The 288358-nt window shown below is 45.6% G+C and overlaps 1 protein-coding gene across 4 annotated transcripts; it reads right to left on the bottom strand.

Annotated features, from left to right (window-relative positions):
- Positions 1-51626: 51626 nt before the first annotated feature.
- Positions 51627-277120, bottom strand: RBBP5 (RB binding protein 5, histone lysine methyltransferase complex subunit). 4 transcript variants are annotated; one of them, XM_086923451.1, is made up of 14 exons: positions 276954-277120; positions 273162-273187; positions 241680-241852; positions 227463-227603; positions 216905-217067; positions 204906-205015; positions 202871-202990; positions 170775-170928; positions 170624-170695; positions 154182-154299; positions 99911-99980; positions 96695-96924; positions 86600-86791; positions 51627-52495 (listed from the first exon to the last, which is right to left on the bottom strand). In XM_086923451.1, the coding sequence occupies exons 1-14, from the start codon at positions 276970-276972 to the stop codon at positions 52449-52451; spliced, it is 1635 nt and encodes a 544-aa protein (XP_086779577.1). In that variant the 5' UTR covers positions 276973-277120; the 3' UTR covers positions 51627-52448. The 4 variants fall into 4 exon arrangements, with proteins under 4 accessions (XP_086779577.1, XP_086779579.1, XP_086779576.1 ...); XM_086923453.1 differs by having other exon boundaries at positions 86714-86791; XM_086923450.1 differs by having other exon boundaries at positions 96695-96928; positions 99912-99980; positions 276954-277063.
- Positions 277121-288358: the final 11238 nt, after the last annotated feature.

Genomic DNA, 288358 nt, shown 5'->3' with positions numbered 1-288358 from the left:
AGTGCGGTCTCAAATCTGGGCAACCTTGTGTGAATACAATCGCGGCGGTTCCAGGCCGCGTGAGACGATGCACCATCCTGAACCAAAGGACCCAGGGGGTGAATAAGTCCACCTCTGTGCGGGCGCAGTTGGTCTTTGAAATACAGGCATCCAGAATTTCATCCTGAAGCCCACTGGAGGGCTATAAACTTTGTTCCATATCGAGTGCAGCAACCACACCCACTGGAGGGTTGAGAAATGGACTAAATGCAACTACATCTCCCAGAGTGCTTTGAAAATAAAGGACGGTTTTTTCCTAGTTTGGAGGCACACCTGAAGCCAACTAATTTGCATACAACTCGAGCGGGAGAATGCAGTTGAAAAGAAAAGGTTGCTGACACCGGCCTCTGATGAGAATCACAAGAGATTCGAAACGCGTAAGGCCAGGGACGTCTTTAATGGGGATGTCAAGCTGAATGCCTTTTTGAAATAAAGTATGTTACTTACCAGCCACGGAGTGCGGTCTCAAATCTGGGCAACCTTGTGTGAATATATATATATATATATATATATATATATATATATATATATATATATATATATATATATATTCACACAAGGTTGCCTTAGGTATATATATATATATATATATATATATATATATATATATATATATATATATATATATATATATATATATATATATCTATCTCTACTTACCAGTATGCATCTGTGCTTGGCATGTAGAGCTGCAGATTTACACACTATGCATAGGTCGCCATCTGCTGTTGGACCCGGATGTTTGCAGTTTGTTACTGTCTTGGAACAAGTCTTTGGAAGTCACGAGAAAGGCGACTCCTCCTTTGGACAATAGTGCGCATGGGCATGGACTCCATCTTCAGATTACTTTTTGCCAAGAAGGGAAATGATGGAGTTTTGTGAGAAAAAGTAAGAGATGTCCATGTATGTTGTACCTAATTAAGATAATACTGGAACAGATAAAGGTAGCCGGGGAGGTGGGTGGGCGTGTATGAATCTGTAGCTCTACATTCCAAGAACAGATGCATACTGGTAAGTAACATTTTCCGTTCGAGGCATATGAGCTGCAGATCACACAGTATGCATAGATTGCATAGCAGTACTGTCCCTTAAGCGACGACCACCAGTATATGTCGCAGTAGTCTGAAATAGTGTTTTGAGTACAGCCTGGCCCACACAGCTTGCTGTTTTGCTTGCACATCTACACAATAGTGTTTTGTGAATGTGTGCGGTGTAGACCATGTAGCTGCCTTGCAGATATCCTCTAAGGGAATGTTTCCTAAAAATGCCATGAAAGTCCCTATTTTCGAGTAGAATTTGCTTTAGGTGGAATAGAAAGTGTACGTTTTGCTTTGTGATAACAAATTTGTATACATTTGACAATCCACCTTGCAATTCCAGACTTTGATATGGGATTGCCTTCATGTGGTGGTGAAAAGGAAACAAAAAGCTGTTATGGTTTGTGAAAAGGTTTTGTTCTGTCACTATAGTAAAGAAGTGATCTTTTTACGTCTAGTGTATGAAGAGCTCTTTCTGCTACTGTTTGTGGTTGCGAGGAGAAGACTGGCAACTCTACAGATTGGTTGAGATGGAAGGGAGTAATAACTTTTGGAAGGAATTTGGGATGTGTTCTGAGAACCACTTTGTTGTGATGGAGTTGTAAAAACGGTTCTTGAATAGTTCGTGCCTGTAGCTCACTGGCTCTTCTGAGAGATGTGATAGCCACAAGGAAAGCTACTTTCCATGTAAGAAATTGTAACTCACACTCATGCAAAGGTTCAAATGGAGGATCCATTAACCTTGTGAGGACGATGATTAGATTACACATTGGAGAGGGTGGTTCCCTGGGAGGAATTATTCTTTTGAGGCCTTCCATAAATGCTTTAATGGCAAGTACCCTGAACAATGACAAATGTCTATTTTGCAGGTAGGCTGCTATGGCACCGAGATGTAATCTGAGTGATGTGTATGCTAGATTAGATCTTTGAAGATACAGCAGGTAACATATGATGTGTTGAATGTACGCATCTAGAGGATTGAATGTGTTATAGGAACAGTATATCACAAATCTTTTCCACTTGGCTACATAGCAGCCTCTAGTGGTGGGACATCTAGCTTCTTTGATGACGTTCATACAATCAGGTGGGAGATTGAGGTAACCAAATTCTAGGACTACAGGAGCGAGATAGCTAGATGGAGCTGTGCTGGATCTGGGTGTCTGATCTCTCCATGGTTCTGTGTTAAGAGTTGTGGGGAGAGATGTAGTCATTGGTGCAGGACTACTGATAGTTCCAGCAATGTTGTGTACCATGGCTGTCTGTCCAATGTTGGAGCAACTAGGATTAGTGTTAGTGACTTGCGTACCACTAATGGAATGAGTAGGAGAGGCGGAAAAGCGCAGGCAAATCTTTCTGACCAATTCATCCATATCGCATTGCCTTTGAACAATGGGTGTGGATATCTGGCGGGGAAGCTTGGGCATTTTGTGTTTGAATGTGTGGCGAAGAGGTCTATCTCTGGATGCCCCCACATTTGGAAAAACGGTTGAAGGACTTGTGGATGAAGTTCCCACTCGTGAATCTGTTGTGTCTGCCGACTTAACAGATCTGCCATGTGATTCTGTATTCCTGGAAGATGTTGGGCTAAAAGGAATATGTTTTGAGGAATTGCCCATCACCATATGCCCAGTACTAGTTGGGAGAGCTGCAGAGAGCGCGTCCCCCCATGTTTTTGTAGATAATACATCGTTGTTATGTTGTCCGTGCGGACTAAAACAGCTTTGCCTGATATGTGTTTCTGGAATGCTTTTAATGCCCGAAAGATGGCTAGTAGCTCCAAATGGTTGATGTGGAGTAGCTTTTGCTGAGGTGTCTATTTGCCCTGTATGGTGTAATGTAGTAGATGAGCTCCCCAGCCGGTGAGCGATGAGTCAGCTGTTAACACGATTTGTGGAACCGGCTCTAGGAACGGTCGCCCTTTGGAAAGGTTTTGGGTGTTCCACCACTGCAGAGAGTGATGTGTGCGGCTGTCCACCAACACCAGATCTGTTAGCTGACCATGAGCTTTGTTCCACTGACGTGCTAAGCATTCCTGTAAGGGGCGCATCTGGAGTCTTGCATGAGGTACTATGAATATGCAAGAAGCCATCATTCCCATTAGTTGCAGAAAAACTCGAGCTGGAAGTAAGTGCTGCAGTTGGAATGTTGTTATAAGGGCCTGCGTAGTTGCTATCCTGGCTGGATTGGGATATCCAAGGCCTTTTGAGGTGTCTATTGTGGCACCTAGATATTGTTGGATGCGGGACGGTTGGAGGTGAGACTTTGAGAGATTTATTGTAAACCCTAAGTCGTGAAGTAGTTCGATTGTGGTGTGTGTGTGATTTACACACTGGGTATGCGACTTGGCTTTTATGAGCCAGTCATCCAAGTATGGGAAGATGTGAATTTGTTGTCTTCTTAAGTGGGCTGCTACTACTGCTAGACATTTTGTGAATACTCTGGGTGCTGTGGTGACTCCGAATGGGATAACCTTGAATTGATAATGCGGAGCGTCCACTATAAATCGAAGATATTTCCTGTAGGAAGGGTGAATGGGAATGTGGAAGTAGGTGTCCTTGAGATCTAAAGTTGCAAGAAAATCGCCTTGTTTGAGTAGAGGAAGGAACTGTTGAAGAGTGACCATGTGAAAATGGTCTGATTGTATGTATAGGTTTAATGGTCTCAGGTCCAGTATGGGTCTCAGGGTTCCTCCTTTCTTTGGAATTAGAAAATATAGGGAGTAAACCCCTGTGTTTTGATGGTGCAGGGGAAATGGTTCTACTGCATGTTTCGGCAGGAGGGAAAGCACTTCTTGTTTTAGAAGCGTTACATGCTCTGTTGACAATGGACGCTGTTTGGGTGGTATGTTTGAGGGAGTTGAAGTGAGCTCCAGGCAATAACCGGATTAGATGATTTGTCTCACCCTCCTGTCTATGGTAATGATGTTTTATACAGGTAGCAACTGTGTCAATCTTCCCCCAACCGGAGTATAATGGTCCGGGAGAGTGGCGGGAAGTCATTGTTTGGAGGTGGAGGCAGTGCTAGTATTTGTAGTTTGCCTCTACCTTTGTTGTTGTTGCCCCTGTAGCCTCCTCTGTAATAACCTCTGGTAGAGGCCGTCTGTGTGGGACTCTTATAAGAAGCGGAGGAGTTATCAGTGTTAAAGCCTCTAGAGGTGCCCCTACAAGAGGAGCGACAAAAGGAAATTCTGGGAGCTTGCGAATGCAAAGCTTCCATTGATTTTGCGGTATCTGTATCTTTTTTCATCTTTTCTCAAGATGAATCCATTGTAGGTCTGAATAAGTGTTCTTGGTCAAAGAGTTGGTTTAGTATGGTAGTCTGAACCTCTGGTTTGAACCCTGAAATCCTTAGCCAGTCATGTCTGCATAAAAGAATACTGGCATTTATAGTTCTGGAGGCTGTGTCTGCCGCATCTAGAGCACCGAATGGAGGTATTGGGTATTAGTTAACCTTTGTGTATGAGATTATTGTCCCTTGTTTTATATTGATCTGGAAGGTGTTGTAGTAGGGTCTCTAGTTCATCATAGTGCGCCCTATCATACTTAGCTAGTAAGGCCTGTGTGTCGGCAATTCTCCATATATTGGCTGCTTGTGACGCTTTTTTTGCATCCAAGAGTTATGACTCTTTGTCAGGCGGTGGAGAATCGCCTGAGTTTTGTGAGTTAGCCCTTTTCCTGGCATTGGAGACCACCAAGGAAACAGAAGATTGCCTTTAATGTATGCAGGGTCAGTTGGGGTAGCCTTGTACTGGTCGAAAAAGCTCCTCCTCTGGAGTTTGATGTTTCAGTGCCGATTTCTTCGGGTCCGAGTGGCACCGTTTTTGGAGCTGTCTTATGTTGTTTAGGTTTGGAATCAGGAGTTTTCTTGGGTTCCGAATGTTTGCTTGGGGTCTTTGGAACCGGTTGTTTTTTTGGTTCCAATGATTTTTTCAGATCCGAAGGTTGATTGCTAGTGGTTTTCGGAACCGGTTGTTTCCTTGGTTCCAAAGATTTTTTCGGTGCCGAGTGCGCCTATGTGGAACCAGGCTTCGGTGCAGACGTAGACAATGGTTTCTCTTTTGGTTTGTCTTTTGTTGTCGGTGCAGAGGATGGTGTTTTGGCACCGATGGTAGGCTGGCTCGATCCAGAGTGACATGAAGGCTTATTATGTTGATTTCTTTGCAGGGCCTGAAGGCGGGGTGTGGGAAGTTTTATCCCGTTGTGAACCTAGGGGTGAAGGTGTTACCGATGGCTTTGAATGGATGGGTAGGGGGGGGGGGGTTGATGTCGGTACTTACGAGCCGTTGCCCTGGAGTGATTTCTTCGACGTCAGATTCTTCAGCTTCGGAGGCGTTAAAGGTGCCTTCTTCCATCTGCTCCTGATCCGGTACATTGATGCCTTCTTGGAAGATATCGTCCGGTATCGATGTTGATGGTCGAGCGATGCTTTTTCGAGCTCGACGATCTCGTATGGTTTTCTTGGAGCGGAAAGAGGCACAAACTGGACAGTCTTTGGCCTCGTGCTCAGGGATCCTCCCTCAGCCCAACACTGTTCAATATCTTCAGATGCTTCGTCCATCACCACCCCCTTTTGTACCGCTTTTCGCCGCCATAAGTGTGGCAGGGTATGCTCAGACGTGAGTCCCTTGCTCACTTTGCCACTGGATTCAAGCTAGCCGGGCTGAAGACGGCTGGAATGCCAGAAACCGGTCCTCGGAAGCTTGTTTCCGGTCCAGGGAAGACATGGCTTGGCAGTTCGGGCTGGACTGTTCCCATGAGGTACAGGGTCAGACTGATTTGCATATAGCCATGCCTGAACTGGGGTGGCAGAGTGGGCTAAAGAACGGTGATGGATTAAACCCAGATCTTTTGACTGGGTGTGAGTGTTTGATTGATTCAGATGCTTCGTCCATCACCACCCCCTTTTGTACCGCTTTTGGCCACCATAAGTGTGGCAGGTTATGCTCAGACGTGAGTCCCTTGCTCACTTTGCCACTGGATTCAAGCAAGCCGGGCTGAAGACGGCTGGAATGCCAGAAACCGGTCCTCGGAAGCTTGTTTCCGGTCCAGGGAAGACCTGGCTTGGCAGTTCGGGCTGGACTGTTCCCTTGAGGCACAGGGTCAGACTGATTTGCATATAGCCATGTCTGAACTGGGGTGGCAGAGTGGGCTAAAGAACAGTGATGGATTAAACCCAGATCTTTTGACTGGGTGTGAGTGTTTGATTGATTCAGATGCTTCGTCCATCACCACCCCCTTTTGTACCGCTTTTGGCCGCCATAAGTGTGGCAGGGTATGCTCAGACGTGAGTCCCTTGCTCACTTTGCCACTGGATTCAAGCAAGCCGGGCTGAAGACGGCTGGAATGCCAGAAACCGGTCCTCGGAAGCTTGTTTCCGGTCCAGGGAAGACATGGCTTGGCAGTTCGGGCTGGACTGTTCCCATGAGGCACAGGGTCAGACTGATTTGCATATAGCCATGTCTGAACTGGGGTGGCAGAGTGGGCTAAAGAACGGTGATGGATTAAACCAAGATCTTTTGACTGGGTGTGAGTATTTGATTGATTCAGATGCTTCGTCCATCACCACCCCCTTTTGTACCGATCAATATCTACATGGCACCTCTCACCCACGTCGCACGACAACATAACCTCAACATCATCTCCTACGCCGACGACACCCAGCTGATCATATCCCTCACCGAAGACCCCCACACCGCCAAAGCCAACCTCCACCGAGGAATGAAGGCCGTAGCCGACTGGATGAAGGACAGCAGACTGAAGCTGAACTCAGACAAGTGGAGGTCCTCATTCTCGGACCCACCCCATAAGCCTGGGACGACTCTTGGTGGCCCACTTCGCTAGGCACAGCCCCGGAACCCACAGACCACGCACGCAACCTGGGGGTCATCCTCGACTCCACCCTCTCCATGACCAGGCAAGTCAACGCCATCTCCGCGTCCTGCTTCAACACCCTCCGAATGCTCAGCAGGATCTTCAAATGGATCTCTCTCGACATGAGAAAAATCGTCACCCAGGCCCTCATCACCAGCAGTCTCGACTACGGGAACGCACTCTACTCAGGAACAACAAACAAGCTCCTGAGACGACTACAACGAATCCAGAACGCCTCGGCTCGACTGATCCTCGACGTCCCCCGCAGCAGCCACATCACACCCCACCTGAGAGGCCTGCACTGGCTCCTCGTCAACAAGAGGATCACCTTCAAACTCCTCATCCACGCACACAAAGCACTACCTAACAACGGACCTACTTACTTCAACAACTGACTTAGCTTCCACACCCCCATCCGAAGCCTCCGCTCAGCCAACCTCGCCCTCGCCACAGCCCCTCGTATCCGGAAAACCACCGCCGGTGGCAGATCCTTCTCCTACCTCGCCGCCAAGACCTGGAACACTCTCCCTACCAGCCTACGACAGACTCAGGACCTGCTGGCCTTCAGAAGACTCCTCAAGACCTGGCTCTTCGATCAGTAGCGCCCCCCCCTCCAGTGCCTTGAGACCCTCACGGGTATGTAGAGCGCTTTAGAAATGCAGTGATTGATTGATTGATTGATTGATTGATTGATTGAAAGGCAGGGGTTACACCCCTCATGAAGATCGGCTAGTGGAAACTTGGATCCACATTGAGGACACTTTTTAAAAGGAGTCCTTTCCCTGAGCCAAAGGGCCTGATGGCGCAGATAGACGGAAGGCCTGTGTCAACGACCGGAACCGAAGAGTTGAAGTTTATAGAGATGCGTTTCGAATGGGAAATGTGATCGAAGACAATGCCAAAGAGAGGATAAAGGATTGCGCGTCGAAAGGTAGATCGGTAACAACATCGAGCTGGAACGCGTCAAAGACATCGTAGCCCGATGGCGGGAAAAAAAAATCTGAAGATGGAGTCGTTGCACATGCGCACTATTTTCCAAAGGAGGAGTCACCTATCTTGTGACTTCCAAAGACTTGTTCTAAGACAATAACAAACTGCAAACATCCGGGTCCAACACCAGATGGCGATCTATGCATAGTGTGTGATCTGCAGCTCATATGCCTCCAATAAATATATATATATTTATATATATATATTCCATCAAAGGCCCGAAAGCATTGGAAGGGCACTTGACCACGCTCCTCTGATTCTCATATGGAAAAGCAGCCCCCTTTTGAGACCCCCGAAGCTGCTTGGCTTGTCACCTTTAATTCACCAAAGATTCTATGAAAATAACGAGGCAGGCGCTGGCACTGGAAGGCAAGAAACAGGTTTATTTCTCCGGAGGAGAACACATCACATCAGACACGAGAATATCGTCAGGAGGTGTTCTAACTTCAACTTTTCAACAGGCTACTTTTATACAGTGTTTTGACAATACAATCTTTATGAGCAGTGTCATGTAAACTTGGTACCCCCCCGCCCCGGACAAGATGCCATACATTCCGGACAAGTTGGTTTGTACCCTCCTAATCATAAACAGTTGGACATATGATGCTTATCGGGCAGCTGGCCTTTGCCTCAGGGTCGAGAACATGTGAGGCTGGTCAGGGTTTAACGTCTTTTACTGTTGATAGGAAAACAAGTTCCATTGTCCATCAGGAGGTGCATTCTTCGGGTGCAATAAACCAGGTTAGCGGGGGACCTTTTGGTATCTACAATCTTTGGTTACCTGCACAGGAATGGGTAGGAACAAGGAGGGCAGAGGTTTGCGGCGGCAATAGAAGGTCCTTTTGAAGCTAACATCAAACGTGGGCATGTCCGCTAGATTATGGCCCTTAGCACATATACCAAGTCGGTCAGAGGGTTATACAGATACTTGTGGAAGTGCAGGTGAAGCAGAGGTGAACAACAGAACGCAAAATGGTTGCGGTCGATCAAAAATGACTGTGGCCTATATGCGCGTAGAAAGGACCATCGGGCAAGATGGCGCAGGTAATGTTCACGATTATCAGCCCAGGTTTCACAGTCCGCCTTTTGAACATGACTAGCCAGCTTGTCAGTTTATTTCAATCCCCATAATGTCCTGTATCTCTTGTTCATATAGTACTCTCATTTTTGTCAGCTGAGTGTCCACAGTCTTAGGGTGCAAGGTACTTATAAAAAGGGAACACAGAGGCGGTATACAGTGCACACATAAACAACAACCAAATATTACCAATACTGGGATCAAGAGGTTCATCGATCACTTCCAACCCCACTCGTTTAAGATACCCCAAAACCCATTTCCAAGTGTCCAAGTCTCTGTTCCTTGATGGATTTCCGAAGACAGTCTGTGGAGATGCTCAATAGCTTCATAAACAGAAGATGAAGTGTCAGAGACCTATGTGCAACAGCTGGCACCGATGATGAGACCTGCTCCTCCACGGTTAGCTAGTACCACGTCTAGGACCATACGATTTTGTAGGGCCACCAGACGGACTGCCTGAAGCTCGGCAGTGTTGTTAGCGAGGATGCCAGCTGTGATGTTCAGGGCAGTTTCAACTGCCTGAGTCAGGTCCGTGATGGCTCGTCTTTTTGCCATTGGTCCCATAACGGAATGAGCCCTTTCGCTGCGTCGAGGAACTGTGATGCGGCAGAGTCTGCTTGGTCCATGTCTTTGGAACGCCTTTCTTGATGATGCTCTGCAGGGGCCGTGTAGGTTGGCGACGTAGCACGTGCCTCCCCAGCATCGTGGGAGCCAGGTGTAGGCCTTGGTTCCGCAGACAAAGTACATGTTGGGTGATGCCACAAATGCTGGAGGGTCGGCAGTGTTCAGAGTCCTTGTGATATTGCACGTGTTGTGTCCCACATTTTTAGTCCCACGGCTTTTGATGCACACAAGGCCAGAGACATTAATCACAGATAGGGCCATAGTCAGTGTTGCAGCGGTTCTTTTCTTGAGGTAGGAAAAGGTGGTTCTGACAGCATTGTTGAAAACTTGGATTTCCACTTGCTCTTTGGAAGGGACATTTATTGGGAATATCGTACTGGTGGAGTGAGGACAGAAAGGAGCTGCTGTTCTTCCTGTTTTGTTCAGCCAGAACTCAGTGTAGAAATGAGCAATTGTATCCCCGGAAGTGGCATTGTCTCTGTAACTTTCTTGGAGGAGCATCATCCAGGCAAGATCCATGAACGGAAAAGGGTGAAGGGATAAATGGGATAGATCGCTCAGTGGCATGTGGTAGCAGTCCACAGACCCAGCAGTTGGTGGTATTTGTGGCAAGGCTGTGCTGGTGCAACAGTTGTACAAACGAGTTGTTCCAAAATTCTTTGCGCCGTTCTCGGAGGTGCGGCGACAGTGATATCCAGAACTCAGTGTAGAAATGAGCAATTGTTTCCCCGGAAGTGGCATTGTCTCTGTAACTTTCTTGGAGGAGCATCATCCAGGCAAGATCCATGAACGAAACAGGGTGAAGGGTTAAATGGGATAGATCGTTCAGTGGCATGTGGTAGCAGTCCACAGGCCAAGCAGTTGGTGGCATTTGTGGCAAGGCTGTACTGGTGCAACAGTTGCACAAACAAGTTGTTCCAAAATTCTTTGCACCGTTCTCGGAGGTGCGTCGACAGTGATATCAGATAATGTTCTTTCTGGGTGGTAGGTTGCAAGGTCGGAAACATTGTTCTTGATGCAGGAGCATTCTCTTCAATGATCCAGACTGTGATTATTAGGAGGAGACAGGTGAGAAATACTGCCGCAAGTGCAATTGTCTTTGAGCTGTGAAAGTTGGCGGTCTTGGAGGCTTTGCAATTGTTCTTCCGGTGTTCGATATCTTCCATCATCTTCAAGGGACTCAGTGAATGGCAGGACCACAGAATTTGTCTAGCGTTTTACCCTGGTAGTGTTGGCTGTGCTACAGATCTGAGGTTTTCGACTCAGTAAGTGGCCTGGTTGTCAGAGCACCCTCCTTTTGTTGATCTCAGGTTGTACCCCTTCTTGTACGGCACTGTGGGGTCAGGATCTTCTGTGAGTTGCAGTGTGTCTTCTTGTGGATAGCAACTCAGAGCTGGCGGTCTTTCATTAGAACTTCCTCGAGCACCTCCACCTCTTCGCAGGTTGCCAGCGTCAGAGGGATTTTCTTGCAGTGGTGGGCATGCAGCCAATTTCGCTTCCCTTCCATCCGAAGGGCAGTTCGGGTGGTGATCAAGACTTGCTAGGGGCCCGTCCACCTCGGCTCCAGACTCTTGGTCCTCTGGAAGTTCTTAACAAGGACATGGCTTTATCTCGTGTCCTGGGCCCCTGGATACATCTGGCAAGGCTTGCTGCACCTGTTGGTGGATAAGTATTAGCTCGTTTGTCAGTTTATACAAATAGTCGGACATTAGCATATTCGGGACGTCGTTAATGGAGGTTGGTTTTGGAGCTGCCCAAATGCTCATAGGCCTGCCGAAGACAACCTCATAAGGAGTTATTCTGTGCTTGGTTGGGGTGGAGCGCATTGATAGTAATGCCAATGGGAGGGCGTCGGGCCATTTTAACCCGGTTGTGGCAACTATTTTGGCCAGTTTTAGCTTCAGGGTTGCATTGTGTCTTTCTACCAGGCCCACTGATTGGGGGTGGAAGACGGCATGAAACTTCTGTTTTACTCCCAACCCTCTCAGGATGTTCTGTATCACCTCGGCAACGAAGTGGGGGCCGTTCGCACTCCATAAAATTCTACAAAGGCCATAGCGAGCGAAGAATTCTTTGAGCAATACCTTTGCAGTGGCTAAGGCGGTATTGTCGCGGGTGGGGTATGCCTCCACCCATTTGCTAAAAGCGCACCCAACCACTAGGGCATATTTCAGACCATGGCACCTTTCTAGTTGGATGTAATCCATTTGTAGGACTTCAAAGCAGTGGTCAGGGACTCCAAACCCTCCCCGTGTTACTACCGTCCCCTTCCCTGGGTTGTTTTGTAGGCAGGCTATACATTGTTGCACTAGGCGTTTGGCAGATTCGGCTATCTTGGCATTATGCCACACTCTGGTGATCAGTTCAATCATGGGGGAGGAGCCTATGTGTGCAGGTAAATGTGCCATGGTCATTATAGGGATTAAGTAGGCATTGGGCAACAGCCATTTATTCCCCTCTTTAGTTCTCCAGCAATTTTCCTCGTCCTTCAGTCCCACCCTTTCCCACTCAGTCAGTTCGTCCTGCGTGCCTGTTGTTTGTATGTCTCTTACAGTGGTTCTAGCATCTGTCCACTGTTGGGCTTGTGACCTGGTCACATACATTCGTGTCGTAGTCCTGTCTTCTGCCGTGGCTCCGGCAGTAACGCCAGCAAGTGCGTTTCCCTGTCCAATAAGATCAGTCACTTTCTTATGTGCTTGGCATTTTATCACTGCTAGGTTCTTGGGGAGGAGGACTGCTTCCGTCAATGCGGAGACTAAATCTCCATGTAGGATGGGTGTACCATGTGATGTCAGGAACCCTCTTTCCTTCCATAGGATCCAGAAATGGTGAACTACCCGAAAGGCATACTGACTGTCGGTGTATATGTTGACTATCGTATCTGCTGCTAAAATACAAGCTTGTGTGAGGGCGATGAGTTCCGCTGCCTGGGCAGAGCGTTGAGCAATACGGGCTGTCTCTAGAATGGTTCGGGCTGTGATGACAGCTTATGCGGCTGAGGTGGTGTCATCAGGGAGTTTGATGCAGGAACCCTCCACCCACAGTTCTCAGTCTGGTTCTAAAAAGGCAGTGTCTCCAAGGTCGTCTCTACTCTTTGTCTGTTCGTCTGTCAGTGTCACACAGTCGTGTAGTGGAGTCACACCAGGATCGTTTTCGGGTGGTGGCAACAAAGTGGCTGGATTAAGGGTGGTGCACCTTTTCAGGGTAATGTGTGGCGCTAGCACGGTCAGCTCATACCTTGTCAGTCGGGCGCTAGTCAAATGTTGGGTCTTGGTCTGGTTCAGGAGTGTGTCCACCGCATGGGATTGGATTGGAGAGCACTATTCCTTCGCTTTGTCGTATCGATACTGATGCGGTTGCTACAGCACGCAAACACGCTGGCAGAACTCTGGCTACTGGGTCGAGGGTGGCAGAGAAATATGTGCAAGGGCGCTTCTTGTTACCAATTGATTGCGTTAGGACAGACAATGCACATCCCTCCTTCTCGTGTGTGTAGAGGGAGAATGGTTTGGAGTAATCTAGGGTTCCTAGGACAGGGGCAGAACAGAGTGCATCACGTAGCTCTTTAAAGGCAGTTTGACATTCAGGGGTCCAAAGGAGAGATGAGGGGATGTCTTTAGCTAGGAGGGAGAGAAGGGGTTTGACGATGAGGCTGAAGTTCGGCAACCACTGTCGGCAAAAGGAGGTGAGACCTATCAAGGAACGGACCGGCTTCTGACTTCTCGGGACAGGAGTGTCTAGGATTGTCTGTATTCTGTCGGGTGTGAGTTTCCTCCCTTCTTTGGATAAGAGGTGGCCTAGATAGGTTACTTGTGATTTACAAAATTGCAGTTTCTTTCGGGAGACCTTGTGACCATTCTTGGCAATAAAATGGAGCAGTTTGATGGTGGCTGTGACAGCTAATGGTGTGGTGTCTGCTGCCAGAAGGATGTCATCTACATATTGTATTAGAGTCACGCCGTCTGGTAATTGTATAGCGTCCAACTGTCTTTTAAGCGCTTGGCTATAGATGCTCGGGCTCTCTGTGTACCCCTGGGGCGCTCTACAAAATCTATATGAGCGAGAATTTAGGGTAAATCCGAATAGATAGTGGCTGTCTTGGTGAATAGGTATGGAGAAGAAGGCATTTTTGAGGTCGATTACAGTAAAGGTGGTAGCGGTTTAGGGAATTAAGGTCAGAAAGGTAGTGATGTTCAGAAACTACTGGGTACTGTTGTACTACAATTTTGTTTACTTCCCACAGGTCAATGATGAAGCTGTAGGCTTTCCCATCTCCCTCTCCCTGTCTCTTTATTATCGGTAGTATGGGGCTGTTACAAACGTTGCTCACTACTTCCTCTACCACCCCTGCCTCCATCAAAGAGTGTATGTCCGTCAGTGCCTTCTCACCCTCTGGTGAGATTTTGTACTGTGGTACCTTTGGTAGGATTGCTTCTTGTCGTATCGTCACGTGTACTGGGTCAATCATTATTCGTCCTACGTCTGAATCAGCTCTAGCCCATAAGTTTGATGGCAAAGTGTCCAGTAGGGATGTGTCAGTCTCAGAGATGGGATACATGTGCTGGGAAGGGCTATCTCTATAGAGCTGGTGGTTGTCATATAAGATGACACGTACTCCGTCTGGCGAGCACCTGATTCTCGCATGGAAGTGCTTCAAAAGGTCAAGACCCATAATGGCGTCTGGGGTTTTAGAAGAGAGGAGAAATGCTGTTTCAACGATATTGCTGTCAAGGTTGAAAGGGATCGGTCTGGACAAAGGGTTGGTGGAGGGCGTACCATCAAATCCTATTGAGGTCACATGTGAGCCAGACAAGGGTGCCCTTGGAATCAGTCGTTTAGATAGTGCACTACATGTTGCTCCCGTGTCTACCAAAAATGGTGACTTTGTGCCCAGGACATTTGAGGTAACATAAGGGCTTTGCTGATCAACATAGATTTATCTAGGCACACTAACATCTCTCCAACACGCTGATTTTCCTTTTCTCTGCCTCGCCCAGCCGTCTTGTGTGATTTGCTGTTGGCGGCGGTGGGCGCCATTTTAGGTAGGGCTGGGGGTGCGCTCTAGTCGCACCGCCCTCCCGCCCTCCTCACACCCTATATAATGTGTATCCCGGCCAGACGGCGCAGCGGGCTGGCGCAGCGGGCGCGCCGGATGCGCACCGAAGCCGCGCCTAAGCCAAGCCCGTCTGCGCCCGTCCGTGACCGGACACGGCCCAGGGCCCCAACCCCTGGCCCGGTTTGTAGATTCACCTGGAGCAGGAGTGAATTAGTAAGTTTTTCCTCTAATGTGTGCACTCCTGGTCACCACAGCGTAAGGGTAGGGGAGAATGAAGGGTGTAGTCACTGCCAATTCCGCTTCAGCACAGCGCTAGCAGACACCAGGGCTAGCAATTCCTCGCTGTCCTGCGGCCTCATTAATGTGAGGTCGCTTAGCTGTCATAAACACGATGTATATGACCTTCTCATTGATAAACATCCTGATCTGCTGTTTATTACAGAAACTTGGCTTGATGCCAACTCTGATCCCGATATCATTCAGGCCTTACCAGATGACTATCAGATGGTACGCCTGGACAGACCGGTAGGCAGAGGAGGCGGGATTGCGATCGCCTTTAAACAGCAATGGGCCTGCAAACTTGAACTAGTTAATCTGGCTGGATGTGAGGCGGGTGTTTTCACCATAACAATCGACGGGAGCATGACTGTAAAGGGTCTGCTAGTTTATCGCTCACCGGGACCTATGTCCAGATTTAAAGGCAATCTTTTAGAGTGGGTCACAGAAACAGCGATAAGGAGGGACAAGTTTTTGTTGTTGGGAGACTTAAATATACACCTGCAAGACTCACTAGACAAAGGAGCGGTGGAGTTCCGGGAAGAACTTCACACCCTACAGCTAGAGCTAAAGGGGCAGCTTCCAACACATAATCGTGGGCATCTGCTAGACCCTATATTTGCCAATTGGGAGGATGTCTTAGTTGCTCCCCCAGTGCCCCTGCCCTGGACAGATCACTTCTTTGTTCCATTCATTATTCACTTGCCCAAGCATAAAGCTAGCGCTCCCACCCCTCTCAACTACCCTCGACGTAGGTGGGCAAGATTCTCCCTGCTAGAGTTTAATAAGGCTCTTACAGCGGAAGGGCCCCCAGGAGGCAATGACGTGGCAATGGCAAATAAATTGCTCAATGACCGCATCACAGCTGCTCTGGACTGCACAGCCCCATTGGGCCGGTCAACCAAAGGTGTCCACAGACAAAGAACTGCTCCCTGGTTCAGCGAGGTGCTGCGCTGCGCCAAAAGGGACTGTAAACGAGCAGAAAGACAATGGAGAGTGGCATATGATGACCGGATGAAAGAGGCCTATCTCATTAAGAGACGTACCTACCATAACAAAATCCGGATAGAGAAAGCCACATACTATGCAGACAGAATCCACGGGGCAGAAAATTCCGCCAGGGAACTGTTCAGCATATATAAGTCCCTATCCACCCCAAAAACCTTTACTCAAGATGAAGACCACTCAGTAGCAGCATGCAATCGCATTGCTAACTACTTCGGAGACAAAGTGTCTAAGATTTATTCTGCTTTTCCCGATATACCAACTGCAGCGGAAGAGCCTGCAGACTCAGCAGGAGATGAAGCCGATCAAAATCTGCTACTCCATTTTACTATCCCCTTACCGGAGGATTTAGTTAAAATTTGCAGATCTGTCAAATCTGGCTCCCCTCGAGATCCCGCATCCCAAAAAGGTTGAGTGACAGTCTGGAGACACTTGAACCCTACATCAGGCACCTGCTAGATGTCTCCTTCCGATCCAGTTCTATACCTGAGGATTGGAAACAGGCTGTGGTGCTTCCCCTCCGCAAGAAGCCCAACATTAGCTTTGAGAAGCTGGACAATTTACGCCCCATTTCTCTGCTGCCTTATTTCTCTAAGGTAGCGGAGAAGGTGGTAAACAAACAGCTAATGAAATATGTGGAGGAAAGCAACCTTCTTCACCCTACCCAATTTGGGTTTCGGCCCAGTCATTCCACGGAGTCTGCCCTTCTCAGGGCTACCGAAACCCTCAGGCAGGGTGCTGACAAGGGACAAACCATGGCTTTAATCCTCTTAGACCTCAGCGCGGCGTTCGACACTGTAGCACATTCCATCTTGCTACAGTGTCTGAACAAAGGTGGGGTGAGAGGGGCAGCGCTGAAATGGATTTATTCATTTCTTGCAGGCCGAGGCTTCCAAGTGAGGCAAGGTGACCATTATTCTGAGCGAATCGCTTTGGACCAGGGGGTGCCGCAGGGCTCGTCCCTGAGTCCAACACTTTTTAATCTTTATGTTGCCCCGATTGCCACCTTAGTAGAGAGTCACGGCCTCCGAATGGTGTCTTATGCCGACGACACGCAGTTGGTCATCTCCCTGTCGCGCGCACCCGGTCTTTCGGCGGACATCTTCAGAGCTTGCATGCAAGATCTAGCTGCCTGAATGTCCGCCAATTGTCTCAAGCTTAACGGAGGCAAGACCGAGGTGCTGGTCGTGGGGGGAGGCCAATCGGCATGGACGTCGGCATGGTGGCCACCATGTCTAGGTCCAACACCCATCCCGTGCCAGAAAGCAAAGAACTTGGGCATCTGGTTCGATACTGACCTGACTTTTGGCCCCCAGATCAATCGGGTGGTCGGATCATGCTTCGGGACCCTCAAAAGTCTCAGGAAGGCATTGAAGTTTTTACCTGTAAGAGCCCGTCAAACCCTGGTGCATGCACTAGTCACATCAAAGATGGACTATGGCAATCTTCTCTATTTAGGGACCTTGGAAAAGAATTTGAGCCGCCTACAGGTCTTACAGAATGCCGCTGCCCGACTAGTGCTTAGACTACCGAGAAGAGCCGCATCCTCAGCGGCACTCCGGTCTTTGCATTGGCTCCCGATCAGCAGCAGGGTAGAATTCAAAGCACTATGCACGTGCCATCGGATCATCAATGGGAGGTCTCCTCTCCCTTTGAAAGGACTGCTGACGTCTTATGAGCCGTCCCGCTCCCTGAGATCTTCCGGCTCAGGACTCCTGGCTATCCCCAAGGTGTCTAGAGCACGGATGGGCGGAAGATCCTTTAGGTACCTTGCAGCTTCTAGATGGAACAAACTACCCATAGCATTGCGACTAGAACCATCAGAACTAATCTTTAGAGCCAAGCTTAAAACTGCACTATTCGAACAGTAAGGTATTCCACTTCTGTAGGTTCCAGTAAGTATCTGCTCCTCAGCGCGGGGACACGCCGCTGGGCGTCACCAAGCGCTTTACAAAACCCCCTAAATAGAAATAGAAATAGAGCTTGAATGGATCCCTCCCTTGCCCCTGGCTGTCCTATGCAAAGTCATACATGTTGTCGTAATCTGTCTGTTGATACTGGTTCTGTCTAGGACGGTCAAATGCGTTCACTCTTCCTGGCCTTTCTTGGCTTGCTTCACTTGCGTACCCTCTCCCACGTCCTCTTCATCTCTGTTCATTTGCTATTTCCCTTGTCCCTCTGCCCCTACCAGCTCCTGATAAGGCCGGACATTGGGATTTCCAGTGTCCATATTCCTTGCAAAATGCGCATTGATCCTGTCCTAAGTTCTGGCGTCGTACATATGGTGTCAACAAGTCATTTCGGGGTGGCTGTACTCTAGGGACATTCTGTTGGAATCCTCCCTTATATTGTTCCCTCCCTGTATTCACCCCTTTGAGTTGGGCTATCATTACTCTTTCCTTCAAGTCCTTCTTTTTCTTTTCTGTAGCCCTGTCATTCTCGATTTTCTGATGTTCATAGTACTGGGCCATTTGGAGAATGGCCACCGGTTTAAATGCTGCCCAACTACTTTCGCTAGTTTGTCGTTTCTGGGATACTTCCGGCAGCAGTCCTTTGACGTAATTTTGCATGAATAAGTGGTGTTCGGTTGCAGTGGACCTGTCCTGTCCTCTGTAATCGGAGAACACTGTTTCGAACCTCGAGAAATACTCGGAGACATCCTCTTGTGGTTTCTGGCGGCACGCAGTTACTATGGACCAGTCTAACTTTTTCTCCGGTATCAGTGTTTTTACCTTCTGCACTATTTTGTCAGGGAGGTCCAATATAGCTTTAACCGTTTTTTGGCCAGGATTCCGCTGTTTGTCTAATGTGCTTAGTTGTTCCCAGGTATGACCAAGCAATTCTGTGTGGTCTATCTTCCTAATCTGCTTCCACACATCAGCTGGCAAACATAACCCGAAGAACAAGTCGATGTCGGCGAGTGTCATTATTGCGGACCCCAGAGCGGTACCTAGCTCGGTGTAAAAGGCGGTGGGATTCTTCCGTAAATCCGGTAGAGATTTGCGGAACGTCAGGAGGTCCTGTCTGTCCCATGGCTGATACACCCAATTGTAGACCACCCTCCCTTTAGCGTCCTGATGGTTTATGTCGTCATTAGTCCCTTATCCCCTAGGGGGAACCCAATACGGGGCAGCTTCCTTTATCGGCATCATGCTATCTAGCTTCTCTATTGGGTGTTTTACTAGCTTTGATGCTCTGTCTGTATCTATCCGCCCTTGTTCTATGAGGTGGTGGAATACTTCTAACGTGGACGAAAAGAGTTCTGCCACATCGTTGTCATTTTCGTCTCCAATGTCAACCTTTCTATAAAGAGCCATTAGTCTCCCGGGCCCTACATCCTGATATTTCTCTTTATAGGTAGTAAGTGCGTAGTAATAGAAGCGCACGATGAAGAATCGTTTGTGGCTCTCGACATAGGAATTGCATATGTCAGTCACATACACTTCCGTTTCTCTTCTCTCCACGAGGGTTTTGACTATCTTGTCAATATTTGCCCGCTCGTGCGTACTTAATCGAGGGACCCTGGGCAACCCTTTTTATATTGATCCTATTTCTACTAATGCGTTTGTTGATGAGGCACTTGGTGCAGTGGCTCGACTGGAGCAGAAACAGTTGTGGCGTCTCCGTTGGTACCTTGCTGTTCTTGGCGTTGTACTACAGGATGAGTAGGGGAATAAGGAGGTGGCCTGTAGATGATGAGGGGACCTAACAAGAGGTCATCATTTATTCTCTGTTTAGCCGGTAACTCGGGGTAAAGAGTTGAAGGCGTCCTAACAGGGTACTGGCCTGATATTTTTGATTCTTGTTCATTTATATTGTTTTCCCTTTCTTTTATTTCACCTTCTAACCTTTTACAGGTCTGGTAAGCAGACTTTCGTATTTCTTTATCCTGCCTGGCTTCGTCTCTTTTATTTCGTTGGGTTGCTTCTTTTCGCCAGAGGCCAAAGTTGTCAAGCATGGCTGGCGTAGCTTTCTTTTTGTGGAGCGCTATTTCTAATATTTCTATTTTAGCAAGATCAAAAGATACCGTCAGTGGCCACTGATTTACCCGGTCCTTCCTAGTGTATTTGTGCCACAGTTTGCTATAAGCAACAATGGCTACTCCATATTTAACATACATGTCCTTGTTAGGGATGCCCTCCGGCGGTGCTGGATGACTGACCTCTAACAAACGGTCCGGTCCAAAACAATCAAACAATTTTGAGAAGACAGGCATGACGTACAAGCGGTCAATATAAATATCTCAATAGGTCGTGGACAAAGGTCCGCACTACCTGCCCTTCACTGCCTGCAAAGAGGGAATATTCCTATTCTACGTTGTTCGCAAGCAGGGAATGCCTCAATTACTACCAATAACTTCAAGAACGGAATACTAGTATTCGACCAATCAATTTCAATACAATCAGACAATCAATTTTGTCGTATTGCACGGCCTTACCCGGACCGTATGGACAGTTCTTCGTCTTCCCCTTCCAGCGCCTGGTTGTCCTCTCACTCCGATATCGATACGGCAATCCTTTAGGGTCCCAGTCAGGACCCCAGATCACTTGAGAGAGAGGTCCGCTCGGAACTGGTGAAGTTCAGGTTGATCGGCAGCCAGACGAGGGTCCTCTCAAGGCAGGTTAACCCCAATCGGTTAGTTGTTCACGCCGTCGTTGGGACCTCTCTTACTTGGACCGGCGAGTCGCTGATGGGACCCACGTTTGGGACGCCAATTATGGAAAAGAGGCCCCCTTTTGAGACCCCCAAAGCTGCTTGGCTTGTCACCTTTAATTCACCTACGATTCTATGAAAATAACGAGGCAGGCGCTGGGACTGGAAGGCAAGAAACAGGTTTATTTCTCTGAAGGAGAACACATCACATCAGACACCGGAATATCATCAGGAGGTGTTCTTACTTCAACAGGCTACTTTTATACAGGGTTTTGACAATACAATCTTTATGAGCAGTGTCATGTAAGCTTGGTACCCCCCGCCCAGGACAAGATGCCATACATTCCGGACAAGTCGGTTTGTACCCTCCCAATCATAAACAGTCGGACATATGATGCTTATCGGGCAGCTGGCAGCTTTGGCTCAGGGCCGTGAACATGTGAGGCTGGTCAGGGTTTAACGTCTTTTACTGTTGATAGGAAAACAAGTTCCATTGTCCATCGGGAGGTGCATTCTTCAGGGTGCAATAAACCAGGTTAGCGCAGGACCTTTTGGTATCTACAATCTTTGATTACCTGCAAAGGGATGGCGAGGGCAGAGGTTTGTGGCGGCAATAGAATGTCCTTTTGAAGCTAACATCAAACGTGGGCTTGTCCGCTAGATTATGGCCCTTAGCACACATACCAAGTCGGTCAGAGGGTTATACAGATACTTGTGGAAGTGCAGGTGAAACAGAGGTGAACAACAGAACACAAAATGGCTGCGGACGATCAAAAATGGCTGTGGCCTATGTGTGCATAGAAAGGACCATAGGGCAAGATGGCGCCTTGCCTCAGCTCGGACCACAGTCCCCATTAATTTCCTTCCATGTCGACGCGTTTCAAGGCTACTCCGCCTCTTTTTCATGAGTTTGCTGAAACAGACATTGACGGCTCACCTTTGCTTGTTTGATTAATTTATTAAAGCAATCACCCCCAGTGGGCGTTAACTAATTTCAATGTCTCTTATTGCATGAAGGGATCTGTAGTACCTAAAGGTGAGTAAATTAAAATCACTTTAGTAAGTTCAATGTGTAGCTCGCACCACAGTCCCCACTAATTTCCTTCCATGCTGACGCGATTCAAGGCTACTCCGCCTCAGCACGACGTTCCAAACCCAAAATGAGCCTGCATTCACCGTGTGAATGGTTGTATGGGTGAGTTAGCGGATGTTTGAGTGCTTCTATGAATGTGTAAATGGGTAAGTGGTTCTGTGGGTGTGTGTGAGTGTGTGAATGCTTGTAAGGGTGAGTGAGTGGCAGTGTTGAGAGGCTGTAGTATGGATAGGTGGGTGTGTGACTGACTGTGCAGGTAAATAAGTAGGTGAGTGAGTGTGTGGCTATGTGAGTGGCTGTACAGGTGACTGATTGTATGAGTGGTTGAATGGGTGAGTGAATGGTTGCGTGGGTGGCTTTACGAGTGAGTGCCCCTATGGAGGAGTGAGTGTGTGTGTGTTTGTGTGGGTCTGTGAAAGGGTATGTGAGTGGTTGTGTGGGAGTAGGCATACAAGAGGTTGTATTGGGTTGTGAGTAGGTGTGTAGTGGTTCTGTGGATGGCATTTGAATTGTCAGTAATGCCACTCACCATGTCATGAGTGACGTAATATGTGAGGTCATAAGCAGTGGACTGCGGGGTTGTAAGTTATAGTTAATTCGGGTAACTAACTGCTGAATTTCACTGGTTTTGTACAAATGAAATCTGAGCTTAAATATAAAGTCCCTGTTTTTTTTGAGGAATTTCTAGGGTTTTTCAAATTCTAGTTCCTAACTAGAACGCCCCTGTAACCTTTGTTTTTAAGTGAATTTCTATGTTTTTTAAACTAGTAGTGACGTTTGCGGAGTGGCGGAGGAAGAGGACGGTGCCTCCAACAGCTCTTAGAAATCCTGCTGTATCGGACTTACAGGAGGTACCAGGAGGACATTGTCGTCCCCAAGGTCCTGCAGCGTCCATGAGGACTTCATCCCCCAACCAGCAGTGCGCCAGGTGGTGCGTTTTGCAGAGTGGTGGAGAAAGTGGGCGAGGCTCCTGACAACCTCCCAGAAATCCCACTGTGTGGGACTTACTGGAGGTAAAAGGAGGGGTAGTTGGCCACCAAGGACCCTCAAGAGCCAAGGGGACTTCATCAGTCAACTAGTAGTGCACCAGGAGGCCTGTTTGCAGAGTGGTGGTAAAAGGTGACAGGACCTCTGGCGACTTCAGTCCCTTTTTCAATGTTTTTTATTTTTAGAGGAGGGGGCCATGTGGGCCCCCTTCACTAAGCAATTTCGCCCGGGAGACCCCATCCCCCAGCTTTTTTTTTTAATTAAAGGGAGGGGGCAGAGGGGCCAGAGCTGAATTTGGCCCTGGGGACACCATGCCCCCATGGAGAGGTATCTATTTTAGGTGCCCTGGTCCCACCCAGGGCACCCACTCAGTTGGGAACCACAGAGGAGCCTTAAGGACACTGCGGTCCCTGCTGGCTCCTTGCCTCCTGAAGGAGCCAGCATTGATTTAACAGAGTGGGAGCTGCGAACATGCAGCTCCCAATACGTAAAGGCAATTGTGCTCCGCTTTCGGAGAGTGCATTTTTAATGCGTTTGTTTCCTGAAAACTTAGCAGAGTTTGCTATTGCTTGGCTATAGAGGTAAAACTCCTGCCAAGCCATAGCAAACAGCTATGTCCCGGGGGTAAACAAACTGGTACATAGCAGGAGCTGGCCCTGAGAGCTGGTCCAAAAGGCCCCCATGATTTATGTTTTGCACGTGGCCCTGGGAAGGTGGTGGCCCCCGGTGCCAGAGAGGCCACCTCCCTCGTTTATTAAGAAATAAACCCTGGGGAGGTGGTGGTCTTCAGGGCATTATGCAGTCAGAAAAGGGGGGCCCCGTGCCCCATTTCCTTTATTACCAGAATGCCCCGGGGACTCGGCCCACCAGGGGGCCAATAACTAACAAAGAGCGGGAGGTCCGGCATTGTTTTTTTAATAACATTTCATTAAAATTTTTAAAAAGTGACCGCACTCTACCCCCAAAATGCATAGGGGGTTTCTTCTCTGCCCCTTTTTCTTTTTTTTTTTCAGTGACTCGTTTCAAACAGAGTCACAAGATGGTTGGCAACACTACTTGGTTTGAAGTGTTGGCACTTAATCAGATCTCAGCATGAGTTCAGGAGGGTTTGTGGATCCTCAGTGTCTCCCAGATATACAAATGTAATTTTTTTTTAATAATCCCGTTGCCGGGGTACTGAACCGATTTACACAAATTAACAAAAAGGTTGATTTCTCGACCAACAGCTACCTTTCTGCCAAATTTGGTGTAACCCCATTCAGCAGTTCGGGCTGCAGCCGTGTCTAAAGTTACTATGGAAATTAACTTGGGGAAACCGCGTTTTGGGACCCCCTTTTTTCTCAGCCCCCGGGTGACAGATCGCCCCAGAATTTTCAACACAGCAGCTGAAATGAGTGGCAAATGAATTTTCAAAATTTTGTAAGGTTCATCAAACTACACTAAAGTTATTTGCAAATGAAAAAACGCTCTTCCTATGGAAACTAAGTCCTAACTATAACTACCTACTGGCGATCGCCAGTAGGTTCTATCTCTCTATCTATCTACATATATACACACACACACACACACATATATATTCACTGAAAAAAGCAAAGGTTACAGGGAAGTTATATTTGGGACATGTGTGGAAGTTGAAGAAATTGATGTACATAAACAGCATTCATTTCCCTTCTTCTCCCACTCCTCTCCCTGTGAGCACCATGAATACCGTAAACTATTGACCGTATCGCTCTGCCAGTAAGAGCCCATACCCCTATGCATATGTACAGCCATTCTAGGCACCATGGCCCTTTACCCATTGGAATCCCCGGCTTCCCTCCTGCGCGTATCCTAAACCCCCTCTCTCATGCATAGGCCATGAAACCCTCTCCCCCTGTGCGACCTTGCTGCGAAAGGCAACTCTCCTGCTTGACCCGCACAAACCCCCCCCCCATTCCCTCTTGAAGAGGCATCCTTCGCCTTAGCTGACGTAGCCCTCCCCAGCTGCACCTGACTGCCCCCGCTCTCTCTTGTACTGGTCGTAAGATCTCTCTCTCTCTCTATGTGACTCTGTCCCCGTGTCCACCCTGGCTCTCCCTCCCTTCTCCTCACATGGGCAAGCCGTAAACCTTCTTCTGCAAGATCCTGTCCTTGAGAGTCATGGCCGCGCCTGACCAACACCTCCTTTCTTTCCATGAATGCCCCTCTGTTGACAAGCCTTCCCTCCGCGCTCGATTGTCCACGCGGCATGACTACCACTCCTTTGATGACCCCTTCCCCCGAGTCCGGCTGACCACACATGTCCGAGGCCATCGCCTAAGCCAGGAGATACCATTTACTGCCCTTATTGTATAAAGTCACTCCTCTTCAAAGGACCCACTATTGATCCTAGCCACCCCACCCCCTGGGCTATGATCAGGCGCACACATCCTAAACAGTTGACGGAACACTCAGCTGCGTGATTGCCCTCCCCTCTTATCAGCAGGTCAAGGGTTCCTATTGTGAACATATGTGGGGTAGGATTGACACGAGGATTATAGGGATGTCTTTCTTTTGCGTCACACTGTCCTGATTGTACTATCAAGTGTTTTGTAAGGTATAAAAGAAAGAGTCTCAGCTCACTTGTTAGAGCACCTCCCGAAAGACACTGTGTTTCGTGTCCGAAATGACTGGCTCTCCTCATGAGAATTAAAACTCTGATCTTGATTCCTGCTTCCAGCGCCCGTCTCTTTATTTGGTAATTATTCAACATGGGAACTAAGAGGCGGTTTGCGCCAGCGGCCTGGGCATCGATAGAATTATGGGCTCATGTTCCACAATTGGCGTCCCAACGCGGGGTCCATCAGTGACATAAGGTTCGGTAAGAGAGATCCAGACGAAGAAGTGAACATCTAAATGATCGGGGTATGCCTGCCTTGAGAGGGCCCTCGCCCGGCTGCCGATCGAAAGAACTTCACCAATTCTGAACGGACCTCTCTTGAGTGACCTATTGTCCTGACTGGAATCCCACAGGAATGCTACATGGAGTAAGAGAACGATCGGGCGCTGGAGGAGGGAGATGAAGAACTGTCCGTATGGTCCGGTCCGGGTAAGATTAAGTAGGGTGTTTTTACGCCTGATTGGTAGGGTGGTTCTATCCACCTGATTGATTGATTGTTTGTATTGAAATCGGTATTTGTATACTGATATTGTTGGTATTGGTTCATTTAGCTTTGAATGCTACTTGACATATTGGTTCTGTTTTGAGAACGAGACATTCTCTGTTTGCAAACAGCGGCGAATAGGAACGTCGTCCCTCTTTGCAGATAGAGAAGGGTAGGTAATGCAGACTTTTGTCCCCGTTGTAATCCGTCATGCCTACTTTTCTCCCCACTGGATTGTTTGAAATCGATTAATAATCGATTGTTGCTCTTTGAGATCTTCCCTGTCTACAAACTGAGACGAGTAGAAATATTCTGTCTTCCTTTCTGGATAGCGAAGGGCAGGTAATGCAGACGTTTGTCCCCGTTGTAATCCGTCATGCCTGTTTTTCTCCCCACTGATTGGTTGGTTGCCTGGACATTGTTGTTCCAGGAATTGTTTCGTTTGAGGTATTTTCTGCCTGCAAACAACGTGGAGTAGAAATATTCTATCTAGTCTTTGCAAGTAGTAAAGGGTAGGTTATGCCCCTTTGTGAATTCGTCAGTCCTACCCACTCCCCACTGTTTGGTTATTTGGGGGGTAGCTCGCATGGTCCGCCCAGGAGACTACCCTTATGGAGGACATATGCTCCCCGCTCATGGGCCATTTAGTGGAAGTAGACCATCTGGTCCGTCCAGGAGGCTACCCTAGTAAATGGAAGTACATCGCTCGGTCTGTCCAGGATGATACCCTAATGAAGGAATATATGTTCCCCTTTTGATCGATAATCTCGTTCCACCCCGGACCATTTATTGGAGGGAACTCGTCTGGTCCGTCCAGAGGTACCCCCTAGTGAAAAGGACACATAAAAATATGAAGTGATCACCGTTCCCTACTAACAGAAAACTTTAGCTCGAAACACGCTAAGGAAGAGAAAGAAAATTAAAAAGAAATCAGGCTAAGTCAGTAACCCCCTGATGAGCTTTTGACTTCACTAAAAATAAGAAACATTAGAAATAGTTCGTAATAAGAAATATAAAATGGCGAAAAGTTTGGCAGCAAAGATAGCCACGAGGTAGCTAGGCTCTACTGCCTATTCCTGCTCCCAACATGTCTGCCTCATTGCCCGCCACGCCCAAATAACGGTCACATGAAATAGAAACAACTCAATAGGTACCTACCCCCATTCCGGAAGCTCCCGAAGTGCAACAGGTCCGCGGTTACGCCCATCCGGAAGGTGAGGCCTCGAGGCACGAGGGGCTCGCCTGGCCGCGGTCAGTAGGAGATGATGTTGGGCAGGCGGTCCAAAGAATGACAAGGACCTCTCCATCTCTTCTCTTCTGCCGCCCTGCAGGCCGCGGGGAGAGAGGGGGCTGTCTTGCCTCGGCCACCGACCACCCCTCTCTCTCACCCGATCCGGCTTTCGTTGAAGGACGAAGCCAAAGCGAGGATGGCGGCATTCCTTTGTGCTATAATGGCCGCAACTACACCCAACGCCTGACAGTTGCAGGTAGTCCCGCCACATGCCATCGCCTGCATAGTTACAGGTAGTCCCGCCACATGTCGACGCCTGGACGATTGTAGGTAGTCCCGCCACATGTCAGGAGAAAAGGGGGGGGGCTGTCTTGCCTCAGCCGCCGACCACCCCCCCCCCATCTTCAATAGCCAGCACGGCCAATGTCGAAGCGACGGAGCCGAGGAACGGCGCGGGGTCGCTGGAAGGGGGAGGCGGCGCGAAAGAGCCTCCCCCACCTCCCTCCAGGTGGAGGCTTCCAGCAACACCCCAATGCTCTTACTTAAAGAGGGTCAACATCAAAAAGCGGTCTTCTGCCCAGGACGGGCACACGCCCCATGCCTTCTCTCCTCAACCTTGAAGATTCTATAAGAGCCGGGGGGCACCCCGATCCCTCCGCATGGGCGCCCCCGCCCCCTTCACTGGGAACCACGACGTCGGTGCAACTCCTGCCGGCGCCAGCCTCGGATTGGAAATGGCTAAAATGCAGCCACGGCATAGACTTGTTCAGTTCCGGTGGAACACCAGAATGACCCGGTAGGAAAATTGTTGCCGCCCTCCCCACTCTTTGACTAATGGTCCATATTGTTAGAACTGTTAACCACATGATTCAAAACTTTTTGAACTTCCAACGGAAGGCTCCGGTCCAACCACGAATCATTGGAGACATTCTGACTGTGCTGGAACTCGCCTGACCCCACCCAAAATGGCGCCGACACAAAATGAGACGTTTTTGAATAAACTTTGTTGCACCCTGATTGCGCAGCTTTTTGTCCCGAGATATATATACAGTTTTTGGATAATGAAAGTAGATATGAAGGATATTGAGTATGTGCTTGGACAATGAACTGACTTAGGGTGGGTACTGATTATGATTTGGAAAATGAATTGGTGTAATTTAGGTAACGAATGAACTTGGATAATGAATTTATGAATTTATTAAAGATGAATTACTGACATGCATCATGCTTGCTCTGTAGGGAAGTTTAATACGATTTTACTGCACTGCTGCACTTTATGCAATGAACTGCCACCAATTTCGTTCTTCTTATGTACAGTTTCAATCTGCTTTGTAGCCGGCCCACTGAGTTGTAGGCCTGTATTTGTACCTCAACACTTTTTATTAAAAGTATTTTGAAAAAGAAAGCATGGTTGTAGCAGTTGCATTAATGAGTTTTGGATGTCTTACTACTATGAGCAAAGAATAAGTATGATGGAAGATGTAGATCAAAAAGGGATCAGATATTTAGCAGCTACATTGTGTGTCACAGGCAGCCAGAAAAGTGTTTTAGACACCCTTAAAACGACACCACCGAAATGCCACCTGACCGTCACCCTTGCACCTGACGAAGAGGGTTGCGACCAAGTAACTCATGTAGATACGCAGATCGTCAATGATTATCTATCTGACATTACTGGTCCCCCTGGGCTTAAACGCCGAGATGGTAAAGAAAGGCGGTACGTGGAGATAGGTCGAGTAAGTGGTAGGTAAAAACATTTTCGGACTACTGCATGCTGATGTACTTTGAATACTGCCCCCCACCCCTTCTTTTTCCTCCCTTCTGCAGGTCACGTCAGAACGTCGGCTGAAGTGTGGGAGAGCGATGGTCGAACCACCGACGAAAAGGGAAAGAGGGAATAAGTGTGTAGTCCTCATAACGATAAGTTTTAAAAGACGTAGACTTAAACATGACTGTTCCTCCTTAGAACATAGCGACTGAGAGGATGGACTGACATAGGAACTGGACAGGTGCTGAATGACGAAGAATTGACTAGAAATGACGCGTTAAATAATGTAACTGGACGTTTGACTAGGTAGGGAAAGGACAAAGAAAAATATACGGGTAAGGGTTGCCACGGCACCACCCGTCTGGGAAGTTAGAAATGTTGCTGATGTTCAAAATGCACTGCCCCCCTTTCTCACACTCTTATAGATATAGCCAAGCTGCCCGACTGTTCTCCCGATCAATACTTGCCGTTGCCTCAGCCTGGAGAACTTCCCACCAAAGGAAGGAACTGAAAATGGTTTAAGATCCAACCATGGGTAAATAGCGCGACCAGGTTAATTTCTGATCGACCAACCGAGGTGTGAGTATTGGCAATTGGGAACGCTCGCAGACATGACAAGCGAGAAGAAAAAGGAGGGAAGGGTAGAAAGAGCTAAGCACGTAGATAAATAGGATAGTAAAGATACGTAGTATATATAAAACAGATCTTGTTGGCTAACAATTGTTTCCTGTCTTGTCGTGAATGTCTTATATATGTGTAATACATGTGCCGTCTTCCCTGTCTGAGTTTGTGTGTGTGTAATGTACGGATTTATGTCTTCCCTCTGTCTGTATTTGCGTGTTACCTGACCTTTGCTGTTCTGTGTTGTGAGCGCACTAAATGACCTATTTCCGTACACGTCTCTCTCTCTCTCTCTCTCTCTCTCTCTCTCTCACCACCTCCTTATCTCTCTCTCTCTCTCTCTCTACATGTCATACGTGTACCGAATGGCTCGTTTAGATTGCGGACGACTCTCGCTCTCTATGAGAGTCTCCCTATTTTCTCTCCCTCTTTTTGGTAAAATTGTGCCCCACCGGCACCAGTCTGATTTGATACATATTGAACGCGAAGGTGTTCAGCGAAATTGACCAAAACTAAAATGATTGTATCTCGCCATATTACTGCCTCTCCTTTCTGCAAAATGAATGAACTTGAATTGGCTGAGAAGGAAAGGACAGGTAAGACGACTAAAGTCCCCCAAATCTGGCCATTTATAGGGGAACTGTATGTCCATGGCACCTTATGTCTGTTCTTCAGAGACGAACGCCAACGTCTAGATTGACCCCCAATGCCCAGATTGCCCCACCCCCTTTTGCACCCAAGCGCGAGCGCCCGAAGCATCCCCGCCCCATTTTGATAGACCCCAGTCGCTGTCCTGGATATAAACATGATGACCATGAGTAACTGTTGACCATCGAGAAAACATTATTTTGCCTGACTCTCGATGATGGCACCCCCGCCCTGTTTGAAAAGGTTAGCCAGTCCTGAAGTGAAATGCTCCGTAATGTTGAATATGATGAAATGCACAGTTGATGGGAATATCATTTATCCTCACTTGAGTTATAAATAGGACGATGAACAAACCTGCCATGAACTCAGTAGGAATGCTGACACATGCACTGCTTGGTAATGGACCTCTGACTGTGACCAATGAGCGTATCTCCCAAATGCGTAGAATTGAGGGAGGAATTCACATGCGTAGATATCTTCTTCTGCCATTTCTCTAAAACCTTGTCTTGTACCTATTCAAAGATTCACGATCACCGAAGGAGATGGGTCAGATGTGATGTACAGCCTGACTGCGGATCTTGGGACACGTATGACCTCGACCAAAGGTGGAGCCGCAGAGCAACAGGATACGGGACGAGACCGCAATTTCAACGTGGAAAATGAAAAATGATGGGCCGCCTTGAAACCCTCCGTCTGCTAACCCACGTGTGCCTGGAGTCTCCGTCCCCCTTCTTTGGGCTCGATTGATGGGCCTGCCTGCTTGTTATCCTTTGCTCCCTTGGTCCCTTTTGTGTGTCCCAGGAACTCTGACCCAACTCCGCTCTTTCTCTCTCCTACCGACTATTTGAACCACACTCACCCTCTTTTCCACGTGACTTTTTGCCAAAGGAGAGAACCGCATTCCAGTGGGAATAGGGTGTTGCCACGGAAATGTAGGTGCCGAGCATAAGGCGCCGCCAAACGGATTGTTTAGGGAACAGGACTGTGGTCTAACAGCAGAGGACTGACCGCACCCTGCAACGCGTAAGGATAGAACCGAGCTGGACCTATAGCTCCACCGCCGGTGCTCAACAGCGCCAACGAAAGTACTCGGACTAGAGCCTACCAGTGATGGCTCAATGATAAAAAGACACTGTGACGAAGAAATCTTGTGTATTGAACTGAATTCCGCCCTCAACTACCTGGTCAAAACTGTTCATTGGTCACATTTTTAAGTTAGAAAGATTTATGCTATGTAGTGCGTTTAATTGTCTGGAACACAACGAAAATGCAATTTCCTATGTGCTGCATTCTGCCCATCACCTCGACTGTCTATGATTATATGCCAAATGTTAGTATCGACAAAATGCTAATTCATCAACGATGCCTGACTACCTGTAAACCCATCAATTACAAAAATGACTGCTGTAATGTAAAAAGGGGCGACTGTGGAAGTTGAAGAAATTGATGTACATAAACAGCATTCATTTCCCTTCTTCTCCCACTCCTCTCCCTGTGAGCACCATGAATACCGTAAACTATTGACCGTATCGCTCTGCCAGTAAGAGCCCATACCCCTATGCATATGTACAGCCATTCTAGGCACCATGGCCCTTTACCCATTGGAATCCCCGGCTTCCCTCCTGCGCGTATCCTAAACCCCCTCTCTCATGCATAGGCCATGAAACCCTCTCCCCCTGTGCGACCCTGCTGCGAAAGGCAACTCTCCTGCTTGACCCGCACAAACCCCCCCCCATTCCCTCTTGAAGAGGCATCCTTCGCCTTAGCTGACGTAGCCCTCCCCAGCTGCACCTGACTGCCCCCGCTCTCTCTTGTACTGGTCGTAAGATCTCTCTCTCTCTCTATGTGACTCTGTCCCCGTGTCCACCCTGGCTCTCCCTCCCTTCTCCTCACATGGGCAAGCCGTAAACCTTCTTCTGCAAGATCCTGTCCTTGAGAGTCATGGCCGCGCCTGACCAACACCTCCTTTCTTTCCATGAATGCCCCTCTGTTGACAAGCCTTCCCTCCGCGCTCGATTGTCCACGCGGCATGACTACCACTCCTTTGATGACCCCTTCCCCCGAGTCCGGCTGACCACACATGTCCGAGGCCATCGCCTAAGCCAGGAGATACCATTTACTGCCCTTATTGTATAAAGTCACTCCTCTTCAAAGGACCCACTATTGATCCCACCCCCTGGGCTATGATCAGGCGCACACATCCTAAACAGTTGACGGAACACTCAGCTGCGTGATTGCCCTCCCCTCTTATCAGCAGGTCAAGGGTTCCTATTGTGAACATATGTGGGGTAGGATTGACACGAGGATTATAGGGATGTCTTTCTTTTGCGTCACACTGTCCTGATTGTACTATCAAGTGTTTTGTAAGGTATAAAAGAAAGAGTCTCAGCTCACTTGTTAGAGCACCTCCCGAAAGACACTGTGTTTCGTGTCCGAAATGACTGGCTCTCCTCATGAGAATTAAAACTCTGATCTTGATTCCTGCTTCCAGCGCCCGTCTCTTTATTTGGTAATTATTCAACATGGGAACTAAGAGGCGGTTTGCGCCAGCGGCCTGGGCATCAATAGAATTATGGGCTCATGTTCCACACATGGAATTTTAAAAAAACCTTAGAAATTCAATGGACGTTATAGTTAGGCTCAGGTTTGACTCATACAAAACAAGTGAAATTCAGCAGCTATAGTTAGCTAACTATACCTCGTGCCCCCACAATGCATTGCTTATGACCTCACATATTACATCACTCATGACATGGTCAGTAAAATCACTGATGACATCATCCACAAAATCAATAACACACCCACTCACACCCCATAGGACCTTTCATATACCCACTCCCACACAACCATTCACAAACCCATTCAGACTCATACCAGTACTTACACACTCACTCACTGATTCATAGGTCTACACACATACACACACACCCACCCTGCAGCATTTGTTTTTTTTCAGTGAATTTCTAAGGCTTTTTTATTTCATTTCCTAACTATAACGTCCCAGTAACCTTTGGTTTTTTTAAGTGAATGTCGGTTGTTTTTTCAAGTAGTAATTGCATTTGCAGAGTGGTGGAGTAAGAGGGCAGGACCTCTGACCAGCTTTTAGGAATACCGCTGTGTAGGACTTACAGGAGGTACCAGGAGGACTTCGTGGTCCCAAGGTCCCGCAGCATCCATGAGGACTTCATCCCATAACCAGTAGTGCACAAAGAGGCGCGTCTAAAAAGTTGTGGAGAAAGGGGGCAGGCCACGAAGACCTCTCAGCAATCCAGCAGTGTGGGACTTACTGAAGTAACAAGAGGAAAAGTTGGTCCCCAAGGACGTCCTTGTGGGCCAACAACTCTTGTGCGCTCCCCTCCTATATTTGCATTATGCCCCCGGTGGCTGATCATGAACAAAGCGCAGGAGACTTAAAAAAAAATAGCCAGATCCAACTGAATTTGCTTTAAAAAAAATGCTATTTTTTAGACCTGTGGCGTCCTTGTGGGACCCCCTTGCCCCTAGAGGCCTAGGGGGTCAGGGTGTTTCTAACCATTCCCCTTTTTCTTTTTTTTTTTTTTAAAAACATTTTCTGTGGGACTTGGCTTCAAGCAGAGTCCAAGATGTCTGCCAACACTTCCTGGTTGAAGAATTGGCAGCCAATCAAATTTCAGTAGGGTTTCAGTAGGATTTTGAGCTCCCAGATATCTATATTTTTAAAACTTAAATAACTCTGAAACTACTGAACAGATTTATACCAAATCACAAAAGGCACGCTTTCTGGACCAACATCTAATTTTCTGCCAAATTTGGTCTGATTCCGTTTAGCGGCGAGGGTTGTAGTGGTGTTCAACAAATGACATGGAGAAAACAAGTTGTGGTATCATCCTTTTTTTCTCGGGCCCTGCTTGATGGAATACCCTGAAACTTTCCATACAGCAGCATATTTAACAATGGCCTTAAGAATAGTGTTGAATAGCTCATCCAAATTATTTGCGGGTGGTATGCAGAGGGAAGCATAGATTTTATATGTAGGATTTGGATGCCCTTCATCACTCAGGATATAAAGGGGGTATCGGATCTGTTATGATCTCCTATGAAGGCCTGGCTTTTGGAGAAAAAAAATTATGTTCGACTGCATCTGAAGGACTTAGTATTTGAGCTATCAGGATGTCTTCGAAATATGGGAGATTTGACTAGATTATAACAAGCTATGGTAAAGACAGTATAGGTGTGTCCATTTTTGCTAAATGTAGGAGAGAACCAAGTTCCTAAAGTCACTGTTGCTCTCCTTGCTTTCTTGGATTTGGTGGGATGGAAGGAGACTGCATAGGGCTGGGTCTTCTTCTTTATTAGTCCTTGCCCCACTTGGAGATGTCTAAATTTCAGTTCTAGCAAACATACCCTTTTTGAGTGGTTGAAGAGTTTTGACCACTTGTTATTGTTTATAGGGTCTCATCAGAACAGGGGCAGACAGGTGATGCCGGCATGAAAAATGATGCCTGCATTTGAAAAACAAATATTATAAAAACTGATTAGATGAAGAAATATGCGAGTGTGTGATAGTCAAACATGTTCATGTTTGTGAGGGAATACCTTAGTGATTCAGTGGGAGTGGATATTGCTCTTAATTTGCTTCATTCTTGAAAACCAGGAAATTAAAAAAACATTTGTCACCACAACCGCCCGCCCGAGATTGTGCAAGAGGTGACCAGGATCGATTCAGCTGTGAGCGTGGGCTTCCTGCCCTTGGGGGCTGCAATTGGAAGCGGCCGACATCTTGACTGCAGCGGTCCCGGGCCGCCTGGTGTTGTGGGCGTCTGTTGTGACCGGCGGACTGCAAGCTATCAAGAACGCGGACGGCCCTGTGGAGGAACTGCTGCACAGAGGTCAAAGCTGAACTGTGGCGCAGCGGGACCTCCCGGGCTGATGACAGTCTTCCTAGGCCTCTACCTCCCCCTGGAGCTGCCGTGAGGCAGGGGGTGGCGAGCAGGGAACCCTGAGGCGGCGGCCCGTCCTGCATTGGCTGGCTGAGCGCGGGGCAAAGTGGGGGCACACACAGTGACAGCGGACGCTGGGAGGACACAGCGGCGCCCTGGGGGGCAATGTGGCCCGGAGGCAGCAGCTCCCTGATCTGGTGGGCCTGTGGCCCGGTCTGAGCCCGTGCTTCCACTCGCTCGGTCCCCCGGCTCTGGTAATGGGCACTGGCAGCACTGCAGCACAATTCTGGTGAGGTGTATGGGGTGGGGGCGTCTCCTGCTGAGCTACTTCTTCATGTCCTACCCCAGATCCCCTGCACCTCACTGACCATGCGCAACCCTGCTGCCCTGTGCCTGCCTGAGGCCTACATTGGCGAACTGCCCTACCGGCAACAGATGGATAGGTCAGCCCAACAACAAGTAACCCCTGGTAACTGGCTTACCTGCCACTGGTGGCTCCCCTGCGACTACTGATGCTGCTGAACTACCTGCATGACCTGCTCACTTCCTTAAAAAGACACTTGAGGACAAGCAAATCCAAGTCACCACACCCTACGCACAGCGCCACTCCCCAAAGGTGGGTGCAAGGCCCGCGATCACTGGGGCTCCCTCTGGCTCAACCCCTGTTGCATGACTCTCCTTCTTGGGCGCTGGGATCTCTACGCAACCTGCCCTGACGACATTTCGGCGGCGCAGCATACACTTGCCAACACAGGCGGATCTAAGGGCTGGCGGAGGTGGCTGGTCTTTGGTGAGGTTGGGTCCCAGCTTCTGGGTGGCAATCTTCTGGCAGGCGTGTGACTGGGTGTGACATTACGCTTCTCTCGGCCCCAGGTATCCTGCTCCCTGCTGGCTTCTTGGACAACAATGCACCTCTTGAACAGGTGGGGAGTGGAGGTGAGAGCATTGATGTATGCAGAGATCCTACCTACCCCACCTGGTACCCGTTGCACTCTCAACTGTTGAGCCAGGAGGGACGCATTCTGACCACTAACTGAGACGATGCAGGGACACTTGGCAACCTAACCTACTTTCTAACAACCCTTCAACCACACACTAGCTCCTACACCTGGTGCAGTTGAGAGACAGTCGCACCCAAAAGATGACAGGTGCCAAAGTTGGGAAGGACCAAGCGGCACTCCCAAAAGACAATCCTGTTGCTGCAATGTGGGGTAAGGCGGGCACCTCAACGCCTGGAAAAGTGGCCTCACAGACTGGAGGGGACGCGCCCCGTCACACAGGCTTTTATGGCTACTTTCAGGAGCTGGCGTGAGGCAGGGGGTGGCGATCGGGGACCCCTGAGGCGGCGGCTCGTCCTGCTTTGGTTGGCTGAGCGGCGGGGCAAAGTGGGGGCACACATAGTGACAGTGGACGCTGGGAGGACACAGCGGTGCCCTGGGGCGATCTGGCCCGGAGGCGACTGCTACCTGATCTGGTGGGCCTGGTGTGAGACCGTACTTCCACGCGCTCGAACTCCCGGCTCCGGTAATGGGCACTAGCAGCACGAGTGAGGTGTATGGGGTGGGGCTGTCTCCTGCTGAGCTACTTCTTCATGTCCTACCCCCGAGCCCCTGCACTTCACTGACCCTGGCAACCCTGCTGCCCTGCGCCTGCCTGAGGCCTACATTGGCGTACTGCCCTACCAGCAACAGACGGCTAAGTCGGCCCGACAACAAGGAACCCCTGGTAACTGGCTTCCCTGCCACTGGTGGCTCCCCTGCGACTGCTGATGGAACTACCTGCATGACCCGCTCACTTCCTTAAAAAGATGCTCAAGGATAAGCATATACAGGTCACCACACCCTACGCACAGCACCATTCCCCGAAGGTGGGCACAAGGCCCGCTATCACTGGGGCTCCCTCTGGCTCAACCCCCGTTGCCTGAATCTCCTACTTGGGCACTGGGATCTCTACGTAACCTGCCCTGAAGACATTTCGGAGGCGCAGCATACACTTGCCAACACTGGCGGATCTAGGGTGCTGGCGGAGGTGGCTGGTCTTTGGTGAGGCTGGGTCCCAGCCTCTGGGTGGCAATCTTCTGGCCTAGCAGGCGTGTGGCTGGGTGCAACCCTACGCTTCTCTCGGGCCCAGGTATTCTGCTCCCTGCTGGCTTCTTGGAGAACAACGTGCCGCTTGAACAGGTGGGAAGTGGAGGCGAGAGCATTCATGTATGCAGAGACCCTACCTACCTCCCCTGGAACCCGTCGCACTATCAAATGTTGAGCCAGGTGGGACGCATTCTGACCTCCACGAGACTACGCAGGTACACTTGGCAACCTAACCTACTCTCTAACGGCCCTTCCACCACACACTAGCTCCTACGCCTGGCACCGTGAGACAGCCGCACCCAAAAGATGACACTTACCAAAGTCGGGAAGGACCCAGCGACACCCCCAAAAGACAATCCTGTTGCTGTAATGTGGGGTAAGGCAGGCACGTCAACACCTGGAGAAGTGGCCTCACAGACTGGAGGGGACTCGCCTCCTGTGTCACAGGCTTTTATGGCTACTTTTAGGACAGAGCTTAAAACGGAGATAGGTTCCCTCCGTACCAAGGTCCACTCATGTATCCGGGAGTTGAAAAAGGAGGTCAGAGATCTCGGGGAAAGAGTGGATTACCTGGAGAAGACGCCCGAACCGAAGACCAGTAAACAACTTTGATAACACCTGGCCACCCTGGAGGAGCAACACATAGAGCTGCAACTGAAGCAAGAAGATTTAGAGAATCAAAGTTTCCTGAACAACCTCCGGATCCGGGGGGTCCCCCTCGGGTGGAGGGGAACAATATTATCACTTACGTGGCGCAGCTACTGCATGAGGTCTAGGGAGATGAGGATGATGTCTCTCCACCGGCCCTGGTTGGGCCCATTGAGTTACCGTCCCCGCTGGCAGAGTGGGTGTTCTCCCGGACAGCCTGACCCGGGTCCACTCCTTTACAGAAAAAGAGGCTATTCTTAAAGCGGCACGCGCCAAACCAGACCTCACCTTACCTACAACGGGGTCAAGATTCAGATCTATCAAGACCTTGCACTTAACACCTCCGGGGACGTCGAGATTTTAGACCTGTAACGGACAAACTGCGAAGTCTGAATGTTCCATACCAATGGGGCCACCCATTTGCTCTCATTTTTCAGTGCGAGTCCAAGCGGCGGATGGTAAGGTCTTTTAAAGAAGCAGCACAGCTTATCCACCTCTCCTCAACGCCACCTTCTAGCCCTACACGTCTGCCACCCCTCACGCGGGCACCCGCCAAGCAGGGGCGGTGGGTGACATTTGAAAGTGGTGGGGCGCAAAGTGATTTGCATCCAGCACCGTAGCGAGCGAGCGTAGCGAGCGAGCCCGAACCCCAAAAGGGGGGTTTGGGTGGATAACCCCCCCCAAGAAAAATTTGAAAAAAAAGAAGAAAAATCGTGCATTTTCAAGCAAATTTGAGAAAGCAGGAAGGTTAATAAAGCAATTGTTAAAGTGCAGTTATTACATTAATAGATGGCATAACATAGGTAGCTGCTTATTCAGTATAATCACAGAGCTTCATACATTTCGTCCTATTACGCTCAGGTGCTGAATTCAGACTATAAGACTTTCATGAAAATCTCAGCTCTAAGAGTAGAAGAAGTTGCACGCAGTTGGGAAACAGCCTTCACAAAGCTTTGGGAAAATGAGAGGCAATTACTTTAAAGCAAACTGAAATCAATGCATCAAGTAGGAACTTAAAGCAATGCATCCAGCAAAACAGTGCATGCAGTCAACCATACAAAAGTAAACTAAAGCAAGTGTGAACCTGTGAACCTTCACTTTGAAAGCAGGGTGCTAGTCAACAGGCCAGTCACATACATTTAAACTGAAGAAGAGTACACCTCAGCATGCAGGCACCAACATAAAAGCACCAAGCAAGTCAAACAGTTTAATGAAAGAAAAATGAAAGCAATACATCCAGCAAACTAGACAGTGACTCAAAAGTAAACTGAAGCAAGTGCACACTGAAAGGAATGCACAGTCATAAGTCAGACATTCACATAAAAGCAACTTACCAAGACACCCAATCAATTACATGGGAAAAAACTTGAGCCAATGCACCCCGAAAACCAGACCAGCACACCAAAGCATCCCACCCCTGATAGGATGGCAGCTGTGCTCTTAGGGTCACCCCCAGTTTTATGCCCTGTGAACCCCCCAGTTTTATGCCCTGTGCGCCTGAAGGGGAGACAGGCAAAAGGGGTCATAATGGGACATCTGGCACAGCCACTTTGTAATCGAGGTCACCGACCCAGCTCAAGACTGAGTTACAGGCTGATCTTAAATCTTTAAACAACCACAAGGGTCACCAGCTAGTTGGTTCTTGAGCCAAAAGAGTCCTCAGCTCACTCTTTACATCGCACCTGAGATGACATGACAATGTCCATTAATCCGGAGCAACTGTGGGGACTGGTCTGGGTCTGACTTAGTACGAGCAGGATACAAAAAGTAACGGGTAGGTGGTAACCCACTTCAAGTGAAGGAGCTGTAAGGAACCTAAGTGCACTGGTGTTGATACCACTAACAGGGCAGTTCTGGCTTTCGGTGGGTATCAGCTGTGTGATGAAACCAGCATGTGAAGCAGTTACCTCAAACAAACTAAAACCAATGCACTCATCAAGACAAGGAGTTACATGAAATCAAATAGAAAACCACCATCAAGCCAGGTAGTCACCTAAAGGCAAATTGAAGTGACTGCACACTATGGGAAGTGTACTTCACCAGCCAGCCTATTACACTAAAGGAAAATAAAAGCAATGCTCCCAGTCTGCTAATTAGCTTCCGCAACCCATGGATGGTGGGGTTGGGAATGGGCGTAAAGTGCCTTTTACTTCAACTATATCACTTCTGTAAATACAACACAATTTCCAGTGAAACCAATAGCATTAACATCACAACAATATGGAGAGGAAAACAGATGATCAGTAACAGTAAACACATTGACTGATCAGGCAATGTGCCTTTACGGGCAGGGAATGAACCCTTGGTAATGTAATGTGTACTCTGTTTTCATGCTGGTTTCATACCCTTTCTGCTAGATACAGGAATCAGAGACTGGCTGATTGTATAGCAGTCGTGAACATGTAAATGACTCTACCATAACTCCACTGGATGGAAAACATGCTGATTTCTTAAATTGCTAGTCCCTCACTGTTGATTGCTAGACTAGTGTGTTACATCTTCTAATTTGTGTGTATGCATAGCCATGGACCAGAAAGGGATGACAGTTTGGAGCAATATGCACTTCAGTAAGAAGTTGAATATGAACAATATGAAAGTTATGTCAAGTAGATCCTAAAAAACCATTGCAGAATGGATCTGCGAAGGTGTCTCTAAATTCCCCTTTATGTATCCCTTGTCTTTTGACAATTAGATATGCCTTGTCAATCGCTGCATCATTCATGCATCCAAAAGCATGGGGAGATCTAAATGCAAAGGTGAATTGCCAAAATTAAATAATAGGACACTTGCTGTCATAGCCATCATCTTTTGCCCAATCTCCATTGCTCCATCCTCAGCAAGACCAATACGTCACTAATCAATTATGTAGGAATCACAACCTGTAGTAAATACAACATCTAACATGACAAAATTGATATAAATGATAAACCTGGCCGGTCTGCATGCCACAGTGAAAGGTATGCTGTCATCAACTCACTTCATAAATCAAAGGCAGATACTGCCCTTAATATGCATCCCTGGGTATTCAAGAAACCTGCAATACAGCAGTGCCTGTAGTGAGGGAAATGTTTGTGTTTCATCACTATTCTGAGCATACACAGATCTAGACCCACCTCACACCACAAATTGGGCCCTCCTACCTCTTACCTCAGGTCACACACGCCCAACACCACGGCAGAGCATGCATCATGATCATAAAAGTATCATATATGGGCCTAGAGTTGCAGCACATTGAACTCGACACCACAATCATAGCACCATTTTCTGATTGAGTATTTCATATTGCTGGCATGGAAGAGTTAAAAACAAAATCTATTACGAGTCTGCTATGGAATTAGAAAGCCATGTTCCCTTGTTGTGTGTAAATGCGTCTGATTCCTCGCCCTCTTTATTTCCAAGAAGGCTCCTAATGTAGTCACACCCACAAGGGCCATTAAGCTACAGACTTTGTTTATTTACCATATGCTGCTAAGCGTAAATCTAAGGCCTCCTAAGCTTAATTAAGTTGTAATGTCTCAGACCTGGCGTTTCAATTCTTTGTGGGAAAATGCCTAAGAGTTGGCCAGCAGAATAAACCGATAGGATATGATAAGAAGCATTCCAGGGTAAACAGTGTGTTTATGTTTCAAAAATATCATGCATTAACCACAGTTAAATCTAGAGGTAGAAAGCGCTACATATTTCAAGGAGCGAGCCTGTGCAAAGGGGGTCTGTCTGCCTGATATCCCGTGGATCTTTGGCGGTGCAACCTAAACGCCGCACAGAAAAAAAAGAAGGGTGAAACACTGATACTTTGCGCGATCGTGCTCTACCCAGGAGACAAATGGATGAAATATAATATATATGTAAGAATGGCGTTTTAAAACATGTAACTTTTGAGTCGAAGCACTTTACAATGTTGAAAGATAGCAGCCCCTAAGGAATAATGACGACACACACACTAGAATAGTCATGCAGTTAGCCCTTTACAGTTTAGGCTTGGGCATTTGGGGAGCCTGAAGAGTCCAGTGACATAGGTTTACGTACGCAAATGTGTTTCTGTTGTGCAGACCTAGCTGGAAAGCATGGGAGTGTTGTAAAACATTCACCTTGGAATCAGATCTGCTCGGGCATATACTTTCTAGAAAAGAGGTGTGGTCACTGACACTGAATCCTGCTGGACTAGTGAGACATATGAGAGGGTAGGGGAAGAGGTCTCAGTACATTAACAGGGCTCTTGTGCTCTTGAGCAGATCAATATATGCTCAGAAAGAAGAGCTTCTGGTAAGCAAGCCATTCCAGAGCGTACTGCCCTCATTAAAGATTCTACGGCTTCCTATCGAGGGCAGCTGTAAAGCATCAGGCCAGGGAAGACTTATTTGCTGGGGTAGTAATCTTATGCTATGAGGGAAGATACACTTGTGGGCAGCGTAGGAGAGGGCTCCATGTTTTTCACTGTGGAGTAGAGTTAAGCAGATTCTGATTTTTAATATAGGCTTCTACCTACAAGAAACCTTATCGTGTGTTTTATGCTGTGCTTTCAATGCCAAGAGCTATCAAGAACCATGGCGCCATCACTACCTTCTTGATGTCTTTCACGTGCCTATGGCCTTAGTAGAGCTTAAGGGCGGTCCGAGCTTGAGGGAGGAAGGGATGGAAGATGCAGGTGTGTGCGGAGTGGTTTTCTGTTCTGGTAAGCCTCATGGTCTGGTAGACTCCGAGGAAGCCCTAAGAGGGAGAAATGAGGGCCCACCTCATTCTGGGATAAGATTTGTGATAGTGCTGCAGATGTGATTGGAGTGTATCTCTTATAATCCCAGTGTGACCCTCTCAGAAAGAGCGGAGAAGACAGGCTGCCATTAAAAGGAACTCACTGATTGCTGGGAAACATCAAAAGTAAACAGCTACTTATTATACTAAGCTGTTAAAGGGGTAAATGTATATTATGGGTGAGAAAAGAGCCTCAGACCCCAACGAGAATAAACTAAAGTCCTAATCATATTATGCAGCACAAAGGATGTAAAGTATTCACAAATACTGTCACTGATACCGTAAATGATACCCAGATTTTATCTGACAACTCAAAATGGCCTACTCACTCTTAGGTTAAGTGAGCATAAAATTCTCAACATTAAGAAAGGCAAGTAACCGATTTGATGCAACATTAGATTAACAACATGGTGCCTGGCTTTTAAAAAGCGTTTTCCCCGACACTGATATTACCCATGCCGTGACCGAAAGAAGGGCAGAATGTATTGTGCCTGGATTGGAAGCTACAATTGGTAGAGAAGAGAGACAGCTGAAAAGTACAACGTGGGACAAATTAAAAGACCTGAACCAAAGTAAAAAGGTGGGAAGGAAGCCTCTCAGTATTACCTCCAAAACACAGTAGAAGCTAGCCCGCAGCAGATGAAAGGGAACGGACTTCTGTGGGAAAAATGAATTAAGACTACAGTGGTACTAACTTTTTGACCGAGTCAGGGATGGGAGAGGTCGAGGAACATATTAAAAGTATTATAGCAACAGAAAATGTATCCCTAAAAGGTAGTGAAAATGCAAATTCACACGCCAGTGTTAAACCAGAGCAAAAAATAAAGCAAGCTCGGCAGTGCATAAGATGGCTTAACATTAACAACCAAGAAAGGTGCAGTACTGCTGAGGTATGGAGCAGACCACTGCTGGCTCGGGGAGGACTGACTTTAAGGACTCTCTTCACCACAGGAGGAGTTTATTCACTGTGGTTTTCCGCAGATCCGCGGTGAACCACCGAAGGAACTCTTAAGTGGTTGCACATGTTTGCAGTGTTTAGTACAGAGTTGGCATCTACGGAAGGCTGCCCTCCAATCATGGCCTGCCATCATGGCAGCGTCCCTCCGCCTAAAATCTGGAATTTAAAAACAATATTCGATTCCTCAAAACTTCAATTCATTCAATGGCAAAATAAAATAACTTTAGGTTGCTGCATGAACATAACACCTAATCCTGCACGTGAAAAAACGTGAGTTTTTACAATCTTTGGGCGAGAGGTACAGAATAAATTAAACTTTTAATAAGCACCTTGTAGAGCGCGACTGATGGTTCCTGACAAAACAAGGAGTGAGGCCTTGCCTCAGCCGGATTAGCGCTTAAATTCTGCATGACACAAAGTGAGATCTGTGTCTGACTGTCAGGTGTGCTTGTACCGTTCTGGCACTTTCCTGGGATTCTGCGGCGCTGTTCTTTGCAAACGTCATCATTAGGAAGTTAACTGCCAAAGACATGAATGACAAAGGAAGCTCCAAACTAGAGAAATGACGCTCGTTAGGGGGCGAAGCATTGAAGGCGCTCCATGGGAAGGACACGACCTCTCCCGTGAAAATGTTCATAATGATCAACATAATGGAGAAAGACTCAATGCATATTGCCTGCACCAGAAACACGTAATGGACGGTGGAATGGGGCGGGGGTGGGGCAGGTAAATACAAAACCAGCGTCCATCCACTGCTGAATCCGACCCAAGGCTTGATTCTGAAGCGGTCATCGAAAACATTCCAGGAATGTAAAAGAAAAGCTGACGCTGTTCATATGTGAACGATGATAATGACACTTACCGGAGGCGAGCGCAGAGCCAGTCCCAGACCCCGAACGTTGAGTGGAGACATTGCTCCCGGGCCCTTGAGCTGCAGGCGCACTGGCATCCGTACCCCACCCACCCAGGCACCTACACGAATGCCGAGCCATCCCCACGCGCGGCATCCAATGGCAGCGGGATGCTGCGCCGGTGGACCAGCCAATCGGCACATTTGCTGCTCGCCCTGTCGGCTGTTGAAAACCCGGGCTGTGGCAACAAACAAGCACCCCTGGGTCCCGCTGGGGAACTTACAGTGCGCATGCTTGAGAAAGTTTTCAACTTTCTCAAGCATGCGCACTGTAAGTTCCCCAGCGGGACGGTCTGCTGCAGCCTGAGTGTGGACTGTCACTCAAGCTGCAGCAGGCCACCCCCCCTGCGCAATTCCCGCCGGCGGCTGATTGTTGCTTGCAATAATGCGATATTTAATTTAGAAAATACCAGGATAGGATTGCGGCCGGCAGCCGCGATGCGGGTCCATGGTGGCTGGCGGGGCTACGCCCCTACGCCCCAATGGACGCACCGCTGCTGCCGCCAAGCCCTCATGATCTACTGTACGCCGTCACCGGCGCTCAACGCAACCGGACGAACAATCATCCTCACAAGCCAGGAATGACATTATCCAACATATCCGGACCTTGGAGGGGGAAAGATCTACAACAAACTCCCGACCTTTGTCTCCTTGATTGACTGAAAACATGCATCCGCAAATGCACCAACATGCTGACCTCGGACATTGTCTCAGACCCCATTGGGGGTGGCGCTCACCCTCTGAAACTGGACATACCCCTGCTCCCTATCTGCAGTGTTTTAGGTCCTGGACTACTCATCCGGACGATCGCGCAGGTAGTTGACGACCCACCCCCTACCTGTTCTTGAGAAAGTGACATCTGTGGGATCACCCTAACCTTAATGTCTGGGCTGACCCGCAACTGGAACAGGACACTGTGGCCCAGTTGGCCAATGTTGGTTCTACACTTTTTGCCTATACTTATCTGTACTTTCTTTTCTTTTTCTTCCCTCCTCTTCTATATCTTTTATTATGGCTGGCGGTGAACCCCCCCAGACTATGCCCTCCCTGTGACAAGAGTGACGAATCCCTGCACCTTCCTCCCATCATCCCACATTGCTCTCTACAGTGGCTTGACGGACTACCCCTGATCTTGACACAACTATGGCTGCACCCTGCCCCCTGAAGATTTTATCCCTTAATGTTAAGGGACCTAACTCCCCCAACAAACAACATCAAACATGGCCCTATCTTCTACAACATAACCCAGACATTATCCTTCTACAAGAAACTCACCTTTTAAAAGCAGATATCCCTCGCATTGCCCATCCGCGATATCCCCTCCAATCCTGGGCTTCGACACCCTCTAAAACGGCCGGGGTGGCAATCCTTTGCAGGGCTGGCATCAGGCAGAGTCAATCTAGGGTCTACTGCAGCTCGGATGGCCACTTCATCAGGGCTGGGGTCCAGATTGGACATCGCCACTTTACACTGTGCAATGCGTATGCACCCAACCAGATGCAGGACTCCTATTTCCAGACGACCTTGCGGGAGCATGTCCCACAAGACGACCCCTCACTAATCATAGGGGGGTCACTTCAATATGGCATGGGATTCTAAAATGGACCGCAGTGAGACATTCTCACACAGGACGGGGGCTATGTCTACGACCCTCCGGAGACAAATAGCGGACCTTGGTTTACTGGGCTCCTGGCGATACCACTCCCCTGAGACGCGAGACTTTTCGTATTACTCACATGTACATCGCTTGTACTCGCGCATAGATTATATTTTTATCTAGCACACCCTGGTCGGCGACATGCTCTCGGCCTCCATGTCTGCCATCTTGCTCTCCGATCATGCACATGTTGAACTCCTCCTGCAAGACCTGGCCTCTTGTCCCTCCCGTACCCCACAATGGCGATTACCACTGCACTGCGGGACCCAGTAGATGTGGAAAGCATACGGACTGCTATTGACTCGTACTTCGCGATCAATGATATTCCCGAAACTCCCTTTCCTGTAATATGGGATGCATTTAAGGCCACGATCCGCGGTCACATCACATCTCTGGCAATTGCATGGGAGCGTGAGACCCAAGACATTAAGGATTTAAAGAGACAAGACAAGGAACACCTTACACTCGCCCGTAAACGCCGCCTCGCTAATCTTCGGGGGCAACTCCGTTCTCTCTGCACTAACAAGGCTGTGAGAGCCCTACTGGCGTTGAAACAACAACACTTTGAGGGGTGGGAGGGGACAAGGTGGGTAAGGTATTGGTGAGACGCCTGCGAGCGGGCACTGCCAAAGCACACATAGCTAAAATCCAGCTCGCTAATGGCTAGAGGGCCACCACAGAACGGGCTAAAGGCGAGGCCTTCCAGGCATATTATTCAGCCCTGTATACAGCGGACGAGCCGTCACCAGATCGGGTCAAAGATATCCTAGATCACTGCCCCTGGACTCCACTTAGTCCCTACCACTCCGAGCAGCTGGAAGAACCCCTCACAAAAGAGGAGCTGGCGAGTGCCCTAAAGGACCGCCCCCTGAGGAAATCACTGGGCCCAGATGGCTCCCCATTGGCCTTCTATCACCTGCTACTACCACAACTCCAACCCTACCTCCTAAGGCTGTTCAACTCCTTCTCCAATAAGGAGGGGCCGTCGTCATCTATGGGAATGGCAGAAATAGCCCTTATACCCAAACCGGGGAAGGATCCCATCCAGTGTTCACCCTTCCATACCATAGCCCTTTTGAACACAGACCTTAAAATTTATACCAAAATGCTGGCTAAACGCCTTGATCCACACATGCCTGGCCTTATAGAGCCTGACCAGGTAGGCTTTATCCGTAACAGCCAGGGAGCACACAATTTGCGCAGAATTGCGCATCTCGTGGGGAAGGCGCAATATTGGCATATAACCGCATGCCTTTTATTGCTCGACGCGGAAAAGTCGTTCGATCGGGTCGACTGGACCTTCCTCTGAGCGGTGCTGACGAAAATCAGACTCAGCCAGAACATGATAGCTAGGATCATGGCCCCTTACCTCTCCCCACAGGCTCAGGTGCGAGTCAATGGCCAACTCACGCATCCGATCTCCATACAGAGGGGCATGCGACAGAGCTGCCCCCTATCCCCTTTGTTGTTTGCCATCGTGGTAGAGCCTCTAGCTATGATTAGGCAGGCCTTCGACATACATGGCATCATCCTCGCGGCTCAGCAGCACAATTTAGCGCTCTTTGCTGATGACCTTATCCTTACAGTGTCTTGCCCCTATGTTTCCCTTCCGGCGTTACACTCCCTACTGCAATCTTTTGAGCTGTCTTTTGGTCTTAAAATAAATCATGGAAAATCCTGGGCCTATAACCTCACGATCCCCAAGGAGGAGATACCAACCCTGTGAACACTTGTCCCCTAACAGTGGGCCACTAACTCCATTCGATATTTGGGGCTTCAGTTGACTCCCTCTCTTGCCACATGGACACAAACGAATTGGCGGGAGTATTGGAAAACCGTCTTGGAAGACCTGAGGGGTTGGAAATCCCTGACCCTTTCCTGGCTGGGCCATGTGAACGCTATTAAAATGTTGGTGCACCCAAAAATTCTGTACCTGTTTCAATGCCTGCCCACTCCCATCCCGCAACAACAGATTCAGAGTCTGGGGCGGACGTAGACCTTGCTTCTCCAACAAAGTTTTCATGCTTCCGCGGGACAGAGAAGGACTAACATGCCCCAACCTACTGGCCTTTACTGGGCCTCGCACCTTCGTATAGTTTCGGAGTGGATAGCGTTTGAGAGCGAGAAGGTCTGGTTCCATATGGACAGGGCGGTAACCGGACAAACCATTTGGGAACTTTCCTGGCTCCATCAGAATGCACGCTCCTGCAGCGCCTATGTTGCAGTGCCTACTAAGACGGTGCTTGATATATGAGACCAAGTAGCAATATCCAAGGGACTCAGAAACCTTTCCCTCCCTCCACACCCCCATTGCAGGTAACCCGTTATTCCCACCGGCCTCAATCCGCAAGCGTTCTCGAAATGACTGGAAGGTGGATGTAGAACGATCTGAGATATGTACGCCGGGGACACACTCAAAACTTTTGACCAATGCAAGGAGGAGTTTCAACTCTTAGAAGGAGCTAGGCTCCAGTATGCACAGTTGCAGCATTGGCTGTCCTCGCCCGAGATGTAACAGGCCGCTACTTGCCATTTCACTCCGATCTTGCAACACCCCAGCGGATAGCAATCCATCCGTACCAACGTCAATGGTAAACTACTTCCCCTACAGAAATTACGCATTGTCAGTGGAACAGACTGGGGTGGGACATACCAAAGGTGTATCGTAGCATCACACAACGTGAAACCGAGTACAAGATCATGACATAGTGGTACTATACACCTTCGTGATTGCACATCCTCCCTGTTCTGGAAAGAGGTCCCTAGTCCTATCAACAAGGTACTTGGCTTCTCTCTGCCTGAATCCACAGCCACGCTCCTTTTAGACATTAAGCCCGACAACTTACGAGCGTTCACCTGCAGTGACTGGCACATTGCACTCCATATGCTAGGGGCCGCTAAGCAACACATAGCGCTATACTGGAAAAAGGCAGAGACCCCCTCCCCAATGCCACTTGGCTGGCGCGCTTATGGCACATTGTGACTATGGAGCTCCTCACAGCGTGCCTACAATCCTGTGACACCCGATTCACCAAAATTTGGCAACCGTTACATACCTCTGCAAAATCGAGCATGTACGTCTCCTGCCCCCCCCCCCCCCCCCCCCCCCCCCCCTTGAAACTCTGGGCCTTATGCCGATTTTAAGATGCTGTAATTCCATCTGAGCCCGACAGTCTGCTTGTGCAACCCTAACAGCCCTGCCCATTGATACACAGGACGCATACACTGGTCCATGACCTGATTGGTGTACACTGCTGGCTCCCCTTACTTCCCTGCCTGCCCGCCAGTATTCTCCTCGTCAACATCGTCTTACATAGCCCCCCTGTCACGGGCCCCTCTCTTTCCTATGATCTTTTTTACTCCCTCGCGGCTCTTTACCAGTTCACTCTTTACTGTTCTCTTTCTGTAGGCCTCTTGCCTACCTCTTCTTCCTTTTCTCTCGCTATGATGTTTCTCCCACATATGCAAACTAATGTTATGACACAAGCACTATGCGGCCAGCCCAAAGAGGGTTGTAGGCGACATGCTGTGTACAGTCTACATCAGTAGACTCTTTTGGAATCACCTGTGTACCCTCTGATTTACGTGGCCGGCCCGGTGTAGGGTAGTGGGCCCTGTGCTGTGTATATCTAGACCCTCTCCTTGCTCTTTGTACGAAAATAAACCAGAAACTAAAAAAAAAAAAAAAAAAAGAAGTGTTGGTAAGGTAAGACACCTTATTAAGTGTTCAGAAGAGATTTACTTCTGAGCACTGTCATGGCATGAAGTACCTGGGACATTTTCAGAGATTAGTAATGAACAATGGTCTTAGCATGTGAATCAGATGATTCAAACCCTCTGACGTTTATGGAACCCTGGGTCCAATCCCCAAAGTTCCAATAGGGCCACTTTAACATCATCATGAGTGGTTCCTGTAGGATTTGCTGACAGACAGGCTGACTGAATCTTCCTGGTTTGAAGCAGTAAGAGGACACACTTGGCTTGTTCAGCTAATCTCTCATAGGTAGAGAAGGAAAAGCCTAAATCCCATTTTCCTGATACTTCGGTAGTTGGCGAGTAGAGTTAGCTGGCTCGGTGCAAGGCTATTTTGAAGGCATCAGCTTCTTGACAGCCTAAGCTTCCTGAGTCTGGCCACTTCATGTTTTAATCAAGAGCTGTTTATCTAGGGAAGCTTCATCATGTAACTGTTTCAGACCTTCTATCAGGCCATACAAAATATGCTCCATCATGGAGGGCGCTGTGATGTTAACCCACTTCTGACAACCACTATACGTTTTTAAGGATGGTGAATAGAGGCATGAACTAGAGTGAATGGTAAAGTTGTATTTTCTTTTATGAAACTAGTTTTCATCTAGCACTTCTGAGTAGGGCTCCAGTTTCAAACACTGGAGGAATGGTTAGGTACAGGTCCTGGGAAGGAGGTCCTTTATTTTTGAGATAAGGTTCTATGCAGGAGAGAAAGAAGCTTCAGTTCATGGGTGGGCCTACCACCTTCTGGGGATTCACCCTTTGGATTTCCCCTTCTCTATTCCAAATTAAGGTTATATTACATGGGAAATTCCCTGTTCTTCTAATAGTCTTTAAAGTGTCTGAACAGGTTTTTTCATCTAATGTGCTATTCTCTGGTATTCTTTTTACTTTCTAAATGTTGATTGGGGACAACACACCCTTTTCCTCCTGGTCTTGAGCCCTGGGGATATTGTTAGGAAATGGGGCATTAACCAATAAAAAGCACAGTGGTGTCCCAAAGCCCATATAGGAGAAAGGCTGGTTCGTCAAAGGAGAGAAGGATGGGCATAGGAGAAGAAGGGCCAGGCCCAGTTGCCACGCTGTAAAGGTAACCGGGTAACTCCAAGCTCTTGGTGGAACATGGGAGAATGAGAAAGGAACTACTGCCGCTTCCATGTTGGTGAACACAACTGAACTTACACCTGCCCACAAGAACCTGTGATCTACCTCACTCCCCCTGGCGCACACCACCACATCTATTGTAGCTGCAGCGTGGGGCGCTTCTTTTCCTATTTTGCCGCCTAGACCTTGAACAACCTGCCCTTCAAACTCCGAACAGCACCCTCGCTGGTGGACTTCAGAAAGCGTCTCAAGACCTGGCTCTTCGACAGACGCTAACCCACAGCGCCACGGTGACTGTGCTGCAATATATAGATTTATTTATTAAGTTTTATATAGTACTTACTGAAGCTCTGCATACCAGGAGGGGATGTAGTAAAGAAGAATTCTGACCTCTTCCTATGCACATTTTGGGCTGAAAGAGCCGGGACCATTAACTGAGGGGGAGCGGAACCCGATTGTTGCAGCTGGCACCCTGGTGGAGTTCTGTAAATTGAAATCAGCTCAAGTTGGGAAGAGTTCTGAATATCCAAGGTGGCTGTGGGGCAGCCCAGAGTCGTGAAGCACAAAGACCTTCCCTGGCCAGGTGGGAACCTAGTATACATACAAGCTGCAGCAATGTCAAACGTGGTTTAGGACCATCCATATCTAACAAGAGATTTAACATTTTTAATAAGTCAACTGCTAGAAATCATCCTTTCAGTAAAGTAATGGAGCAGCTTACACACTGCAAAGAGAAACTCAAAAAGCGATTTCAATAATAACATTTTCTATAAAACTTTATTTGAGTAAAAAGTTAGAATCCAGCCTTGTCATAAGAAACATAATAGGTATACATAATTCCACAGCTGTTCCGCTGGAGACAGAGAAGCATACATTTACAGCCAAGAACAATGTTACTGTCTTTTAACAGCCTACAAGTGTAGAAACTTAAATCCATGGGATCAAATTGTTTCATCAATAACAAACACATTATTACAAGATAAATCTACACAAAAACATGAATGATGATGTGGCAGTGCTCATCTGCCAAGCTGCAAGCACAAATAAGATAATTTCCAAGTGCATCGCCAAAAGAGGGTGTCTTAAGAAAGCAGAGCAGAGAGTTCTCAGTCAAAGGAAACTTAAAAAAATGGAACAACCAAAACAAAAGGAATTGGAGAGAAGGTCATTTAAGTTTGAATCCCGTCTGCTGGTCACAAATTCCTTTGGCCAGAGCCTTTGATGCATCGAGTGAAGAGAGATACATTCAAAGGGTGACTGTGATGATCAATGAAGAATGGTTTTCAACATTAATAAACAACAAAATAAATAACATATCTTGAATCATAGACGATTCTTACTGCCTAGTCCCAAACATGACTGAAAATTCATTGTTCATCTGGTTGCAATAGAGGATGATAGAAAAGTAAAGCGCGACAGTCATTCAGATTGAAAATAAAACAAACCTATCCAGAATCAGTCTGTTTTGGGTAAACAGCTCACGTTCAAAGAAAACGCATCCATACTGGTACAGCTAGACTCCAGAGAAAGACTCCAGAGAAAGACGTCTGAGATACAGCACAAAGACCTCTTCATAATAGCTCAGAGATTGCACCACCACTACCTCCAATCGCAGTTCCTGAAAGGCACGAAAGAGAAAGGAAAAGAAGTTTAATTATCAGATCTGAAATGCTGTTTAATTTAATAGAGCTATGAGATCTACAAGCACAGACATGATTATCAGCAAGGCACAAAACATATCTTGGGAATTTCAGTTTCCAGTGAGGCAGCGAATCCTGTTTTAGATGCTTAAACAAAAAAAAAACATTATTGAGCCTGTAGTTTTAGCTACGTTTAATTCTTAAAATTAAAAAAAACATGCCATAAGAAGAAATATTTACTTTACAAAACAATATCCCAAAGCAGTCCCCAGCCCAACCCAAAAGCATGAAGCATGCAGGTAACAGGACACAGAGGATCAACATTCAACAGACTGCATTGAAACTGTGATGCTTATCTAGTCTCAGTAACTAAAAGATAACATTTGTTGATGTATTAAATCCATGTAATTATATTGTTTTTACACTTTCTAGAATAATATATTAAAGGGCCCATACTGTGCTCTTCACTATAAAATGTCAGGTGTATATTGAACACTTAATCCTCCTTTAAATTTCAAGTATTTATTAGGTGTGGGTGATTTATTCAGCACCACCAGTGAAATTGGCAGTGTTTTGTCCACTAACGCAGAGCTTCGGCCAAATTCTACCAACCGCCACGTATTTACGTTTTTTTTCACCCGCGACTCGCCAATGGTATGTTAGCGAGTGCGAGCGAGGTTTGTAGTCCCATTGCGTGATTTCTGGTCGCTAGGAGGGCACCCTGCTAGATTTCTCCAATGCAGGAGGTCGCAACTGCTAATGCTCAGAAAGTGGCCGCTTGAGTAGCCAATCTACTTGAATGGCAGCAAAATAATTTCAAGATAATGCACCCTCTGGCGTGCAGCACGGTGCCGGACGCATTGATATTTCAGAGCGAGACGAGCTACTTGTGCTAAATCACAGCACAAGCAGCAGGACATGCCTATTTCCGTCCGTCTGCGGAAACTCGCAGTTTTTTTGTAACTGTACAGAATATCGCAGAGTGAAACTTCACAAGTTATGCCCAGGCCTAGTATTTATAGCCTAAATTATTAGAATAGATGTGTACATTATTTAACAAGATACACATTTATCACCAAATTGGTCTACCAGACTCATGTGATATTGTGTCCCAGTGTTCTGAAGTCTACTTTATCCAAGGTCTTACTGGTCTACTACAATAATATGACATCTGGCCCATATATATATATCCTTGAAATCTGTCTTATCCTTTGACCCTGCAGTCATCTTGCAGTATGTAGACTAAGTCCAGCACCAGCAAATCTTGCACTTCAAACTCCACCCCTAAGAAAGTGGGTTATTAGTTGGAAAGGATGTTGTTGTTTTGAAAATAATGTCAACTTCCTTCCGTCTACTGGTACCCCACTGAAGCACTTGACTCTCAGAGAAATGAGGTAATGCAGTCCATGGCCTACTCAGGAAGATGGTCTGGACTAGTACCTCAGCACGCATGCAAGAAAATACATCCCCAAAAATATTTGTCTAGTAAGAGCTTTTACTTATATGAATAAAAAGTACTTTACTATGAAAACACTACTCAATACTACCCATTCATTTACAAATATATATGAGGTGACTGGTTGTACATATGGTGAACACACTCTTCAAAGTTCATGCCACTAGCGAGTCCGGCCCCAAAAACCACAATAACTCCCACATATAGTAAAGAGATAATGATGTGTAGTTATCAAACGGCTGGGATACTCGTTTTTTCATGGTCTCATTACAATAATAAAAGCAGAAATATCACAAAGAAATGCAACAACATTAAAACCACCAAGGATGGTACCACCTTACAATGACATTCATTAAGACTTGTAATGATTCACTAGTAACTTTGTCATTGTCAATAAAGCATTTTAACTGTGTGTATGAGTTTTTTTTTCACCTTTACACATGCTGCAAAGCAGCAGGTCCAATTAGGAGACCTCATGTCTAGGCAGGGTGATCTTCGCTGGGGGGTCCCGCAGGGCTCGGCAATGTCCCCCCTGCTTTTTAATATCTACCTCCAACATTTGATTGAGGGTCTGGGCTAAGGCAGATTGCGAGGTGTTCAACTATGCGGACGATACTCAGCTAATAGTGCACATCGATAACACCCTTGACTCACATTGGTACGTTCAGAACATTCTCTGGTGCAACATGAATTGGATGACGTCCAATTCCTTAAAGGTGCATCCAGACAAGACCGAAGCCTTGGTACTCTCCCCAGACTCCCCGGCTGATCCCAGGTATAAGGAGTGGTGGCCGGCCGCTATGTTCCCACCTGATAGTGACTCAGGGTCGGCGAAGAATCTAGGTATCCAGGTCGACAACTGCCTCTCCTTTAGGGGACAAGAGTCGGGCCTGGCCGGCAGATGCTTTGCGATCCTGAAAATGCTGAGGAAGTTCCTGCCCCTTCTTTCTATCGAACACAGAAAGACCACAGTGCAGGCCCTGATTGGCTCTCGCCTGGATTACGCCAACATTCTATACCTTGGCCTACCGGACTATATTATATCGCGCCTTCAGATAGTACAGAACTCAGCAGCCCGGGCCATATTTGGCCTTAACAGAAGGGCCAGGGCGACGGAGCTCCTCAGAACCCTCCATTGGCTGCCCATTAAGAAGCGGATCGCTTTCAAGGCCCTGACCATCGCCTTTAAAGCCCTGCATGGCCTTGGCGCCCGCTATCTTCGAAAGTGGATCACGTTCTACCTTCCCTCGAGATCCCTTCGCTCTTTGTCACAAGCTAGGGCAGTCACCCCTAGGATACATCGGGCTCGCCTCGGCGGCCGCGCCTTTAAACATCTGGTGCCCCTGCTGTGGAACGATCTTCCTCTCGCGCTCAGATCCTGCTCCAATCTTTTGACATTCAGGAAGGACCTGAAAACCTGGTTGTTTCAGCAATAGGTTTCTTCCACCTTTGTCCTTTTTTTCATGTGGCCTGTACCGCCTGATTTTGTTCTGCTCCTCTCTTTGACCTGTGAGGCTCCGACAGCGCCTGGACACTCCTCGGAGTAGCCGTGCGCTATAGAAGCCCCCCTTTTAAAATAACATAACATAACATAACAGATTCTTCCCCTTGGTCCAGCCATTATTAGCCCCAAGAGCTTGACATTACTCCAACGCCAGTGCCAGCTGTGAAAAGTCTGGGTATCAGACTGGACACCGGACTGACCCTGAAGACCCAGGTGTCTGATGTCGTAGGAAGTAGCATCGGATTGTTACGTCAACTTTGGAAATGATCGATCCTGTTCTCATCCACCACCATGCAGGCGGCAGTTACTGCTTTAATACTATCCCGCCTAGATTATGGCAATGCAGTCTACATTGGCCTCCCTGGCACACTCCTGAGGAAACTCCAAGTGGTCATGAATGACGCAGCAAGGATGATATATAAACTACCTCGCAGAGCGCATGCTACCCCCTTGTTGAGTCAACTGCACTGGCTGCTTATCAAACAAAGGGTAAGCTTCAAGGGTTTGTGCATTGCACATAAATCCCTGTTTGGTGAAGCCCCAAATATATCAAAGATCGTCTGAAGCCCTACGTACCGGGTCGCCATCTTTGCTCATCACAGGCTAGCCTCCTTGCCTGCCCTCGCTTCAGCATCGCGACATTTGGAGGCCGGGCCTTCTCGGTCTCTGATGCCCAGACGTGGAATAAGCTACCAGATGCCAAGCACAAGGAAGGCAAATTGCTCGGCGGAGACTTAGCATAATGCTATTCTCAGAGGCATTTGACCAGGCCTATAAGGATCAATGTTAAGCTCAGTGGCGCTACGGAACTCGGACTGCCGCTCTATGATGCAGCGCTTAGAGACCTTTGGTGATTAGCGCTTTATAAATGTAATTTAACATTTTGATTTCCAATAAACAGTGTGTATGAGTCTTTTATCCACTATTACACATGCTGCAAAGCAGCCTTGGGACTCATGGAGAGAAATCTTTGTACTTTCAAGCCGTCAGGGTAAAAGTCCCAACTCCAGGAGTGATAGAAAAGGGTGAGAGACTTATGGTGCCATGGAAAAGTCTGTTAAGGGGGCTATTGTGGTCTTGAGGGGGCCCATGTCTGAGGGGGTCGCTCCAAAGCTTCTGGGCATGCGTGCTAAAGATTTAAATAAGTCTACCCCAGTACCTTCTGGGACTCGTGTTTGCATTCAGTTAATTTGTTTTAAACCTGCGGCCACACACCTTAACAAAAAACTCAATCTTTTTTTTCTTTGTTATTTTTGGTGGGGTGTCTCCGCCCCTCCTATGAGGCACATGCACCCTGGCCTGCAAACGGGTTGCACGGGAGACAAACTTGCATGCACCAGCTGGTTCCCCACCTGGCCTACACCGCTCGGAATCAGGCACCTCCCTGATGGCCTCGAGTTGGGGCGCAGTAGCGCTTTAGTTTCTGTTTGCATTCGGTTTGTCTGGAGTCAGTAACCAGGAAGATGGGGCCCCTCAGGGACAATCTGAGTGGGCGCACGTGTACCCTTGGTCATTTTCAGCTGCTGTGGTCCATGGGAAGATAAAAGGGATCCATGGAACATTTCATGGAGCTACGGGAGGATGTCACATGAACCTGATCCCAGTTGATCCCAACAGGAGACCAAACATCTTCCATCAATTTCTATGGATCCATTGAGCTGTTTCTGACTGGGAAATTGGTATTTCGCTCCCGGGAACACGTTTCAGTTACCAGGAGTTGCTTTTCCAGGCTGCTAAATCTTTTCAATTCTTGGGTCTTCTGATTTTTACTGCTCTCCCTCCTCACAAAGGACATGCCTCCTGTCTTGTGCACCTGGCACTTTTCTTGGTTCTGGGGCTTCCCTCAGCAGTACTCCAGGACCCCGAGGCAGAGTACTCTCCCTTCCTGCACCCTCCAGTTCCCACAGACACCTTTGGACTCTTGCAGGGCATTTAGATCAGCCAATATCGGGGAGGAGGGCACTCTTGCTAGACCAGCCCACAGAACATCCAGGCAAGCCCTCCAGGGTTCCCCCTCATCAAGTTCATTCATCTACTGTCCCAGTGTGTGCATGGGTGCCGGTTCTCCTGGCCCTGGATAAACACATCCTTATACCTGAGTAAAATCCGAAGTTCTTGAGTTTACTTTTGCAGCGCTTTAGAAGTATTTTAAATTAGAAAATTAAATTCCCTTCACCTCTCCCTGGTCTTTCCCCCTCAGTTGCCGATCCCCCCAGCGCCAAGAAACCGCAAGGTGTACGCTGCGCTTTAGAAGTATTTTAAATTAGAAATTAGTAGGCATCAGCTGTCGTCTCTCTTCCAGTTGGGCATCTGACTGGTGTCTCTTTTCCCAGGTCCAGACTATTCTCAAATGTCTCTCCCTTGTGCAGTGGTTTTAAGTGTGGTGAAAAGTTCCAGAAAGTAGGCACCTCGACCGAGGGGTCCTCATCCGACCTCAACCCGGAGCGGGACAAGGAGGGGCCAGCGACCCCTGTGGCTCCGCACGGGCCAGCTGCTGCCAGCGCCGTGGCAGCGTCACTTTGGCCTTAGACAATACCACCTTGTCAAAGGACCGAGAGGGGCTTGGGCAATGCGACCTGAGCCCCGGCGACATCCTGCGACGCCAGTGACTCCCGCACGACTGTGCAGCAAGGCAGAGACACCATGGCGTGAAGGAGGTGCCCCAGAGGAGCCGCACCCCAACATCACCACATCCTCCAAGTCTGGCACCGAAACAGTCGGCACAGGAGCTGGAGGCAGCGCCGTGAAGGGCCCAGCGCGAGGCAGGGATTCCGCCAACACCCCATGAGGAGGAAGAGACGCCAGCGAGGCCTGCAGAGCCGTCGCATACGTCTCCATTTGGACTCTCGACACCCCAACACCGGGAAACGGTGGATAGGATGGCACGCGGGCAAAATGCAACACTTACCCATCGGAGAGCAATGCTCATGCGACATCGAAGAAGGGCGAGGACGACTACCACGGCCGTATCTGAAGCGGTCTGCCGAAGTAGACCGAGGGAAGGACGCAGACCTGGAGAGACGCGCCGAGAGAAGTTTCATCCGGCGCTCCCACTGCGGCTTCGGCTTCAACTGTAGACACTAAGGACAATTAGTGGCGAGGTGATCCTCCCCCAAACACCACATACAAATAAGTTGAGGGTTGGTCGCCGACATAAGACGTCCACAAAAAGAGCAAGTTTTGAAGCCAGAAGGCATTCGCACACTGTCCCACCAAGAGGACAGGACCCGCGTTGCACGCGGAAAAGGAAAAAAAACTGATGTAGGCGCGCTGGGGCGGGTCTTATGTGACCTCGCTGACGTCACGTACGATGCCTGGGCGGAGTCCCGTGATGTTGCCCAACCCCCCGGCACGCAGGGTTGCTGTAGCAAGAAAACGTTTTGGGATCAAGTCTCACGCCTGGGGATAATTCTAAGTGAAGGAATCTGCGGCTAGTAGTCTTTATCAGATATATCTCATTTTGAGATATCTCATAAAGAGCTTCCTGCAAAGACCATTTCTATGCACCTAAGCCCACTTTTAACTGCCACAACTGCCTAGTCCTATCCTTGCAAAACTTCAAAGGTAAGTCCATTCCTGTGACTTGCTCCCGAAGTCCTAACTACTGGCACACTGATCTATGGTGTGGGGAGGCCTGTGATCCTGCAGCTGGCCAGCAGAATAATAAAATGGGTCAAGTAGGATGATTCAAAGGGTAGAATCTAGTTAGTAGGCACATCCGAGTAAAACGAAAAATCTTTAAGTGCCACAGAGTGTACAGATATGTGGTAATTAATGTCAGATCGGTATTCTGGACCCTGAATTCATCATTAATGATTGTGCATCAACTGAGTCACTATTTTTAACTATGCCAAAATCATAGTTTAGTGCAGAATTTGCCTACAGTGTCCAGTACAGAGGAGCACTCAATATACTTCAGTGAGGCACCACAGATGTACATACCAAAGCTATTAATGCCCACCCATATATTAAGGCATAGTCACGTCAGCACCAATCCATGACATATCCGCTTTTGACATGTTACCTGTGTGCAGATATTAGTTTCAGACTGTAGACATCCACACTCCGCCCACGCACATGTGCTCTCAAATCCACATGTAACCAGCCTATAGCTTCTTACCCTAGAAGTACACAGCAGAGGATCTTATTTTTTACAAGGTTGAAATTGCCAGTTAGCACTCCCAATATACAGAGCTTACAGTTAACGAGACTCACAACAAAAAGCGGGTAGTCCAAAAAGACAAACAATCCAGGGCATTCATTGGTGTTGAATCAATTTCTCACACCTATTTACTTGACTGTAGTTTAAAGATCTAATGCTTTATTTTCTCCCAGCTTTGGGCCCGTTTTGTTATGGCTTTCAGCGACTACAGTGACGTTAGTGAGCCCCACACTGGAACACATTGGTTTTACCTTCAGAAGTGCAGAGTATTTGGGGATTCAAGGTAGCATGAGCAATAGATTTTCCACAAGAGAGAAAGAGTCGTTAAAGCGCTGCAATAAAATATTATCCTCGCCGTGTGGAGAATATTTATTACAGGGAATTAGAGACATCAATCTTTATTAATTAGAGACATCAATCTTTATTTCCCAAGTCCGTCTCAACGTCAAACTAAGATAGTCAAAAACAACATACACAGCATCAGATCTCAATAATTGGTGGTCAGAAAGAAAACAGAGGATCGATGTGATGGCAGGATAATGAGAAGGGGTATATCTGAGACGAGAGATGATGGATATGCACCATTGATATTTTCACATCAGCTTAGCTGAGAAACCCCATTATTTAAGACCCGAATGGCATCAGGGATTTACAAACAAACTGCAAATCTAAATGATAAACGAGTTAGGCAAGAAGACATTTTACATTAACTGATAGCTGTGCCACTAGAATTATGTGGCATTGACCAAACAAGGCAGGGTTGACTAAATTATGTAGCAAGAAAAAGTAAAGTATGCAACATAATGTGGCCTATTCGGCGATTGTATTCCTTTAGCATTTTTTCATTTTTACACTTCTTACCGCTGCCTGTGCATAAGTTTCACCTTATTGGTACAGATTTAGCATCCAAATATTGTAATAAGCAACATATACGTCACCAGTGCACCTTTGTGAAGGGCTTTCCACTACACGGCAAAATGTGATGGCAAGTTTTTAGTCACTTCTGATCCATTTGAACTAGAAACAATTTTTTGTTATAATCACAGATAAAGGAGATGATGATTAATGGGCAAATCCATCATTCTGTGGAAAATGCAGCAGCCGTAAAATCAATTAATTTGAGAACCACTAAATAAAATAATATTAACAGTCTGATCTCTTCCTGCTGCAAAATGTTAAGTTATCTTTCTGGTGAATTGTTACTGCAAGTCTTTGACTCTCTCACATACACACCCACTGACTACCTTATTTAATAGTGGGAGTGAAAACTGCTTATCAAAAGTTCCATAAACAGAGCTTGCATGGCTATTTCCGTATCAGGACACACAGTAAATGTCCATACCATTGTGCATCTCCAAACCAACACGATTTGTTAATTGCGAAAGAGCATGTTGGTAAGATGGTGTTGACCAATGAAGCAGGATTGGGACAGAAGAGAGCCTCTGGAAAATGAACTGTACAGGCTTTATGAAGGTAACTATAATCAATGTATTGGCCTTAGCTCTCTTATTCCTTTCTTTAAGTCAGAAACCATACTAAGATAGGACACTAACAGGAACATTCACTTTACCCAAGACTAGCAGGAAAAACTATGTATCATCTTGTGAGCAAACATAAAGGGTGTATTCCTTGACTAGTGTCTGGTGGCACATGTGCTTGCCCTATTTTTCTAGTAGGGATATGCCTGAATACAACAAAAACCACCTTGACTCTTGTAGACAGACATTTAGTGAAGAAGATGTTAAGGAAAAGCAATAAAAAGATACAGCAGGTGATCGATCAGGACTTGTTTTAGGATTTGCCACTGCTCACACCAACACCACAGAATCTTATGAAGTTAGTTAGGGCTACATAGCTGTCCAGTTCTGTTCAGGTCGTAGTGAAGAAGACACCACATTATAAATGCCTCTTTAATCATGAGGAGGCGAAAGCAGAAAGAGAAAAACAAAACTGACAAAATGTAATCTAATCAGCATCTTTTGATGAATAATAGAGGAATGTGTACTGCTTTAATATCGGGCGGTGAGACCAGTGCCACCGCACTGGGCAACAAACTTGAGGGGTATTTCATTTTCAAATACCTTTTGGGATTAATAGCACGTCCTGTAGAGGTACTTGAGTGGCCAGCAGTTTTCAGATAAAAAAAAATGCCCAGATAACTCTGGTGATTAACATATCTGCTGGAGAAAGAGGACTTTCGTCTAGTTGCAGTTTTGATTCATCATAAAGTAGGGCAGAGGGTTAATGTGCTAACTGCAAAGCACGTGTAAAATGCAGATCACAGAATTATACTTTATGTAAGTAGCTCAGTGGGTTACTGCTTTTGGCATAATGATCCATTTGGCACTTGCAGTTCATAAGTTACAATCCTTCTAACAGAACAGCACAGAGAGCAATGAACTGGCATGAAAGAGCTGCATGGGAACTGCAAGGCATAGGTTTAGAAGCTTATGTTTTTTCCTTCCAGTCTTTCATTGCTAAAGAGTGTGTGTTTAGGTAGAAATCAATTCTTCTTAGTAAAGCCAACCCCTACAACTGTGTGAAATTTTAAATACTGAAATTGTGCTTCTCCAGATCAAGCACTCTTAACATATATAGTGCCTACCGATGGATGACATGTGTCTCCTACACCTTGCAGCTCCCATTGTCTTATACGACAATTTCGATATGTTCATTTATACACTTGTGTGATTTGTTGTCTCTGTACATTGTATGTGTGCTATGAACTGCTCCTGATACTCTACATTAGTATGAGCAGTATTGTAAAATAAATTAAATACATGTGAGAGAGGGGCTTTGGAGAGATGAGGGACACCCTGGAAAGGTAATAGTGAATGAATCTGTGAAGAAGGTGGTCGTTGGGGCTGCCAACCAAGATTGATGCTAAGGGCGCCACCAATGCTAAATCCGGCCCTGCTTGCCATGATGAAAAAGATGGTGTACGGTACAAAGTGTTTGTAGCTTTTTTACATCCTTCAAAAATGTAAAGTTTACCGAGGAGACACTTTTCCATTAAAGTAGCTTCATGTCACAGGAACACAGCTTTAACGGGAATAATACACCTATAAAAAGTAATTATCGACTTCAAAATTAAAATAAACATAATATTAGGAAAACAAACTTCCCATCTCTTGAAACGTTATCCTCAAATTTGTGCTCCCTTCGATAAAAGTCTTACCGAGTTTGCTTTGGAATGGATATAGAAGATCACTCTATTTTCAACCTTAAGCATGGCAACATACTTGAATGGTAAGTACATGGCAAAATCAAAATGCAATATAATTTACACTATATAATTAATAATATTCATACATGCACAGATTTTAGATAACATTTAAAAGGATATATATTAACCGCTCAGTAACTATACATTTTACGCTTTGTTAGGATGGGTGTTCAATAACTAATATGCAATCAAACAAATCATGTTTGAAAAATGATAGACAATATTTTATGTTACGGGTATATGTTTTGCACTCCCTATTAATGTGCACTCTAAAGATGACCCAAACATTCTAACTGCTGATGTAACACCTTTAGAATATTACCCTAGCGCCAGAATGGATCAGGACGTTTTCACAGCAGCACTTCCAAGTGCCACCAGGCGGCATTTGTGGCTCAGTGTTGACCAACCCATGAAGTGATAGAGCAGAGCCGCATTTCAGCTTCCTGCTTCCAGATTCTTGCTGGAGACTTTCAGTGCCCTCAGACGCAGAGCCACAAATAACTGGAGGTACCACTTTGTAGATTTCTAACTTGGGATGTTTTTAGAAGGTAAACAGAGACCACCCTACCTTCTTAGGTATGAGGAGTGTTGGAGTCCACCAAAAAGAGTTATTGAAGGGAAGTAACTTGATCTTCTGCTGGATACTTTTAACTGCTGATTCCTAACCTATAAGAAGATACCAGAGCAGTATGTCCCAAAGGTGGAATGTCTATTGACTGGTCTCAGACCAGAAAGTCCTGCAACACTGAACAGGCAAAAAGACACCCTTCCAATCATACTTGGCTATGAAAGCAGTAGTGGTTTGTGAACATATGCTTTGACACCCATGTTGCGGCCTGACAGATGCCAAGAACAGGCACTCTGTGTGCCAACACAGTGTTAGCAGCCTTGGTGCTGGTGTCCTCAGTCTTTCCGGGGGATGCTACTTGGCCACTGTAAAACAGATCTTAATGCAGAGGACTATCCACCATGACAGACTCCTTTACTGCACTGTGTGGTATGTTATTGTTTGGAATGACGCTCGTGACCGCATGCGCGTCATCTACAAACTATGCGCTCGCTTTGTTGTGATTCGAAAGTGCGAGTGTCGCGTGTTGTTGTTCGCGTGCTGTATGAATGTAGACTTTGTGTCTCGTGTGAGTGTTGTGGTTTGAATGGAGACCGAGTGTGTTATATGTAGTGAAATGACGGTTTAGCGGCATTCATAGATGTACCGTGTTGGCGTTTACTTGTGAATTAAAGCTCCGCTTTACCTTTCTAGTGGATTCTGCCTTCTTTCTTCCTGGAATAGATTATACTCTTATGTAACACTGGCGACGAGGATGGGATAGCAATTGTTCCCATAACGAAGGGAGATATGTTGTATCTTGAGTCTACCTGCTGCTCAGCTAGAATGTCTGTGTTGTGGAATGTTGGATGGTTGGAATGCTAGAGCTTTGTGAATGTCAGTTGGGTGTGGGCTGAGCAGCAGGACAGCTGCTCCTGATAGGGTTAACATTATAAATTTTTATCTATCATCTTAATTCAATAAAGTAACTTGCTTAATCAACAAGGATCAGCTGGTGTCTCTCTCCAGGCTAGCAGGCAACTGCCACACCAAGCAAAGAGAAAGAACACAGGAGTAAGGAAGGATCCAAAAGGAATGAACAGGTTAAAGGAACAGTGTCAAGAAAGTAAAACAGCGTAAAAGCAAGATACAACATATCCTCTTTCCTTCAGTTGTTGTAAAAAGAGAATGAACAAAAGGAACCTAAACAAAAAAAAATAAGGATCATCACAATAATAATCTTGCAAGTAAGAAGGAGGCTTCCTGACCCTACTTGTTGAGCTCCGACCCTCTTCTGGACAAACATCAACCACATCCTTTCCCCTCACAACCGCATCACCCACATCCGCATCGACATGTCTTTTGTAAAGAGCCACCCTTCTAAGATTCCAATGTTCACCATTGTTCAAAATTACATATCTATCATGTACAGATTCTGTGATTCGCACACAAAAATTTGTGAGTCACATTTCTTTTATACTAAAGGAAGGGAAAGCACTACAAATAAACAATATTTTACTTAATGTACAACTATATATACATATTTTTTTTATTAAACTTGCTTTAATATAAATATCTATATAACTATGGCTGGGATTCAGCCTCCTCCATCCTTTTTAACTATTAAAGGTGATCCTCCAATTGAATGGGAAATTTGTGAACCTATGTTTCTAGCTTATGTTGAAGTTCTAGAGGAAGAAGATTGTGGAGCAGAACGGAAATTAGCTTTATTAAAGCATTGTCTTGGAGGGATTGCACTCAAAGAATTTAAAAGCTTACCTCCATTAAATGATACTTCTAATCTCAATGTGTATCAAATTGCAGCTAAACAACTTTCCATTAGATATGGGAAGAAGATTAATATGGTCATGGAAAGATTTAAATTCTACTCAAGGAAACAACAAAGTGATGAGTCTATTGGCAAGTATGTCTCTGCCTTGAGGGTATTAGCAGTTACATGTGACTTTGAACACATTAATTATGACCAAGTACTAAGAGATCAAATCTTTATGTGTACCAACAATAAAAAAATACAACAGAGGTTATGGACAACTTCTGACATGACTCTTAATGCTGCAATTGAGATAGCCAAGTCAATTGAACACTCTGAAAAATGTGTGGATGAGATTAGATCACAAAACAGCAATAAACCAGATGTGTTAATTCTTAATAAAGAAAATGACAAATTTAAGGATTCGGATAAGTATAAAAAGACTATCAATCCAAGGAATGCCAATCAATACAAAAGTGAAAATAAAAGCAGATGGCAAAAACCTGATCAGAGAATGAATAGTTGGCAAAGATCGGATCAAAGGATGAATAATTGGCAAAGATCAGACTCAAGAGTGTACAATATGTATTGTTTTAGATGTGGAAGTGGTTACCAGCTAGGAAATTCAAAGTCATGCCCGGCTTTAGACAAAGTATGTTCGAGATGTGAAAAAAAGGGGCATTTCTCAAAAGTCTGTAGATCACCACCAAGAAAAGTCAATTTAGTCCAAGATCAGGAGCAAGAGAGTTCAAGTGACTGTGAATTTGACGTTAACACTATAATGTGCATAACCAAGGAATCAAAAGTTAAAAAATTTCCTTCTTGTGACATTACTATTAATGGTGTATCTATTAAAGTTTTTGTAGATTCTTGTTCATGGTATACTATTCTACCTGACATTTTATTTAGATCCTATTGGTCTAATGTTGATCTAATGCAACCAGACATTACACCAAGTAGCTATACTGGTCATAAATTGCAACTTATTGGTTATTTTATAGCTGAACTTAATTCCAAGAGTCGTTCTACACGTGGGAAAGTATATATTACAAAGTCTGGTGATTCAATTTTAGGTTGGCCACACCAAGAACAACTTGGCATCAAGCTTGATCCAAATGCTGATCCTCCTGTTTATTCTATTGACTCTGAGCCAAGTATTTCTGTGTTAAGCAAAGGGGAAGAAGATATATTAATTTCAGAAATTAAGGAAAAATTTCCTAAATTATTCTGTAATGATTTAGGAAGATATAAAGGATTTGAACATCGGATAAAAGTACATGCAAATGCTTTGTCCATCCGTCACAAAGTTAGGAACGTTCCTCTTTCATATAGACTAAAGTTAAAGGAAATGCTCAATGACATGTGTGAGAAGAAAATAATAGAACCTATTGAGTCATCCCCTTGGGTTTCACCTATTGTGATTACAATTAAATCTGGGGGAGATCTTCGCGTATGCATAGACTTACGCAGTTTGAATAATGCTATTTGTCTGGATTCACATCCTCTACCTAATTTACATGAAATGGTCTCCACATTGGACAATGTTAAAGTATTTTCCTGCTTGGATTTAGCAAGTGCATATCATCCGGTGGTCCTACATGAAGACTCAAGGGATTTAACCGCCTTTATCACACCTGAGGGTTTATATAGCTTACTTTAGTTGGTTTAACAGGAGCAGTTGCATTTCAGGATGATATTCTAGTTTTTGGGAAAGATGGGGATGAACATGACAAAAATTTATTGAAAGTGTTAAATGCATTGTCAGATAAAGGACTAATACTTCGTGTTTCCAAGTGTAAGTTCAGGAGAGAGGAAGTGGAATATCTTGGACATTGCATTAGTGGAAATGGAATTAAACCTAAAGCTTCACATTTGGAAAATATTAGCAAAGCACCTATTTCTCAAAACAAGGAACAGTTGGTAGCCTTCTTGGGGCCTGTAGAATTTTATGCTAAGTTTATTCAGAACTATGCTACTGTAATAAACCGTTTAGAATGCTTTTGAAGAAAAATGCTAAGTTTGAGTGGACAGATTCTATGACAGCAACTTTCAATGCTGTAAAATCAATGATTATTAGAGCACCTTGTCTTAAACCATTTGTGATTGGGAAGAAATGTATTGTAATGGTTGATGCAAGCAACTGTGGATTAGGTGCTGTGTTGATTTAAGAGGAATGGGGCAAAGAATGGATTGTGGCATATGCTTCAAGGACATTAAGAGAGTCGGAACATAATTATTCTGTAATTGAAAGGGAACTTTTAGCGTGTGTTTGGGGAGCAGAACATTTTCGACCTTTTTTGTGGGGAACAAAGTTTATTATCAAATCAGATCCTGATCCTGATGAAACCTTTGGTGCACATATTGTCACCTGGTGGGGGGCGTACACTCTCATCTAGATTAGCAAGACTTTCTTCTAGGTTGCAAAATTTTCAGTATTCTTTAGAATACATTCCTGGAAAATCTAACGTTCATGCGGATTGCATGCCAAGACTTCCTTTAGCATGCAAGGAATCTGATGTGGTCGATAAAGATGAGTGTGAAGTTGCACATGTTTTTAGTGATGTTATTCTGGTATTTGGAGAGAATTCTGTGGTACAAGAGGAATCATGGGATGAAGAAATGGACAAGGATTTAGAACTTAAAAAGGTGAAAGAATATATATTGAAGGGTTGGCCTGAAGGAGGAAATTTTACTGGTGGTCTAATGAGTTATCATAAAATTAAAGATGAACTTGCTATAGAAAATGGTATTCTGTTAAGAGGTGACAAATTCATTCCACCTTTTGGTCTCAGGAAGAGATTTCTTGATTTAGCTCATGAAGGGCATTTTGGCATATCAATCACCAGGAGGCGATTGAAAAATAATTTGTGGTGGCCTGGCATTGACTATTTTGTAGAACAACAAGTGAAGTTATGTGGATTATGTGCTAATAGTGATAAAACAGCAAAGGCCTTACCCAGTGTGCCACAACCCGTAGAGTTACCTTCATCACCTTGGAATAAACTTGGTATTGACATTAGTGGACCATTTAGTGTGCTGCCGCAACAGTACTCTTTTGGCATAGTGTTGATAGACTATTTTTCGAAATGGCTGGAAATAAAGATGGTTAGAGAAGTTACTAGTGATGCCATTATACAATTTATGGATGATATTTTTTGTAGAGAGGGTATCCCTCAAGAGGTAGTAACAGACAACGGTCCACAGTTTGTTAGTAAGCAAATGGAGTGTTATTTTAGTAGGTGTGGTATTTCTCACAAAAGAATAGCGGTATTCCACCCAGAGGCCAATGGCCAGATAGAAAGATTCAATAGAGTAGTCAAGGAAGCTATTCAGTTGGCATTCAAAGGTGGTTTATGCTGGAATAAGGCGATACAGTCCATGTTATTATTATACAGAACTGCTCCCAATGTAGTTACTTCGTTGTCTCCTTTTGAGTTGTTGAGAGGGCAAAAACCTAGTACCAATCTTGTTCCTTGGTGGTTAAAGAACAAGGATAGTGGTCGTATTGATTTTGCAGAAATTGATTTTGGAGAAATTCGCAAGAAAGTTGATGCTTATAAGGAGAAAATGAAGAATGACTTGTCAAAAAAGGGGACAAGAAGTTCTGTTTCTATCCAGGTTGGGGATTCTGTGAGATTAAAAAAGGGAAGTTTTGTACATAAGGGGTTGGCAAAATGGTCTGACCCAATTGAGGTAGTTGAGGTATATTTAGGAATGCTGTAAGAGTACTGGATGAAAGTGTTTGGCATTTTAGTAGAGTTTCAAAATGTAATAATAGCAAACATTTTTCTGAGGATGATTCATCTGATGTGTTTTTAGATGGGGGTTGTCTGAATCTACTGTTGCTTCAGATAATAGTTGTAATTCTGGTACACAAGAATTATTAAGAAGTTCAAGAAGTCGCAGGGCTCCAAATCGGTTCAGAGATTGTATTCTTACTTTAAAAAAAAAAAAAGAAAAGGAGGGAGGTGTGTGGTATGTTATTGTTTGGAATGACGCGCGTGACCGCATGCGCGTCATCTATAAACTATGCGCTCGCTTTGTTGTGATTTGAAAGTGTGAGTGTCGCGTGTTGTTGTTCGCGTGCTATATGAAGGTAGACTTTGTGTCTCGTGTGAGTGTTGTGGTTTGAATGGAGACCGAGTGTGTTATATGTAGTGAAATGTCGGTTTACCGGCATTCATAGATGTACCGTGTTGGCGTTTACTTGTGAAATAAAGCTCCGCTTTACCTTTCTACTGGATTCTGCCTTCTTTCTTCCTGGAATGGATTATACTCTTATGTAACACACTGTGTTGCCTTTCATTGCTCCGGAGAATCCCACTAAGAGATGATTGTCCATCAGATGGTGTTTGGTACTATCAGTATAAAATCTGAGAGCTCTCTTAGGACCTAGTTGCTGGAATATTTCCTCCTCCTTTGAGGGGCAGTGTGGTACAAAGAACAATGGGAGGGTGGTGTTTTTCCAGAGTGAAAAAGAGTCACAACTTTAGGCAAAAAGGCAGCCCTGGCCCTCAGCACCAGCTTGTCTAGAAATAGGTGGTGTAGGGTGGCTGCAATAATAAGAGCCTAGAGCTCAATCACATGGCAAGCTGACGCGATTGCAATGAGGGAGCTGTTTCGAGAGTGAGTAGGCACAACAAGCAGCTGTGCATGGGTTTGAACGGGGTAAATATAAGGAAAGTCAGGACCAAATTAAGATCCTACAGAGGCTTCACAAACAGTTGGGAAGGGAACATGTGTCAAACCTTTAATAGAACACATCACATAAGGTGATTTAAATAAAAAACACAGCTAGGAAGGTCAGTATGAAAAGGCAGAAAGGACAATTAAATAACCCTGAAGGGTACCCACTACAAGACCTTGCTGGGCTAAGGAGAAAACAAAAAGTGATACATTTGACAGTTTGGTTTGTATGTGGTCTGTAATGAGGACTCCACACCAGGCCACACATCTGTTTCAGTGCTTGGTGCAGATAGACTATTTAGAAGGACACCTGTAGGCGAGGTTCACATCCACAACCTCAGGAGGCCGATCAAATGCCACCACTCAATCTCTATGCACAGAGGTATAGACTGTGCAGATTCAGGTGCAAAACTCTGCTCTGAAGATGTGACCAAAGATCCTCCTGCAGCAGTAGCTTCATCAGAGGACAAATGATGATGCCAAGATGTTCCAGGAGCCTCACACTTCTGGCCCAATCTGGATGATTTGGGGCCAGTCATTCCTCATCTACAGAACTCGGGCAGGGGAGGCAGTGGTGGAAAGCAATACAGGAGTCTGGTGCTCCACTCTATCTAGAATGCATCTCCTAGAAAAGAGCATTCTTGGGGACCGCCACATGCAGATGTCTCGACACGGAGCTTTCTTGATGGTGGCAAACAAATCCAGCCATGATTCTGCTCACTGTCAGAAGATGTACTGAGTCACCTCAGGATGCAACAGCCATTTTGACCCACCATAGCATGGGTCAATAAAGATCAGCAACATTCCCTGAAGCATCATTCGACTCCGGAGGCATTGTGCCTCTTGGCACAGGACCGTGCTCTGCCAAGCTTGTTGCAGTACGACCAGGCAGGGGCGTTGTCTGTGAGAACCTGCAGCAGCATTTCCTTGCCCTATGGCAGGGGACATTTAATGACACACAGCTGGCACACAGCTCCAACGGATGTATGTGGAGCCCGGCTTCGCCAGAGGCCAGAATCCTTAGATCCTTACCTTTCCCAGGTGACCTCGCCAGTCCAGGTGGAACGCATCAGTCACATTTTCAACTCTGGGTGGGGAAGAGTGTGGGGTCTACTACTGGTGAGTTTGCGGTGTAGTACTGACAACTGTAGATCTTGTGCAGTCTCCTCTGAAACCTGGATACATCTGACAGGTTTCCTTGGTGTTGGGCCCACTGAGGCTCCAGATCCCACTGCAGAGCACAGATATGCCATCTGGCATAGTGGACAAGCAGAATGCATGAAGTCAAGAAGTCTCAGACCTGCTCTGCAAAAGTCAGATGTGACTTCACCTTGTTGAGAACCTTAAAGATGTTAGGAGGTTTGCTGCAGTCTGTAGGTGGTCTACTACTGACTGTGGCAAGCCCACTTTCAACACCTAGTTTTTGAGGTAGGGGGAAAACGGTATCCCCAACTTACGAAGATTTGCTGGGTGACCTTCTAGATCTCTTGCGTTAACACATGATGGGCACTTGTAGAGCTTAACACCTTGGCTGCTAGGCGTTTTCCCCTGCTGTGCTGGGAATTGCTATTTTCCTTTATTCATGACGAGCCCAGCTCGGCATCAGCGTGCGAGCGCCCTGCTCCATGACGAGCTGGGCTCGTCATGAGTGTGGAAGGGGTTAAAGCCACCACAGCAAACTGAAAATGCTATTGGCCAACCTTGAACATCAAGTAACATCTGTGGGACTGCAGGAAGAGCACATTAAAGTATGCATCCTGCATACATCTTGCATATGGCTGGGTCCAAATTGAGGTTGCATGGTGGGTGAAAAACAATGGCTTGGGATGTGGCCTGAGCAATCACCAGTGGTGGAGATTAATTCAATTCATCACTTTGTTTTTTGTTGCCCTAAATATCACAGGTATGCCCGATGTGGGTCCTGTGCTCATTGTGGCACAGGAATCAAGCTGTATTTGGCTGATGAGCCCAAAATAAGGGTGAAACTGGTCCTGGGTTGCTTGTTTTCCAGTTCAGAGAGGACCCAGCCAGGCAGTTCGGGTGGAACTGTTTCCACGAGGAACAGGGTCAAGGCTCATTTGCATATGGCTGGGTCCAAACTGAGGTGGCGTGGTGGGTGAAAAACGATGGATTGTGACGCAGCCTTGCGTAATCGCCAATAGCTGAGATTAATTTAAGCATTTCATCCATTTATTTGTTTTCTGATGCCCTAAGTATGACGGGTATGCCCACACATGGGTCTCTTGCTCACAGTGCCACTGAAATCAAGCTACACCTGGCAGATGAGCCCATAAAAAGGGTGAAAACGGTCCTGGGTTGCTTGCATTCTAAAACAGGGAGGACCTGGCCTAGCAGTTTAGACTGGAGTGTTCCCATGAGGAGCAGGGTCCAGGGTGATCGGCAAATGGCTAGGTCCAAACTGAGGTGGTATGGTGGGTAAAAAATAATGGTGGATTGGGATGCGGCCTTCAGCGATCGCCAATGGCTGAGATGAATTCAAGCATTCCAAACACTTTGCTTTTTGATGCCCCGCAGATCCAAGTCAACCATCCAGTCACCCGGATCTAGGGCAGACTGACTTTAGGCCAGAGAAAGGCATTCAGGAGAAGTTCTATAATTGAATGACGGTCTCCATCGTTCTTAGGCACAAGAAAATAGCCGGTGCAACAACCCAACCATTCATGATAGGTATCCTCTCAATGGCCCCTTTGGCCTGTACAGCCAACACCTCTTGTAGCAAGATATATAAGTGCTCCTCCGAAAGCTACTCTGCTGGATAACGACCAGGAGGACCCATCTGTCAGATGTAATGGCCAGCCATGTTCGTAGAAAATGTCTGTTCCTGCCTCTCACAGGGTGGCTGTGTACTGCTAAAGCCAAACGAAAGTATCTTGGAGGCTCATGCCGCAGGGGCTAAGTGGAACAGTGGCACTGGAGACCTGCACAGTGTCTGCATGATCTCCTTTCCCAGCCCTGAAATGGAAGCCGCGACTGCTACTGAAGTGACTGGGGTTGCCTATATGCCAGCCTTCTAAAGCGGCCTTGAAACTGATTTGAAAGATCATTCCATTTATGCTAGGCTCCTATGTGACAACAATAGTACAGACAATGATTACTAGTTGTCTGGATTATACAAACACTTGGTTTCTGGCCCTTTCCCTCTTATCTGATACACTATGCTTAAGTAATGCAAAACACATCAGTCAGGCTTATCTTAAGACTTCCCAGATCAGCCAGAATCCCTCATCATCTGACTAATCTGCTTGGGCACTATACTTTTAAAACTTTGTGTTACTGCCATCAAGCGATGTACGGGGCATGACCAATGCATTATATGACAAATATTGCCTGACAACTTTGCTCTTCAATTGCTTTATAGGTCAATGAATCAAGGTTTCTTAGAAAACGAACAGGTGGTAGAGCTTTTGTGGTTGTCGCAGGCAAAACTGGAACACCTTGCCATTTGACATCCACGTGGAGTCAAATCATCTGCATTTTTGCAAAGCTTTCAAAGCAGATCTCTCTTGATTGTAATCTAGCTTTCCTCTTTTCTGCCTCTGTTTACAGCCAGTACACCTTAGGGTACTTGGGCGCTTTATATAATTAAAGAAACAAACAAACTGCTGAGGAAACTGCAAGGCAGGGGTGGAAGTCAAGTCAAGTCATGGAATTTGTATAGCGCACTACATACCCAGAGGGTTTCAAGGCGCTTAGGAAGGGGAGGAGGGTTACTTGTCAAATATCCATGTTTTAAGTTGCTTTCTGAATGCTAGATGGTTCTGGGTAAGGCGAAGGTACGCGGGGAGTGAGTTCCATGTTTTGGCAGCCAGGTATGAAAAGGATCTGCCTCCCATGGTGGTCTTGTTGATGCGAGGTATAGTGGCGAGGGCTTGGCTGGAAGAGCGTAGTTGGCGGGAGGGGGTGTAGAAGGATAGTCGTGAGTTGAGGCAATCTGGTCCGATGTCGTAGAGTGATTTGTGTGCGTGGGTAAGCAGACGGAAAGTGATCCTCTTATTGACGGGTAGCCAGTGGAGGTCTTTAAGGTGACCGGAGATGTGTTCGTTGCGTGGGATGTCTAATATGAGCCTGGCTGAGGCGTTTTGGATTCGTTGGAGCTTCTTCTGGAGTTTTGCGGTAGTACCTGCGTAGAGGGTGTTTCCGTAGTCCAATCGGCTCGTGACCAGAGCGTGGGTGACTGTTTTCCTCGTTTCGGAGGGGATCCAGCGAAATGTTTTCCTGAGCATGCGAAGAATGTTGAAGCAAGAAGAGGATACGGCGCTGACTTGTCTGTTCATTGAGAGTGAAGAATCCAGGATGACGCCTAGGTTTCGTGCGTGGTCTGTCGGGATGGGTGCTTTTCCGAGGGCTTCTGGCCACCAGGAGTCGTCCCAAGCAGAGGGGGATGTACCTAAGATGAGGACTTCTGTTTTGTCCGAGTTCAGTTTCAGACGGCTTTGTTTCATCCATTCGGCAACTTCTTTCATTCCTTCGTGTAGGTTAGCTTTGGCGGTGCTGGGGTCATTGGTGAGGGAGAGGATCAGTTGAGTGTCGTCCGCGTAAGAGATGATGTTGAGGTTGTGATGGCGTGCGATGGCCGCGAGGGGGCTCATGTATACGTTGAAGAGGGTGGGACTGAGTGAGGATCCTTGTGGTACGCCGCAGATGACTTCAGAGGCCTCGGACTTGAATGGAGGAAGGCGGACTCTCTGGGTTCTTCCGGTGAGGAACGAGGTGATCCATTCAAGTGCTTTTCCTTGGATTCCGATGTTATTGAGGCGTTGTAAAAGGGTGCTGTGGCAGACTGTGTCGAAAGCTGCAGAGAGGTCAAGGAGGATGAGGGCGACTGTGTCTCCATTGTCCAGTAGAGTTCGAATGTCGTCTGTTGCTGCGATGAGGGCGGTCTCAGTGCTGTGTTTTGCTCGGAAGCCAGATTGTGAGGGGTCGAGGGATTTGTTGGCTTCGAGGAAGGCGGCGAGCTGGTTGTGGACAGCCTTTTCGATGACTTTGGCCGGGAATGGAAGAAGCGAGATGGGGCGGTAATTTTTGAGTTCGTGGGGTCTGCTGTTGGTTTTTTCAGGAGGGCGGTGAGTTCAGCGTGTTTCCAGTCTTCCGGGAAGGTGGCGGAGTTGAGGGAGCAGTTGATGACGTCTCGGAGGTGTGGTGCTATGACGGAGTCTGCTTTGTTGAATATGTGGTGAGGACATGGGTCTGTGGGGGATCCTGAGTGGATGGAATTCATCAGCCGGATGGTGTTCTCAGTGGAGATTGGGTTCCAGTTGTTGAGGGTGTTCACGGGGGGAGGATGATCAGCAAATGGTAGGGTGGGTTGGTTTCCGGGTTGGTTGTCAAAGCTGTTGTGGATGTCTGCAATCTTGTTGTGGAAAAATGAGGCTAGGGAGTCGCAGAGGGCTTGAGATGGGGTGATGTCGTTGGAGTTGGCCGAGGGATTGGAAAATTCCTTGACGATGTTGAAAAGTTCCTTGCTGTTGTGTGCGTTGTTGTCAAGTCGATCTTTGAATGCTGTTTTCTTGGCTTTTCGGATCAGTTGGTGGTGAGTGCGGGTGGCGCTTTTGAAGGCGTCCTTGGTGCTGGTGGTTGGGTCTTTTTTCCAAGCCTTTTCAAGGTAACGGCAGAGTTTCTTGGACTTCTTGAGATCATCGTTGAACCATGAGGCCTTCTTGCTGCCAGGTTTGCTTTGACGTTTTTTCAGTGGTGCTAAGGTGTCGGCGGTGTTGGATAACCATAGGGTGAGGTTGGCGGCGGCTTCGTTGGTGTCAGAAGATAGGGCTGGGGGGTTTCGAAGGAGCGATGCGGAGATTTGGTCCGTGGTGATTTTGTTCCAGTTTCTTTGCAGGGTAGGTTGGAGGAGTATGTTGGGTTTTGGTTTGTTGTAGGTGAAGTGAACGCAGCTGTGGTCAGTCCAGAGGAGGTCCGTGGTGTGGCTGAAGGAGACATGGTTGCTGGAGGTGAAGATTGGGTCGAGTGTGTGACCTGCGATGTGTGTGGGGGAAGTGACCAGTTGTTTAAGTCCGAGGTTGGCGAGGTTGTCCAAGAGGGTGGTGGTGTTGCGGTCGTTGTTTTTTTCAAGGTGAAAGTTGAGGTCTCCCAGAAGGATGTAGTCTTTGGAGGGGAGCGCGTGAGGAGTGATGAAGTCCGTGATGTCTTCACTGAATGTAGCTCGGGGTCCTGGTGGTCTGTAGAGGAGGGTGCCTCTGAGTGTGGTCTTGGGGTCGATGTGTATTTGGAAGTGGAGGTGTTCGGAGTTGGCGAGGTTGGCGTCAGAGCTGGTTGAGATGCGGATTGATTTCTTATGGACGATAGCGATCCCTCCTCCTGTGTGGCTGGTACGGTCTTTGCGAGTGATCTTATAGTCATCAGGGATGGCAATGGTGATGTCTGGTGCGGAGGAAGCGTTCATCCATGTTTCTGTTAGGAAGGCGACGTCTGGAGAGATGGTGTCTAGTAGATTCCATAGGTCGATGGCGTGTCTGTGGACTGATCGGGTGTTGAGAAGGATGCATTGTAGGTGGTTGGGGTCGGGGATCTGTGGTGTGGTCGTAGCGGAGATGTTGACGGTGCCACTGAATTTGCAGGAGTAGCAGGAGAAAGGTCCATGGGTGTGTCCAGGAACGGCTTGGACGCAGTTGGTGGAGCGGCCGGGGTTAAGGGCTAGGAGGGTGGCGGCATCGTAGGTAATGCGGGGGGGCTGGGAGGCGCGAGGGGCAGGGGGTATGGCGCTAGGCGCGGTCCAGGCGCGGACGGGTGTAGAAGGGCTTAGGAATGTTCTGCGGGTCGGCTTTCGTTAAAACATTCGAGGGCAGATCAGCCTATTTGCCAAAGGTGCAGAACCCGTCAAAAGGCATATCCATTAGAGACCCTTGAACGTCCCCAGAAAAGCCAGTGCATCACATCAATGTGTGGCAGCAGAGCTCCACACTAGTGCCCACTGCATGCCCCGAGCAGTCAGTAATATCCAGGCTAGCCCTAATGACATTTAGCTGTATCCAGACCAGCCTTCCTAGTTTTAACCAAAGAAACCTGGATTTTCTCCCGTACCGCAAGTAAGATCTCGATGTCCAAGTACCAGAGGACATGCATAGAATGGCATAAAGGGTAGCCTGCACTCACTGACCTGAACACTAAGCTGGTGGAGGAGAACATCTTTTTCCAGAATGCCTCTATCCTTTCAAACTCCCTGCCTAGAGATGTTGTAGGGAATGTATTAGGGTTGGCTTTGCAGGTGGAAGCTTGTACCACTAAACTTTAGGGAGTCAGGACCTGGGTAAGAAGGTTGCATCTCCTGTTGGCGATCTATGGGGCCTGGCGAGCTTCATGTTCACCAGTGGGTAAGAGCAAGACTTCGCCCAAGTGTCCACAAGGGTGTCAAACAGCTCTTCATTAAATGGACTGAAGGGCTCATATAAGGCTGACCCAGGGTTCAAACCTCAGTAAGGACATTTGTCTTGATTTGAACTGAAGGTAGCTGTACATCCACAACCTCAGCTGTACGCCTAATGACTACAGCAAAGGATGTACTCTCCTCCTTCGAGGGTTTAAGGTGTGAAATCAACTGTCAGGGGGGTATCCAGCCCACTGGCCTTCTGCAAGTCCATATAAATATTATCATAGTGTGGTTTAAATCCTTTCCATCCTCACCATTGTTATTGTCATTATTAGCCTGATCAGAGGCAAAAATAAGATGAAGCCTCTGAAGATGGCCCAATGGAATCCAAACAGTTTTTTATGAATCAGAGCGCATGGGGACATGTGCGCAGAAGTTGGGCCTAGTCGCAGACCTCGTTTGAAGTCAAAGTGAATTCGGCTTGAGATCAGACACCAGAAACTGCAAGAGTTCGACCTCGGACACAGGCAACGACCGGATCTGTGTAGGTGGAGAACGGACCGGAACCGATCTTGGAGCTGGAGTGGAAGTCGGCACCAGAGTCAGTGCCAAACACCGAGGTGGGTTCATGGGGAACAGACTGCACAGAGGACAAAAACCGCTGGTACTATCCTGACACGAGATCCTTGCCAACGTGGGACCCCAAGGCCACACCAGAGGAAGCTGGCAGAGTGCTAAAAATACCTACTATGGCCTATGCACTGAGAAAGTCAGAGTGCAACAGGACCAGTTGTGGTATTGGCTCTGCAATCGGAAGAGAGATCTATTTGCACTTGATACTCTCCCGACTCTTTGGAAACAGAGTGGTGGGATGGGTCGAGGCCCTCTTACGTTTCTTCTTAGATTTGGATTTTCTGGCTACCTTGACCACGAGGAGGACCTATCATGCCACAAAAGCAGGAATGTGTCCAGGTCCTAAACTTGGATTGAGACTTGTGCAAGGCCTGAGATTTCCTTCGCGTTTAGCAACATATAGCTCTGCATCACAGGCCTGAATTGCCTTCAGGTGCATGAACGTACATTCTTCGCACATTGTAGAGTCATGTCCCAAGTCCAAACACCAGATGCAGACCTTGTGCAAGTCCCTCACTGGCATGTTTCCGACAGTTACAGCATGGTTTTAACTCTGTAGTCTTCAATGGGGACATTGTAAAATAGCACACTAGTAAGAGGTTTTGGAAGAAATTTGTTAACCGTCGAAAGGGGGTACAACTCCGGACTCTAACGAAGGCAGGGAAAGAACAGAATTGACGTTGGGTCGCCTGTATGAGACTCCACCCCGTCACTTCTGGGGTGGAACAAGGTAAACAGAGCCACACAATGCCACCAGAGCGCACAGGAACACTGCTGTGAAAGTGTTCGGATCCAACCTGGTACCCTGGCAATATTCTAAATGTGGGGAAACTGCAGTTAGAAGTATCCACCAGAAACAAACGGCTGTGGTGATGAACTTGTGCCAAAATCAGGCACAGAATCAGGAACCAGTGCTTCTTGACAAGAAAGAACGGATTAGACGGTATAGGTTGAAGAAGTCTTTCCTTCTTTATTTTATTTTTTTTACAAGAAAGCACTACAGGGGGGCTCTATGTCATCTAAGAAAAGGAACTTGTCCATTCTCTCCTGAGGCACAAGGGGCTCTGACTAGGGTTCATAGGAGCTCTGTTTAGACAGCCCTTAAGATCACCTAAGAGACATCTATGACCAAAGTACAGTGATGGGACCAAAGTCCAATGATGGCATTGCAGGGAAAGTCTCCCTCATTCAGGTAGCGTGCATCTCCTGAGGTAGAACAGTAGAAAGCACAAGGGATGACCGGATAGGTTTTGTTCTTAAAGGATCTACTTCTTGATCTGCAAGAATAAAAAAATGTAGAGAAGGTACTCGTCTAAGGCATGTATTGAAAATAACCCTTTGTTTTAAATCACTGAAAAGCTGTGGCCAAATAAAGGAGGCCAAGAGCCTCATGGAAAACATGAGGCTATGACTGTTTTCAATTGTTGCAGCACTTTATCAATTAAAGAAGTTATTCTGTCTACTGACAAGTCACCGACATTGGCCGGAGCCTTCTGTTCTGTCTCTTAAGACTTCAGTCAAACCACACATCTCAGCAATCAGGCACAGACCGCACATTAGTGCCAGGCAGTTCTCAGGACATCTGTAGTTTCTGTTCAATGTCTCCCAGATGACGCAAAGCAGAAATATATATTCCTCATGGGCAGTAATGAGGGATAAAGGTCAAATGCACGCCACAGATGCAATTTGTGGCTAACCATGGTCACAATGGCTGTGGCTTATCTGAGACAAAGACTACCATATTGGTAAACTTTATTTACATTTCATGTTCAAATTTACAGTGTTACAATCCTGACAAAGCAATAATGGGTCACAAAGCAACTGAAAGAAAGAGGTGTTTTTTAGAAGCACTTGAAGGTCAAATAATCATCTCTAATATTTAGGTAAAAATGCAAGGCATTCTACAGCAGTGTAGCCATGACTGAAAATTCACAACCACTACTTTTGCATTTGCTGAATCTAAAATTGTTTAGAATGTGACTAGATGTGAGTGCAGCATTATGGTTAACCTACAATGATGGAATTGTCATTTCAGGAATTTAGGGACTTATTTAGAGTACCTTTATGAATAGTTTGATGGGATGCTTTCTATGAACAACAGGCATCCAATAAGTCAGAGGTCTTTGTCTAAAAATTACTCAACCCGAAATGTAGTAGAACTCTGACAGCTTTTTAATAGTGACACACCAATAAAACAGAAGCATGAACTTAGCAGCCGTTTACAATACACAGTGCTGCGGGAACAAATGCTCCATGAGGAGCAGAGTTAAAACTGATTTGCATATGGCTGGGTACAAACTGGGGTGGCTTAGCGAGCAAAAGAATAGATTTTTAAAAATTATTAAATTGTCTTTATTGAATTTTAAAATGAAGACAAATAAACATTTGACAGTTATAATATGTCAGACGTTCACAACATTGATTCCCACAGCTGAGTTATTTAACACATTATGTTAGCCCGCTTTATAGTATAACAATAGACAGGTTGGGGGGGTGTGACGGTGACAGTAGATTGGGGAGCCAGGGGTTGAGGGTTTGCTAGTGTCATCTTGTGTTAAGGTATGGAGAAACGTGCAGAAAGGCATCCAGATATCCTTCGGGCTGGATGTAGGGGGCTGTACATTGGAGTAGTCCTCCTCCAGGCTTTCTCATTGACTCATGCTCTCCAGCCAGTCTGATGCAGTGGGTGATCTGGTACTGCCCCAGTGTAATGCTATATCCCTCTTGCCCAGCAATAACGCTATGTAAATGTAAATGTACATGTATTTATATAGCGCAAATCACTGACCGAGGTCGGTATCTAAGCGCTTGCTTAGGGAACCCGTCCTGGTATTCCCCTGTGAGATAACCACGGCAGGGTATCCACAAGGTGAAAGCCAGGCATCCCGCCGCGAGGGGCCGTTGTGGAGATTAAGCAAGCTATTGCCCAGAGTCGCAGAGTGTGAACCCGTGAGTCGAGAAGGCACCGGAGCGAGAATTATCGAGTCCGTGGAATTTTTGAGCTGAAGACCCGCCGAGGCGGGGAATTGAACCCTGGTCCAGGGCCGATCTCAGCTTCCGGGTCTGCTGCCTCTAACCCCTGAGCCACACTTCCCCACATATGGAGACTAGACAATGGAATGTATGTGGCACAATTCTGGTCTATCCTACCAGGACGACCAGCGGGTCCGGGGTCATGCATAAGCAGACATGGCAGATATGTGTCTGTATATATCCACCCATTAGGAGGCTATCACCGGTCACACCCAAGTCAAGTGTGCACACTCTTCTCCTGAGGCATGATATTTTGGACACCTATCGGATTTATAATGATCGAATCTGGCGATATTGGCTGGGGAAAAATGTATTTAATGTGTCTCTGATTAATGGAAAAATGTTTGGTTTGAGCATAACAGTAGGTCCATATCTGGTCTGTGATTAGGGTCCCCAGCTCTTGCCGACTTTCCCCTTACTCGTGTGGTGGTATCATATCTCAACAACATACGCAAAAGAATAGATTTAACCCAGATCTATTGACTGGGGAAGGGGAGGGGGAATGTTTGATTAATTCAGCTTTCCGTCCATCATTTGTTGCTGTAGTACAATTCACAGGGCTGCTCCAAATCAGTTGGGATTCCAATGTTGATGCAGATGTTAGGTGTTTGCTCCCTTCAGGAGCAAGAACAAACAGCACACATGATACATTAAAATATAGTGACAAAAACAATGCATTTTGTCCCAGAAATGTAAACAAGAAGAAACCATGCATAACACGAATGCCATCAGAAATTAAGGCAATGGTATAAGGGAGAAAGAACCAGTTAGGATGATGGATGCGTTTACGGTACAGTTTATAACATTAAAGTAGGACACTCGTAGAGTAAAAAGATTTGATTTTTAGTTTGGAGGGTATCAACTTACAAAGATTGGCCAACAGTGCTTAAATTGAAATTGAAGGAGATATCCAATTGAGCAGTCAACACTGGTATAAAAATATCGAAGAATGATGAAGTGGCTGGTCCAACTGCCTTTGAACTTAACTCAGTAAGGAACTGATTTACACAAGTGGTGCTGTTTTCATCAACTTATTTAGCTAATTTAAAATGAGGGCAAGCAAGAGCACCAGTTATGGCTGGCCATGCAGTACTTACGATGTCCTTTCAAAAATATATGAAATGAAGATTTAGTCAGCTATGCATTCTAAAAAAATGCATTCCATTTTGTGTAGCATAACTGGCGTGGAAGAAAATGTTACATGTGGCAAAGGTCCCTTTTTGACATGGTCACCCTCACTTTTTGCCTGGTATTTAATGCAATTCTGACTGAAGTGCACTGTGTTCCTACTAACCCAGTCCCAGTGCCAGTGCTCTTTCCTAAAACAAATTAACTATTCAATTGTTCCCCAATTGGCAAGACCTTTAGCACCTCTGTAACTCCCTAGTAAATGGCACCCCTGGTACCTAGGGCATGGGTACTAAAGAGGGTCCCCTCAGAGCTGCAGCATTTATTGTGCCACCCTAAGGGACCCAATACCAAACTCATGCAGAGTGAAATGGTGCAGACAAAAGTGAAAACACAACATGGCACACTCCCTGTGAGCCATGCACCCAGACACTGCATGCAATATATGTACATCTCCGCTACAGCAGGCCTTACAGCCCTAAGGCAAGGTGCATTATATTACATGTGAGGACATACATGCATGAGCAGATACTCCCCTGTGCTGTCTAGCTCAATTGCTAGATAGTACAAGTGAACAGGGAAGCCACAGAGGGCACTGGTCATTACGATTTCCACAGCTACGGGATGGCTTCACTGAAACCTATAGTGTTTGGTACCAAACACCTCGTATTAATAAAACTCCACTGATTCCAGTGATGGATTTATTAATACATGCACTCAGAGGGTACCTTAGAAGTAGCCCCATAAAACCAACCAGCCTCTAGTGAGCTGGCTGACTGGGCTCTGCCCTGCCTGCCAACTCAGATTAGTTCCTTACACCCAGGGGTGACATCCCTTAGGAGGTCAGGTAAAATGCCTGCTCCGGAGTAAGGAGTTCACATCTCTTCCAGCAGGATGGATAGTGATTTAGATGATCAGTACCAGAAGCTTCAAATTCTCTGCTGCCTTTGATGCTCAGCCATGGCTTCCCCCAGACCTGGGAGATGCCACCCCCTGCGGCCTGAGGCACATTTGGTAACAGGACAGATGGGCAACTAGATATGCAGAGAGGCATGGTGCACTACCAGGCCAATCACACCCCTAAGGAAAGAATTCCTCCATCTTGATTTTGGTGGAGTTAGGAACTTAGGACAGGATTATGCCCATTCCCCTTCTGGAGTGATCATATAGGGAGTGTAGTGATCCCATTGGTAAATAGCCTATTAGCTACTACCTTTTACTCCTCTAAATCTAGTGTTTAGGGGAGACCCTGGCACAAGAGAGACAAATTCAACTGACTCCAGAAGGAGGACATCGAATGGGCACAAAAAGCAAGAAATGAGGAGCAGCAACTGATTTGCCACCAACTGTGCCAGCATGTCTGCTGTCTCCGACAATTGCAACAAAGATGACTCATCCTGAAGCTGTTCATCTTCCAAAAACCTAGGAGGGCTTCCAGCACTGTGCAAAATAGCTTGCATCACCTGTGGAGCAGAGGAGCTACATCGCTGCATCCTGCAGGCACCGAAATGCAAGCTCTGGTTTACCGACCTGCTGACCCCAGCCTCACCGACGCAGCAGCCACCCATGAGGCGATGTTCTATGCTCACAGAGGTCAGTCCTGTCTCCCCAGCAAGTAACGAGACGCTAGACCCTCCAAGAGCCCTCCAGCACTAATATCCGGAGTACCAGACCCTTGCAGCAGCAAAGACTTGTTGGTGCTCCAATCCGGACCCCAGAGACCGACCAACTGATGAGGGACGCCAGCACCACAGAAGCCATCATCCAGAGTAACCCAGCTGCCCTGTTGTGAACCCAACTCCAGGTTGTCACCTAAAGCAAGTGTCTCTGACACCTGAAAGCACCTCTGCACCCGAGCCTCACAGCCCGAGACCAAGTGAACTGATAGTGTCCCTAGCACCCAGAGAACCCAAAGACCTGATCTCATCTTTGAGTTCTGCTGGACTGTTATCCCAGTCCTTGTCTGCAGCCTCTTTCTGGGGGCTCACCGAAGCAGAGTGCCTCTGACCGTCACGACCCACTGGTCAAAGACAATTGAACAAGAGCCCAACAGCCCGAATCCAGATCAACCGACGGTGCATCTCGGGTATAGAGACCTTAAAGACCCCAGCCCCCCTTTTCAGTTCGAACCAAATGGCCTCTCAGTCGCTGCTTGCAGTTTCTTTTTGCAGGAACCGTTTCCCATTGATTTGAATGAGCCACCCGACACCAAAAAGCACCACTGCACCCGAATGTCCCAGAGCGGACTGAGGTGTTCTGTTGGTGCTGCCTTGTATCTTAACCTCTACTTACCTTAAGTCCTGAAGAACAGCCCTTTAAGTTATTGACAAGCAGTCCTATACAGTGCATGTTCTTCTCATAGGTTAACATTAATGCAAAAACAGTATTGTCTATTTAAATGCTGAAAACCCATCTTGAAAAGTGCTTATCTGATCAAAAAACTCTTGTGGCCCAAAATAATATAAAAATCTGTGCTATTTTTTATAAATTGGTTTTGGATTTCTTTATTGAGTGTGCGCCCCATTTATGGATGTGCACAACAAATGCTCAACACTCCCCTTTGATTAGCCCAAGCTACTCAACCACACTACTACAAAATAGAGCACTTGGGATTTTTGAAGAAAGCGCTGTAAACCAATTAGGGTTGCCTGGACTTTAAACACAGTGCACTTCGTTTTAGTGCACTATATAGAGAGACAGCTTTCTATATTATTGATATCATACAGAAACGTACATTTCAAATGTAACAAATGAAAAACTGTGGGGTGTTCTTTTATTTACTTTTTAGTGTAATTATTGTTAATTTATAGATGCAATGGCAAAGCCTGGGACTGGTGGCAATGTCCATGAAAGCCTGTGCCGCTAAATACAAATGAACAATATTAGGTACCTGGCGATACAATAGTGTATTCGGGTCAAATAAGTGAGTAAATAAGTAAATAGAAGGGTCAGGTGATCACGGTGATTCTAAGAGTATTATGATTAACACAGTACACCTACAAACAAAAAATGTGGTCACAGAAAACGTGAAGCTGGGAAGACTATCATTCCAGCAAAGCATCCTTAATCAGGTGGATGAAGCTCAAGAAGAAGCAGAAACCGTTAACAAATTAATAAAGATTTGTTGGCATTCAAAGCAATAATCAAGCCGGCAAAGCTGTCGCAGTCAGTTTCTGTGGCCAACTTTCAATAATCTTCTGTTCTGAAAATGACTCACTGTGGGCCAAAACGCAGTTGATGTAATTGGCAAATTGATCTAACACTTATCTGACTGAGTTGGATTATAATGTACTACAATTGATTAGCTTTAAACCAGTTTTTTGAGGGTGTATGGTCCTTTGGCACCCCTTGGATACGCACACATCTTAAACTTTCGAACAAGCACTTTTTCCCTCTTTTTTCTTTCCATTTGCAAGCATCAAAATTAGATATTGCAATTCCTTCTCAATTGTTATATCTTTATATACAGACCAAATTATATGATGATTTAATATAATTTTAAAGTCAGATTATACTTATTGTTTTCTGAATACTTTTAAAGCTTGCTTCAAGACACCATTGCAAACTTAATGGTTCTTTCTATCAGAGCACTTTGCTTCTAGTGGTACTGACCTGATGTAAGGAACGGAGTAAAATAGGCGGAATCAGGTATGCAAACTCTAGTGTATCAGGTACACTGTTTACTTCCTTTTTCGGGGATTAGCGTTATTTTAGGGAGATAAAATAGGCAGATATTCCTCTTATCAGAAGTTGCATGTTACTATCAGCACAGAACTTGCCTTTTTAAAATGTGAGATACCAGGAAGATGAAAAAGAAACAACTGTAAACAGTGCTTGCTACTTTCAAGGAAAGTCATTTAAATAAGCACTAGTCTTTTTTTTAAAGGGGCTTAAATTTTTATAACAACTGTTATATATCTTCAAAAAACCAGGTCTTTGAAAATCCTAGGAAGAAATGCTGGCAGGCACATAAAAAGTGCGCTTCCAAGTAAGGTGTATTTAGCATATTGCACTGCTCTGGAAATAAAATAAAAGCAACTATAAATGTCAAATGACTATACTTAACATCTACAGAATATCTCCTTCCGTGGAAGAATGAATGCAAAAGAAAGATGATCAGTAATTTATAGGGTCTTTCTTCACAGAAACCCCTCCACTAAGCAGGTGTTGCAGATGTAACGAGTTTACTAACAAATAATGCTTTAAAGTGCCACAAAAGCTTAGTGGTATACTGCTATCTGCAATAAAACCTATAGTGACTAGCAGGTAGGACTAATGAAGAACTTCCCTAAAATAAAATCGAAAAAAAATATAAGGCGACACTTTTTTTGTGGAAGCTTATATTGTGCAGGAGTGTTGTTGTTAAAAGTTATAGGAAAAACCTTACTTCTGCACAAGTTTGTGACATGCATACTAGGAGAATGCAGAAGCACACCCTATTAGCAGAGGTCAATTCTGGATTTGGGAGAGATTTAAACATAAACCTGCAGGGCAAATAGGAAGAAAGGGCTAAAAACCTAAGTGAAGCAGGATGGGAAAAGGCACAAAGGAAGGCCGCCAAAGCAAGCTGCCACTGCCCAGCCTGGCTACTTACCTGGCACGGGCAGGCACAGCTCCACCTGCACAGTACCCTTCGCTACTCCGTCGAGAGGCAGCCCACGATCCCCCTTGTAGATTTTCGGTTTAAAGGGAGAATCTTTCTCTTTACCTTTCGATCCTTTTGGGCGGCCCCCTTGTTTCTTCTTGGATTTGCCATCCCCCTTGACGCCCAACAGTGGGTGGACTTCTGCGAAGGGCGGAAGGGGAACAGTGAGCAAAACTGCAATATTGTACAGATAGTGCAAAAAAGCAAAAATAGCCCAAAATAGTGAAGTTCCACTCATAGATATATAGCAGAATCAATGGTAACGAAGGATTCTGTGAAATACACTAAACAGGTATTGCATATGCTACAATAAAGACAGGGTTCATACATGGTATATACGCAGCAGTGGCATTAGAAGTGTAAACCTTGGTCAGGTACAATAGGTACAACACAGCCAGCTGCAGTGTCTCTCTCACTTACCTCTAGTTTTCTAAGAAATTTTTACTTGAACTCAGAAATTTAGTCTGTAAGCAGAAATATACTGTGAGTGGGTGGGCTGTTCGCTGACCCCCATGTGTTGAATAGCATGATGTGAATACTTAAGTACTGGAGTCTATAAACAGCATTTTAAGTCGGTTTCATGAGAGTTGTGTTTTTACCTCAAAATAACTAGGAAAAGCGGTCAAGGAAGGAAGGAGGTTTTGAGTAAACTAGCCTACTGCTAGATTCACATGCAATGCATCTTTGACGGTCTAGTAGTCAACTTACAAAGCCTCTACCTTACATGTCTGAAGTCACTTTGTGGGCGTGAGCATAGAGAAAATGACTTATGACCATTATAACATCAACCGGAAGCCAATAATGCCAGCCAGTGGATAAACCTTAGGATACAATGTTTCCTTGTCTTGGTACTCTGTTTATAAGTGAAGCCATTCGGTATTTATCAATAGTATGCTCGTACTCCTCTTCACTTGGATAGATCAAAGAACACAAGAATAAAGAATCTCCTCAAACTATTAGTTCAGGTAACTAACCACATCTTTTTGCGCATGAATGTATTCAAAATTCACATGCTGCAAAACAGCATTTCCCATGATCTGGAGATGGGTGTAAAAAGCGAGTGGCTGAAAACGAAATCTTTAATATAGCCATCTTATAATGTATGGTCCATTCTATTACAGCTTACTGCCTTGCCTGAATTTTAGCATCATTTTAAGTGAATGTATGCACAGAGGAGCACATTGTCATTTTACATTTGACCAGTCCAATAAGAAGGTATCACCAGAAAAAGCAAACACGTTTTTTTATTTCTAGTAGTGCACTGCTGTTTGCTAATGAGTAGTATAAGTGCATTCACTGTAAAATCCAGGGTGCAATGGTCGATCTAACAGTATTATCCACATCAGCCACAGCAAATAAATAAGAGTTTTTGAGTCTTTGTTATACCTTGTGTCTTTTTGATTTAATAGATATGTGGCCACCCCTCCTCACGCATGTAATTTCTTTGTTTTGCAGATGTCTTATGGTCCTAAGAGAAAGTGAGCAAACCTCAAGTTTGGTGATAACTTTTGGCACAAACTTCTAGTAAGTACATTTAACAAACTTAAACCGGTGTGTGTGTCTCTGTTTAGAGATGCATACTGGATACACCTCATGTAACTATGTATTGATGTCCAATACAGCCATTGCAAGGCGTTCAGGTGACCACAAACCATGAAGACTGCAGCAGTTTTGCAGCTGTCACAAGAACTGTGAGGTGAGAATACGGTAAAATCATGTTACCCAATATGTATTTTTTACACTGCTTGCTTGTTATGGGTCAGTTACTTTATTTGTTAAAACAGAGGACAGAAGTGATATAGAAGTGAAATACTGTACTACTCTGATTAGCAACAGTAAAAATAAGCAAACTATACCTAATGATTTATTTGAGGTTTTATATAGCGCAAACATGACCCGTTAGGGTATCAAAGTGCTTTACAGGGATAAACACATTGCGTACAGTATGTAGTTACAAATGTAGGATTTAGGAGAAAACACTATTGGCATTGTTAAAAATAACAGATTTTGCATCTACAAAGTGCAGATAACAGAGTGCACTCCTTAAATTAGAATGTTCAGATTTTGTTTACCTTTCAAGAAAACGCTGTTGATAAAACAAAGGTTAGGGCCAGTGGAGTCATATAATTCTGTGGCTTTTATAACATAGTTACAGATTCATCACACTTGAGATGTAATTTGCAGATTTCAACAAAAAGGACAACGTTACTTACCTAGTAAGCATCTGTTCTTGGCATGTAGAGCTGTAGATTCACATGCTTTGCCTATTCCTGCCATCTATTGTTGGGTCCAGATGTTTGCAAGTTGTTTTTCTTCAAAGAAGTCTTTCCTAGTCACGAGGTAAGGTGACTCCTTCTTTCGGTGATAGTGCGCATGGTCATCAACTCCATTGTTAGATTGTTTTCCCGCAAGAGGGTGAGAATTGAGTAAGTAAGAGTAGTATAAAGATGTCCATGCGTATGTGTATATATGTATGTATGTATATTGAATAACTGCAACAACTATAGGTGCCCGGCAGGCGGCAGGGCACATGTGAATCTACAGCTCTACATGCCAAGAACAGATGCTTATTGAGTAAGTAACATTAGCAGTTTGCAGCATTTCTGCTGTAGATACACATGCTTTGCATAGACTACAAAGCAGTATACTCCCAAAGCGGTGGCAAACGTGTAGATGTTGCAGCTGATTGGAAGTGTGTTTTAAGTATTGCCTGGCCTACATTAGCTTGTTTACGTGCTAACACATCTACACAATAGTGTTAGGTAAATGTGTGTGGTGTAGACCATGTAGTGGTCCTACATATGTCAGCTAGAGGTATGTTGCATAAAAAAGGCTACCGAAGCCCCAACTTTTGTGAGTGGAGTGCGCTCTAGGGGGTATGGTTAAATTTCTTTTAGCTTTAATAGAACATGTTTGAATGCATTTAACAATCCATCTGCAATACTAGATTTTGGGATAGGATTGCCTTTGTGAGGTGAAGCAAATGCAACAAACTTGTTTTGCGAAAGTCTTTTGTCCTATCGATGTAGAACAGTAAAGCCGTTTTTACGTCAAACATGTGAAGAGCGCATTCTGCTACAGAATCAGGTTGAGGGAAAAAAAAACTGGTAACTCAACCGATTGGTTTATATGAAAAGCAAAAACCACTTTGGGAAGGAATTTAGGTTTAGTGAGGAGAACTATCCTGACTTTGTGTAGCTGAAAGAAGGGTTCTTCTAAGGTTAATGGCTGTATCTCACCAACTCTCCTCAGTGATGTGATGGCAATGAGGAAAGAAACCTTCCAAGAGAGAAAATGTAAAGGGCACTTGTGCAATGGTTCAAAAGGTGGCCCCATGAGCCTTGTGATAATGATGTTAAGATTCCAAACGGGGGCAGAAGAAATTCTGGGTGGTATTACCCTTTTTAATCCTTCCATGAAAGCTTTTATTACTGGAACTCTGAATAGTGACAAATGTTGTCTATTCTGTAAGTACGCAGCTACTGCTGCCAGGTGCAAACGAATAGACGAGTAAACCAGGCCAGTTTGTTTTAAATGTAAGAGATAACAAATAATGTTTTGTATAGAAGCATTTAAAGGATCGATTTTGTTGTGTGAAGGATGTTTGTCTGAGTTTCCAAACCACATGCGGAATGAGCATGAGTGGTGGAAAAGCCTAGGCAGTTCATCCATAAGGCAATGCCCTTTGAGAATGGTGTAGAAACCTGGAGCCGAAGCTTGGGCATTTTGTGTTTTTGGCTGTGGCGAACAGGTCTATCTGTGGAAAACCCACTTGTTGGATGTAGGGAAGGAGAACTTGGGAATGAAGTTCCCACTCGAGAATTTGATGTCTCTTTCTGCTGAGGATGTAGGCAATTTGATTGTTTACTCCTGGGAGATGTTCTGCCAGAAGATAAATTTTGTGATAGATTGCCCAATTCCAAATGACTTGCACTAGTGTCGACAGTTAGGGAGAGTGCGTTTCCCCCTGTTTCTGTACATAATACATAGCTGTCATGTTGTCTGTTAGGACTAGAACAGTTTTGGCTATAAAGGTGAGTTTGAAAAGCTTTGAGTGCTAGAAAAACGACTAAAAGCTCTAGATAGGCCCCGTATTGTGTAACCTTTGAGATGAGCCCCCCAGCCTGTTAGAGATGCGTCTGCTGTGAGAACGATCTGTGGAATAGGGTCGATGGCTTGATAAGTTTTGTGGGTTCCACCCCTGCAGAGAGCAATAGGTACGGCTGTCTACCAACGCTAGATCGGTTAATTGACCCTGCGACTGATTCCACTGACTTGCCAGGCACTGTTGTAGGGGACGCATGTGAAGCCTTGCATGGAGTACAATTGCGATGCAAGATGCCATCATTCCCAGTAGTTGCATGAACACTCTGGCTGGTAAAGATTGGTTGGGTTGAAAATGTAGCACCATATTCTGGCTCCATTGGGAGAGGCTAGAGCTTTGATTGTGTCTATACTAGATCCTAAGTACGACTGCATCTGTGACGAATGCAAGGGAGATTTTTGAGCACTGATGGTGAACCCCTGTTGATGAAGTAAATCTATTGTGATCTGTACGTGCTGTAGACCGTGCTGGCTTTGATAAGCCAGTCGTCCAGATAGCAAAGACATGAATTTGTTATCTTCTGAAACAAGCAGCGACTGACAGAAATTTGGTAAAAACTCTGGGCGCTGTAGTCACTCTGAAGGGAAGCACCTTGAACTGGTAATGCTTGCCTGCTAATACATATCGGAGGTATTTGCGATGAGCCGGATAAATCGGAAATGTGTCTTTTAAATCTAGAGTAGACATAAAATCGTCTCTTTGTAAAAGTGGGAGTACCTGTTGAAGTGTAACCATGTGAAAGTACTCAGACAGTATATAATGGTTTAGCCCTCTTGAGATCCAGAATAGGTCTTAGGGAACCGTCCTTTTTGGTGATTAGAAAATACAGAGAGTAAACCCCTGAACCCTGGTACTGTATTGGAACTGGCTCTATTGCTCCTTTTAGTTAGAAGGACTGGACCTCTTGTTTTAGCAAGTGTATGGGTTCTGGAGATAACTTAGGAGATTGTGGTGGAATGTTTGGGGGATTGCTGGTAAGCACTCATTTGTCTGATGTTACAGACTGCCAAATGGGGAAATATTGTTGAAGTCTTCCCCGACAGGTGTGGTGTAATCGGGGGGAAGCGTGGGCAAGGCACTGTTTGTTGGGGGGTGGGGGGAAGGGAGTTGCGGGGTGTGTTGCCCTTACCCCTACCCTTGAAGTTGTTGCCTCTATAACCTCCTCGAAAAAACCCTCTGGAGGGAAAGAACTGGTTGTTACCTTTGTCAGTTGAGGTATTTTGATCTGGGGATGGGGTTTTTGACCCTCCTCTGTAAAGGAAGTGACAAAAGGAGTCTCTGTTGGATGTTGTCTGGAGTGCTCCCATAGATTTAGCTACTTCAGTGTCCTTTCTTTATTTTTTGTAACGCCTGGTCTACTTTAGGACCAAATAGGTGTTCCTTATCAAAGGGTGTGTTAAGAATGGACTGTTTGACCTCAGGTTGAAACCCTTAATTCCTTAACCAAACGTGTGTCCTAAGCAGGATGCTGGTGTTAACCTCTCTAGCTGCGGTGTCTGCAGCATCCAGAGCACATCATATAGAGGAATTAGATATGAGCTTACCTTCATTTACTAAGTCCTGTGCCTTATGCTCATCTGGAAGATATTGGAGCAATTGCTCCATTTCGTCCCAGTGTGCCCTGTCATACCTGGCTAAAAGGCCTTGCGTATCTGCAACGCGCCATTGATTTGCAGCCTGAGCAGCTACACGCTTGCCAGAAGCGTCAATTAACGTAGACTCCTTATCTGGAGGAGGAGCATCTCCCGATGCCTGAGAATTTGCCCGCTTGCGAGCATTAGGTACTACTAAGGAATCTAATGGTAACTGTCCCTTGATAAAGATAGGGTCTCTAGGAGAGGCCTTATATTTTTTGTCCACTCTAGGAGCCAAGATGTGTGCTCTGACTGGGTCTTAAAAAAATCATGTCGCATCATGCCTTTAAGCATGGGAAGTGCCTGTGATGACCTGTGTGTGGATGCCAAAGTCTCAAACAAAAAATCTTCTTCTAGTGACTCTTTGTGTAGTTCTACTCCATGGTAATAAGCAGCACTGGCAATGAGTTATTGGTGTGATGCATTGTCGTCTGGAGGAGAAGGTTAGGCTGGGTAAAGGTCCGGATCAGTATACCTTGGATATCAATTGTGGAATCGGTCCATGGATCTACTGGGCGATTCACACCCCCCCCCCCCCCCACCCCCCACCCCTCCCCTCCCATCATCTGCATCGTCATGGTGAGATTGTAGGGGAATCCGGAGGTGAAATCTGCAAAGGATTCTCAGGTGGTGCTGGAGGTGGCAGATGTAAAGGACTTGTAGCTACAGATTTTTTCTTCAAGGGGATCTTGTAAGAAGTGTCCTCATCCTGAAGCTTGCGTTTTAGAGGTGGTTTTGTGTGAATATGGCGAGTCTCGGGATTAATATGTAGACTCTTGATTCAGTTCAGGTGTTAACAGAGAAGTATCCACTTTCGGATCTGAAGAGGTCTATGTGTTTTGGCGCTGAGGTTTTCAGTGCAGACAGATGCTGGCCTTTCAACGCTGAAGGTTTTGGTTCCGAAGGCTGCTTGGGTCTCGGCAAGGAGGATCTCGGCTCCAAGCCAGATTTGTGCTTGGACCTTGAGTGTTTCGGCTCTGAAGAGGAGTTTTAGCGACCTGGTAACGAGCCGGAAGGCTTGACTAGTTGTTTCGGAGCGGTGCCGATCTTGGCCAGAAGGCAGAGGTGGTGCCGAAGCCTTGTGTTTTTTCGAAGTTTGTGGTGGCAATGGGTCTTCAGTAGTCACGTTACCCACAAGATCATATATAGTACAGGATCCTGTAATTTAGCGAAAAAGCTCAGGTATCAGCCAGGAAGATTGTAAAGATTCTGCTCAAAATCTCTTTTTACCCCTCTACAAATCCGCACTGTACAAAGTGAGGGCCGTTCCTTTTCCTTTCTTGCTCCCGACCGTTGGAATAAGCTTCTGTCTTATCTTCTCTCTATCACTGACCATAACTGTTTTCGTAAGGAATTAAAAACGTGGTTATTTGATAAGAAATAATGCTGTCCAGACCTGACCGTCAGTCTTTTGGAGTTCTGCAAGCGCCATGAGACCTTATTGGTGATTTGTGCACTCAATAAATTCCTTTGACTTTGCTCCTGCGGCAGTTCTTCGGCGTTGAGGTCTATCTCTAGCTCCGAGTCTTGTTCGGAGAAGGCTTCCTCCCCCTCTGCTGCTGATGCCTTAATGCTTCTTGGCCGGAGTCTTCACAGAAGATGTCCGGCGTATCTTCAATGCTTTGACACTACATCTCTCGATGACGAGCCTGACACTCGCGAAGAGTCTACTTTAATCAGAACGATCTGCAAGGGTCACAATTTTCTTCCTTGTGCTCAGGAGACAAGCACAAGTTGCGCACTTCGTGTGAGTCGGTGCAGAGATACTTCGCGTGACACCGAGGACAGAATTTAAATGGAGTCCGATCCATCGATCTAGAACGGTTAGGCCACGAAGGCCATCCACAAAGCTTTTTGATGGAAGGTCGATTCTGATATTGAAACGATACGCGGAGAAGTAGGAAAGTGTACAGAAACAATACCGTCAAGGGTAGGGAGGATTGTGTGTCGAGGGGAACCCAAAGAACGGTTTCGAACCGGAGCCCAGCAAGTTACATCCGAACCAGATGGCGGGAAAAAACAATCTAACAATGGAGTCGAAGGCCATAAGCACTGTCACCGAAAGGAGGAGTCACTGTACATTGTGACTAGGAAAGACGTCTTCGGAAAAAAACAACTCACAAACATCCGGACCCAACACTAGATGGCAGGAGTAAGCAAAGCATGTGAATTTACAGCACACATGCCTCAAACATATATTTCCAGCACAAATGGATCAAAATAATACTGCCCAGAGAAAGTGACCCCATAATTTAGTCCTTTGTTGTCACACAATCCTAGTGGCACTAACAATGTAATGCTCTGCAGAGTGCTTTAGGGGCTGGCGTTACAATTAGTAAAAATGTTGGTAAATCCTCTAGTATTAGCACTTTCTTGACTGTTGGACTTTTCTGCAGAACTGTGAAGTTGTTGAAGACGCCTACCAATATCGAAGGCGAGTGTGTATCTGTTATCAACAGACTAGGAAACTGGGTACTTTATCTCAGACTAAAACCTGGACTCCAGCATCTCACTGACTCTATAGCAATGAGATTAACAATTTGAAAAAAGAGTCTCTCCTCTATTATAGTTGCCACCACTTTCGGGTCTAAAACAGACGTCTCCAACCTTTTCTGTGGTGAGAGTTACATATGTTTGGTGAAAATCATTCTGAGCTAATGAAGGCCAAGCAGCTTGTGCATTGTAACCAGAAACCCCTAAGCTCGGCTTCATTGACTTTAAGCCTAATATTCATATGCTATGAACAAAATCCTTTGACGAGGGGCACTATGACAGATGCAATATGTGTCACTGAGAGCATGGTCTGTGGGTATGAATGTACATGTGTGTGTATGACTGGGATACATATTTATGAGTGATTAAAGGCCTGTGTCTTATGTACTTGTGGTACAGGGCATACCTGTCACCATATGTGCCACCGTTATATGTATAACACAAACATACAGCCATTTTTTAAATGGGACCCATTTATAATTCAAAAATTGTTTTCTAAAAATGTTCATAATATAAAATATTTTTTCTTCACTTCAAATTTCTCTCATTTCAAAAAACATACTGTATTTTACAGTTATATATATATAGCATAGTGTCTACTGGTCACTGGGAAAAAGATGCCTACTGTTTGTAGATGGGACACTTTTTTGAAATTGCAAAACATTAAAATGAAGAGTTAACTTAATAATTAAGTTAACTCTTCATTTTAATTTCCTTCAATTTAAAAGCATTCAGAAACCCCATTTTATGCTCAACCTTCAATACTGAACTGACAAGAACTTTTATTTAAGAGTTAAATAACTCAGTGTTTCAGTTCTTCACCTATGTGCACCACCCTGGGTCATAAAGCTTAGAGAACTGCTCATTATGAGGCCTTGCTATCTGCAGCTTGAAGATAATAATGTAAAATACACAACCTTCCCTTTACTTAAAAAAAAAATGCAACACATTTATTGACCTGGTGCTTCTTTAAAAATGAACTCAAGGCTACGAGTGATCCTCGAGATTTTGATCAATGTGTCTCTAAAGATTATAAAGCCCAACAAGGTATTGAAAATGCTCAGTCACCAACAAATTAAGTTTCAGACTTTTCCCTGTCCCAATGGCTCCATACCAAATTCACTAAGTTCCGGACTTCAAAAGTCACACTTGTTGGGATAGTGAATGTATCCAATCACCGAAAAGAGTGACTCTTATGGCTTGTCGATACACATGGTTCTGAATTTGATAGTGGATAAAACAATACAAAACTACAATCTATAGTGTGGAGAGGAGAGGTGTTGCAGACATTAGACAACATTATGATCACACCATAAAGAATCTGGACATGCAAACAAGATATTTTTTCCAAATCCAACTATTAGATGGCAGGGGACACATAGCATATGAATCTAGAATAGTTCCACAGAGGCAACTAAGTACAGCATGGGTAGCTTCTCACACACTCAACGGTAGCGGTCAGCAACAGATTAAGCTTTCCTCACACAAAGTGAACAAGTAGAACATAGACACCAGCAATAAAGACTTCACATCCACACAATTATGCACAACACAGGAAGGAGCCGCAGAAAACAACATTTATAACATGACCAACAGCAATGCACACTATTCTTTCACACAGAGAAGAGTACAAAACAGTGAGCAGCATGTCAAGTTCTGCATGTTTTCACAATAAACAACCAGTTACATAAGTGCATGATGTCCTTATACACAACGAGGTTGACTCGGCAGCAATCTAGCAAAAGAAAGGCATGGCAGCTGTTAAGAGCCTGGGTGGCAACGCTCATCTTGGTTGAAGTGGAACGCACTTACCATCATTAGGCACTCCATCTAGCTCAATAGTAGTGGTTTTCGGCTTCTTTTTGGGTGGCTGCGAACCATCAACTGAGATTGGCCTCTTCTTATCTGGGGCCACTTCCTCCTCTCCGACGGGCACTTGACCAGCCTCAGGCACTGGCCCATAGGGGTTCTCCTCCGGATCCTCTACCTCAGGGGCGATAGGTAGGTAGAGCAAGGACTTTAGGTCCTCCAGCTCCTCGTCACTGCAATATACGCAAAGAGAATTTGGGTAAAGTCCTCGCTTCACACTAAGGTCAACTAAAAGGCACAAGTCTTGCAGGCAAACTATGAATCTTGTCAGGAGACAGACCCCATGTTCAATTTCAGATGAAAAGCTGCAGAACACCCATGGCAATGGTCAGGCGGAGGAGCACAGCTTTTCAAATCCATGAAGAATATTTCAGCGCCATAATCCATTTACAAATTTACAAGACCTGTTTGATGTGTGGGTAAGAGACCAATAGATTGTTGCAGTGGTGAGGACATGGGTCAAAAAGTAGTCCTCCTTAAACAAATGTGTCTTGAAGGAGGAAACTGACTATGTTGTCTGCTCGAAGTTCTCTCGATAAGATATTCCACAGCCCGGCCTCTGACATAAGCCTGCTGCTGATCCGAAGCTTAAGTAGCATTTTATTAAGATGGAGCAAAAGCATACTTTTCCCCCAAAATGCCTTCTGAGCAATTACGAGGACCTTAACCTGAATCCTAATTTGAACAGGTAGATGAAATAGGCAAACCAAATCGTTAAGAGATCTGATCCCTGGGCAAACACATACATATCACTCTGAAAGATCTGTTTTGCATTTGATCACTATAGATGGGTTTGGGTGTTTCTCACAGATGTTTTGAGTTCCTGGGAGGCAGGTGTTTGCCTCATTGCTGGGTACAGATTCAGGTCAGCTGGGTAGGAATACCAAGTGACAGGTGTGGTTTTAGGCACTGGATATGGTTACCAAGAATTGGATGAGCTAAGTAGGACTGCCAAGGGACAATTGAGCTGGGTAACATTACTAAGAGGATGGACAGGTGTGCTTTCAGAATATAGACACAGTAACCAAGATGTGGGGCTGGTTCTCAAAGCTTGGCACATTTAGCAAAGGGATGTACAAGGTTAACGGGATGGGACTGCTTTTCAAAACTGGTTACGTTTACAAAGGTAGGGTGTACTACCAAGGCTGGGGAGGTCAACAAATCTCTTAAGGGCAAAGTACTTCCGTGGGCAGTGCAGGATTACCTACCAGCACAATGACCATCGGGATGGGGACAAAGATGATAGGCAGCATTACTAAGGCTGGGTGTGTTTCCCAAGGCTACGAAAATCTATCATGTCTATCCAGCTTTCAGTCTGGAACAGGGGTCTCCAACCTCTTCTATAGGGAGAGTTACTTTAGATCATTGACAACATTCCAATACCACTTCCCAACATAAGGATTTTGAAAGGGTACACAACTCAAACACCTTGACTCGAGTATCCCCAGTTGTGCTTCAGTGAGCTTTACAACACTGTTACTTTAAAACGCCTTATCACAAAAGGGAGACGAGCAAAAAAAGAAAATGAAGACTAGGAAAGGAGCAAAGGAAAGAAAATGAAAGAAATGGAAATGAATGAAGAAAGAAAAAGAAAAGAAGTAGAAAAACAAACCATCAGAAAAATAGAAAGCAAGAAAGAAAAGAAAGCTGCAGAAACATGGAAGAATGAAAGAAATTAAGATAAAAGTCAAACAACAAAAAAGGGAATTAAAGGAAAGAAAGAAAGAAGCAGGAAAGGAAACAAGTCAAACAAAAGAGCAGCAGAAAAAAGAAAAAAGTTCAAACAAGAATAAACAAAATGGAGAGAATGACAGCCAAGAAAGAAGAACATTAAACAAATAATAATTAGGAAGGATTGAGCAAGAAAAAAGTAAAAAAAATAAAAAATAAAAAAAAAAAGAAGAGCGGGAAAGAAACCGAGATAAGGAATAACAGGTAAATAGGAGAAGAAAGAAAAAAATAGAGAGAAAAACAGCAAGAACGGAAATGAAAGGATGAAAAGAAAAGACAAAAGAGAAGGAAGAAACATAAGCACTCAAAACATAGAAGGAGTGAGAAAAGAGGAAACGAAAGAAAGAGGGGAGAAAAGTGAATACAGAGGGGAAAAAGTCTAGAAATAAAAGACAACGATCCAAGGATTGGGGGTTAAAGACCAGGGTCTCACAGAACAGGGTGCACATTGTTTCAAAGTGCTACCTTTGGAAAAGGGCAGTTGCATATTTTTAAGCCAGCAAACTGTGGGCTACAAAGAGGGAAGCAGCGAGTTCCTAGTAGCTCACAATCAACCTGTTAGACACCCATGGTCTAGAAGCTAGAGCTACCACACAGCAGGTGTGCTTTATTGAGCAGGGCAATGCTTTGACAAGCTGGAGTGCTTCTCAGAGAAAGATAAGGCTGCAAATGGGCATCTGTACTTCTCACACCTAAGGAAGGAAGGGATGGATGAGTGTTACTCTGACCAGCAAGGCTAAAAGTGCTTAAGAATGTTTCTCAGAACTGGGAGGATTACCATAGGAGGGAAGATCAGTTTTCGGAGATTCAAATGGTTGCCACGGTGCGGGTGTGTGTCTAAGAGATGGCAACTATTACTGTGTGAGAAGATGTGCTTATCAGAGCTTGGAAAGGTGACCATGGGCAAGTGAGCTTCTCAGAGCTGTGAAGAAACACCATGGGGTTGATGTGCTTCTCGGAGTCTAAAAGGGTTGCCATGGTCTGAGTGTACTTTGCAGAATGGATCAGATTACATGCTTATGTGTGCTTCTTAGAGCCATGGAAGAAGGAATAAGCCTGTTGTAGGTAGGTTGAAATGGTCATTGCGCTTCTCTGTGCTAGGAAGGGCTACTATACTCCCGTTGTACTTCTTAGAGCAAAGAAGGGCTACGGTGGACAGGCCTGCTTCACAGGGCTGGAATGATTACCAAGTAGCAGGTTGCTTCTCAACGATGGGAATGATTGCTATGGTGTAGAAGTGTTTCTCAGAGATAGGAAAGACTATTATGGGCTAGGTGTGCTTCTCAAACTCTGGGGAAAGGGTGCGTCTGAGAGCTAGTAAAAGTTACTTTATGGGTGGTGTGTCTCTCAGAGCAGGGAAGTATTAGCAATGTAGAGGTGAGTCGACTGAATTAAAAAGTTTCCCAACAATATTCTTAGCTCTTTCACCTGCTGCAAAAAGCAGCAATCGGATCCACACTGGTAACATCCACCTCTTCGTCCTCAGCTGCGTCTCCACCTGAAAATGAAATAAAGAAATAATGTAATACCCAACCTACAAGGGAAAGCATGGGTGTGTACAAGGCCGCTGTATATTTTATTTATGAGGGTTTTTAAATGGACTTGCACCCCCACCCCCATGGGTATCAGAGCACAGAATGTTGTTGGATAAATAAAAGCATGTGCTGCAGTAATATGTACAATAATCATCAAAGTGATTGAGGGTGGGTGTCAAGACGGATTATAGTTAAAGATATCAAAAACAGAGGCGCAGAAATTCTATATGTATAGTGCAGGTAAATAAGGGTGGTGTATAATTTGGAATAGGATACGGAGAAATGGTTTCGAGTGTGGGACCATGAAATTGGTAAGTCTCAATCAGTGTGGAGGTAAGTACATTCTATGGGGGAAGAAACACAGCAGTAGAGTTCCCCTGAATCATTGGAATGTAGAATAAGATTGCATTCCTATCTACACTTGTGCACATGTTGGGTAATAATGAATATAGCAAGTATCACGGTTTCTTACTTTTAATTTACCATGAGAATAAGCTAACAGGAGGAGATGGTAACAGGGAGGAGGAAAAAAATTGTTACTTACCTGTATACTATGGTTCTCCAGTATTATCTTTCATAGATTCACATGCTTGTATCTTCCCCGTCGTCATGGTGGGAGTCTCACGGTAAAAGAATAACCATAGCAGTAAAAGAAAAAACTGCCTAGAAACCATAGAAGAGTATATCCTTGGGTAACCACTTATCCTCATTATGTGGCCCAAACAACAGCCAATCAGATGCCAGCCCTCAGATACACCATACCTCAGATTTCCAACAGACCAAGAGTGAGCCACGGGTGAAAACAGAGATAAGGGTGGTCTACCTAAGAAGAAACGGGGAGGCGGGCGGGTCGCATGTGAATCTATGAAAGATAATACTGGAGAACCCTAGTGTACAGGTAAGTGACTATTTTTTTCTCCAGTATTGAATCTTTCATAGATTCACATGCTTGTATCAGAATACATAGCAGTCCTTATCCTTTGTCTCTAGGGCTCTGCTTTGTCACTTTTTTTTAATTTATTTCTTTTTTTTAAACGCTATACTGTATATTTTGAAATTGCTATAAGAAAAGAGACTCATTAAGAACTACGAAACGGTCCTTTACAGCTGTGAAAATGTATACATACACAATTATATATTTAACAAACCATATAGTGAAAGACAAGTACCTTAGTGAAACAGGTGCCGCAGAACTACTTGACCCACTGCTGAATCTGCTTTCCACTCCGTGCCCAGACAATAATGTCTGTTAACGTGTGCACATTTGTCCATGTTGCCGCTTTGCGAATGTCCGTTAGCGAGACACCTGCCGGCAGAAGCTGCCATCTTCCGAGTGGAATGAGCGCGCACTCACATGTGCAAAGGTTTTCCTGCTTTTTTATGACATAAAACAATGGCAGATGCAACACCTCTAGAAATGGAAGTTATTGAGAGGGCCAAACCTTTCCTGGGCCCAGAATAAGCTACACGTAGTTGATTTGTTTTACGAAAAGACTTTGTTTTGTCTATGTAGAATTTGAGACATCTCCTAATGTCCAACGTGTGCAGAGATTTTTCTGCTGCAGTAGTTCGGATTTTGAAATATGTGGCGAACACAATTGGCTCATTGAGATGAAAAGCCGTAGGAATTTTAGGAATAAACTTTGGGTTTGTCCTGAGAATTACTTTATCTTGTCTGAATTGTAGGAATAGCTCCGTAACCGAAAATGCTTGGGTCTCGCTGACCCTCCTGGCCGAAGTGAGGGCAAGAAGTAAAGCTACTTTCCATGTCATGAACAGCAATTCAGCCTTGTGAACCGGTTCGAACAGAGCTCTCATGAATTGAGACAAAACCGTGTTGAACTGCCAATGAGGCGATGGGTGTTTAATTTGTGGTTACAGTCTGAACAAACCTTTTAGGAATACTTTAATCAGTCTTTCAGACCAAAGCGAGGGACAATCTGGTGTTCTGCGTATATGGAGATAGCCGCCAGATGTACTTTTATTGATGCATGAGAAAGACCGGCCTTGGCTAGGTGTAGTAGATACGGAAGTATTTGCTCTGGTGAAGAATTAAAAGGGTGTAAAGCTTGTGATGAACACAAATTGCAAATCTCTTCCATTTTGCTGTATAGGTTTTGCTAGTAGAAATTGCTCTAGAAATTGCTAGTATCTCTCAACATTCTTGAGGAATATCTAACGATTGAAATTCATGCTCATAAGGTTCCAAGCTGACAAATTTAGAGAGGTAAATTGCGGGTGAAGAACCTGTCCTGGTTTCATGGAAATTAGATTCTGTATTATTGGAAATTGCACTCTGGGTTCCACTGACAATTGGATGAGTTCCGTGTACCAGAACTGTCTTGGCCAGGGGGGCTATCAAAATTATGTGACATGGTTACAACCGGATTTTCCTTAGAATCCTCGGAAGTAGGGGGAATGGGGGAAACGCTTATGCAAACATCCCTGTACAGCGAAGGTGCAGAGCATTTCCACGTGATACTGTTTGTGAAAATCTGCTTGTGAAATGTTTGCATTTCTTGTTTTATTGATTTGCAAACAAGTCTAATTTCGGTTTGCCCCATAGACTGAATATTCGTAGGAGTATATTGTGATTCAGTTCCCATTCGTGACACATGGTAGGTGATCTGCTTAGGTAATCTGCCCTTGTATAGTGCACTCCAGGAATGTGCTCTACCTGCAGAGCGATGTTGTGCTGTAAGAGCCAATTCCAAATTTCTTGGGCTTGAGCTGACAGGGATTTTGACTGCGTGCCACCTTGCTTCATAGATAAAACATTGTTGTCGTACTGTCGGTCCTGACTAGAACCGGCAAGCCACGGATTCTGGGAAGGAAGGCTTGAAGACCCAAGAATACCGCTTTTAATTCCAATAGATTGATGTGCAGTGCTGCCTCATGAGTGGACCAATGACCTTGAATCTCTAGGTCTTGTAAGTGTGCTCCCCAACCTTGTAAGGAAGCGCCTGATGTCGTGACAGTGAGAAAGTGCCATCTTTCTTGCATTGGTATGCCCCCACTTTTTTTTGACTTCTGATGTGCTTTGACTGAGTGTGCCCGGGGCTCCTGCCAACCAGGTACCCAGGGCCTGTGTTCCTTTCCTAAAACTGTGTTGAAACTAAAACCCAATTGGCATCTCTGGCCACCTGTCAGCCCCTAATAAATGGTTCCCTAGGTACCCAGGGCATGGTGACCAGAGAAGACCCCTAAGGACTGCAGCACTTATTGTGCCACCCTTAGGGGCCCTGTACCCTGGCACCCACACACTACCTTTGCAGGCTGAGTGCATAAGTACAGAACGAAACTAAGAGTCGACATGGCACACATCCCTGTGTGCCATGCCCACAAACCCACGGCCCTGACATACCTCAGTCACCCCTCTAGCTGGGTGCCCTATGCTCGTGGTGTGGGCACAGGCGCATGAGCCCTGTGCCCCTACAGTACCCATGGCCATTCCTGGGCACTGTAAGTGCAGTGATGCCATTAAGAGTATATGGTCCTGGGAGGTCAACATTACGAACTCCACAGCACCATAATGGCTACACTGAAGACTGACAAGTTTGGTATCAAACTTCTCAGCACATTAAATCCACACTGATGCCAGTATGGGATTTAATGAAAAATGCACCACAGAGGGCATCTTAGAGATGCCCCCTGAAACCTAACCACAAACCACGTCTGGACTGAGAGGCTGCCTAGGCTGCCACACAGCAGTAATGTTGCTGGACCCCTGGGTGGAGAGCCCCCCGCTCTCCTGGGCCTGCACCAATGCACATCCTGGGCGAGGTGCTAGGTCTCTTCCACCAGGATGGGCAGGGGGAAGCTTCAAAGGCCTGCTGCCTCTGTGAGCTTCTCCAGACCATTTGCTGTACCCAGCAACTGGCCCCCACCAGTCCTGACCCCCACTCTGGCGGGAAGATTGGCGGGAAAAACTATGTCAGGAAGGGGATGTGCCAGCCTGTGCCAACCCCACCCCTCAGGTGGGGAAGACGAGGTGAAGCACGACCCCGGGCTCCGGCCATCTTGGAGATGGGGAGCACTGCCCAATCACAGCTAGGCTCCTGCCCCCCTCCCACAGGCAGGAACCTATAGGTCCCTGCCCTTGCCCTACCTGTAACGCCCCTAAATTCAATATTTAGGGGCTCCCTGAACCTTCCTTCCTCAGATCCCGATAAGCAAAGAAGAAAGAAGATCAAGAAGAAAGAAGATCAAGAAGAAGACCCGCCGTGCAGCTGCTAACAACAGGACGACCCCAACTGACTTGGCCCCGGCCTATCGATCCCGGCACCTGTTCCTGCCTAATCCCGGCGACTCCAGCGGACAGCAACCTTGGGGCACCCTGAGGACCTGCCTGCCTGGACCCTCTTGAAGATTTGGACTCCCATCAGCAAAGGCTCTGCTGCAACAACTCCCTCTGTTGCCAGCCAGGAAGCTTCGGACCAGCCCAATCTGCACGCGCCAGGCCCCGCCTGTGCCAGAGTGATCCAAGACCACGAGGACGTCCCCCCGGCGACTGGGACCCTAAGTCCAGTGCCCAAAGACCCTCCTCGACGAACCAGACGACGCCTGCAGACTCAGAACCAGGGCCCTCCCCCAACCGCGACCAGCTGAGGGTAACCTTTTCCGACCCCCAAAGACACCCCTGCACCCGGCGCCCGGCAATGCCCTGCGCCTTCCTTTGGGGTGCTTACCTGTGCTCCAAGATCCCAACTTACCTCTGGAAGTGGTGGTCACCCCTGAAGAGTCTCCGTCCCCAAGCCTGCAACCTTTGTTCATCGTTCACCTGTCCCATTGAATAACCTTGAGTGCCAGACGGCTCAAAAGCAGCCTGCACCCAGCCGCCCGAGTACCGCTGGCCGTGCCACCTTTGTCCTATCCTACTTCCCCCTTTGCCCTGAGCAAGTGACCAGGAGCCCAGCTCCCACAGCCGTGTGGCCTGCTAGCCAGCAGCCACCAATCGGAGGCCCCCTGCCCCTCGTTGGATAACATTGGGCCTAACTACCTCTGCACCCAGCCGCCCATGTGCCGCTGAGGGTGAACCAACTGTACCTACCTGACCCTGAGGGACCCCTGAGTCTATGCCCAGAACCTTAACTTCAAAAGTCGAGTACTCACCTGGAAACCGGTAACTCACTTACCTGCCGTTGGATAACATTGACTGGCTTGACTCGAAAAATATTCTAAGCGTGAAGTTTTGGAAACTTAAAATATTCATATAAAATCACCCGAATTCCGATTCCCGAAGTACTCACCTGTGATCAGGAGAGAAGCCAGTACTGTACCTTGTGGTCCCGTACTGAACCGCAAAAGTAATCCTTACCGGGTTTACTAGTAACTTGGATTTTCTCCATAGGAATCCATTGTCTGCTTTTCTATGAAATTTCTTCGAAGTGTCTACTTTTGAAAACCTGAAATATTCTTTAAAAATCATACGAAATACTGGAACGTAATTACTTACCTGTTTTAAGTTGAGACCCCAGTGCTGGACCTAGGAGCCTAGTACTGGATTACAAAAGTAACAAGATCGTACTTTACCTGCAACCTGAATTTTCTCCCATTGGATAACATTGTCAGATTTTCATTGAAAAGTTTTTAAGTGTAAACTTTAAAACAGCTTCATATTCCTGAAAAATCACTACAATAACTAAAACGTTTATACCAAACTGTTATCAGCTTATACCCCAGGACTGAATCTAGGATCCAGTCCTGGACCTACCAAAGTAATCCACACAGTAATCAACTGTACTTATATGATGAGAACCCATTGAGATCAATGCTAAAGTGTGTTTAGAATTGCGTTGCCTACTGCAACCCCTGTACCTATTGTGTTCACAAAGTTTATTGCCTTTCTACAAAGTACTCATCTGAGACCTCTCAAATTGACAGTAGTATATTTTGTTACCTGTTCGTTCTAGAAATAAAACATCTATATCTTTGATATAAAAACAATTGGCTGGAGTTTAGTCTTTGAGTGTGTGAAACCTTTTGCTGACTGAGTGTGTACAACAAATGGTTTACACTGTCCTCTGATACTGCCTTACTGCTCGACCAAGCTACCACTTTAGAGAGTAAGGTCACACCTGGCTTTAACCTCTGTCATACCTCTGGGGTTTGTGGACTCTATACACACTGTACCTTATTCTGGTCCAGTTTATATAGAGCCACTTTCTCACAATGACGTAATTGGGAGACTGAGGTTCAAAGAGGAGACCCTTTGTCCCTGATGCCCCACCATGACAGTGCGAGCTTGATCGGAGTGTTGATATTGAGTTTGTCCTCAAATGAACCCAGGGCTTGAACCCATTGCTTGTCTAGAGATTTTTGCAGTGGTCTCATGCGCAGGCGACAGTTGGGAACCAATGGGATGCAGGATGACATCAGTCCCAGAAAAGATTTGAAGATCCTGATTGAAGTAGACCTTTTTGATTTTCTTGATGCTGTCAAACGCAAAATCTTTTGTATGAGTTCTTCCGAAGTGTATGCTTTAGCTTCCTGAGTATTTAACATTGCTCCGAGGAATTGAAGTGACTGTGCTGGGATAAGGAAAGACCTCTTTGCTTATCCGAAGCCCTAAATCTTGGAATAGGTCCATGCAACCTACTAGGGGCCGTTGCGCTTCCTAGTACAATGTGCCTTTTATCAGCCAGTCGTCCATATATGGAAAAATCTGGAGACCTTGCTGCCTCAAGTGTGCTGCGACCGGCGCCATACACTTTGTGAAAACCCTTGGTGCAGATCTGATGCAGAAGGGCAATACTTTGAATTGGTAGTGGCGCACCGCCACCACGAACCGCAGATACTGTCTGTGCTTTCTGTGAATTGGGATATGGAAATATGCATCCAAGAGGTCTAATGATGCCATGTAATCTCCACTGCATAGTAATAAGAGGATTTCCTGCAGAGACAGAACCAAAATGTTTATGTATGTGTTCAGACTTCTGAGGTCCATTACCTGCCTCCATTTGGTAGAATGATTTTTCTTTATAAGAAAAAATTGTGAATAGAATCCTTTCCCTAGTTGTTCTAGGGAAACTTCTTCGATTGCTCCTTTCACAATGAGAGCTAAGACTTCTGCCTTGAGGGCTGAGAGATGGTTTTGCTTCCTGTGAATAGGTGGTTGAGTTGGAGGTTTTTGTAAGAATTCTAGGGTGTGGCCTTGCTGTATATTGTCCAACACCCATTTGTCGGAAACTATTGACTCCCAATGATTGAGATAACGAGAGAGGTAATGGATCTGCTTGAGGAGCGACTGGGCTGGTGGCACCTGAAGAGCGTCACTGCCTCCGACCGGAGTCCTGTGTCTTTCCTCTCGCAGCAGGTTTCCTCCTAGCCTGCTGTTGATAGGTGGTGTTAGTGGACCAATACTGATGATTATTGGAGAATTGACTGTACCCCTGCTGTTGGGAAGGTTGGTACCTGTTTGACTGAAAGGAGGATCGCTGATGGTATTGTCCTCTCGATCCTCCACCACGAAAATATTGAAAACGGCCCTGCTGTAAGGACCCCAGATCTCTAGCTGTGTCCGTGTCTGCCTTTATCCCCATAAGCACCGCGTCAATGTGCTTCCCGAAAAGGCTCTCCCCATCAAAAGGCATGTCCATGATTTTGGCTTGGACTTCAGGTCTGGAAGATGTGGCTTTCAGCCATCCTTGCCTGTGGAGCGCCACTCCTCCAGCCATCTGCCTGAAGCCCACAGATACGATGTCTATTGCTATGTCAATGGACTCAGACGTTGCTCTGGCTCCGTCCAGGAGAATTGTAGTCGCTTCCTCTCTCTTGTCGTCTGAAAGGTGGGACAGAATTGGGGCGATGTCCGACCACATTTGTCTATTGTATCGGCTGACGAGTGCCAGTGCTTTTGCTGCCCTGATGGAAGCTGCTGCCATCAGTGCAAAGCGCTTTCCCACACTATCCATCCTCTTATACTCTTTGTCAGGGGGAGCCAAACAGGCGGAGACCGGATTTTTGAAGCGTCTCTGTGCTGCCTGCGTAACAACCGACTCAGGACGTGGATGTCCTATCAGGCACCAGGTGAAGTCTTAGGAGCACGGTATTTCTTCTCAATTTTTGGAATTGAGGCTGGTACTGAGGCCGGATTTTTCATCAATTTTAGACCTTCATCCCATATATGTTGGATTATTGGGATGGTTCTTATAGATTTTCGAGATGTTTCCTTAAAATCATATAGAAAACATTAATTCTCCTTCACAGGCAATGAAAGTTCAAACCTCTTCGAGGCTTTTTCCATCAGATCATGGAAACTGGCAATGTCCTCCGGCGGAGAGCTTGCTGAGGTAGCGGTGACGAAGGTGATGTTGGAACAATATATTGATCCCATTCATCTCCTACGATGTCATCTTGGAATATTTCTCCTTCCTCTGATTGGTCTTCGTGATCACTCTACACGAGGTCATCCCGAATAGTTATTATTTTCGGAGTGTCTACTCTTTGCACTGGAGGCGGAGATTTAACTAATGGTGCCTGAACCACTCTCTGTGATATATTTGCTGAGGTGGAGGTCGGAGCATTATCCTCTGGAAAACGACGATAATAGCTGTTCATCATGTGCCTTAAATCAGATGTTAAAGATAAAGGTACTGACATAGACTCCTCCTGTACATTGGGATGCGCTTCCTCCTCTTCTTCATAATTATAAGCTTGATGGAAAGATTCATTATGTTTATACTCCTGTACCAGACGATCTTTAAAGGAGAATTGTTCCTGTACTTCCTGGAATTCTTCTTCATCCGACACTTGACTTTTAATGTGCAGTTGAGAGAGACTATAGGCTGGTCCATAAGGGCCTTCCTCCTCAGACTCCCAGGAGACAATCCAGAATAGTGGATTGAAGAAGCGGGGACATTTTTGGTGTGGAACACTCTGCCTTGTCTGTCGACGGAGCAAATGGTGTAATTGAGATGTGGAGGACTTCATCATCGGAGATCTAAAACCAGTCACTGTAGAAGGCTTGCTCGTCGACGCTCTAGTCGACGGCGTAGATGCCGTCGACTATAGTCTCACACTCACCGTCGACGGTGTCGTAACAGCTGTCGACGACGCCGTCTGTAGGAGAGTAGGATCTGCTTACTATGGTTACCCCCACTTTTGACTGGTGTTTCACTGTTTTTCAACTTTAGTCTGGCTGGGGCCCTGCTATCCAGGACCCCAACCTAGCTGCTTGGTTTTGTGTGAGAGGGTGCCCATGCATGAGAAGGGCCCCTATGCAGCTTTCAAAATCTATTCTCTGATGATGTTCTGTGATGCAGCCAGACCATATACTCTTAAGTGCATTATAACCTCGCGGTAAATGCTAACTTTGGAATGGCTGCATGGAAACATGTCACGTTTGGTGTCAAACACTTTGGAATCCTACCCACCCCCCACCAATTTTGGCAGCAGGGGTAGAATTCCACCTTTCTAGAGGGAGAAGACATGTACACACTAACCTAACCGGTAATAGTTTAAAATAGCCCCAGCATCAAAAAATGGATACTGCAGCCACAGACACGAGTCTGACCTCCTGCTGCTAGACAAAACTCCGGCAGGGGAGGCCTGGACAATAGGTTTCCTGTCACAGGGAGGTGTAACCACCTCCCAGACAGGTTTTAGTGTATTGGGGCTGGGTGGGTGCACTCATAGAATGCTTTTCAGACAGTGCTGGGGCACACTTGGTGTCCCTGTGCATACCCCAGTTCAAACCAGTTGCAGGGGCACTCAGCCCCTGCTCTGGCGCCAAACTGGACAAAGGGAATGGGTGTAACCACCCCTCTTCCCCGACCCTCCCATAGGTGGGTCCCCAGAGTATGTCCAACCCCCTAACTTAGTATAAGTATAGGAACCCAGTCCTTAGGACTTCAGATTACACCTGGACGAAACTCTGCAACACACATCCTGGAACTTCGACATTCTAAACGACTAGAAGACGGAAGAATCTCCCTTGGGGTCAAGGAGTGACTCCACTGTTCAAACAGGCACCAAAGAAGCAACTTGCCGGTCTGCATTTCCAAGGCTCCTGCTGAATCCTGACAGATTTGTGACTAGGGATACAGACTTCCAGACTTCTCAGAGGCCGACACGAGGGACGTTGAACCGGAACTCCTGGACACCGTCCACATTTGCAAGTGCATCAACTTCCCTAAGTTGTGCGTTGGGCTACTTGTAATCCAAGCCCCGAGCACCATTTGCACCGAAGATTGTGGGCCTACACCACACGAGTGTTCCGTGGGCCCGCTTCTAGTATTTTCGCTCGAGGCTCCTTCGCGATCCTTGGTCCGTTGACTGATGGGTCCCCACGAAGGCAACTCTTCTGTTTCTTGGGCTTTCCTGGTTGCTCCAGACGTGCCCTGACGTCCCACCGAGTGGTGAGTCCCTCAGACCGTGCGGGTCTGCACTGAAGCCAATCTTTGCTTTCTGCGTGTGTTGCTGTTGCCAAGGCTTGTTGGGTCCAATCCGGATACAGACACCGCAGCACTCGACATCCTTCGTGGGACAGCTCGAATCCAGCTCCTGGTCGTCGTAGACGCCTCCTGGTCCTCGTGGGTGAGGAGTCAAGCTTCACCTTCACCTGAAATCACCCGACATCGGTGAGTATCTATCTGCTCATCGCCTTCCTGGTCACTGGCTAGTGACCCAGACTCTGTCCCATCTGCTTCCAGGTGCTTCAGATCTTCGATCCACCCGGACACTTTCGACTTGGATCGCCAGCAGCACTTTGCAGCAGATCACCATTGAAAACGATGATGAAACCCGACATCAAAAGACACCTATGCAACCGGCTTCCCTGGTTGAGGAAACACGAGTACTCAGGTACTTCTGTGGGTATTGACTCTAGAACTGCCTAGTACTAAAGGGGTTTGCTCCAAGTCCTCTTCCAAGTGTTGCTTATCCTTTAAATTCCAACCGCGACTTTCCCCATAGAAGTTAATGGTGATTTGCGGCTGTGTTTAGACACTGCACACATCCCCCATGGGTCCCCTGTGTCACTACCTTGGGTGGTTCTGGTGGCCCCACCGGTTCTAAAGGCTCTAGGCCTTGTATCTAGGCCAGTCGTGGTTCTTCTATCACTTTCTTAATATATGGTTTGGTACGCCCCTAGGGCTCTACGTATATTGTGCTAATTTACTGTGTGCTACATAAGTTTACTTGAATGTACGTTTGCCTCTAGCCTCATAAAGAGACTAGAGGAATATATTTAGAATAAATACATATATTTTATGTATATACCAGGCGTGGTTCTCCTTTCATTTGGTCATTCATGAGATTATAGACTGGTATAACAAGCTGCTTTACATTCCTTCAAGACTTAGCCTGAAGGCTGCTCTCCACAGCTACCACTAGGATAGCTTTCTATATAGGTTGTCATTAAACCTACCATCAATAAGGGTCATTTGGACTAGTGCAAGGTGCCCACTAGAACAGTGGACAGCATCTGCCAGGCCAACTTCTCACACAGTCGTCGTTAAGATGGTGATCGTTGTCTGAGTCATCGACGCCTTCGTTGGCGAGCTGACAGGAATTTCTTTAGACTTCGACGACGGCAACGACAACGGAGCCTTCGTCTCCGAGGTAGTTCTATGTGGAGTATGAGGCACAGAAGAAAAGGATGACTCTCTAGATTTTCAAACTTTTTGCCTTTTTTGTTCCACTTTCTCCTCAGAAGACTCCCTCTTGTGCTTTTTAGAGGAATGTCCTTTAGAATCTCCATCAGACTACGAGTCTTCTTTTGGAAACATAACAACAGGCGTGCTTCTCTGTCCTTAAGTGTCTTTGCAGAGAAGGTGCGACAATGCTTGCACTCTTTGGAAAGTGCTTGCGGTACACACAGTACAAGCCCTCCTTGTGTGGATCCTCAGGAAATAATATGGCTTTCCCACAGAATCTCCAAGATCTGAAGAGTCTTTTTTGAATGAAATATAGGAGAAAAAACTGTACCTCACTTGCAACTGTTGAAGGTCAAAAGTTCAGCTAAGAACAAACTGAGCTAAGCTCAGGGAGCCTCCTTCTCACACTATGGCGGTTGGAAATCTGAGGTACGGTGGCTCTGCTAGGGATGGTGTATCTCAGGGTTGGCAGCTGATTGGCTGTTTGGGTCACATAATGAGGATAAGTGGTTACCCAAGAATATACTCTTCTATGGTTTCTAGGCAGTTTTTTCTTTTACTGCTATGGTTATTCTTTTACCGTGAGACTCCCACCATGAAGAAGGGAAGATACAAGCATGTGACTCTATGAAAGATTCAATGCTGGAGAATTGTTGGGAGAGTATAGTTTTCATTTTTGTTTTAAATAATTCAAGAGAAGGAGTGGATCAGAGTGATGGAGGAATGTTGTGCTAGTAAGCTAGCTTATGAGGTTAAAGCAGAAATGCATTCATTTGGAAGTTTTCACTTCCTGTGAGGAGTGGGCATTACCCTATCCTAAAATGCCTAATTCCACAACAACAAGATCGTTGAATCATTCTTTTGTGGAGCACATCAGGCAGCCCACTTTAGGGCTATCACTAGCTTGGTGGGGCAACATGCCTTCTGCATAGTTAATTTTCCAGCTTGTCCTGGTGCAAAATGGAACTCATGGCAGGGGATGCAATCTCCCAGGTCTAGGGAAAGCCGGGGTCACATATCTACACAGGCTTTGAAGCCTCTGGCTTTAGTATGCAGAATCACTAGCCATCCTGGTAGGTGGCTCAGGCAGTGTTTGCTGGTACTTCACACACAAGTGGTGTGGTGAACTCAGTGTTGGACGCAGACAAGGCCCCAGTGCTTTCACAGATACAACCCCATCAGGTATGGTTACACTATTGCCAAGCATGATCAATCAGGCAGGCATGTACTGGATGAACAAGTTACTTACCTTCAGTAACGCTTTTTCTGGTAGATACAATATCTGCCTGTGGATTCCTCACCATGTGAATATCCCCTTGCGTCAGCAACATTCGGAAATTCTTCTTGTAGCTTCGCGCCGACGTGGACGACGTCATAGAGGCACGGCATCGCGCGCGACTCCGCTGACGTCACTGACACCATAATAGGCCGGCGTGATGACATCAGTTCCACCCTTTTTTCTGTGCCTTCGAGGCACGCGGACGGACCGATGAAAGTAGATATATACACAGTACACAAATGTCAAGATAACACACACAGTGTGAAGCAGATGCAGGAAAACAATTGAAATAAAACATTTCCTTGACAAAAATATAAACATTACAGTAACTCAGGTATAGAAGAGTGGACAACGGGGAGGCGGGTGGGTCAGTAAGTAATCCACAGGCAGATATTGTATCTACCAGAAAAAGCGTTACTGAAGGTAAGTAACTTGTTCTTCTGATAGATACATCTGCCAGTGGATTCCTCACCTTGTGAATAGAGTCCCACAGCAGTCCCCACTCCCGGAGGAGGGTGTCCACTCTCCTATACCAGAAAATCCTGGAGGACAGAGCACGCAAACTGGCCGTCCCTCCTCACCTCGGCATCCAAGCAGTAATGCTTTGCGAAAGAGTGGAGGGAGGCCCAAGTTGCCGCTCTACAAATATCCTCTACAGGTACACCTCTAGACAAAGCAGACGTTGATGTCTTTGCTCTAGTAGAGTGAGCTCTTATACCCTCTGGAGGTTCCTTACCCGCCAGGGAGTAGCAGATCTTGATGCAGAGGATAATCCATCTCAAGAGTGTGCGCTTGTACACCGCCTTTCCCTTCCTGCAGCCAGCAAACCCAACAAACAGCTGGTCATCCAACCTGAACTCTCTTGTCCTGTCCAGGTAAAAGCTCACAGCCCTCTTAGGGTCCAAGCGATGAAGTCTCTCCTCCTCCTTGGAAGGGTGAGGGGTGGGTAAGATGTAGGGAGGGTAACAGACTGCCCCAGATGGAAAGGAGTTACCACCTTAGGCAGAAAAGCAGCCCTGGTCCTGAGAACCATTCTTTCAGCATGAATGGACAAAAATGGGGGTTTTGAACTAAGAGCTTGAAGCTCACTTACCCTCCCTGCCGAGGTAATTGCTACCAGAAAAATAGTCTTTAAAGACAAAAGTCTCAAAGGACACTTGTGTAAAGGTTCAAAAGGCGAACCCATCAAGAATGTAAGAACAAGGTTCAAGTCCCATTGAGGCACAATAAAAGGTGTAGGAGAAAATGTATTGGTAAGGCCCTTAATGAATCGTAATACAATAGGAGATTTAAACAAAGAGGGCTGGTCCGGCAAACAAAGGAACGCCGATAAGTCAACAAATAACCTTTGATAGTTGCCACCGCAAAACCCTGCTGGGCCAAGGAAAGTGCAAATTGAAGTATATTGGACAAACAAGCCCTTAAAGGGTCAATGGACTTCTCCCCACACCAAGCAACAAAGTTAGACCATCTATAAGAATAAATAGACTTGGCAGAGTCACGCCTGGCCGATAAGATGACGTCCACCACATCGTGTGGGAGAGAAAAGGAAATCAGGTTGCCCCGCTCAACCTCCAGGCATGAAGGTGTAAGGTCTGGAGGTGGGGGTGTAGAACCTGACACTCCATCTGGGAGAGGAGATCTGCCCTGTGAGGGAGACGAAGCGGAGGGCACGAGGAGAGGTGGAGAAGATCTGTTTACCACACCCTTATTGGCCAATCCGGGGCGATCAATATAACTAGGGCCCGGTCTTGGCGAATCTTCCTCAGAACCCGAGGAATCAAGGGTATAGGAGGAAACTCGTAAAGGAGTTGTGAGTCCCAACTCAACTGAAACGCGTCCCCCAACGCTCCCTGCATCGAATAATGGAGGCTGCAGAATGACGGGCAGTGAGCGTTCTCGTGAGCAGCAAACAGGTCCACCTGAGGAGTTCCCCATGTCCGAAAGACACAACTAACTACCTCTGGATGGAGCCTCCACTCGTGGTCGGCCGAGAACTGCCGACTGAGAATGTCTGCAAGTACGTTCAGAACTCAGGCCAGATGATTTGCCATCAGACAAATCTGATGGTCCTGAACCCAGGACCTGAGACGCAGAGCCTCCCTGCTGAGACACTGCAACCCCACTCCTCCCTGCTTGTTGATATACCACATCGCGGTCGTGTTGTCCGTCAGGACTTGAACTGACTGACCGCGAAGGAAAGGGAGGAAGGCCTTGAGCGCTAAACGTATGGCCCGCAACTCTAAAAGGTTGATGTGAAACAACCTTTCCTCCGGAGACCAAAGACCCTTGACCTCCAGATCCCCCAGATGAGCACCCCACCCTAGAGTGGATGCATCCGTTATCACTGTGGCCACCGATGGAGGTAGTTGAAAAGGCTTTCCTTGTGACAGATTGCCTTCTACGCTCCACCAAGACAGATCCGCTGCAGTTTCTCTCGAGATCCTCACTGACTCCCTGAGATCTCCGCTGTGCTGATACCACTGCCTGCGGAGGCACTACTGGAGCGCCCTCATGTGCCAGCGAGCATGGTTGACCAACAGAATGTAAGAAGCCATCAGACCGAGCGTGCGAAAGACCTTCAGAGGACTGGAACGACGGCGCCATTGTAAAATAAAGGAATTATTTCCTGTATGTCGCAAATCCTTTGAGGTGGAGGGAATGCACGACACACAGTAGTGTCCAGTACCGCACCTATGAACAGGTTGAGCTGGGAGGGCACCAGGTGAGATTGGGGTACATTTATCGGAAAACCCAACCTGTGCAACAACGGTGTTATATCTTGCTGATAATTAAGCACTATCTCTGGAGATTCCGCCTTGATCAGCCAATCGTCCAGATACGGGAATACCGGTATCCCCGATCTTCTGAGATGTGCAGCCACCACAGCTATCACCTTGGTGAAGACTCGAGGCGCAGTAGTAAGACCAAACGGAAGGACCGCAAACTGGTAGTGTTGCGACCTAACCGTGAAACAGAGATACTTCCTGTGCGACTTCAGGATGGGAATATGAAAATACGCATCCTGTAAATCGATCAACACCATCCAGTCTTCTTCCAGCAGCGCTTGAAGAACCTGCGCAAGGGTGAGCATCATGAACTTCTCCTGCTTCAGGTAAAGATTCAAGATCCTGAGATCCAAGATTGGACGAAGTCTGCCATCCTTCTTAGGGATCAGAAAAAACCGTGAGTAGCATCCCTGACCTCTTTCCTGCTCCGGAACCACCTCTATCGCACCCTTTCTGAACAGTGCCAGGACTTCTTCCTGCAGGAGAAGCAAGTGGTCGTCCGAACAATAACCCTGGCAAGGAGGGTAATTTGGGTGAAATTCCCGAAAGGGAAGAGCATACCCATTCTCCATGAGATTGAGAACCCAAAGATTTGATGTAATCAATTCCCAATCTCGCAGAAAATGGGTAAACCGACCCCCAACTGGACCCACATGATCCAAAATGGCGGATCTAGGGCTGCTTTGCTGCGTTGGCAGGGGGCTGGGAAGGGGAAGAGGAGGAGGAGGCCTGACGACCTCTGGGACGAGCTCTCTGTCTGCCCCTGTACGACTTGTACAGCGTATTTTGCTGCTGCTGTGGCTGCTGCTGAGATTGTTTGTAGGCTCGAAAGGAAGACCTGCCAAAACCTCTGAAATGCTTTCAAAAAGTGCCTCTGGCTTGAAGGCTCAATGACTTTGCAGTCGCTCTGCTGTCTTTAAACCGCTCTAAAGCAGCGTCAGCTTTCTTACCAAACAATCCTGACCCATCAAAGGGTAAATCCATCAAGGCAGACTGAACATCTGCAGAAAATTCAGAAGATTTGAACCACGCAGCTCTCCTTGTGGCCACTGAAGAGCCCATGACTCTCGCCACTGAATCAGCCGTCTCCAGCCCACTCTGGATTACTTGCCTTGCCGCAGCCTGAGTGTCAGAAACCACCTCCTGAAAATCCTTCCTATCGCTCTCAGGAATTTTAGGCACCAATTGTTTTATGGAATCCATTAAAGCATGGATGTACCGACCCATCAGGCAAGTTGCATTAGTGGACTTGAGCACCATGCTGGCTGAGAAAAAGACCTTCTTTGCCGGCTGGTCTTGTTTCCTTGTCTCTTTTTCCACAGGAACGTGTGGAAAAGCACCCGCAGACTTCTTTGAACAGGCAGACTGCACAACCAAACTTTCGGGCAGGGGGTATGTGGACAAAAAGTCCGGGTCACCAGGTGCCACCCTATATCTTCTGGCAACCGCCCTTGAAACAGCAGGGGCTGTCAAAGGTTTCTTCCACACCTCATAAATAGGCTCAGCCAAAGCGTCATTAAACGGGAGCATTGGTTCAATAACAGAGGAAGGCGAGTGAGGGACCTCAGTTAGAATATTAGACTTGTATTCAGCAGTAGGCAGAGTAATATTCAACAAGTATGCAGCCTTCTTTATCACCACATGATAAGGAGTCACATCCTTGGAAGGTACATCTGATACAGAGGCCAAATCTCACCCAGGAGACAGCTCCAGGCCACTAGCCTCTCTTAGGTCATCAAAAGGATCCTCCGAATCCTGTAGCTCACCTTCCTCCATATCTTCATTCCGATACCTCTCTTCTTCCAGAAGCCTCCGTGCCTCATGCCTCGACCTCTCCTTCATAAACGAAGTCGACGGATCCAGGACCGACTCCGCCGGATCCGGAGCCGGACGAGGCAGCTTAACCAGAGGCCGAACAGGATTCGGCAGCGGAGTCGAGGGTACCGGCATCGATGGAATCTGCGTCGATGGATTCGGCGTTGAAGGCTTCGTCGGCGCCGGAAAATGCCAAAGCGGTGCTGGAGCCGGCATGCAAGGCATAAAGGGCGCAGGAGCATAAGCCTGGGGGACACCCAGATTAAATGCTAATGGACCCGTGGGACCAACTGGTGCGCCAGAGGGGTACATTGCCCTGGAGTAAACTCCAAACATGGCATTCAGAAACTGAGTTGGATCCGGACCTGGAGCCGGAAAGGCTGGATAAGAGCCCCCAGGTTGGTTTTGAGGGAGCGGAGTAGTCTCGATCTCGACCGCCTCCTCAGGCTGGTGCACCGGGGTCGACGAACGCGCAGGCAACTGAGCCTCGCCTTCTCCATCTTCCTCCTCCTCACCTTCATCCTCCTGACCAGAAGGATGGGACGGATCCGGAGACGGATCCGGTGACTTAGGCGAATCCGCATGCAAAGCCTCACCCTCGGAGTCCTGTGCTTCCGAAGCCGAAGGCTCTGCTTCTTTACGAAGTAGCTTCACCTGCGACTTCGGCCTTGAACTCAAGTCTTTCTCTGAGTGATGGCGAGACTCATGACTCCTCTTCTTAAGCTTCTTCCTCGAAGACCTCGAAGCATGCGCCGAAGACGACTCCGAGTGCGATCTCGAACGAGACCTCGAATGCCAAGTTCGCGACTTCGAACTCTTTTTCTCCTTCTTACTCTTCAATTTTGCCACGAGGAGTTTCATCTGCCTCTCCCGAAGAGCCTTCAGAGTCATCTTCTTACAAGAAGGACAATCTTCGACGTCATGGTCGGAGCTTAAGCACCAAACACAGCATTCATGGGGGTCAGTGATGGACATCATCTTGCCACATTCTCCACACGCTTTAAATCCAGTCTTATTCGAAGACATCTCGACAGAAAACTAAGAAACACCAGTAGAAACACAAAGTAACAAAAATTACTGCACAGCTACAGATGATCCCTTGAAAACCGTTAGAGCCGACGACGTGGAAAAAAGGGAACTGATGTCATCACGCCAGCATGGGCCTATTATGGTGTCTGTGACGTCAGCGGAGTCGCGGGCAATGCTGTGCCTCTATGACGTCGTCCACGTCGGCGCGAAGCTACAAAAAGAATTTCCGAATGTTGCTGACGCAAGGGGATATTCACAAGGTGAGGAATCCACTGGCAGATGTATCTATCAGAAGATAGTTTATAACAAGAACAAGAGGTCTTTTTTTACAAGGGCGATAGCCACTCCTAATGAGTGGTAGGTCCAGCCTCAGCGGGTGCCCTAAAGTTATGAGTGAGACCAAAGGAGGCTGGGCTGTTCCTCAAACTAAGGAATGTACGTGCCACTGTAGTGTCTAGGATGTTGTAGGGTCTTGTGGAGTCCTACAGTTGGGCATCCATTTTGTTGGATGTAATGCCCTCACACACCCTTTCAGGTGTCATTGTTCATCATCTGGGCTGCTCCTCGTTGGGTCGGCGGTGCAATACCCAGTATCGCACCGCCGACCCAACGAGGAGCAGCCCAGATGATGAAGCAGGACACCTGAAAGGGTGTGTGAGGGCATTACATCCAACAAAATGGATGTACCGGATGATGTCAAAGAAAATATTTAGAAGAAATTTATGTGGCAACAAGCAAACTAATTTACGAGAGTCTGGAGCGAGAGGAGGGCGTAGTAGGGCGCTCTCGCTTTCTAAGGATTGTGGGCATTGGCTGTAGAGGAAGAGGGTTGAAGAAACAGTGATGAAGTGGGTCAAGGGCTTCATGATTTTCCAGGCAATCATGGCAGAGCGAGTCAAGACCCATGGTGCACAATTGGTGTGCTACCAGAATAGGATAGTATGTGTGCATGATGAATTTGGGAGAAATGCTTGGAGGGACGAGGAATTTAGGAGGATAAAGGCTACTTGACCCATCCTAGCATGGGATCAGATTGATCTGAAGAATTGGGTACACTTCATGAAGCCGCAAAAGCATGATGCTGCCCCAAGCCAGCCCTTTCGGGCGGTCGCAGAGGCAACTACTCATATAGGGGTGTCATGCTGAGACTTTAACAGGAAAAACGGTTCTAGAGCCACGAGGACATGCACATTAAAACACTGCTGTTCCTTCTGCAGCCAATCCTTGAATCCAGAATATACGTGTTTTAATAAAAATCAAAGGATGGGGGCACGGAAAGCAAGACTGAACACCCACTTTTGATCAAGGCTCCCTCCCAGATTAATTGGCAGGCAATGGTGACATGGTTCAACGGTCAAGAGCAACACAGCAGCAGCACAGGCATTGTAGGAGGGTTCAAGGTGTGGTTTCAGAATCCTGGCTGAGGGCTGTTAATTATTGCAATAAACAGTAATCGCTTCTGGCTAATCTTAAAATTGGTAGTAATAAGGTGCTAAAAGAAAGGAATCTGGGGAGGGTTGGGGGCAGTTATGGCTGGTGAAATTTAAAAGTGGAGCAGCGTAAAATTCTTGGCGTACTGCGCTGCGGCGAGCGAGCTCAAACAACCTACGGGGGGTTCGAGGGGTTCTCCCCCAAAGAAGATTTTGAAAATAGAGTGGATAAATGGAGCATTTTCAAGCAAATTTGAGGAAGCAGAAAGGTTAATAATGCAATACACCCAGCAATGCCCCAGCTTCCTCCTTATGGCCCCTATCACCCTCCCAGCTCTCTCTCCTTTGCTTCTCTCCACCTCTCTCAAGGACCGGAAAAGCAGCAGCACTTTAATCAGGTCCTCTGGAATTATGCAACAGGAAGTATCAAATTATGCAGCAGGGTTGACTACATTTTACAGTGTAATGCAGGGTATTATTAGGTCATTCTTTGCACGTTAACACTATGCAAAGGGCCTTCCACTGGTCAGCCACATATTACTGCATTTTTAAGTAACATTTGGTTCTTTTTCTGATGTTTTTTGTTAAAATCTTAAACTTAGGCTGTAGATGATGGATTATATAGCTAAGGTATCATATCCATAATTATGCCTAAAACGCAGGTGCATAGAATAAACACTGTGGCCCTGGCTATAACACTGGTACCCCAAAGTGGTGTTGGACTGAGTGACTGCCATGTTGTGAGATACTGATGTGTGTGATATTAGTGTGAGTGTGTTTGTGTGAGGAGGGCTGGTGTCTGTGTTTCTGATTGTGTGTCTTGCTTGTGTCTGTGTCACAATCTGTGTGATTCAATTAGGGTCACTGGAATTGTGTGCCATAGGAGGACCACATTATGCATAAATGTTGACTAAATTAAGCAGCAAGAAATGACAAATTATGCCTCAAAATTCCATTTTAAAATTCCAATACACATTTGACCATGCATTCATAATTCTGATCAGTATCCCTCCATCCCTTCCCTTTGTTGCATTCAAATCCAACTCTAAAAAAGCAAATCGAAACATTCAAAATGTTATCAGCTAAAAAGGACTTGCACGGTCTAAAAATGTTGCACATGACATAGGGCCATTTGCCAGCCAGTCCTGTTGTGTTGCACCTTTCACGTCTGTGATAATTTATGCATTTGCTGCTCGAGCAGAAATACTACAGAGAGTTTACAAACAACCACGGTGACTAGAAATCGGCCAAGTGGCACGAGCAACACCTTTTTTTATCCAACAGCCATTGGAATTCTGGGTTTTGCAGTTGTATTTTTCTCATTAAAAAGTATAGCCATAAACTCACAGCATGACAAATACTATTTGTTAAGCAGTAGACACTGGCTAACGGTGCCAACTGTGGCATGGGTCCACTTGGCAGCGGTGAACAGCAAACCAGGGATTTGACGAGCGGTCCCAGGTCATCTTTTGGGTTTGCACCTAGCCTAGGGATGCAGGTAACCAGCACAGTTAACTATAAAAGTACCAATTTTCCATAGCATCACATAGGCTTTCTGAACACAAGGACACACTTCCCACGGAAAAGCGAAAGCCATTTACAGGGGGTACATTTTACATCAGGTACATTTCGACTGAATGTGCAGAGGTGACATTTTCCTCGGCCCCCTGTTTGGTAGTATTAATGGTCTTACCTGAGGAAGCTGTCCTTCACCTGGCCCATGAAGGCCTCCTCACGAGGCAGCAGTGGACGGCTAGACTCCACTACCGCCTGCAGAGAAGAGGGGGGAGTTTCACGAGGGTAGACTCCTCTGAGCTCTCAAAGTTCGCTTTGTCTCAGACTGTGTGGCCGCAACTCCTCCTGCGGGGGTAGCTTGTCGTAGTGCACTGTTTAAGGGTGGTGTCCCTTCATGACCACCCTCCTCCTCCTTTGTGCCAGACCCTTGATTTCCTCCCAAGTCACCTACTGCAACTGACGCAACTTAGTGCACTGGGTTTAAGCGTTCAAGTCAGGTTCGGTTGTTACCAGTCAAGAATTGCGGGAGATGTTTTTTGAGATCACGTGCTGATACTGCCAAATCAGAAGACTGGATGCTACTGGGGGCGGCTGACCCTTGTTTACTAGGCTGTGTCCTGGCATTTGACAGGGCATGGTGCGACTGTGTCAAAAACAAGCCACCGCGTTAGCAGGATGCTATCTTCAGACATGCTACACTTCACTAGGCATGCACAGCAGGCCTACTGCTTTGTCAATGTGAGATGGAAGCTGAAATGAAGAGCGCTTCTCTCTCACATGCGCAGCCAGACCATCTTCTGGACTCCTCCTGCTCTCGCCTGCGCTGTACGCTGACATGCGCACTTTCACGTGGGTGAAGCACAGGCCCGAAATGTAAACAAAGGAATTGTGAAAGCTGTCAATTTGTCTGCTTATATTCCTGTTGCCCGAACAGTGAGTTTCTTTTTTGTGTTGATGCTTAGTAGGGTGCCGCTCCGGCGCCCCTATAGACCAGCCGCCACTGGTTGGGGGTCCACTTAAATTCATCCCTCAGGAGAAATGTGTGTGCTCCCTTTTATGGGTGGTTCTGAAGAAAGATAAAGTAAGTACCACTTGATACATAATTTGTCAGTGCCTAGAGGTCAGTCTGTCAACAAGGCTTTGATGGACCTTTATGTTCAGTCGAATACGCCTCACTTAGATCAGGCGCAAACAATGCTCGAGGAGCTGGGTCTTTGTGCATCGCTAGAGAAGGCAGACCTATAATCTGCCTTTCAGCTGCTGCCAGTGCACCATAATGATCTCCATTTACTTGATTTCCAATTTGAAGGCTCTTTCTTCTTCAACAAATGTAGGCCTATCGGCTGGTCGGTCTCCTGTGCTTACTTTGAGACGTTTAGTACTTTCTTGAAGTGGGTATTCTGGCGGAGGTCGGGCACCTATAGGTACGGCATTATTTAGATGATTTCCTGTTTCTGAACCCCCCAGGAATGATAGGCTGTGGGATGGAAGGGATTTGGAGTCCTTTCAGGAACTAATGAGAGTGTTTGGGGTACCCCTAGCACAGGAAAAGACATGTGTACTAGCTAGAACTATTGAATTCTTGGGGATAGAATAGGAATTGAAGGCAGGCGTGTCCAGGCTTCACCAGGAGAAAGCCAGAGCATTTTCAAAGAAGAATATTTGGAGGCTAAGAAGGTCACACTTCATTAGCTACAGGTGGTGTAGGAGAGTTGAATTTTGCCTAAGGTATCATATCCATAGGCCGCCCATTCTCCAGGTCGATTGCTCAGGCTATGTCTGGTCTTAAGTCGAGAGACCATTATACTAGGTTTTCAAGTGCAGTGCGTCAGGACATGAGAATCCGGGAGGCATTTTTTAGGGATTTCAATGGTTCAGTGATATGGCAAAGCCACACAAAGACTGGGTTAGGTTTGTTAACAGATTCTGCTGGCAGCTTGGGTTTTTTGCGCCATCTTGGGGCATCTTGGTGTGCTCAACAGTGGCCGCCAAGAGACTGAGTTGAGTCTGGGTTGATGGCGAGCATTGGGTTCTTGGAGCTTTTCCCTATCCTGGAGGCCCTCACAATTTGGCAAAAGAAGTTTCGCAATCAATCAGTAGTATTAAGTTCAGATAGAATGACCGTAGTTGAATGCATAAACCAACAAGCAGCCAAGTGCAAGATGATTTTGAGACCATTTAAGGAAATTATATTACTTTGTTTGAGGCTGAATTTCATATTTCAATCCAGATCAGTTCCTGGTGTATTGAACAATGCAGCAGATCCTCTGTATTGTTTTACTATGCAGGCCATCAGGTACCACCACCCGGAAGCAGCAGATTTCACTTCTTCATTCCTGGAAAAACTTTGACGGCTTAGTGTCTCAGCTTACCAGACCTCGTGGCTGCCAGCTTAGCTTCCAGGAAGAGGCGTTCCTAGGAGTGTGTATTTTACTCATATCGCAGGTTTCAAGGAAGCAATGAGGCTGGGTGCGTGGGGAGATTTGTGTTTGCCTAACTCCGTAACTGCACTTTGTGAGGTCTTGAGAAGTGAAAGTCGACCAGTGTTGTACGCCAGGCCACACACCGCAGCAGTTTCCTTTTTTGAAAAAATGCTTGGGCACACGAATGGGATTAAGGTTTTCCTGGTACAACGTGTGCTACTAGGCTAGCAGGGACTTGAAGGGGTAGGACTAGATGCAGTTGATGGACAGTATGCAGAACAATGTCATACATTCACCCCAGTACAGAGATCTGGGCCGAAATCCATCTTTATGTTGCTCACCATGCCATTCCAGTTTGAACCCAGCCATAGGCAAATCAGTCTTGACCCTGTGCCTCAAGGGAACAGTCCAGCCCGAACTGCCAAGCCAGGCCCTGCCTGGACTGGAAACAGCATCCTAGGACCGGTTTCGGGGTTTTACCCCTCTTCAGCCAGGATAGCTTGATTCCAGTGGCATGGAGAGCATCCAGGCACCCCAATGACAATAAAATACTGCCAAATATCTTTGGCCGCCTAGGGAAAGTGTGCAGGTCACTATATTTTCAGGGTAGATTTCTCCCTGGCATTGTAAGGTGCACTAACAGTAGGGGAGCTTTTGTAAAGCAGCAAGAAGTGTGCAATAACAAGATATTTAATGGCCAAATAGATCACGGGTGGTCAGCATCTCTCGCTCCAAGACCGACCAGATGGGTAGGGGGGGGCCATATATGCTGCACAGGGCTCCAGGGAATGAGTGCTGTCCATTAGCAAATTTGGAGGCCTTTATGGCTCAAACGGTGGAGGTGGCCATGGGCACTCTTTTGGTACAGGAGGACAGGTAGCAACTCACAAAGTTCCAGTTTATCAGGTTCCTCATAATGGCCTTGACGTTAGCGGGTTTAGATCAAGCAGAGTACAGATCTCAAATATTTAGAATTGGTGCAGCCACCACAGCTGCAGGCATTGGTTTAGGAAGAGAATCATGCAACAGACTGGCAGGTTAAGGTCTTACTGTTACAAGCACAATATAAGGTTGAACAAGGTATGAGCTTTCTGGTATTAATCTTTCTCATTCCTTTACGTAATTCTCCTTTTGATGCAGGTGGAAAGCACAAGAAGGCGATGATGCTACATGTTAATCCATTGGCTCCTGTTGACATGGGGGCGAGAGATGTTCAAGAGGTACTGGTGTAGGGCCACTCCTAAGTTAGACGTGCAAAGGTGTTATATTCGTCCGGGTACTATGCGGCATGGGGCAAGAAGTACTGTATTCCAGCTGATATTTTGTGGTCAAGGAGGGGCTGTACTTAGCCAATCTGAGAATGGCACTGGAAAGAATGCCCCAGAGGCTTTTGCTCCCGAAGGTGGTATTTGTGCATTTGGAAGGGAATGACTTGGCTGACTTAGGAAGCAAAGACTTATTTGAATCGATTGTCTCGGAGATGTGTTCCCAGGAGCCATGATAGCGTGGTCCAACATTGTATCAAGGATGAGTTGGAGAGGTGGTAAGTCAGTGAGGGCTTTCAATGAGCTGGTAAAGCGGTTAAACAGAAAGGGTGGTGAGTTTTTGAACACACAAATTCTATAATTTATTCCTCATGTTTCCATCAAAGGGGAGAATTTTTTCTTGCAGGATGGAATAAACGTATCACAGCAGGGTAATGTTCTTGGAGAACCTGCTAGCAAGTCGAAGGAGGTTGCAGTGGCGCCAGGGGTTGGGGCGGTTGCTGAAACGCGGTCCTTCTCTGTCCACCCCCTTCGTGGACTAGCTGGAACGAACTAGCCCATGCCTTTTGGGGGGGGGAAAGGACTTTGGTTGTAGGGGATAGCCCGAGGTAAATATCCTAAGTTTAGCTGGGCGCGCTGCACAAGAGTTCCAATTGGGGAGAGAGAAGGTTGAGAGCTCCGATAAGGAGGGTCACATCCTCTGGACTGGGGATTTGAACAGGCAGGGTCACTGGAGCAGTCATGATCTCAATCAAGAATGGTTATGTTGCTGGCTGCACAGAACAAAACGTTCTATTGTTATTTGACTCCAATGCATTAGAGTCCCTTAAGTTTAGGTTTTCACTTGAACGCAATATGTAAATAATGGGTTTATTGTACAAATTGTGCTGTTAGATAAAACAGTTTTTAGTGTGTTTAAATAAATATGGGCAAGATATCTTACAGTCTTAAATCCAGGATGTTGGATGCCTCAGGGCTGGACTTTGTGGGATAGGTGCCGGCAGGCGTGGGGAGTGGCGGAGGTTTGCCATCTATGGGACATCGGTGTCTCCCCGGCTATAAAAAGAAAGAGATTATCATGCAAAAAGAGAAAGAGAAAAATACACCTGCCACTACCAGAGGCTTCTAGGCAGGAGGGTGTATGTGAATCTACAGTACAACATGCCACAAACTGATGCTTACAAGGTAAGTAACATATTCCGTTTGTGGCAGGCACAGATGTAGATGCACATATGCTGCATAGACATTAACCCCTTCGCTGCGGCGGCTATTCCGCCGCAGCGCTAAGGGGGTGGGGCGGCCGCACGGCGGCTCCATACTAGTGACGGAACCGCTCCGTCACGGCTCGCGGGTGAGCTGTGCTTGTGACGGAACGGTTCCGTCACGAACCCGCCCGCCCATTAAAGTGTCAGCGCAGGCGCGAAATCAGCGCCGCGCAGGCGCGGCGAGCGGGCCGTGACGGAACCGTTCCGTCACAAGCACAGCTCACCCGTGGCTTGTGACGGAGCGGTTCCGTCACAAGCATGGGAGGGGTTAAAGGAATTATCAACTAAGTGGTGTGGCCAGCAAAAAGATGTTGCAGAAGACTGAAAAGGGTACGCAAGACAACCTGGACAACCTTTGCTTGTTCTCCAAGAAAGCTTTGTGGCTTTTCGGAAGTAGCCATGCTGTATTTGGAATGGATCGGTTATGTCTAAATATGGTTATGATTTCTATGCCTATATAAGGACAAGGGGATTTGTACCTTTATAAGGGCATGAATCAGGAAAATTACACTAGGGTCCTAAAATGCTATACAACAAGGTCTAACATTGGTCTGGGCACCCTGGGCAGGATAATTCATTTGAGTACTTCCTTGCAGGCTTTGATGACAGGGGCCCTGAAAAAAAGGAAGTGTTCCCTGTTTTGTAGGTAAGCCGCAACTGCAGCCAAGTGGAGATGGATAGAAGTGTAGGTAAGGCCTGATGTTTGAAGATGAAGCAAATAACAGGTTATGTCCTGTACTGCTGGTCTTAGCGAATCGATGCTTTTGGAAAGTCAGTAATGAACAAACCTCTTCCATTTGGCCGCCTGCGAGGTTGGGCCTATGGGCATCTTTAGGACGGACGTGCATTCTGGGGGCAGTTTCAGGTAACCAATATATAAGATCTCTGGAGCCAAAGTGCAAGATTGAGCTGTCTGGAGTTTGGGACGCTGGGTTTTAGTAGGTCAAGACGGTTGGGCAGTTTCTTGTGGTGAACTACAGATAAGTGGAGAAGAGTTGTAATCAAGGGTTGTTTGGGCCAGGTTGTAGCCACCAGGATGATGATGATGGATGTTTGCGAAGCTTCAAATCACGTGCAGAATAAGTGGAAGAGGTGGAAAAGCATATGCAAACATCCCTGACCAGTTATTCATAGTGCATGTCCCATTGACTGTGGGAACCAAGAGGTGAAGCTTTGGCACTCAGCGTTTTTGGCGGTTGCAGAGGTCCCCTTTGGGGAACCCCCAAAGATGGATGTACTGGAGTAGGACTTGCAGGTGGCCTGCCCATTCATGGTCTTACTGTGGCATATAGATGAGCAGATTTGCAAACTCATTGTCCTTCCCGAAAGGCATTCTGCTAAAAAGGTGTTATGTTGTGGTGAAGTGCCCAATGTCAAATATTCTGGGCTAACACTGACAGCTGCTGTGAGTGCGTGCTTCCTTGTTTCTGAAAGTAATACATGGCTGTCATGCCTGTTTTGATGAGGACTACTTTGCATTAAATCTGACATAAGGTGGCCATGAGAGACTCAGATGAGGAGAGGGACAACAGCCTAATAGAGGAGGCACCTGACAATGCAAACTGAACCCCTCACCCTAAATCCAGCTGCTTCCCAAATATTAACACAAGCACACTGGTTCAAGTGCCCCCCAACTGATAGCCCAGCGATACAGATCCACTATGGCGGACGGCAGAGCAAAGCATAGAACAACCCTGGTGTAAAAAGATACGAGGTGGATCATACGTGACACGCTTGGGGGGAAGGGAGGGGGCGCTAGTTATTGATGGGTTAATGTTGAACAGAAAATAAGAGGACTAATGGATGCGAAATCTTTGGACTAATAAAGAACTAGACTGTTTAACCACTACGTAGGGGGTTGCCAGGGATGGGAATAGGACCACAAAGCGAATTTCCAGTCCACAACAGGAAGCAATGGACTCCTACACCAAGGGATTTTGCCTCATTATAATTGTAATCAGAAGTCTATTATTGTAGGACTGTTTAAAACCGAATAAACCCGGTTTTAAAATAAATAAATAAGGCGGCCATGAGAGCTAGTTGAATGGCCTGCAATTCTAAATATATAATGTGGAAGCCCCATTGATGGGAAGCCCACATGCCCTGAATGGTCATATCTTGCAGATGCACCTTCCATCCCGTGAGAAATCCATCCATTCTAATGGTCACAGCAGGACTGGGTCTAGAAAGGGCCGGCCCTACAACCGATTGCTGTGGTTCCACCAGCTAGAATGTTTGAACCCTTCCCTGGCTTAGAAAAGTTTTCCTATGACCTTGTTGAGAACTGCACCCAGGAAGGTCTGGACCAGAAGTGTTTGAAGATGGGACTTGACGATATTGATGGTGAATCCCTGATTAAGAGGTCTATTGTGGCTTGGGTGTGAGCAAGGTACAGCTCGGTTTCCACTCTGATCAGCCAGTTGTCGAAGTAAGGAAAAACATGGCTGCTGCCCCGCCTGAAATGACAGACTACCAAAGGATGGACTTTTGTGAATACCAGAGGGCCACAGTGACTCCAAACGGCAGGGCTCAAACTGAAAATGTTTACCACTTACCACAAACCGCAGGTATCAGCAAAGAGCAGAGTGTATTGGGATGTGGAAATAAGTGTTCTTCAGATCAAGGGCAGTCATGAACCGCCTTGTTGCAGTAGAGGGCTGAAATAAAGTAGCGTAACCGGAAATGCTCTGGCAGGATATTCTCGTTGAGGGGCCTGATGTAGAGTTTAGGCGTGATGGCCTTGTCTTTCTTGAGAATAAGGAAATATAGGGAATATACCCCTTTGGAGCACATGGTGTGGTGGCAAGGCCTCTACCGCCGCTTTAAGAATTGGCACTTGTAAGGGGTGCTGATATCTGGGGCAGGGGTGTGTTTGTGGGTGGGGTGGGGGATATGTAGTGAGCTCTAAGGTGTACCCCTGCCTTATGATAGAGGACCCATTGTTCAGATGTTATTTCTTCCCATTGTGGCAGAAACCCTTGCAGTCTTCGCCCTACAGGCGCAGTGTGATCGGGGAGAAGAGAGAGAGCAAGAGAGTCAATGTTTAACAGGGGCTCCTTTTGCTGCACCCCCTCTACCTCTTCCTTTGAAATGGTTCTCTCTATAACCACCCAACGCTCCTACCACCTGGAACGGCCCTGTGTAGGTTGCTGCTGCAGCCTCTGGTAAGTGGCAGGTGTATTGGGGGAGATGACCCTGGCACCCTCTCTGACTTGGGTCCTCCCTAAGGAACCCCAGGAGGAAGGAGTCTGGAGATCACCAGCAGCCCTGGCTGTATCTGTGATCTCTTTGATCTTTTCCAGCATCTGATCTGGTGTTGGCATTTGAAATGATTTTGCCCTCCAAAACGAGCTTGTGGCCACATGTTTCTATTGCTACGGAAGGAGAGTTCCTGCATATCATGCAAGTGGGCCCTATTGTAATGAGTAAGCCAAATGAGTTAGTAATCGTCAGTAAGTGGCAGATTGCACAGCAAACCTCTTGGCCCCTGTGTCAATTTTCTTATTCTCCTTATTTGGTGGGGGGGCATTGCCAGTTCCTTCAGCATTTGAACACTTGCACGCAGTATGGATCAGCAGCGAGTCTGGTGAAAGTTGTCTCCGGATGGAAGGCGGGTCAATGGGTGAGGTATATTATTTATCTATCCATGGTGTAACCACTCTGACCTTCACCGGCTCCCTAAAATTTTCAGAAGCAGTTTTGAGCAAGCCTTTGAGCACAGGCTGAAACAGCATGTTATGTCGAGTGGTAGAGTCTTTGCCTTCCTGAATGGTGTTTAGAGCAACCTTATGGAATTTGGCAGCTCTGTGGGTGACCTCATGGTAGGAGGTAATGTCATCAGGAGGGTTTGGCTGGGTAGATATCTGGATCGATGTCTTTTCTGCTTAAGTGGTGGTAAGGGCTCCATAGCAAGTTCCTCCGCAAGAGGGAAGAGGGTCCTGCACCTTAAAAGGTAGTTTGGCAGAGACCTTCCCAGTCTGTGGGTGGATGTAGAGTCTTTTCTTTTGAGCTTCAAGCTCTTTCTAAAGCTGGAGAATGGGTTGCTCCAGATCCTCAGACCCCGCTGATGGGGCTTTGTGTGCCGGTCGACTTGACATTGAGTGAGTCTTCCAGCTTGTCGCCACGGACTTGAATTTCAGCACTGGATGATGTTTTGGAGCTGAAGGGGTCTTCCAAGCTGATTTCGGTTTTGACAGAGCTGTCCGCACCGATGAAGTCCACAGCTGGTGCAAAGGTTTGGGTACCAGAGTATGGCTCTGTATCAACTTCTGTCATTGCCGACCATGGCCTGCAGGCAGATGTGGACTGGAAGTCTGATGTTGGGCTTTGGGGTTCAACACCTGTCCCCTGCTGGGGAAGAGCTCAGCCTGTGCACGCCGTTAATGTGCAACCGGTGGAAAAGATTTTGTACTCACTGTTGGAGACATGGCATCTTTGTGCACCCCCAGATTCTGATGCCCTTTTATCTTAGTCAAAGTGAGAGCTCACTTTTGTGCTGAATTGAGGGGCTGGTCTCCTGAGGTTCATTGATACCGTAAGATCTATTAGTAGTGGAAGGCAAGGCAAGCAGAACATGCAGCCCTGTCATGCTCCAACAAAAGGCAGAGGTTGGAGACCTGGTGGAGTTTGGTCCAGGGATTCTTGGAGTTGAACTGAGGACAGTATTGAAAAGGAGTCCTTTACATCACCAAGTGGTCCTCTGAGAGGAAAACCGAAATTGAAGACGAGGCACAAAATCCCGTTTGGGGGGTCGAGTGGAAACCCAGATGCTGAGCTAGACAGATGTCATAACGAGGGGAAATTGACCGCTGATAATGATAGTGCGCATGAGAGAGGATAGTTAGAAGAAATTGGACAACAAACACTACGAAGCATCGACTCAGAGCTGGATCAGTAACACGTCCGAACCAGAGAGAGGAAAGAAAACAAATGAACAATGGAGCAATGCCCATGCTCCTTACCAGTCATAGAAGAAGTCGCTATACTATGGGATTCAAAGGAAAATGTTACTTACCCAGTAACCATCTGTTCTTGGCATGTAGAGCTGTAGATTCACATGCGCCCACCTGCCTCCCAGGGTACCTGTACCTGTTGCAGTTTCTTACTTATATACATACGCATGGACATCTCTGTTCTACTCTAACTAATTCCATTCTCAGCCTCTGCTGGAAAACAATCTAACAATGGAGTCGATGCCCATGTGCACTATCACTGAAAAGAGGGGTCACCTGACCTCGTGACTGGAAAGACTTCCACGAAGAAAAATAACTGGCAAACGTCCAAGTCCAACATTACATTGCAGGAGTATGCAGAGCACGTATATCTACAGCTACACATAACACAAACATGCATTAAAAAAAAAACTTTAGATCAAGAACTGACAAATGCAGTTGTCATTTTCCCCCCACTAACGGTTGGAGTGGCCAGTTGCAGTTAAATGGACTTGGGAGAACAAAGGCAGTTATGAGTCAGGGTTTCAACCACTGGTAAATCTACAACTGCTTTGCAGATTTAGAAATGATTTCGAGCACAAAGCTCAGCAAAGCCTCATTTAGCTACCGTAATTACTAACGGGCACATGGATCAAAGCTTTTTGCGATCACAAAAATCGGCTGTCTGCGATCGCAAAATTAGCTTTTGCGATGCATGAAACAACCTTCCCTTTGCAATTTAAGAAATAGCAATTTTTATGATTTCTTAAATTGCGACTGCATTTAAGGAATTGCAATTACCGATTCCTTGAATGCAATGCAATAAAGTAAAAAGAATAGCGATTTCGCTAATAGGGGGTGCAAATTACCATGAAGTTCATCTTCATGGTAATTTGAAAAAACTTTGAAAAATGCACTTTTGTGCAATTTTCAAAGTTTCATGTTGCGCACACACATGCCCTTAGGGCATGTGTGTGTGCAATATATGTGCACTGATAAAATTCAGGGTGCAACAGGGTGTCCTTTTGACACCTTTGCACCCTTAAAATTGCATGAGCAATTTGCGAGGACCTATTGGTACTCGCAAATTGGGCATGCAATTTCCCATTCATGATGGACAGAATGCAGAACAATGTGCCTCATGGGAACAGTCCAGCCCGAACTGCCAAGCGATGTCTTTCCTGGACCGGAATCAAGCATCCTAGGACCTGTTTCTGGCTATCAGCCGTCTTCAGCCAGGATAGCTTGCGACAGTGGTGTGGAGAGCATGGGACTCACGACTGAACATACCCATCCCACTAGGAGTGACAAATGCAAAAACAACAATTGATGGACAGAATGCAGAACAATGTCATACATTCACCCCAGTACAGAGATCTGGGCCTAAATCCATCGTTATTTTGCACTCCACACCACCCCAGTTCAGACATGGCCATATGCAAATCAGCCTTGACCCTGTGCCTCATGGGAACAGTCCAGCCCGAACTGCCAAGCGATGTCTTTCCTGGACCGGAATCAAGCATCCTAGGACCGGTTTCTGGCTATCAGCCGTCTTCAGCCAGGATAGCTTGACTCCAGTGGTGTGGAGAGCATGGGACTCACATCTGAGCATACCCATCCCACTCGGGGTGACAAATGCAAAAACAACAATTGATGGACAGAATGCAGAACAATGTCATACATTCACCCCAGTACAGAGATCTGGGGACAGCGTCAAGACTGATTTGTATATGGCCATGTCTGAACTGGGGTGGCTTGGTGAACAAAATGGATTTAACCCAGATCTGTGACTGGGGGTGAATGTTTTGCTATTGTGCAACATTCCATCCATCACCTTGTGTGTTTTGCTATGGGCCTGCAGGCCCATAGGAATGAATGGGAAGCCATTCCTTATTTGCGACTCGCAATTTGCAAGCTGCAAACAAGGAATGAGTAGGAATCGCTATTTTTTTAGCGATTCCTACATGCATAGGCTTTTGCGAGTCCTTAATTGCGATTCCTTAATTATCGCAAATAAGGACTCGCAAAATCATACCTAGATGCATTGCCAAAATCTTCATTCCAGGTGATGGCTGGAGGCACTCCCCAAAGGTTTGTGGCACCCTTATAGAGTGGGGTTCAAAGAGGTCACACCAAAAGGCTCTACAGGTGCGGATTCTTTTATTTGGGTGCCTTGGGAGTGTAAATGGTCCTTCTGGTTGTGCAGCAGCTGACAACAGAGAGCTCAGAAGCACCCTGACTCCCTCAGGTCCTTGCAGCAGTTGAGCTGCTGGTCTCTTCTTTGAGGCAGGAACTCCTCTGCAGGGAAAACTGCAGCACCCTCTACACAGCAAGCAATGTCCTTTTTCCCTCAAGGCGGTACATAAACAGTTCTAGCAGGAGACTTGACCTGGCTCTGCCTTCAATCCGGTAGGAATCCAGTAATCAGCAGATCCTTGCCTTGGAATACAGCCTAACCTCAACTACACTAGCATACAGTTTCTTTTCAGTCAGTGAGAAAAATAAAACTATAACTGGCCAGAGGCACCAGTACTAATCCCATAGAGGTGCCCAATAAGCCTCTGTGCAGTGTTTTAATTTTACTTTTTAAGGGCTTCTTCAATCAGAGCCTGCATGATTAGTGCATGTCACGCTGATGCTACAAAGGAGCTTTTTCTGAGCTGGTTCCTAATAGCTCCGATGAAATGTGTACTCAGGTCATGATGGTGGAAATGTTGTGGCTCAAATGAAATAGATGTAAGTGGTGGAGCTAGCAGTATTATGCTAGGAGTAACAGAATGCAAACACAAATGTAGAAATTGAACACCTCCACCTAACAGGACACCATAACCCTCTACAGTAAAACATTGAGGGAAGAAAAGGAAGGTTCCTTTGCAGGCTCCAAGGTTAACAGATGACCTGGGCTTCCTCATCCAATGGCCTCCACCATCTTGTGCTGCCCTATGTTATGTCATGTGCATTTGTATAGCACACAAATCACCAGTTGCAGAAGAAAGATGGCGTCAGCGTGAGCGGTCGCAGCGGTGATGCTCTGGGACACTGGGCTGTTTCTTACTCAGTACATGCTTTTCCACAACCTAACCGAGTGATCAGGACCCCCGCATCATACATCCTGTATCCCACGCCCAGCATTTTTCGGAGCTACTTATTGAGATACCGTGATTATTATTACAGCAGCAGCAGCACTATGAGCCGTCGGGAAAAGCCACAGAAAGAACCTGGAGGCGCGGAGCCGTGCCGAGCTGAGTTGTGCAGCGCCCCATCAGGAAAAACGTCACGAATCTCACATATGTGGCAGTATTTGAAACGACGAGGAAGTCCCAGATTAACCTCGACCCTAGCTGCAAGTAGTTTTTCATTTCTGACAATTGGCGTTTTGGCATCTGGAGTTGACATCTTTGTATCGAATTGCATAGCAGAAGGGCATATTAGCGTGCGCATGTGTTATCTGCCATTGACTATTGCTTGCTGGATTGCTTGCTGGATTGCTTAAGTGACTGAGCCCTTCATCACAATTTAATAGTGTCGATTGTTTGTCTGCGATCGACTGCCAGAAAAAAAAAAAAAACCTTTTGTGCCTTTAAGCATCTGATTCCTGACAATGGCCTGCCATCGCGTTTTGTTAAAGCCCTGATCAAAGCCTTGCTCTTCCATACCTTTTAAATGTAACAGGTTTCAGTTTCAGTAACTTTTCTGCCTTTCACTGCCGGAGCTTTCTCTCCCACCCGCCTCCCTTCGAATCTAGAGGTCATCTGCAGACGGGAAAATACCGGACTTTAACTCTCACGCGCGCTGCGTGCTTGAGCACGCCCCACGTGTCCTGTTGTCCAGTTGTCCGTTGCCAGGAGACGCTCTGTAGGAGAAAAGAGGGCTGGGAAATCAATGGTGCTTAGGAGTAGAAGCAGATTTAAAACACAGGAAAAGCAGCTCATTCACCAATCGCTCTCTGCAAGTGAGACTGGAGCTGGAACTCGTGCTGTCTCATCTGCCTCATTGCTTTTATCTATTTGCTGGGACTGTGATTGTGATTAATACTAGCTCTGTGTCTATATCTTTATCTGGCATACCAACAAAACCGGCAAAACCTCAAGTAAAACTTCAAACAGGGAAATGCTACCCTCTCAATACCGGTTCCTTACAGAGAGAGCAGAGAACTTGTCTGAAGGAGCTTAAGGGCACAAAAGGTCAGAAGAGACGCAATTCTGCTCTGAAACAACTTTATTACAGGCACAAGAGAACATTTCAGGGAGGAAGTCGGTGGGGTGCACTGACGTCAGTAAACTGTCAGAAATGGATTGTGATGCCCTTAAAGCCCTCTAAAGCTACAGATATGGAAAGGAATACTGGAGAGCACAGCAAGGGCAAGGAGGACAGAGGGGAGGGGCTCACTCTTCAAGAGGAGCAAAAAGGCCAGAAAACACAAACAGGGGCAGCATATAACGCCGCTTTTAATAAGGAAAAAGGGGATGAGGTAGGCGAGCTTCTACAGGGAGAGACATTGACCGAACAAGAGCGCGAAAATGCAGAAATTGAATTGGCACCTGCACAACATACACCTGCCCAACATACAACTAACAGACATAAAGGTCCTGAAACCAGAGGAATTAGAGCAAAGGAGAAAGACCTGGCAAAAGACCCGGTAAAAGGCCCGGCAAGAAATGAGGTTCAAGAAAAAGAAAAAGGAAAAGTTAAAGATAAAAACATGGAAAAAAAGCTGGAAAAAGAAAGAGAAAAAATCAAACGAAAGGAGAAAGAGAAAGAGAAAGAAAAGGAGAAAGAGGCTGGCAATAAGAAGGAGAAGTGGGTCGAAATGGAGGAAGATGCCAAATTGGAATTAATGGCCAAAAAAGCGCAGAGATTACAGACTATAAAAAATTTAAAGGCAACTGCAAAAAATACCAGTATAATTGAGTCATCCCAACCAAGAATATCTAATATTTTCAGCCCTCTGCATAAGGATTGCCAGAGTGATGTAACAAATAATGGGGAAAAAATACAGATCCAAATGCAGAACAAGAACACTGAGGAGTGGAATGGAAGCTGTAAGGATGTTCAATGTATACCTCCAACCAACTTGGAGGAAAGTGGAACTATAGGTACTGGCGATGGAACTTGGAATGCAGATTCAAAAGTGACCCACCAAGAGGCAAGGGCATCTATAGAGATAGACGCAGTAACATCAAATCAGAGAGTGCAAATGGAGCAACTTGATAAAAAAAAAGTGAACCAGGAAACGAAGGACCTGATCCCTTTTCCTAATGCTCCCAATTCGCAAGATCTTCCAGTAGGGAAAGAAGCACATTCAGCTAATCACTCTCTCTCGGATGAAGAATCCGAATCCGAGGTATATGAAACAGGAATGTCTATCTCTAGTGACTCAAGCCAACGGAGCAATTCAAGAGAATCAAGTCCTAGCACTCGAAGGGGCGCCGTATCTCTGGAGATCTCTGGCTCCAATGATTCAAGATTATCTAGCGAATTCAACATCAGGAAAAAAAGGAGTGGGGGGAAAAAAAGGTCAAAATACAAAAGAGAACGAAACGTGTTGAATGCAGAAACCACAGACCCTGGAAATAACACAGACTATGGCAAAAGTAGACCTAATCCCCCCCGAAGAAGCCCAAGGACTAAATCATCAGGAGAAACACCACGCCAAACCCTGAGCACACAAGCAAACAAAGATAGACACCAAAAAACTACGGAGCCCTCGTTGAGCCAGGTGCTCAGCTCAATAAAAAACTTCCATGAGGATGTGAAAAAAGACAGCCAAAAGAACCGCATGGCCATTGAAAAACTACAAGGAGCAGTGAAGAAAGTGGGCAGTATCTGCTCCGAGATCTCTGAAAGAATGGTCATGGTCGAAACCCGCACTGAGAATCTTGAAACGGATGTTGCGACGCTTCAAAAAAAAAGAAACAGAACAAGACGGAATAATAAGGGATCTTATGGCCAAAGTGGAAGACCATGAAAACAGATCCAGAAGGAATAATCTAAGGTTTCTTGGAATTCCGGAGAATTTTGAGGGAAGCGATGCTAGAGGGGCAATGGTCAACATACTCAAAACAGCTTTTCCGGAATTGGAAGCCTGGGATATGGAAATGGAAGTTCAGCGGGCCCATCGTTTTCCTCTAATGCTGTCAAAAAACTCTAACAAGCAAAATCAATATCCCAGGGCAATGCTGGTCTGCTTTGGGAATTTTCTCCTCCGTGAAAAAATCTACGACCTTGCAAGACCTACCACCCAGAGAGAGCATGAGGGGTTCAAATTTTTTGTCAGACCGGACTTCGCTCACGCCACCGTGGAGCGAAGATGGAAAATTTGGACCCTTTGAAAAAGTAGGAGCAAAAGTATTCTTGCAAAATCCGGCACGCTTGAAAATTATATTTAAAGGTGCAACAAGAAGCTTCAACAGCGAAATACAGGCGGAGGACTATCTTCGAGAAATCTCAGAGACAGTCTCTCAAAATTCCGGGAAATAATCTAAATCAGATTTAAAGACTTGTAGACTTAAAGACTTGTAGTAAAAGGAATATATAAGATGAATTAACTATAGCAATGTGTATCAAGTAGAAGGTATATATTGGGAAAGCGTGGACTTTTGGCAGAATGGCGGAATGATCTGGGGAAATTAAGTCTGAAAAATTATTAGAAAATTTAGGCTAAGGGTCAACTATAAAAAAGAAGCATAAAACTTATACTAACAAACTAGCCTAGTTCGCAGAGCCCGCTTGCGCAGACGTCGCACCCCTGGTCCAGACAGGCCCAGGTAATCTTCAAAGGTGGTGGTGGGTGGGGGGGGGGGAAAGGGAAGGGGGGAAGGCCGGACAGGTTAGACATACAGGGAAGTAGCCTCAAGATATGGTGGGGGGTTGTGGGGGGGGCTTTAGCAGTAGGGGGGTGGATATACAGGTATGAAAGAAAGAAAAAAATCGACTAGAAGACAGGACAGATTCATTAGGTAATAATGGTTAAGTTGAAAATTTTGACAATTAATATATGCGGGTTAAATGATACACATAAAAGACAAAGGTTTGCAATTGGTTTGAAATCTATTGGAGCAGATATAGTTTGTCTACAAGAAACCCATGTTGAGGGGTCTCAGCTTCATTTATTAAAAACATTAGGATATAGAGTTATTACCGCCACCACCCAACAGAATAAAACCGAAGGGGTAGCTATTATGGCAAAAGGTGGTGGAGCCCAGTTTGCGAGACGGGCAGCAGACACATTTGGCCGATGGGCCATCGTGGAATGCAACTATGATAAGGGGAACAAATTTACGATCTGCTCTGTGTATGGCTGTGTTTCTGACGATCCCGATCTTTTGAACTTTTTATCAAACGAATTATCACATTGGCCTGTTCCGCTGATTGTTTGCGGTGACATTAATCTAAATCTCCCGCCTAAGTGGATATATACTCATAACTTTAGCTACCAGGGAAGGAAGCCAAAAACATTTAGAGCACTCAATGATCTTTGTAACACCCATGCGATATCTGACTGTTGGGAGATGCAACACCCAACCGACCCTGGGTATACTTTTTTTTCACATCCCCATTCCAAATTTGCTAGATTAGATTATTTTCTTGTGTCTGATGTAATTATCTCTCACTGTTCGATAGCCAGATTACCAAGAGTCTTTTCCGACCACAACCCTTTAATTATTAATATGGATTTGGGGGATCTGCATAGACCCCGCAGCAATTGGACATTTGAAAGGGCTCTTCTGGCCAACGTAAAATACTGTAACCTTATGGAAAAATGGATCCCTGACTTCTTAAAATATAACCTAGGGAGTGCTCCCCTAGAGGTGGTCTGGGACACATTAAAGGCCGGTGTAAGGGGAGAAACTCTTAGATTTTCCATCAAACACAACCAGGAAGCAAAACAAGAACTAAACGAATTAAATAATAATCTTACTAGCAAAGAGGAAGACCTGATGAAAGCTGTCCAGGGTAATGGTAATGTAGAAGGTGCAGCAAGAAAAGTTGCGATAGCAAGAAATCAAATAACAGAGACATTCACCGCAAAAGCAATAACCAATGCCATCGTGAACAGGGAGAAAATATATGAGCTTAATGAGCAGGTAGGACACCAACTAGCTGTCCGCTTAAGACAACAGATCAGCGACAACACAATCACTAAAATTAGAGACCCAATTAAAGGCCTGACCTGTGATTCTAAAGAGATAAGGGAAGCGTTCCATAGATACTATGAAGATCTGTATACCGAGACAGGGAAAAATCAATACAAAATAGATACATATTTGGATCTTGGTACAGGTTGTCTACTACCCGAAACCGACAAAGACAAACTTGCAGAAACTCCACAATGGCTCGAAATTCTCCTGTCGATAAATAGTCTCCCAACCGGAAAAGCAATGGGCCTAGACGGAATTCCAGTCGAATTCTACGTTAAATTCAACAAACAACTAAAAGAAACCCTAACCAATTTGGTAATTCAGGTATTTAAGGGAGGGCGAGCACCCGAATCATGGAATCAGGCTAAAATCATAGTTTTTCCTAAAAAAAATAAAGATCCAAAGGAACTAGGGGCTTACCGCCCCATTACCCTGATAAATAACGACGCAAAAATATATTCTAAATTACTCGCTAGTCGATTGGCCCCGGTAATCCACAAAATTATTTCCGTAAGACAGCATGGATTCGTTCCCGGTAGATCTACTACTGATCACATTCAGAGGGTGATCACGCTCTTCGACATAGCGGACGTAACAGGAGACCCTATGGCACTTATCCTTTTAGATGCTGAAAAAGCCTTTGATAGGGTCTCCTGGAAATATCTATGGACCGCTATGTCGAGGAGTGGGATTGGGGAGACATTTATCAATGCTATTCGCAAGATGTACTCTAATCCAGAAGCTGTGGTCTCGATAAATGGAGAAAACACAGCCACAATTAAAGTATCAAGAGGTACAAGACAGGGGTGCCCTTGTTCACCTCTCCTATTTGCCATATTCATCGACCCTTTCATCCACAGATTGGAAATGAATACTTCAATAATGCCAATAAGGACTATCAATGGCGAAACAAAGTCTTTAGCATATGTCGATGACATTGCCATAGTTACAGCTGATCCTAAAAAAATCAGTAGAGGCAATGGAACTAGAGGCAAACAAATTTGGCGAAATCTCGGGGTATAAATTAAACCAGACTAAAACTCAAATCTTAATCAACAGCAATAGCAATATTGTCGATGAAAGGGTAACGGATAAGGCAATGTATCTCAGTGTCAACCTTACCGCTAATTTAAACAATCTGGTTAAACTTAACATGGCTCCTCTAATGAAACAAACGGAAAAATGCCTAAAAAAAATGCACAATCTACACCTTACAATCATAGGAAGGTGCAATCTAATCAAAATGGTATATCTTCCTAGATTTTTATATTTTTTCAGAACCATTTGCTTGAATTTTGAACCACTTTTATTTAAGGAAATCGATAACATTTTTTCTCGCTTCATATGGAGCTATGGGAAAATACGAAGATCCAATAGATTTATTACCCTACCAAAAGAACGAGGAGGTTTGGCACTCCCAAACCTTAAAACCTACTGGTGGGCGACAATACTTAAGTATAGTAGCCAGCTGCTCAGGAATAATTAGGACGATCGCTTAGAAAGATCTGTTCCCAACCCTCAGGAACTTATTCTTGGCAATCAAGCAAGCGCACACTTGTGGCGACTGACTTATGACTGCCATTTTAAGAAAGTACGCTTCAAAACTTTAAAGGGTATCTACGCTGCCTGGAATGACATCCGTAAACATTTAGGGCTAGGCCGGTACTCATACTATACTACTTTTATAGGCAACAACAACCTCCCGGATATCTTTTCTGACATGTGTATGACACGGTGGACCAGACTTGGTATAATCCAAGTCGGTTCTCTTTATGAGTCAGCTGGTCTGGCCTCATTCGAGTCTCTAAAACACAAATATGGCCTAGAAAATAGGGACTTCTTCAAATATTTACAGGTCAGGGACTATATCATGAAAAGGGGGGGGGTAGGGTAGCTCTTCAGAAAAACGAGCTAATAGAATCTATTGTTCATTGTAGCAAAGTAAAAATTGGGGCGATATACACCAAGTTAACCACTGGATTCCCGGATGATATGGACAAACACATAGATAATTGGCAGAATAAACTCGGAATCTCAATTATACCCATCCAGAACGCATTCCAGCTATCCCAATAAATACTAATGTCTTCAAAACTGCAAGCACAATTCTACAAAACTTTTTTTCTTCTATACCATACCCCCTATATGCTAGCTAAATGGAGTACAGGTAAAGGGACATTTTGTCCGAGATGCATGATGCCTGAAGTAGATCTAATACATATGTTTGCTACTTGCGGGGCACTATGTACCATCAGACGTGAGATATCCACCTTTTTCTCTGAAATATTTGAATCAGAAATTGTTATTACAACACCGGAAATAATATTGGGGTTTGACAGTGCGAACCACCCAGATAACATGAAGGGACTTCTATTTGTCTCCATGGCGGTGCTTCGAATCTGTCTTGCCTCTTCTTGGCTGGATAATGTCCCCCCATCTTTCCAACAATGGCAGGCCAGATTACTCTCAGCCTATAGCTTGGAAAAAGCAATATACAGCAGGAAGGGTGTCAAAAAGAAAAAGAAGGGTTTAGAAATTTGGTACCCACTTACACAATGGATCGAAGGTCTTGGATAGTAATTTAACTCCATTTTTTTTTAATTTTTTTATTTATTTATTTATTTATTTATTTTTATTCATTACTTAAATGCAAATGTTTATAGTCTTGTCTTAAGGGTATAGTTACTCGTCATGTTTAGTTAGTCGATGTTAGGCGATATGATCAATAATATCGTGCAATCATGCCTGTATTTGAGTGGGTGGAGGGTGGGGGGGGGGGGGGGGGGGGGGGGGGGGGCTCCTAATAAAAATTGTTTTAAAAAAAAAAGCACACAAATCACCCAGGAGGCTATCCTGACGTTGGAAGTACATTCATGCAAAGGGAAGCAACAATGCATTTGTTGCTGTATCCAGCCAAACATGCATGCCAGCTCCAAATTCATCCAGGGAAGAGTGCAGTTTAGGTGACGTTGGATGCCCACTCGACATCAGATGAAAACCATAGCGTCACAAGCCAAACGATAAGGAGACTCCTTAATGAGCATGTATGATTGTGTTGCTCACCGACAGATAAATCAAAAACATACAATGGCTCAACGGTTAGTTGCCAAGAGATCAACATAGGGCAGGGATTCACCTTGCCCTAGCACATGTAGGCAATATTTCTGTCCCAACTCACAGTATGAGAAAGTGTCTTTGTACATGGCTAGCCCCCATGTTTTGCCTGGAAATTGATGTGGTTTCAATTGTAGGGAATAGGGACCCTGTCAAGCATATCTCCTGTGCCAGGGCTTCTTACCGAAAAATATAACCACAATTTGTATTTCTGCCCCCTGTAAGTCCCTAGGAAGTGGTACCCTCGGTACCTGGGAGCTGAAGAGGTTCTCCTGGGACTTCTTCACTAGGACCATGCCACTGCCCTTGCAGCTTGTATGCCCCTGTAAGGTGAAAAACGACAAAGTCTGCATGATACCCTGTTTGGGTGCCATGCCAGCCAGCAGCACCCCTCTGGCAGACCCTAAGGTAGGGTGCACTATACCACAGCTGAGGGCATATCTGAATGAGTAGATATGTCCCTACAATACTGAAGTCAATTCTTAAATATTCTAACTGCCAGGGAAGCCATAAGGTGTACATGGACTGGAAACTCGACAACTTGAGTTCTGAAGCACCATGATGGCTTCATTGAAACCAGGAGTGTTTGGTACCAAACTGCTCCTTGTAATAAATCCACACTAATGTCAGTATGAGATTGATTAAACCATGAACTCAGAGGACACCTCAGAGGTGCCCCCTGAAATCTAACCGACCATGGTGTGGTCACCGACTGGCTTTAGGCAGACTGCCACACACTGACATGTTTCTGGACCCTCTGGGTGGAGCGCCTCTACTCTCTTGACCAGAAACAATGCACATCCTGAGCGGAGGTTTCACACCTCCTACCCCAGGATCAGAGCTCAAAGGGGAATCTTCACAGGCATGTCACTTTTGTAATGCAACCCCCATCTCCCCAGCCTATGCCTCTGCTGCTAGCAGGAGATAGCAGCCCCCGGTTTACACCCCCACTTTTGGAAGAAGAACCGGAGGGAACACTTAGCAAGGCTAGGAGGTGTGCCCACCTTAGACAAACGCCACCCTTCAGGTGGAGGAGGCAAAGTTAAGCACACTTTTCAGTCTTCACCGTGTTGAAGATGAGGGGACTCCTCCAATCAGGGCTAGGTTTATACCCCCTCCCACAGGAAGGTAGCATAATTGAGGATGTAGTCACCGCAGGTACAGTGCCCATAGTCCCTACATCCGACTCCCCTAAAACGCCCCCCTAAATCTAATATTTAGCAGGCTCCCTCAGACCTTGAAACTAGTTACCAGAAACCTAAGGAGGCTGAAAAAGACGCCGTTCTGCAAAGCCTGAAGACGACTACTGACTTGGTGACCTGTTTCCAGCTTCAAAGACCCTGCGAGATGATGACGCCTGTCCTGCAGCCAGCGACTTCCAGAAACCAGAGGAAGACTGCCTGAACTTTGAATAAGACAAGAACAGCTGAAGACAGTGGTTCTGTTCCCAAGAATCCAACACAAAGGACTCTGGTGCCCTGCAGATTCACAAGGCCTGCCCACTCTGCATCAGACGCCTCTGACCCGTGTCGAGGCGGACCACTTATCCAGAACAGGGTCACCGCCGAACCAGACCTCAAGACCAGCGTTGGCTGACCCCTCCTGGACTCCACGACGCTGTCTGCAGCCAGACTACAGAGGCTCCCCCTGATCGCGTCAGGCTCCGGTACGAAGACTCCAAAGTCTAAAAGGCACCCCTGCACACGACGCCCCAGGGCCATAGTGAGCTGAATAGAATGTGCCCCTACGACCCCTGACATCTCTACTTACCTCTGTGGTTGTTGGTCTCCCTGCTGCAACCTCTTGTGCAACACCTGCAGCTTGTTTGTTGAAAGCAAAGTCTCCAATGAAGAGCATTGGGCGCCCGATGCTGAATTTTCACTCTGAACTCGGCCAATCCTTTGCCGCTGGGGGTTTATGTTTGGTGCTGCATTGGTGCCCCCCTCTGCTTGCTCTAACACACAAAGCTTGGCCTCTGCAACTGAATTACCTACCTGCAAGCAGTATGGCTTCGGGCATCCCCCAATCTCCATTGAAACGCATCGGGCTGAACTCGATTTTGACCTCTGCACCCAGCCGCCCCTGTGCCGCTGGTGGTGCAGTATTGGTAGTCACCTGACCCTTGCATCTTGTTGATGTTTGGTCCTGAAGACTGGAACTGTAAGTTGCGTATTTATCTATCCAACCGCATTATTGTTTTCCTCCGTAGGATAACATTGAACTAATCAGAAATTGCATTCAGTGTCGACTTTTGAAAGTGAAAAGTATTTTTTTTAAAAATTATACTTAACCTATTGCGAAGATCTTGGTCTTAAAATAAAACACAAAGAAAGCTTATATTTATAAAATTGGTGTGGTTATCCTTTTTTAGTCATGTGTCCATTATTGGTCAATGTTGTGCAATAAATGTTTTTCGCTCCACTGTGTTAGGCCTAAGACTGCTCATCCACACCACCACTAATGGAGCACTTTGGGTTTTACATTGAGCCCTGTACACTACTGGGAAACTCCTGACTCTGCGCACCATATAACCACCTAGTGGCATACCATATCCAGAGCTTTCTTCCTACACACAGTCACATTAAATTTGATACTTACGCTCATAAATAGAATGGTAAAAATAACAAAAAGTGTATTCCCCCTGTAGAAGGCTGGCTCTGTATATGGTATTGCCACTAGGTGTTAATACAGTGCAGGGTTCCCAAAAAGTCTACAGAGCTTAAGATAAAACCTAATTTGCTCTATTAGACATTTATTGCCCAACAGTGTTCAATAATGGACACACGACACAAAGATGGAGATCCAAACCAATTTTAGAAAATTATATTTTGTTTGTACTTTATTTGAAGTCCATGATCTTCGCAATAAGGTAAGTAGGTTTTTAATTAAAAATACTTTGCACTCTGAAAAAACGACACTATTTTCAGAACAGTTCACTGTTATCCTATCGGGAAAACAGTTTTGTGGTTAACCAGGTAAGTATGCACCTTACAGTTCCAGTCTTCAGGATCAAAGATTAGCAGTGGGCAAGGAGTAGGTAAGTACCTGCACTGCACCACCAGTTGCACAGGGGTGGCCGGTGCAGAGGGCAAGCTCTCAGTTCGACCCAATGTGTTCCAATGAAGACTGGGGGTCCTTACAACCACGCTGCTTGTAGGTAAGTGGAACGCATGCAGGGGCCATGCTTTGGTTGTTCAGGACCAGTACGGGGTAGACACTAAGTGGCATCAAACATACACCACCAGCCCTACGGGGGTGGCTGGGGGCAGGGTACAAACACATCGTTGGGCGCCCAAAGCAATCCTATGGAGTTTCTTCGTTTTGGAAACAGGCAGAAGGGGTTGAATCATAGAGTCCAGGCAGAACACCAGCAACAGCACAGGTAAGTTGAGGTACTGGGGGGCACAGGGGCACCGCTGGTCCAGCTCACCCAGAGGTGCAGGGGTGCCTTTAGAAATAAGAAATCTTCTTACTGGGCCGGTAGGAGTGGGGGGGGCCCTTCAGATTCACTTTGCAGGCACCGTTGGGGAGGTCAGCCAACGCTGGATTCAGAGTCCTGGTCGCTGGGGAGACCTCACTGGGCAGTTGGGCCACTTAGACTTGGGCCATGGGTGTCGGGTGCAGAGTGGGCATGAGTCGCTGTTCCGCCTGGATCAGGAGTCTTTGTTGTTGTTTTCTTCTGGACAGGTCAGCTGTCCACGGGAGATTGGAGTCTTTTGTTGAAGGCAACAGTCATCTCAGGGGTTTCAAAGGTCACTAGCTGCAAGACAGGTCACAGGTTTGTCACAGCTGGAGACAGGCTGATAGGGCTGGGGCCAAGGCAGTCGTCTTCAGTCTTCTCTGCAGGGTTGTCTTCTTTCTTCGTAGGTCATCACAGATCTAGTTTCCAGATCTGGGAGAGCCACCTAAATACTAGAATTTAGGGGAGTAGCAGGTAGGGCCAATGGGCACCTTACCGAGGGTGACTATACACTCTATTATGCTCCCCTACTTTAGGAGGGGGACATAGACCTAGCCCTCATTCGTGGGGTCTCCATATTTTCAAGATCGCGGGGACTGAAAGGTGTGCTTCACATCGCCTCCCCACCTTTTGGGGGGGGGGGGGATTGGTAGAGGTGGGTACACCTCCTTTTCTTCTTAAGTTTTCCCCCTGTTTTCCCGCCCAAACTTTGGGCTGCCATACGCTGCTACCAGCGGAGGCTGGGGGTTGCATTACAAAGACGACAGGCATTTGAAGCTCCCCTTTTGAGCACTGGACCATTCTGGGGGAGGAGGTGTGACACCTCTGCCCAGAATGTGCATTGTTTCTGGTCCCAGAGAGCATGGTTTCTCCACCCAGGGGGCCACCTAACAGGGGCATACAAGATGCCAGGGAAGTGTGGTATGGTCCCGGCGCGAGGGTTCCCAGGGGACCCTCTCCAGCTCCCAGGCCTTAGATACTAAAGAGTACCATTTACTAGGGACTTACTGGGGCAGAAATGCCAATTAGGAATTTGTTTTTAGGGAAGGAGCACTGGCACAGGGGACCTGGTTGTCAGGAACCCTGTGCACTATGTTTGAAACCACATCGAAGCCAGGCAAAAAGTGGGCGGGGCTAGCCAACCATAAAGAGGCACTTTCTTGCACCACCCAACAGTCACCTCTTCCACTATATCTGAGAGTGGACGTCAGCTTAATGATAGTTAAGGAGTACAAGCCTTCTTTCTCAAACCCTGGAGAGGGTCACCAGTCCCCCAAAACTGGGGATTCCTACTTTATCCAGTAGGCAGAATAGTGTGTGATGTTACATGTCGAATATGCTACTTACCAGTATGCATCTGTTCTTGGCATGTAGGGCTGCTGACATTCATATCTGTGCATAGATCGCCGCCTTGTGTTGGGTCCGGATGATTGCACATTGTTGTCCTCGAAGAGTCTTCGAAGTATCACGAGATAGGTGGCTCCTCCCCTGGACTACAGTGCGCATGGGCATCAACTCCATCCCCAGATTGTTGTTAGCCATTGTGGCAAAGATGGAGTGTAACACCGTGAGTGATGACCATGCTAAGTCTGCATCTGAGTGCTGCAGCCGCTACAGGCGCCGGGGAGGAGGGCGGGCGATATGAATGTCAGCAGCCCTACATTCCAAGAACAGATGCATACTGGTAAGTAGCATATTCGGTTTGAGGCATGTGGGCTGCTGAATTCATATCGGTGCATAGAATACATAGCAGTCCCTCCATTAGCGGCGGCCGGCTGTGCCAGCTGCAGCAGTTTGAAAAAGTGTTTTTAGAACAGCCTGCCCTACAGCTGCCTGCTGTTTGGAGTTCACATCTACACAGTAGTGTTTCGTAAATGTGTGTGTGGTAGACCATGTGGCTGCTCTACATATGTCTTCTAAAGGAATATTTCCAAGGAAAGCCATGGAGGCCCCCAACTTTCGGGTGGAGTGGGCCCGTGGGGGAAGCGTTAAAAGTGCGCTTGGCTTTTTGATAGACTATTTGAATGCACTAAACGATCCACCTTGCTATTCCTGCTTTGGAAATGGGGTTGCCTTTGTGTTGTGGCGAAAAGGCAACAAATAGTTGTTTTGTTTTCCGAAAATCTTTGGTCCTATCTATGTAGTACATTAAAGCTCTCTTGACGTCTAGTGTGTGGAGCATTCTCTCCGCCACTGATTCAGGATTTTGGAAGAACACAGGCAGTTCTATAGTCTGATTGATATGGAACTGTGAAACCACCATAGGAAGAAACCTGGGGTTAGTGCGAAGCACCACCCTGTTGGAGTGAATCTGTATGAATGGCTCTTGGATAGTTAGTGCCTGGAGTTCACTAACGTGTCGCAGCGATGTAATCGCTATCAGGAGTCACTTTCCACGTCAAGAACTGAATCTCGCATGAATGTAGAGGCTCAAAAGGTGGACCCTTCAGTCTGGTGAGGACCACATTTAGGTTCCATTCAGGAGCTGGTGGGGTCCGGGGAGGAATGACTAGTTTGAGTCCTTCCAGAAAAGCTTTAATGGCAGGCACTCTGAAAAGTGAGAGATGCTGCCTGTTTTCTAGATAAGCTGCTATTGCGGACAAATGTATACGAATGGAAGCATAGGCCAGATTGCATTTGTATAGATGTAACAGATAACAAATGATGTTGTGAGTAGACGCGTCTAGCGGGTTGATGTTGTGGTCTGCACAATAAATGACAAACCGGTTCCATTTTGCCGCATAGCATGCTCTGGTGGTGGGCTTCCTTGCCTCTCTTATGATATCCATACAGTCGGGAGGCAAGTTGAGGTAGCCAAATTCAAAGACCTCAGGAGCCAGATCGCCAGGTTGAGCTGTTGCAGATCTGGATGCTGAATGTCGCCATGGCTCTGCGTCAAAAGCCTGGGTGTGAGGTGCAGCCTTTGATGCGGTACCACGGATAGTTCAAGAAACGTGGTGTACCATGGTTGGCGTGCCCACGTCGGAGCAACCAGGATGAGTGTCATCGAGTGTTGCTTCAGCTTGCGTGCCACCAGCGGTATTAGAGGTGCTGGGGGAAAAGCGTACGAAAATATGCCTGACCAGTTCATCCATATCGCATTGCCCCGCGACTGTGGGTGTGGAAACCTGGCGGCAAAGCTTTGGCATTCGGCGTTTTCCTTTGTGGCGAACAGGTCTATCTCTGGATGACCCCACTGCTGGAAGTACGGGTGGAGTTATGACGGATGTATCTCCCACTCATGCATTTGGTGGCTGTACCTGCTGAGCAGGTCCGCCATCTGATTGTCCTTGCCAGGGAGGTGTTCCACCATGAGGAAGAGGTTAATCTGAATGACCCACTTCCACATGCTCTGAGCCGGATGAGACAACTGTGGAGAGTGTGTACATCCCTGCTTCTGAATGTAGTACATGGCCGTCATGTTGTCCGTCCGGATCAACACGACCTTGTTGCACAGATGTACTTTGAATGCTTTCATCGCCATGAAGTTAGCCATCTGATCTTGAAGGTTGATGTGCATCTTCTTTTGCTGTGTTGTCCATAGTCCCTGCAATGTGTAGTGGAGTACATGAGCTCCCCATCCCTGGAGAGATGCGCCCGTCGTCAGAATGATCTGTGGCACAGGCTCCTGGAACGGGGTCCCCTGCAAAGGTTTTGTGGATTCCACCAATGCATAGAGTTGTATGCACGACCGGTTACCAACACTAGGTCTTTCAACTGTCCGTGAGCCTGATTCCACGGACGTGCTAAGCACTCCTGAAGCGGACGCATATGTAGTCTCGCGTGCGGGACTATGAAGATGCAGGAGGCCATCATGCCTATCAACTGCATGAACACTCGTGCCGAAAGAGAGTGTTGCGGTCTGAATTTTTGTATCAGCAATTTAATGCTGTTGATCCTCACTGAATTTGGCTGTGCTTTGGCTGCCAGAGTATCTATTGTCGCGCCCAGATACTGCCGTACGTGGGCAGGCTGAAGGTGGGACTTTGGGTAATTCAGTGAGAATCCCAGATCGTGAAGAAGGTGAATGGTGTGGGACATGTGGGCGGCACACTGCTTGGCCGATTTTGCTTGGATAAGCCAGTCGTCCAGATAAGGGTAGACGTAAACGTTCTGTCTCCGTAGGTGTGCAACCACTGTCGCCAGGCACTTTGTAAACACCCTGGGTGCCGTCATCACTCCGAAAGGGAGGACCTTGAATTGGTAATGCTGATTCTGAATGGTGAATCTGAGGTATTTTCTGTGTGAGGGGTGTAGCGGAATATGAAAGTATGCATCCTTCAGATCTAATGTTGCGAGGAAATCTCCCTGACTGAGCAACGGTAGAACCTGCTGCAATGTTAGCATGTGAAAGTGTTCTGATAGAATGTACTGGTTTAGGGGTTTGAGGTCCAGTATGGGTCTGAGGGACCCGTCCTTTTTTGGGATCAAGAAGTACAGCGAGTACACTCCTGTACCTCTTTCTTCCACAGGCACGAGCTCGATTGCTCCTTTTTGCAGCATGACGAGTACCTCCTGCTGCAATAAGTGTAAATGCTCTGTGGACATAGGAAGGTGTCTTGGGGGTATGTTGGATAGAGTGGATGTTAACTCCAGACAATAACCGTACTGGATAAGCTTCCTGACCCACCTGTCTGTGGTGATGGATTTCCAGACCGGCAGGAACTGTTGTAGTCTCCCCCCGACCGGTGTTGTATGGTCGGGGGGCAGTGACAAGGCGTCACTGTTTGTTAGTGGCGGAGGATCGGGAGCTGTTGTTTCAACGACCTCTGCCCTTGGCGCTGTTTCCACGATAACCACCTCTACCTTGTTTGGTGTAGGTGGTTTGCGCGCCACCTTTATTGTACTGTGTTTGCTGGGACAGCTGGCCTCTGGAAACTCCTCTATTGTTTGAGCGACGAAAAGAACCATCCCTGAACTGCTGCGACTGGAGAGATCCCATACACTTTGCAGTCTCAGTGTCCTTTTTGATCTTTTCCAAGGTGGTGTCCACCTCTGGTCCAAATAAGTGATCAGGGTTTACAGGCTGATTTAGTATGGTGGTTTGTATCTCTGGCTTGAAACCGGAGATTCTCAGCCAGGCATGTCGCCGTAACATCACACTTGTGTTAATGGCTCTGGCCGCGGTGTCTGCTGCGTCCAGTGCACACTTGATAGAAGCATTTGATATGAGCTTTCCTTCCTGTATGAGCATCTCTGCTGCCTCCTTATATTCATCTGGCAAGTGTTGTAACAGGGTCTCAAGTGTATCGTAATAGGCCCTGTCATATCTGGCTAAGAGTGCCTGAGTGTTTGAAATGCGCCAGATATTGGCCGCTTGAGCTGCCACCCTTTTCCCTGATGCTTCTAGCACATTAGATTCTTTGTCAGGGGGAGGAGCAGCACCCGTTGTTTGCGAGTTTGCCCTCTTCCGGGCATTGGAAACAACCAGAGAGTCCAACGGCAACTGTCCCTTGATGTAGGTAGGGTCCCCAGGCGCCGGTTTGTTTTTTTTCTCAATTCTGGGGTTTATCACCCTGGCCCTCGTGGGCTCTTTAAAAATGTCTCCAGCATGTTTTAAGACACCCTTTAGCATTGGCAGAGTCTTGACAGTTCTCTCTGGAGGTGGAAAAGGTGTCAAACAAAAAAATCCACTTCAATAGGGTCAGCATGGAGCTGGGCATCATGATTTTTGGCTGCCCTTTCAATACGTGCATTAAACGCCGCCGAGTCTTCAGTAGGCGAGGTTTTTACAGCATACACATGACTGTCTGGGGCAGTGTGTGGATCTCCTGGGTCAGCAGCATCTGCCCAGGGTTCATTGTGATCTTCAGGATCAGTGTCTATAGGATAGTTGTACTACTCATTGTCACCTTCCCCTGTCTCCACATCCGAGTAAGTGGGCGAGATAGGAGATATAGGTTCGACAAGAACGGGTGATGTAGTGGAATCCTTCTTTTTCAATGGAATTTTATATGACTCCATAGGCTGTTCCGGGGCGATCTTTCGTTTGTAAATCGAAAGTCTACCCGTGTTGGCGTCCATGAATTGTTCCGACTGCTCTTCAAGCGGGGGTTGTCGATGCTTCGTGACCACTACCGCAGGTGTGGGCTTCGGCCCCGTGGACACCTTCTTGGACACTTCGACGGCCGTCTTAGGGGCGAAGGTCTTAGGTACCACTTTCGGCGGCAGCGTGAACTGGATGGGCACCGATGATTTTTGAGGTTTACTGGCAGGCTTCGTGGTGGAGTATCCTTCGGTCCGACAGTCGAAGCCTTCTCCTTAATTCGTTTCAGCGATTCAGACACCTGCTTCGAGAAGGAGGCGGACGGCTGCGTCGACTCGACGGGTTCCTTCGAGCCACAGCCAGGCGTGAACTCTAGGTTCGTACCGCTATTAGCCTTGTCTGGTCGACGCGTAGGATCGAGAACCTTCTGAGCTCCGAGTCCTTTGTCTGTGTCGACGGCCTTCGGCGCCGATTTTTTCGGGTCGACGTCCTTGACCAGTTTTTTTGGTGTCTCAGTCTTCGGCTCGACACCCTTTAGCGACCTCACCGGGTCGATAACACCTTTATGCTTCGTCGGTGCCGATAGTTCAGAGGATTTCGAGCCGACCAAAGCAATACGCACTTTTGGTTTCGATTTCGCCTCCAGTGCTTTCAGTTGCGTAGACACCGATGCTTTCTCTTTTGGTTTCGATCGGTCAACCCGTGGCTCCTTAGAAGTGTCCGAAGCCGGGCCTTGAGGCGAGGCTGTAGAACCCAGTGTAAGATCTTGGGTAAGGCCATGTGGCGATCCCTCGACCTGAGCCTTATTAAGTGTCTCGGCCCCCGTACCAACGGTTGGGCCTAGCTCCTCGCTCAAGCTATTTTCCACGGCCCCAAAGGCCCCATCGTCGTCTCCTACCTCGTCGACGACGTCTTCAGTATCGACCATTTCAATATCAGCGTCGTAGCTGGAGTCGATCTCCGATGCGGGATCAGACAGGTTATCTCGAACTTCCTGCTCGACTCCCTCATCCTCCTCGGTATCGAAAATGTTCACCGGGTCAGGTGCCGTCTGCTGGGCCTCGCTGCGCATCGAAGTCGAATAGTCTTCTTGGAGCGGAAACGAGAACAAGCCATACAACTGGCTTCATCGTGATCCGGCGACAGGCACTTGTTGCACACCGGGTGGACGTTGATGTGAGGATATTTCGAGTTGCACAGGGGACATCTCTTGAACGGGCTCCGTTCCATGATGGTTCGTCGATAAGGCCTCTGGCGTCGACCGGGCCTTCATTGCCGAAAAGCTACGCGGCTCCTCTGGATGTCCGGCTCGGGAACTGAGCTGGAACAGAACTGGGCACCGATCGCAAGACAATACCGACGATAACTAAAGGCCTTTTAGCCAAAAAGAAAGTTTTTTTATCGATTCCGAACTTGAGTTAACAAATATGCATTCGAACCCAATGGCGGAAAAAAACAATCTGGGGATGGAGTCGATGCCCATGCGCACTGTAGTCCAGGGAAGGAGCCACCTATCTCGTGATACTTCGAAGACTCTTCCAGGACAACAATGTGCAATCATCCGGACCCAACACTAGGCGGCGATCTATGCACAGATATGAATTCAGCAGCCCACATGCCTCGAACACTTGTTGCTAGCTAGTGAACCATATGCAAGGAAAATAGTGTCCATGGAGAATAACGTGTGGATCTTAACAAAATGGTGGATCGGTGTAAGTTCTTCTAACTTGCCAAATGTTTCTTACCGTACAACTATGGCTACCAAGATATGACAGAGGCCAGATATCAAACATCCAACTTCATAGATTGTATATGTTTTGCAATTCTGATCATTTCACTAGCAGGAAGTAAATGAATTAAGGTGAGGACTTGTAACTCTTATAAACAAAAGAGCTCAGACTTTACTTTGAGTATGCCAAGTGTTACTTAGTGGTCATGCGATATCTAAACTGCTGACCCAAGTTGTTTGTACCAGTAATTAGTCCCCTAGAGCACCTGCAGTAAACAAAAGTAACCGCACAATATATTGGATGTTTCTGCTGATTGTCCTACAGATATATCAAAAGGCCTCACATAGACATTGTGGATGCCACACATGTTAAACAAAATTTGTCTCAGTAATTACCTGTCTGCTCAGGTTCACTCTTGTCCTCATCTTCAATATCAAACTCTGATTCGCGCTCCTCATATTCCACATTCTCATCAAGCTCTTTGAAGTCTGGGGCAAAAGCACTCCAATTTTCCTGGATCACAGAAATAGAATTTCTTGAGTGTAAGAAAGATATGAAAATCGCAGTCTGAAGCCCAAAACAGCCTTGCAACTCTGATGTTCGTAACCCATCAAAAGCTTTGCCACCTGCTTACTTGTAAGCATCTGCTGCCATCAAACAAACTCAATACTGTGGTGTTTTTAGACTGCCAGACTACTGACAAGATACATTTCCAAGCCTATTACATGCTGGTGATTCCTTAGGAATCTCATACCACCTGCAAGGTGTGTAGTCCTTAATTTGTTACAAAAAATATATATATATAATAAATGCCTGGGCCGAGATATGTTTAAGAAGGCCACGCCAGTTTCGTGACAACACTGCAAAATGCCAGTACTGACACTACCTGAAACTCTATCACTCCCACGAATGTGACAATTTGGACTATTCCAGGACACCCAAAACTGAAAGAATGGCCTAGGCATGATGGTATCATCGTCTAAAAAAAGATATTGAATTGTAAAAGACACTGTTTATGTGCGCTACTTCATATTAAGCATACAACACTACCATGTGTTGCAACAGATTAAAATGTGCAGGTTTTGGAAAATAATTGCTGCAGCTGATCCCTGGCAAACTCCAGCACAAACTAAGCACGGTGTATGGGGCTGTCATGTGCCCTTAGCACACAAAACTGGCACTATAACTACTACAAAGAGAATACTTTACAAAACTAGATTTGTTTGCACTTTATGAAACACTACACAAGGTTATGCAAGCCTTTGCTAGAGTCAAAATGAATACTTTAAGGTTTAGGTGATCCGATATATCCGCATAGGGGCTTACCCACTGTACAATTGGCTTGGAATTGTGCCAAGCTAACAAAAAGTGCAGTGAATTTCAGGATCCCATCCACTACTACTTCAATCATAGCAATGCCTGACTGTCACTGAACTGCACTGATATAACTGAACAAATGCAGTTATCATTTGCGACAGCTGGTAGTTTAAACAACAATACTCAGAAGCCTCCTGACCAACATTTTTGTGCATTAATCACACAAAAGCAGACAAGAAATGAAGGCAACAAAAAAGACAAGTTACCCTTCGTTAACGCCTTATCTTGTAGATACATGATCCAGCCACTAATTCCTTACCTTAGAATTTCCCAGTTATCAGGCTGGATCCGAGAGCCTTTTGCTTGAGCAATACCCAGTAGGTGGCAACGGTTGTCTCCATGTGACGTCTGCGCCGGAAGAGACGTCTGCGTCACCTATACAGATAGGTGCCACCTCGGCGCGCTGACACCAGTTACTTTTCATGACTTTCCACACCAGGAGCTTGGAGCCATGAAGTGCACTGACAGTGGTGTGTCTTGAACAACTAGGGCCCTGAAAGGGATCAGCTCTGACAATAACAACCTGTTCGCGAGAAGGATGGGTGGGTGGGTAACGAATATGTGGCTAGATCATCTCTCTACCAGATAAGGCGTTACCAAAGGTAAGTAACAGGTCCATCTGATAGACAAAACTGTAGCAGATTCCTTACTTTAGAATAGATACCCAAGCAATACCATCACCAGAGGTGGGACTTTTTACTAGTTTAGACCAAGCCAGCCCTCCGGACTTGACTGTCCAGGCAGTAATGCTTAGTGAACGAGTGCAGTGATGCCCACGTTGCTGCGTGACAAATGTCAAGGCCTGAAACACTGTGTTGCAATGCTGTGGTCACAGACTTGGCTCTGGTGGAATGAACTCTTAAGCCATCAGGAGGCCATTTCTTGGCTGTTTCTTGGCTAGAGCGTAGCAAATTTTGATACAGAGGACAACCCATCACAAGTTAGTCCTCTTCTGCAAAGCACAACCTTTCTTGGATCCAACGTACTCCATGAAGAGTTGGTCGCCGACCCATAACTCTTTAGTGCAGTCAAGGTAGAACGACAATGCTCTTTTTAGGTCCAGACGGTGGAGTAGCTCCTCCTCCTGAGAGGGGTGCAGAGGAGCACCAAAAGTGGGCAGGGTGACTGATTGTCCCACGTGGAATGGTGTTACCACTTTCAGTATAAATGAGACCTTAGTGCAAAGCACCAACCTATCACGTAAAATGGTCGGGTAAGGAGGACTAGATGACAGAGCCTTCAATTTGCTCACCCTCCTGGCAGAAGTTATTGCCACCACAAAGACTGTTTTGATGGTACGCAACCGGAGGGGGCAGTTGCGCAGAGGTTCGAACGAAGCACACCTGAGGAAGGAGAGAACCAAAGTAAGGTCCCACTGAGGCATGATGATTTGGGCAGGTGGGAACATATGTAAAGCATCTTAAGAAATGTATTTATAATAGGGGATTTAAATAAAGAGGGTTAGTCTGGCAGCCTCAAGAAGGCAGACAGGGCCAGCAGATGCCCTTTCAGCGTGCCCAAACCAGAGCAAGGGTAGAAATAAAGAGAAGGACTTGAAAGAAAGGAAAGCAGACAGAGGATCAATAGACCTTTCTGTACAATATTTTACAAATATTTGCCACCAGTAGGCATACACAGTAATGGTAGAGGGACGCCTGACTGCCAAAATAACATAGCAGACTTCAGGAGGCAGGTTGAATGCTATCAACTGCCGCTGCTCAGTGTTCACGGAAGAAGGCATAGAGTTGACCGGTTTGGATGGAGGGCCCGCACTGCAGCTGCGGCAGAAGATCCTCCCGAAAGGACAGTCTGATCGAAGGATCGATGCTCAGTTGGAGAAGATTGGGATACCAGACTCTCCATGCCCAGTCCGGAACCACTAGAATGACTTAGGCCCCAGTGCTACTGATCTTCTTGAGCACTCTGGACAGGAAAGACGTACAAGAGGCCTGAGCTCCACTTAAGACTAAATGTGTTGCTGAGTGAGTGCAACTTTGGAAACTAAAGTGTGCTAAATTACTGACATTAGGCGATCCTGGCAGAGGTGAACAGATCGAACCAAGGCTCTCGCCACTTCTGAAAGAGACCTTGCGACACCTCTGGATGGAGACGCCATTCGTGATCCACTAGGCATCTACGGTTGAGTTTGTCTACCATGGCAATCAGGGAACCTGCCAGGTGTTGAACCACAAGGGTATGAACTGCTGTTACAGCCATGTGCTGAGATTCAGGGCCTCTTTACAAAGGGTTCACTACCCCACCACACCCTGCTTATTTCAGTACCACATTGTGGTGGTGGTGTTCCATGAACACCTGAACCAGCTTCTCCTTGATGGAAGGCAGAAAAGCTTTCAATGCCAAGCGAATTGCTCGGAGCTCCAGTAAGTTGATGTGGAGTCCGGATTCCGCCTGAGAGCAAAGTCCTCTGATCTCCACCTCTCCCAGATGGTCGCCCCAGGTCAGGAGTGACGCATCCGTCACTCCTGTGTGATCTGGTAGGGGAAGGGAGAGGGGTCTGCCTCACACCAAATCACTGTTGATCTGCCACCACTGCAGGTCCTGTACAGTTCTGTCCGAGATCTGGACCATTTCAGAGAGATTCCCCTGATGCTGAGCCCACTGGAACTTCAGGTCCCACTGCAGAGCACACACATGCCATCTGGCATGAGTAACGAGCAGGATGCAGGAGGCCATGAGGTGCAACAGTTTCAGAGTCAGTCTCACCGAAATCCAGGATAGAGGCTGAAAACATCAGTTTTATAGCCTGAATACCCTGGACTCCCCGCTCGGGAAGGTTGGCCCAAAACTGCATTGTGTCCAGAACAGCTCCTGACTTCGGTACATTGATAGCGAACACCAGCGAAAGCAGGAGGTTCGCTATAGTCTGGAGGTGGGAGAGGACAGTCCAGGGCGAGCTAGGGAAATACTGGTACCACTGATGTGCGCAGATGAGCTGCGAACACTATCTTCACCTTGGTGAAAACTCGAGGAAAGTTGGTAAGGCCAAATGGGAGCACTGTGAACTGAAAGTACTTGTGGCCTACCGTGAACCTGCAGGTAATGTTGATGGGCAGGCAGGGCAGGAACGTGAAAATAGGCGTCCTGCAATGAAGGCTCGCAGATCTAGAACAGGACGAAGGCACTTGTCCTTTTTCAGAACCAGAAAGTAGCTGAAAAAGCAGTCACAGCCTACTTCTGACACAGGAATCCACTCTATTGCTCCCTCAGCCAAGAGAGTCCTGACTTCCTCCTGAAGCAAGTTCAGGTGGTCTTCCGTCAGCCAGTCATACGTTGGAGGCATGGAGGGAGGTGTAGTCTCTAAGGGGAGGGAGTAGCCCTTTTGGACCATCTGAAGAATCCACCTGTCCATTGTGATGTTTTTGCCAGTGGTGGAAGTGATGGATGATCCTGCCAGCAACTGGTCGCTTATAATCGTGAAATACCAGACTAGGAAAGTTTGGAGGCTGCAGGGGCAGAAGTGGACTGACTCGACCTCTGGCTGCCCGATCCACGGGGTGAAAAAGAGCCGGGCACACAGCCGCACAGAGGTTGCTGAACTTGCGCTGTCTTGTGTCTCGGATATTGCTGATGCGCCAAAGCCAAGGTAGAGGTGGTCATGGAGTGGCCCATTGACATGAGTCCTTAACGCTCTCCAGGGTCATGTCTGGCTGACCTCCAAAGAGACAGTTGCGATCAAAGGGCATGTCATACGGGAAGTCTGGACATCCCCAGAAAAGCCAGGTGCGGTTAGCCAGGTGTGGCGTCGAACAGCCACCGTTGATGACATTGCTCTACCCACCGAGTCATGATGTCAAGCCCACAACGAATTGTGATCTTTGCAGCATCTCACCCATCTGATACGGTTTGGTAGAGAATGGCCCGGGCCTACTCCAAGACCTGAGGCAGCACTTGAGCAACCGTTTCCCACAAGGAGTGGGCGTAACAGCCCAATAGGCATGCAGTGTTTATCGGCCACAATGCAATACTGGTGAAAGAAAACATTTTCTTGCTCAAACTATCCAGCCTTTTGGATTCCCTGCCCCAGAGGGCGGAACGGAACACGCCATGTGAGATAGAGGCTTGGACCACCGAGCTCTCGGGGGTAGGGTGGTTGGTGAGGAATTTTGGGTCACCCAGGGCAGGGCGATGGCAGCTGGTAATTATCTTATTCAGAGGATCCCCTATGCTGGGCTTGTGCCAGGTTCCCAGGAGGACATCAGTCAGGGCCTCGTTGAAAGGCAAGAGGGGTTCGGAGACAATGACCCCCAGCTGCAGAACCTCTGTCAAGATGTTAGATTTAACTTCCACCAAAAAAAGCTGAAGGTCCAGGACCTTAGCTGCCCTTCTCACCACCACAGTATATGAAGCGTTCTCCTCTGTAGTCACAGTAGGGGGAGAAAGCCAGAAGCTGGCGAGGTATCGAGCCCACTGGCCTCACCCAATTCCTCCCACCAGTCCATTTCATGCTAAGGCTGGTCTTCTGAAGGATCCAGCAACCCCTCCTAATCTGCCTCCATTCCTAGCCTTTCAAAATAAGGGAGAGGAACCAACCTAGGACCCAAATGAGCTGTCGATCCAGCTCCGGGTTGTTGGAAATAAGAATGGGGCTGGTGCCGCCGGGGGTGCGCGGGCATCAGGCGTCTCGGCACGGGGGCCAACGCCAGGGAAGGTCACAATGGCACATCTGGCACCGGTCTGGATCCATTAGAGGGTATATGTGCCAGAGCCAATGGCGCAGAAACCGATGCAGCCTCCTCTAAGCTGCAGGGGCCTGAAGTCATGCCGGGAGGATCGGATCGGCCAAATAGGAGGCACATAGTGCCATAGAATTTTTTAAGCTGGGCGGGGTTGTTCTGGCTCCTGGAAAGGCAGGGAATCGCAGAGCTGACCCAGTCGCAGGTTCCACAGAACGAGAACTGAAGTCCCTCTGTCACGTCGGCCGACGGACGGGGAGAAGTGTAAGCAAGCTTCGACTTCTTGTGTTTCTTATGCCTCTTAACTGACCGACCCAACGACTTCTAGTGGGAGCACGAGGACTTAGAAGTCCCGGAGCAGCACCCAGACCTTCCTCTCAGCCGAGACCGAGACCTCACGGGCCAATGGCATGGGGGAGAGCACCGGGCCGCAAGCAGCTTTAGGGACTGCTCTCTCAAAGCCTTCGGAGCCATGGCTAGGCAGTCGGAGAATGACTGAGTCGTTTTGGCGCTCCAGGCACCAGAGACAAATTAAGTGTGGACCCGTCAACGACAGGGCGAGATGACAGGCACCACACTGTTTAAATCAAGAAGTCTTCTACGACATTTTGGAAAAACCTACAAACCAAAAAAAGTCCACAAAAGGGCACAAAAAAGCCTGTCAAAAAGAGACAGAGGGTAGCTCTCTTCACGGATCTGCGCAAGCTGGCGCGGAAAGGAAAGTACAGACATAGCGATTATATAGGTGGGGGGGACGTCATTTCCAACGTGGACGTCACTTCTGGTGCAGACGAAGCCGACGATGTCATGATTTGCTGACCGACACCACCTAACTGCGCACAAGGGTATTCCTCGAGCAAAAGTCTCCGGGATCCAGCCTGACACTAAGGAAATTCTAAGGTAAGGAATCTGCGGCAGAATGTCGCTATCAGAAAACTGTATTAATGGAAATGTTTGAATCAACACATAGTAATCTCGGTTCGTTAATGCAGGTAGTATTTAATCATTTTGTGTCACTAAAGACAGGGACCAACAATAGATAAATCAGCATTGACCATACACGAGTAGTAAGTCCATCCAAAACTAAAACTAGATGCACCAAACGCTCTATTGCCCTATTGGATCTCAACAGTGAGTTGCAGTTTGTATCCCTAGTACTCAGCTCTGGATCAATTGATTCCACAAAATGATGATGCATTTTAGCGCCTGGGTCACAATTCAGGACCACTGCAAATTCAAATTGCTGTCATTTCTTTCTAGCAATTTCTATTTCAAATAAATGTTATTGCATTTTTAAAAAAAATATAGCATCATTGACATACCAGTACATTCAGTGCCTAATCTAACAGTCATTTTCCATTTCCATTAATCTCTTTTGTCTAATTAATTCACAGAGTATCCAACTGCCATGTGTTTTACAGCATTAGAACTTATTTCACCAACAAATATCATACAGTACTTGATTCAAGGTAGCATATTGTCATGGGGTCTGCCATCTTTGTGAACATCTCTGCCCATTCCATTAATTCCTCAGCCAATTTCTCACCAATCCTTGTGATTTTCGGGTGTTGGTCATCTGGCCCTTTAGGCACACCTAATGGATTGCTACAAGCCTTTTAGCTAGTACTGTACGAAAAGCAGCCATCCATATTTTGATCTTGTATTTCTGCCTAAAAGGGAATAGGTCTAATAAACGTTTGATAGATTTAGGGGGGAGTGTATTAAACATAGTCCAAATGTCTTTTTCCAAGGATAAAGCCACCCATGGATACATCAAAACCATTTGAAGAAAGTCTGCTACCATTGCACCCCTTCTCTGGCAAGCGGAGGATCTACCTGAATAGATCCTTACAGGTTTTTTGGGTGTGAGAATAATGGAATAGTATTAATTTAAACTGTGCATTATGGGAAGGAAAATGCTACTTACCAGTATGCATCTGTTCTTGGCATGTTGAGCTGCAGAATCATATGCTTGTGCATAGATCGCCATCTGGTGTTGGGCTCGGATGTTTGCACTTTGTTGTATTGGAAGAAGTTGTTTCTAGTAACGAGATAGGTGACTCCCTAGGACGATAGTGTCCTTGGGCATCAACTCCATCCTCAGATTGTTTTTCGCCATAAAGGGCGATGATGGTGTTTGTGAGAAACAGAAAGAGATGTCCATTTGTTATGAATCTAAGTAAGATAGCACTGCAACAGATAAAGGTACACAGGGAGGCGGGTGGGCGTATATGATTCTGCAGCTCAACATGCCAAGAACAGATGCATACTGGTAAGTAGCATTTTCCGTTCGAGGCATATGAGCTGCAGAGTATATACTTGTGCATAGACTACAGTAGTACTCTCACTGGCGGTTGCCACCTGCATCTGTTGCAGTGGTTTGAAAAAGTGTCCTTAGTACAGCCTGGCCCACATTAGCCTGTTTTGCCTGCACATCTACACAATAGTGTTTTGTGAAAGTGTGCGGTCTTGTCCATGTTGCTGCTTTACAAAGGTCATCTATGGGAATGTTCCCTAAGAATGCAATAGAAGCCCCTAGCTTGTTTGTTGAATGCGCTCTAGGGGAATGGATAATGTACACTTTGCTATAGGTAGCATATCTGGATGCATTTAATGATCCACCTGACAATTCCAGCTTTTGATATAGGATTGCCCTTATGTGGTGGTGAGAAAGCTACAAAAAGTTTTTTAGTTTTCCAGAAAGTTTTTGTCCTTTCAATGTAGTTAAGGATAGCTCTTTTGACGTCAAGCGTATGAAGAGCCCATTCTGCTACTGAGTCTGGTTGAGGAAAAAAGACTGGCAGCTCAACAGACTGGTTAAGGTGGAAAGCAGAAACGACTTTTGGTAAGAATTTAGGGTTTGTCCTAAGAACCACTTTGATGTGATGTATTTGCAAAAATGGTTCTTGTATGATTAATGCCTGGAGTACACTAACTTCTGAGAGATGTGATCGCCACAAGGAAAGCTACTTTCCATGTGAGAAAATTGTAACTCACATTTATGTAAAGGTTCAAATGGGGGACCCATGAGCCTGGTAAGGAAAATGTTTAGATTCCAGACTGGAGAGGGTGGAACTCTGGGAGGAATAATCCTTTTAAGGCATTCCATAAATGCTTTGATGGCAGGCACCTTAAACAATATCAAGTGTTGTCTATTTTGGTGGTAAGCGGCTATGGCAGCAAGATGTAATTGTATAGATATGTATGACAGATTTCATCTTTGTAGATGCAAGAGATAACAAATAATGTTTTGAATTGAAGCATTTAGTGGATCGATTGTGTTATTACAGTAGATAACAAATCTTTTCCATTGAGCTGCATAGCATGCTCCAGTGGTAGGACGTCTAGCCTCCTTAATGATATTTATACAGTCTGGCGGGAGATTGAGGTAACCAAACTCTAAGACTTCAGAAGCCAGATCGCTAGGTTCAGTTGAGCTGGATCTGGATGACTTATTTCTCCATGGTTCTGTGTGAGAAGCTTTGGAGAAAGGTGCAACTTTTGATGTGGAACTACTGAGAGTTCCAGCAGGGTTGTGAACCATGGTTGCCGGGCCCATGTTGGAGGAACCACTGTGAGAGACTGTTGTGTACTACACCAGTAATGGAATGAGTGGGAGAGGTGGAAAAGCGTATGCAAATCTGCCAGACGAGTTCATCCATATTGCATTGCCTTTGGACAATGGGTCTGAATCCCTTTTCACGGCTGTGGTTCCACGTGTAAGGAAGGCCCGCATTGGGGGACGCTCTTTCAGCCTCAAGGCCTCCCAGCTGTGGAACTCGCTCCCACTGGCACTTCGCAGTACTCCCAATTTGCTTCAATTCAGAAGGAATTTGAAGACTTGGCTTTTTAATCTTTCTGTTTAGGTGGGTGTCTTTCTTCTTCTGTCGGGATCTGTTCATCTTGTTATGTTGTTTTTACACTGTAGCTGCCTGTGGAAAGCGCCGTGACACTATATTAGAGTAGCCGAGCGCTATACAAACGCATTTTAACATAACATAACATAACATACCTGGAGGTGACACTTGGGCATTTTACGTTTAAAAGTGTGGCAAACAGATCTATGTCTGGGTGGCCCCACATCTGCAAAAACAGATTAAGAACTTGCAGATGAAGTTCCCATTCGTGGATTTGCTCTCTGACAGAGCAGATCGGCAATCTGATTGTGTACCCCTAGGAGATGTTCTGCTAAGAGGTATATTTTTTGAGGAATGGCACATCTCCATATGCTTTGCGCTAGGTGTGAAAGATACAGAGAGTGTTTCCCCGTTTTTGTACATAGTACATTGCTGTCATATTGTCCATGCGAACGAGGACAGCTTTGCCTATGAGATGTATTTGGAATGATTTTAATGCAAGAAAAACCGCCAGTAATTCCAGGTGATTATGTGGAGCAGTTTCTGTGGAGGGGTCCACATGCCTTGAATGGTATGGTTTAAGAGATGAGCTCCCCAGCCAGTGAGCGATGCTTCTGCTGTTAGCACTATCTGTGGAACCGGGTCTAGGAATGGCCGCCCTTTGGAAAAGTTGTGTGTGTTCCACCACTGCAGAGAGCGATGTGTGCGTCTGTCCACCAACACCAGATCTGTAAGCTGACCTTGAGCCTGGTTCCACTGATGTGCTAAACATCCCTGTAATGGACGCATTTGGAGTCTTGCGTAAGGTACGATGAAAATGCAAGAGGCAATCATCACTATTAGCTGCATGAACACTCGAGCTGGTAGTGAGTGTTGAGGTTGAAATTTTGTTATGAGAGCTTGCATGCTGGCTATCCTGGCTTTTGAAGTATCTATTGTGTCGCCATGATACTTTTGTGTGTGGGGCAGTTGAAGATGTGACTTAGTGAGGTTTATTTTGAATCCTATGTCGTGCAGCAGCTGGATTGTTTTGTGTGTGTGGTGCACACAATCGCTGCTTGACTTGGCTTTTATGAGCCAGTCATCGAGGTAAGGAAACACATGAATGTGTTGCCTTCGCACGTGAGTTGCTACTACTGCGAGACATTTAGTGAAGACTCTGGGTGCTGTAGTCACTCCGAAGGGAGGACTTTGAATTGGTAGTGCTGACCGTCCAGTACAAACCATAGATTTTTCATGTGAGCAGGGTGAATAGGAATGTGAAAATAGGCGTCCTTGAGATCTGGAGTGGCAAGGAAATCGACTTGTTGGAGCTGTGGGAGGACCCGTTGGAGAGTGACATGTGAAAGTGGTCGGATTGTATGTACAGGTTTAATGGTCCGAGGTCTAATAGTGGCCTGAGAGTACCGTCCTTTTTTTGGATGAGGAAGTAGAGGGAGTAAACCCCTGTACCTTGATGATGTAGGGGAACCTATTCTATTGTGTGCTTTTGAAAGAGAGAGAAAATCTCTTGTTTTTAAAGAGTTAGATGTTCTGTGGAAATCGGACGTTGTTATGGAGGTATGTGTGGGGGAGTAGAGGTGAGTTCCAGGCAATAACCATACTGGATAATTTGTCTCACCCACCTGTCTGTGGTGATGGAATTCCAGACAGGTAGGAACAGTGATAGTCTTCCGCCGACCGGAGTGGAATGGTCTGGGGGGAGCGGAGGGAAGTCACTGTTTTGTGGTAGGGAAGGTGCGGGTGTTATTCCCGTGGCCTCTTCCTTTGTTGTCATTTCCTCTGTAACCCCCGCTAAAATATCCTCTGTTAGAGGAAGTTTGAGTGGGGCTTCTGTAGGAAGAAGTGTTGTCTGTCCCAATGGTTTTGGAGGCGCCCCTATAAAAGGAGCGACGAAAGGAACCTCTAGTTGTTGGTGTCTGTAAGGCCCTGATGGACTTAGCTGTGTCAAGTGTCTTTTTTCATCTTTTCTAAAGATGTGTCTACAGTAGGTCCAAACAAGTGTTCTTGATCAAAAGGCTAATTAAGAATTTGAGACCTTACCTCCTGCTTAAAACCAGATATGCGTAGCCATGCGTGCCTGCGCAGTAAAATGCTTGTTATAACAGCAAGAGATGCTGTGTCCGCTGCATCAAGAGCACATTTGATAGAGGTGTTTGTAATTAGCTTTCCCTCTTGCATGAGGTTGTTCGCCATAGCCCTATATTGTTCTGGAAGATGTTGCATGAGTGTCTCAAGCTCATCATAATGCGCTCTATCATACCTGGCCAGCAAAGCTTGGGTGTTGGCAATGCGCCAGTAATTTGCCGCCTATGGCACAACCCGTTCCCAGATGCGTCCAATAATTTAGATTTGTTATTCGGAGGAGGGGCATCACCTTTTTGGGAATTTGCCTGTTTACAGGCATTTGACACTACTCCAGAATCTAGGGGGAGCTGCCCTTTGATATAAGCTGGATCATTTGGAGCTGGTTCATATTTTTTATCAACCCTGGAGTTGAGAACTCTAGCCCTGACAGGGCCTTTAAACACATCAGGGGCATGTTTAATCATACCTTTTAACATATGTAAAGTGTTTGCTGACTTTTGTGATTGTGTAAAAGTCTCTAATAAAAAAATCTTCCTCGAAAGCGTCGGAGTGTAATTCTACACCATGATATTTGGCTGCTCTATTTATGAGATGCGCAAAAACCTATGTTGTCGTCTGGAGGGGATGGTTTAGATGGATAGGAGTCTGGCTCAGGTATATTGTGGATATTATCATCATCATCCCCTTGTGGGACTCCATCCCTAAAGTCATCATTTTGTGGTGCAGGTGAAGCGGGAAGCAGTGAAGAGTGATCTGGAGAAAGTTGTATAGTTGGAAGTTTTGGAGAGGGGGAGGAGGGTATGAAAGGTGAAGTTGCTATGTCTTTCTTCGTTAAGGGTATCTCCGGTTCCTGTGAGGTGTCCAATTTCCTCTTTTTAGGTGGTATTGTGATGACATGACCAGTAACAGGGTCAATGTGTAGAGTTTTTTGTTTTGGATCCGAGGAATCTGGTTCAAACAGTTCTTTTGAGCTATTGTCTTTTTTTGGCACCAACAACTTGGGTTTCGAGTGGTGCTTTGGTTTAGGCTCTGTAGCTTTAGGAGGGGTTTTGGTCTCCTTATGCTTTGGTGGAGTTTGAGTCCGAAATCTTTTTCGACTCCAAAGATTTATGGACTTTTTTTTGGTTCCGAGGGCATGTCCTCGGTGTATTTCGGTGCCGGAGCACTCGGCGTCGAAGCAGTCTTCGGTGTAGATAGAACAGGGAGTGACAATGTCTCTGGTTTCATCTTTGGTTTCGGTGCCAGAGATGGTTTTTCGGTACCGCTATGCGGCTGGCTCGATCCCGAGCTGCCGGTAGGCTTGTCTCTGGACTTTGGAGCCAGGCCCGAGGGGGGATGGGAGAGGGAGGAGGGGTATCTGAAGTATCTCGGTGTCAACCTGAGCCCAAAGGCGAAGATGTCCCCGAGCCTTATATTTTGTTTTCAGAAGGGCTAGGGTTCTGGATCTGGGGACTCATGATCCGTTGATCTGGAGTGAGCGTCTGATCTTCGGCATCTGATTCGCTGGCCTCGGAGACGCGGATGTTTTCATCCTCCGGTTAATGTTCTTCTGGAACATGGGGCCTGCATCGAAGAAGTCGTCCGGTGCCGAGGTAGTTGATCGAGACATTATGTGACGTCAAGCCCGGCGATCACGTATGGTTTTCTTTGATGTGAAGGAAGCACAGGCCTGGTTATCTTTGTCCTTGTGTTCGGGAGAGAGGCAAAGGTTACAGACCTCGTGGAAATTAGTGTGAGAGAATTTGGCACCACACAGGGGACATTTTTTAAATGGAGTTCTTTCCATTGACTACAAGGCCTGATAGCGTAGAAAGGCCCAATGGCCCCCGTCGATGTCCGGAATCGAAGTTCTTGATGAATTTTTTGGATGCGCGTCAAAGGGGAACGTGATCGAAACAATACAGTTGAGGAATTGCTTGTCGAAGTGGATCGAGTACGCCACCGACCCAGAGCGCAGCAACATACATCCAAACTAGATGGCGGAAAAAACAATCTGAGGATGGAGTCGATGCCCATGCACACTATCATTGTAAGGAGGAGTCGCCTATCTCGTGACTACAAAGAACCTCTTTTAATACAACAACAAAGTGTAAACATCCGAGCCCAACACCAGATGGCGATCTATGCACAAGTATATATTCTGCAGCTCATATGCCTCGAACACGTTTAACCTCTTCACAGGCTTTCAATCAATCAATCAATCATAACACTTGTAAAGCGTACTACAGACCCGTGAGGGTCCCAAGGTGCTGGGGGTGTGGGAGGTCCTTCTAGTGATCGAAGAGCCAGGTCTTGAGGAGTCTCCTGAAGGCCAGTAGGTCCTGGGTCTGTCGTAGGTTGGTGGGGAGGGTGTTCCAGGTCTTGGCGGCGAGGTGGGAGAAGGATCTGCCGCCGGTGGTCGTTCCGCGGATGCAGGGGACTGTGGCGAGGGCGAGGCTGGCGGAGCGGAGCTGGCAGGTGGGGGTGTAGAAGTTGAGTTGAGTGTTGAGGTATGATGGGCCGGTCTTGTGGAGAGCTTTGTGTGCATGGATGAGGAGCTTGAAGGTTATCCTCTTGTTGATGTGGCGCCAGTGCAGGTCTCTCAGGTGGGGTGTGATGTGGCTGCGTTGGGGATGTCAAGTATCAGAAGTGCTGACGCGTTCTGGATGCGTTGCAATCGCCTCAGGAGCTTGGCCGGCGTTCCTGCGTATAGGGCGTTTCCGTAGTCCAGCCTGCTGGTGACGAGGGCCTGGGTGACTGTTCTTCTTGTCTCGGTAGGGATCCACTTGAAGATCCTGCGGAGCATTTGGAGGGTGTTGAAGCAGGATGAGGAGACAGCGTTGACCTGCTTGGTCATGGAGAGGGTGGAGTCGAGGATGACCCTTAGGTTGTGTGCGTGGTTGGTGGGTGTCGGGGCTGCTCTTAGGGTTGCAGGCCACCAGGAGTCATCCCAGGGCTGAGTGTGTGGAGCCGAGGATGAGGACCTCCGTCTTGTCTGAGTTCAACTTCAGTCGGCTGTTCCTCATCCATTCGGCGATGGCCTTGATTCCCTCGTGGAGGCTGGTCTTCGCGGTGTGAGTCTTTGGTGAGGGATATGATCAGCTGGGTGTTGTCGGCGTAGGAGATGATGTTGAGGTCGTGCTGTCGGGCAACGTGGGTGAGGGGTGCCATGTAGATGTTGAACAGCGTTGGGCTGAGGGAAGAACCCTGGGGTACGCCGCAGATGATTTCGGTATCCGTGGAGCGGAAGGGGGGGGTGGCGGGGGGGGGGGGGGGGGTGGGGGGAGTCGAACGCTCTGAGTTCTGCCGGAGAGGAAGGATGTTGTCCAGTCCTGGGCCTTCTCTTGGATCCCTGCGTTGTGTTGGCGTGTCGTAGTGTGTGGTGGCAGATGGTGTCGAAAGCGGCTGACAGGTCCAAGAGGTTGAGGGCTGCTGTTTCTCCGTTGTCAAGCAGGGTCCTGATGTTATCCGTGGTGGCGATGAGGGTGGTCTCGGTGCTGTGGTTGCCGTGGAACCCGGACTGGGACGGGTCCAGGATGTGGTTCTCCTCGAGGAAGCGGGTCAGTGGTTTGTTAACGATTTTTCGGTGACTTTCACCGGGAACGGGAGCAGGGAGATGGGTCGGAAGTTCTTGAGGTCCTAGGGGTCTGCCTTGGGTTTCTTGAGTAAGGCGTTGATCTCGGCATACTTCCAGCTTTCTGGGAAGGTTGCTCTCTCGAAGGAGGTGTGGATTACTTTCTGAAGATGGGGTGCGATGGCTGTGCTGACTTTATTGAAGATGTGGTGGGGGCATGGATCCAGTGGTGATCCGGAGTGGATGGTGTTCATGGTCTCGCTGGTTTCCTCGTCATTGACGCTGGTCCAGGAGAGCAGGCGGTTGGTGCAGGTGGTTGTCGTGGGGGCGGTGGTTGTCGGGGCTATCGGGTCGTTGAAGCGGTCGTGGATGTCGGTGATCTTGCGGTGGAAGAAGGTGGCCAGTGAATTGCACAGGTCTTGCAAAGGCGGGATATCATTAGTGTTGGAGCTGGGTTTGGACAGTTCCTTCACAATGTCGAAGAGCTTTCCTCCAGTTTGTGTCAGTTAAAGACTCTGGGCTCTCCAATGACCATTTTTCTCATACACGTTCTGTACCTTTGCCTCTGTCGTTCTAAGTCTGTAAATAAATCAGTAATAAATTGTCTCCATCCCGCCACAGTAAGAATACTAGTCATTACTTCCATTACTTGGACATGATCCAGGCCAAGGGAATCTTGTGCTTGTTCATATGTGAGGAGCTGTTTCTTTAGGTAGAAGTCTCCTACTGTTGGGCACCCCCCTCTTTCCATTTAATCATTGACAAATTATTATTGATATGTTTATATGGTGTCATATCCACAGTGGGATGACAGGATCTAACAGTGTTCACTTTGATCATGCTCTCCCAGACCTAGCCCGCCTGACTGACCAGATGTGGAAGATTAAGTGGTGTGTTCTTCTCCATCATCAATGGTTCAGCCAGGATATACCATTCCAGCCTTTTTATGTCATTGGGGCTATCACTGAATTGGCCACCTATAAATGAACATTAATGTTACCCCCACCCAAAGGAGAAATACAGCTAGAATTGATATTTTGTATATGATGTATTTTGGAGCACATCAGACTAGAGTAAACTTTAACTCAACATTGGCACAAATTAAGTTCCAGGAAAAATACCTAAACCACTAAATGGAATAACAAATGGGCAAAGAACTAAGCTGCTCTACTCCTGAACAGCTTACAAAAATTGCTTTTCATACCATGTTTTGATATCAGAAAATAAATGAGATAAGATTTGTGTATACAGTAGGGATAATTACTTACCACTTGATTTTGAGCCCAGATAGACACCACACCACTGGAAATGGAAGCAATAATTGGCCGCACAGGATGCCACTGGGGTAATGGAGAAAAGCAGAATAAGAGAATAGTATGTTTGTCTGGACACACTGGAGACCAATATTAGTTTACTCACCGCTACATCTAGAAGCAGCTCCCCACGCGTGCCATGCAAGATCTTCACTAGGTTCCCAATGCTCTTCTCCCAGATGTAGAGGGCATGCTGCCGTGCTGACCCTGCCACAATGTACTCCCCATCCCCAGAGAAGCAGCATTTCTTCCAGGGCGTCCTGGCAAGAGAAGTGATGAAGTAAACTGCAGTGATTGCTATACAATAAGAACTATAATATGACTATTGAACCACAGTTCTGGCTGATTTTAAGTTAAAATTGAGGTATTTGGTTTCAACTGAACAGTTTTCTGTGAATGCACTTTAAGCAAATAGAGTGCTCACTCAGCAGCTGCTCGCAGTCATGCCTTTCTGTGTACTCTGCACCACAGATAGAGCACAGAGGTAATAAATAACAGAATAATGCTAATCTGTTAGTGCGATGAGAAGTGCAAGAGGAGAATTGCTGTTTCCATATAAACAGTTATGAGAGCGATGCAAAGATATGAGGAAACATTGGTTTTCAGATTACTACACAGAATGAATAATACATGTGTAAGATATTGTGAAATCTATGTAGAGGATCAGCAGTTTATTTTTGTTTCTTAGACCTCTAAGGAGTGGCACTTTATTGAAACAAAGTAAATCTCAAATTAAACAAAATAATGACAGTTCACTAACTGTTAGAATAATGTCAATGATGTCTATCGAAGACACAAGCTAGTTGGGGGCTTTATACTGAATAGTAAGTAAACTTAAATAGTTAATGCAGAGATCAGAACATCAGAACATAAATTGATGGCTACAAATTTGAATATAGTTGGATGGCATTTTGTGAGTAAGATAAATTAACCAATTAATGGAAGTAATAATCTCTTACTGAGCTAGTCTACCATTACAGATGGGGAAAATACAAGTTACTTTATAAACGCATACAAATTCAATGATACATACACCCAGAAATAAAAATGTTAATATACGCTATTTTGATCTCTGAAAGGAATTTTTGACCCGGTGTTTATAAATCGCTTTTTACATCCAAAATGAGTTAAACACACTTTATTAGGGAATCAACTTATACTGTATAGCTCAAACATATAATGGGACAACTCAACAGATAAACCACTTGTCCCTAAGCTCACTTGTTGCCCAACTTGGGAGAGCTGGACAAGCAATAGCCCTCATAAATCTTCTCCCTGAATTCACTACAATTAATCAAACTTCTAGAAGAGTAGACGTTCTGATGCTGAAAACACATTCAGTGCATCTGTGCCTGTGTGATGGAGTTCTTTCCCCAATAGGGAGGGGGAGCCAGCTAACTGCTAATGTTTTGACTGAGGAGGACAAAGTGGAACTGGAGAGGTGAGGAACTGCGCTCCAGAGAGACAGGCAATGACAGACGTTTTTTAGGTCTCGCCTAGGCAGCGCTTGCGCGGTCTCTTTGAGACATGCTGTATTGAGGTATTTTTGGGAGCTGCATCCACTCTCCGCCCCTATTTTGTATTGGCTTTTGTTAATGTCCTTTGTAAATGTGGGGGTTTGATTTGTCAATAGGCTTACTAGTTCCTCCTTAGTTACCTTCCTGTCTCCTGTTGTTACCTCCAATGAGGACTGGCCCTTTTACATGTGTCCTTACCCGGGAGCTTTCATTACCAATAATGAGAACTATTTACTTAATGTACACACCTAAGGAGGAAGGCAGCTGCTTGCACTGCACTTTAGCCACTCCCATGTTATGTCAGAGATCGCTGTTTATTTATTTATAAGTGATACAGCCCACGCGGAGGCTCGAACCCTGTTCTAGACCTCCAAAGTCGGCAGCGTTATATGTTATGCCACCTCCCCACTTCGATTCTCAGCACCGTTTGTTTCAGATACTACATTTGCCAGTCTCAACCGTTTAAATTTTTTAAAAATCTGTCTGGCCCCTCCATGTGTGTTTTTTTTTTTATTTCTCTCTCTTCACCCCCTCCGAGATCGCTGTTTATTTATGAGTAAGTGACACAGCCCACGCGGAGGCTCGAAACCTGTTCTCCAGCTCCAAAGTCGGCAGCTTTATATGTTGAGACACCTCCTCGCTTCAAGACAAGCCCCTTAAAGGGGTTCTGCTTTGTTTCCCTCACCGAATCACCCTCCCACCATGCCCCTACCCTTAACCCCTTCCTCCCTCTCGCTTTCCCTGAGCTCCCCCGTAAGCGCATGGGAAGTGTTTTCCCTTCATTACATAGAAGTGTACAAGCGTTTTCACTTTATATGTAAACAGCCTCAGAGCCTGACTCTCTCTTCGAGAGCCCCTCCCTCCCAGCCCCCACAACATCCACGCACAGTGCATTAGAAAAGGTAATTGGTTGTTTTCTGCCCATCCCCTGTTTTGACAATGATTGCTTTTGTTCAGTTTTACCCGGGCCACACCCTGTGAACGAAACAACTTCAAGGGACTTTAATATATTTTGTAATCACAAAATGCAAGCCAGCAATCGTGACCCGCAAGTTCTGTGAGTCAGGGGTTGCTTCCTGCCCTATGTGCCTTGTTTTTTACTCTCTTCGTACAAATATGTTTACAGCTGCACAAGGCCCGGCTTGTCCCAGAGGCTGAGAAAACAGCTGGTTAGTGCTTTGATATGGGCTGTCCGGCAGCACAAAGATGATGCGTTCCTTCCTGGAAACTTGGAACACGTGAGGGTGGATAAAATGTCACAGCGCCTCAGAGGGCCCCGACAATGCCTCGAGGCAGGAGTTCAGAACTTCTCAGCATGTGAAATTCTGATAGCAGGCGGGAGGCATGGATCACACAGGTCTCACTCGTGGCGCGTGCCATTTGTCTATAAAGCTGGGTTGTGGGGGAGGAGGGGCTACCCATCTTTTTTCATAATGCTCCATGCTATTTCTCATGGCTTTTCACCACAACGTGCTATTTACTAATTATCGCCTTCCACAATCAGGTACCTATGTTGAATTTAGATCCTCTGGTGACTTGTTTAAGACAGTAAATTGGGCCACTGTCTAATATTTAGGCTTTTAAAAGGATTAACTCTAATATTACGCTAGTGATGGGGCAGAGAGTAGTTTTTACAAGGCAGGGATCCTTTGCAAAGTCTTAAAAATGCATGAATTCAGAAGTTTGTGGGTGTTCGCCAGCTGTCATACAAGGCACATCAACACCATGGACGGGGTCATTTTTTTTACTGCTGTTATTGGCAGGAGTAAATCCATATGCAAGGAGGATGACGGGAGAGTAATGAAGGGGGTTTTGACCTTGGGAACTATATTCTTTTCAAAAAGGAAACTGAAAAATGTTTCACTTTTTCTTGTCGTTTACTCATGGATAACTGACCAGCATGCACACGTGTGCATGTTCACATCTTTGTGAAAGCAAGTAGTCATTGAAAACTGTCACTGTAGTTGCTTCCCCGCACATTTGGATTTTTAGGCCCCCCTAAAGCGTACATTTAACTCAAAGTAGTAATACAACCACAAATGTTAGATTTTTTTGTTACTCCAGCTCTGTGTTTAGACAGCCTGTTTATATAGGACAATAAATCTACCTTAACTACCTCCGAACCGTTGTCCACAAAGCCTACCATATATTGTATCCCATTTTTAGGTCTCGCCTGTCGATGCGCATGCGCATCGAGCAAGGCGAGAGTATTGCGAGTTATCCACTCTTTATCCACACTGCAAGGAATCGTGGCGATTCCTTGCAGTGCCCGTGACTTTTAAGGTCAATGCGCATGCGCATTAAGCTTATGCGCATGCGCATTGACCTTAAAAGTCACGGGCGCGTGCACGTCCGTCTTTGTTTACCCGCTCCGCCCCCTCCCCTTCCCGCCGTCTCGCATTTCTCCTCCCCCCTCCCCTCTCTTCCCTCCGGCTTGTTTGTTTATTTGACCCGCTCCGCCCCCTCCCCTTCCCGCCGTGTCGCATTTCTCCTCCCCCCTCCCCTCTCTTCCCTCCGTTGTAGTGTAGTTCCTAGTTTCCCACTAGGCCCTGCGCATTGGAATAACATAAACAGTAGTATCGACGTGGAACTGCTTATATTCCAGGCCTCCACTGACTATGCTAAACTTAATTGGGTTGTGTTACCAACTAGCTCAGAGGTCACTGGAAACTTTCTTCTCTGCATAGGAAGTGATCAGCTTCCTTGGCACAGACAAGAAGGGATTCAGCTTTCCAACAACCGTGCAACATGACAACTTTGCTCCTCAGATCAAGAGTCGATCTCTAGGGTCGTGTGAAACAATAGACATAGATTTCACTCAGTCAGTCTAGTGCAGTTTACTTTCACAGTATGTAGAGAATAGAGAGACGGGCGTTTATCAATAAAGGTTAACATTTATTGAACAGTCTTTCTTCTCATACAAGAGAAATGTATTGCCACAATTGCAATAACTGTTATTATGAAAAGTACGTACAGTAAGATAAGAATAGCGAAATAGAACTGTAAAAGCATTGATATGGTTTCTTAGCCATACAATGGTTTAAAAGTAATAAAACATATATACAGTCATATATACATTAGGCTAACATACTCAACTGGTGCTTCTAACTAAGCCTACCCCAGTGTGCCTGACCTAGGCCTAACACGTGAGAAGGGGAGTAAGTAAGTAGCTTAAGTTAAGTTGGTTTTGCCAAGGTTTGTTTCAAGAATTCTCGTCTAAGGGTTTAGTCAACACCATACCTCTGAATAGAATGATGGAGGATTGGTATCTCCTTCAGGGGTCTCTCTCGATATCCCAGTCACCTGCGAGGGTAAACTGGAAGCGCCGGGACTGGATTTCTCTGCACGAGAAAGGCAGCGGCTTCTCTCAGCGCGTCTGGAGGAAGGAGGGGTGACAGCGTCCGCGGGCAGCTGGGCTGGATGTCTTCGCAGAGGACGGCTGCACGGCTCCTCAAGCGTACTGCACCATAGGTCGCGCTGTAGCGGCGATAATGGTAATCAGTAGCTTCACCACCACAGGATAGCAGGCTGCAGCGACAGGCAACGCTCAACAGCAGTTAGCTTCGCTCTCACAGCTCACAGCTTCGTATTGCTTAAGGCAACGTTGGTAATATTTATACCTGACAGGTGCCGGGTTTGACGCAAGTTTGCTGGACATAAGACGTCAATTAAAGATGTCACTAGGAAGTGGCAGCTATCAGTTGCTCATTAGAGTTCCATTACTAATCAAAACATAGCAAGCGGGGATTTCCAGGTTTGCTAAGTTTTTATCTTGTTGAAGAACTCGGAGTGTTATCTAGGAATATCAGATAGTGACTGCTGCTCTGTCATTGCACTAATTGGTCGCAAAGGAAGTAGCAGAGAGTCATGCTGGAATGTGGCTCTGTGGCTCTGCTCGTGTGAGGCCAGAGATGACTTTACAGAAAATCGCACTTGAACGGTTATGCCAATATAGGGAATAAATGGATTTATAGCCGAATAGGGGCATAAGGTCACAGTATCGATCAGGAACCTAGATAAGCACATGACACCCACTCCACGAATTCATGTCCATCAAAATTACTAAAACTAAGCAATTTAGATGTATGTGTAACATTGTGTAACATAGCCCACCCCAAAAATACATAAATGCATTCGAAATAGGCGTACTTGTAATACATGGAATTTTGGTACTGTACGTTTTTTAAAGCATAGTAGTCATTCAAAAGGTATTGCATATGAAGTCAATGAACGATTATGCAAAAGAATTACACATGAAGTATCTCTGACAGAAGAAATGCGAGATAAATCATCACATAAAAATGCATTGTAATAATATGTGTGCTAGAGGCTGGTGTTATGTTATTATGTCTCTAGATGTGTTTAGAAATAGAAGTGTGAAGCTTCTGTTCTCTAAGAATAGTTTTTACGTTAAGCAAAGAATTGTTCGTGCCAAAAAGAGAGGGTCAATATTTTAAAAAAATTGTCCAATTCAAAGAAAAATCAGTTTACCAAAGCTCCTGGCAGTTTTATGTTGATCAAAACTGAAGGCCGAATTCAGAGTTCATGGGAACGCTGTGTGTCGGAAAGCTTCTCAAAAGTTATTGTTTCTCTGTGGGTGAGAACATCGTATCAGACAGGCTCGCAAAGAATTGGTCTACAAAATCAGGTGATAGTTCAACCAAATTAGATAGCGCTGAAACTTGGCAGGTGTGAGAATGATTGCTGTCATCGAATGCAGGATCAGCAATGCTCACAGAACGTTGTACCTGGATGATGTTGCTTTTGTCACTCGCTCCACTGTTACCACTTGGCTGTAGTACAGGAGTCTCCACGAATGCCGTCATCAGGATTGGTAGCCGCTGGGGACAACACAATGCGTGAGCCGTTATTGGACTTAGCAAAGTATCAACGTCCATTGGTACTGCTGATGGAAGTGAAAGACAGATGTCCAACACGCATTCATCGCCGCAAAGCATACACCGTAGCACAGGTAAAATGCAATTTTGCCATATCGGTCTGAATGAAAGGAACCAGGTCATGTTTAGATCTCTCAGCCTGGCCAATCCGAGGACGTTAGTTATCCTGTCCCTGTAGCGCATTGCTAGGATTGTTTCTTCCATTCCCATGGGAGCTATGTCTGAGCCGAGGCTTGCCATAACGTAGCAGGAGGGTCAAAAATAGAATCCCTGCGATGAGTCCAAAAAATAGTGGAATACCACCAAAGATGGAGTGCACAAAATTAGGAAAGATTCCCAAAATTGCCTGGAAGGGTGTTAGCAGTCCCGTAAAGACTGTCTTAAATATGCCTGAGACGCTTGTAGCACTAGACATGTTAAGGAGTTGGTCGAGCATTTGTACGAAATGCACGGGGCAATTTGTTGATAAAAGGTCATGAACTTCAGTAGCTGTCCTTGCGACTAGAAGATCATACGTCTCTTTAGATGACGTTATAGGCACTGTTGTCTGTAAAAGCACAGATTTCATTTTGCTTAATGTATCAATTCGTATAGAATAGAGATTCAGACGAGGCCAGAGGGGAGTCACTATGTCTGGAGGCCCGCTCGGAAACAATGCTTGCATACAACATTTGACCATGGACGTTACTTCTACTAGATAACTTAGTCCGGGCGCGAGGCCACAGCACCTGTGATCCGTTCTTAGAATGTAACTCCCGTTTGCGAGTTGCATAAAGAAGGGCTCTATCTGAGTTGCAGGTGTGACTAGCTGGTGGCATGAAAGGTTGTTTGAATTGCCATCACATGCTCCGTGTAAATTAATACCCTGACACAAAAGTATACCGCTTAGTGAGTGTTTACAGTTGTCACCACTAAGAAATACATTTTTGTCGCTGTCACTATAGCAAGAATGAGTGTATGGTAATTTCCATTCGGATTTTACATATCCCTTACCCAATTGTTCATACTGGCCAGCAGGTATGTATTCAAGGCATTTATGAAATCGGAAAGTTGTTATCGGAATTGTGATAATTCCGTGTATTATCCATTCAATGACAGGGCTCTCTGACATTGTCAATGATAATCTCTCGAGTTTCTCGATGCTCAAAATTGTATAGTCTGCTCCTTTCTGTGCCAAACTGATCTGTTTATCAGTAAGGTTAAAAATGGAAAATAATGACGTTGTGTTTATCAGACGCCAAGGCACATAGCCTGAACGAAGATTTTGCAGCGTCCAGCCTAATTCTATAATAGAGCGTAATTGAGACTGGCCATGTTGTAACATTAGCAAATCCCTGTCTATCACATCAAAGGCAGAGGATACAATATTGTCCAAAGAATATATTCTGGAAGACAGAGTCATTAACCCATTGTCTACCACAGAAAGTGATTTTTCCAAATTAATACGATCAATTTCTCGTATCTTTTCAGCTGTTTCAATTTGCTTTACTTTCCAAGCCTCGTTGTAAGCAGCATAGATACTGGTCGCTATGAAACGCTTTTGACGCTGTTTGCGTGGTCCAAGAATGAAATCGCGCAAATCAGCACCATCTTTTAACAAAGACAAGTGTTGCTTAATTTCAGCCAGTGTGGATGAAGTTAGCCATTCTAGGCAGAGTTTACCTACACTGTATGTGGTTATAATTCCTGGATGTTGTCTCTGGGAATATCTAGGGTCTAATCTGGTCATTTTTAAACCCTGTGTTTTGTTCAGGAATCTATCTTGACAGCTATTTGTGTCTGTAGGCCAGATTAACCACTTTTTCCAATCAGGATGTGTTCTGTTGAAATGTAAAATGTGTGACACGTCTAACTCATTATCTGCAGTTGTATTCTCAGCTATTGGCTTTGGTATAGACGGTGTTTTCATTTCTTTGTTCTTAGCTAGGCCAAGACAAGATGTTTGGTGTACAGTGTCATTTAAAAATAACATTTGTTCTGGTATCATGCAGGTTCTAAACAGTGCTTCTATGCCTTGCACCTGCCAATCTTTTGTACCCCAAATTGATTTTGTTTCAATATTATTTTTCCAATAATCAAAACCAAATGTCATCATTTTGTCATAAAATGCTTCTGAATATATCAATTTAGAATTTGTCAGCATTGTTTTCATGCCTGTTTTATCTAACAGTTTATAATAAAACGTTTCTGCATCACTGGTGTTAAACCCTGAAAAATATTTGAATTTCTCAAAAAATGCTTTAGAACTGCTTTTAGGTGGTGTAGAACAATGTTCCCATTGATTATACATAAAAACATTTCTAGGCTGTGCAGATTTATGCAAGTAATGATCCCCATAGTGGGTATAACAGAATAACTGCTCATAACTAGATGAACCTTGTAAATAATCATGATCTGTGAATCTAGCTGACATTACTAAATCAGACATCATGTCATTAATACTGTTAAAGTCCCAATCATCAGAGAATGTACTAGGTGTAACAAAGTCACTTAAGGAAACCTTTAGTTGATGAGGATACTTCAGGATTTCAACCGGACCATAGATCTCATAGTCTGTTTTCTCCCATACTACCCCACCAGGTATTGGAATTGCTGTGACATTTACTGTTGACAGTTCTCTTTTCTTCACGTGGGATGATCTGTGTGGTTTCAGGACTAGGTTGATGTTCTGACTTGCTGTGTCCATTCAATTGTAATGAACTTTCCTAAAATTAAAACTAAAATTAGGCATAGTAGGAGTATGAATACCCCTGAGATGATCCAATGCTCAATCAACGGTGAATCCAGATATAGTTCTTTGATTTGTTGAAGGAGTCCTGTTGTATTTTCTTTAGAATACTTTTTTGTTTCTGGCATCACTTCGGGCTCATTTTCATCTTCAGAGAAGTTGTCGAAGTTGATGAAATAACCAGAGGCAGTTCTGTCAATTGATGGGATTGTTCTTTCAATCTGTCTCTCGGTAGCACTTTCTGATGCCACATTATTGTAGACTGGTGCTGTTACTTGATGAACTGTTTCAATCTGTGTTTCAAGAGGCACGAGTTCCATGGCATTATTGCATAGTCCTTCATTGTGCACTGCAGGCTGATCGAATGTGATTAGTCTTTCAGTTTGAACCTCTTGGATTGTTGCAAGTTTGGGTATTCTGTTGTTTCTTGGGAGTCCACTGGGCCTACTGTTGATTATAGGCCAAATGCTTGTGGTTTTACCAGGTCGATGGACACGACTCTGTTCTCCTTTTTACCAGCAAGGGGCGGTAGCACAACTGATCTTGTTCCGGTGACTGCTAAGACAGGTACTGCTTTTCTGTAAGAAGGCCCAAATTCCTTCTTAACCGCGATCTTTTCTCTGACTAGATCCCCAATCTTTGGAATCCAGACAGGCCTTGCTGGGGCTGTTGCGGGTGGTGCCTCGTCAGTGGTATTTGGCTGTTGCTTTAACTTTATGTTGCTTAATGATTTTCTTGTTTCATTCAGTTCCTGTAAAACAGCCAAACGGTCTTTTACTTCAAAAAACTGCGTTGTTTCTTTTTGTACCACTGACATCTGACTATCGAGGTCCTGAACGTTCATTCTTATTCCGAACAATAGTTCGTATGGGCTGAAACCTTTTAGAGAATTTCTTGGCATGTTGTTAAGACTAGTCTGGACACTTATTAAATGTTTGACCCACCCAGCGCCTGAACCTAATACCTTCGCTGTTATAGATTGCTTTATGTCCCGGTTTTTTCTTTCTACCACACTATTCCCTTCGGGATGTGACGGACAAGAATACCGCAACCCAATTCCCATGCTGGCCATGGCCTCCTTATAGGCTCGAGAGCTGAAAGCAGGACCCTGGTCAGAATGGAACGTGGTAATTGCGTATGTGCCGATAAAGACTCGCAAATCTTTTATAACCGTTCTAGCGTCAGCCGAGCGCTGGGGCCACATCCATATGAACCTCGTACAGGAATCCACTGCTACCATGATATATCTATAGTTACCGTCCCTTTGTAGGGGACCACAGTGGTCCAGGTAAACACATGCAAATGGTTTATCCGAGATGAGAAGGGGTGTCTGCGCTGGTCGTTTCACTGTTGATACTTTTATCCTTTGGCATATGTCGCATTCTAATACATACTTTTTAGTTTGTATTCTCAAGCGAGGCCACCAATATCTCTGTTTTAATAGTGATACTGTTGCGGAAACGCCAGCGTGTGCAGAAGCAAGCCCTTCGTGTGCCGCTTTTATTAGTCCTAGTCTGTGTTCCTTGTTTGGAATTACTCTATCCCCCACTCCAGGGATTCGAGCAAAAGGAACATTATTTGTATCCGTTAAGTACAAGTACTTTTCAGGAAAGCCTTTTGGGAGTGTTTTCTTATCATTTTTTACTGACGCACTGACAGCTTGTAGAACATCGCTGTCTATTTTTGTTTGTGACCGAGTTATCGCAGCTACGGAAGCCGTTTGCACAGCTGCCTTCGCGGCTTCATCAGCCAATGAATTCCCTGCAACGTGAACGCCATCACGTTGATGACTCAGTGTATGTATCACGTGAGTCTTTTGTAGTTCTTTTTGTAAAAGAACTACCTGTTCCCAAAGCATTTTATGCTTTATTGTGCCACCTTTTGCATCTTTGAAACCATTTTCCACCCAATTCTGCAAGTATTCATTATAAGATTGTACGCAATAAAAAGAATCGCACACTATTAGTGTGGGGAATTCGCGATCAGTATTTTCTAGCGCCATCTTAAATGCTACTAATTCAGCTCGTTGAGCCGAGCAATCTCCTAGAGATTGTGTTTTAGTGACCAATGGTCTAAATTTTCCTTTGTGCCAGCGACCTTTAACAATCGCGCACGCAGCACTGTAAGCTTGCTTACCCCCAACTGCGGGTTGTGCTGATCCGTCAGTATATATAATACTTCCGTATTCTTCGAGAGGCAGGATTTCAATTGGCAGAGGACATTCGTATTCATATTGTAAAAATTCCTGTGTTTTTAAGTTAGGATCAAATTCGTAGACTACGTCTGTTGCAGCAAGAGAATTAACCCACTGAATCCATCTCGGATGCAAAGCTTTAGCATTAGGAATGCTTGCTTTAGTTACCGCTTCTAAAGCCGGAATTGGTGTTACGATTATTATTCGTTTACCTTGTGCTAGGGGCCTTTCTTTCGCTACAGCAGTCTGAACCGCAGTTAGAATTTTCTCCGTTGAACTGAATTTTATTTCAGCCTTTGTGTACAAATGTGATTTGTAAGCTATTGGTACCTTTTCTCCCTCATTAGAGGTTAGGTACGTGAATCCGCATCTTCCTGGGATGACTCGGATTACAAGATCACGTGTGTTGTCACGTGTATCTAATTTTGTTTTTGCTAACATGTCTGTTTGCAGTGATCTCAAAATTTCTGTGTGTTTTTGAGTCCAATTGATTTGTTTTAAATCAGGTTTTATTAGTTCGTAGAGAGGTTTAACCCTCTCTGCGTAATTTAGTATGTAAGTTCTTCCGAAATTCAGAAAACCTAGTATTGATTGTAAATTCTTCAGTGTTTTTGGAGCTTGGAGTACAGCGCACTTTTCTAAGAAGTTGTCCGCTAGGCTTTTTCCTTCACTTGATAATTCGTACCCTAAAAACAGTACTGTCAGATGGGCAATTCGGGACTTTTTAAAGTTGAATTTGTAACCCTCTGCTGCGAACCCAAGTATAATGGTGTTCACTCTTTTCAAGTGAGTATCCAAGTCGTCGTCTGTGAGATAAATATCATCTACGTAAGACAATGCTTCATCATCATAGATTTGTAGTAACTCTGTTACCCTAGCTGAGAATAGTCCTGGGCTGTTCTTGAACCCCTGTGGGAGTCGACAGAATTTTTTCTGTGACCCAAATGCGGAGAAAGCGGTCAAGTATCTGCTTTCTGGTGCAATGTTTTGACAAAAGAAACCATTAGAAATGTCTAATGTCGTTTTATATTTTTTCCTAACTATATTATTCATTAGGGCTGCACTATGCGAGTTTTGTACTGCAAAAGTTTTGCAACATGTATTAAGGTGTCTGTAGTCCAAAACTAGACGATATGAATTGTCTGGCTTGGAGACAGGAAACAAAGGATTGTTCATTTGAGAGGTGCATGTTTCAATCACCCCCTGGTACTCAAGTTGATCTAAGATCTCCCTGACCTGTTTTTTAGCTTCTTGCTTTATGGGATACTGCCGTTGGGCAGTTGGTTCATTTTTTAGTTGGATTTTGTGAGGCGGAGAATCCTCATCCCATCCTACATGATTTTTATACAATGCAGGTGCCTGGGCTACTGCCCATTTCCTTGCATATGTGTATTTTTTATGAATCGGAATGTGATTCGAGAAGGCAGGCATAATCACTTCTTCGCCACGAGGGCACTCCCTGACAAACTCCGGGGGCCAATCTTTTTCAGCTAACAGAATATCATAGCCTTTTGAGAGCTTATCCCAAAATAGACCCTTAATTTTCCTAGTCTTATCACCCTCTATACGCAATGTTATTTCGTATATTTTATGGGGCTCGCTAAGTCTGGCGTCGGCAGTTTCAACCTGAATGTATTCATTCGTGTCCACTGTCTCCAGATGACTCATCAAGATCTTGCGCGCTATACTGATCTCTGCTGCACTGTCCAACATTGTCAATGCCCACTCCCCGTTTTTCAACTGTGTCCTCAGTATTCTCGGCATGGTTGATTACTCTAATACTGGCTACCTTCTTTTTCTGAAATTGAGATTTCTTATTTTGAGCAGGTTCCTTGTCTTTGGACTTGGTGTGCTCTCCTGGGTCTGACCGTCCTCTTCTTTCCGAATTCTGTGGAAAAGATCGAGAGGGACGTGTATCAATACTTTGATATCTATCAGGTTTTTTTATATTATCCCTATTTCTAAGGTTATATCTTTTCTCAGAGGGCTCCCGTTGGGGAGACTGGCGTTCTCGAGTCGGAGTTCTCTCCCTCCGTCGAGGAGACCTCCCTCTTGACTGGAAAACTTTTTCCTTGGGAGTGGATTGTTTATTTCCATCCCAGCTCTTTTTAGGAGTGTTTAAATTATTTTTAATAAATAATTTTTCTGGATTTTCGAGCAGTTGGGGCTTAACTGGTTTCCCACCCAAGCTGTCTCTACCTAATTCTTCATAGCATTTTTCTATGATTTTTGCAAGCTCAACAGGATCTTTTATATCTGTTTCCCTCAACTTCTGGCGAATCGCCACAGATGCTGCTTCTCCCTTTACATTGGCTAATAATATAGCCGTGACCTGCTTGAAGTCTTTCAGTAATTTCATACCTAGATTTAAAGCGGGCTCTGGACCGAATTCATTTTGAATCTGTTTTAGCACGTCTGGTATTACCGCCATAGACGGAACACCGTGTGTTTTTGTGTAAATGGAAGCAAAGACTGTACCCCAAGTGTCGCAGTCCTCCACGTGTGGTGCGATTCCCATAGGAAGGCAGATGGTCAAGATTCTGTGTTTCTCAATAGGGGTAGTATCAGGAAATACTGCCTCTATTTGAGTGATTTTCTGGGCTAACCAGAAAGGAATTTGTTCCCGTTTTACGGGTGTTTTACCAAGACATGACTGTATGTTCTGTGGTGTAATTTTATTTGTGTTCCCCTGATGAGGGGTCAGCTGGTGTGAATTAACAGCTGGCTGGACTGTTGCAGTCCGTATTACATATTGGACTAATTGCCTATGTATTTTTATTAATGTGTTTAGCTGTACTAACAGCTCTTCTCTAGACATTTTTATAATGTCAGGATGTGGTGTGTAGCTGGCTAGAACCGGCCACGTGGCTCCTGGTCTACCTAGTGGACCGAGCCTGGTTATGTGATCATTGTGTTTTAGGGCGCCATTAAACCAGAGCAGGTGCTCTTGAAATTTAAGTGGAATTTCAACCTCCTCGAAAGGAGCGTACTCTTCCGGAGGTTCCTCTATTTTGTAATAGTGAAACTCTTGTGTTATAGCGTTTACCGCTGGAAAGTTTATCCATGAATAGAATACCTCTGTCTGCCGATACTCGTGAGCCTCTATCACGAAAATTACTGTACCACCTTGAGGTGGCAGTCCGTTTTCTATAAGTTTTAAAGTTATAGATCTTCTTAACTGGACCGGGATGATAATAGCACCCGGGTCTGTGTATTCGGGACCTTGCTGAGTCGCATCTACTGCGGCCCCAGTGGTGCCGTTGTTTTCTACTGACATTGTATAAATGCAGTTTTTGCAGAGTAGGTCTCCAAGGAGACAAAGATTAGATGCACAATATTTTGGAACACTGTATCCTTCAACGTTGAATAAACCAGAGCTTTACATAGGAATCTCTTCCTACTAAGGTCGGGCGGATTTTAACCTTTCACCCACTCCAGACGTCTATTGGAGTATTTACGGGAGAAAGGGGTGTGAAATATGCACGACTGAGTTACTCTACAAGTCTTACGTTAGTTTATCGCCTTACCAAACGTTGGGCGCCATGTAGTGTAGTTCCTAGTTTCCCACTAGGCCCTGCGCATTGGAATAACATAAACAGTAGTATCGACGTGGAACTGCTTATATTCCAGGCCTCCACTGACTATGCTAAACTTAATTGGGTTGTGTTACCAACTAGCTCAGAGGTCACTGGAAACTTTCTTCTCTGCATAGGAAGTGATCAGCTTCCTTGGCACAGACAAGAAGGGATTCAGCTTTCCAACAACCGTGCAACATGACAACTTTGCTCCTCAGATCAAGAGTCGATCTCTAGGGTCGTGTGAAACAATAGACATAGATTTCACTCAGTCAGTCTAGTGCAGTTTACTTTCACAGTATGTAGAGAATAGAGAGACGGGCGTTTATCAATAAAGGTTAACATTTATTGAACAGTCTTTCTTCTCATACAAGAGAAATGTATTGCCACAATTGCAATAACTGTTATTATGAAAAGTACGTACAGTAAGATAAGAATAGCGAAATAGAACTGTAAAAGCATTGATATGGTTTCTTAGCCATACAATGGTTTAAAAGTAATAAAACATATATACAGTCATATATACATTAGGCTAACATACTCAACTGGTGCTTCTAACTAAGCCTACCCCAGTGTGCCTGACCTAGGCCTAACACGTGAGAAGGGGAGTAAGTAAGTAGCTTAAGTTAAGTTGGTTTTGCCAAGGTTTGTTTCAAGAATTCTCGTCTAAGGGTTTAGTCAACACCATACCTCTGAATAGAATGATGGAGGATTGGTATCTCCTTCAGGGGTCTCTCTCGATATCCCAGTCACCTGCGAGGGTAAACTGGAAGCGCCGGGACTGGATTTCTCTGCACGAGAAAGGCAGCGGCTTCTCTCAGCGCGTCTGGAGGAAGGAGGGGTGACAGCGTCCGCGGGCAGCTGGGCTGGATGTCTTCGCAGAGGACGGCTGCACGGCTCCTCAAGCGTACTGCACCATAGGTCGCGCTGTAGCGGCGATAATGGTAATCAGTAGCTTCACCACCACAGGATAGCAGGCTGCAGCGACAGGCAACGCTCAACAGCAGTTAGCTTCGCTCTCACAGCTCACAGCTTCGTATTGCTTAAGGCAACGTTGGTAATATTTATACCTGACAGGTGCCGGGTTTGACGCAAGTTTGCTGGACATAAGACGTCAATTAAAGATGTCACTAGGAAGTGGCAGCTATCAGTTGCTCATTAGAGTTCCATTACTAATCAAAACATAGCAAGCGGGGATTTCCAGGTTTGCTAAGTTTTTATCTTGTTGAAGAACTCGGAGTGTTATCTAGGAATATCAGATAGTGACTGCTGCTCTGTCATTGCACTAATTGGTCGCAAAGGAAGTAGCAGAGAGTCATGCTGGAATGTGGCTCTGTGGCTCTGCTCGTGTGAGGCCAGAGATGACTTTACAGAAAATCGCACTTGAACGGTTATGCCAATATAGGGAATAAATGGATTTATAGCCGAATAGGGGCATAAGGTCACAGTATCGATCAGGAACCTAGATAAGCACATGACACCGTCTTTCTCTTCTCACTCATTCCTTTTTCCAATCCCACCCTCTCTCTGTTTAGTTTGCTCTCCCTTGTATACTTTTACTCTCTGTCATTTTTTCTCTATTTCTCCCTCTCCCTTTTTGCCCCTTCCTGTAATTTCTTTCCGTCCCCCTCCCGCCGCCCGCCCATGTGCCTCTGCCTCCTACAACCCATCCCTCGCTTAACAATCTCAAACGCTCCGTCCTCGGCTGCCATCTCGCAGTTTGCTATTAATTAGCCCCTCTCAGTCTGGAAGACCAGCTCAGCCGGGGAATTATTATAATATGCATGAAATTAAAAATGATAAAAGAGCCGTCATTAACTCCCAATTCACCCCAGAGAGTGAGATATGGACAAAGCCGGAGATACGACACCGAATCTCTCTTCATCCTTTGCAGGCACGAACAAGCCTATCACAGCGGCTGATAATGCATTCACCACGTAACAGTCACGGTTTAGTGGCTTACAAAAAGCTTCAATGGGATGTGCGTCTTCGCTTTCATTTACTAGCGCGCCCGGCTCCGGCCGCCATTCCGCACGTATCGATATCAGCTGCGATAATCACACGGCTCCTTTACACTGCGGTGCTAATCACGGGGTGACGAAGGGAGGGGGTGCAGCGCATCCCCCCACACCCGCAGCTCCCCCGCTTATTGCAACTGGTCTTTCCCATGTAAGGAGTTCGGCTGGTCCTGCCAGCATGTATATATCAGGTAAGTGGCAACTGTGTGACAGTGAGAGTGTGTCGGCTGTGTGTCAGATAGGTGAGGGGCGGCCGGGCAGTGCTCACCTGTGTATTGAGCTCCGCATCTGCTTCGCTGGGGCTTCTGGGCCTTGGCATTCCGCATCCAGGGGTAATACTATAAAGTTATCTGCTGTTGGCGTCTGCTGTCTGGATGTGCAGGACCTCCATCATGAAGGACTTCCAGTTTTACCTCTCTCAATCCACTACTACATACACTAAATTATTGCAGGAACTTTGCACAAGCATCTTCACAAGATTGAGTTCAAAGCGTGAAGATGTCTATAGGCCACGCACTTAAAATCCATTTAAAAAAAGATTGTTTATCTAGGGAGCTGCTCATCATTATTCACACCATTCACTCTGACAAGCCCTTAAGAAGGCCAAACACACCCCTTACAGTTTAAAGTCTCGAGGCGACATAGCCTTCTCATGTACTTTCAGGAACACCAAAAGATTTTACTCAGGATATTAGCAGGAGTGTCTCCTGCCTTAGATGCCAACATAGAACAGTGGGGTGTGATACCTGGCGGAGGCAGGGTTACTGAAACCAGTCTGTGACGGGGAATGGACATATCAATTGGTTAACCTCACTAATGCATGCCCAGCATGCATGCAAGTGGTGAACGTTTGCGCCTGTGCCAAGGACAGCACATTGCTTGTTTTAAACCACAAGCCTTTCGGTTACGCCATGTATGTTCTTGTTATTTGTTAAGGAGACAAATATAAACCACCACTGAACTTAAGCACTCAAATCACGGCAGCTGTAATGTTACTATGCCACTTAAATACTTTATAACAAACTTCAAGGAGTGCAACCAAAATACGCAACCGGCATTGTAAGTTAATATACAAAATAAAAACAATTGGAAAAACACCCTCAACCCCTCACCCTCACTCACTCACCCTCAACCCCTCACCCTCAACCCCTCACTCTCCCTCACTCAACCACCCTCAACCTCACTCACCCTCAACCCCTCACCCTCACCCACCCTCACCCACCCTCACCCACCCTCACCCTCACTCACCCTCACCCTCACTCACCCTCACCCTCACTCACCCTCAACCCCTCACCCTCAACCCCTCACCCTCAACCCCTCACCCTCAACCCCTCACTCACTCACCCTCACTCACTCACCCTCAACCCCTCACCCTCACTCACCCTCACTCACTCACCCTCAACACCTCACCCTCACTCACCCTCACTCACCCTCAACCCCTCACCCTCACTCACCCTCAACCCCTCACCCTCACTCACCCTCAATCCCTCACCCTCACTCACCCTCAATCCCTCACCCTCACTCACCCTCAACCCCTCACCCTCACTCACCCTCAATCCCTCACCCTCACTCACCCTCAACCCCTCACCCTCACTCACCCTCACCCACCCTCACCCTCACTCACCCTCACCCACCCTCACCCACCCTCACTCACCCTCAACCCCTCACCCTCACTCACCCTCACTCTCACTCACCCTCACTCACCCTCACTCACCCTCAACCCCTCACTCTCACTCACCCTCAACCCCTCACCCTCACTCACCCTCAACCCCTCACCCTCACTCACCCTCAACGCCTCACCCTCACTCACCCTCAACCCCTCACCCTCACTCACCCTCAACCCCTCACCCTCACTCACCCTCAACCCCTCACTCACCCTCACCCACCCTCACCCTCACTCACCCTCACTCACCCTCAACCCCTCACCCTCACACAGTGCAATAGGTCTCGGAGCATTTGAGTTAGAGCTTTTAGAAATGTTTATGGCTTTTTTTTTAATTCTTTAGCATTGGCTACAGGAAACAAAAATGCTAAAGATTTACAAAAAAACCCATAAACAATTCTAAAAGCACTAACTCTAATGCTGCGAGACCTATTGCATTTCCAATGCTTGTTAGGTCTTGCACCTGGCGGCGCAGCACGAAAACAATGTCGCCAGCGAGATCTATTGTTGTCGACTTGCCTCGGAAGGGAGACAGGAGATGGGCACGCGCAGGGCGAATGGAGGTCGTGAACGCGCTCGTGAACATGCACTTACAACCACCCGGTGTGAACATCTCCTGTCCCCCTCCCGTCCTCGCAACTCGCAAGACTCATGCAATTTCATGTTTTTTTAAATGCGCAGTGAGACAGTGGCACACAGGGAATAGAAACAGTGTTCTAACACACAGTAATGAGTCTGCACTGCCTCGCCCCTTCTCTGTTTATCGCACGGCAGTGACGTCACACCCTGCGTGTAAAAGTTAAGCTCGCACTGAGCTGGAAAGTTGGGTACTGCACACGGTTCTGTTTAGCAGTGTTGCGTCTCTCAAACTCACAGCCTGGTGAGGCGCTTTGCTTCAGTGCACTGAGTCGGAACAGTGCGGCGCTCGCAGGCACGGCAGTGCCATCACTCACCCACCTTGGTCGCCTCCCGGTAGCTCTTCTTGGGCAGGCTGGTTCCTCGGCTGTGCAGGAGCATGTTTCAAATATCTATGGATGGCCACGTGAAAGGACCCGCTGGTGTAAGGTATGTTTGATATTAATGCAAAGGCACCCTATGCTCCTCGTGACCATCGTGGCCTCAGCAGTAGCGCACGCATGGTGCGCTTTCCCTCCCTCTCTACTTCAGGCCCCTTCTTCCATTGTGTACTGGGCAGGAGATTGTGCGCGGGCACGTCCTCTTGTGTCCCTTCTGCCTTGTTATTGTAGTGCGGACAGAATAAATCTTTCATCTGGGTAGAGCCAGTGGCACAGGAAAGGCCCCTAAAATTAAAAGCACCAAATGCTAAGTATTGTAGACGCTCAGTAGCAGCTGCAGCCCCCTGGTGCCTGACAGTTTGTTGAGCAAGGCAGATTGATGCTCAACAGGTTAACTCGGGAGGCCTTATTGGCACCCCAAGGCACTATTCTGGGCGGGAGAACAGTTGAGCAGAGGCCCTGTGCTGTCCAAATATAGAGCGCGCCTCGTGTGTGGCTCGGCCCATTGTCTATAAATGCAGGCTGGGCAGCGCCTGGGCATAGGGGACCTCCAGGCCGCGCGCCGCGGTATGTGTCTCGCCTTCCGCTAGAAATGTTCGCCCTTGCTCTACAAAGGCTCTTTACTGAGGCAATGTATAAGAGGCGTTCCGTCATGAACAATAAGTAGATGCAATAATAAACCGGGATTCTTCCTTACACTTGGTGTGTGAGAAAGTATAACTTTAAATGCATACTTTCGGAATTTGTGTATTTATAAAGTATTCCTTAGACTAATACCTAAAATGTGATCTGTTTTATGGCTTCATTACAGTTAGAATGCCTGAGGTCAAATCGTTTTAATTTCTTCACTGGACTGAGAATATTTGAGGTCAAGCATTGTTTTTATTCATCACGTCTGTTAATATGTGTGAATTTATACTGTTTTAACCATAAAAGGCAGCTGATATGCATGAAGTTATATTTTTTTAGCATTTTTTACTAGTTAGGAATGTGAAGACATATGTTTTATTACTATAATTACTGACAATAATAAGTTTTGTATACTGTTTGAGGTGCGGGATTCCGCATTGGCAGCTTTAGAAAATTGAATTATTCATACAATTTCAAATTCCAATTGCCAATTGAGGCATCAAGAGTTGCTGTCAGGCCTAGTTTTGGGGAAGGGGCGGGGGGTGTGGGGATGGGGTAGACTGTTTTTGTGCCTCCCAAGCATCGATTATGGGTTATCTGCGGCAAGTGCTGACAGCCCTATAAATACTGTACACAGCTCAGGTTGATGTCTTTTGTGTAACATGGGTCACAGAGAACAACAAGAGGCAGCAGCTGAGCCAGGCACCGATAAGAGACAGCCGGCTCCTTAGGACGTCTCCAAACTCAGCACAATAGGATATTTTGTAATCAGGGCACAAGTCCTAAAAAAATAAGTGGGGGGAAATGCTGACATCACAACAGGAAATGAAGTCACAAAAAGGTGGCTTGCACCATCAGACTCATTGGCTCCCCTCGCTCACAACTTAGATGTGATTGCATAAGAGAAGCCAGCGGGTGAGCAGCGTTCTGAATGAGCTCCGATCTCGCCCCAGAGAGGCCAAAGAGTGAATGTGTGGCTCCATTTGCTCCAGTGATCGAGCGCCTGGTAAAATAAGTGGGAGGACGCCGTCCAACAGCGTGGTACCCCGACTCGAGCCCTGTTTGTAATGATACCTGTATAAAATACTAGTAAACTCTATGTGTGTTGATGGATTGATGGACAGGCAGCCAGAATGAAGAACGACTTGTAATGTTGGTGACTCTCTACAAAGAAACTGACGTCACTAAACTAGATCATTATTAACAACAGGGGGTACCCGGTAAACCAAGCGGCATCTGGGTGAATATAGCTAATTAAAGATAAGAGGATGCCACGATATTTACTTCAGAAAAATTATTTATAAAGACAAACACTACTAATTATCTGTCTTATCACAACATAAGTTGTATGATATCTATCTGTCATCAAATGTAACGTTCATCTACTGGTTATTACCAACAACTTAACAAAACAAGCAGCAGAGAGCAGTCACCAGGAAGAGGCGTGAGGTGGGCCGAGGGGAGCATGGAGTGGAGGGGGTGAGAATACTGGGTAAGTTGAGGGCGAGAGAGGAGGAGCATGGGTCAACGGAGAGGAGTGAATGCGGGAGTCGGCTTGATAGAGGGCAGAAGGGGACTGAAGAGGATGAGAGGAAAACATGGGCAGAATGCAGGAAAAAGCGAGGTGTAGCAAGAGAGTGAGTTGTTTAGGGGAAAAAAGGAAATAGGTTTGGCAGGACAGAGGAGAGTAAGACATTAAAAAAACAAGGCAGAGAAGGGGAGGGGGGAGGAGAAATCCGACACGGCGGGCATGGGAGGGGGCCGAGCGGCAATGAGGGTGTGAAGCAGTAGGGGCCTGGGGTAAGCTGGCTGGGGAGGGGGAGGAGAAATGAACAGATGTCCGTGAGGTGTGGGAGGAGTGCCTGATGCCGGATGGGGGCGGGAGAGCCTGGGAATGCGAGAGGCTGGGCTTGCATGCGATGCGCGATGCGCGTGCATGTACACGCGAACTGCAAGAAAACCGCGGGGCTGAAAGCCCTTGGTTTGACTTGTGTTTTGCCGACATGAATTCTCGCTCCGCTCGATGCGCTTGCGCGCATCGATAGGTCGCGAGACCTAAAAATACAGAAACAACAAACAAATTGATTCGTAATTTGTTCTTAAAGATCCTTCTTCATTTTATACATCATAAATACAAATCAGTAAGACACACAATATTTAATCTTGTGTGAAAATACTTATCAAAATTCAGAAGACAAATTATTTACTTCAAGATCCACGAAGTAAAATATCATGCTATTGTGGCCCCTAATCCAAGGGTATGTAAGCAGCCCAATAGCTTGTTTCAAGGAAAATACTGGCAATGTCTTTTCTAGGCCTAATTTCCTTTTCGAGCACCAAAATAACAAGGAGCATATGAAGCGAAAAAAATGTTTTTAAGGCCTCAAATCAATATAATGCTCCTGAGGATTATATCCAAGCGATATCCAAGTCAAAAAAGGTGTCGAAATTAGTGTTAACTGTCGACGCGTTTCGGCCTGTCAAACAGTTGCAGGCCTCATCAGGACAAAGGGCAACACAAACATCATACAAGTAATCCAAAAGATAATTCTCAAATAGATTTCGGCTATGATGGTCAGAGGCTGGCGTCCACTTTCCATTAGCTTGGATAAACGCCGAGGATTTGAAGACTCTGGTTTACTTCCGAATATTGGGGTTGTTTAGATCTCCATGCGAATGCAGGTAATTGGATTACCTCGATGGAGATCCTCACGAAAGCTGGATAGACACAGGTTGCTCATTTAAAAGGATTTGTTCCTGGCTTTAACCTGTTAACTCCGGAATTACATCGACAGCCTCAGGAGCATTATATTGATTTGAGGCCTTAAAAACATTTTTTTCGCTTCATATGCTCCTTGTTATTTTGGTGCTCGAAAAGGAAATTAGGCCTAGAAAAGACATTGCCAGTATTTTCCTTGAAACAAACTATTGGGCTGCTTACATACCCTTGGATTAAGGGTCCACAATAACATGATATTTTACTTCGTGGATCTTGAAGTAAATAATTTGTCTTCTGAATTTTGATAAGTATTTTCACACAAGATTAAATACTGCGTGCCTTACTGATTTGTATTTATGATGTATAAAATGAAGAAGGATCTTTAAGAACAAATTACGAATCAATTTGTTGTTTCTGTATTTTTTGTTAAGTTGTTGGTAATAACCAGTAGATGAACGTTACATTTGATGACAGATAGATATCATACAACTTATGTTGTGATAGGACAGATAATTAGTAGTGTTTGTCTTTATAAATAATTTTTCTGAAGTAAATACCGTGGCATCCTCTTTTCTTTAATTAGTCACTAAACTAGAGGCATCTAATGCTCAATACCCCACATATATGCAATCTTTCGTTTTCCAAAGCCACTGAGACAAGCATTTGCAATGCAATAGGTCTGCAGTTACTGGAGTTTAAGCTATTGGTATTGTACATGACAATGCCCTTCATTTATGTTATTAAAACAAAAATACAAGGCATTGTTATCTGCAATGGTAATAGCTCAAACTCTCATAAATGCGAGACCTATTGCATTGCAAATGCGTGTTATATAGTGTCACTATGTATTTTTATGTACTCCACCTGTATCTTCATGTAATTGCTGCTTAGATAGGTCTGTAAAGCGCTCCGATACCTTCGGGTCTAGTTCGAGTTATATAGAGCTCAATAAATAAATAAATATTGTAGAGGCGCTTTGTCAACCTCCTAAATCTGGCTTGGAACCCCAGTCCATCTTTCAATGCAGAGGGGTCGGCAGCATTTTGAGGTAGGAGGGGCTAGGGGTCCGCCAGCAGGAGGGGGGGCACTTTCTGACTGCACCTCTCTGACAGTCTTTTTGTTTATAATAACGGTGTGTCAATGGAGCCTGTCGGCTAAAGTCTTGAGCCCAGGAGAACCTATCTACCCGGTCACTGATTTTCCAGAAACAAGGGATGTTTTTCTCTCCCAATGACACCTTCTTCTACCAATATCTGTTACCCTGCTGCTTTACCTAGTGGAGAGATATTACTATAGCCAGGGCATTACATGGGATGAAAAAACTGGGGGTATAGGGGGGTCTCTAAAAGGGGAGTGGCAAACATATTAAAAAGGTGTGGCTTACACGAATAGAGGCGTGGACTAACTCAGAATGTGTGTAGTACAATATACTTTGTGTTTGTTTTAAAAGTTTCTTCATATGTAATAACTGAAGCCAAAAAAAGGCACACTCGCATGTCTTTTGATTCACTTGTAGCGTTGTTACCAGGGCAGGCAGGAATATTTGTCAGTGCATCTTTAAAAACTCACTTTTAATAAATGTCTTTTAATGTAGTGATATAATGTGATGCACTAAGGTAAAACACTACTCTGTGTGCAAAGAAACACACTTTTAAAACTTTTTAGAGACATCCTATCAAACTCAAACATGATGATTCTTGCACAATTTACAGGTAGATTCCGACCCTGACCAAGCAGGCACGGAGTACACATTGTTCTTGGAGAACACAAATATGTGCACTAATATGACGGGGAAGGCAAAGCTTAACCAGCGGTATTGCTTTAAATCTTGATACTTTCTTAACATCTTGTGTTACTATTTAAATAGCAAGCGTGCGTCAGTGTGCTGAAGGGTAGTCTCCATCTCATTGTTGAGTGTGAATTGGGTCATATGACATGCTCGAAGTTTCCTGCCTGTCTTTAAGCAAAGGATGCTTGTGGCAGTCAATAAATGAATGAAAAGGACACATTGACAGTTAATGCCCATAGACGTGTCTCTCCATGCCACCTAAATTAATATATGACATAAGTAAAATTTGCTGAAACTCGGATCATGCCTTGCATAACTTATTTTCTTTAACCAAAAAATTTGCAGTTTGACATTTACCTATGCACAACTCTCGTTGGGTTCTGCATCAGCCTGGAAGCTAAACTGCTACTACATTTGTTTATTGACTTGTTTGACCACGGAAGCCGTGCCGGCCTAGCATGGGCGAGCTGGGCCCAGGCTCAGTGCACCAATATTCTGAGGGACAAGGAAGGGAGCTGCCTGATTTAATGTCATGCAAACAGCAGCAGGTCCATTCCAAATGGTCTCAATTGGATCCCATTAAAGACGTCTTAATCAGTCCTTATTTATCTCAGCGTAATTGTCAGCACCCCATCAACCCTCTGCCCTCGGCCCATCTTCCTCACACCTCTTGCTATCTCACCACAACGACTTTCCCACCCCCACAACAAACACCAAATTGACTTTTGGCCCAGAGCAATGTCCAGGTCAATAAGTTTTGGGGTCTCCCTGCCTGGAACATGTTATCTCAAGCACCAAGATACATGTATACCTCCCGGAACCCTGGATCAGCAATTTGAGGTGGTGCGGAGGAAATGGTGTGGCAAAAATAGGAAATGCATGGTCTTAAAATCATTACTTAAAACAAGGCCAGTCCCTGTCAAGTGCCAGTCATGACTCACCTTATTCTGATGCGTGTCTATCCAGGGATGATTACGTTTTGCCAACACTACACCAGCAGCAAAGGTCAGCACATCAAGCTGTGCAGCTGCAGGAGGCTCCAACGCTTTTCTAGGCAAGTTCCTCGAATCGAGCACAGAAAGGAAATATGTGGAGCCCAGGGTACCTTTAAAAAACTTCCCGGGCCTTCCTTCTTCCAGTTACATTTCATTTGCCCATTTTGTGATGGAGGTGGAAGCAGAACTGCCAGGTCTTACGTGAGATTCACGTAACAAGAGTCACGTTTGCATGGCCTGCCCACCAGATTGTATTGCGAGGTTGGGGCATGAAAGGGCTTGGGCATACAAACGGAGCCTGATAGGGAACGTTTCGAAGCCCCCTTTTTAGGTCGAGCCTAGAGGCAGCGTGCATGCGCTGCTCTGTGAGGCATGTGGTAATCCCTATGTGGGGTTAGGCCACACCATCCACTTTCCATTTGCTACTTTGTGTGCCTTTCAAAATTGCTTTCTTTTGATTAGTGAAACACTGCGCTTTGCCCCACCTTGGGCGGGTTTGCACTTTCTTGGCGACTGCCCCCCTCACATGTGCCCTTTCTGTCGTGTTTATTTATCCTTTGTTCGGCGCACTCTTTGTTTTTTGGCATTGAATCGTCCAGTGCTGTTTCTTCCTTCCCTCAGCCCTCTCCTTCCCTCTATGGATATGTAGGATCCTCTGCGATCTTTCAGCGCTACACTTTGTCTGTGTGCCTTCGCTCCCACCCCCCTCCCATTCCCTTTGTTCAGCACCTCCCTCGTCCCTCCTCCTCTCCTTTTTCTGGCGAGTGATCATTTTTGGTTTGCAACAATGGGTAAAGAAATCATAGCAAGCTTTAATCAAATATGTCAAAACATTCTAGGTGTACAAATGGATGTAACCACTAGCTATGCTCTACACATAGATAAGGAATGCAAATTTGTTATGAAAAATGTATATCTAATTTTATTTATTTTCATCACTTATTTAATATATTTCTTCTTAGATTCATGCATTAAGTTCATTTAATTTTTTCTAAAATAATTTTTTTAAAAGATAATATACAATGCCAATAAACAGAAAAAAATATTATCAAATTCATAAAACACTCCAGCAATTTGATTAGATAAAGTTGAAAATACTATCCCATTTATAGTTCATGGGAGCAATGCGGTAGATGTACGCCACGTTGAGAGAGGTGGAATTTTAAGTCCATTTCATGCTAGTTTCAGTTTAGTTTCAAGTTAAGTTTTCAGTTTGGTATGAAATTTTTGTTGTTCGTAGTGCTACTTAAAAAGTGCGTCATTTTTTCATCTGCAGAACCGAACCAGTGAACTACAAGTAACACATCACTGCATCAAGCTCTTAGCTCAGTAAATCACGTTAAACTTCAGTGCTAGTTACCACCGCAGAGCACATTTACCAATCCAAGCTCAGGCGCTTTGGTGGCGGATGGGGCAATGAAATATTATTTTGGGTGGTGTGAAGAGGCCACCTCTTTGGGTCTACAAAATGAGGTCTGTGCATCAGTGTGCTTTGATATGTGGAGTGCAGAAATCATTCAATTAAGCATATGCCCCAGAAAGTAAAAGCCTTTTACGTGCTTTCACTCGCCACACTAAAAGTTAACAAGCGTATGCAATGCAATATGTCTTGCATTTACAAGAGTTTAAGTTATTGGCATTGTAAATGACAATGCCTTTTATTTATATTTTAAAAACCAAAACATAAATAAAAGGCATTGTCATTTACAATGACAAAAACTCAAACTTGCGTAAATGCGAGACCTATTGCACTGCAAATGCTTGTTTTAGGTTCCTGTGGAATACAATTCCTGAGACACAAATTTCTGAATCCAAGACCAAGATTATAGATCACCAGACTACACAGAAGTTCAGAAATAACATTAAAGACAATGTAAATATATGTTTTGACTGATAATTTGTCCTGAATGTGAAATGCGTAAAATAAGAGGACTAAAAAAAGGATAGAACAGTTTTTAATTTATTTTTTAGAAGGTCTGTTTTTTAACTAACTAAACACTATTTGGCTCTGGCTAAACACTTGATTTATTATTAATGTACTTAATCTACTATTCAGTCGAACACTATGTTATTAGGTGCACCCTTAACTCATTAGCGCAAAGACAAAAACACAGTGTGGCGAAATGCACAGAGGAGAGAGGGACAGGTGCCCATAAGAGTCGAGAAGGCAAATGGAAAATGGCAAGACATGCATTTAGATAACTGAATATCCAATATTTAATTGTCCATCTATGTAGCACAAATCACAGTTGACAGAGAGCTGGCTCTTTATATGATCTATCAAAATGAGATGTATTGTGTAAAGGGACCATGGGTTCCCTCATGGAAAAAAACAGGCTGCAGGCTTCGACATTGGGGCCAGTCTGGCTCAACCAACAAGCCTCCGATGCTCAGAGATGTAGGGACACCTTTGGTCCTCTTCTCCATGGCCTAGGGGAGACGGGTGCAGAGGTGTCTTTACGCATCGGGTTTTCTTACTGAGAGAAGTCGCTGTAGAAGGGACCTGCATGCAGAGGCTGCAGGCGATGTCGGGGAATCCACAAGAGGTTTGACCACACTGGACTCTATCTCTGGAGGACAGCGGGGCGGGGGAGGGGGCATGCTGACACAGTTGGCCCACTTCTACTCGGGCCTGAAGCGACAGATGCAGTGGTGTCTTCAGGCGTTGGGTTTCTGTGGTTAGGTAGTCCTTCCGGGGATATTTGGATACCTGCAGGTTCCTGGGTGAAGTGCTGCCAGGTCTCCCAAGCTTTGGAAACCCAGAAGCTGCAGGACAGTCGACATTTGGTGAAACTCGCCAAGGCAGCAGGCAGGATTGGCACCAAGTCCGCTGGATCTTTTGTTCTTGCAGGATGTGACTTTTCTCGTCCTTTTTGGTCTTTCAGGTTGGCAGGAACTTTAGGGGATTCCCTAAATACTGACTTTAGGGGCGTTAGGGAAGTGTATGGTAGTAGCCAATGGGCAACTGACCATCGGGGTCACCATGCCCCCTGATATGACCACTTCCTGTGGTAGGTGGGCATAACCTTGTCCCAGAATTCATAAGTATGCCATTACAAAGAGGTCTACTTTTGAAAAGTCATGTCAACCTCTGTTTAGCCCACCTTACAGGTGGTACTAGCCTGGAGGTGGCACGCCTATAAGACTAACTAATGTTCCCACCTGTCCAGGTGCCAAAGCAGCTCTGTACAAAGGTGGTCAGCTTCCTCTCCTGTGAGGGGAGCCAGATTCGCATTTCAAAGGCATCAGCTTTTTTCAAGCTTGCCGACCTTGGAAGGCTAATCAGCAGGTCATCCTGTGGAAGGGAAACACTTTCCTAGACAGGCTTTTGTTCTAGGTCTCCTGAGAGCAAAAGGCTCTCGTCCTAGGGGGTCAGAACAGTGTCTCAGGTGGCAGGCTGGCCGAAACCAGTCAGAGAGCGCACCAGAGGCTGGCAGGTTTTTCAGGGGCCACTTCTAAGGTGCCCTCAATGTATATGTATTGGTAATGCCAACACTGGAATCAGTGTGGGCTTATCAATACAATATGTTTAATACCAAACAACCCTATTTTCAGTGAAGCAATCACGTAGCTGGGGAACTCGTTTTCACCAGTGTTCAGCACATGTTCTAAAATGGCTTACCTGTTCACTTACACTGGCAGTAATGGAATTGACCAGCACAGGGTCATATCTGCTTATGCAGGTATGCTCTTACATGTAATACCAAGCACCCTGCCATAGGGCTGCAGGACCTGCTGTAGGGATGACTTACAAGTACTACATGCAGTGTTAGGGGGTCTGGTACACTGATGTGTGTCAGGTCGTTTTTTCATTTTTGTTTGCACCAAAACAAGCAGCCTGCGATAGCAGCCGATCATGAATTTGGTGAGGGGTCCCTTAGGGTGGTACAATTTGTGCTGCAGCCCTTGGGAGACCATTTACAAGGGACATAGAGGATGCTTCAGGCATTGCCAATTGGGAGAACAATTGTACCGTTTTGGGAAAGTGATCTGGCACTGGGGACCTGGTTAGCAGATCTCAGTGCACTCCCAGTTGAAATCAAATCATGTACCAGGCAAAAAATGGGGGCGATCATGTAAAAAGGAGTACTTTTCTACGTAACGACTTATAAGACCCTTATCCATAGACTAACATTGAGCACCCAGCACTGTTTTGCACCGCTTTACCCTAGTGACGCTGGTGGTGTTCTGCTGGTGCTGACTTAGATCTTGCCTACCGCTCACCTTAACTCCTGGAGAAAGGTCCGGAAGTCACTGTACTATACCTGAATGCCGCATTGACTTTTACTCTCATAGGATAACATAGCAGCCTCCAGAAATAGTACTGTTGACTTTTTTAACTAAAAATATTTCCCATTTAAAAACTTACTTACCTGAACGTTTTTCTTCTGATGCCTAAACATATATAAAGATCCTTGCTATTTGTTTTAATTGGTTTGGATCGCCTTCTTGAGTCGTGTGTCTCATTTACTTCCATTGTGTGTATTTTCCGATTCCTTGCACTCCTCTGTAATAAGCTTAAGGTTCTTAACCGCACTATCCCCTAGCATAGCACTTTGGGATTGCCAAAGCAAGCCCCTGACCACTCATAAGGGAACACATGGACTCTTCACACAATAATATATCTCATTGTGATATATCATATAAAGAGCCAGCTTTCTTCTACAGTCGTCTCTAGTGCCCAATTTCGAGTCATATTACCAAACTCAGTGGTGGCCTTTATCAATCGTAGAAGAAAACAGCACTCAAATTCGAACCAAAGATCTGCAGAATATGTGCACAGTTGTAAAAGAACAAATTAATTATAATCTGAAGTTGTTTTGGGACAAGGCTTGTATTAGACACTTCCAGTGTGGGAAAAATGCTTTACACAATGGCAAGTGTGGGCAAGTGCCTGTATATAATTAAAATGCTGATAAAAACAAAATTATGCTAAATAATACTCAAATAGGCATACGTACAAGAATGGTCAGTTTCAACAAGTATTTATGTGTGTGTAGTGATACTAGTCAAATTGTGAAAATTAATTTTAAGAAGTTATTTGAAAAATGTGTGCAATAGTTCCATAAATGGAATCAGCTTCCTATTACACTAATGGGTTGCTGTAATATTATCAAAATGACCATTCTGCCTAAATTTCTATACTTGTTTAGATCTATATATTTGTATACCGATATCAAATATATTAGGTGTCTAGAAGTAGGAATCGATAGCTTTATATGGAGCTATCAGAATGTAAGCTATTGAAGAGTGCGAGTTAAGATTCTGTCAAGTGCAATAACTGTTTGGAAAAAATTGACAAATTCATAGGCATTACATTAATAAATCGTTTTTCAGCTCTCTCAGAAAACCTATCACTTCTGGTGTATTTCAGGATAGCACTCTAAAGTCATGGGCTAAACTCTGCCTCAATATAGTGGGCAACAATTCTGTAAACATGCATTATACTCCTTATTGATTTGCAAAATGAATTTTCTTTACCAAAGTAAGAATTTATGTACTTGCAGATACAAGACTATTTTTCTCAGCAATCTGTTAAATATTTCCCGAAAAAAAAAAGAACTACAGGACTTATTGTATAAGAAAAATATAATAAGAATGGGAAATCTCAAATCTGACACTTTAATACTTTCATTGTTCAGGCTGAAAATGATTTAGGAGTTATCTCACAAAAAAGGTCACATACATTTAGTCAATAATCAGTATTGACAATGTTATAAAATCATTAACAATGGGTTTTGATACTAGGTTAGTGAATCTTCTACTGCAATAATTTAAATTTTTGTTTAAGACAAATTCTACACCACAGAAATTGTGCCATGATAATTCAAGATGCTGCAGATGCGAGGAGGACGATAATGATGAATTGCACAACGCGGATGCTTGACAGAGATTTGGACTAAAGTAGCACATGCGGTGTCTGACTTATTGAATATAGATATTAGTTTAACAACCGAGATAATTTTATTTGGTTTTGTTGATGAATTTACGAAAGGTCTCGGTTTCTTTATTTTCAATGCAGTTGTGGTGGCAAGCTTATAAATTGCCCCAGAATGAAGTAATCATGGCACCCAAAGAATTGAAAAATGATGGAATTTAATATATCACCCATCTGAGATTAAAACTGCTTCGCAACTGTTTAAAGAGGAACAGAGAAAGTAATTTTTTGTTAAAAAATGGGAGCCTTGATGACAATGAGTAATTAAAGAGAAGAAAAGAAATACCAATTTTTCCTTTCTCTCTCTGTAGGCCCATTACTGAAAGACAAGTGTATAACTGTAGTCATAAGCTGAATTGTATATTTGCTGTACATATTTGCCACAGCTATGCCTATACTGTACACTTGTATATTCTTCTGCCACGAAAAAAGAGAGAAATGCTTTAGATCTCATCACTTAATAGTAGACATCATGAGTATGACTGGACCCCAAAGGTAATGGTCATTATCTAAAACTCTTACCTGTTCACCAAATCTTGCAACTTCTGCATGGGTTCTGGCTCTCCATCACGCCCACAAGTTAGGATTTCTCGGCCATCATACACACGAATTATTCGGTCTGCTGTGTTGATCAAAAAGCAACTGAAAGAAATGATCAGCAGTGAAGAAGGAAGGGCACAAAGCAAGAGTGGACAAACATATTACTTTTTTCATCTCAACTTTCACATTCAAAATATAACTAGTTGCCCATGCACATCCAGAAAAGAACACCAAGTCAAAGAAAGGCAGTGGCAGAACTACATGGAAAGAATAAAAACAAGCATTTGCAAGGCAATAGGTCTCGCAATATTGAATGTTTGAGCTATTGGAGTTGCAATTAATAATGCAACGCCAATAGCTCAAACTTTCAGTAATGCAAGAACTATTGCATTGCAAATGCTTGTTTTTTAAATTGTTTTTACAGCTGAGATGAATACTGAGCAAATACTAATGGATGGAGGCCAAAATATGGTGTTCCATATCTTATCACTACGATGAACCCTCAAAATCCCCAAAGAACCACTAATGGCTGAGATGCTTCAAGGAAATGTATAGGCGGTTGATCCTACCCCCGCCCATGCCTATGAAGAAACTAGCTGTTATCAAACGCAGACTGTTAATTACCTGACAAATTGGACGGAGCAAGATTAATACAATTAACAGGAGAGGCAAAAGGGAGGAGTTGTGTGGACTGTCATAGACAAAAGACTACATTGGAAGCAGAAAAAGGGCAATGAGATCGCCCAAGAAGATGCATACAACTGCCCCGTCTCCATCAATACGAGGTTTACTGCTTTACAGACTCTGAAAGCAGAGTAGCGCAGGCTGAGACGTTACTGTTATTCATGGAAAAACAGTAATCTAACAAACAATGTCAGGGGCATATCTATTGGGATCCACAGAAGAATTCTACTGGGTAAATTCACATAACCTTGTTTGGAGACTGGCACCATATGATGTCAGCCTCTTTAGTTTGATAATCAGCCACATATGAAATAGTATGGTGAATCTGCACGGTACATATTAAAAGGACTGCACTCCCTGATACTGGTCTGGGGAGGGGGTGGCATAAACAGAGTGGGAGGTGAAATAGAGGTGTGCAAGCCTTGCCATGCAAAATAAAAGAAAGGCGTGACCACGATAGGTGCAAATACAGAAAAAATGAGAAAAGTATGCACCGAAAAGAATAAATAACTCAACGAGTAAAAGGACATATGGCAGGGGAAGTCCTTATGGGAGGCTACAATAAGAGAAAAGGCGGTATTAAGGAGGGACTACTAAGCCTGTTAACCAATGAAAAGCCAACCTTTACAAAGGACAGTAGCAGGAGCCAATTAAAAAGATGGGTGAAACGTGGTAGGGGCTTAAGGCCCATATCCTTAATACAGCATGTCTCGAAGAGACAGCGCAATCGCTGCCTCAGCAAGACCTAATTAGTGTATTGGGTATTAACATTGGTCAATAAAAAGGAAAGGAAATAAGGTCATATGAAGTGTGTATGCATAGGATAGGAGATAAACAAGGTAGAAGAGGTCTACTTTGCCTTCTTCCCTCTAGACCCAACACTTAGCCCCAGTAGTTAATTCACAAGGTAGTACTTTACCACAGCACCAGACCATTTTAAACAATTCAAACACTCACCAACACCATTACACATGATGCTACTCAAAACATGGATGAAGACATGGATATAAAAAAAACATTTGGCAACCTAAGTACTAAAAAACGTAACACTGTACAACCTGAGGATTTTCAGGCAGTATACACAATTCTGTATTCATCCTCAGGCTTTTTACTTTCTCACCCTGCCAGGAGTAATTTTACGGTGCTTTAAACTGAAAACAAGCTATTTCCCAACTGGTTCCAAACACCAGCCTACAGAAAGTACAAGCTCAAACTATATACAATCGTTTCCAAATTTAAGGTCTACTGTGACTTATTTTTCAAAGCCAGGGCCTTAACGTGTAGCTCATAACTGATGGATGATACAAATATCAACATCAATTCAGTGTCTAACCTTCCCTTCCTTGCAAACTCAATGGATTTTATAGCCGTGGTGTTACTGGTGCCGGTCGTAACCCTGAAGGATGCCACAAGGTCTGGAGAATCCGTTTTTAGGACCAAGATCTGCAAGAAAAAGAAAAGAAACCATGGTTGACTTTGAAAGCATTATCCACTAGAATATTTCTGCTGACAGAAGAAAAGTTACATCCTTACGTTATATCTCTCAATTATAAAACAATGGCAATTTTCCCAGGTCTTGTAATTTTAGCACAGATTCTTTTCTTTTTCATTTTAATGAAATGAATCATACATGCTTAAAAACACATACAAATATTTTCTTAACCTAACCTTCCTATCTCTAAACAGGAGAAACTGAATATAAATGAGCTGATAAGTATCACAGATTACAGACTGACCAAGCAATCCCTGAAGGTAGAGGTTAGAAAGTTAAGTCAGTCCATCTCAAAGCTTTCAAACATGAGTAGAAATAAATACTTGTCTAGGTGCACTTTAATCTGTTCTCTGTGGTTCCCGGTGAAGGGTTATTCATGAATTCATTGAAAATTCTCCTGTTAGAGCACTAGGATCACAAATAGTAACTTTCCCCTCTCAGTCGTGTGATCTTAAGAAAACTTCCACCCACGATCAAAGAAAATCAGGATAAAGAAAAAATGGAGGGAGAGAGGATACAGACAGCATGAAATGTGTATGGATGTTTGATCTCCTTGTGCGTCTATCCCGGAGTCACAGTCTAGATATAGAATAAAATGTGGACTGATTTCCATATTCACACTTTAAAAATCTGCAAAAAGAATGTTTATGAGAAAGTTCAAAGTAGGTGCCTTTTTCCCCTGAGTAAATGGGCATCAGGTCTGACGCTTTAGTAATGTATTTGGTTTTTGGTAGCAGAGAATTGCAAACGATATGCTACAGACAGGATATAAATGGTTTTCTGGCCACAATGCCTAAAATTGCCTAAACATGCCCAACATCTTTAGTTTTTTTAATGAAGTACCTTAACAAGTGCATGACAGACCTTTCTATCAGTTAGGTCAAATAAGGGAAAAATAGGGATAAAAATTGACTGATCAATATTAAATTCATGAATTCATTTTGTTAGAAAATGAGGGGTTGAGATCTAATAACCATTATTCTAAGACAACTATACAAGGCTTGTTACAACATAACTTTCCGTAGCTCACTCAATCTACAAGCAGAAGTGACAGTTACAAGAAAATCAACTTCAAGAGAGGTGCTTAGGAGTAAATCAGTGCAGGTTTTTTTGTGAGCAAGTGCCTCTTTTGACATGGTTAGCCCCTACTTTATGCCTAGTTTTGATGTGGTTTCAATTATAGTGCACAGGGTCCCTGCCAACCATGTCCCTGTGCAAGTGCTTCTTCCCTAAAACATACCCGCAAATGGTACTTCTGCCCTTCTGTAAGTCCCTAGTAAATGGTACCCTGAGTACCTGGGGCCTGGGAGCAGACGCCCTGGGACCCCACTCACTAGGATCTTGCCAGTGCCCTTGCAGCTTGCATGCCATTCAGAGGTGAAAAACTGCAAAGTTGACATGGTACCCTGCCTGGCTGCTAAGCCAACCAGCACTGCTTGTAGGTATGGGTTAGTCACCCACAAGCAAGTTTACAGCCCGAGTGCAGGGTGCACTATACCCCAGGTGAGTAGATATGCCTCTACAATACTTAAGTCAATTCCTAAATATTGTAAGTGCTAGGGAAGCCATGAAAAGTACATGGGCTTCCACAGCACCAACATGGCTTCACTGAAACCAGGAGTGTTTGGTACTAAACAACTCCTTGTAATATATCAACACTGATGCCAGTGTGAGATTTATTACACCATGTACTCCGAGTGAACGTCAGAAGTGCCCCCTGAAAACCTACCGACCCTAGTGTAAGCACTGACTGACTTTAGGCAGCCTTTCACACGCAGATATGTTTCTGGTCCCCCGGGTGGAGAACCTCTGATCATTGGGACCAGTAACAATGCACATCCTAGGCAGAGAATGGGCCAGTGTTCGAAGGGGAATCTCCAAAGGCCTGCTACCTTTGTAATGTGACCCCCAGCCTCTGCTGCTAGCAGTAGATGGCAGCCCCTGGTTTGCACCCATCTTTAGATGGGAAAACCTCAAAGAATAGGAGGTGTGCCCATCCCTCTGTCAACTCCACCCCAAAGATGAGGGAGGGGAGGTGTAGCACAGCTTTTAGACCATGTCATCTTGAAGATGGAGAGACCCCTTCAGTCAGGGCTAGGTCTATAACCTCTCCCACAGGAGAGTGGCATAATTGAGGGTGTAGTCACCCCAGGTAAGGTCCCCATTGTCCCTACCTGCTACTCCCTTAAAACACCTCTAAATGTAATATTTAGGGGGCGCCCTCAGATCTGGAAACTAGATCTGAGATGACCTAAGATGAAAGAAGACATCCCCGCAGAGAAGACTGAAGAAAACAACTGCTTTCTGGTCTGTCTCCACCTTCGACGAAGCTGCGATATGTCTTGCAGCCAGTGACCTCTGAAAACCCTGGGTGGACTTCTGCCTTCGACAAAGACTCCAATCACCCGAGGACAGCAGCTGTATCCAGAAGAAATCTACTCCCAGGACTCCAGATCCAGGTGGATACACGTCTCCTGCCCACTCTGTACCAGACACCCACTGCCCGATTCGGATTAGCTTACCTTTCCAGTGAAGTCTCCCCAGCAAACCTGACTGAGTCCCGTGTTGGCTGACCTCTCCTGATCTTCACTACAGTGCCTGCAGTGTGAATCCAGAGGCTCCACCTGACTGCGACTGGCTCCGGTAAGAAGACTCAGACGTTGAAAAGCACCAAAGCACCTAAAGCCCCTTGGTTTTGGTGAGCTGAATTCACAGTGACCCTACGACACCCTACACCTCTACTTACCTCTGCTGTTGTTTCTCTCCCTCCTGCAACCTCCAATGCAACGCCTGTGGCCTGTTTGCCTACAACAGAATCTCTGAAAAGCACTGGGCGCCAGGTGCTGAAATTGAGCCCTGCACCCGGCCGCCCGTGCTACTGGTGGTGCATGTTTGGTGCAGCTTTGTGGCCCCCACTGTGCTTAACTTAACCCCCCAAAGCTTGGCCCCTGCAACCAATCTACTTATCTGCAAGCAGTGTGCTTCGAGAACCCCCAGACTCTAATGAAACCTGTTGGGCCAAACTCAGTTTTGATCTCTGCACCCGGCCGCACCAGTGCCACTGTGGTGCAATTTTGGCACTCACCCGACCCTTGCCCCGTGCTGAGCTATGGTCCGAAGACTGGAACTGTAAGTGTGATACCTGTTTAAACACAGAATTATTTTCCTCATAAAATAACATTGAATTGCGCAGAAACTGTCCTAAGTGTCAACTTTGGAAAGCAAAAAGTATTTATCTTTAAAAACGCACTTACCTTATTACGATACTCTTAGTCTTAAAGTAAAATACAAAGCATATTTTTGAGTCTCGCTTAGGTAGCGTCTCTTCGAGACGTGCAGCATTCAGGATATGGGCATTAAGCTCCATCCATGTTTGGCCCATCTTTACAACTGGCTCCTCTTCCTGTCCTTTGTAAAAAACGGCTTTTGATTTGTCAATAGACGAAGTAGTCCATCCTTAGTAGCTCCCTCTCTCCTGTTGTTACCTCCCATAAGGACAGCCCCTCTTACATGTGCCCTTACTCCCTAGATTTCATTAGCAGTTAGGGAGAACTATTTACTTAATTTAATATCTTGCAGAAGCAGGCTTGACAGGTTGTGCGAGCGCATAGCAATGGCAGCTGCTTCTTTTATATCCAGCGCCACTCATCACTGACTCTTTAAAGCGGTGCTTTAAGTGGCGTCCACCCCCTCTGCCCCCTGGTTTACCTGACTGAGCATGGGGCCCAATCACAGACGCCGTGCTTGATCTTTTAAATAGCCTCCCCCCACTCTACAGCCAGCGTGTATATAGTATGTTTCAATGCAGCGCCTCATGCTACGCTTCAGATTTAATTTTAGCGGCCCAGGCTTTTTTGTTTTTCTTATGCGCGACTCACGAAATTGAGCAGGCAGAGAGGCAAGCCCTCTTTGATCTTGAACAATGGTGGCAGCGCTACTTTCTTTTTAAATAGAGCGGCTCACCCAAATCTTTGTGGGGTGGAGGGGGCATTACATTTTATTTATGCAGCGCAGCATGCCTGATCAACAATGGCAGCGCGCACCCTCCTTTCATTTTGCATGGCACGTCTGCAGCCTTTTTGCCACACCTCCCAAGCCCCCTCAAGAGTAACACAGTCCGGGGGTTGTCTCCCCTCGCAGCCGTCCGATGGTGCTTTCCTTGAGAAAGTGCTACACAGTAGTTTGGAAACAGTAGGTAAAAGTAGGTGCGACAGCCTCTAATTTCCCCCAGATGCAGCTTGCGGTGGCACTGTGTACTTGGGCATGTATGCTTAAATGCACCAGGTCTGCCTAACCACAGACCGTACTATCCCTGCACACCACAAGCCCCGCCCACCACAGCCTGTACCATCCCAGCACACCACAAGCCCCGGTTCACCACCTTTTATTACAAGCATGTGGCTGTGCACCCATACAGGAAGCGAGTAGCACCTCCCTTCTTACACCAGCAACCGTGCATATAGACACATTTGAGGCTGCAAGCCCACTTTATGCCCTGCTTTGCAAGGAATTTTTTTATTCACTCAAGATGCAATTCAGGGAAGCACAAGATTCGAAAGAACAGCGACGTGCTTTGTGGTTTCCATTGAAAATCTATCACAAGACCTCGTTCATAGGCTCGTAAGTGCTGTGATGTTACCTCATACTACAGTGAAAGCCACAGCTTGTTAAGCTCAGCGAGGGGGGGGGGGGGGGTGGGGAGGGGAGTTGCTGTATATTTCTGAAGGCTTTCTCCACATTCCTCCTACCTTTTGCCTCCTCAAGATTCTCGAATGGCTTACCACCCAACCAAACAGTGCCTGCCTTTAAGAATGGAGCAGTAATACTATGCTACTGTTTATGAATTCATAATTTTGCTTTCATTTAATTTTTTTTAGTATGTGGTTACACAAAAACCTCAATAACACTAACTTAATTTCAAAATTTTGACTATGATGCTCACGGCTCTTCAGAAAAAAAAAATGATTTTATGCTGCTAATATATTACACTCCATCACACAAGGGTCAGGGCCGGCCATAGGCATGTGCAAAGTGTGCACCTGCACAGGGCCGCCAAACCCCAGGGGCCGCCACGACCAGGATCAATTCGGAAGGATCACTGGCACTGGCGGCCCCCTGGCAGGATTTGGCGGCCTCCGCCGGGGGTTGAGTATTACAGCGGTAGGCACACTGGCGCCAGCGCAGTCCCAAAGCACAATGCAGTGAAGCAAGCTAGATGGGTGCACAAAGGACAACAAACGGTTTAATTGACGGTACAGTGTCACAACTTTACTTTATATGTATACAGTTTGAACATGGCTTCAAGGTGTTTGATGGCATGATAGGATATAATAACACCCACGATCTTTTGGGGGGGGGAGAATCAGATTTCCACTATTTTCTACAAACAAAAAGTATTTTTAGAGCTGGACAGGAAGTTGCAGCAGTTTTGTGGTTATAAAAGTGAAAGAGGAAGCTGTGGCTCAAGCTCTGTGCCATTTTGAAAACCCACGTTGGAGCGGCCAAATCTGAAATGACTTAATCTGCGCGGAACAAGAGGTCAAAAATAGAGATGGCATTTTGATTAAAATTCAAAAAACAGGACACGTGGCAGCTCTCGTGAGAACCCTGAAACACACGGGTGGACACTTCTGGCTGTGACTTGAAATTAGAAAAGATGTTGGGGCCTAGTCACATACTACTTTTGTAGTACATTTTGTACTACTAACATACTACAAAACGCTATTGAGTAACCTAGGTGCAGAGGCCTCCCCTTCACTGATCTTTCATGTGGTGGCCCGCTTTAAAAGTTAGACATTTGACCTAGCGCAACTTTGGTGGAGCAAATGACAAAACATGTTTTCATTAGAAACGTTCGAATTGTAAACAATGCGTGACGTTGAAGGGTGTCATGGTTTCTAAAGCAAATAATAAGATACCACCCCCGTTAACCTGTTTGGTACTAAAATACATCCATAGTTAGGGTGCAGTAAGCCCCCTCTCACCACTTTGCTCCAGTGCCGCTGCACTGATGACCACTGCTCCTCTATACAATAAACCTGCAAATATGCACTAGTGGTTTAATTATATCTGATATCCTGGTGAACAAAAGCATATACCTGTGCAACGAAGCCTCAAATGCTGTCTCTCGTCCCCTAAGTAGTTGCATTTCAGCTAATTTTTCACGTGTATGCGGTCTTATTTGTAAATGTGTAACTCTTAAGCAAATGCCATGTTTAAAACTTGACATGACGCATCATGTGTTTCTTTCTGACAGAAATGCATTTTGAGCATGGGCCTTGCCTCCGGTGCAGTGACAATGCACTGGGAGACACGTGGAGTGACACATTAATTTATGAAGTGCTGGCATGTTTCATTTTAGTTGTGTTTTTTGTTATATATTACAATAGAGAGAGGCCTATGCACTAGAATCAAATTGCGGTTCGGGGTCGCAGATCCATGCATTTAGAATAAAGCCATCTTTCATCCCAAGTTTCTGTCTGTTGTGTAGCTGTGACCAGCATACATTGTAACTTCATAAACGTCCACTCCTGGCTGGCTGTGAGGCACTGCCAAGCACACACTGATCATGTGAAGCCATTTCTTTTGTTGAAGTCCATCTTATGAATTATGGGCAAAAGCCATTTTGTGGCAGAAAGGACATTTTTGTTTTATTTTTTAATCAAAAAGCAATGCACAATAAATGGCCCCTTGTGATGTCATTTTAACATTGCACCTGAACAAAAGAAAGATTTCAGATGGCATTGCAACAAAGAGGCTTTCGCTTTCGCGCATTGTGGCGCAATTCCTCGCAAAAAACGTGGTTAATTGTTAGGGGGCAGGCGATGATTTATGGAACCGATCACATAGCCCCATTAGTCGAACACATCTACTGCCAAAATGGCCGCATCCTGCAGGCTACATGCTTAAATGCCGCCCTGCTAACTCGGCCTGTTATCCTCCCAAAGTCATTAAAACGAGTGCAACTCAGTTGTGTTATCGAAGTAACTGTCAGTAAAAGAGCTACAGGGCTGTCGCAGCAAACGCTACATTACACACCATACATATTTGCATTGTTGTTGGTTATTTAACAGTTGCAATGCGTGTGACTTGGTAAAGGTTCCCCGGGCCCGACCCTTCAATTTGGAACGGTGAGAGTCTGACTCTGAGACGAGACTGCTATAGAGAGAGTCTGAGAATTAATTAAATAGTATAATTTTAATTTATAATATATACACTGTATATATGATGATATGATATGATTGTGTACTTTCACTCAGACGGTTCTTCCTCTATATGATAAGGATGTGACCTCTACAGAGATTACTGATGACACACAAGTGTAGATCATATTTACAGTTCTCTGATCTACGTCCCAAGATAGACATTAAAACAATCAGTTACATGTGTCTGTCAGAATCCAAACCAGGAGAATCCCTAGTAGTCTCTTGGGTTACATTTTATTCATGCTTGTGGTGGCCCACCTATCCCATAGCCTTCCTTAATACGGCAATGTTGTCAGCTCTTGAAACCTTTCGTTGGTTGTCATTTCGTGAAAGAATCTTGAACAAGTGTGTGTGGTTGTGGCCCAATTGTTTAAAAACTGTTGCATATTTACTCCCTTATGAATATACTGACTAAGTTTAAGTAAAAAATGTGATTGTGGCACTGGCAGTGCAGTGGCACACAAAGCTCGCTACAGTAAGTGCAGAAGGTGCCGGTGCCCCGGTCATGGCCCTGGCATACAGCTGTCTGTGCGGCCAGTCCCTCATGTCGTGTGTCACAATGCCCTCCTCCTCCTAAATTGTATCGTTCTGAGACGAATTCGGAAGGGTAGGAGCAGCCGCAGGTACTGGTCAATCATCTAACGACTTTTCTGGACGTATTATTAAAACACCTTCCTGAGCTCCGCCCCGTCCGGAACCCCTCTTCCGGGGCCCCCACCTACGCTCCCTGCACAGGGCCACCATGAGCCTAGAGCCGGCCCTGCAAGGGTAAAATAAATATTGCCATTTACAATGCCAAACAATGCCAATAGCTCCAACTCAAAAAATGCAAGACCTATTGCATTTCTAATGCTTGTTCTGAAATTGGTATATTCTCCTTTTTGAGTTGTGTGTCCATTATTGATCAATGTTCTGCTATGAATGTCTTACACTACTCTGTGTTAGGCCTAAGGCTGTTAACCCACACTAGCACTTTGGGTTTTACAATGAGCCCTGTACACTTTTGGTGAACCCCTGAACACTGTGCAGAGTATAACCACCTAGTGGGCATGCCATATACAGAGCCAGCTTCCTACAGTTTTCAAAAGGAGGAGATAGATAGAACTAAGTTTAATCCCCATCGGTAAGAAGGAGGTCTACCTAGGGGAAGCCGGTTTTACCGCCTTCCAGAAAGTCCTTAATTACTTGGATTTTGAAAAATAAGGCATGAGTGGGAGAGAGGTTAGGTGAATTTTGGTGAAAGAAAACTACAATCCATACTTAGCAATGTACACAAAGTGAGAAATTACGGCAGCTTCCTGGCACTTCAGTCTTAAAAAATTGATGATACATCATAAGCAGAATTTCTTCCACATGAATGGATGCAAAGACCTTGTATAGAATCTTTGTTTGAAAATGTTCATGCACTGATTGTTTATCTTATTGTAGTTTCAAACAGCTCATACAGGGTTAGATGGGTCACAGATCTGTGCCAACTCATATATCTAATGTTTAGTGCCTCGGTTCTCATTCGATTGTAATGACAACGTATAAAAAATATGCAAATGAGACACTTGATATTCTGGTTACAATATTTTGTCTCCTCAGAAACATTGGCCCTCTCTAGCCCGTTCTTTCTCTCTCTCAGCCCAGTAGCTCTCCCTACCAACTCCCTCCCCTTCCAGTCGTGCGTCAGTCTGATTCAATTTCTGTAGGTGATATATATGCCAGCATTCTTGTGGAAGCGTTTCCATGTAGTTCGGTGTGCCATCTCATACTCCTATGGAGTCCTGCCCCGCCAGGTCTTCAGAGTGCGATCTCCATAGGGAAATCTAAGTGTAGCTACTATTTCTAGGGAGCACGTGGTACCTCCTCCAGTGAAGAGGGGAAAACTTTCATGCACTGATGCGCTTTTGAGCGCATTCTAAAACCTGGTTGTTAAACTCCGCAGTGTCATGCTGTGGAGTCATATTTTTGCCCAACACTTTAAATGAAGGATGTGGTCTGCACAGTCTCTTCTCTGGTTCTTTGGACAGGCAAAAGCCATCCTTAAACTAATATTGCCAGGCCTATTCCAGCACAATAAATGTTGTTCTGCATCTGGATTGCTTCAATTGTTTGATACCCTTTGGGGTAATGGCTTTGAGAACGTGTTTTGACCAATAGATTAAAAGGGAATCTGCCTCTTCGGCTGGGTCCACACTGAATAAATATCTTAAATAAATAAATGAGATAAAAATTCATAGTGATTCTGGTTCATCCTGTCGATAAGGGATGTTTTGGCATTTTACTATCGGGCAAGCAAATCCAGCTGCAGATGCTCATACAGGTCGATGATCTGAACACAAATTATTGAGAACATATTTGTGAAACTCTCATTATGCTTCAGCTTGCTGAATTTCCCAAATGTATGTTTTGACCATGAGCCAATCCCACATAATTTTAGCTGTCCTCAACCGAGTCTGATCTCCTCCCTACTTTCCAGTACACAGCTGGGTTCCTCATTTGGAGCAACACATTAGAGCCAGAGGGACTGCCCTCAACTCCTCTTTTTGACACTATGAGGCTCCTGGATTTGCATTCTCTGAAGTACACTACCCATTTGTGGAGAGAGGAGAATGTGAAGATCATCTGTATGGACTGTAGGAAAAGACCATCCTTCATTATGTTGTGACATTTTGTTCAAAACAGGCAATATTGGAATGCTGCCACAAACAGTGTCAATGCGCCGTCCCAATGATGTATTAATTTCACTAGTCCTCCAGATTCTCACAGAGGTCTTAAAAGCAAGTGAAATTTTAGACTACAGCAATCAGGTCAGCCATTTGAACGCCCTTATTGTAATACCTACCGCCTCCAGTCTGTGTCAGAGGAGGATATGGGAGACGGTATCGAAAGCAGCACTCAAATCAAGAAGAATGAGTGCAGCTGTCCTTCTATGATCTAGTGTCTTTTTGAGATCCTCTGAGGCCAGTAAGAGAGCAGTCTCTATACTACACCCTGGTCGAAAGCCCGTTTGCACGTGGTGCAAGAGATGGTGAAATTATTTTTTTTAAAACATGGTCAAATAACCGTTTGCCAGTTTTTCAATTATTGTGCTGACACCTGGGAGCAATGTTATTGGTCTGTAATTCTCGACCTTTTCAGGGTCTAAGGAGAACTTTATCATCAAAGGACTGATGATTGCATGCTTAAAGGATTTAGGGACTTACCTACTTTCCAGCAATAGATTACAGATGGTCGTCAAGGCAAGGCAAATATGATGACATTACCTCCTTTCAGCAGAATATCAAAAGGGGCCGGATCCAGAAGAGAGCCAGAATCGACTGTGTTTGCTGCTGCCCTTATTAAATAGTTGTTCAACTGAGGTAAGATCGAGAAGTCCAAGGGTACTTTTTTATCTGGTACGTCCTCTTTGATAGCAGAGTATAGGTCTAAGTCTCCTGCCAAAGAAGCATATATGAGACTTACTTTTCTAAGGAAGAACTTAGCAACGTGCTAATAACGTTCCTTAGAGGGGGAGGGACCAGCTCCTGCCACTTTAGTTTTTAAAAAAAAAATAATTCACAATCTCGTACACCTCTTGCATGATATCCGATGTGCCAATGGACTTTTTTTGTAGCGATTAATACTTTAAAATATTTTGTTTTTTAACATTTTCAAGTGATAAACATACAAATGGTTTAAGTAAAACTTAGTAGTTTTCTGGCCATCTGGCCAAGTTTGGAATTAGGTAGAAGGACTTGAGGGCAATACAGACTGCTGAGAGTTTCAGGCGATTGAGATCATTCATGGATCCGCTCCAAGCCCAAGGGACTGCTACACAGTGTTGGAAAAAGTGCTCATAACTATTGGGTGCAAAGGTGCCCCTAATAAAAGGATTCACTTTCATCAAATTCTTTAGCAATCGCTTCCATGGAACATGATATAGAGCTATAAACATGCTCCGCTTGTCATTTCATTCCCCAAACACAGACTCAATTTAGTGATACCTTTTATCACACAAATTTATAGAATTACTAAGATATAATTTCTTTTCATTCTGGAGTTTTAGAACTATCTCCAGAGATTCTGGGGCATAGCCATAGATATTCAGGGGTTATATTATTTGCAACAGATAGGGTAGAGGACTGTAGGAAGAGATAAGTACGAAAGATATCAATATCATCTTTAGATTATCTACTGTGCACCAGGAGAAGTCAGCACCCAATATAGTGACGAGTCAGTGTAGTGACATTAACTGCCCCCGTTTCTCTCGCATCCCCAGTCAAAATTGGTTACATTCAAGATCCAGTCACCTCCATCTTTCTGGGGTACTGCAAATACTGTGCTTTTGAATTTGACACAATTTCCAATCATTTTGTTTTCATTACACTATTATTCTATGTCCTCAAAGCTATGTTGCATAACGACACTGCTATGTGACAAAAGTGCATTATTATCAGTGCAGTATTGCTCTTGTAAGAAGTAGGTTTCCACCCAGAACATTGCAGGAGGTAACAGCACAGTTTGCTTTAGAACCAAGTCCGCAACAGGTTTGACAAGTCTACCAACATTCTCTGCTCACAGTGACTGTACAAAGCAGTTCAGATCTGCTCTCTTTCAAGAGGCAGACCCAAGTTTAAGGTTTCACATGGTTCTCAGTAGAGGGCTCACCTTGCCTTTGGCATTGCCTGTGTAGATATACTCTCCACGCCGGTCAAAGGATGCCACCACATTCAGATCAGAATCATCATCCACAGGAAGGACCACATGCTGGGAATCAGAAAGTGTCAGCATCACTGGAGCAGATTTCATGGGGCAAACCAGTACTCTGTTTCTGAGGTAGACAAGAAAGAACTGTTAGATACTGGCTTCTTTTCCAGAAATTCACTATTACCCAAGGGCTGATCCCTCAAACATCAACTAACCCTCACGTCTCCATACTTCTGCACCCAATTCTTTGCCAGGCCCATAATCCCATACTGATTGGTTCCACTGCACTCCCAAACCCTGCCCTACACTATCTGCCAGCTAATATTACAGAACGTGTATTTGTAAATCGCACAGTCACAAGTCGCATTTAGGCACCAAATTACTGATGTGCATTGTTACCCAACTCAATGTGACTAATTTTATCGAAATCCAAAGGATAAACTCTGAGTGGACTCGTCAAGATTAAAACCTATGACCAGGAGGACAAGTACAGATTCCTGCCAAGGCTGCCTGAGAACATTGAGCAATTAAACTAGCTGTAAGACAAAATTCACTACACTATACTTACCCAGTAATCCTTCAACATTTTGTGTGGATTACCATGTATTGTTTGGTGGATTACTTATTTGGAACTCCATGAGCTCCAGTGTTCTGCTTCGAGAGACAAGGATGAAACTAATCGAAGGCCCTGGAATTTGGTGTTTGCTTGTAAGCAGTAACCATGACATGCAATCTGCACTTGATTTTCTTCAGGAGGCACACAAACATTTTGTACTGTATCCATAACTTTGCACCTGTGCCAAAAACTCAACGGTTGAGCTCTAAGTCCCTTCATTTGACGTAAGCTAAAACCAAAATAAAGTCAAAACACCTTATCAAGGGCAATGAAGGGCTTTGTTCCGGACTACCCAAGTAATTTAGGAATCAATGAAACTTAGACACACAAGTTTTTCAAACACTTTCTACCATTTGACGGCCTGATAAACAAATATTTGCAACAGGTTCACACCGATATGAATTTCAGAACAATCAGAACACTTTATGGCACTGTATCTCAGATACATTGACTTGGATCAAGAAGAGACACTGTGATGTTTGTTTATATAGCAGACATAAGAGGCTGGGACATTGATCCATGGTGCAGGCGTCTTTCTAATCGCATTAGGTTTTTTTTTCTGTTCATGAAGGTTGTTATCGCTATAATTTGCTTAATAATGTGGCAAAAAGTAACAGCAACGTTTACTGAATTAGCTTTGCTAACTAAGACTAAGTTTGTGTGGTTGTACCTCAGCCCACTGTAAAACATCCTCTGCAAAAATCACTTTGCATGTTAAAATATGGTACAGGGCATGTACCATAATGATTATCATCATTTATTTTCGGTATTCAGCTTGCAGTTGAAGCTAGGAGGGCGGGGCTGGGCTCCCCGCGTTACAGTGGGAGAAGTGGTGGCAGCCACTAAAGTGCGCATGATGGTTTGGTCGGCCATCTTGGGCCGCCAAAGCGTCATGCGTACTCTGCATGTCCTCCATGCCACAGCCTGCCAGCCCCTGTCTGACCACCGATCCATGGCTTTCAAACAAATCACAACACTGCTGTAAGGCAGCATTGTGATTGGTCTTGGGATTCTGGGAGTTTATGTGCTTCCTGCGGACAGAGGAAAAAGAGGCGGCGGCAGGTGGTCGGTGGTAAAGGCAAGTGCTTTTTATTTTTATTATTTCCCACCCTATCACTCCTTACTCCACCCCTGTTCGGTAGCAGCCGCTATTGCATGCAACCTCGATTGGATTAATCTCCTTTCATCTCTTGACCTCACTATCAATTGTATAACATACACAAGCTCATTACTTTACTTCCCCAGGATGTTGCAATTTGCTCTTCTCGCCTTCTCAATTTCTGTGTGATGACCTGCCTCCTTTGTAGCTAACAATACTACAAACTTCTACTAAGAAATCATATTGTCTACAATGACCGGTAGGAAAATCCCTTGAAATGCGCAATCAACGATTCAATATGGTCTCTTGAGTTACCGGTAATCACAGCTGTTTAAGTCATTCAGACTCAGTGCCGTCGTAATTCAGGCTCTCCTCCTGACCCAGGTCCTGTGGCTATTTCAATACTGCTCATTTCCAGGCTCTCTCATTTCCCATGCTATCAGTCTCCTTCAGGTTGGTCCATTAGACTCCTGAAAGGAGTGTCATTGCCCCTCTTCTAAAAAGAAAAGTGGATCTAGAACCAGGTGACCTAAAACACTACAGGCCAATTACTCGTTTACTCACCCTTTCACAAATTATCGAACAGCATCTAGCTAAATGGTTGGCCAACAGTCTCGAAGCCACAGGGATCTTGCACTGGAAACAAGCAGTTTGTCGCATGAGGCACACTACAGGAGTGCGATTAGTTGCCATTCATAACATTGAACCATTTGCTGTTGAAGTGAAAGTCCCAAGGTAATATAGTAAAGAAGTATGTATTAGTATCATAGGCTGTAAAGGTAATGCAACGTCAGCTTATCTATGTCCCTGCGACAGCACCCGTAGAACACTCCCAACAGAGGAATCTTCCCTCAGATTTTCCAAGCACTAGTGGGAAAATGCCCTCCTGCCAAGAAGGAGAGCCTCTAAGAGGAGGAGGGTGTGTCGCATGTGAATCTATGAAAAACACCAATACTGGAGAATGAGAGTTAGCGCTAAGTAACAAGTTCTTTCTGCTGTATTGGGGTATTTTTCATAGATTCACAAGCTTGAATCAGACTAGTTAGCAGTGCAATACTTAAACATTAAAATAATACATAAATATGACAGCGGTTGGTGGGTACAACATTGTACATTGTGTGGTAAAATGCTCACATTATTGGAAAAGATGCCAAAGTACCGCTTAACCCAAGGCTGTTTCAGTGCTCTGCGCCCAATCCAGACAATAATGCTGGGTGAAAGTGTGCCTGCTCTTCCAGGTTGCAGCACATCATATCATTTCAATGGGGACCCCAGCAAATCAAGCCGCCGTTGCAGGACTGCTCTTGTAGTGTGTGCTGCAGTTTTCCGTCTTAAAGGTCTGCCTGCCTTAGAATGACAGAATTGTATGGCTGTTGAAGTCTACCTTGCTATGGTGGGCTCGTACACTGGTCCACCTTTGTTAATGTTTCCTTAGGCCACAAAAAAATTATCTGTAGTACGAATATGCTTTGTGCGATGTACGTAAAACGTTAAGAACCTCTTGAGGATTGGGAAAGAAAGTCTTTAGCATAACTGGTTGATTGAGAACAAAATCCGTGGGAACCGTCAGTATGAATTTGGTTCAGTCCGAAGAATTACCATGCTATCTTTGAATAGTAAAACGGGTTCCTTAAAAGTGAATGCTTGGAGTTTGCTCACTCTTCTAGTGGAAATAAAAGCTAGCAGGAATGCCACCTTCCAAGTAATAATAGGTAACTGCGCCTACAAGGAATTTTATTCAGTACATTAAAATCAAATCATTCAAGTCAATTACTTTGTTGTTAAGCTCCAGCTGGTAGCTAACAAGTGAACAATCTAAACATCAATTAAATAAATGTTAACAAGACTTATCTGTAATAAACAATTTTAGACACGGGTGTGAATCTCTCAAAATTTAAACAAATTTTATGTGAACAAACTGAAAAGTGGTACATAAATTTATAACAAAACACCATGAAATAGGTTAATAAATAATATTCAAAAACTGAGGCCTTCAAATCATGCGTGTATACATCTATTCCAAAGTAATACAATAGTCAATGAATAAGTCCAGAAAAAACAGAGAACAATTCCTTGAGTCAAAAAATGCTGGAAAAGTAGATGGACTTGTCAACGTTTCCGTCTTTGTGGCATAAATGTCAGTTGGACCATCTTCAGGACGAAGAGTAGAGTATAACAATAGTCCCTTAAATCTGGTCAAGCACACATGTTGAACCAGGCGAATCACAACTATTAAAAAAGGGGTTCCAGGTCACACACTCCGGAAAGAGCTTTGGTAAATTCCTCAACGACAGAGAGCTAATCCATTGTATGCAATCCAAAGGGATTTGCTGTTGATTGCTGCTCGCTTCCGTCGAACAAAGCAAATGGGCCAAGCCTCCTCACTCGTACCGCTGTCACTGTCCAAGAAAGGAACTTTAGCTCTGCCCTGTGGATAGGTTCAAATGGACTTTTGATCAATTGTGATAGTACAGTGTTAAGCTGCCATGTAGGTGGCTGTGACTTTATTGGATGATATGCTCTGAATAGTCCTTTAAGAAATTGGACGATTAATCTGAGACCACAAGGAAGAAAACCTCAAGGTTTGCCTGTACCTTGAAATAGCAGCTAAATGCACTTTAATAGATGAATGCGCCAGACCAATCTGGCTGGAGATAGGAAATATGGCAACACCTGTTCTGGAGGCGATGTGATAGGATGTACATTCGATTTTTCGTACCACAGACAAAATCGTTTCCATATGTTTTGTTGATAAAGGCAGCTTTGGCCTATGCAAAGATACTCTTACAATCCTCTGGAATAGCTAGGTGCTGGAGCTTATGGTGTTCACGAGCCAGGCTGATAAATGCAGAAAAATTGTGCCTGGATGAAGGACCTGCTTGTGGCGCAGTGGCCAGGGTGACTGACGCCGGACGCTGGGGATCACGGTTCGATCCCCGGCACTGGCGACAGGGGTCTGCCCAGCACCATGTGACGCTGGGCAATATCTTGCTTAATCTTCCAGACGGCGCCCAGCGCCGGGAAAACCTATTGGTAGCTATGCGCTTTATAAATACAGGATTATTTATTATTATTTATATATTATTGACAACAAGTCCACCAGCAGCTTCAGTTCAGTGGTCCTCTAACAACAAGAGAAGCTTCGTAAACCAGTGTTGCCTGGGTCATCGTGGAGCAATGAGTATTAACCGGCATGGTTCCCTGTTCTTTTTCCTGAGAAGCCTGGGAACAAGAGGGATTGGGTGGGAGGACTGGGGAGAAGAGTGAGTACAAGGTCCGGAGCACTGCATCAAAAAGGAATTCCCCCAGACCCTTTTTGCCGGTACCTACTGGCGTAAAAACAGCTTTTCTTGTTCTCCACAGATGCGAAACGATCCAGTTTGGGCTTGCCCCATCATTGAAATATGGCGTCCAGAACGAGTTGGTTCAGGTCCCATTCGTGACAACTTTGGGTCGTTCTGTTCAAGCTACCGGCTAGAAAGTTGTGCTCTTCTGGAAGATGTTCTGCTCTCATGATCACTTGATGTTGTAGCGCCCATTACCAGATAGTTTGAGATTCTTGAGAAAGAACGTTTGATCTTGTAACTAGCTTTCTGCATACTTGTCGTGTTGTCTGTTCTTATCAACAAGGATGACCCCCTGAATTCTCTGCAAGGCTTGGAGAGCCAGTGAGATAGCGCTGAGCTCCATGAAGCGGATATGCATCCTGGACTGTTTTGGAGTCCATTTGTCCTGAATTTGAAGGTCTTGTAAGTTAGCTCCCCACCCTTCTAGAGAAGCATTTGTTGTAGTAACGTACTCCGAAATGGGAGGATGGAATGATAGTACTGCAAAGAGATTGCCGGAGCTTGTCCACCAAGGAAGAGCGGTTTTCATCACTGGGGTGATCTGAATGATATTGTCGAATTGCCCTTTCACTTGGAGCTACTGTGCATCAAGTTCTTCTTGGATAGGTCACATTTTAAGACGAGCTTGAGGAACTAGGAGAATGGCTGATGACATTATGCCGAGTAGAGACTTGGCCAGGCAAACTGAAGCGCACTTTCTTTTTGAAAGAGAGCGGGCTAGTAAGGAAGGTTTTGGTTACCTGTCTACGGACAAGAATGTCTTGTCTAACAATGAGTCTAGTGTTGCTCCCAGAAAGGTTATTCTTTTTGAAGGACAAAGGACAGATTTTTGGAAGTTGGCGTGAGCCCCAGGGTTTGAAAGAGTTGAAGACACGTGGAAGTATCCCTCGATGCTTGCTGGAAGGATGGAGAATTTATTAGCCAATCGTCGAGATACAGGAAATTTGAAGGCATTTTTGGCGTTGGTGGGCCACCACGGGGCAAGACATTTTGTAAATTTCTGGGGTGCCAGGCACTGTGTATCTGAAGAATCTGCGATGCCTTGGGTGGATGGGAACATGGAAATAGGCATTTTGGAGATGGAGGCTGGTTAGAAAATCTCAGCAGTTGAGAAGGAAGAGAATTTCCTAGAGGGTCATCACACGGAAATATAGCTTCTTCAGGTACTTGCTGAGTTTCCGGAGATCCAGAATGGGGCACCAAAAAATGGGAGTAAAACCCCTTTCCTATCTGAGAGTGTGGTACATGATCTATGGCCCCTTTGAACAAGATAGCCAATAGCTCCTTGCAAAGGGGATGAAGGTGAGATGGGAGGAATTTTGTAGGTGGAGTATGAGATGAAACCTGAATGAACGCAAGGGTATGGTCATACGCGATTAGGTCTAGGACCCATTTCTCCATTGATGTAGGTATTGGGAAATTCGGGCTTAGAATAGGCTGCTGACGTCAGTGCTCGACAAGTCTGATGCTGTTGATAGACGAGCTGAAAGGGCTGCTGCTAAGACTGGTTGATATTTCTGGTTTCCTTCTCAATAAGAGTATGTTGCTCAACCACAAGCTCTGTGAAAAGGGTTCTTACGGAACTGGCGAGTTCCTAGGGATCGAGCTGTCTCAGTGTCAGACTTTATAGCCTGTAGTGTGTCATCAACATTCTTATCGAATAAAGAAACGCAGAAGGGTGTATCGAGGATTTTAATTTGAACTCCAGGTTGGAATGATGTGGCTTTGAGCCAACCCTGGCGATGAAGGACAGCTGATCCTGCCAATTGCCAGAAACCTATGGATACAATGTCCATTGCGCAGTCAATTATTTCAGCTGCTGATCTTTTGCCTGCCTGCCTGCAAGATCGTTTATCTTCAGCTTTTTTGTCTTCTGACAAGAAATCTAAGTATGTGTGATGTCCAACTACAGTTGGTGATCATATCACCTCAGAACAGCCAGAGAATTTGCTCCACGGACAGTTGTACCTGACATTATTGTAAATCTCTAACAATTTTATCAAGGCGCCTGCCCTCCCTGTCAGGCGGAGTAGAGATTGGGGTGGATCAGAGTAGTGCAGCTTGGGTAATAACTGAATCAGGTTTTTGATGTCCTTTTTGATGTCCTATCAAACAGGCAAGCAAATCCTCTGATGTCTTATATTTTTTGACAATCCTAGCAAGACCAGCAGTGGCAATGGCAGTGGCAGTGGCAATGGCTGATGTCTTCATTATTTTCACTCCATCCTCCAAAATATTGACACTGATAAGGCGTCTTGACGCGGACAGCAGAACAAGTAGAAGTACCACAAAGATATTATAATCTACAACTGGTATTGCTCCAACAGTTTTTCTGGATCGCTCTTTGAAATCATACAGAAAGCCATCAGACTGTTTGACAGACTGTTTGACAGTGATGGGGAGCTGGAAACATTTACACGCTCTCGCCATTAGCATAAGAAAACCACCAATATCTTCCATTGGAGAATCTACTTGATTGTGCTGGTGAAGGTGGAGGGATAAGGTAATCACTCCATTCGTTGGTAACAGTTTGATTGTCTTATTTCACCTTCTTCTCTATCCCAGTCATCAGCATCATCTGTAGTAGATGGATTCTCCAAAGAGACATGGGGATGCAAGATTGTGGCGTCATTCTTGGAGTAGGTGGAGGAAGCATGTGGTCCAGTGACTTGGGTGCAAACATAGATTACACTGCAGGTGGTTGTTACGCTTCAGCTGGTGTAGAAAAGCGCTTGTAGTTATCCTGAAGCAAGATTCGCAGATCTTGCACTAAAGCAACAGGAACCTGAAACTGGACCTTGCCTAGTGGTGGTGGTGGAGGAGCATATTGATGGTACTGCACCACATATTGATAAACCTGATAAACAGGTTCATAATAATCCTCTTCATCTGAATACTTCAAGTGCAACTCCAAAGGGCTGTGAGCTGCACCAAACAGACCTTGATTCTTGCCCTCTGAATCTTCAAGATCCAACAAGTGGCTGGGTGGTAGTGGGGATACCATACTAGGAGATGTGCATTCAGGATGAAACCTTTCTGGAGATGGTAAAAGTCTTGTTGACGAGGTAGTTGACGGCAGCGTTGATGGTGTGGTCAAACCTAACATTGGTGGCCTCTTCTGTTTCAATCTCGACAACAACAATGAGGACTTCTCCAGAGGCCGTCGTCAACAGGGGTTCTAACACGGATGTGGTAGTCTTCGACATCGTCGACGGAGTGGGCATTGTCAACATGAAAGTCATTGACGGCATGGTTATCAACAGTGAGTATCAACGGTTTGCCAGCTGTAGTCAATATCTTGATCTTAGGTGCCATTGAGGATGATTACGATAGCGTTGATGTAGTCGACTACGTTTTGTTTTGCAAGCTAGGTTGCTCTTTTTTTAAACCAATTCAGAGGAGGATCTAGGTTTCAATGGCAGCGCTGTAGATGGAGTTGAAGGCTCAGATTTAGAGTCTATGGAAGTCCTTTATGTGCAGATCGTTGGTGGGTCTTTGTAAAGGCTTTCTTGCTTCTTTGAGGGGACTCATGGAGAGACCTTTCCCTCTGGAGGTCTGTGAGGAAGTAGAACATTCACTACTTTCCACCTCAGAAACGACGGCACTTTTAGACTACAGTTTCTGCAACCATAGTAAAAGCCTTTCCTCACAGTCGGATGGTTTTAGCAGAAAAGTTTTGCATATTTTGTAGTCGCTCACCTTGAGGGATGGATGAAAGCAATAAATACAGTCTTTATGTGGATCTTTAGAATGAAGCATTTTCTTAGTAGAGATGGCATAAGGTCTAAAGAGTCCTTTCTTGGCAAGTTCTGACATACTGGAACAGTGTGAAATCTATTTGGAAATCACCACAGCTGAAGAACTGAGCAGAGCTTAGGGAGACCCCATCGCACACGACATGCGGTGAAAATCTGAGGGAAGATGCCTCTGCTGGGAGTGTCCAAAGGGTGCTGTCATCTGATTGGTTATTGCTCAACTTTGGTCCTCTTTTAAAAAGGACATGGGTAGGCTAGTAAGCTGACTTTGCATTACCTACAGCCTATTATACCGATACATACTGCTTTACAATGGTACAGTGGGACTCCAACTTCTACGACAGGGAATGATTCAAGCATGTGAATTTATGAAAGATACCCCAATACTGAAGAACACAAGCAAGTTGACCACACCATTATTGCTGATCGTATGACAATACCGGGTCTATTAGGCCAATCTCTCAAATAAATCAGATCCCTTTGCACTAATTGCAGCCAGGAAGTCTCATTCAACCCTGCTGTCCACCGAATCATGCACACTTTTTACTCTAAAGAAAAGATGACAAGAATTGGAGTTCTCCAGCGTCTCAGATCTCTGACTAATTCTAGTTAAAGTTTATGTACAGGTCACAAGGGAGCTTTTTAGGAACTTTCATTTTCAGGTACTGTCCTACAGAGGTGACACTGCTTTTGAGTGTAGAAAACATCTCTTAGATATCATAACCGCCCTTCAAAGGTAGTTATAAGGATGTACAGGTTCCAACTTCCTTAAACGAAATGGCAACAAAACCAAAATTTTGATCCTTAGTGAAGATCACTTGGTTTGGTCTGACAACTTGTGGCCAGACTCCACGTGAAACCAGCCTGTTCCTGCTCCCAATGTGAGAAATCTGGGAGTCTGTGTTGATCATGAGCTGTTGTTTGACGGCCACATTCATAAGCTCTGTTTTCAGCTATTTCATTCCCTGAAAAAGATCTTGCTATTTCTTCCTTCAGAGTTGCATTCCTTTGCAGTTGGTTCCCTGATCACTTTTTCACAAGGATTACTATTAACATATTTTTTCTTGGTCTCAGTCAACTCAACACACTACAGGGAATCCAGAGATCATGATAGTATAGTTAGCTGCATTTCAGAAGATATTTGATCACGTGCCTGATGCCTGCTGTATGATACACTGGCTTCCGGTAAAGCAATGCATCCACTTTCAGTTCCTCTATATCAATCACTGTGCCTCCTTCTCTTAGCTTAAAATTCCCCAATACAAAAAAAGGACAATGCAGACCAAACTCTGGAACATCCCCGATCAGTCTAGATCCAACTTTGCACTATTTCGCAAAAAGCTCAATACCTTCCTGTTTTGCTAACCTCTTCAGTCGTCATCTATTTCTGGGTGGCTTTTTTGCCTCGATCTCCCTGTTGTTCTTTTCCTAGTTGCAAGATTTTGCTGGGCTACCGTCTACACTGAAGAAATAAATGACTAAATAAAGTGAAACATAGGGTTCTCAAAATGTCCCTCTTGCCTCCGAAAACAATTCCCTCATTTTAAAGTCCCCCCCCCTTTATACATGATGCATTTCACACAGGCATATCTGCGAGCAACAAGAGAGCGGAGAAGCACATTCCATTTCGCACTGAATTCCAATTTTTATAAACATAAGTCTAAAATAAACCTCTATGATTGTCTGCAACAAAGGCACTTACTGGTCTCTAGGATGAAACTGGACTTTTAGGATGGGAGAGGGGAATCGGAATCGCTGATCGCAGTCTCCAGACAGCACATCCCAGAGAGACACAATGTTATCTGTGGATGCACTGACTAATTTGTGACCATCACGACTCCAGCTGAAAGTGAAAAAAATAAAACTTCTGCATACAATCTTTGACAAACAATTTCTGAGAAGCTAAATACAGCAGTCAAACAGGCTTAAGGGTAAATTATTAGGCTTTACACACAGGACTTCAAAAGATCTAGAAAAAGAAAAAGTTATTCCAATGACTGATAACCCCTGCCTTGTAATTATGCTTCTTCTGCTCTCAAGAACACCAGAACTCATACTCCCTGTGCTATGTTGTTAACATCAAAGTGTGTCAGATAATCACTTTATCTTTTTGAGTCTTTCTTTTCCTAAATTGAAAGCGAACTCCAGCACCATTTACATAACTGGGTATTTAGATTATTTATTTTCCTCTGCTTTATTGTGACCTACGAAAAGGCCGCATCCTGCCCATCTCTACCAAAGTTTTCATTTTTTTTAAAAATTCTGTCAGGCATTGTTATTACATTGTGTATGAAGCTTTACATGCAGTAAGGAATAAAATCAACAATGAATAGTCATTGTATGTATAATCTTTTGTCAATCTTAGTAATCAGGAGTGCATCAGGACACACACAGGTGCCACATGTCATAACCTGTTTGAATCCTTAATTTGCATAAGGCACACCATTTATGTAATTTTACGCACTTCAGAAGTTTCACCATTTATGCTAACTGTACTTGCTCACATTTATTTTCACAGAAATTGTGAAATAGCTAAATAAAAAAAATAGAACTGAAAAAAACAAATCTGCTTCAATTCCTATCCCTCGCCTGTACTGTCACTGCTGACAACTTCCTTTGCTTCTTATATACCCATTTCTCCCTCTCTCTATTTCTGTTTTCATGGTTCCTCATGGCACTTCTTCCGACCCAGTTTTTACTTCTATTCCTTTTAAAGCTTTCTACCTACTTCTCTCTCTATCTTCACTTCTGTACCCCTCCAGCTTTGGTCCCGTTCCCATACTCTGTCCATTTGAACTTCAAAGGATTAATAAGACTATTGTTCAGGATATGACCTCAATGCGGCATAAGCATTTAAGGCCTCTTCCTGCTATCCCCATCCTTATTCCAGGACACTCAGGACTCTTATCACGCATTCAGACTGTTCTTTCTATGAATTTCCTTGAAACCTTTTAACATATTCGAACTTGCATACCTAGCCCTGCCTCTTAATCGATCTTTTATCTTTACACTGTGCCCCACAATTATGCCCACCTCAGGGTTGAAGAACACATTGTTACTGGTGATCTATAACATACCAAACCAGCAAAAACAAATAAGCAGCACTGTCCACATGTAGATAACCTGATGGCTAGGTGCATAAGTTACTAAATCCCACTACTAATTGGACATGCTGGATTAACACATGGTGATTTGAAACATCTGTTTCTACAAAATGCTAACAGTGAAATGAAAAGGCATTTGCACGCAACAATTTTGTGGATAAAAAAACATGGTCTCCCTATTTAACTATTTTTAGGTCTCGACTATTTTATCACGTAAGTGATAAATAGACGAGAGTATTGAGGGCCAAATAAGCTCTGAAACCAACGGCAGATTTGCCACAGTTCATGTGCTCCGTGCGCGTGCACAAACCAGCTACGTTACAAACCACCATTTGTCTGTCAGTGCCTCACACACTTCAAAGGCTCCGCTCCCCGCCCCCCCCCCCGCCTGCACATCGCACTCGCCTACTTCCCCTCCCACCTCCCACGGCCGCTCTTCTCATTCACGCGCTCTGCAGGTCACCATTTGCCAGCATGTGTTCACCGCCCTGTTTGCTGCCAAACTCGTCTCCTCTCTTCTCTGTCGCTTCAGGTACTTCCTCCCTCCCCCTTTCCTGCCCGTTTTCTCTCGCTCCTATCTCTTCTCCCCCTGTCCTCTCCTCATTGTTTTTAAGCCCCTCTTTCCTGCACCCTTCCTTTCTTCGCTCGTATTAGGTTTTTTTTTCTCTTTGCTTGCATTTCACTTTCTCAATTTTTTTTTGCTTTAAGCTTGTTTTTCTATTGCACTTCTCCGCCATCTGTCTTTTCTCACGGTGTGATGCTGGCTTTCACAGCATGCCAAGCTGCTGCGTGCCTCCCTTCTACATTAACTGGCTCCTGTCTCTTCACCGACCACTTTGGCGATCGGCGTCCTGAAGCAGCAGGAAGAACAGTGTAAAACACAGATAATTAGGCCCACACGCACCCTGAAACACATGCGAGTGAAGCCACCGCCCTTCCAAGAACACTCCCTGTGCCCTGTGGGTTTTACTTAAGGTTTTTTTCCCATTTTCTGCGCGGTTGGTGGTTTGCATTAACTGCAGGAGTGTGTAGTGTGCTGGCATCCCGCCTTACAGGCACCAATCATGCTCCAGGAGATAGAGTGCTTTACTACGTAAAAATGCATCCATTAAAGGGAGAGGCGGAAATGTTTTGTGGGAAGGGCTAGGAGCGCACTTAGGCTGCACGGCTTTCTTTTCTATGCATGCGCCCGAATGTAACATTTTGTTTCAGATTTATTTAAATCATGGCAGCTGTTTCCAGACCCTGCAAAATCGTCACTTCTACATGCGAACCCAGTCCACCTTGAAGAACAGACACCCACTGGCTCCCGTCTGGGTACATTACCTCACCGTATCTTTTTTGCGGTGCTCCTCAGCTCAGGGAATTCCCTCTCTCGCATGTCTCTCCACACCACCTCACACCCTCTTCTCAGTCTAACTCTCTCTCGCCTTAGGACACCCCCACACTTCAGTTCAGATTATCACGCAACCTCTGGTGCTTGCCACCCCTTCCTCCCCATCTATGCAGACACCCCCATGCTGACCTCCCACCGCAGACGTCTCCTCCCTCACAGTCCACACCACCTCCACTTCACACACTAACATTCAGAGCTTGGTTTCTTTTAGAGGGTGGCAAAAATGCAGCTCATCCCCTGCTGCTTTGACCATTGTCACACAGCTCTTCTCTCTTAGCACGGCGGCTCCTTAACTCAGCTCCTTGGCTGCTCCACCTTTACAGACACCCAGAGACCCTGTCTGCCATTGTACCTCTTGGCAAATGACGAGCGCTGTCAAAGGCAGTAGGGTCTAGCTTGTAAATAACCATGCTAAGTTAGGGGTGTGTGAGGAGCACTCCAGTTTCTCTATTTTTTCAGAATAAAACAATCGGTGCTGCGGCTAGTGAGGGGAGTCACTCCATGTTTGATAATATGGATTATGACGGGTTTACAAGCCCATCTAGTCGCGCACTGTTCACTTGGTGTAATACACCTTCAACAGTGTTTTGAAAACATTCCACTTGACTCTATACCATATAATAGTTTCTTGTTTTAATGCATAATTCACTTTGTTATGGTTTTCAATACTTTTTTCAGTCGATATTATTCAATTCATCATATCAACGAATACATCATATAATTCTCTATTACTTTTGAATGACCTTATACAATGCTCATTTCATTAAATTTTTGACAACACAGTTTCATAGCACTGCCCAATGCATTTCGGTACTCAGTGGTACCTTCATCAGGGGCCAAGCTGAAAAAATAAAAGATAAGAAAGTGTGAGTCTGGTGGTGTTGTGGGGACGCCCGTGGGTGTGATGTAATAAGTTTCCTAACTCATACCTGTGTGGGTAGTTCGCTGCGCCTAGAGGTTGGAAACAAAAATGTATATATGTGTATATTCAATGCATGCAAGACTAATATCCAACTTCATAACAAAAGCTGCGTGTAACTATAAATTCATGAGCTTACCACGTTCCTTCACTGTGTTTACTGTTGATAAGCTGCCAGAATGAAATAATAAATATGATAAACTCTCCCATCTTTCTGCACTTTAGTATGACTACTGATAATCTATTATGTATTTAAACACCATATTTCACCAACATACCTGAGAGGCTGCCAAAGTGTTTGCAATCCCTGCAAAATATATGGTCTTTGTCACAATCATCTCAGTGCCAGATATTCATGTATTAAAAATTACCGAACTGCGACGGGCACATACCTCAGTACTTTCGATGCCCGATCTACAAAATAAGCGAGAACAACGCTATCACTGCCCGTCACTATTTCCAAAATGCTCAAACTGCTAATTAGTCCGCGCCAATTCCGCGGTTACCTGTACTCGACGTCCTGCCCGCTTATACAATCCCGGTGTTCTCTCAATTCAATCCGTGGTAACCGCCATTGCAGTCCTGCTTATACAGCGTGATCGTCACTATCGCGTCTTAGAAATCGATAACGGACTCTTCAAAAATACGCTAGTCTCACTGTTAGCGTACTTGGTCGCCATTTTAAACTGGGGCAAATCTTCACCAAATGCTCTCCACATTATAAGTTATTTATTAAAACTCACCCTGCTGACCGTAATTCTAGTGCTAGCGCACAAAAAAAAACCTCAAACTCTTTCTATTGTAAATCAATGCTGATGACAATCTAAGAATTACTATCGGAGTGTCCAAATCAGGGGTGCTGTTTAATGTGTTGTTGTATGGTATATGTTGATGTTGTGCGATCATTCGACATGATTTACAAATAGTGTGCGATTATCAGTGATGTACTCAATAGTGTATGATTTGAATGCTGAGTTGTTATGGGATGTTTATCAAGATGACATATCAATCACATCATACATGGGTACAATAATAATACACGTAATATCCTACTAAGATCATCACTTAGACACTGATTAGGTATTTACATCACATTATTATGTAGGGATGATTTCAAAACAAATTCATAAATCATGATGATTATGAGCTGTAAACCATAATTGAAACTCTGCATATTGTTTGCCAAGATGAAATACCAATCACATCATGTATGGATATAGTAATACACATAATATCCTGCTCAAATCAAGCACTTAAAAACTAATTAGGTATTTACAATACATTATTGTATGGAGATGACATCAGAACATATTTGTAAGTCATGATAAATCTGAGCTATAAACTGTAATTAGAACTCTGCCTGTTAACACGCTGTCAAGTCAAGTACTTCACAATAACCATTGTGTTTAAGGTACTATGACATATGATGCTATTCACCCAAAAACATTTTATGCTACTAACGTCCTGTGATGTTATGTTTAAAGAGAACACGATAAGTCATAGCGAAACTTATTACATCACACCCACGGGCGTCCACACAACACCACCAGACTCACACTTTCTTATCTTTTATTTTTTCAGCTTGGCCCCTGATGAAAGTACCACTGAGTACCGAAATGCATTGGGCAGTGCTATGAAACTGTGCTGTCAAAAATGTAATGAAATGAGCATTGTATAATGTCATTCAAAAGTAATAGAGAATTATATGATGTATTCGTTGATATGATGAATTGATTAATATCGACTGAAAAAAGTATTTAAAACCATAACAAAGTGAATTATGCATTAAAACAAGAAACTGTTATATGGTATAGAGTCAAGTGGAATGTTTTCAAAATATTGTTGAAGGTGTATTACACCAAGTGAACAGTGCGCAACTAGACGGGCTTGTAAACCCGTCATAATCCATATTGTAAATAACCATGCCAGAAATATTAGCTTTATCAGTACTTATGTATTGTTCACATTAATCAAACGTTCACTTTTCTCCTACTCGCTGAAGCGTGACGTCAGCAGCTTCTAGTTTTGATTAAAAAGTTAACTCTTCTGTCTTGTTAGAACAGAGCCCTCCGTTTTAGAGGCGTACACTGGTTAAACTGAAGGCGAGTAGAGTTGGTACCATTGTGTGAGCATGAAGACATGCGCACATCTTTATGGAGCAGTATATCTGCTTGAACTCTGGTTACTTCATGGCGGGACCAGCGTCTTGTGTAACGCCAAAGAGGCATCCGGCCTGTCTCTCAGAAACTCAGGAATCTGAACACACCTGATTTAAAAAAAAAAAAAAAAAACAGTTGCTACAAAACTGATTGTTTTGTTTGTTTAAAAAATATAAATAAAAGCATTTGCTACACGTTAGTTGCTTTTTGCTTGTCTGGTTTACTCCCTTGGTGGTTTCGTTCTACCTGATCAATGCATCACATACCAGCATTTCGCTCCTTATAGTTTTCAATTCCTCAGCTTTTCCTAAGAACTGCTGTTGCCAGTTGGATTGTGCGCTCTCAGAAATGTAGAACAACTTAACCTACATTTCGTTGTTTGACCTAGCAAAAAAGATTAACAGGTCTGCAAGTAAGGAAAGTAGAATGAGAGAAAGATTAAGTATGTGCATGCTTTACGTGTGTGTGCGCCTGCACTCTGGTTAAACACATTTTCTTAGCGATCACCTCAGCTGTTGATGAGACCACGGCAGTTTCCACAGTTAAGTCGCTCTTAGCAATTTGAAATTAAAATGCAGACACTGACTGCATAGTGATATTGTAATGTTATTTTCTTCAGTGGGTTTTGGTGTCTGCAGCAGTCTAGTATGTCCTAGCCAGTGATATGTTGTGTTTCAGTTTCTGACACATACTTCTAACAAGCATTTACAATGCAATGGTCTCGGCAATATTATAGGTAGAGCTATTGGCATTGCTCATTCTTTTTTTTTGTATCCCTAAATAAATGGCATTGTCATTTATATTGGCAATAGCTTAATTGCTTGCATATGCGAGACCTATTGCATTAGCAGAGAGAGAGTGAGGTAGTGAGATAGAGAGAGAGTGAGGTAGTGAAATAGAGAGAGAGTGATGTAGTGAGAGAGAGTGTGAGGTAGATAGAGAGTGTGAGGTAGATAGAGAGTGAGGTAGTGAGAGACCGAGAGAGTGAGGTAGTGAAAGAGTGAGGTAGTGAGGGAGAGGGATGTTCTGAGGTAGTGAGATAGAAACAGAGAGCGAGGTTGTGATGTAGTGAGAGAGAGAGAGTGAGGTAGTGAAAGAGAGTGAAAGTGAGTTAGTGAGATAGAAAGAGAGAGAGTGAGGTAGTGAGATAGAGCGAGAGTGAGGTGGTGAGTTAGAGAGAGTGAGAGAGTGAAGTTGTGAGGTAGTGAGAGAGAGTGATTGAGTGCTTTGTAAAAAATGTCTTAAAAGATATCCAACATCATTCGCACGCAAAAGGAGCATAAAAAGATTTTTTTGTTAATAAAAAAATGGTAGTCACAAATAGAAATCCACAGACTGCTCAGCGAGTAGAATAGTTTTTTTGTGCAAAGCTTCTCTTTTTATAGCTTTTTTCCTCTCTGTGCTGCTGGTTTGCTTGGGCGTCGTCTGGCTGCTCCGCCTGACGGAATTGTCAGGTTATCTTTTATTCACGGGAGAAAACACACCGGGCTGTTTAAATCAAGCCAGGCAGGGGGTCGGGCCTGCCTTTCTCACAGGCAGCGGGAATGCCAGGAATTAGAGACATCAAAAACATGCAACAGATGGAATGAGAAAGTAAAAGAGGGAAAACAGTGAAAATGGAAAAAAAAAAAAAAAAAAGAACGTGCACAAGTGAGATATTAAGGCACGAGTGTATGGGGGTGAATAAAAAAAGCATGAGGTTGAATCGAGACTATGTAGTCTGCCTTCTTCGTATTCGGCCCCTCTGATATTCGTATCTCTGGCCGTGGCCTTCTGAGTCAAACTTAGAGCTCTGGCACTGATTGTTTTACAAATCAGGCACTGAGATGCAGCAAAACATCAACATGGGGAGACACCTTCTTTGAGAGACCAAGACACGGGAGATACAAACACGGAGAAACAAATAACACAGGGAGATGCTGACATGGGGATACACTGACAAGACAGAGAACGCTCTGGGGAACCTCAGGAAAGACCCAGTACAACACTAGCAGACATAGTGAGACTCAAAACAGCACTGGGGATACTTCGAGACGACATGGGGGCATCATGAGATGAAAGCACTGGAGAGAAACACAGGATGTCACCAAGTACCCGATTACGTGCCAGGTGTAGCGGTATTCCTGGGTGAAATACACACCACCCGATCACGATAGGCCTTGAGCTTCTACATCCAGATGTTCCAGGTGAGGGGACACCGGACATATTTTACTGGTTCGAAAAACCCTCTTGTAAAATGACGTGGATTTGGATGCACGCGGAGCCAGGCCTGGATGCCGGGTCCCGTCTGACCCCTTCCTATAGCTTGACGAGGGAGCATGGAATGCCCCCCTGCCCGCCCGCCACTGCCTGCTGTGCCCGTGGACATCGTCCGCATCGCCCACCCTGCACCACATCCACCGCTCCCAGTTACCACCTGTAACAAGCGAGTGGTAAACGTGAGCAGTAATACTCATGGGATTAGGGATTGCCTGACAATTTCACATGGAAAATCATGGTCCGCACTGTTAATTCTCAATCCACGGGGATTCACTTTTAATTAGAGCCGTGTTACTGCACAGCGCTGGTGAGGTGTTACCACACAGTACCGGTGTTTACAGGAAACTAGTTTGCACTCTAGGGACATTTTCATCCTCATGTTATCAGGTCAAATGTAGACATGGACACTGGGAAACTAAAGGGACCAGGGATACTGGAAGACTGGGACGAGGCAAACACAGACCAAGGGAGATATATACGGAGGGACACATGGGGGACACCGAGCATGCAGTGAGACACGGGCTCGGGAGGACACTGAAGAGACGTGGAATACAGAGGAGACTAAGACATGGCAATAACTAAGGAGTCAGGATAGTTCAACTCTGACCCTTTACCGAATTTAACTGCGATCAACAATCGCTTAGGTCACACCAAATGAGATTACAGGAACTGGATCTCCCTTTTGGTACCGGAGATTTCAGCAGCCTGGGACACTGAACTATATCCCTTGGCAGGTTACACCTCCTTGCCCCTCCCCACCTAGCCTAGCATGTTACACATGCCAGACTCTGACATCTGCAGAATACATTCAATACACTTTACTTGCAACAACTGTAGATTCTGGCCTCCCATCTTTCGCCAGTCACGGGTACATTCAACAGCCTGAGGTCCAATAACTACCATTATACTCACTCCAACCTCAGCAGGAAGACTCTGCCCATATCCAGTTCAAATTTTACCTCCTGCACCCAAGCAGTCACTGCTCATCGTCCATAGCAATAAGTTCTGCGCCCCTATCCCAGCAATCACAACTCTATGGCCCAGGCCTCAGCAGTCATTGCTCTCTCAATCTAAAACCAGCAATCTTGGTCCGTTAGCTAGAGACGTCCCCACTATTCCATCACTGCTCACAACAGGCAATCCCCTTGTCCCTCACAACAGCATGAAGTGCTCGTCCTGCATGCCCGGCCAGCAACCACGGCTCTCACAGAGGTCAGCCACCGCAGCTGACTCTTCCTGAACCGCCATTGTTTATTCCATGCCTGTCACTCGCCTCAGCAGTCAGCATTAACCCTGGAGTGGCCAAGTTTCCCTCACTAGCCCCCGTCACCAGCGCAAGCCACCAAAACCATCACACACCCAGCAGAACACCAACCACTGCTGTGTGCAGAGAGGCCGGGCAGCCACCGTTCTCCTACGCCCCACCACTCAAACCTCAGCATTCCTGCTCCACCCCCGAGCAGAAGCACCCCCTTACCACGCAGCCCCCCGGAACAGTGCTCCTAGCTTCAACTGTTACCGAGCTGCCCTCGCTCGACCCTGTAACCGCTCTGTCCTCGCCAATCAAGCCTTTTATTGTGCAATCACTAACAAACAGACAAAAAAAAGCAAAGGTCTATTTACAGAGCAGACTTGGATGTCTGACGTATGAAGAAAAAAAATTGTATGAGGCAGCAAATTACAAAGAAGTAAAGCGCTTCCTCAATAGTTGGTGTAATGTGCGAGTGATGATACAGACCATTTCTTAACCAGCAACGACAACGAAGACAGACTAAAGGCATAAGCTATGTAATTATGTTCCATAAATAGGGTGCCTGGTAGCTGTCAGTGGCATACACGCCCCTCTTTCAGAATTCCGTGCCACATACTGCATGTGCAGAAAACCTTGAATTGTGTAAGCGTCTGAAGCAATGCGGGCAATGAGCCCTTGCCACTACGTGCAGCGGTGACCTCTCTAAATGTCAGCAATGTGAACGTAAGGGGCAAGGCCAGTGCCCGCTACCCTCACATCGGTACACCTCCCTGCAAAACGGGTTGTACCTGGGGATTGTGCTTTCTTACTGTATGTCGATGACCTCTCTAAATGTCAGCAATGCGAACATAAGGGGCAAGGCCAGTGCCCGCTACCCTCACATCGGTACACCTCCCTGCAAAATGGGTTGTACCTGGGGATTGTGCTTTCTTACTGTATGTCGATGACCTCTCTAAATGTCAGCAATGCGAACGTAAGGGGCAAGGCCAGTGACCGCTACCCTCACATCGGTACACCTCCCTGCAAAACGGGTTATACCTGGGTATTGTGCTTTCTTACTGTATGTCGATAACAATGTAAATTGACCACTCAGGCCACAAACAATCCCGGTGCTGAGGCCACGCCCTCTGCAGATCCACCTGGGTTCCCCCTGAGCACAGCCTTTTGCCACATCTCCCTCTGGGTGCTCTACAAACATAGCAAACTGTCTCCCTAGTTATTCCCCCTGAGCCCCTCCTCACACCCTAGGCACCTCGCCGAAGCACCCCAGACCAATACCTGCATCCCCAAACACCTCCCTGTAGGTGTACAAACACCTCCCTGTAGGTGTACAGGCACTCGCTTCCTTTTCTGTCGTCTATGCTCTCCCGGGATACTGCACCGCCCCGGCCCCTTCGTGATCTACTGTCGCTTGTTCTTTCCAGCCGTGCCAGCGGGTACACTTGAGCCCTTGCCCACACCTATGCACTACCAGTGAACCCCTGGCTTCTCGCTTCCTTGTCTGCGACTTCTCGGACAGGTGGATGTTGGCCTCTGCGGCCGGCAATGAAACCTCTTCCGGGCCAGGGGCTCACCTGCATCCCGGGCACCTGCACTGCCACAGGGGAGTGCGCCATGGCGGCGGTGTGTTTCTACGGCCCTCAGCTCCTCGGCAGCGCGGTCACTCCAAGCCCATGCTCCGCCGAGCGACAGGGCCTACGGTGCGGGGCCTTGGGCCTGCGCTCCCCGGCTTCTTCGACCTCGGGCAGGGCCTGCTTCCACAGCCTCTCCGGCCTGCGGCAGGGACGGTTCGGGTCCCTCCGGTGCCTCCTTCCGTGCGGCCAGGCAGCGTCAGACGAGGCCGGGCACTCCCCCTCCTGTGCTGACTGCGGCGGGCTTAGAGCGTCATGTCTGCGGCAGCACCTCAACCCTCGCGGTGTCAGGAAGCCGAAAACGAAGGTGTCTGAACGGTGGGGAGGAGTCGTCCGGCCACAGGCTTCAAACAAGCTAGAGGCCTGGCGCTTGGACGTCACTCGCTGAGCCCGGCACAGTGCTTGGTCCCGCCCCTCCGCCAGAGCCACCGAGCGCGACCCTGCTCAGCGCTCCGGAGCACGATCCCTGCCTCCCAAAACCGACAAACACCCGCCTTTCGACTCACACAACTGCAGATCTTCCGCCACCCAGCCCCCGATCTAAGCCTACCACGAAGCCCTCGTTTTCTGAGCTTGGAACCGCCTCGTTTCGCAACAAAATGGCAAAGCCAATAGTCAGTTCACGGGGGCTGCCTGCGGCCCCGAGAGCGGAGGAATGCGAGCCCAGGAGCGCCGCCGAGCTAGAGCAAAACTTACCTAAAGTGGCAGCGGGCTGCCTCATGTCCTCTCACGGCCAGACGAGCCAAACAATGGCGGACACAAGCTTCGTTTTTTTTTCGGATTTGGGGGCGTGTTCGGTGTTCAAAAGTAGGCGTGGCCAAAAAGTGGAAAGAAGAACACCGAACACACCTCCAAATCCGAAAAGGACGGAGCCTATTCGGAGGGACGGCTCTCTCCTCCAATGGCTGGCCTCCGTTTAGGAAGCCAGCCAATGGGAGAGAGCCAAAAACAGAGGCGGGACTAATCGTACTACTAAGAGTCATTAAATCTCAAAAAAGAGAACCGGATAGTACCTCAACCTAAAAAATAAGTTATTAACCACTTTTATTCCTACTACAGAGTGTAAGAAGGGCTCACTATTCAAGTGGGCATACAACTGTAGCACGTGAGCCTGTAATGCGTGCATGAAAGCATCATTCTGTCTCTTGTTGTTTATCAAGCTTAATAGCAAACACAATCTCGTCTAAAAATAAATATGCAGCTATATAAAACCGATTCTGTAGCTTCATAAGAAAAATATATATTTATAGAACAGCCCAGTGTGCAATGCGAGGTTTGGAAGGCCTTTTCTTCGCTCGTCAGGGAATATAAATATCCATATAGAGGACCGGGTGCAGTGTGAGCGTTTGCTCACTAAAGCATTATTTGGTTGGCCCACAAAACGTGCTAAACGTTAATGAATATGAAGCTGAGAGTTTACACACAACCACACACACAACACCAACACAAACACACACATAACCACACGTCAGTGCACACTTTCACCAGGCACAAACACCAACAGCTGTCAGTGCACGCTTTCACCTGGCACAAACACCACCAGCGGTCAGTGCACACTTTCAACAGGCACACACACCACCAGCCGCCAGTGCACGCTTTCATCGGGAACAAACACCACTAGCCGTCAGTGCACGCTTTCACCAGGCACACACCACCAGCCTTCAATGCACACTTCACCAGGCACACACACCACCAGCCGTCAGTGCACGCTTCCATCAGGCACACACCACCAGCAGTCAGTGCACGCTTCAACCAGGCATGCACACCACCAGCCGTCAGTGCACGCTTCCACCAGGCACACACACCACCAGCCGGCAGTGCACACTTCCACCAGGCACACACACCACCAGCCGTCAGTGCACGCTTCCACCAGGCACACACACCACCAGCCATCAGTGCACAATTTCTACAAGCACACTCACCACCAGCCATCAGTGCACACATCAATTGTTAACGCATCCACAATTAACTATTGTATCAATCGCAGTATAGCTCACTTTACTTTTAAACATATTAATCTAAAGCGCAGCTTGCCACCATTGCAACAAAAATAAATACAAATTTTTTTGGCCTACAATTTATAGACTTTTGTTGCAATTGATGTTGCAATATTTAGCAATACCAATAACTCAAACTTAATTAATGCGAGACCTATTGCATTGCAAATGCTTGTTTAATCACTTTTATGAACAGTCTATAGATAGAACAAAAGTTCTTAAGATCAATAAAAAACATTTTTAACTCATCGGCAAAGACCAATATGTCTCATGCTTCAATACGTTTTACAGATGTTGTGCAGCAACGGGGGAAAGAAGAAAAAAACGCACTGACACAATGCATGTGCACGCCAGTAGAATGACGCAATGTTCACTACAGAGGGCTTAGAGCCCGCCCATTGCATATCATTGGTTGGCTTTATATTCAATACCATTTCCTTGCTACTTTTAGGTCAAAGCGTGCCGGCTTCACTTCCTCTTAGTGAGTTTGTCTTAGTAAGAAAAAATATGAGTCAGCCACTCAAAATGACAGTAAAGAGGGTATGCTCCAAGGGAGGGGAAATTCACAGGAAGAGGTGGGCAAGCCATTGATTAAGAAGCTAGCAGTGGTCAACCAATTGTAAACAACAAGCAGTATGTTATTTGTATGTCCACAATAGGTCTATCGCAACCAGACAGCTTGTGATGTCCGATGAGACAGACCTAAAAGATTACAGAATTTGAAAAACTCAGTCCAATCTTGCAGAAAAAACAGTAAATGTATGTTTTTTGTTACAAGGGCATGCATCCTACAGTTTTCCTACACATGTAGAAAAACATTAAAATACCCAAAATATCCTTTTAAAAACTAGAGACCACAGACACACGTTGATAATTTTTTAGACAACTGCTGTGTTTTTTTCCAGGTATGTGAAAGTGAAACTTACAACTTTTTTTATGTGGAAATCCTCCCCCATAGACCCTTCTTTAGTTGTTCCCCCCAATATTTCATTTTGTTGCAGCAGCCCAATTGGTTCTTTAAAGATGTAATACTAAAAGAACATTTCAATATCTATCCAATCTCAGCCTTATGGACCCCATGCACTAAAAAATTAAGTTTACTGGATGGTGACTGCTAAACTCACAGACTAGTGCTCAGTCCCTAATTCACGGTACCAACCCTGTCAGCCCCAATCGCAGACATCAGAGTACACAGTGCTTACCAGAGTGAGCAGACAGGGTGGATGTGCGCACTTATGATTTTAGCAATTCCACGAGTTAGAAAATCCCATATGACAATGCGGCCATCATTGCACCCAACCGCCAGAAGGGTGCCCCACCGGTTAAAGGTGCACGTAAGGGCCATGCTGATACAATCCAGGGTGCCATCTGCCTCCTGAGGGAATAAGAAATCACCATTAACACACATAGCAGGGATAGCCATGTTACACTAATCATCTGCTCAGCGTAGAACTGTGGGAGAATATTCCTATTGTTACAGAAAGACTCCAACTGATCCTAAAAACGAACAGAATTCAAATTCCCCAATTATAAGCGCATAATCATTCTATTAACTGTTAATTAAAAGGTCAGGAACATGCAGTCAGCAAAGAACCCCATGAGCACAGCCAACAACACATACTTTTGTTGTTCGTGTAAAACAGAAGTACAGAAAATACATTTAGCAATATTGGCAATGGTAGAATATGAAGCATGGGCCCATGATTTAATGCATGACGACTGTTCTACTTGTTAGTAAGCATCATACCTTTAGGATTACACGCAGTTTATCCACTAAATGTCATAGGTTTAGCAACAAAAACCATGCTGCTTCATTGTGTTTTTAGGGTTCGCCTAGAGACGCAGCGCATGCGTGCTGCTCGCCTAGGCGAGCTCTATTGTTGCTGCTTTCTTGCCGAAGGGAGACAGAACCGGTTACGCGCCCGGACACGTGATGTGCACGGCACGCGCTCGGACACACGATGCGCACGTGCATTGCACACGCATGCGATGTACACGTGCACGGCGCGCGCCCGGACACGCGATATGCCCGTGCAAATCGCGTGTCCGGGCGCGTAACATATTCTGTCTCCCTTCGTTTGAGCACAACCCTCCTACCCCGCGCTTTCACAGCGACAGCTTGTTTAGGTCTGCTTGGGAACGCAGCGGTCTTTAAACTCTTTGTGAGGGTAAACCCCCTTCAGGAATTGCTCTGAGATTTTCTCAATGACATCTTTGATTAGCCAAGATAAGATTAAATTTCACACACATGCATTTCATTATCTGATGTATTATTTCGCTTTCAACTAAGTGGTTCCATTTCAATGTATGAAATACTATTTTACATGTGAAATGTACACTCAATCACACTTTTGCCACATTACATTTTTTATCTAAAAGATAACATATTTAAAAAAGCTATACCTTTTTCTTATCTTTTTAATTCTCTTCTCTGTACTCTAGTTCAAGTCTAATTCATACTTGCTTCGTGCACACGCTTGCATACACTCAATATTTATTTACCAGAATATTATAAGCAGGCTTGTTAACCTCTGTGCTTTTATGGATATTATAATATTTCTCAATTTGAGTGCATGCTTAATGTTTTTATTTTTGGACAGGTTTCACTTAACCTCTTCGATGTGAGTCAAATTCCACAGCAGTGCGGGCAAATTTGACTTGTGCGCAGATTGGATGGCCCCCGGCCGCCCGACTCACACACCCAACGTGACGGAAGGTGTTAATTTATCTTGAAGAAGCTTTTAATATTATGGTTTGCTGCACTTCCCTTGTTGAAAAGCTTCACAATACTCATTTTTGCCCCTGGCCACCTATTTATGGTTCTGAGACTATTTTGTAGTCTGGAGAATGAATGGGTGTTATTTATGTCTATACTTCGGTTCTGCTGGCAAAATAGGTTGTCCCTTTTATTTATTTATTTTATTTATTTATAGAGTTTTATATAGCGCATACGTGACCATTGGGTATCAGAGCGCTTTACAGTTACCGGAGGTAGGTTTGAGATACAGCTTGTATAGCAAAGCTTTTCACATTGACATGAGGTAGGTTTGAGATACAGCTTGTATAGCAGCATTAACCTATATATATATATAATATTCCTGTACATGTCTATCTTCTCGGTATCAAATAATTTTTTGGAACTGATTATTGTACAGGTGTAACAGTATTTCTATACAAATGGTTCTGATGTGTCTTTTTCCGTGATTTCTACATCAAAAACGAGTCCCAGGTAGTACAGTACCGTTGAAGATTATTCTCAGCATAACTGGTGACTTTATCTTTACATACATTGTTGTTCTGTGTTGGTAACACCTATATCACGGTGCTGGTGATGAACAGTCTTGCCTACGGAAGGAACTTGCTCATTAGGAAGATCTTCGCTTCCCTCTTGAATGTTGCCATGTTTGGAGATTTTCCTAATGTTTGGTGGGAGTGGGTTCCAGATTTTTATCTGTAGTCTGACAGCTTTAGGGAAATGGCTCTTCTTACTCTGCAAGCCCCGGCCTCTTTTACTCTTTTACTCTCCGATTAGTCCTGTTGGTGCTATTGGTATTGGTACTGGGGAAAGCACTGGGCAAACTCTATATTTTAGAGGACTGCCCATAGCAGAGCCTTGTCAGTAGGTTCATGAGCACTGTGTCGGCAGGCTTCAGGGAACGGTGGGCCAAGAAGGGAGCTACATCCAAGGCCTGGCCACATCAGACGGGTAATATATTTTTTTATAACTTCTAGAGCAACACTAAAAAACTGATTTGTAGAGCGTGATAGCTACCCTCAGGTGTCCTAGCGCTAACAGATGATGTGAGGAAGAGAGATGAACCGGGAGGCTAATCGGGTGGTGGGAAGAGCAGGGTCTTTAGGTGCTTACGGAAAGATGATAAGTTGGGTTCTGCACGCAGGTGGACGGGAAGGGAGTTCCATAGCCTAGAGGCATTGAGTGAGAAGGCTCGGCCTCCACATCTAGCCTTATTAATCTTAGGAACTGTCAACAGAAAAGAGGTTGATGATCTGAGCTGTCTTGCGGGAAGGTATGGGGTGACCAGGGAGCGATTGATGGGCGGGCCCGTTTCCCAGAATGCTCGATGGGTGATGCATAAGGACTTAAATTCAATTCTCCGCCTGACTGGTAGCCAGTGGAGGCTTCTCAATCCGGCCTTGGCCGAAGTACGGCGAGGGATTTGGAGCAATGTGCGGGCTGCACAATCAGCAATGTGTTCAAGGTGGACTGGGGAGCACCCAAGTACAGAGCATTTCCGAAGTCTAGTCTAGAAAGAATGAGTCCCTGGATCATTATCTTTCTGGCTTCAAAAGGCAGCACAGGGAGGATCTTTCATAATAGCCTAAGCAAACCAAAGCAGGTTGCTGATAATTTGGTGGCTTGGGCGTTGAAATTGAGAGCTTTATCGAGCCAGATGCCCAGGCTCTTAATTTTGTCTTTAGGGGCAGGGGGGTGGAGGGGGGGGGAGCCGAGTGAGGAGGGCCAAAGAAGCTTGAGAGCCAAAGGGGAAGGGTTACCTAGGAGCATTAGCTCAGTTTTTTCGCTGTTCAATTTAAGGTGTGACATGGTCATCCAATTGGAGACCTCCTCCAGGCAGGTTATGAGATTATCAGGATTGGATTCCAGTTGGTTGAGGGACACCACCAGCTGGGTGTCGTCCGCATAAGTGATTATTCTTACTCTAAACGGACGGACTACCTCAGCTAGTGGCTCCATATAAACATTAAACAGCATCGGGCTCAGTGATGAGCCCTGGGGAACGCCGCATGCAAGTGGTTTGCTCAATGAGATAATGTCGCACTCAAACACTTGGAAGGAGCGGTCGGAAAGAAAAGATTCTAGCCAGGACCTGGCCTTATCCGACACCCCTATGTGAGCCAGCCCTCTGACACTACACCAGCTAAACGGCCTAGAGAGGAAGGAGTAGATGTGGACGCTTTCGAGCACCTAAGGCAAGCCTTTATAGCCAAGTCCCTGCCTACTGCAGAGCCCGAGCCACAGACAATGGACCCCGCCCACCATCCCAAGATTTTCAGGACTATGATCACTTGGATGATGAGGCAGGCTCATCCTGGCCTTTGCGGCGGTCCCCCACCCATACTGAGGTACCAGTAGAGGCCACTCTGTCCGATATGTTAGACCCGACCAGATTTTGCACCCCCGTTCGGCAGAATGGGTCCCATGTGATAAGGTGGCACAATATGTGGCCAACCGACTGCGTAAGCCACTTGAAAAAGAAGCACGCAGCTGCCTCAAGGCAGAATGCCCCAGACCTTCATTGCAGGGAAAAGTGGCACGGACACCAGACATTGATCCAAAGATGGCCACTTTCCTGGCAAAGTTCGTCATGAATCCGAAGAAGGGAATTGATCGGTCCTGGTGGTCCTGCCAGAATAAGCTTCTGGATGCAGTGGGTCTTCTGACAAAGATCCTCCACATGGCAGAGGATGCAAAGTCTTCCGGCGCCTTGATTTCCCCAGAACCTGTCTTGGGGTGGGCGCAGAGGGCAATTATCTTTTTAAGTAATGCCAACTGCGCGTTGTCCACAGAGTGCAAAAGGTCGCTGCTTATCAAGGTGGACCCAAAACTTGGAGACTTAGCTGCGTCAGAGGCAGGGGCAGTGGCCCAGGGAGGATTATTTGGGGAACCTTTCATCAAGGAACTGGTAGAATTTGTAAATAATTTTACCTCCCTTGAGAAGGCCCAGACCTCTATACAAAAGGTATTCTCCCCTCGGGTTTTCCAAGGGGTAAGCCGTGGCAGGGGCCGCTCGGCCGGCTGGGGTAGCCCCCAACCCTACTCCAGAGGGCAAGGCTCCAGGCGCAGTAACGGCTACCAGGACCAAGAGCTTTGCGAACTTCTACCCTACCAGAGTACAGTGCTTCCGAGGAAGAGGCCAACAATAATGCCCGTGAATGTACAACCTTCCTCCGGAATTCAAGTGGGAGACAGCTAGCTGGCTTCGCCAGAGAATGGCGCGAACTGACATCAGATGCATGGGTCTTGCAGACCACAGTAGGATTCCAGATATAATTTTATATAACTCCTTGTCACAGGTTCAGACAATGGCCAATTCAATTCTCTGCAGAAGAGATGGGTCTAATAGATGCAGAAATACATTACTTACTATCCAAACACTCTATCCAACGCACGGCTATTCATGGGGGTTTGTCAGCAATATCTTTCTAGTGGACAAGACCGATGGCCGGTGATGAATCTAAGGGAATTCCACGAATGTTGGTATATCGCCATTTCAAAATGGAGGGAATCCACCTCCTTTGAGATGTCTTACGGCCCTATGATTGGATGGCCCGCCTAGAACTCAAGGATGCTTATCTGGTGATACCGATTTTTCCACCACATCGGCGCTTCCTGCAATTTGGGTGGCGCCAACAGGAATTCGAATTTTTGAGTCTTTCCCTTGGATTATCCTCGGCTCCCTGGTGCTTCACCAAGGATCTCAAACCCGCGGCGGAACACCTTCGAGCGCGAGGCATCCGTATTATTGTTTATCTGACCAACATGCTCATCATAGCTCAGTCCCCCACTTAACAGCTATGCTGCCTGCGTACCGCTGTGGACCTCTCAGAGGGCTTGGGATTTGTAATAAACTAAAGGAAATCCCTTCTAGTTCTGTCCCATTCAGCAACCTTCTTAGGTTTTACAATCAACTAAGTAACTGAAACCCTCAGTCTTCCGTCTCCGAAAATGACAAAAAAAAGGCAAAAGCTACGCCGCACGTTGGCCAAGCCACGCACTTCGCTGCGGCAAATTACTCACCTCGTAGACCTCCTATCTTCTTCTATCCAGGTCATATTTCCAGGACCTGTGCACTATCGAGCACTGCATGTCTCAATGAGAGTCATCTCTGGAAGGGTCTCACATATTCCTAGATGGTAGATCTCACAGACTAAGTGAGGGACGAGATTTCATGGTGGCTTTCCCACATGGAGGTGTGGAACGGAAGGGCAATCTTCGGTTACGCCCCGGATCTTATCATACAATCGGACGCCAGCAGGACCGGTTGGGGCGCTTGCTGCAGCGATTTTTCCACGGGAGGACCATGGTCCCATCAAGAACAATCGCTACACATCAACTGCTTGGAACTCCTAGCGGGCTCCTTTGTGGTTCGATGTTGAACAAGAGACCGAGCGCAATCTTGCATGTTGCTCAAGATGGACAACGTATCGGCCGTCAGATACATCAATCATCTAGGAGGTACACGTTCCAAGGTCCTCTCAGACCTCACGACCAGTTTTTGGCAATACTGCCTGGAGCATCAGGTCTCCGTGACGGCGGAATACCTTCCAGGCCAGGAAAATCAGGTGGCGGACTGGCACTCTTGCCACCTGAGGGACTCCAGCTTGTGGAAAATAGACTCAGAAGTGTTTGCGAGCATACAGGCGAAATGGGGCCCATTCTCAGTGGATCTCTTTGCATCTCGCTTGGATCATCAGCTGCCCCGGTTCTTCAGCTGGAGACCGGATCCGCTGGTGGCAGCAACGGATGCCTTTTTGCAGGATTGGGCTCAGGATAGAGGGTATGCCTTCCCTCCGTTCGCCATAATTACTAGGACTATTGGCTATGCCAATGCTTGTTTTGAGTGAGTGGCTTGTGTAGGTATGCCACTGTGAGGTAGAGATGCTGCGAGTGCTTTTACAGGAGCCCCTGTGACATTGCGCCTCTTCAAAATGTATCTTGGGTGTGGTGTAATACTTATAGCCCCTATTCCGGTCTTCTCGCACCCAATGCATCCTTAAATGTCCCATGTACAGCCTGGGTTGACACTCCTATTACCCCTGCCCTCCACTGACACTTTACCTGTCACAAGTGGTGGTGGACGTGGTGGTGGTGGACGTGGTGGTGGATGACGTGGTGGTGGATGACGTGGTGGTGGATGACGTGGTGGTGGATGACGTGGTGGTGGAGGACGTGGTGGTGGAGGACGTGGTGGTGGAGGGCGTGGTGGTGGAGGACGTGGTGGTGGAGGACGTGGTGGTGGAGGACGTGGTGGTGGAGGACGTGGTGGTGGAGGACGTGGTGGTGGAGGACGTGGTGGTGGAGGACGTGGTGGTGGAGGACGTGGTGGTGGAGGACGTGGTGGTGGAGGACGTGGTGGTGGAGGACGTGGTGGTGGAGGACGTGGTGGTGGAGGACGTGGTGGTTGAGGACGTGGTGGTTGAGGACGTGGTGGTTGAGGACGTGGTGGTTGATGACGTGGAGGTTGATGACGTGGTGGTTGATGACGTGGCGGTTGTAAAACAAAAAAAATCTTTTCAATGTTTTATGCGCGAGGGATGCTTTCTTTTGGGGCCGCATTCAAAAGTTTGTTTGTTTATTTAATATTGTGCGCACGCAATGGCTGCTTTCTGGGGACTGGGCATGAGGACATTGGAAGGAGCTGCAGCTGTTAGAAGTATGGTGGACAAACAAAAGAATATAAGTTATTTTTTCTCTTTTTTATCCTAAGAAACGTGGAACCATAGAGATTGAAACGGTGCTTTAAATTGGTACCAGTACATCTTGTGCGAGTGGGTCGCTTACTATTTATAGCAGCAATTTCAACATACCCAGGTTTTATGAGCTGCCAGCCACGTGGAGCTGGAATGCAGAGCACTAGAAGTGAGACTGAATGCTACAGCGAACACACCTACAGCCCTTAAACAAAGAAATATATGGCTTTGATGAAAGGAAAGGCATTGTTAGACATGAGGTATAAATCCGAGTTGAAAGGAACGACCAGTTTGTGTTTTGTAAATCACTCATTCGTGTTTGTCACAAACGACTAAGTCTAATTAAATTAAGCTGTTTTACTAAATGATTTACATGGTTCTGCACCTTTACCAGGAAAGATGTTTTAGTTTTGTTGTAGATATGCTTTATCGTCTCTGGAGTCTGACTATTTAACGAAAGGGAAAGTGCATTGCGATCGCGATGCACTTAACTAGACATGACGGAGAAAAGACAGATGGCGGCTGCGCGCGTGCATACGATCGTGAACGCAAGCTTGAGGCAGCCTCTGGTAGCACTTTGAAAACCCCCTTACTATAGTCGAGCAAGCAGCGCATGCGCTGCTGTAGGCTCGACCTTAAAAAAAAGAAATGCTCTCTTTTGTGTTAATGTGTGCAAGCAGTGTCGGCTTATCAGAGTAAATGTTAAGTAGTTATTGCACACACAGAGTCAGTAAACGAGACACGTACGCAATAGAGAAATCTGACACTAATTTATAAAACTAACACTGATTTTTATATGAGTTTAGACACAAAGATCATCGTAATCGGGTAAGTACTAGTTATCAGTCAAAATAAAATACAATTATACTGTGGACTTCAAGCTGGAACTTATCCTATGGGGAATAGACATACTGCATAGGGTCACTTAGCAACGACTTACAGGACAGTAGGAGGTAAGGTCCAAGGCAGCATCAACAGGTCACCTCGGGAGGCACCAGGGGTGTCAGGGTGCAGAGGTGCATTTCGGCATTGGGTGCCCCGTTCACTTCAATGGGAAATGGTCCTGTGAAAGAGAGGCTGCGGGGAGGGACTGGGGTGGGGGAAGGAGTTGAGGGAGAGTCCGACTGAACCTAGAGGAGGGGCTCAAGGGGTTAAAGGTCTTGGGCACACAGGGACACCACCAGTTCACTCGAACTTGGGCTAGTGGGGGAACATGCACAGTGGTTCTTTGGCTGCAGGGGTCACGCTACAGAAGACTCTTGCGGTTCTCAAATCCCACAAACGGATGCTGCAGATGGCAACTGGGGGAGGGGGAACAAGTTGAACAAGCCCACAGGTAGGCCCAGTTTTGAGGGTCTCAGGAGCCCCTTGGCACTGTCACCTCCCTCGGGCACAGGCTGTGGGGCTCGGTTGCAGGGGTGCTTTGAGGCGTCAGCTCATGGTGGTCAGAGACTGCCTCTGTCTTTGTGACCTGGTGAAGAGGGGAAACAGGGCAGCGGGGCTACTCTCTGTGCTGCCCTGAAGAGCCTGATGTCCCTCGACGGTAGGTCTGCCTTTGTACTGTTGCATTCCAAAATGGACCACCAATAAACCGTGGTTGCTGTCCAGTACCCCGGGTATAGGAAGACTCTGGGAGGGGTCAGCGTTTCAGGACATTGGTGAAGTGGCAAGGCTGACCTCCTAATCTCCGAATAATATTCACCTGGGTTTTTGCTCCCTCAGTGTGCCCGATGGCCACGAGAGAGAGTACCGGACTTTGAGAGCGGTGTCTGCAGATGCAGGGTAACAGCTCTTCTGCTCCAAGGAGATCTTTCTCGGCAGGTAAGGTACTGGGCAGTCCTCCAAGAGTTTTGGGGAAAATGTACAGCTCTTTGCAAAGTTGGTCCCAGTGATGGTCGAAGTGCAAACATCTTGTTAGAGTTGTGTGCCAATCTTTAGTGCAGCTCTTTAGTTTTTGATCTCTTCAGTCCTTCTTTCTTCCTGTGTTTCCAGCATTGGAATATGATTCGCTGGTGCCAGGGGGTTACCTAAATACTCAATTTACGGGTGTTAAGAAGAGTGAGAGGTAGTAGCCAAAGGGCTACTGATCCCTGGGGTCACTGGACCCCCTAGATTACCACTTCCTGTGGGAAGTGGGCATCACCCTCTCCCAGAGTTCCTCATTCGACCACACAAAAGATGGTGGATCCGGTCTTAAGTTCACTTCAGGCTGCCCATCCTAGAGCGGTGCCAGCCTGGCATTATAACACGCCTCCTGAATATCTAATTTCCCACCAGTTCTAGTGCCAAATTGGCCTCAGGGCAGGGGGTCCCATCCTCCAGTTATAGGAGAAGCCAGGTTTGCATATAAAAGGCAGTGCGCACTTTGACTCTCCCTGCCTTGACATGCTATTTTACTAGCTTGCCTCCTGGAGGAGGTGTTAACCTGCCAGAGCAGGCCTTGTTCCTGTCCTCCTGAAAGCGAGGGCTCTCGCCTGTGCTGCAAGGGTCAGAAACTTATCTGAGGTGGCAGGTTGGAAGAGTCTGGTTAAACAGCACACTATTAGACACTATTAGACTAGTAAGGTTTTAGGGGGCACATCTCAGGTGGGTTTATTAAGACGCTGCGTTTGATAGCAAACACCATATGTTTCAGTGGAGCCATTTAATAGCTGGATAACTTGTTTGGACCAATGCCCAGTACATACCTTAAGATGGCTTCCCTGTTCACTTGGAATACCTAGTAACAAAACTTAACATCACAGGAGCATATCTGCTCATGCAGGCATGTCCTCACATAAAATATAATGCATATATGCTAATATAATGGACACTTGCTTACTGAGGCCAGAGAACCCAAACCTGGTGCCTCTAGGAGAGTGGTAGTGCCTCAGCAGTACAAAGAGTACTTACTCTAATTAGCAAATGGCATCCCCTAGCTGGGCATCTTGGCCTAAGACTTGGAGTAGGTTAGTCACCCACTTCTGCTGGCCAGAAATGTTCCAGAGAGTAAATGAGTTTTGCAGCTCCTGTATTACCTGTCAAGCCAGTGGTGAAACGGGTAGCAAACCAAAAGCCCCATTAATTCCACTACCGGTGGTTGGGGTTCCCTTTGAGATGGTAGGGATTGACATAAATGGACCCCTTGGAACCCAGAAAGACTCAGGAAACAGATTTATACTGGAGCCAGTGGATCATTTCACCAGCTATCCTGAAGCAATTCCACCTAGGACTGTCAGTACTCCTACAACTGCAAAAGCGCTCATAAGTATTTTTACTAGAGTGGGTTTTCCTATGGAGGTGGTGTCAAACAGAGGTAGTAACTTCATATCTGGTTACCTAAAAGCTACGAGGGCTGAGTGTGGGGTGATATATAGGTTTACCACCCCATTTCAACCACAATTGGTCTGGTTGAGAGATTCAAAAAGACCGTGAAAGGTATGATCACAGGACTCCCTGAATAGCTCAGAAGTTCGGATGTCCTTTTGCCATGCCTGCATTTTTGCTTAAAGAGGTGACACAGAAAGGAGTAGGCTTTAGCCCTTTTGAACTTCTGTTTGCCCACCCAGTGAAAGGTCCACTAAGTATGGTAAAGGAAAGATGGGAGAAGTCTCTCAAAGAAACCGAACTGGACATAGTAGACTATGTGCATTGCCTTTGTTCGAGGATGGCTGAGTACATGAAGAAAGCCAATAAAAATCTTGAGGCATGGCAGGAGCTCAAGAAGCAATGGTTTGACCAAAAGTCTGCACCGGTGGAGTTCCAACCATGGCAGAAGGTAAGGGTACTGGGGCCTTTGGTACCTTGGGCCCTTCAGGACAAGTGCAGTGGACCCTACCCTATTCTAAAAAGAAAAGGGGATGTTACCCATCTGTTGGACCTTGGATCTTCCTTGAGCCCCATGATGGTTATCCATGTAAACCCCTTAAACTATCATGACAGGGCTAATGTGACCATGCTGATAGTCGCTGATGAGGATCAGGAAGAAGAGAATGAACCCCTCCAAGAACCCCCAAGATAGGATTGTTATGAGAGTTGTCTTCTCAGATACCTTCACTGCCCAACAGCAGACCGACTGAAAACAAGTCCCAAGGCAGTACGCTGGGCTCGTTTCTTTGAACCCTGGTAAAACAACTTGGTGTACATCTGATGCTGACAGCCAACACGTCAAAAACATAACATACAGGCAATCTGACCAAGTCAAAGAAAGCATCAGAGCTGAAATCAGCAAGATGCTGGAACTAGGGATGATTGAACCCTCAGAGTCCCTGTGACAGCCCATTGGTCTTAGTCCCCAAATCTCTTTCCAAGGGAGGTAAAGCAGAGCTGGGGTTTTGTATGGACTACAGAAGCCTCAATACAGTTAATAAGACAGATGCATACCCCCATTCGAAGAGCAGATGAGCTCATTGACAGGTTGGAGCAGCCAAGTTTCTCAGTACTTTTGATTTGATATCAGGGTACTGGCAGATTGGGCTGACCTTAGGAGCAAAAGAGAAATCAGCATTCTCCCTCCCAGATCGGCATTACCAGTTTACTGGTGATGCCATTTGGTTTAAAGAATGCCTATGTCACCTTTCAAGGGCTGGTGTACAAAGACCTGGCCGGGCTGGAGTCTTTTAGTGCAGCATATCTTAATGATATTGTGGTCTACAGTTCCACCAGGCAGGATCACCTAATCCACCTTGGAAAAGTCCTTAAGGCTCTGCAACATGCAGGACTCAATATCAAGGCAAGCAAGTGCCAGATAGGGCAAGTCTCTGTTTTATATTTGGGCCACCTTCTAGGTGTAGGCCAAGTTCAACCTTTACAGCTCAAGACCCACACTATTCGGGACTCAGACGTTCGAACAACCCAGACTCAAGTCAGGGCATTCCTTACCTTGACTGGGTACTACAGGGGGCTTGTGAATGGGTAAGGCACCATTGTGGAATCCTTCACTGAACAGACCTCAAAGAAGCAACCAAAAGAAAGTAAACGAATAGTGAGCTGTCAAAAGGCTTTTGACACCCTGGAGAAAGCAATGTGCTCAGAACCCATTCTAAAAGCTCTAGATTTTATGGCAAGACCGGAGGCCAAATTTTTGCATTCTTCTTTAATGCCGCCGCAAACAGCAGCTACATTAACCCCTTCCATGCTGATGACGAACCCCAGCCGTCATGCACTACGGTGCTCGTGTGCTGATGACGGCTGGGGTTCGTCACGGCCCGCCCCTGTTCGTGTTGTGTACAGCACACCAGGGGAATCGCGGCCGCATGGAAGGAGTTAAGATCATGGAACACAACAAAGTTCCAACAATATAGAACAGTAGAAAACACCACCATCTTCCTTTGTTTTTGCTGCTGCATAAACAGATAAGTACTCTTCAAGCAGCTTAGAGTGTATGAGTAGTGTTATTTAATTATAATAGATTTCAAAGAACAAGGGTCCTAAGGATTTCAATATAGCAATAGAATAATAATATAGACTTCAATCAGTACTATATGATTTCAGCGCCCAGCCGGACGTGAGTTTATTTAAGGAATGGTATAAAGTCTTGTTGATCCAAGAAGGACCAAAGTCAGTGGTGAGATAGGGTACAGTCCTGTACCTATCCCAAAAGGTTAGAAAAAACAGAACAAGGCATAGGATAGAAGAAGGAAGGAGGTTTTTCAGGCAGGAAACAATTTTTGAGCCAAGGGGTGACTTGCAAATACAATAGAAAATTTTCTCAACAAATTCACCCTACAGTGTAAACAATTACAAGTATACATATTATATCATATGTTACACTGCATAGCGCGTCGACGTTTCGATCCCTAAAGGCTCATGATAAACTGGGACCATCATCAGGACAGTTTTACAAATAATACCTGCATTACCATGCGAAAGCCTGTAAAAAAGAGGGGGGAAAAATAGAAACAGGTTTTGAGGCATACGCCTAGAACATGGAATCATACACAAGAGTGAATATTACGTCAAGGCAACGGTGCAGGTTTTAAAACAGGCCACTCACACATTTTAACTCGCTGATCTATAGCTAGTGTGGTGGTGATATTTATAAGAATTTTAACAATAGGTTGGAGTGAGACTAACGGCGCAGTGGAATCCAAAAATTGTGACATTCACGACCGTGTTGCTCAAGTCTAAAGTGAAAATAACGGCGCTGTGACATGAACAAACAATAGTGGTTTATGGTGGCGCTGTGTCCGAAAGGATCGGGAAGATTGATTTCACGGTGCGTGTTTTGTGGTGAGTGTGCAGTGAGATGGTGAAAATTGTGAGGAAGTTAGGCGTTACCTTTTTGGAATATTTTCGAGCCCAGAGTATTCGGGAAATTGGCTTGCGACTTATTAACAGATATTAGTGCCTTGATGCTTACGTTGCTGCATGGGGTCGGGGGTGTTTCTACCGGTCGAGAAAGTTCACAGCCGGTGCAAGAAACAAGATGCTGTAGGGTGAGTAATTCATATTGTAAGCATAACAATCGGGGTGGGTGTCTAACAAGTATTAGGGGTGGGTGTGAAGGCTTACCTAGCGCTACTTCCTTCTTCTATCCTATGCCTTGTTCTGTTTTTTCTAACCTTTTGGGATAGGTACAGGACTGTACCCTATCTCACCACTGACTTTGGTCCTTCTTGGATCAACAAGACTTTATACCATTCCTTAAATAAACTCACGTCCGGCTGGGCGCTGAAATCATATAGTACTGATTGAAGTCTATATTATTATTCTATTGCTATATTGAAATCCTTAGGACCCTTGTTCTTTGAAATAAGTTACCTAACCCACGGTCCGAAGGCCTTTATTGGGTTCCCTTGTTTTCTAAAAACGATTTAATTATAATAGGGCACAGACTGCGTGGATTGTTTGACTTCTGTGGAAAGTATGTGGTGTTCTTATTTTTACAAGTAGGAGTGGAGAAAGCTTTACATCTGAATGCTATTTTCAGAGTGTATCTTCAGGTTTTTTTTTTAACTCATCGTATTTAACAGGTGTGAACGTGTTTTTCATTCAATTTCGTATTGCACTTTTACTAACTTAACAGGTGTTAAGACAGAGGAATGATGAGGTCACCATACATTATTAATTGTTGACAGTTGCCGGCGCAGTTCAGGATTGTCTCGCTCAGGGCTGTGTGTCTGTTTTTAAGTGTGCATGAAGTGCTCTGATCCGTGCGTAGCTTGAGAACATGGACTGCTGGTTCTGCAGGCATGTGAAGAGCACAGACCATAAAAGCCCTGGCATGATCAGGCAGTCTGCCGTCATACATAGAAGGAGATGTGGTATCAGGTCGGGGCTTATGGAGTAGGGACCTGCGGCGTTGCTGCGCTATTTCGGGAGACTGCCAGAGGGGAGTTTCAGGAGATTTATGATTGGCACATACAAGGATTGTAAGAGGCAAAGAAGGACTTAACATGGCGGCCGCCCACACTATGTGACTTGAAGGGGGCCATTTTGAGTCATTGAAAAGCCTGTATTGCTGGTAATGGTATTTACAGCTTGGACTACTGGATGCCGTTTTGACTGTTTTTCACCTCAGTCAGCTGGAATAGCTTGGATAGTAGAGAGCATTAGAGGCTAGTATAGGGAATAGTTTTGAGTAGGTGAAACTATAAAGTTGGATTTGGGTGTTTCATTTCACAGTTTTTGTGAGAATTTTAGGAGATATTAGGAGAAGGGGGATCCAAGTACTTTGGGCAGTATGGAGAGTACTATGGAGGGGAGCATAAGGAGTATGCTCTCTAAATTTTCAATGGATTAGAATAATAAGATTGAGAGAAAGTTGGATGACTTGAATGAGAGTAAACGATTAAACACTCATGATGATAGGTACTATTCGGCAGGTGTGGGACCAGTGGTGGAAAAGAGTAGGAGTGTCTAGAAAGAGGAATAACCTTATAGAGGTACGCACACAGCCAAAAATACGGAGACCTCCTGGAGCAGGACAAGGGATTTGTGGACGCACAAAGCATGAAGGTGTCCCACACACACGGGGACCAAGAAACGGTCCAGACAAGGACGCCTTCAGAGACGTGTAGGCATTCTGCAGTGTTGAGTGATGAGTTCTCTGGCAGTGCAGAGGTAGAGTTAAGCTGCTCCTCTGATTTCGACTCGAATAGGTAGACCAGAGGAAGTATTTTGAGGACAGGCACCAAGATGGACAAGAAAGGTGGAGAGGTTTAGGCACTTATAGACCCCACAGGAGAGTTTGTGTTCGACCCCAGGCTTTTGGAACACCCACTCGCTCCGGAATGGTCTCCGGCAACCCATGTGGCAGAGTATGACAAGACTTGGTTAAAGAGGCACATACCAACGGATGTCAGATTTCGTCTGAAGTCCGAGCGCCCCAGACAGAGTCTGGGAATAAGATCATGGTAACTCAAAACCTTGATGTGCAGATATTGTCCTTTATAGGCAAAGGAGGTAGGTAGAGACACCAGGTAAGTTCTCTATAGATAGACACGCCATAGATCAATAGCAGTCTATATGCCATGCAAGAGGTTTGGTCCTTGTAATCACTGTTTGAAACCGGTCTACTGCTTTTAAAAACGTTAATCCTCTGCTAAATCGTTTTAAAAACCTCATTCTGCTGCGAAGTCATTTTTGGAGTCTAGAAGTTGCCTTTTAAACTGCACAGCACTCTTTTAAAATCGAATCATTAATTGTTTTAACTTCTGTAGTGTGGCTCACTGGTTAGAGGCGGCAGACCCGAGAGCAGAGGACGGCCCGGGACCAGGGTTCGATTCCCGGCGCGGCAGGTTTCTGGACCAGGGTCAGCGGACTCGATAATTCTCTCGCCTCGGTGCCCACTCCGATCAGCGATCACACTCGGCAACTCTGGGCATTAGCTTGCCTCATCTTCACTAACGGCCCCACCAGACCGCCGGGGATGCCTGGTCTCACCCTGGAGATACCCATTAAAGGACCATCTCTCAGGGAAGCCAGGAAGGGTTTCGCAGCGGTCGAAGCGCCTTGGGACCCTACGGGTAAGTAGTGCGCTATATAAATGCCTATACATTTACATTTACATTACATGTAAACTTGAAATTGAATCACACTCGCGCTACCTGCTCCCGCTGATACTGCCTCCGAGGTCGCTTCACTTCTGCTCCATTAAAGGCGGTTTAGTGCCGGAGAGAGGGGGGGACGGGGAGGGGGCAGCTGATTGGTTGGTTGGCGGAAGGAGAGTAGGTGAAAAGCCACGCTGGAGCGGACGCGCCACTGGGGCGCAGAAGGTGCACCTAAGTCTAGCCCGCCTGCGTCCAACCGGGGCCAGTGCCCCTGGCCAAACTTCGGACTTACACACTGGCAGATTAGCATACGATACCCTCAAGAAGTCACGCCCTCAGCAAAAGGGTAATAGAGAAGATGAGAGCTGAAAAGCTGCTGATGGACAACGGTGCGGGAAGCCTCATTACCCCGGGTCTAGACCCCCATAACATCACTTCACCTAGCAGCCCAGCTGGCCTGAAAGTGGCAGTCCTTAATACGTGCTCATTACAGAAGCACTACTTGGAAGTCTTTTCACTCCTCCAGGATGGAGACATAGACATTCTAGCACTTACTGAAACCTGGCTGGGTGACATTTTAGTCCCAGCCATCATAGCTGCCCTTCCGGGGAACTTTAATGCCTTCTGGTATAAGAAACTAGGAAAAATGCGGGGAGGGGGAGCAGCCATTCTTTTTAATAAGCAGATAATGGTCACCAAAAAATGGTGGCTGAGAGCATCGATCATGCAGACATTTAACTCATCCTCCCTATAACTGCTGGCTGCATACCGCCCCCCAAGGTGAACCACAAGCTTCAACGATCTCTTTACGGAAGTTATCACTGACCTTTGTTCACGGTACAAACGACTGTTAGTGGTTGGTGACTTCAACTTTCAATGGGATAAAGATCCGAAAGAGCCGCTCGCTAGCCAGTTTGAGACAGGAATGTGCGCGATGGGACTCAACCAATTGGTGGATGCCCTGACCCACTCAAAGGACACATCCTGGATCTTATCTGGACCTCGCAACCAGGGGCCAGTCTAATAGGCATCAACCCCTGTGCATGGTCGGACCATGCGCTTCTCAGCTGCTAGGTCGCAACAGACAGGTAACTATGACAAGCACCCCCACAGTGGAGAAAGGTGCGAAGCTGGAAGATAATTGAAGCCGACAACCTAGTAGAAACCCTACTTTATTTTGGAAGATGGTTCTATGTTCTACTTTTTTATATAGTTGCAACTTTGTTGAGTTCCAGGCTCTTTAAGGGGCTGCTATGTGTAGCGGCATTGAAGGAGAATGCAATAATATTAGAATACATGTCCTTAATAAAATCCAGATTATCTGCCCACCAGCGCTGATGAAAATCTACACTATACAAAACAGCTCAATGTGCAGACTAATGCCTCTGAGCATGGAATAGCGGCACTTCTATCCTAGACCAATGATGATTGCCAGGACCAGCCTGTTGCTTTTATTAGCAGGTTACTCCCCAAGGAACAGCGTTGTAGTGCCTTTGCTGTGGTTTGGTCCCTGAAGAACACGAGACCCTACGTGTCTGGGACTTACTTCCTTGTTCAAATGGACCACAGGCCTCTCAGTTGGCTGATGCAAATCAAAAGTTAAAACCTCAAACTGTTGAGGTGGTCCATTTCCCAACAGGGTATGGACTTTACAGTGGAACACACACCTGGGACTGAATATGCAAATGCAGATGGCCTTTCCAGATTTTTCCACTTGGACAATGAGGACTCTCTTGGTAAAGGTTAGTCTCATCGTCTTTTAATAGGGTGTTGTGGGGGGGAGGTGGGGGGTGTTGGGGGGTAGAAAAGTGCCCCATGGAGAACCTACCACTATCTACCAGCCTGCCACCACATACAGGTTTCCATACCCCTGCAGGTGAGAGCTCACACTCAGAAGCCAGAAACAATGGCTGCTCCAGAAGAAAGTGTTCACACCTACTCCAGCAGGAAGGCAAGTGATTTAGCATATCAAGGCCAGGGGCTTCAAACCCCCTGCTGCCTTTGATATGCTACCTCAGCTTCCCCCATACTTGGGAGATGCCACCCCTGCCCTGAGGCCCATTTGGCACCTGGACTGGGAGGAAATTAGCTATGTTGATAAGCATGTTTCAGCACAAGGCCAGTCACAACCTTAAAGTGGGCTGCATGATGTGCTCCACAAATGAAGGATTCCAACATTTTGTTTTTGGTGGAATTAGGAACTCTGATGCAAGTATATGCCCACTCCACACACAAGTGGTCAAATATGGGATGTAGTGACCCCAAGGGGTAGTATCCCATTGGCTGCCTTCACTCCACTAACGTCCCTAAATTCAGTATATTGGTGCCTGCCTGACACCAGGAGCTCAGGTTCACCTGACTAAAGAAAAAGAAGAGAAAAGAAGAGTCGAAGGACGCAAGAACTGCGGACTAGCTGAGGACTTGGCGCCAAACCCTGCTTGCCTGATCCTGTACCAACAAATGCAAGGAACGGACTTGTCCTGCAGCTATGCTTCCTCCCAAAGCCTCAGAAGGCTGCCAGCACTTCGTAAACCAGCTAACATCTCCCTTGAAGTGGAGGCTGCTAGCACCGACCTGAACGTCTGGTTCACCGTTCTAGTGACCAATGGGTCCACCGACGCAGAAGCAGCAGCCGCCACCCAGGAGGAGGTCACCGTGCTTCAGGAGGTCATATTAGTCTCCACACCAAGTCTGGAGACGCCGGGCCCCCAGAAGCCGTCCTGCACCAATTCCCAGGGTACCAGGGCCCTTGCAGCAGCCAAGGCTTGTTCAGTGTCCAGCCCGGACACCAACACTCGCAAGACGCACCTACTGACATAGGACGTTAGCATCAGCAGCCATCATGGAGAGAGGCCCTGCTGTCCTGTTTTGTCAACATCTCTAGGTCGACCTAAACAGTGAGAGCTTACAACGCAGGCGACCCGCCGGACGAAACACCTCTGCTCCCAAGCCCCACAGCCGACGGTGCACCCTTGACCCAGAGACCCTTAGGAACTTAACCCTCCTCTGGGTTCTGATGAACTTGTCCCAAGTCCCCACTTGCAGCATTTTTTTTCTATTACAGGTTTCTCCACAGCCTTCAGCTGTAGCGTTAGAGTTTAACCTTGCGACCAGCCCCTCTGCACCCGGACACACTGGTGGTTCTAAGGACCTCGGCTCCTACTTACCTTAAATCCAGAAGAACAACCGTATGCAGTGTATGTTTCTCCCACAGGATAACCTTACCACCACGTTTTGAGGCTCATGCCTCAAATCTGACAGCTGTATTTTTGTGTGTTTCTAAAAATCACTAACTCGTAAAGTGCTTATATAACTCAGATCTTAGTGTCTAAATTAATATAAAAATCTGTGTTATTTTTCTAAACTGGTGTTGGATTTCCTTATTGAATGTGTCTCATTCATTGACTTTGTGTGTGCAACAAATGCCTAACACTCCCCTTTGATAAGCTTAAGGCTGCTCAACCACACTACCACAAAAAGAGCACCTTGAGACTGTTAAAGCAAGCCCCTGTACACAGAGATAACTGGACTCTCTGCACAGTGCACCTCATTTTGGTACACTATTTAGCAGGCGCTGCTGCTCCCGGGAAGCAGCAGTGGGGCGGGGGGGGGTAAGAAGGGGGGTTAAAAAAACACTTACCTGCCGGCCGGTCAGCACCGCCTCTCCTGCTGCTTCTTCCCTGTATAGGAAGCAGGAAGAACCCAGCTTCCAACCTCCAGATAGCCATCACAACACTGAAATGCAGTGTTGGGATTGGTCTGAGTGCCGTGGTTCGGTGCCCAGTCAGGGAATTGGAGGCTGGACATGTTCTCCATGCAGGCTGTAATACAGCCTACATGATGAACATGTAAAGTATGTATGGATGTTTGGCCAGCACGAGGGGGCCGGTCAAACATTCATGCGCACTTACACAGTGCCCACCACTCTTCCTCCGGCAGAGCAGATCTGCCCCGCCCACCAAGACAGCATAATAGGAAGAATAAAATGAGAATAACGTAGAGTTATCATTTTATTTTTTTCCACTCCGAAAAGCAGTGAGGCGACGCTCCTCCACCTTAGTGGAGGAGCCGCCACTGCTACAGAGAGAGCCAGCTTCCTACAAGCATCACATGATTTAAAATTTACATGGCCCCCTTAGCTTCTATCAACCTTTCCTACGGCATTCAGGCCGCCTCATATACTGATTACACGCGGTTTATCTTTCCATCTGAAAGAATGATTAAATAACTAAACAAGCTTTCAAAAATTGCCTAGTGAAAGTAATTGTCTGGATGACACACAGTTGCCTCAAGTGCAACTCTGACAAAACTGACATTTTTCTTTTTGAACGTGTACAAGAAGATAGGGCAAAATCTCCTGTCCCCCTGAACTGTGATCTCTCCAAACCCCACAGCAGTTGCAAGAATTCTTGGGGTAACATTTGACAAGTGATTTATCTTTTCTGCCCCCAAATCCTATTTGTAGCTGCCACTTGTTTATCTTTGTTAAGGTCGCTTAGGAAGATACTCTATTTGCTTCCCATTGAATCTTTCCATAACTGTCCCTTCCTTGTTCGCTTCCAGGATAAACTATTCTAACTTGCTGTAGGTAAGCATGCCGAACTATCTGATCGAGTGCTTACTGATAGTTTAGAATGATTTTAAGCTAAGGTGCAGGCATTGTTTTTGCCTGCCTCTCAAACAGTTATGCTGGCTGACAGTCAAGAAGCGCATTCTCTTTAAAACCCTGCTACTAGCTTAGAGCCCTTCACAAAACGGGCACAAAATACCGGAGCGATAAGTTTATGCAATATATTCCCTATAGATCATTAAGATTTCCAGAAGCCCATTTCGTAAGTATTACTAGGATTAGGGCAGACAGGAGAGGTGGGCGCTCTTTTTAGGGCTCGTCCTATTCCATTCCGCAGGAATGAATAGGACAAGCCCTATTGGGGTGAAACTAAGAGCTAAACTAAGCTCTTGGAAATGCGGATTTCCAGAAGTGCACGAGATCTCGATGAGGTCTCGTGATCGCGCTTCTATCGGCCCGAGCCGCCTGCCTCCACAGGTCAGCATTTCTCATCTCCTAATTATTCACTGCATGGCCGGCCGGCACATCAAAGGCTGCTGTTCCCCATGCGTCTCATTCGTTATGCAAGTGATGTGGGCACGCTTTAGGAAATATTTGCTCGTTTCCGGATTTTGAAGCCCCTGTGCTTACATTTGTGATGGACTTTTAAAAAAAAATAATGAAATGATGCCTCATAACTTAGCTTGTCTTTTCAACAACCTCGCCTGCCTTCTGGCAAGCCTTTGACACGATTATTCGGGGTGCTTCACACAGCATGTTATGACTATTTTGCATGGTTTTGAATTATGGTTCTGTTTCTGGCATGGGTAGACTTAATTGCATTTTTGTTTCAGAGTGCAATCTCCGATGGGTGATTAGCTCACGTTTCTGAAAGAAAATATCAGAGCCAGTTTAGCTGTTGGCCCGTGATTTTCTTACTATGCATTCAGTCACGTTTGTGTCCCTTGGCTGCGCATACCTTATACCTTCATAACTTTGTTTAATCGTCTATTGTATCTGCTTTCCTCGGTTGTTCACGAGCGCCCGAGCCGCCTGGCTCCACATCAAAGCCATCTGTTGCTTTGCGCTCGGCCTCAGCCCGGCATTTCTCCTCCCCTAATTATTCACTGCATGGCCGGCCAGCACATCAAAGGCTGCTGCTCCCCATGCGTCTCGTCACCCTTCCTCCCTTGTTTAGAAGCCTGTGCTGGCCTTGCAGATTTATCTTTTCAACACTGTGAACAATGTTGCATGGAAAAGCAAGTATAATGGAGCCATTGGGCATTGGTAAAGGACACTGAATATGACGGCTATAACGGGCATTGACAGATATTGTTCTCTTTGGCATTGTTCAGTGCAGCCAAAGTTCATTTTGTGCAGCTGCTAATGAACCCTCACAGTCTGATGTAGGTCTTTGACGACCTACCAACCCCATCACAGAGGGGCTTTTAGAATGCCCACTCATCTCCATTAACTCTTACTGTATTGTCTAAAAATGGACAATACATGGGAGATATTACAGCAACATATTTGTTCAAGTGTTATTTACATATTTTGTAAATGCACAATAGAGGTCTTGTGAAGTTATACTTTTTATTTTCGATGCCTTATGTTATTTAACACTGGTTGAGCTTACAGTAAATCATTGTCTCGTGTGAACTAGTTAGTTTACAAATTCGGCTGCAAAGTTAATTTTGGCCTGTGCTTAAAGTGCAACCATTGTTCGCATATTTTACAGAGACAGAGTTCAAACGCGCATGTTTTCAGGATGTTAGTTCTCTTGGTATTGTGCATGTGTCAGCTCAGCTAAACCAGTTGCATGAGCTATAAACACAGAACAACATTTTGGGATGATCCATCAGTTCCATTGCATTAAAGTGCATACACTTCCAGTGACTGTGGTAATGGCAATGATATCCTGCGCATGAAAAGTATTTTCTTATGGATAAACAAGACATTTCACTGTTTTAGTCAACATGGTTGTTCTTGAGAGTGTAGAAAGTTGTCAAGAACCCAGGAATATGCTCAACTCCACACCACCGCTCACCTCCACACCACCGCTCACCTCCACACCAGCGCTCACCTCCACACTACCGCTCCATCCATCCATCCCCCCACTCCATCCATTCATCCCCCCACTCCATCCATCCATCCATCCCTCCCCACTCCATCCCTCCCCCGCCCCACACTCCATCCATCCCTCCCCTCCCCCGCCCCACACTCCATCCCTCCCCCTCGCCCACACTCCATCCCTCGCCCACACTCCATCCCTCGCCCACACTCCATCCCTCGCCCACACTCCATCCCTCGCCCTCTTGCCCTGCCTCCATCTCTCAACCTGCCTCTATCTCTCGCCCTCCCTCTATCTATCTTTCGCCCTCCCTCTATCTATCTATCGCCCTCACTATCCATCGCATCACCACAGCATCACTCAGGGGCACCACAACATCACTATGCGCTACCACAGCATCACTCGTCGCCGCCACAACATCATTCAGAGCCACCACAGCATCAATCTGTGCAACCATTCAACAACAACTGATTCAAATATGTTCTCTCAATGTTTCAAACTTTATTACAAATGTCACAAAAAATGTTAATATTTCACTTCTGTTCTTGTGTATTTTCATCACAATAAAATACACAAAACATAATCTTCCAAAAAGTTATTTGCAAAAGTTTAAGCTATTGCCATTATAAATTACAATAACTTTTATTTAAGTATTAAATATTGAAAAAAATACAACCCTTTGTTATTTTTAATATTAATACATCTAAGTCATCTAAATAGAACACATATTGCATTACAAATGCTATAGGTGTCACGTTTGCAAAAGTTAACACTATTGGCATAGTAAATGACAAAGTTATTAATTTCGCTATTTTTAAAACAAAAACAATAAAAAATGTGTCATTTACAATACTAATACCTCTAACTTTACTAATGCGAGCCCTATTGCATTGCAAATGCGTGTTTCTATCTGACTGCTAAGGCCCGGAATGAGTTAACAATGGCTTGGAGCTTATTGCGAATCAGGACCATTTCAGAAAGAAGTTAAATATCCGTTTAACTGACACTAGTTTGTGCTACACCTTTTAACTTTTCTACCATGCATTTAGAGCCGGAATGCCTTGAAGCCCCTGTGCACTCTAGAAATGTGTTAATTCATTGTGTCCTCTCCATTGTGCTCTCTTTCTCTCTCTCCTCTTATGTTTCTCTATCTTTTCCTCTCTTTTTTGCGCACCACTTCTCACTCTTATCTCTGTTTCTCGCACCATCTTTTTCTTCTCGTGGCATTGCTCTCATATCTCTATCTTACAATCTTTCTGTCCTTTACATATTTCCATTGCTATCGCTTTCTTACCCTTTTCCTTCTCACCCTCTTTGTCACCCCTCTCTTTCTCTCACTCGCTTTCTCAACTCCCTTTGGCTCGCAAACTTAGCATCTCACTGGCTTTCACTTTTTCACTCGTCTCTCGTTCAAACTCCTCTCTTACCACCTTTCTGTCACTCTCTCTCCTCTCACACTTGCTCATCATGACCTTCCATCTTTCTTTCATATCGGTCATTCCCCGATTTCTTCTGCCTCACATCCACTGCACGTATGAACTTTTCCCACTCATCATTATCTTCTCGCTTTGTTCTCTATCCATATTCTATTCCATTCTCTCTACTCCTCCTGTAATCTTCCCTCAACCTTTTCTCCTCTCCCTCTCTAGCGAGCAGACTAAAAGCGGGTCTTGTAGAAAGCCAGTGCAAGTTTTATTTCCCCAACCAAAAACTTAACTGGCACTACGCCCAAACACCAAAAGAGGAATCCCAAAATAGAAGTCAATGGGTGACATTATAAAGGATCTAATTAAAACAGCATATTGGGGCATTTATCCAAGTACAGGGATTTTTTACTACATTTTGTCAAATTAAATATAAACAGAGAAACAGATCACACTACCCTCACTCCTCCAGAGGGCAATCTTTCCAGCATCGTAGAAGGCTGGTCCTTTTTCTTATTTTTAAAGCACAAACATTACTTTTTGATAAACAAATGCAAGGATTACGTTTTGGAAAATGGAAACTGAAGACAGGGTAATAAATAAATGAAGTCGATGTCTCAGCAAACACATTTTTTTTTAAACCCAGTGTTGTTCAAAAGAGCATTCTGCACTGTACGTAGCCACTCCATGGTCTTAGTTTCTCAGGCAACAGAATATCTCCTCAAGCCTACGCAATGTAAGGAAGAGTTACTGAAGCTTAAGCCGGTTTGATCGCTTTACTTGACCTAAGTGGCTAGCAAAATAGTTTTGCATTATGTCTGTGATCTCGTAGAAATTCCTGGAATCCTTGAGAGCCAATTGTCAGTGATCTGCCTCGGACCTCGTCTTTACGCATCTATTTTTCAAGTGCTGAGAAGGGATTAAATCACTTGATTAATGATCCAGCTTGAAAGGCAGTGTTAGTAGGTGTGTACGTGTACAGTTTTAGTAATCTATACATTTACTTACTTGACTTGTGTTGCTAATCATTATTTTAAGCATGACTCCCCCCTCCCCTCCCCCACCGGCCGCAACATGCCTCTGGATGGTTAGTAGAGGTGGGGCGAACCCAATCACATATTGGCAAAGAGGTCTCCAGTGAAGTGTGACCTACACAGTCCGTTCTTGCGTTTTAGTGACCAGAACTTTAAATGCAAAACATGGGGGCACACTTATAATGGGGAAATAGCAAATGTAGAAGTCTGAGAAGACAGAGTGCTGATGAAGTCTGGATTGCCCCAAGATGTCACAGATGACATGTCGCAACTTGGCAGCACTGCAATCACCTGTTAGGATCATCACTGAATCACAGGCAATCTTGGGGCAGTCTCTATCACATGTTCAAATTATCAGGAGTGATCTATATTTAGACGGTTGCTCTTGAAAAGGTCAATCGGCCTGCGTAATGGGCTGTCACCTACAAACTGGCCTCCGAAATGACAGTAAAGCGAGTTCACATTCAGTCACATGTCAATGACAATATTAGTAGTAGAGCGCACAGGTCACAAGTCAGTGTCACCTCTGAGAAGTTGGCTAGACTGGGACATATCTGGTGAGTTGTCAGTACTTCATCTGCAAATGTAAGAGTGGAGGCAAAGCCAGTCACATCCCAAACAACGTCCTACACCTGACCGTCACCACGCCAGCATTGCTGCATTTCAACAACAAGTGATGAAAATAAGTAAACATAAAAAACAGCAGGGCGGGGGGTCCCCTTGATTCTATTAAAATATAACCATTTTTTTTAGCTCAATCTTACTGAGTGATTTTATCAACCTCAGAAGGATGAAAGGCTCAGAGCACCAGTAAGATTACAATCCTGTGACCATGGGATCAAATGTAGATGCATGCAGAAAAATCCATTAGTCCAAGGAGCAACAAGCACAATAATTTTGACAAATTAAAATAAGTGTACCTTAAACAATATTTACCTGCTCCTTTAAAAAATGGTTGAGTAGAAACATTTTATGTCTAGAAACCTTTTAATTTACTTGACCTATATGTCTAGTGGCAATGTGTTCCCTTTTCAAGTCCTACGGCTGGGATCTGACTTTGCTACAAAAATCTCCTATCATAGTGCTGGGCACTGCAATTTACTCCTGAACTCTTACAGGTTAGAGGATTGTCTTCCTGTGATATGTCAGCTAAGTTTTGCGTTATTTCCCTCCACCAGGTAGTAAGTAGACTGAAAAGTCAAGAGCAAGCAATTTCAGTGCAAACCCGCACTGACCACCTGTTTGGTAGACACTTTTACCAGGGAAGTTCCATTTGCATAACAGCAATATTTATTTCATACAAGCCACAATAAAGAGATTTGAAAAGATTTTTTGATAAAGAGAATGCACACTAAAAAGACTGCGTCCGAGAAGCAGTCACTTTGTGTTTTCAGATAATTACAATTTGAACAACATGGAAAAAGCTGAAGATGCTTTTCTTACAGGGGGTCGATATTGCAGCCCTACTGCAAAACCGGCCCCCTCTGTACTAAAAACGGCCCCCACCTATCCAAAAACGGCCCCAGACCTTCCAGCCCACCGGGAAAATGCCCGGTGCCCGCTACGGTCAGTCCATCCCTGGGGCTAAGACTCCCAGCCAGGGCTGGCCCTAGCACTGGTCGCGCACCGTGCAACTCTTTTTTGGCGCACCTCCCCCATTTCCTCCTTCTCCATGAATTCCCTCACTATCATTCGCCAACAATACACCTCATCTCTATATAGCCCCTTTCTGTCAAACATTTCATTTTTTTTATAGGGCTACTCGTAGTTTACTCACACTCAGTTCTGTGATCTGCATGGTACATGTTCTTTGTAAGGTGAGTGATGCGACAGTGTGAGAGTAAGGTGAGAGGAGTGACTGCAGGGTGAGTGAGGTGACCATGTGGATGTGTGGAGTGGGACAAATTCATTTATGGTTAGTGATGGGCTTGTTTGAGTGAGATTGCAGAGTGAGCAGTGAGGGGACAGGTGAATGAGGTGTCCCATGAGTGCAGGGTGAGTAGTATGCTTGTGTGACTGCAAGGTGAGGTACAGGGTAAACAGCGCAAGTGCATTGCGAGTGCAGAGTGATCACTGAGTGTAGAGTGTGCGGTGTGCTCATGTGACCGCAGGGTAAATGGAGGGAGAACGGTGTGAGTTCATGATGAGTGGCATAAGTGCTGTGTGGTCATTGTGAGTGCAGGGTGAATGATGTGAGTGCATGGTGATCAGTGAGAGTGCATTGTGATCGCTGTGAGTGCAGGGTGAGGTTGAAAGTGAATGGCAAGGATGAGGAGCGAGTTGCCTGAATGCAGAGTGCATTCCCAGACACTTGAAGTAACTCAGCATTTTATTGAGGGCTGGCGCAGGGTTTCAGAAATAAGTAAACTATTGCTATTATGGCATTATTCAGGGACAGGGCCAGGCTGGTTGTAGCGGGCACCAAGCGTTTTCTCTGTGGGCCAGAAGGGTGAGGGAGGTTTTTAGAACTGTGGGTGTCGTTTTTAGGTCTCACCTAGCATTGTAGGGCATGCGCTCCTCGCTCTGCGAGATCTATTGTAGTAAAGTTAAAGTTGGAAGTGGGGTGGAAGCTCCGCCTATGCTTTTCATTGGCGCGCATCACACATTATGTTAAACACTCGCTTTTAGTTTGGAGTGAGGCTTTTTTTGTTCACTCCCTGTCTCCTTTTCGGCTCGCCCATAAGGACTGCATTTTGCACTCGCGGCCTCACAATGTTGGATGTATGTGTCTTCAGTACTATTTTATGCACACAATTTCAGAGACAATAGCAGCGACGCTGCATTTTCCATTATGTTATTTTTATAGTTTGCAGCGTTTCACAATGTTTTTATGTAACTTCTTACAGTACACTGCAGTGCTTTCACTTTACTAAGCCGCTGCGTCTATTATTGTTATGCGAGTATCTAGTTTCTCATGCCGCTTTCACTTTAGGGAACTTCGGCGCTGCGTTCTCCCATATGGGAGTTGGCGCTTTCGCTTTTCTAAGCCGCGGCGTCTATTATTATGATGTGAGTTTTTAGTTCTCATGCCTCATTCACTTATGTAACCTCTTACTGTACACGGCAGCGCTGTCGCTTTACTAAGCCGCTGCGTCCATTATTGGTATGCAAGTTTTTTGTTCTTATGCCGCATTCACCTATGTAACCTCTTACAGTACACGGCGGCGCTTTCGGTTTACTAAGCCGCGGTGTCCATGATTGTTATGTGAGTTTCTAGTTTCTCATGCCACTTTCACTTTAGGAAACTGCGGCGCTGCGTTCTTCCATATGGGAGTTGGGCTTTTGTTTTACTAAGCCCCGGCGTCCATTATTGGTATGCGAGTTTCTAGGTTCTCATGCCGCATTCACTTTAGCAAACTGCGGCGCTGCGTTCTCCCATATGGGAGTTGGGCTTTTGTTTTACTAAGCCCCGGCGTCCATTATTGGTATGCGAGTTTCTAGGTTCTCATGCCGCATTCACTTTAGCAAACTGCGGCGTTGTGTTCTCCCATAGGAGAGTTTTTCGAGCGCTTTTGTATTAACAAACCATAGTGTCTCCATGGCGTATTTAGTTTTACGAACCTCTGCATTTCATTTTTAGATATGTTCCATTTTAGATTTACATGTCGCTTTCACTTTGACAAATCTTGGATTTGTATTCTTTGATGTGTGCCTTCTTCGTTTTTTGTGGCACTTGCATTTTACTGCATCTCGCTGATTAGCTTTTGGTAGCCGGCTGTTAGATCTCATGCCGCTTTTACTGTACCAAGCTGTGGCGCTTCGGTTTGGGTTTTGGGCTTCTAAATCTTTGGAGAAACACCAGACATTTTAGCAAGTCCACTCATGCTACGGTCCTGGTTGGTGTTCTACTGTGTGTATACAAACAACACATGACTGTAACACACTCAAAAGGCATATACTACACTTTACACTACTGTACTACAAACAAATTACTACTTCTTATGCCTCTACACAGTACTACAGCTGCTTCTCTAATACAACTATCATATCACATTAGTACAATCTTGGTAATGCTACAGATGCTTTTCTCATTACGTCAACTATTAAGTCCAAATACGCAAACACTGCACACTACTGCTACCTACTCCTCTTGCCACCACCACTACCTCTTACATTACAGTTCAAAATACCTATACTTAGTCCACTACAATACCTGCAGCTATTTATCGTTACATACATTCTCTACACTGCAAACAAAACCACATAGCCGATATTATATTTACAATGCCAATAACTCTAACTATAACAAATGAGAGGCCTGTTGCATTGCAAAAAGGGGGCCAGTTTTGCACCGGTGCTGCAATATCGGCCCCCTGTACCAAAAGCAGCTGCAGTGTTTTCCATGTGCACCCCCGCTCCTCTTCCAGCACCCTTCCCAAGGACGGTCCGACTCAATTGCCAAGGCCGGTTTGCGTTTCCAGTCCTGCCCGGTTCAGGGATCGAGGGTGGAGGAAATAAATATTGTCTCATCCTGTAACAAACTTCCAGTAGTTTGATTAGGGTTGCCCCCTCATTATATTGATGTCCCAAACATTACAAAAATAAGCAGTCACCTAAAGCCTATTTATAAACACTTATCTGTGCATACATGGAACAGCAAATATACATAAAAAGGATTTTTAATTGTGCTCAGTGGCTTCCTGAATGATCCATGAGTGATAATAAAAGGGAACAAAGACAAAAAAGTCACAATACAAATGTGTACATATGATTTTATTTATAACCCTATTTAGTGTCAATACAAGGCCTTTGCAGGCTCTTTAAACAACAAATGGCTGGTATTTTTCTTTTGGCAACGCTACTTTATATTTCTTTTTATGAAATGCATCTCACACTACGGCAGTAAATGTAAAATACAAATGTAAGGAATAGGCAAAGTTGGGGCCCAGGGGATACTGGAACCATAAAAAAAAACTAAGCCTCGGTGACCAGTTTACAAAAGGTATGTAAATATGCAAATGGTTTTTAAAGACCTGTGAAAAGCTCAGGGGTGCCGGAGATAAGACTCCAGACACTGCCCAGACAAGGCCGCAGCAGCTCGAGCTGCAGCAGCGGGTTGACTCACACTACAGTGGGGGATGAAGCTCTTTCAGCCCAATGGGCGTTGCACGCCTGCTAGCATGTCAGGTATTTAGGCCTAAAACGCACAAATATTTTTCAAAATATTATTCAGAGTCCCATGTCAGTTCTGCAGCTCTTGTGGTTAATTGTGCAGCAAAGACGTCTATGAAATTTGGTTTATCCTTAAGAGGGAACTACATGCCAATGAAGAGACTTTTGTCAATAAAGGTAGGTGCTGAAACAATTGTAGAACACGGCATTGACTGCGGTATTAATATTTAAATGATTCACTTTATCATAGTGTAATAAAATGATGGTCGATTAAAAAAGTGTGTATTGTAACTGTTGATTAAAAAATATGAATTGTAATCCTAAAATCTCTTGGGGACTCCTCTGCTTTCACCAATTTACCCTTTTACTTTACCTTGTGCACATAACTACAATGTTATCCTGTACATATACTTTGTCACATGGAAAACCTTGCTTTAACATAATGGATGCTCGACTTAATCTGGATTAGCGACATCTCGTACAGCTATATTGTATCAAATTGATTCACTCAAAATATACCTAAAAGCACAAACTCTGTTGTACTTAACATACTCGAGTTGTCTGGGCTTAATGAGTTGCCTGCTTACTACAGAAGGACACCTGATAGCCTATGGACTGATGGTAACTTGACAGCAGAAGAAGAGCTGGAAAAGGGATCACTAAAGCAAGCCTGCTTCTTCCCCTGAAAAAGGGTCCCATGAAATTACATTTTTATTGTATGCACCTATCAAAAAATGCACTTCATCTTTCCTATCAATAGCACCTTTGTAAACATGTTTTGAAATGAAAACGTTTTGACAAGAGCTTGAATTCTTGTGACATGTTCAAAAACCCCACACCCTCAATCGATTGGCAGGATGGAGCGACGCTGGACTGTGAATGGGAGCTTTATTTCATAGGAGACTAGATACAAATACAATTTTTATTTTACAGCTGAATCGTGGAGACATGAAGTTGCGACCAAATACAAATGCACATAATGTTTTATGAATAACTAAAAAACAAGCCTTCAAATGACTCCTCTCGAAGGAAAGCAGTCTACATGAGTTATGCAAGTTAGATCCAACTTACTTCTGGGTAGTTCTGTCCAAACGACTCTGCAACAAAATAAAAAAAATAAACATTTAGTGTTTAATGGATATTATCTGTTCCTAGACTCTACTCATCTGTAAAATAACTTCTGGAGTATTCTATTATGTACAAATTATCAAACTCACCCATCAACATCTCTACATCATTCCACAGTTCCCACTGGCATAAAACTGGAACTTGCAACTTCCCCCAGTCTCCTGCATACCTTCATTATCACTCTGCAACGTCTGTCTAATGCTGTAAACTGCATTATAAGATATATAAAACACTGGCTTTGACAAAACAAAAAGCCGTAAGAAAATAAATAAATTCTACCCAGCGTTTGTTTCTTAACCGTTTTATCTTTCTTTACATCAGCGAGCCTAACAAACAACTGACCATCCAGGCAGTACTTCTTAGTCCTATCAATACAGAAGTTAAGTGTGTGCCGTGTGACCAACCAATGCAACCTTCTCTCCTCCTTAGAGGGACATGGGTGGAATAGAGAAATCAAGGAGCATGGAGGGCTGTCCCATATTGGAAATGCGACACCTCCTTCAGAAGATAGGATGCACAACTTGTCAGGAAAAAAGGGGTATACGAAAGCTGAACTGAGCAGGCTTGCAGTGCTCTGATGCGATCAGCAGTCCATTAGGAGACTCGAAGGGGCAACACATCAGGATGGTTAAGACCAAATTAAAGACCTACTAAGCAGAATGAAGGTATTAGGCAGGTCATGATGGGTGATACTCTCAAAAAATATATCACAGTAGGTAAGTTGAATAATGAGGGCAGATCAAGGGAACTAAGAAAGGCGTAAAGGAATGATGCTAAACCAGGGGTCTCTAACCTTTTCTCTAGTGAGAGCTAATTCTGCTCAAGGAAAGTCCTACCGAGCTACTAGCATATTTTATCACTGTAAAATGCTGATGATATGTATTAACATTACACTATGACCAACCTGAGAACGATTTATCAGTAGTAACTGCCCAAACATTCCGGATGAGATTATCTGCAGCATGCTTGGAAAACGTTTATCAATATTAAATACTTGTAACCATGTAAAATTCAAATCATCACATGCTGTGTGCCACAAAGGGTACTACCACAGCAGTAAGTCTCCCCAACTCAAATTGAATTATCATTTAGCTAACAAACTTTAAATGTGTATTAGAATTGTAATATTTTGTCTTCATTGGCATATTCGTTTTTAAAAATAAACATTTTTCCATCAAAACCACTTTCCACTTTGAGCAATCAAACTCAATTTTCCAAAAGAAAAACCTTTTCAGAAAAAGCATGATTTTTTTCTTTAAAAATCTAATTAGTTTTCATGGTTAGAAAATACAGTTCCTAAACATCATTTTTTTCGATTTCATTGAGTACCATCATTTAAAAATGCCTTTGATGGGCAAATTCTGCTTCAAAAACACAGGAATTTGAATCAAGGGCCATGCTTGCTCACCATAACACTATTAATGCATCTGTTATGCTAATAATTCCCACCATTAAACCGGGCTACCACTGTGCCACAGCTGGATGCCCAACATATATCAGTTACGAACATTATTATGGGAGAAGCAGTTATCACTCTGTCGGGAATGGCTAAAAGCAAGCCAGTCATGCTCTTAATATATCAGTGATGGCAGCAAGTATATAATTACTAGACTTGTATGCCCAAAATAGTCAAGGATGAAAATATTTTGGCAATGGCACAATTATACCATGAACTGGTACAATTGCGTCAGAGATAATACTCTTATGAGGGGGACCAGCATTCATATTTTGCATCCCTTGACACTAGGAGTAGCTTTAAGGAACCAACACTGTTTATTAGGGAGGGACACAATGTCACACACCCACACACAAATGAACCTGATGCTTCTAATTTTCTCTGCCCTGGATGCTTACTCTCTTCCCTCAGCTCTTCGGTTGATCATGCTCCCAACTAACACATTTTCATTCTAGTTCTTGCAGTCACACACTTTGGTGGGTCCGCCTTGGTTACTGTTGCCACTATTCTTTGATGTCAAACACTGTGTGACTGACAGAGCAGGGCATATAACATGGCCAATCTCCTTCTTAGGTAGATTTAATGTGGATAATGATGGTTCATCTGGCAGACCCATAGGCCAACACCGTAGCCTCCACAAACACCCTCTGCATACTTCGCAGGACCTTTAAATGGATTCTTCCCGAATCCAGGAAGACAGTCATCCATGCACTCATCTCCAGCAGACTTGACTATAGGAATACCCTCTATGCCGGAATCAACCAATCTCTGCTCCACAATCTCCATACCGTCAGAATGCATCTCACAACAAGACCACATCACCCAGCACCTACGAGACCTCCACTTGGCTCCCCTTCGGAAAAAAAGTGTCCTTCAAGCTGCTCACACACACCTACAAAGCCCTCCACAACACCGGACCCCAATAATTCAATGAAAGAATCTCCTTCTACGCCTCCAAGAGAAACCTCCGCTCTGCTGACCAGACTTTGGCCAGAACAGGAGGCAGATCCTTCTCCTACCTCGCGGCCAAGACCTGGAACGAACTCCCCCCTCAGGATCAGACGAAGCCCCTCACTGAAAGCATTCAGGAAGAGCCTCAAGACCTGGCTTTTCAAATGACCGGAGCTGCCCAAATGCACCCCCCCCCCCCCTTCAGCACTTTGAGACCCTCACGGGTGAGTAGTGCACTCTATAAATCTCTGATTGATTGATTGATTGATAGGCCAACAGAGTATGTGTTTGAGTGTTATCAAGAGGTCCTGCCATTGGTTTGGCTGTCTGTAACTCTTACGGGTAATGAAACTAGCAGTGCTGCCTTCTTTAATATACACAGAATCATCGAGATCGGATTGGTTTGGCTTCACCTCTGAGAGCTACTTTGAGGGTGCAGGTGAGCTACCAGTAGCTGCTGTGCTACTGGTTGGAGACGCCTGTGCTAAACTCTCCAAGCCCAATCTGGGACTACCAGAACGATCTGTGGATGGTTCCGCCTGACTGAACTGTGGAGGACATGCCTCTTCTTTAAAACAGCGGTTTCTACACAAGTCCTTTTAGCTACAATGAAACATTTCATTAAGAAACTGGTGCACTGTCCACTGAATGCCTAGCAGTTCTACTTAAGTGTAATAATCGCTGTAAAATGTGCTAGCGCACACGTCCGTTAAAACACCAGATCCATTTAATTTAGCTTAGTTTCAAAATGATGACGTTGCATTCATGCAGATCTATGCAGTGATACATATAAGCAAACATGGGCATCATGTAACATTTGTGCAAATGAGATGTGCAGGCTTATCAATTGACCAAAATGTGTGATCTGTAATCAAGGAATCTTTGGGTGCTATTCTATGGAGTATTTGCCACCCACAGACGCAACATCTTCGGTTATTTATAATTATAGCTTTCTCTAAACAATGGAATTGTAGTTCTGTTAAAGTTTCGAGACTGCCTGGTGAAGTGCTGCTTTGTAAAATGCTTAATACTTCTTTTCGATAAATTACATTCATAATTGTTTTTATTTGCAATTTGCTACTCTGAGTTGGTGGTACCGATCTAAGTCAAAGAGGCTTTACAGAGAACGTTAACTGCTATTTGGAAAAGCGTGGATGCTGGCTCACTCATTAACAGCATCCGCTTGTCAAGAGAGATGAAGTAGTGGCTACATTTTCACGCTATGAATGAGAGTCAGGTGAGCCCATAACACAGGACTCGGGCTATCAAAACAAGAGCATGTTTAACGATATAAAGTTGACACTACAGGCATCCCTTAAAACCCTCACCTAACAGCTCCAGGTTCATAATGCCGCCGTTACTGCCGGGCACGGGTCGGCCCCTTTATTCCGCCCTCCACGGTGTCAAGGCGCAAGAGCAGAGAAACAGTAAAAAGGGTCCTGACAAAAAACATACATTGATTACTGGCACTACCGAAGTCACCCCAAGAATCAACACAGAAAACGGACATCAACCGAGTAATCATCTTAATAGAAAATGAAGAGAGACTAAGGAAGTGCGCTCCTCCCATCGACTTTCCCGTCCGTTTGTTTCTCTTTCAAATGCGCCGGCCCACGGGCCCAGGGCAGTGCGGGTTCAGGGCTCTCAACGTATGGCTGCTCCTATGGGCCATAGCTGCAGGAGGCTCAAGCCTGCGAGATAATATGTGACTGGATGCAAATATACCCCTATCGTAGCTATCCTAGGGGCGTTATCAACTAGAAAGCAGTTTAAAAATGGCGCCTTATTTGCATAAAAAAATAAACATGTTGGTCTTAACGGTGTTCTGAATGCTTCATAAGGTACACTTTAGCATTTTAACTGCTAGAGGTGAGTATCGGAGCCTGAGTGAACTAACCTGAAATAGAAAGCAGAGGGTGGTGTGCGTAAGGGGACAGAGAATAGGGGGCAGATTTATGAAGGGCTTGCGCCACGTTTACGCCGCTGTTGCGTGACGCAACGGCGCGGAAACGTGGCGCATCCCTGCGCCCTATTTACAACGTGACGCATCTAGGAGATGCGTCACGTTGTATAGCACTGCGCCATGAGGAGGCGTTCCTGCGCAGGGAGGGGCGTTCCTGCGCAGGAACGCCTCCTGAAAGTGGCTGAGTGAAATCTATGAGATTTCACTCAGTCACTTTCAGGGCAATGCTGCGTCAAAACCCTGCGCCTGCTTGAAGCAGGCGTAAGGCTTGAGGCAGCATTGAAAGAATAGGCCCCCCAGAGCATTGCTGGAGCTGCGTCGCGCTTGCGACGCAACCCCAGCAATGCGTCACTTTTACGGCACAGATGCGTGACGCATCTGTGCCGTTTTTGCCCCATGGTGCGCCGCATCATAAATGCGGCGCACCATGGGTGGCGCACTGTGGCGCATGTTAACTGGCGCATCCCTCGGGATGCGCCAGTTAACATAAATCTGCCCCTAGGTACCTTGGGTGGTGCTCCAAATCAGATCGCCTCAGCTGTACTGAGTTAAAGCTCTGGCTCTGCATTTCTTCTAATCATTTTTAGCCACAAACTATGATCAGATCAAGTGGCTTTGATGGGCTTTGATCCCACTAAAATCAATATTAACAACATTTTATTCTTTTAAAGTGAGGAAGGTTACCAGAGCTGGTGATCCCACTGAAATCTACAGGATGCATTTTGCTTCCTTTGAAGGCGAGTCCAAGGAGGGTGATAACCTCCAAATGAGGAATGACATCAGTCCCGTCCGGTACCACCTTCCTTTCTCAAAGAAATTCATATGTCAAAGTTTCACACCTCCACGATAAAAAGGTTAATCTGACCTCATCTAATTAAAAAAAACCTTAGTCGTGCACCTTGATCATTGAATGCTCATTAACTGAATTTGCAAATCAGACAGCAACATCTACACGTGCTCCAGTACTCTGACGACCTGGTGATTCTCGACCACACCAGAGTAGGCCTGCTAAGAGGTTTGAGTGCATTAAACATCTATAACGAGCATAGCTGCCAAGGTTTCAGATTGCTATGTGTGACGTTTTCATAATTTTTGTGTAATTATGAGTGACATTTCAACGGCTATGAGTGAGACTTTTTCGGAAGCAAAATCAAGCATTAAAGTCTGGGAAGTCATACATATCTGCAACCTGAAGCCCTACTGCCCTCCTAAACTGATCGTACTGTTAATAAAAAACGAGGACTCCGATGTGCACCCCTCTCATTGGCAGTCCACGCTGCACCACTGCAAATAAAAGAACGTTTCTGCAAATGTCAGCAAAGTCAGTTATTGTAGTAGGGTCAGTTAGAAAACCTGTGCAGTGTGCCTGCCACTTGCCCACCTCGAGTAGAGAAAATATCATAATGACTGCAATACTAGGGGGTACGGAATGTAGCCGAGGTTCAGACTCCATTTGCCATATTTTTGTGTTCCGCTTTATTTTCTTCTGCTGTGACAACAAACGGAAACAAAAGCTTTACCTGATGGTTTATTGACTGCTCGGCCGCTTCCCGGGTGACCTCTGAGAGGCCGAGGCAGGCCGCGGTGGTGCAAGAGGCGGCATGCTCGTCACCTCAGCTACCCGGACCTCATGTAATTACCATCTGCTCCTGCAGTGCCTCTGACATGACTGTAGGGCCCGCATGGCCGTCCTGTGACCGCTGGATCCAGGAGGCGCCAACGTTACCCCTTAAAGCACAACTCCTGGAAGCCCGCCACAATCCACTGTGTTTATTCTGTTGTTCTTCTGCAGCCCCCAGACTGAGGAAGCGTGACTCCCCCTCAGTGACCACCGGCCCTCTCACAGCTGTTGCATAATCATGCAGGGAGAAAATTACAAAAAACAAATTGATGGACAGAATGTAGATCAATGTCTTACATTCACCCCAGTACAAGGATCTGGGCCTAAATCCATCGTTTTTTGCACTCCACACCACCCTGGGTCAGATAATGGCTTTATGCAAATCAGCTCTGACCCTGTGCCCCATGGGAACAGTCCAGTCCGAACTACAACAGCCATATCTTTCCCAGACCGGAATCAAGCATCCGAGGACCAGACCGGTTTCGAGGTAACACCTCTCATCAGCCCGGCTAGCTTGACTCCGGTGGTGTGGAGGCTCTGGGACCCACGTCTGAGCTACCCCAGTACACTCAGGGAGAAAATTACAAAAAACAATTTGATGGACAGAATGTAAATCAATGTCTTACATTCACCCCAGTACAAGGATCTGGGCCTAAATCCATCGTTTTTTGCACTCCACACCACCCTGGGTCAGATAATGGCTTTATGCAAATCAGCTCTGACCCTGTGCCCCATGGGAACAGTCCAGTCCGAACTACAACAGCCATATCTTTCCCAGACCGGAATCAAGCATCCGAGGACCGGACCGGTTTCGAGGTAACACCTCTCATCAGCCCGGCTAGCTTGACTCCAGTGGTGTGGAGGCTCTGGGACCCACGTCTGAGCTACCCCAGTACACTCAGGGAGAAAATTACAAAAAACAATTTGATGGACAGAATGTAGATCAATGTCTTACATTCACCCCAGTACAAGGATCTGGGCCTAAATCCATCATTTTTTGCACTCCACACCACCCTGGGTCAGATAATGGCTTTATGCAAATCAGCTCTGACCCTGTGCCCCATGGGAACAGTCCAGTCCGAACTACAACAGCCATATCTTTCCCAGACCGGAATCAAGCATCCGAGGACCGGACCGGTTTCGAGGTAACACCTCTCATCAGCCCGGCTAGCTTGACTCCAGTGGTGTGGAGGCTCTGGGACCCACGTCTGAGCTACCCCAGTACACTCAGGGAGAAAATTACAAAAAACAATTTGATGGACAGAATGTAGATCAATGTCTTACATTCACCCCAGTACAAGGATCTGGGCCTAAATCCATCGTTTTTTGCACGATGGATTTAGATTGGTTGCATAATCATGCAGCACTCTCCCACACCAAGTGGCCTCAAGTCGGCTGGCCCGGACTGGTCTGACGGGAATTCGCTGGCGGGCAGGGAGACCAATAATTCAGCTCCTAGACCTGCCGTGCTCCAGCGTGGGTAGCTCTGCACGGCAGGACAGGGTCTGAGGTGCAAACAGCAGTGTGGGGTGAGCCAGCGGCCAAGCACTATGATGCCCGGACCCCTGGCCAGGCCCACAAACCAGTGAGGCTGAGCAAGCAGTCGAGCCACTCCGCAGCAGTCTTTACAAATATAATAACTCCCTGCGCCCTTTGATAGTAGGACGTCACGTGCTCCTCAGTAGTCCTACTCATATCAGTGTACGGTGTCAGAGTGTATCACACTCTCATTAAACAGAGACAATCAATCATACTTTTGTAAGTCAGTGTATCGGAAATGTTAATTACCTCAGGTTTACAAGGTGTTGGAGTGACATGTCAGTCAGTCTTAAAGAAGTTTATTTCGCCAATAAAATATCGACACATGTACATCAATAGATAAAAACTGTCAATTAAAATTTAAATTAAGATATATTAAAACGTAATTTGTGAGGAGATAAAAAACATTGGTTTAAAAATAATCATGAGCTACAAATATTAATTCATACGTATACACACAAATGTTACACAGCCCCGTGTCTTGAATTACATTTTAAAAGTCAAAATAACAATTTGATCTCCTATTGCTCAAGGTCGATAAAAAGAACGAGGCCAACAAAAAACATGTAAAGGGATCAGACAGTAACTGAAGATGATATAAGGCTACATGACATTGCTTAAAATCAATTTCCGGATAAGGGAGACAATAAATCTTTTTCTTTCATCACTTAAAAATTTACAAAATAATACAAAGTGAAGGTCATTCTGGGCAGATCGCTTGTCACAAGGGCAAAATGGGAGTGCAGTAATTGCGTAGGATTTTGGCGGATGGCCTAACATAAGGGGGATATAATTTAAACAAAATCTCATTAAAATATATCTATGTTGGAGATTTGTAACACGATGTGTAGAAGTTCAGATTAATTAGACTTGGGGCAGCGTGATATAGTCTAACTGTAGGAAGTTTAAAGTTAGAGGTGTGCCTCCTCGCCTGTAGATGGACCAATAAGCGAGTAATCAGCTCCCTCTTAGACATTGACAAGCACATCTTCGGATCCTCATAAAGGAAATGTAGGGCAACCGCCTGGAGATTAGATTCGACATATCTTAACCATCTTATTTTACTTACACCATCTAATTTCAGGGTGTCATTTATAATAGCTCTAGTCAGTAAAAGGGTTTCTTTACACCAAACTGAATGCCACATCATAATTGGTGCAATACGAATCTTATCAATAATATAAGGAACTCTCAACTCCATGTGACCGTTATAATTAGAGCACAACAGGAGAGCAAAACCAAGTTTTTCAAAAATGCATCCTCTATGCGCTACAGTTTAGAGGCATCAAAGATGCCCCAAACAGCTGCGCCATAAGAGGCTGCAGATAGTGTTTTCGCCTCGTAAACCTTTTTTTATCACTTCCCTTGGCTTGGTCCTGAGTTTTTTCACAAATTTAAGAAGGGCCCCAATATTTTTTTCCATCAATAATCCCCTGTTAGAGATCATATTTCTCCAATTATTGTCTCTATGGAACACAATCCCTAGGTAATTAAAAGAATCTACAAAATCTAGCTTAACTCCCTCAATGTACATTCGAGGCTGTCTCTTCTGTTTTGGACCAGCCAAAAGAACAAAGACTTGGTGTAGTTAATTTTCAGATTCAAATTGTTCATACATTTTGCATACTCCTTTACGAGTCGACGCAGCACATTGCCTGTTCGCGCAAGGATCTCTGTGTCGTCAGCATAGAGGAGTATCAGGACAGGAAGAGAATTAATAAAAGGAACATCTGTGGTAGACCCTAGCATTGCAGAGTCTATGGCATTAGTATATACGGCAACCATGAAGGATGCAAGTACGTCTCCTTGCCTCACTCCCCTAGTAAATCTAAAGTATCTCGTGCATTCTCCTCCCTTGCCAAATTGAACACAAGCCGTTGCTTCAGCATATAGATTACGGATTACATTAATGATCTGGATCTCAATTCCCATTGCCTCCATGATCTGCCACAGCTTAGAGTGTGCCACACAATCAAAGGCTGCCGACAGATCCATGAAGGCAAGGTATAAGTGGCCATTCTTGGCCGCCATGTATTTGTCTATTATTAAATTTAAATTCAAACACTGATCCACCGTTCCCTTTACTTTCCAAAAGCATATTGGCATTGGATTATTATATTCTTTCCCTGAGCCCATTCCTCAAGCCTGTTTAGAAGTAACCGGCTGTAGCGACAGGGTAATTTGTACCATTTGGACTGGTGGTGACCATTGTCCACCTCCATCTAAGTATATGAAGATTGGTTCTTTATTTCCGACTTTATTTCATCTGTTTGTGAGGCTTCCCTATTGCTTTGGTATGATACTATGTCCTTTTACCTCTTTTCGGGCCTAGAGGCCTAAACTAGAGACCAGCCATCTTGTCTTCTTGCCTCAGTTATCCGAGGCACTTGTAGGCTAAAGGCGATGTTTAGTTTTAGCTTGTTATTCACTAGTTGGAAACCGGTGAGGACTGTCCCTTATCGAAGGAATGTGCTTACTTCCCGGGCTCTAGAGGTAACTGGAGCTGGCCACTGTGGGAGCGCGGGGCTTGGTACAGGAATTCGGTGGGAGGCAAGGTGCTTGCTGGAAATTTCCATGAGCAGAGTGCCTTGCCTATTATCGAAGAGCCGTGGAGCAAAGCAGTCAGATGGTTTTTGGAGCGGTTGGAATTACATCGTGAGTTGGTTTTGAGAGTTGGAAAGTTCAGTTGGTTCCGAGAGTTGGAGAGGACGGCTGGAGAAGTTAGTTAGTCACCGAGATGGAAGACTGTTAAACAGCCAGACTTGGGAGCAGAGATTGAAGTCAGCAGCGGTGGCTATCAGAGTGCTATTGTAGACTGATGCAGATGAAGATATCGAAGAGGGTTCAAGCAGTAGGAAGGTGTAGAAGCTTTGACGAGGCTTAGCGGTGCAGATGTGTACCAGCGAGTGCAGAGCAGAGTCCTGGAAGAACCGAAGCGAGAGGAAGAGGGACCAGCTCAGCTACTGAGACCAGAATGCGTGAGACTATGGTGAGGCGTTCCTAGATAGGTTGCATTATATAATCATTCACTCCTTTTTGCTTTCTAGGTTATGTTTAGGTTCCCCCTTGCACTAATAATTCATTCTTTATTCTATATATAGGTATACTGCTGTTAGAATGTCTTCTTAGTCTTGTCATTTTACCTTTACATAATAAAGAGATCCCAATGATTAGAGATTACACTCGTATGTTATCTCCTTTGTCAGGATTAACCTTTCTTTTTAGCCAGGTGCAGATGTATAGAAGGATGGTTGATTCCCTTCTTACAGGTAACTGATGACGGAAGGAGATGTTGACTCTGGATAGGAAATAACTTCCAGTGGGTATAATTGGCACTGATGGTTTCTGTTTGGGAAGGTCAGGCCCCTATTCCATGTGTTAGGGAAATTGTCTCTCATCAGATACTCAAACGGTAGGTATCCAAGAGATCGTCCGTGGTCGGGCGTTAATGAGATCGTCCGTGGTCGGGCGTTAATGAGATCGTCCGTGGTTGGGCGTTAATGAGATCGTCCGTGGTCGGGCGTTAATGAGATCGTCCGTTAATGAGAGCGTCCGTGGTCGGGCGTTAATGAGATCGACCGTGGTCGGGCGTTAATGAGATCATCCGTGGTCGGGCGTTAATGAGATCGGCCGTGGTCGGGCGTTAGTGAGATCGAACGTGGTTGGGCGTTAATGAGATCGTCGAGGGACGTTATAGTAATTGCAGAATCAGAGATGTGGCCAGTTCTAGGAGGTAAATATAGTATATAGTGTGGATTCCCAATTTCCAGGTGAGTAATTTAGATATAGTGCTTGTAGGTACTGGAAAGGGTGGTGGACGTGGCGGCTGGGTGTGTTATAATTGATAAGCTGATAACTTGGTCTGAAAATCCGGTCGCTACATTTGGCGTCACGATCAGCTTTCGATTGCTTTTGTTGCGGGTGCAGTATTGTGGTTTTTGTGTTGCGAATGGTGTGATTTGAAAGCAACACACTGGCTCAGGACGACGTTGTGGTCATTTAATAAGAATTGAAGGCGGCTATCATTCCAATTATATTTTTTTCTATACTGGCAATGTAACTTGATAAAATTTATAAAGTATCTGACGTTTGGGGAAATTTTAAGATGCATGAATGCACTTTATATTTTAAGTATTAAGAACACAACTGGACCAAACATTTGTTACGTATTCTCTGCTTCTTTTTAGGGGTTAATGAAAAAACAAAAAAACAAAAACAAAAAAAAACCAGACAGGGGACTTAAAGATTATTTGTACGAATTGGTTTATTAATATGTAAGGTGAATAATAATGAAATGAATTGTTTATATGGTTATGAACAAAATACCTTTTTATGATATTTTATGTACTTCCAACAGTTATAAAGATTTGTTAATACTTTCTTATTATCTTTAAGAAATGTAAGAAATTGCTCTGGCTCATGAACTGTTGTTTTATTGTAAAGATTTTAATTAATCGGACAATAAAGAATATATATTGGGTGCAAAAAAAAATTAAAAAAAGAGATCGTCCGTGGTCGGGCGTTAATGAGATCGTACGTGGTCAGGCGGTAATGAGATCGTCCGTGGTCGGGCGTTAATGAGATCGACCGTGGTCGGGCGTTAGTGAGATCGTCCGTGGTCGGGCGTTAATGAGATCGTCGAGAGACGTTATAGCAATTGCAGAATCAGAGATGTGGCCAGTTCTGTGAGGTAAATATAGGATATAGTGTGGATTCCCCATTTCCAGGTGAGTAATTTAGATATAGTGCTTGTAGGTACTGGAAAGGGTGGTGGACGTGACGGCTGGGTGTCAACTCTATCATTATTAAATTTCCGGCTGCCGTGAAAGCCGAAACCTTTCTCAAGAACTGTGCTGCATGCGCCTCAGGCAGAAGGAGGGAGGACCCGACCCGCCTTAAATAAAGTTGAATACGAAATACCGAAGTGCGTGCCGTGCGCCGTGTCAATGTGTTGTTACATTGTAGCAGGAGCTGAGCCAGTCCCCAAGCATGCCAGAGCACTCCACGACTGTGTGCACCGTTACTGCGTGCCTCCACACTAGCTTAAGGTACATTAGAAGAACTCCTGCTGTGACAGCTGGGCAGGCGCTATAATGCGTGACTTTCCATTTCAGTGCCGTGATGCGGACCACCTTACTGAAATGAGTTAGTCTAACGCCTGATTCGTAATACTTGGCAGAGCTGAATATAATGTGGCTGTTGTGGCACATCAACACAAACAGCAAGCATAAATGTAATGTTTGGGGGGCCACAGACAAATATAGACTTGCCTCGCCCTGCAGGGCCCCGCCCATAGCTACGGCCCTGTGCACCAAGCCAAGACATAAAACAAAATACAAGCCACTATCTACACATTGTGCAAGCTGCAGGGCAAATTACACAGCCCCACCATGGAACCTATAAAGTGAGTGCCAAAATCCAAATTGCTCGCAGTTTCTGGGTATGCATCACACGCATTACCAGGGAAGATGGAAAAGGTCAGTGCCAGTGCTACAAAAGGATTTTCAGGCTTTCCAAATACCCACAAAACGCCTAGATCACCAGTGAAGAGTTTGGCCTGGTGCAACAAAAATATGAGTGCAGTAGCACTCCGGTAAAATTCTGCTTTACGACACTAAAAGCCGAGAATGGATCCTTCAAGGAGGTACTGAGAACGATATTCGAAGGGGGACCAGATACATGGCAGAAGTACTGCCTGGAGACAGTGGCTGAGTTGGGTCTATCCACAGCATACTTTTCCCAAGAGGAAGTAAACTATTCAGTAATGAAGAAGGCGCTAAATAACCAAACCATCCAGTTATCAAGGAAGGATGACATATCGAGATTCAAGGACATCAGAGTGCTGGCAGGCCTAATGAAGGGTAAATAAACAAGGGGAGTGATTCGTTTGGGGAAATCTGAGGCTGGAATCAAAGTAGGTGAGTTCAAAGAAAAGTACCTCAGACACCACAGATTACACTAAATTATTTTGTATCAACAGGTGTCCCTTTTATTGACCCTGTATTTAAATTCTTTTTAAACTTTTTTATACTTTTGCGATAGAGTCTTCCTTCACCACATATACAAAACACATATTCAAAAAACATTTACATTTATATACAAGCACGCTACGAATCTGTACACAATAAATGATTACACATATCAACAATACACCTAATTTTTGGGGGGCTGTGACGTTTCTTACAGAATAATACAAAGGAGAAAAGATGAAAGAAAAAGAGGCTTAGTAACACTTTCAGTTAGTTTTCTAGTTGATAGGTATTATTCGTATTCTTGCATAGTTCATGAGTCCTATTCTTGTTGGCAGTATCAAGACCCTACTGGTCCTGTCCACCTTCCCTGACTCCTGGTCCTTTACGGTGGTCTGAAAGAAGAGTTAAGATTTTGGATTCTAGTTAAAGAGTTGATCTTATTTCGGCTCGGCCAGAAAAGGAAGAAGATCCGACTTGTCTTGTCTTGGACTGGATCTTTCTAGACCACTCTGTTATATGCAGGCCTAATGAAAGCATACGAGACACACAAAATCCAGCCATACATAAACAGCTCCCTAGAAAGGTGCTTGAAAGAAATTCAGTGGGCGTGCCTAGTGCCACTGCCAGTTAAAGAACTGAACCCTGGCTGGAAATCCCTGAGTAACATAACCAGATGGAGGCTGTGTAATCGCAGTGCAAAAGCAATGGCACATCTAATATGCTGCTGCCCCGCTTTACTCCAAGACTGCCGTAAATTGCTAAAAACCGAATTGAAAACAATATAGACGCTAACTGTGCGATTGCAACTGCGAGGAATCCGGTGGGCAAAGAAGGGTGTGGTATCGTGTTGTGTGCGTGTGTGTGTCTGTATGCGCGTGTGTGCATGTGCTCGTGTGGAATGCGTGGAATGTATGCAAGGGCGAATGCTGGGGAGAGAGTTACTGGAAGGGAGGACGGAGGACGTACTATCGTGTTGTTGCTGTACTGCTATTACTTATATGTTAATAAAGATCTACTGAAGAACCTGCATGCCTGCGGAACCTTCTTACAATATATGGCGACGAGGATGGGATTTGGCAGCAGCAACATCGATTTTTTTTAAAGGAAAAAAATTTTTTTCTCTACTTTTAAATTTCGTTGGACCAGTGAAAATTATCGCTATCAATTACTAACCAACGGATTACTTCTAAGAGGCTTTCAACTACAACAGTGAGTAACTTCTGGCTGAACTTTTTGTGAAAATTAAGAGGTTACCTTAACCATCTACTGCAACGTATGATGCATCTTTTAAACTGAATGACTCGTGAAGAACAGTTGCGCGTGCAGTTGATCTCCTAGTCTTCCCGTAGCTGATCGTCATCGTCACGTGATAGTGTCATCACGTACTACGCACAACGTGTGGCCATTTTGGATGTGTTTTCCTTGCATCAACGCGTCAATTGAGTAACATAGCGACGCGATCAAGACAACATCTGAGTAACGCGTTAGACAGTAACTTAGCAACGCGATCAAAACAACATTCAGCAACGCGTTCAACACCGCATTTTAGCAACGTGTTCAGATGTCAGCTAAATAAACACATACACGGCGTTTATAAGTAAAATTAACGCTGGCCATCCAGTTAGTTCTACGTTGTGG

Source organism: Lissotriton vulgaris, chromosome 5 (genome assembly GCF_964263255.1).
Source record: "Lissotriton vulgaris chromosome 5, aLisVul1.2, whole genome shotgun sequence".
NCBI lineage: Eukaryota > Metazoa > Chordata > Amphibia > Caudata > Salamandridae > Lissotriton > Lissotriton vulgaris.
This window is presented reverse-complemented; position numbering and strand designations above follow the sequence as displayed.

Excerpts from the sequence above, each read along its gene's own strand:
- RBBP5 (XM_086923450.1), bottom strand. Across the intron at positions 205,016-216,904 it reads CAGGCAATGCCAAAGGCAAG|ATCTTGGTCCTAAAAACGGA; the intron begins GTGAGCCCTCTA and ends TTTTTCTTGCAG. Across the intron at positions 99,981-154,181 it reads GAGTGAACCTGAGCAGACAG|GTGGAGACGCAGCTGAGGAC; the intron begins GTAATTACTGAG and ends TTTCATTTTCAG.